Genomic DNA, 263,435 nt, shown 5'->3' on the forward strand with positions numbered 1-263,435 from the left:
GGTAAACTCTATGCCGTTAAGGGAAACCCTAGTTGACCGCACCATAGATCTGTCAAATGGGTGTTGGCACGTAAATTTTGGCTAACCATTTTGTGATTAATTGCACAGAAAATTAGAGATTAAATTTTAACCCCTAAACAAAAATATTAAAATTGCATAGCATATAATTTAGGTTCATATAGGTTAATTGCATTCCATGTCCGATAGGCGGTAGCGAGTAAGCTGAAGATCCATCGCGTAATACGAGCTCGAATACCGAACGAAACTCGGCTCACTCAGAGGATAGGGGCCGAAAATCGCAAGTCTATAAGGCTTTGGCTGTCTTAATTTGAGCTTGAATCATCGCGTAATCCTGTTGCTCGCACGATCGTCATCTTGCCTGCGATGCTATCGCCGCCCTACACCGCGAAGGCCCTTGCCCAGGCGAGTTGCTGCTGCCCCTGCTTTGCCCTGCAATGCGTTGTCCGCCGAGAAGCCCAGCCGCAAGACGACGCCGACCCAGAGTTGTTGCACCGCGAATGATGAGTACGTGAGCTGCACTGCGACGGTCCATGCCGTACTTCCTGACCCAACGACCCGTCGCTGCCCCTGCAACGAACCGCGCTTGATCCAGCGCCGCGGCACCACCCTAAGACGATCTGCTGTTTCGCTGGTTTCCTGGTCCGAGTCACTCGCCGCGTTGATCAGAAAATCAATGTAAACCGAGCCCACCGCGAGCTGTGCCGTGTCCTCAGTGAACCAGACCAGCAACTTCGACACACCAGGGAGCTATTAAAATTTCATACAAAACCCGTGTGTCTTTTTACAGGTTTTCGAGAGGTCCAGCAATTTCGCCACACAAAGCCAGTCCTCAACCGCGTTTCGATTGGTTCTTTGCCTTGTTGTAAATTTTCTTACAGGTTCCCGGAGCAGCCAGCAATTTGCCGTGGATTCCACGAGCACCGTATCCAGCAGCCCTTCGCGACCCTTGGCGTAGTGCTTAACTCGAAGAAAGCTATTCGCCACTTAAGCGGTGACAAGTCCAATAGGTTCGTTGAGTGAATCTCAAAGCCAAATTCAGTGAAGTTTCAAAGAGAGGTCCGATTGTTGACTTGGATTCACCGAGAGGGCATCATTATCAACACATTTCAAGGTACACCGCCAGCCTTGGCCACGCAAATCACACCGAGGAGCCCACGACCATACCGCCGAGCCCCAATCCACGAGTCCGATCCCGAGACGATTCAAACTCGGAAATTATTCGCGAAATTAGGTAAGATTCTCATCCAATATTCTTAGAATATTTAATTTCCTTATTTTTCGGCGTTTGAATATTTTGTGGATATCTTTGGTGCATTGTTAAATATCTTAGGGATAATGCACGTGATATCCGCAATATTCTAAAATACCCCAAATTGAAAGTTTTTCCTAATTTAGCAACGTACCTAGACGACTATCTGACCTTAACCCTGAGGTACAATACACGGCGGTACGAAAGATTGTTATCTTATCCATAACTACTTGGATACGATAATACATCTTATTTGCTTTCCAAATTCAAACGGTTGGTTTTCCATCGATATCTGTGACTATATAGATATGATCGTTAGCCCCTAATTTGAACATAATAAAATGGATCTTGCGGATTATGTGGATCGGTTGGTATGTGATTGCTATCCTGTGCATGATTTATTTCCCTTTTAAAAAGAAAATCTAAAAAATATTGGTTAGAATTTAAATTAGAAATTTTGCACGTTTAGGAAATCCTGAATATATCTAGAAGATAAGATAATTGCTTAATTTAAATTGGGATTTAGGGTAGTTTATTTCCTAGTTTAAATTAGGGGTTATTCTAGTCCTAATAGATTATTTAGGGTATTTTAGAATTTCGAATTTTCATAAAAATATCCAAAAAAGGAGTCACTTTAGGATAGATTAAATTGTCTTTTCTAGGATAGATTGCATGTTAATTTATGCATTTTTTTAATTCCGAATTTCATTGAAAAATTCCAAAAATGCATCATTTGCCCGTCATTAGAATTAGGTCATATCGTCGCATGACATATAGTTCGCATGTTAGGTTTCATTAATTCCATGTCATATTTTGCACGTAGATTAGTTTTCATTTTAATAAAGCGAAAACCCTAAGAACAAATTGTGTGAATTGCTTTGTTAATTAGAAATCATATTAGGATTGTTTGTGTGATTTTCTAGCTAACAATGCAAATGCTTACGTTGCTAAAAGGTACGTTATTCTCCTAAGTAAGTAATTTATTTACGACTTTCTTTATTGGCTGTTAAATTGGTGGTTTGCGCACCCACATGATCACCCCACATGTTAGGTAGTAATAAATGGATCCAGACTATCTGCTTAAATATTTTTATAAAAAGAAAAGGTACCGAAAGGGCATTAGTGTAATCAAGTCCCCGTACTCATAATCTCTGATTCGTAAGAATAAAGTACATTTCCCTATACTTTATTTGGTTTCTAATTGACCTACCGTAAATAGATTAGTGGCGACTCCGAAATGAAAATCATTTGCACGTTAAAAATTGAACCCTAAGTCGCGAATTGATATGGGCTTGGGAAAGCTCGAGTTACGTTTAAACTTAGTAATCCATTAGCCGAACCCCTAGGTGGTGCACCCGAGGGTAAGTCGCGATAATGGGTGAGTCGGATCAGATTTTGATCGGGTCATAAATGATCCGGCTAAAATTGACCCATTAACCCGTTTATAACCCAATTTTTTGTAATGTAAATATCTCGATCCATACTTGACCCGACCCGTACCCGATCTATATTGCTAAAACACTTTTCTATTTAACCCGATTAAGAAAATTTGTTTCTTATGATTTTTTAAAAAAATTATACTATTAAAACATTTCCATGCAATACAAAGCTAGTGGACAATTTTTATAATTTTTTTTTAAATTGAGGCTCCGTTTTTTTGGCCCAAAATACAACATTTTTAGAAAATGTTTTCCACGAAGTAACTTTCCAAGAAAATGAGAAAATTTTCCGGAGTTTGACTGAAACCTCAAAATGAACTAAAAAATATTTTTCGATTGATATATATAATCTGATTTGAATTTACTTTGTGCACTCATTTTTATAATTTTAATTTTAATATTTTTATTTTTTAAAATTGAATTTTTAATTTTTTTTTTGTTTTTCCTTTATTTTTGGTTGGTGGCCAGCCATGACGATGGCCGATGACTAGCCACAGGCGAGGGACGAATTTGCCGAAGGCCAGCGAAGCTCGAGCTCGTCAATCATGCGAGGCTCGCGCTTGTCTGATTTCGATGAGGCTCCAATTCGGGTCGAGCTTGCCCGAGGTCGGTGAGCTCGAGGCTCAACCGATTGGCGAAGCTCGAGGCCTAAAGGTGGTGAGCTCGAGGCTCGCGAGATCGGCGAGGCTTGAGCATCGCCTAAGGCGGCGAGGCTTGAGCTCGTCCAAGGCCGGCGAGGCTTCAGCTCGTCCAAGGCCGGCGAGCTTAAGCTTTGCTAGCCTCCTGCGAGGTCGTCCCTCCTCTGTGGCCAGTCGCTGGCCACCGGCCAAAAATAAAAAATTGCCGATCCAAATTTTTACCAACTTAAAATGATCATGCGATTAGAGTAATTAAATATTAAATCATGCCTTAATCTAATAGTTTAAGCTTTTAGAACAGTTGACAGTGATTTCACCAAAATCTCACATGGTATCAGAGCTAGAGGTCTTAAGTTCAAACATTTCCAGACCCCAATTGCCTCCCTAATTAAATATATCAATGCTTAGTGCTAGGCAAAAATACCAGTCTAAGCGTGAAGGGGACTGTTAGAGTAATTCAATATTAAATCATGTCTTCATCTAATAGTTTAAGTTTTTAGAACAGTTGGTAGTGATCCTACCAAAATCTCACGTATGCACGGGAGATTTGTTTACTTTTATATATAAAAGAAAAGAAGCAGGTACGGAGGAAAAGGAGGGACATCCATGAAGGCTTCTCTTCCTTCTTCGCATGCTACGTACTTTTGCGCGGAGTAGAATCCATCAACTCCACTTTACTTCCTCACCGCGTCCACACCCACGTATATTGGCATTCACCAATAAAGGTACAAACATTCATTCACGCCATAAATTCATTTGTGGAGGAAGTCTTCTAAGGCAAAATCGGAAGTTCACTGCGAGGGCGAGCTTCTTTTTCCGGCGAAGTAATGACTTCCCTCCCGTGAAGTCTCCGGCGTTCCTTTGCCGAACGTCAATCCACATTCTGAGCATTCGTCGTCGCCATTCTCTGTCTAACGCCGCTGCAGCCCACTTTCGTCGTACGACAACCCCTCAACCGACTACTTAAGTCTCAATTGGGAGATATATTAGGGGGTTTTTTTAACAGATTTTTAATAAATAAAACAATTTAAACAAATTTTAGAAAAAATTGGTCCGGTCTAGGTGGGTGGTTCCACACCTAGAATTGGACCGGTGCCCCCAGGAACCGCCCTGAACTGGCCAGTTTGGTTTGATTCGGACGACCGCCTGGTTGAGAAAATTGTACACAAATACTCAACCCTATTGCAATTTTGCCAATTCAGTCCTAAACTTTTTAATTGTGTTAATTGACTTCTAAACCTTTTCACATTTTGCCAATTGAGTCTATCTAATCAATTTTAGCCAGAAATCGTTAACGTTGACAAATTTTAAAATATTTTAATATTTTTCAAAAAAAATTATTTTTGCCTTTTTTTTCTTTTCTTATCTTTCCCTTCTTTACTTTTTTTTTCTTTTATCTTCTTTTCTTTTTTTCTTTTTTCCCTCCGCCGAGCCTCATCAATGGCTAACCTCAAGCGTGGGCCGCAGTCGCCGGCCTCGAGGGAGGGTCACCCTCCTAGGGGCCGGCGAGGGCAGCATTCGCCTGAGGCTAGCGAAGGAGGCTCGACAATGGCCGGCGAAGGGAAAAAAAAAGAGAAGAGAATAGGAAAAAAAAATTTAAAGGATGAAAAGAGAAGAAAATAAAAATTAAAAATTAAAAATATTTAAAATTTGTTCATGTCAACGCTGGCCGTGTCATGTAGGACGGCTGGCGTCCACGTCAGCAATTTTCGATCAAAATTGACCGGATGGACTCAATTAGCAAAATGTGAAAAGGTTTGGGATTCAATTAGCACAATCAAAAGGTTTAAAAATGAATTGGTAAAAGTGAAATAAGTTTAAAACTTTTTGAACAATTTTCCCCGTCCTGTTTCCTTGGGAAATCAAAATCCCACTCGGTGGGATAATCCCACCGAGTGGGATTCCCATTAAAAAAAATTGCAAGTAAAAAGGAAAAAAATAAACATAAAATTATCAATTATTAAAATTCAGATAATCACCACATTTGATTTAATCCTAGTTCCAATGCGATGACAAACATTTTTTTTTCGGAAAATTTATGATAAATTGTCAATTCTGTCAATTTCAAGTGGACCACATTGTATTATCTCGTATTCAATAAGGTTAGGTTTTCTCAATAATTAAGTTCATTTGTATTTGAGTTATTTTTTTTGTGGTATCAGAAATTGTAATCCCCAATATGGAAAAATTGTATTGATTTTACTTTCTACATCACATTGTAGTTTGATTAATCTTTTCCATTTAGTGTCAAAATCCAAATCAAGAGATAAGTAAATTTCTTTTTCAAATAGGAGGCTAACTTGGGTGTTAGCGTGCAAATAAAAGAGTTTGTGTCCTGTGTTCTTAACGAATAAAAACACTTTGAAGAAAATCAAAAGTCATATTTATCTTTATTATTTACATATTGGATATTTAATATCTTTATTTATGAATTGTTAAATAGCATTTATTTTATTGTGGATCAAAATATGTCATCCATAGTTTGTGTGAAATTAGTGAAAGATGTTTGCAAACGAAAGCCAATATTTGATAGAAAAGAAATTGCAGTAATTATTGTAGTAAGTACTGCAAAAGGAGATGGTGATCCAAAATGCACCGTTATTCTCACGGTGCCGTTTTATTAGCATGACCCTTAAATTAATAAGTTATTAAGCGACCTAACAAAATTTATGTATATATAATTATTAATTACTAAGTGGACTTTAATGCATGTGTATATATACTAGTGTTGGGGCATGCGCGTGGCTTCATGCATGAGTGAGTGGATTTAATGGAATATCATAAGAGATGTGCTTGTTATATCTATTTTTGTCCTTTAATTATTTAGTACCGTGATAATTTGATAATAGTTTCATTTTATTTTATTTTGTTGTTGGAGTAATATTCAAAAAATATGAAAAAGTGAAATGGATACTGATTTTCCACGTAACATATGAAAGTGGACATGCATGCGAATAACGCTAGACTAGCTATGGATATCGAGAGTATAAAATAGGCTAAATAATTTAATTAGACTTTGCAAATCTCTGTTCAATATTGATGAGGTTGGATAACTATGTACATAGACTCTGTTTGTTTTGCGGAATATAAAGGATTTGAAAAACATTTTCCTAAAAACGATCGTTCATATTGTTTACAAAAATGAATAAATGATAACTATGTTCATTGTCCATTAAAATGTTTAGACGAAAATTGTTGTCGATGATAAAAATATTTTTCAATGACTAATTCATTCAAGCAATTCGAGCGGTCGCTTTTAGGAAAATGTTCTAAAAATCATTCATTTTTTGCGAAACAAGCGGAGCCCTGGGTATTTGACATTCCCTCGTGATGGGTGGGCTGTTTAATCATGACTATACATGTTATGGTATTTCATAAGTATAATAATAAGTTCGATCATTTATTTATATATTTATCTGTATTTATTTTATTATTACTATTGTTTTATTTTGGTGAGAAGTCATGTGGAGTTCCAATCAGTTCAACTTTTTCTTAATACGGCTAAAGTTTATATTGAATAAACTTTTTCTTAATACGAGACTAAAGAAAAGGACCTTTGGCGTGTGGGCATTATATCTTGGGGACATAATTTCCAAATGAACCAACTGCATTAAGTTAGATATCGATTCGGAAAATCTCTAATTTTAAGACGGTATTATTGATACCGCTTGTCTACGAATTCTTCCAACGACGTATATAGCTAATATTCGTCAAATGTCTCTACTCGTTAATCTTTCTACCTACGGTTGATATTAATCAAGATTTATCTTTAAAATAGGAATTTTTAGCTGCATTAGGGTACATCATTCCATCCATCCAAATGAATCACTGTGTAAATTAATATAGGATTCTTTTTGTTTTTTGTTTTTTTAAAACTAGAATTGGTTATGGAGAAAATGATTGGATGGATAAAGATGATGTAAAAGTGCTTATCGAGAGATGATTTTTTAGTTGCTTATAGGAAAAGTCATTCCCCCATAAATCACGAAAAGTGTTAAAAAAGTCATAAACCTTTTGTATTGGTGCCAATTTAGCTATAGACCTTTTTTTTAGTGCCAATTTAGCTCTAGACCCTTTTTTTTTGTACCAATTCAGTTTTAAACATTTTGCATTGGTGCCAATTTAGTCATAAACCTTTGTTTGATGCCAATTTAGTTCTGAATCTTAAACCTTTGCACTCAATTGTCACCGAAAAAAAAGTTTAGGTTTAGAACTCAATGTATCAATACAAAATGTTTAGGACTGAATTGGCACCAATGCAAAAGGTTTAGGACTAAATTGGCACCAATGCAAAAGGTTTAGGACTGAATTGGCACAAAAAAAAGGTTTAGGACTCAATTGGCACAAATGCAAAAGGTTTAGGACTGAATTGGCACCAAAAAAAGGTTTATGACTAAATTGGCACCAATGCAAAAGGTTTAGGACTTTTTTTACATTTTTCCCCCAAAAAATCATTGAATGTCAAATGGGTCCAAACTTTTTTTTTTTCCTAAATGGCATTTTTGCATGGAGAAATGATTTGGATGGATGGAAATAGATCTTTTCGGGAGTATGCAGGTATTAAGCTATATTCAATTTCTTGAAAGAAAAAAATCCATTGATAAATGAATTCCGATATATTGACTATTGCCAATCAAATCTTGCTTGATAATATGGTTTGATGATTGTTAATACAATATATAAGGACCTCTTCTATAAATAGTACTACACCCAAGTTAAAAAATGCCGAGTCTCATCTCAATCATCGTTTGTCAGGACTAATGCAAGCGTAAGTTTTAAGAGATTCAATGCCATATGATGATGAGTGGAATTCATTTACTTGGTTATGTTGTTTATCATCCTAAGTGTCTTGAAAAAGCAAAGTTCCAATTTTGGTGATGCTGATTGCTGACTTAGTGCTGCACCTTGTTAATGAAGGTCTTTCTATATTGATAATCATTCGCCAGGAAACTTGCCAGGAAAGAAAAGGACAATTATTTCTACAAGGTGAGAGGAACCGATCAATCCACCAACCCCTCGAATTGCCTAAGCTGTTAGCCAAATCATCTCCTCAAATGCATCTACAGTTCCTATTCTCGCTTAACCGTGAATATTCTAAGGTACGAACGCCGGTTCTCTTCTTTCCTTGATAATGTAAATTGTGATGCTGCAATTTCCCATACACTGAGTCTTGCAGAAAGTAGCCGATGATCAATTTCACTGATTAGTCGACTGTGTGAATCACTGAACCGTGCTTGATTGACATGGAAGTTGTGTGCAGTTTTAGAATTTCTGTAGTGTTCTATTCTTTTTGGGGAAAATTCCAAACAATGGCATGAAGTGCTTACATTTTTTCAAATAAGTGTCCGAAGTAGACTTTGTGTCAAATAAGGATATGAAGTGCTCTCATTTTCTCAAATAAGGGCCTGAAGTGGATTTTGTTTCAAAAAAGAGCATGAAATGGCTATGTCTGTTTCAAAGAATGACCTATCTTTCAAGATGGTAAGGGCTTTTTCATCTTTTAATTTTTTTTCCTTTTTTCTTTCTTTTTTTTCTTTTTCTGGTTTCTCTTTGTTCTTCGCCAGTGGCCGGCGTCAGCCATCGGCGAAGCTCGGGAAGGGCTGGGCGAGGGCGGCCCTCGCCCGATTTGGTGAGGGCCACCCTCGCCGGCAACAGGCGAGGGACGGCCTTGCCTAGGGCGAGGGGAGATTGGCCTCACCTGAGCAAGGCCGTCCCTCGCCGATAGCCGGCAAGGGTTCCCCGCCCTTCCCGGGCTTCGCCGATGGCCGGTCGACCACCGACCCGGCCAAAGAGAAAAACAGAAAAAGGAAAAAAGAAAATATAAATTAAAATTAAAATTGTCTTTGGACGAAACTGCCCTTGACCGGCCGGAATAAATTCGCCGATCGACGACCAACAAGGTTAGGCCCTTATTTGAAACTCTCATGGTTACTTCAGGCCCTTATTTGAGATTGACACGCCACTCCAGACCCTTATTTGATACAAAGTTCACTTTAGGCCCTTATTTGAGAAAAAGGAGGACACTTCGTATCCTTATTTGGAATTTTCCCTTCTTTTTGGACCAAACTTCTGAAGTTGAACGTATTGATCTGGAAAGATTAATTCGTTCAATCTAACTTATTTCCTATATGCTCGGATTGCGCCTAGCTCTTAAGCTCAACCTAACTTATGCCCACCAATAACTTGCTTCCTATTTTCGGGGGTTAATACCACGAAAAACTCCAAACTAGTACATTTATGACAAATTTACCCTAAACTAATTTTTTTACCACGAAAAATCCCAAACCAGTACATTTATGACAAATTTACCCCAAACTAATTTTTTAACCATTAAAAATCCTAAACTGGTACATTTTTGACAAATTCACCCTCCGTTAAATTGGATTAATATCAAGAAAAATTACAAATAGGTACACCTATGATAAACGGGGGTAAAACCCCAAACTAATACACCCATCAATTGCCATATGTCATCCAATTCAGAAATTTAATGGTAAAATTTAACGAAAACTAATTAATGATAAAATTATCACAGATGTACTAGTTTAGGATTTTTTATGATCAAAAAATTAATTTATAATAAACTTATCATAAATGTATCCATTTAAAATTTTCCGGTTGTAATTAAGCCTTTCATTAATAAGAAGCTGTTAGAATCTCTTGCTCAGTTTGGAGAAAGACTCTGACTTTTTATTTTATTCTTTATTTATGGAACAAGAAAAGATAGCGATTGATTGATTAAGACATTAGGTCCCACGTAATTGGCAAATGTTTCTCAAATTCGATTGATTAGGGCGCGCATGGAATCCATTCTAGAGTAGAAATTCTGCTCCAGAATGCATTCGAAACAAAATGCGTTTGTTCAAAAATTTCGAATGCATTCGGAGCAATTTTTGCATTCTCGAAATAAAAATGCGTTCGTTAAAAATACTTGATTTAGAATGCATTCTTGATTTAGTAATGCATTTTTTATTCCAGAATGAGTTTTGGGCAAGAAAAGATAAGCTACTTTTTGTAGCTTATCTCTTCCAGAATGCATTCTCCTTATTTTCTCTCTTTTCGTGGCCTTTACAACACATTTTGAGATCTCACTAATTTTTTTCAGAAAATGCATAAAAATTGAAAATTTCCAGAAAAATTCATAAAAATTTCCAGAAAAAAAAAAAAGTCAGATTTCGGGAAAATAGGAAATTTGGTGATTTTTTCAAAAATAAAAAAATCAAAAAATATAAAAAAAATCAAAAATTAAAAAAACAAAAAGTTAAAATTTCAAAACTTCACAAAATGGCTTAGAATACCTTTGGGCACCCACTTTGAGTGAAATTTAATTTTTTGAAGTGCCCAAAAAAGTCAAAAATTTCAAAACTTCACAAAAGTGGCTTAAAATACCTTTGGGCACCCACTTTAAGTAAATTTATTTATTTTTAGGTGCCCAAAAAAAAATAATTTTAAAACTTCACAGAATAGCTTAGAATACCTGTGACCATCCACTTTGAGTAAAATTTAAATTTTTTTAAGTACAAAAAAAATCAACAAATCAAAATAGATTTGTTCCAAAATCTATTTAATTAGTTTTTTTTAAAGATTTGTCTTCCAAAAATGTTCCCTGAAAATTAATTGGACGGATTGAAATAATCATACTTAACATTGGACATAAGACCCAAACTTCATGATCTTTCACATGTGTGTTCCCTATTAATTGGACGGATGAAATAATCAACTAGATTATGATTCTATTCGATTGCTTTTGTCATTAGGATGTTAGATAAAATTTTATGTGATTTCATTTCCATATTATTACAGTTATCTGACTCTGGAAGATATGATTTTCCAAGTTATGATCTCTATTGCTTGTTCCTGATTTAAAGAAATACCAACGAATTTTCCACGTATATTACCGGCTCCTTTTATTTCACGGGAAATGAATAGTTTATAAAATATTTTCCTAAAAATGATTACATATATCGCTTGAAATAATTAGTCAATAAAAAATATTTTCATCATCGATAATAAGTTATATCTAAATGTTTTTATGTGGATTTTTTCATTCCATCACTCCCTACCTAAAGATATGGATTTTTTCCATTATCATAAATTTCAATAAGTTTTTTAAAGTGTCAAAAAAATTATTGGTGAAAAAAGTCGATGGCTGATTGTTTTTTTTTGGGGGGCATAACTTGTATGTAAACTATCAATACTTTTATGAAATTATTAACTTTTCTTCGTAAATTGCAAACTATCAGTTTTTGTATTAACTTATTGACTTTTATTTGCATGACTTATTATGGTTTCGAATTTACTACATCTATGTAGATAACGCGCCCAATTAAAAAAATTATATATGCACACACATATGTATATATCTTATGTTCATTGATTGTAATATTAGTTAACTATCTGTACTTGGTATCTATTTCATTCTCTTATAAAGTATAGAGATTAATGATTAACATTAAGCCAATTTATCCTCTGCGCCCAATCCCTCCTCTTTCTATGCTCCTCACATCTCAAATATATGGACCTCCTTATGCAAAAATTTGATCGAATGGAAAAACACTAATCAAATGAATCATTGTTCTACACTCGTCACACACACATGTATATATATATATATATATATATATATATATATATATATATATATATGTGTGTGTGTGTGTGTATATATAATACATACAAAGCTAAGAAATTGACCAAGCATGGAATTCAGTAGCATGTAGCTTTCACAACGATACTAACGCGTGGTCATCAATAGATCAAACCATATTGATCTCTCTCTATTGCATTGAAAAAAATAATTTCATTTGTTGCACTTGTAAGATCACCAAAAGGTTGATAGGCAAACGTGTGGGCTCTAACGATGCGCAGGCGTGAAAGCCTGACCCTATATGAGCTGTCGTCATATATGCTCACAAATGGTATCCTAACAAGCATTAATAATTGATAAATTTTCCAGGGAGAAATATGTGGCATGGTTGTCGGCTGTCCGATGGGGTCCAAAAATGAGAGTAGAATAATAATTTAATGTCGTATTCAATAAAATTAAATTGCGTGAGACCTCCAGGACGAGGGTAGGAGGTCAATGGTTGTGTTTTGACTCAGTCGCAGATGACTTATACAGATGACGTACAATTGGAAATGACAAACTATGGTTAAGTAAAGCTGACTTCGGATGCGTTTGGTTCAGCTTTTTCAAGGGCTTTTGGCCTCTAAAGGGACATATTGGGGTGTTTGGCAAGCCTTCCCAATGGGCTTTTGGCCAAATGCTAGCCTTGGGAAAGCTAAAAGCCCAATACTGGTCTAGCATTTGGCCGAATGCTGAAACTAATATTTTTCCTTCCCGAAATAACCTCACCAATTCTCTAATTTTCTAGTTTCATTCATCTTCTTTGTACGAGGGTGACCGACGAGGCTAGATCGGGTCGATGAGCCGGCAAGCTTACGCGGCCTAGCGACGAGATGTCGTCGAGGGTCGCACGACCTTAGGTCTCGTCGATGGGGTCACACGACCTCAGGCAATGGCAGCCGATGGCCTTAGCCCTTCGTCGGAGCCAGCGAAGGGTTTGATTTTTTTAATAAAAAAAATTAAACCCAAAAGCCCCTTGTCAAAAAAAATTTACCTAAACTACTTAGGCCAAAGAACCTTTACAAAAGATTTTTTACCAAACACAATTTGCATTTCCCAATGGGGTTTCAAGCCAAGGGCATTTGCATTTTCCCACGGCCCATTTGCAAAGCTGAACCAAATGCACCCCTAACTTTCCTCGAGAGCTGGATGATAAATGCAAAATTCTTAAAATTGTCGATTCATTTTTCCGTAAGTTTCTGTTGACGCCGTTCGTAAAAATTATTGACCCTTCTCTTTGTGGCTTGGAATGATGTAAGAGGTTAGGTAGAAAAACGTTTCTGATGTAAATCGAAAAACAAAAAAAAACAAAACTTCTTGGATAGCAGAAAAGTTGGTAAGTCGCCCAAAAAAGGATGGGTAATTTTATGTATTGATTGGTAAATTCGGACCGTTAATTTAGAAAGTCAAATAAAAGTTGGTAAAAAATAGGGATATATATGCGGGAAAAGACCACTAAAAACCCCAAACTATGCCACATGTGACACATTTACCCTGAACTTTTTTTTGTGATAAACCAATAAACCCCAAACTATGCTATTTGTGACACATTTACCCCAATATACTTTAGTCCATGGGCATTTTCATCGTTTTTGCTTTTTCTTTTTTTCCTTTTTTTTTTTTTTCGGCGTGAGGGCCACCTCGCTGAGTGGCGAGGGTCGCCTCGCTCGGAGTCGGGCGAGGGCCGCCTCGCTCACCCAGCGAGGCGACCCTCGCCCGACTGCGCAGAACGGCCCTCGCCGGATCGCGGGCGGCCCTCGCCGGACCGGCGAGGGCGGCCTGGCGTCGGCGCGAGGGTCGCCCTTGGCTCGAGCCGGCGAGGTCGCCTCGCTCGAGTCGGGCGAGCGAGGTGACCTCTCCTACTCAAGCGAGGGTAGCCCTCGCGGATCCGGCGAGGGCGGCCCTCACGGAAAGGAAAAAAAAAAGAAAAAGCAAAAAGACGAAAATGCCCATGGACTAAAGTACATTGGGGTAAATGTGTCACAAATAGTATAGTTTTGGATTTTTGGTGTCACAAAAAAAGTTTCAGACAAAATGTGTCAGGTGACATAATTTGGGATTTTTGGTGGTCTTTTCCCTATATATGCATTGAAAGTCCTAAAAATTATCACGAAAGCGCAACTGAGTCTTACAGCTTGCAAAATATGCAATCAAATTTTAAAATTTGCCAGATTCAATTGATTTCTTCCATTAACTTCGTCCAATTTGGGGTAACGGAAAATGTTAACATGGTTTTTTCTTATTATTTTCTCTACCGTCGTTTTTGTTAAAATTTGATTTTTAATATAAATTTCATTTTAATTCAATTTAAAAATAAACTAAATTATTAATTAAAAAAAGGTGAAGCGAGAAACCTGGTGGGCGGAGAGGGCTGCAACCCTCGCCACCGCCGCCCCACCCTCGCCGAGAAGGTGGGGATGGCCGACAGGGGTCGACGGGCCTCAATGCAAGCGAGGGCATGCAGCCCAGACCTAGCTGAGGGCCATCATTAGCAGGGGTTTTAGGACTTGATTGAAGCAACCCTCACCCAAATCAGGCTGTAGCCCTCACCACCTGCTTTTTTTTTTGGTCATACTCACCGCCTACTTGGTTTATCCCTTTTCTTAAGCTTATTTTTTAAAATTAATTTCAATAAAATTTGTATTAAAAATCATATTTGGCCAAAACGATGTTGTTTTAGCCACGTAGAGGATAGAAAAAAATAATTAAAAAAAGGCCACGTCAGCCTTTTCTGTTAGTCAAATTAGACGGAGTTAGTGAAAGGATTCTATTAAACCAATTTGACAAATTTTAGAATTTAATTGCATTTTTTGCAAGTTTTAGGATTCAATTACACTTCCGCAACAAAACTTTCATGACCAGTTCTAAGACTTTCAGTGCACATATTCCTAAAAAATAAGAAGAACATTTTTATGTTGGGGATAAGAGGAATGTGTAATTGAAAAAAAAAAACAACTCGGTAACTAAAGTTGATAATACAAAATCAAATGATAATTTAATTGGAGAAAATTTGACAAGAGCAACCCATATAAAAAAGTTGACAAGTAAGACAAATAAAGCTGGTAACACAATGAAATTGACGAACTAGATTAATGGGCATGGTCGAGATCACCACAGTTTCGGATAGAAAACAACGAATTGGAGAAAACTACAATCTCTTTGTTCTTATTATATAGGGGATACTAGCTATTCGGTTTTGGATCGAATGGGACGGTGGAAGGACCCCAAGAAAACTACGATCTTTTTCTGATTTGCCTAGAAAGAGGTTTTTTCTTTGCCATTCAAGTCTAAATTTGTCATCTTCCACAAACTTTTCCATCTTTTGAAACTCTCTTGTAGGCTTTCAACTTCAATTTCTTAAGCTGAGAGCCTATTTCGTCTTTGATTTTCTCTTTTTTTTGCGTTGATTGTCTTTTCTTTTCTCTCCTACTCTGTTTTGGGAGATTATGTGTGTGAATAAATTTTTGCAGCTGATCTTGGGTGACCATGTCGTCTAGTCGACAGCCATCGAGGAAGATGTCCGTGACATGGCTCCACAACCTCTCCAAAATTAGGCCGTCTTTCTCTCCCGATTTGGATTTAGATTTAGATATGGGGGTTTTACTTTTCCGATTTAGATTTAGGTTTAAATCTAGGAGTTCTTTACAGGTATTTGACCTATATTCTTTCAACTTATTGATGTTGGTGTTTCTGCACGGCAATGGTGATGAGGATGTTGAACTTAGACGCACACCGCAAGCCATTGCAAATGGAGTAGGGGATCTTGGCGTGTGCTCATCATTGAATATGGTGATCGGCTACCGAACATTTACGATAGCAGATCTGTTCTTGAGGGATGAGAGTGTGCTTTTAACTGCAGACTATATTATGTACTTTAATATCTGCATTTTAGTATTTGCTTTGTTCCGCAGTTGTTTGGGATTTACTAGGCTTGTATGCCTTCTATGTACCTCTTGAATATTATTCTGATGAATGGAATCTTTTTTTCGATAAAAAAAAGTTTAATTTTGTCAATTTATGATAAAAGTTTTCTCCATCATATTTAACAAAAACTACAGCTTTATTCTGGAATAGAAACCAAAAGAGACAGACAACCAGAACAACCTAAAAATTCACGAGGGTAATGTGGTTCGCGGGCTTATGCTTATTACTCCGATATTAGGGGGGGCGGGGAGAGGCGGGGCTTCGCGAACTTTCCCTCTAAATCATGCATAAATGGTTCACAAAATTAAGTGATGATAGATGTGTTTAAGGACTCGATTAGAAAACGGGGAAAAGTACCAAAAAAATAACTAAACCTATTGCATCTGTACCAATTCAGTCATAAACCTTTTAATTATGCAATTTAGTCTTAAACATTTTCACATCTTGCTAATTGAGTTCATCCGGTCAATTTATGCCTGAAATCGCTGACGTGAACGCTGGTACACCTACGTGGCACGGCTACGCTGATGTGGCAAGCCTAAATTGGCCGGCATCCACGGCATCCACATCCGGTCACCAGCGAGCCACCCTCCACTGGCCGCTAGCAAGGGTTGGTTGAGGCCATCCCTCACCAGATCCTGTGAGGGGACCCTCACCCATCCCTTGCCAAAGGCTAGCGACGGCCAGCCTCACTTGTGGTTGGTGAGAGCGTCTTGGCCCTCGTCCTCGTCAGCCATCATGGAGGCTGGTGACCGGCGAAGGGAAATAAGGAAAATTTAGTCATTCCGAATAATTTTGCTGACCTTTCAATTGCTGACGTTAGTGCCAGTCGGAAGGACTAATTGGCAATTCGTTAAAAAGTTTATGACTAAATTGGCAAAAAGTCAATAACTTTAAGACTAAATTGACACAATTGAAAGGTTTATGACTGAATTGGTAACTTTTTAAAAGGTTTAGGACTGAATTGGTAAAATTAAAAGGTTTATGACTGAATTGGTTGCCGTACAATAGATTTAGGACATTTTGGACAATTTTCCCCTTCTGTAAATGTTTCAAGGCATTCTTTCTGATGCATTTTGGAAGATTTATGACTTGGTTTAACCATTTTCCATTTGCTTCGAATTGTATCTTCTCCATTGCATGTATACACCATTCTCATCTTTTTCCTTTTTTCTCTCTGATGGGCTTGTTTCGGGTTATCTAAAGATAAGGTATAGCTGCGGTGGGATGCGAAATTGGAATTTTTGCGCTCCGTTTGTTTCGCTAACGATTCACAGTTTGATTAAAAAAATCTAATTTCAGCTGTTTATATTTTTTTTAGAGAAATGAGCTAATTAAAAAGATTTTCATTTTTAACCCAAAAAAAAAAATTCTGTACATAGGTAGATGAAGCATGATGCATCGGCTGGTGAGCGTGGATGGCTAAATACGACAAATTTGACAAATCATCGTCACTAGCATTAGATTTAGGTATGCATATATAAAAACAGTCCGACACAATATATGAAAAAGAATTACAAGTAAAAGATAATTTAGGACGAAGACAAGCTGCATCTTTCTGAGGATGTCATCCATTGACCATCGTTTTAAAAAAATGTGACTATGTAATTACGTCATCGAATTCTATTTTTTTTTTTTAATTATGTTATCTTCCTCGTTCTTTTCTATCTTATCTGTGCGGTTCAATGATGCACGCCCTCCGTTATTATATTTTCCATGCCTTTGTTTAATAGTTGAAAATAGAAAATTGATTAATGAACGGCTATAAGAGGGTGGAAACTTGTTTATTCGCTGTTGACATATGTATCGGGCAACTAATTTCATTTTTTTTTTCTTTTCTCGATGAAGACATTTGTAGGTCTTGAATAGAACTCAAAAAAGAAAGAAAAAATTCAGGACATGATAAATATTAATCAGGTTATTAGTCTAATCACTCTTAGGTTAGTGAGTAGAAGGCCGCGGCCCAATGATCAGGAGACAAAGTCTCAAGTGATCATGTGATGTCTAGTACATTATTGTTGATGCATACTGGGATTGAAGGTCCAACGCATACTATATTTTCTGTAATTTTTCAGTTTTTGCAACATTTATTTAATAATGTTGACTACGTCGGTATAAAAAAATGATTTCGGCAAAAATGAGATGAACGAAAAATAATTTTTAGCTATCTTGAAACCGGGTCTAGAACTTGGGAAGCCTTTCTTATATTTGCTAAAGCTAGACACTATACTTTCGATGGGTAAATATATAATAAAACTATATGACACAATGATATCGAGTACTTTGATCGTCTTGTTTTAAGATTAGACATGATAAGGTCGATAAGGGAGCAAAAATCTCCTTATAGCATGCTCAATTTAAGATACCGGATGAAGGCGAAATTAAGTTAATGAATGTTTGGTACAAATTGCATAATTATGAGGTAAATGTGACACGGTGTACTAGCTCGGGATTTCTTATGGCATGAAGAAATACAAGCCGTCAGTTTACTAGGTAAATAAACCTTAGGATAAAATCTGATTATATTAACATATATCCACTATCGACAAACTTATAACAGTAGATTATATAAAATATTATATCAAGCCCATCGCTTTCGAAGAAATGACACTATAACAGTAGATTCTTTTCCAAAATTATAACAAAAAAAAAAACGTTAGATAATAGAATTTTGGAGCACAATCTAATAACACGTAGCATTTGACATTGTTTTGATACTGACTGGGTGGAGTCACGTCAATTGATGCCGCAAAATAAACGTGTGGTCCAAATCTCAACCATATAATACCTTATTTTTTGTGTCGAATAAGATAAATTTTCAAAATCAAGATTTTTGAAATTAATTAATCGCAAGTGCAGTTATTTTCCTTATTTTTTGTGTCTAAACTAGTCATTTTTCTTGTTTTCCGTGACTTAGAAGCTAAAGTATCTTCTATGGTGTCGCCAAATATTTGTCGACAATGTATCGGTAATCACTTATATTGCTAGATAGCAACGATTATGTATAACAATATTAATCAAAGGTGTGATCATCGAAATAATCGTTTCTTACTCCTCTTTCATCAATCAAATATCCCCTAAACTTTTGGATGTGAAATTTGGTGGGTCATTTGGTTCCCCATCTTCTTATTTCAAATGAGATTCTACATTTGCTTTGATCTCAAGCATTTGATTTCCTCCCCGTAGTCGTATCAGTTGCTCGAAAGGTGCACGACAAGAGTAAAGATTCACAATGATGATTAAAGATCGATCACGTAGTCATGCTTAATGTGCAATTGGATTTGAAATGCTCTCTTAGCACTCGTTCCGAGGTGGTCGTGTGACGATCTTGAGCAAAATCCCTCATCTTTTTTCAACCTCTTTATAGAGATCTTACTCGCAAAAGTTAGATACAAAATTTGAGAAGTCAAAAGAGGAATTTAGCAATATACATATGCACATGCCTATCACAGCCTAAAATTCATCGGTAGTAAAAAGTCTATAGACCAAGCCAATTGTGGGGGAAAGCACTCAAAAAGTCATAAATCTATTGCATTGATATAAATTTAGTTCTAAATTCAATTTGACCAGTTTTGTCATAAACCTTTTCACAGGGAAGATGGCTAAGCTTGACTTGTGTTGTGTGAGTGATGATGAAGCTCTGCCTTGGCAAATTACCAATTGAGTCCATCCAATCAATTTAGGCTAAAAATTACTGATGAGACACCAGCCGTCTTACATGGTACAATTAACGTTGATGTGACATTTTTTTCAAATTTTTATTAATTCTTCTTTTATTTTTTTCTCCTCTTTTCCTTCTTTTCTTTTTTTTGCTTTCCTTTCTTTTTTTTTTTCCTTTTTTTCCTCCGCTAGTCGCTAGCCACCCTCTGCCGGTTGCCGACAAGGGCCGAGCAAGGCTGCCCCTCGCCATATTCGGCAAAGGGACCCTCACCTAGCCCTCGCCAAAGGCTGGCGAGGGGGACGCCCTCACCGGCGGCTGGCGACCTCCGCCGGCCTCATGGTAGAGTGAAATAAGAAAAAAAGAAATACGCATAGTTTCCATATGGCTAAAGACCGGTCTAATGATTCGAGGTACACATGTTTTGCCGGTTTACTTGTTCGAGACATACTTCTCAACCGAAGGCTGACCATAGATTTGCACATGTGGGCCTGTAGGGTTCGTTTTCTGCTGCACTGCACCAACCAAATTTTGATTTCCTTTTCTCTCAATTGGTCTGTCCAACAAATTTCACCCCCAAATGAAATTTCCGTGACTGAATTCATAGTCTCTTTCTAGCACCCGCCTGGATTGTGCTAGCGATATGGACGTTTCTGCTTACCAGGGCCCATTTATTGAAGGTTTTGAGTTCGATTCTAGCTGAGCGGTATCCCAATACACGGAGTCCTTCGGCCCTAAGTGAGTTATGACTTGAGATCTCGAGTTCACTACTTGAGTAGAAGCGAGGCATAGAGCGAATATGCATGAGACAGTTCTACACGATTTGATTTTATTAGTGAGTTTCCACGTATTTGTTAAGTAGTCAAATAAGAAAAACTTATCAGTGATCCAGAACTCGAGATACGATTGCACCGAATATTCGTATGCTTAACTTTATTATTATTTTTTTCCCTCACAGAAGCCAACCTCCACAGCTAGTAACACAAATAGTTATATTTTCAGAAGCTAAACGCCAACCAAACCCGAATCAATCATGGTGGATGGATGCGGCCTGTATTGAAAAAGAGCAAATGCACTCATTTTGCATGAATTATACAGAGAAGGTCCATGGAATTATTCTTTACGAAGCATGCTTCAAAAGAGGGCCATGTCAAGACCCTTTTAAAATTTATTGTGTTCTCTGGAGCTGGACTGAACAATTTTCCTTTTTTTTTTCACGGTGATGACGAAACTAAACAAAATTTTCTTGTCTTGTTTTGGATTGGCGCTTGCTTCGGTGGACAGGAAAAGAACCATGTGGCACGAGAAGGGAGCGGTTGGTGAACTGTGGAAAGGGACGAGCCCTCCTTTCTTTATCTTCTCAGTATATAAATGAATAAGCAGAGAGCCTGAAAGTCTCTGCAAGTGGCAAAAACCGGTCCTGCTGCTTCCATCTTTAAGCCCATCTGGGATTCGGCAAGAACCCTCGCAAAAGAGTCATCTGATAAGGCTTTTGGAAGAAGAGCTTCTCCTCCTTGCAAAACTGAGATCGGATTACGCTGGACTTGAGGTATGATCTCTGCCCAAACGCTTCGAGTTTGACCTGCCTCACGATGTCTGTGTCTTATCTCTAGTTTCTTTTCTTCGCCCGAAATGTTAGTTGTCTGTAATTTGAGCTCGCATGCATCGAAAACACTTGTTAAATCGAAGTTTCGGCCAATTTCTTCAGACATTGGCTTGCTATTAGTATTTACATGCTCTTCCATGTTCATGTCTACTCACCACAGAATCCATCCCATACTACATGGCCAAGTCGAACATGCAGCTTTGAGAAATCGTGCGCTTTTACGTCCACCATCATCTTCGTGTTTCTGGTATTTGATGAGACCACTAATTTCTCATCACTTCACAGACCAAAAAAACCAAAGGTGCCGTTTTTCTTAATTCTGGGGAAATAAAAAAGAACGTCGTTTTCGTACGAAATTTCCAGGTCTTTTGCGCATGGTGCCGTGGCACGAATCTTGGCCTCACGTCTACAAAGTTTTATTGCATGCTCCTTCCTTTCGAAGCCGTTGAAATATTGTCCAATATCATTTGATAAGCAGCTAAGTTTCTAACCTATTCAATTCCATTTATAGCTCTAAAAAAAAAAAGAAGGGTCTAATTTCCATAAAGGGTCTCGAAAAAAGGCATCATTTCATCACCCAAAAAGGCAAAAAGGGAAAGACAAAAAACGAACTTGGTGCATGTCTTGACCCACGTCCACCGCACATGGTTGTCGCCGGCGGTGTCTCCACCGCGGGGCCCGCCGACTGCCGCTTGGTCGCAGCTTTGGCTAATGCTTTGCTCGTAATCACCAATCGTGATTAGCACATCTCATGCCTCCACATGACCTGTCCCCCACCTGATCACACATTTTATTATTACCATACCATCCTATAGGTTCGTACATAAAGATTTTTCCTTTTCAATTTTTTTTTTACCAGATGGGGTTGACCTTGTCCAGCAGAAATAAAAAGTTAAATTTGGACCAAAAAAACGACACCCATAAATATTCTTTCATTCTTTCCTTGAGACTGTGTTAAGAAAATGGTTTTAGGTCATTAATCAAGGTCGTGCCGTGATCCGTCTGCCCCTCCCGGGTTCTACATCCACTAGACGATTCCTCCTACTTTACTAGCTCCGCGTACCCTTCCCTTTTATTTTCTTCCTCTTCTTTTTTTATTTCTCGGGGCGCCGGAGAAATTGCTTTTGAGCGATAATATTCTAATAAGAGGAGGAATTTAATTTGATCCAAGCAAAGTTCATGAGGAATTTGTTCCTCTCTCCTTGGCCCTGCATTTTTTAACTAGTTTTTGTTCCTCCCTCCTTTGTTTATTTCCTCCTTTTTGCTGACTGGGAGACAGAAATACTCCAAAAAGGGGAAAAGAAAATCTGTGAAAGGGTGCTCTCGCTTATCCATTTCCAAGCGAACCTCTTCATGCAAAATCCCCCCCAAAAAAAGAAAAAAGATAGAAAAAAGAAACTAGAATAATATGGGGGGGATTGTTGACCAAGTGTTGTTGGAAGATGATGCCTTCACACACGTCCGACAAACATTATAAATTTTCTCTTTGCTTCTATTTTTTCAACGATTAATATTGAGGATGGTGAAATATATGTGGACCCACATGCTTATAATGTATGTTATTGCTTTCTCTAGAATTTTTCGCTTTTTCTTCATTCATTTTGGGCCAGGACTCCTCCCGATGCTGTTGCTGAGAAAGCCTCCAAAGTCGATTGAACTTTAACATGTCACAGTCGAGAGCAACTGCAACCCTTGTTAGCCAAGCAAAAAAAAGTGTTCTTTAGGCAAAAAAGAGAGAAGAAAAAAAAGTTGAGCAACCTTTTGTCCGTGTGGGGAAAAAGGGTAGAAAAGCAAACGCTTGAATGATTCAACAAACGAATTCTGCGGGTTGAATTGAATCTTGTTGCCAATAAAGAGGCGTTTAATATGTGTAAAAATCCAATATTCATTTGCACAATGACTGATCATATTCTCGTTTGTTTCTTCGCGATTGGAAGAATGAAAATAGTTCAAAACGGTTTTCCATCGAATGTTAGATATGATGGTACGACGTTAAATGAGAGTTGATAGTATTAATGTGAAAAAATGAAGAAGCAAAAACTCAGTTTTGAGAAAAAACTACAAAGCAAAAGTTACAAACTTGTTGACCCCAGTTCCTTCTTTTTCTTTGATTTTGCCATTTGGTCTTAATGTTAGAAAAGGAGCGCATTTGCTTCTAGAGTGACGGTCCCGCCGGCTACTTTAAGGCAGTTTTACCGACTGGCCGGACTGGCCGCCCAGCGACGCCATCGACCACTTTTGCTCTTCCGATGTTCGGTATCAAACATACTTTTCTATTAATTTAAACCAATCGATACACATCGGGTCTCATAAGAGAAAGATTGCAAATTTAAAATTTTTTCTAACTTCTAATCTATACCATAATCCCAGAAAGTGGAACCATTTTCTAATCCGCGTTCTTCTGAAGTGTCCATCTAGTGGTTGTCTGTGCAATGGTGGTGGATCAGAAGACTAATTTATTACAGCGGTCAACTCATAGTTGGCGCAGAACTACGAAGTGAGACCAGCTCTCCAGTTTCCACCGGCAGTTATTTAATTTGCGTTCTTTCTGGTTGGTCGGTTTTGGTCTGTTGGGGGTTTGATTATTTCCTCGACCCTAGTCCTTGTTAAACCCTTTTGAAAGCCTCATCAATTTCTCCCTCAAAGCTCTCATTTTGATCCTCTGTCGGATTGAATTCTTTCTCGCTGCTTCGCGTTCTTACATCCTCTTACCATTGCCCTCTGCTTTGTGTTATAATCTTCGAGTCAGCGCCATTCTTTGCTCAGAGATATGAGGCAACGGTCAAAGCATCAACCGGAGGTACTCCCTTCCCTCTCTCTCTCTCTCCTGTAAATGAACATGTTATGTAGGTGTAATTTGCTTCAAAGTTTTGTTTTTTTACCTTGTTTATGGGGCTGTGATGTTTAAACGAGGGAGAATTTGCAGAGAAGTTGGGCTGAAATATGTTGTTTGGGTTGCTCCTGCCTGCAGCTGTTCTGGCCGAGAGTGGTCGTGCGCAAATGGCTCAACATCAGCGCCAAGGAATCGGATTACAGCGCCGATTCCGACGACGGAGACGACGATGTCGACTCCAACTCCGACACTGAAGGTGAGAGTGAGACCCAGATCACGAAATACTCGAATTTGGCAAAAAAAGTCCTTCAAAATGTGAGCTTTGTTCTGTTTTGTCTTTGCTTTGTCCCTAATTTCCTATGGTTTATGAGTTCTTGTTAAGATTTGATGTGCTTGTACTGGAAGTTCTTTTCCTTATTGGTTTTCTTAAATTTAGCTGGGGATTCAGGTTTAAGGATGCAATTATTGTCCTCGGTGTTTGAGTACCTATGGTTCTGTCTTGAGCAGTGTTTCGGTATTGAGGAGTTCTTTCTAATTTTGAAGTTGATGAACTGCAGAATTCGATCAAGGGGGAAGGGGGTCTCGGCTTAGGAATTGCTGCCGCAATGATACTCAAGTTGATCCTATTGGTAATGTTCCCACTGCAGAAACACGTGAAATTGTTCCGAAAACAAATGATGGTCTCGTATGAAACTCTATGGTTCTTGTTAACATAATTCATTAGTATCATTTTCTCGTACTATCACTAACCTTTAATTGGAACAAAATTGAAATCAGATACTATTCCAAGAATGAGAAGAAGGAAGTCAGAGACTTTCCGGGCTCAGTATATAAACACAAAAGAAATCAAGTACGTGCGTTTAGCCAGCTGTATCTCAATATCTGAGCGCATGCGATAGATGAACCGCTTAGCATCACTTCAGTAAATATAATTTTTTTTTTCTTAATGTTTCCTTCTTTCTCTTCTTCCCCTCCAAATCTAAGTATTCTTGCTTGTTCCTAGAATACGCGCTGGGACATGGAATGTGGGAGGAAAGCTTCCACCTGATGATCTGGATATTGATGAGTGGCTAAACATCAGTGAGCCTGCTGACATCTATGTGCTTGGGTATGTACTTCCTTTTAGTCTTTCAAAGTACTTCTGAGTTCTGATTGTAAGATTTAAGCTTGCCACCTCTGTGGAATTACTTTCTGCAGAGGTGCTTCATTGATTCTTCCTGGGAGAGCCTATTTTGAGTAACTAAAACAATGAAACTGCCATTCACTTTTTTTGTAGTATTAGCTTCCTAAGTAGTGACTAACGCTATCCATTGCAGTCTTCAAGAGATCGTGCCCTTAAATGCTGGAAATATATTTGGGGCCGAAGATAGCCGCCCGGTACCAAAATGGGAAAACATCATACGCCAAACACTGAACAGAGTCCGACACACAAAGGCCAAGGTTAAATGCTATAGTGATCCTCCATCTCCATCAAGGTTTAAACCATCCGAAGACATCCCTGACATAGAAGAGGAGTTACTACTTGAAACTGACAGTGATGGAGATGAGGAAGTTCATCCTATTGATGATGAACCCGATGGCTTTGGTGAGGAAAGACCAGTCACAGACAGAAGTTCATTCACGACTTTCGGGGGTGCACACTATGCTGACAGTGGCAAGTTTGGTGAGCCGGATGGCCAAGACTTGGAGAGGCAATTCTCTTCTCCAAAGAGGTTAGATCGGTTAAATTGCTTAAGGACAGAAGAGCAAGTAGAAGTTCCATTTGCTCAGCGCAACACGAAATTGACAAGAATGCTGAGTGGTTCTGAGAGGATTGGTTTAAGCTGGCCTGAGCCTCCATTAAATTTAATATCTCAGGGTGTTCTTGAGAGACCAAATTCTTTCAAGTCAATAAGATCGTTTCAAGCCTCAAAGTCTTTCAGAAAATTTAATTCCTTCAAATCATTTACAAATGAAGCTCCACCGGATCTGTCTTTGCTGGCGGAACTGGACATTGAATCCCTTTTAAAACGGAAAAGACGAACACATTATGTCAGGATAGTCAGCAAGCAGATGGTTGGGATATTCCTGACAATTTGGGTTCGCAGGAGCTTACGCAGCCACATTCAGAACTTGAAGGTGTCAACTGTTGGTGTAGGCGCTATGGGCTACATAGGCAACAAGGTTGGTCCTCCCATTGAAGTACTCCTTGCAATTCTTTACTCTTCTATTAGAGAATTCTAGTACTATTTTTGCTGACTAAGATTATTTTAGTACAATACCTTCATTCCGTGCCGCTTACCGGTAACATAGTGTGTCCACGATGCTCATGCCTTAAGATTCACTGTTTGCATTCAGAAACTTACTTGCCATGTTTTTGGGTTCGTTCACCATTTCATACGTTTGACCTTATTCTTTCTACTGCACAAATACCTTCTAATAATCAGAAACATTTGGAAACTTGATTCTTTCAGGGATCAGTATCAGTCAGTATGTCCATATATCAGACGCTTTTCTGCTTTATTTGCACTCACCTTACCTCGGGAGAAAAAGATGGAGATGAAGTAAAGAGGAATGCTGATGTGCATGAAATACATCGTAGAACTCACTTTCGTTCTGGAATTGGACTTCCCAAAAGTATTCTCGACCATGAGTGAGTTCTAAGACTTGGTACATATATATTTTCCATTAGTATTTTCATTCCATTTCACTTCAGCTCATAAATATGTTTTATTGTTTTTTGGTTTCCATCTCACTTCAACTTTGGAATAAAACTATCAGTTGTCTGATCCTTCCATGTACTCATTTAGACAGAACGAAATGTTGCCATCTGATAGACAAAACTACCTTGGGTCTATGTAATACTATTACTGACATTGCTAGCGCCTGGGTATACCTCTCTGTGGTTTTCCCTTTCTCTCGTGGGGTTCTGTTGCCATCCGTTCCATGAACAACTTGTATCTAATTTGTATGACTGAAGACACATTCAACTGTTTGGTTATATATCAGGTAGAATGTTGGCACAACCTTTTCAAAGGCACACACTACTAGCTGCTGCATCCTAAAGTATGCAGAATTTTGTTGTTTGAAAGAAAACGTGATTACCTTGACAGCATGAATGAGATTGTGATTTTTAGTTCATTATATCTGGAAAACACGAACATTAGAGTCATAGTTGTTTATTGTGTTACCCTTGTAATGCTTTAGGTAGCTGCAGATAATTTGGTATCAATTGATATAACTTGAATCGTTGTTTGGCCGCTGACACATCTAATGACATTGAGGAGTTGGATGGATCTAAAAAATTCAGGTTATGCAGTTTTAGTAAAGACTTTGAAACCATTATTTTGGCTTTACCCAATGAAACGTTCAGATCTTAGTCGCTTCGTCCACATATTAGATTTTGTCTGTTTGATATCATAATTGGATGTAGAGATAAAGGACCTTTTTCTATAGTTACCTTGTAATTGCCGGATGGAAAATAGGATCAAACACATCTGATGGAGTGATGCATAATGGTTGTGCTCTCATGGTTGGAGTTATGTGCCTGTCATGTTTAATCTAAGAATCTACCTTATTGACCTATTGAAAAGAGTTTACAGAATGTTTTAACATTCGTATTTTTCTACTTTCAGGAAGATTGACCTAAATTTATGTTCCCTGCAGAAAAATTATTTGGTTAGGTGACTTGAACTACCGGATCAACTTGTCATATGAGAAAACAAGAGAACTCATCTCAAGAAAGGAGTGGTCTAAATTGCTCGAGAGAGATCAGGTAGACATACTACAATCTTTTATTTTCCGCGTTAGCAATGGTTTTGAGGGTCAATCCATTCTATTTGTGAACTTAGCTGTTTACAGAACCCACCTTGTAGGATTAATAATGGCAATCTAGTTACAAGATCTTTTTAGTAGGACTTGTCTACTTCAGGACATTTTAGCTGCTAAAGCAAGTTTGTGTATGCAAGATGGTGTCATGCTGTATATGTTAGGATTTACGGTCTGGAAGATTGTTTTGTACAATTTGTTTGAATTATGCTCCACATGAGCCAATTTTCCTAGGATTAGCATCTTTTTCTATGGCTTTCTGTGAATGAATGCGACCAAAGGGCAACCCGTATCTGGGTGGGATGCTTTTGCTTTTCTCTCATCGCAGCTTTATCTTAGAACACCAAATTGAACTTGATTTTATATGACCCCGGCTGACTAGTGCCGTAACCTTTCAACAGCTTGTACAAGAGCTAAGAAAAGGCCACACTTTTGGTGGGTGGTCCGAGGCTACTTTGAATTTCCCACCCACATACAAGTATGAAAATAATTCAGAGAAGTATTTCGGAGAGGATCCCAAGTTTGGAAGACGTACTCCAGCGTGGTATGCTTATGCTTCCCAGTGGCCAAATGAGATTAATGTTTGTTTCATATTAGTTGAGTGATGCATCCCCGTCTATTACAACCATTCTTTTCCCTGCTTCCATGGCAAATTTTAGTATAGCTTACTATACTAGCATTGACTCTGGCGCCATGAAATCTCAAGTAGTTGGTGATGTGAAGAGCTTTACTCTTTGGTATCCTTAAGAGCCCTAGTTTTCTGCCAATTGCAAATATGCATTCAAAATGAAGATCCCTAGGAAACGTTGCTTTGAGAATACGTGGCGTCTCTTGTATCATGGCATTGTAGCAGTGAGGATACTTAGATGTATGGCATTGATGTTGAATAACAGAGTGGCATGATTTTACTGAAGTTCTACCGCATGGAAATTTGAATACATGAAAGCGTGTATTTTTCGCATGCACAACTCCAAACTTGTTTTATGATGTGTTAGTTGCATGCCACACTCAATAGATCTTATCTATTCACAATCTAGATTCTCTGATTTGCAACAGTAGCTATCAGATATATCTTGATCTATGGAGTACCTATCTGTTCATATGTTCACCTCTGCAATGTTGTGGCGTGCATTGAAATGCATAAAGCAGCTGTCGGACATATATTGATTTTACATTATTTTCTTTTTCCTGGCACTTCCACTTGAGCTCAACTGTTCAGCATGACATGATCTTGCTGAACTTGTTTTCTGGTGTTGATTATGCTCAATTACTTAAAGCCCGAATTGCCCTTTCAGGTGTGATCGCATTCTTTCGTACGGCAGAGGAATGAGGCAGCTTGGCTATAGGAGAGCTGAAATAAAACTCTCTGATCATCGACCCGTGGCTGCCATGTACATGGCAGAGGTTGAGGTGTTTTCTTCAAAGAAATTGCAGCGTGCCCTCACTTTCACTGATGCAGAAATTGAAAATGACGAATTTGCGGGAAACATGGGCTTTGTGCTTGAACAGGACCCTTAATGATCAAATAGGTGAATGGATCGCATGTTTTGTGACACTCCAGTTTCCATTTAGAGTCACTCCAGTGGAACGTGAAGCGACCGTCAATGGGCTGCTGTAATCGTTTTTCCCACATTCTGTGTTTTTAAGAGGGGTTGATGTAGGAGACGCCTAGTTGGGAGCTCTAGAGGATGAGATATCATGAAAGGAGAGGCAAGAATTTGACAGCTTCCACAACTTACATGGATTTTTGGTATTGCTACCACGGTTTTCATTCGTTCATTGGTCTGCGTTACTGTCGATGATTCTGTACATCGCAGTTTTACCGTGTAAATACTATAGGAAGAGAGGCTTGTGAAGTAGGTTCAGCAAAATTCGGTGTGAAGTATGTTGGGTCTGTACATGATTTACTGTAGCGTCTATACGTGATCGCACTCAGAAAGCAGCTTTTTTTGGAGAATGTTGATATAACACACGCATTGTTTCCCCTCTCATGCCATGCTGAATTGATGATCTTGTGCTGTTCAGCTACACTGATTCGTGATGTGGGATGAGCTTACAAGTTGCAACGGAGTGTGGAAAAGTTCAGTCACTTCATCACATTCTCAGCAGCTTTTACTGTCTCGCCGCTCTCGCACTGGTCACGCTCACGCATGCAGTAAAGCCATAACTCTTAGACGCACATGGCTAGACATGAACGAGAGACACGATGCATTTGGTTTCTTGATTCTCTTGAAAGCACATGAATGGTGAAACATTTCGATGATTCCTTAACATCGATCGTCGATTGAGCGAGCTCGTACGCTTTTAAGACAATCATGATAGGCCCTAAAGCTCTTCCTATCGATATGTACCCTTCCCATGCCGGAACTTTCTGCCCAGCAGGCCCGAGAAAAATTTTACAGCACGGCGCGCCGTGTTCGGTGAAATTGGGGCAACCAATGAACGTGGATATCGTGGGAATTATGAGAAAATGTCTCAACTATCTATTCTTCCATTCCGGTTTCCCGTGCTCCGGAGGCAGCCCTTCTTCGCGCGGTAGACAGGAAATAATTGCTCAGCAAACAGAGGGACGATATGCGAACAACGCGCGAAGCTTATGGCTGCTCTTCCATGTCGTTCTTCTGAAAATGTGTTAAAGTTAGATGGATGGTACGGCTCAATTTGTAGGGAGACGAGAAGTGGTTGCCACCTAACACGTAACACCTGCAATTCTCAACTGAGACTTGGCCTAAATTGCAGATACTAACTGCAGCCAAACCGAAATGCGACCTAAAACGGAAGTCGATTAATTCCATGGTCAAGCAGTAAAGCAACTTAGAAGCGGGCTAGCCCGCATTGGAAAATTTCTGCGATATGAAACGGTTAATATATTCTAGCTGGTACGAAATTTATTGGCCTAAGATTTTAAGTGAAGACGCTTACTTTGCAATCTCCATCCGAGCGGTCGGTATCCCGGCTTCTGCCGTTGGTTTTCCAAAGTGAAAACGTGGTTTGATGTGTTCAGAGAGGGAGAGAGCGCATCGCTGCTTCTGTTGAGTTTCGTCCCCTTGTTTCCTAAAATCAAAGTTAAGACAGCGATTGGAAGTTGGATTAAATTAAGAGGGGGGGTTCGCGTAGCTTTCCTCCCGACCGACCATAGCAATTCAAAGGCCTACAATTGGCCGATGCAGCTCAATCATGGTGCCTGGTGGTGGCCCATTTTTTCCGAATGGCCATCTCGTGCTGACACATGTGCTTTGTCTTTACAGTCACTTCACTGTATTTTATAGCTTTTCTACGTGTTCGTGCCGCTCAACACCCAATAAGCCCGCGACGCGTCCGTCCCAGTCGATTCTCGTCTCGTAAAATATTCCTGAATCGACGTCCCTGACTTAAGTTTTCCCTTTATTGACATTTTATCTGTAAATGAGATGCATGTGTCACGGGTCTACAGTTTCTTGATAGCAGAACTAGACCAGCCTTTCTTACATAATTATTCCGAAGAATAATATGGCGAATAGCATTTTAGTATCGGATCGTATCACACCCAACTTAGCTCGGGTATCTAGTTCCTCGAGCGAGACATACAAATCACTTTAGGCACAATAACTAGTTTCGGCCTGCTATGACCTCATCAGAAGCTTCCGACTAGTTTGTGCACGGAAGACCAACCCCGTCTTCAGAGCTCCTAAGGGCATATTCATTTTAACTTATAACTCTTAGAACAAATCACCTAACGTCATTCTTACGAATCAGTTGTATCATCCCCTCTGCATCACTCACTGTCATCCCGACGCCACCAAGATCCACTCAAAAGGTTACGAAAGTACGATTATAATCACGGCCTGTGACACATGCGTGTCAACACATATGGGTTTTCCACGTCCGAACTGTTGCTATCCACGTTGAATCCGTCTTACAATTCTTAGCCATCTGTGTTGACGCGCACTTGCTTTAGAATGCTAATGGAATTAAGATTTGGATAGAGGCATCGGTTTGTTGATTTTTCTCATATGAAAATTGGTTTGAAAATAAATGCATCATTTGAGTGCCGATATACGATTTTTATAATTTAGAAATTCAGTTTTCTCTTATTTCTTACAACGAGTAAGCCGGTCACATATAGGTAAATTCCGATCAATAAAACACTTCAATAATTTCATGATTAGACAAGACAGCGAATCAAAACTCGCACGGATATTTCAAGGCATGCTTGTTTCGAGGAAATCTTCATTATAGAGGAAAATGCTTCTCCTTTTCAGGTTAGGAAACTTGTTTTTGTAACTTCAAAACACGAATATTTTCTTTGACCTTAAATGATTTTCTGTAGATCGATTATTCGCAGCAAACCAAATTGATTTACAACCCAAAAAATTAATTCGCAAAATTTTTTTTCGCTCAACTAAACGCGTGGTTAGTATTACCGTTCGCTTTCGTATAAAATTTTTTTAGTGGAAATTAATTTGGCCCACCTGCTACTATCATCATCATCATCACCACCACCGACGGAGAATGAGTTCCAATTGACTTTTCCTCCAATTTTTTATATTCATGAGTGCTAAACCGACTACCACCTCACCGTTTGACTTTTCTCCCACCAAGTGTGTTTTGTTCTATTCATCAATGTCAGCTCCTCTTTCTTTGGTTCTAAATTGCTCAATTTTTGACATACTCTTTACCCGAGCCTCCAATACATTCCGCTGCTAGTGCAAACCACGTGTCCCTACAGTAATTTGATATGTACCGAAAGTTCTAAAATTTATTATAAAAGTACAATTGAGTCCTTTTATTAACTCCGTTCGACTTGACAAAAGGAAAATGCTGACAAGTTTTAGAATTCGATTGCGCTTTTTGAAATTTTTAAGACTCGATTACACTTTCGCGATAAATTTTTAGGACTCGATTGCAGCCACCTCAAAATAAATAAATAAACTTTAGCTTTTGTGTTGGTGATAGGACATGATGCCAATCGCTCCGAAATTTTCACGAGCACCTTTATGATTTTCTTTCGGAACAATCCAACTGACTGTGCACAAATTCAATTCTTCCGTAAGGATCACGAACCATCGAGGGCTCCCCTCATAGTATGAATTCGATCGATTTATTTTTTTATTTTATTTCGTCGCTTCCGTGCTGCCGTACAATTTGATTTCGCCGTATTTAGCAAGGACAAACTCGAAATTATAGAGAGCGCCGATAAAAATACCTAGAAATGGGTTCGTTTGTTCCGCGGGGAAACGAATGATTTCGGAAAAATATTTTTCCTCAACCGAAAATCGCTAGCACCTTAATTCATAGGGAAAATGACACAAATAGTCCCTGAACTTTGACTTTGATCCAATGTGCAATAGTTCAGGGACTAAATTGAACACATATTAAAAGTTCAGGGACCACATTGAACAAATCAAAAGTTCATGGATCAAATTGAACATTAGGTTAAAGTTCAGGAACTACATTGAACAAATTAAAAGTTCAGGGATCAAATTACATATTGAGTCAAAGTTCAAGGACTATTTGTGTCATTTTTCCTAATTCATATGATTGGGGGATATATCGTGGGATGGTGGCGTGGTCACTTGGGAGGGACTTCAGTGGATGTCACTTTGGTTTTCCTTTCCCCAAGTTGCACCCCGCGGTACTGAAAATTTGAAGATAAGATTTTTTTCAGAAATGGGCGGTGGTCATCCCGGACACGGCATTCCTCGGATTGCATGGCCATGGGCATGCGCGTCGTCGTCGTCGTCGTCGTCCATCATCATCCATCCGCCGCGGGCCCCACGACACGGGGGATGGGGGGCGCGGTTGTTGATTGGTTTTCGGGGGGCGGTGGGGGCCCACCCCGCATCACGGGACGGGAGGGCGAAGGGGCAAGTGGTGGAAGAAGAAGAAGAAGAAGGAGGAGGAGGAGAGGAGCGGGGCGGGGGGGGGGGGCAGGCAGGGATCGGACGGTCGAGAGCGCGCGGGATATAAATCTCGCGCGAGGGCGCGCCACGTGTGTGATGGGCGATATCTCGGGAATATATCAAGAGCTCGCCTCTCATTGGTCGGGGAAATATCTAATCGTGGTGGGGGGGTACGCGCGTTCGGGCAGCGAGATATTTGTGCCCCCACCTGCCCGCGAGTCCCCCCCCCCCCCCCCGCGCTGCCCGTTCGGTTCCAACCACCTAACGCGACCACGTGGCGGTCGCAGGGCGGGCCGCGTCCTTTTCGGGCAGCGAGATGAATCCGAATTTTGCTGTGGCTGGCTTGTATCTCGCGTCCAAGCACGAGTTGCTTTTTCGATTTTTTTTTCGTTTATTTATTTTTATCGAATTTTGAATTTATAATGAATGAATAGTTCGTAATTGTAATTGAGGGATAAATTATTTGGCCGTGTTTCATTTTATTGATATTATGGAAATGCGCCTTTTGCGCTTAGAAATAGATTGTCTTCTTTTTTTCTTTTTCTTTCTAAATCGCGTCCCTGCGTCTTGAGATGGAAGCGAAGTGGCGATGGTCGTTAAAAAATTCTCGGTAGTTGTGATCAGAGGACGGAGCATTAGGTTATTGTGTGCCGCCATCGATGGTGGCTTCGATGGCGGTATAGATCTAATTGTGCAACGGGGACTCGCCACCGCCGTCGAAAGGCAGCAGAGCAGTTTTGAGTCGCAAGGCTCAGGCTTGCTATTAGTGCCAACGGTGCTAATCTAAGTCAAACAACTTAAGAGTCGCAAAAATCTAGGTCGCATGCGCATATCTCCATCCCTTTCTTCAAGTTCGGGGTCTATTCGGGCGACAATGCGGCCACCCTTGCTTCTCGTCGAGAAGGGCCGCTCCATCCTTCTCGATGGCTATGCGACAACCATGCATAACAATTACTTACTAATGGATGTACAAACTTCTTCATAAACGAATTAGAGCATTTTCCACCATCTTGGTCTTATAAAAAGTAAACCATAGATTGTTTACACAAAATAATGACCAACTTTTAGTTACTATAAACAAGTGATGAACTTAATCGATAAGGGCAGAATTTGATGAAAAGAATAGTTAGCAATTTGATGAGTAATGATATTTTCGAAAATTTAAGTACCTTTAGATAAATGTCGACAACTTGAAGAGTATCGACGATCAAGAAAGTTATCGACAGCAAACGTTAATTATCTCAGATGAACTCATCGACATCAACAATGCCATGCAAATGCTCTTTGAGCTTCTTGTGAATAAGTGTTGTTGTAATTTTTTGTAACTGTAGGTAGGATGAAGGCTGTGAACACTATAAATACTAGTGTCGTCTTTGTATTGTAGAAACCCCTGCCCAAAAACAAACAAATCACGTTTTCAATTCCCGTACCATAGTCATACCATAGTCATAGCTATAGTTTCCAAGATATCTTGTCCTCAATTAAATTTCGATGTATATCTTAGCTGTAGCTTTGAAATATTTCGCCGTCGATTAAATTCCGGCCTATACCTTCGCCCTAGTTTCCATATGCTTCGTCGCCGATTATATTCCGATGTTGTATTTCCGTCTCGTGTATTTTAACGTCGATCAAATTCCAGCACATCTATCGATTTTCTTGTGTAACCGTGATATTCCATGTGTAGATTCGCGACGGAACTTGTCTCCTTTGAGAAGGACTCTTCGGCGAAAGGTCTTTCGCCGCCGTCGAGGTAAACACCGGCGAAACAAGGGTACGTGCCCCCCACCTCGTCCATCGCAATCCATACGAATAGTCACATTTTTTTTTGTGTTTTTTTATTTATTGAAAACCTTTGACCACCAAGTATCTATCTGCTCAGCAACAAATGGATTGCCGCGTGCCGTCGACTTTCAATCAATTTCCGAAAAGGAAAACGATGTGGCCAACCGCAACTTGGGCCTGCAACTAGTGGGGAGTTGCCCAAGTTGCCAAACCCTCAATTCGATTTTGGTCCAAAAAAATAAAAAAATAAAAAAACACAAAAAACACTGCACGAGGGTGGACATACCCAATCGAACCGCGAAACCTCAACCAAAATATCTAGCACAGTAGTCGACAAAACTATCATTATTATATCCGCGTCGCCTCGCCCTCCTTTTACTTTGGTTTTTGCGTTTCTTAGTTTTATAATTTCTCGGGTTGCCATCATGTTCCCAACCATGACAACCATTTGACCTCCCCTAATTGCGCGATTTAAATACGCGAATGATTCAACATTAGTGCTCGTCTAAGTCAGTCTTTTTAACTTTATTCTGCCCCCCCTCTAAGCGCTCGACACGTATCGCAAATTTGAGATATTCTGATCGTTTCGGAGCCTCGAAAGTCGGGAGCACAAATTAAGGATAACAGTTTGTTCTAAAAAGAGGAAGGCAAAAAAAAAATTCAACCCTTCGACGGCTCGGTCTCCCTTTGCATTGGATATAAGGTACCGTGGCCGTTCGATTTTTCCAAGTCATATAATTTACTCGATCATTTAAGGATCCTATCTCTTCCGTGAAAAAATAATTAACGAAAAATATTTTTGCTATCGATAATAATTTATGTCTAACTAATTTAATGGACGATAAATAATCTTTAGCTCATTTATTTTATTAAGTAATACATGGAATCATGAACAAGAGAAGATGAGCGAAAAAAAAAGAAAAAAGGAAGGCGACCGAATGGGGGTGGGGGATCATGGGGGTGTTAGGACATGCACATGCACATGCACATGCACATGTCATGGGGGCATGAGCTGACATGACGTGGCGCTCGGCCTCTCACGCGAGAGGAAAATATCCTTTGCCACGTTCGCAGCGATCTCGAGCTCCACAAGCTTGGAAAAAGATCTTCTCTCTCTAACCCTCTCTCCCCTCTCTCTTCTCTGCCTCTCTCTCGCTCTCGCTCTCTTCACCACCAGAAAAAACTTCACTTAGCCCTTCCTCCTCCCTCCTCTTCCTTCCTTCCTTCCTCCTGATGATGATGAAGATTTCGATCGCCGCTCTCACTGTACGGTGCAGGAATTCCGGGTGAAGTGTGCGCCTTCCTCCTTCCCCTGAAGAAGAATCTTTCCTGGAGCGAGCAACGCGCGAGATTGCAAAGGTCAGTTGATGCTGTGGCCTGTTCAACCTCTTCTTCTTCTTCTTCTTTTGTCTTTGGGGGGTCGTGCTGTTGTCGTCCTACGTGTTTCGAGTGTTGTCGGGGGATTTTGAGCCGGGAAATTTCCGATTTTGGGTGGAGATGTCCTTCTGGTTTGGGGGGTGCGAGGAATTCGTGAGCGAGCGAAAGAGAAGAAAATATATGAAAAAGGAAAGAAATTTCTGGCGATTTTGGATGGTCGGGCCGAAACGGGAATTTGTTGGCTCCGCCTGTGCCGATCTTGTTGACTCTGTATTGGCTTCTCTCGGCCGCGATGGCCGTGGATTTAGCTGTGCTCCTCGCGTTTTGTTTTGGATTACTTCCGGCCGAACTTGTGATGATTTTGACTGTGGCCTTTTTCTGCAGGAACTTTTTGTGTTTGGTTTGGTTTGGTTTCGGTGGTCGCTAGCTACCAAGAGCTGAAAGTTTGAATTTTGGAGACTCGGAGCGGAGACCCACATACACACCGTGGGGATATCAGTAAATCATCTGGAGTTGTTGGAGGTTCATCTTTGCCGAATAGCTCGTTCGCCGGTGTTCTTCGCGGCTGACCGTTCTACCCTCGATCGGGGATGTTGAATTAAGATATCTTGATTCCCGGCTGGTAGCCCGCGAATTGAAGTTGGATAGTTTTTGCACTGGTTCACTTTCGTGCCATCTCCTGCGGTTGAGGGGTAGTTGGTTTCCTTCGACGCTCGCGAGCTTCTAATGGCTGCGAGGGAGAGGTGGATTGATGGCCTCCAGTATTCTTCGCTATTCTGGCCTCCTCCACAGGACATACTGCAAAAGAAGGTGCGAGATATCTCGAGATTTCCTTGTTTTGTTCCGTCGGAGTAAGTTCTATAGGCAATAGATGAGAAGCTTAAAGCACTGGATACGTGGGCTACATCACCTAATAGTACATGTACAAGTCGAACAGACTCTTTCTATGCCCCTAGACATGGGCAGCTTATCTTTTCATAACTGACTCGACATAACCTTGGAGCAACTGCATGTGTGCTTAATTACTGGAGGATTGTATGGTCCCTTGCATGAACGGAAGTTACATGTCAAAAAATAAATGTGTTCCAAGGATCTGGCCTCAATCTCTTACATGTTAGTGAGTCCTAATCAGCTCTGTCCTGAAATGTCCACGACATGTTTTGAGGGTCTAATCCCAGTTGTCTGTCTTGCTGGATTCATGCCTCAGAGGAGTTAATCTCATCTAACCCTGTTACAATGAGGTCCGTCAATCATTTAGCTGGATCTGACTTGTTAATAATCGTTACAGTGATCAACCATGGTAAGGGCATTTTAGACATTTTAAAAGTGTAACACTAGACTATGACTTACTGTAGATAGCAGCAGAGGCAACTGCACTGTTTCTACATGTAAATCCATTGCTGGCAGTGCTGCATATTAATTTTAAAATGATACTTAACACTAGCCCGTAAAAACATTCAGCGTCAAACTTGGTTTTCTTCTAGCTTATCCGAAAGTAATGTACTAGTTTGTTAATTATTGTCTATTCTTCTTGGCTATCTTTCCCCAGTCAACTGTTGTGCATCCTTGTTTGCAGGCTCAGGTTAATGCTTATGTTGAGCTATTTGGTCAGTTCACGTCGGAACAATTTCCAGATGATATTGCTGAGGTATGCCCTTGTCTGCTTTACCTCTAACAGGCTCCTTAATTTTTGAGATAAGATATATCCCTTACCGTACTGATTATGTTGTATTCACATTTTACGCTTATTTAGAATTAATTGATCTTGCTAACTGACGTGTATTGTTGCAACAGCTTATCCGAAGCCGTTATCCATCGAAAGAAAAGTGCCTGTTCGACGATGTGTTGGGTATGGATGCTTTATAAGTTTGTTTGTGTAGTAACCACTACAACCATTAAGCATTAAATAGTTATCATTTACTCTTTTGATAGAAATTTTGATGTTGGTTTTTTCTTTGAAATGATTGCCAGCCACATTTGTTCTTCACCATCCAGAACATGGTCACGCTGTTGTTCTTCCGATAATCTCCTGCATTATTGATGGTACACTGGTGTATGATAGGGATGAGCCTCCATTTGCATCTTTCATTTCTTTGGTTTGTCCAAGCAGTGAGGTATGATACCATAGTAAATATTCTTGCACGCTTCATTTTCTTTCTTTTATGGGCCAGCATTAATCGTTCTCGATCTTTAGTTTTATGAAACTATAGGTTGTTTCATTGGTCTGCTTCGTAAAGTTCATAAGTCTCTGGATTGGATTTTACAAATTATAGTAGTTCTGAATGCTACATTTCTCCTTTTCACCACAGAAGGAGTACTCTGAGCAGTGGGCTCTGGCATGTGGGGAGATTTTGAGAATGTTGACCCTCTACAATCGTCCGATATATAAGACGGAACATCAGAATGGTGAACCAGACAGAAGCAATAGCTGCAGCAGTGCCTCAACGAGCAAATCTACAGAGGGAGACTCTGTTCCTATGGTTCAGCAGGAAAGGAGACCTATAAGGCCTCTATCTCCATGGATTACTGATATATTGCTTGCCGCTCCTCTTGGAATCAGAAGTGACTACTTCCGATGGTGTGTACACTGTCTCTCGTAGACAATCCTCTACCGTATCACAGAACTTGTGACAACACGTTGCTTTGTTTTTCATAAATAAGAGGACTTTAACTGGAAATCATATTCGGGACATGGGGAATGTACGCGAGAGAGAGAGAGAGAGAGAGAGAGAGAGTTCACCAAGGCTAGGCACAATACAAACGCAAGATCACCAAAGACGAATAAGAAAGGAATTCAATTAAAAATAATAGATTCACCAAGACTAGGTGCACTTTTCCATACATCATTCATGTGATGAACAGTTCCCAAGGCCATCTGTCACATCATATATCACTAGGCAGCAAGTCTTCACTGTTGGACAACTCATGCATGTTATTCACCTCCTTTCTTTGGCATTGTATCCAGTTGTTTTGACAAATTCCCTGGCCCAATTTGGTGTTATAATGGCCAATATCTTGTTTTGGTGTAGCCCTCAACCCCAACCCTTTTCTTCCTACCCACCCCGTGCATACACAGAAAAAAGTCTTGTAGCAGAAATGTAATGTACCAAGAACATCCTTTCTGCAGAACTAATAATTTGTTTCATATGATTACAGGTGTGGTGGTGTTATGGGAAAGTATGCAGCCGGAGAACTTAAGCCTCCTATAACTTGTGAGTAATTTTATTTTTGGTTTATATAATGTGCTGTTGCACTCAGTTTGTGGAGCGCAATGCACTCCAATGTACCAAATGATAGTACATAATCATGTAGGTAGTATGCTTTTCGGAGATTTTTTTTGTTTTCTATAACTTAGTGCGGGGGAACCTAATTAGCTGGTGTGATGGACTAAGTTTTCGAGAATTTGCAGAGAGAAAGGGCTTGTCCAAACTTAAACATGGTTTGGGCACATTTGTCATTAGGATGTTGGATGCCATATTGCTGTTTTTTACTTTTAGGTAACTTTCGCTTGTGGTTACTAACCTGGGTTTGCCTTCATGGAGGTTACTGAACCTCAGTTTTATTTACCCGACACATTGAACTTTGATTTACTTCCAGTTGATGCACTTTGACTGGTTTTCCATTTAATTTTCTGTTGAAGCGGTGTTGTGTTGTCTTATGTGGCAAAAATACTGCCAAAAAAAAGACACATGGAGTTAATGTGTCTGAGTGGCATCACAGCAACCTTAAACTTCAAAAGGGAAAAAAGGGAAGGAAAAAAGGGGCAAGAACTATAGAGGCGGGTGGAGAGGTAGGAGGGAGGAGCCGCTAGGCGTTTTTCTGTTTTCATTTCCTTTTTTTTTTAAATTGTGGAGGGGTTATTGCGGAGTGATGCCAATTGGATGCTACATCAGCATTTTTTAATAATTTTTGGGGGGTTAGTGCTGATGTGGCACCAATTTGATGCTATATCAGCGCGACGTATCCTTATATGTGGCTTTTGTTGCCACATAGGCAGACCATCAACAGTTCACCGGAATGTCAGTAGAAAAAGCCAAAGTGCTTCAATTGAAAGTAAATCAAAGTTCAGTGTATTTGGTGAATCAAATTGAAATTGAAGTCAAGTGACACCAATAAAACCCAAAAGTTCAGTGAATACCTGGGTAAGTTGCCCAAGCGGTGAAATCTGATCAACTATTATTGTACTCCTATGTTGGAATCAGATTGCTAGTGAATATTCCTTTGTCTCGTGCATGCTTACCACAGGATATTTATCAAGGATAGTAAGTGATCCAGCTGAAAACCTTGAAATTGTATCCCGCATGTTAACTCTCAATAAAGCTGATAATTAATGAAGTGGAAGTCAGATTTGAAACTGAATCAAGGTTAATAAGCGAATATTTGAAATCATCACCCCTTTATCCCTTGAGATCTGCAATTATCTCTTGGATATTTTGCTTCTTGCAGATAGACAACCGGGCATAACATCCATAAATTCCAAATATACCTTTATAGCTGTATTACAATTCTGTCCAACTTTTGATTTGTATTGTCCGATTTTGAGTTTTAATGCTGAAGACTAAAGTTAGTCCACCCTCACTGTAAGCGTCAAGAAAATCGAGCTCTTAAAGCTTTTTGTTACTACCCTGGAAGAGCTGGGACTAGGAATTACAGTGTTGGGCAAAATTTGCAAAAAGATTTCATAACTGCTCGTGGCGCAAGATCTTTGTCCATTCCAAAATTGATTTTTAATGCTGAATACTAAAATTAGTCTGCTCTCACCGTAAGCGTCAAGAAAATCAAGCTTTTACTACCCTGGAAGAGCTGGCACTAGGAATCAGAGTGTTGGGCAAAATTTGCAAAAAAAAAATTCATAATTGCTCATGGCGCAATGTCTTGTCCATTGCAAAATTGTAATATATGATAGCTTTTACTACATGGCAAATCCATGGTAGGGAGACCTGCTTTCTAGTACGACCGAATATGTAAAGAACTTGTCTTTGACATGCTGAAAAGAGTGAGATAGCTGTACTTGCAACCTATTTCTGAATCAGATACAAATGAAAGAACTGAAGACATTTTAAAGAAGTTAGAGGTGCAGTGCTAGCATTTATTTAGATTGGGTACTAATTTGCAAGAAAATTTGGAGATTAGAGGGGTAACTGAGGAAAAGTAAGAGAATCAAGGACAATTGTAGTTGATGCGACAACTAAAGGAAGCAATATTTCAACAAAGCAACAAATTAAGACTGATAATTTGAACGAAACCAAAAGAAAATTTGGATCTATCATTTTATCAGTTTGGCAAAGTAGGATTTATATAGAGGACCCCATTTTGTGAGATACAGCTTGCTTAGAAGGTCTATTCTTGATCTAGAGTGTGCTATTTAGTTGGCTCAATGAAGTAGACTTTCGCATGACCTCTCTCTCTCTCTCTGATGCTCGGGTGTGCACAACTGCACATAATGAGGGACACAGAGCTGATCACAAGCAAAGACGCTGAACGCATCAAACTTTGTGCAGCGCTGTCCCACTTTATGGCTGTTAACCCTCTTTCTGCTTGATGTAGAGGTTCCTACGTAATTGGATAAGAACGAGCAGAGGGCGATGGATATTTGTAACAGAAACAATAATTTCCAGTACCTACTGTAACACTATGTTCATATTAAGAACTTACGCGTCTTCTGCTTGTTTCTGATCAGTTCATTTTAGCTAGCTAATGGTGGATTTGCCCGAGTAAATCTTGCTTTTATTTAGTCAAGTGTAGCATACAACATTATAAAAATAATCTGACTTGGTTTCTATCATTAGCTACTTCTCGAGGATCTGGAAAGCACCCTCAACTCATGCCATCGACCCCAAGGTGGGCAGTTGCAAATGGTGCAGGTGTGATATTGAGCGTTTGTGATGAGGAAGTTGCTCGCTACGAAACTGCTACTTTAACAGCAGTTGCAGTACCTGCACTATTACTCCCTCCTCCCACTACAGCTCTAGATGAGCATCTAGTTGCTGGCTTACCGGCCCTTGAGCCATATGCACGTTTATTTCATAGGTAGCTTTCGCAACCAAAGTCTTTAATAAGGATTCTGTTTTTCCTGTTTTGTTGAATTATTTATATATCTGTTTTTCCTTAAATTTTCAAATGTTAGATATTATGCAATTGCTACGCCAAGTGCTACACAAAGACTTCTTCTGGGACTTCTGGAGGCACCTCCATCATGGGCACCTGATGCACTTGATGCTGCTGTCCAACTTGTGGAACTTCTTCGTGCAGCCGAGGAGTACGCATCTGGAATGAGGGTATGTTTGATATAGAGTTGGAATTGATGTGTTTGATGTGATGGGATATTTCCATAAAAGCTTATTGTTCTATGGCATTCCACTACAATGCTGCTTTAGTAGGAGCTTGTGAAGTTCAAGCTTGGTATATGAATCTGGATTAGGACTACAAGCAAAAACTTGTGGACATTTAAAAGTTGCAGGAAACTCTTATTCATCCTGATATCTATCTGTGGTACAGATGCTTTAACCCGGCCATGTCCATGAATAGATGATATTTTATTGAGGGGCATGAGGTTAGTAGAAGAGCATGGATCTTTATATTCGTCCAATTTGTTAACAGTGATAGCAGGCTGCATTGCAAATGCTTTGTTGTGGCTATCTAAGAACCATGGATTTCATCTTGAGATATCATTAGATTCCTAATTAACTGATGATAGTAAGTAGAAGCCCATAGTTCTCCAATTCGCTGTTTACTCTGGAGGACAAAGTTCTTTATCTTTTATTGATACTGCTACTTTTGTGTACGATACCTACCATCTTAGGCTTTGTTTGTCATGTGATATCCCATCATATTGTGATGTCTTTGTTTAATGGTAGTTTGTGATTTTCCTTTCTCAGTTCAATATTTATCTCGTTCACTTATTTGGAATGAGGCATGCCTCTGACACCTTCAGTTAATTAAAAAAGTTTTATGCCCCCTATATTCTACAAATGGCTATTCAGAAAGCTAATTCTTCATGTAGCAAGGCTTGAACGAAGTATACTTGGAATCTTCTCGCTATTTGGTCCTTTTTCAAGTGGGCATGGCTCTTTTTCCTTACATATTTGAGTACTTATTTTCCTCAAAGCTTATGTAGGACTATGAAGAAAGCTCACTCTTCATGAATATGATCTACTGGAAATTTATCACAGAAATCTGTGGTTTATCTCAAATTTATTCCAATCAATAATCTACACAGATTTTTTTATTTGAAATGTTCTATAGCTGAATTATCTAAATGAAATATATCGTCCTAAGGTGATTTCTGTTATAACTGATTTCATTCATTGACAGAACATTGTTGTACATGTGTTTTTTGGTTTTTCTGATTTGCTTGTTTTTATGTATTTGTGTTTTTTAATGTAGCTTCCTAGGAACTGGATGCATTTGCATTTCCTGCGTGCAATTGGAACTGCGATGTCCATGAGAGCAGGTGTAGCTGCTGATGCTGCTGCTGCTCTTCTGTTTCGCGTACTTTCCCAGCCTGCATTGCTTTTCCCTCCATTGAGGCAAGTTGAAGGGATTGAAGTCCAGCATGAACCTTTGGGTGGTTATGTCTCATCCTATAAGAAGCAGGTGATTGTTGCTCATGTCAATTTTTTGTTCCTTTTAGTCATGTTTGTTATTTGTTTCATTTACCTTTCATCATCTACATTTTTCTTAAGAGAATGATCTATTGAACTAACTGTTGGCTTGAGATATACTTCAAACAGATAGAAGTGCCTGCTGCTGAAGCAACCATAGAAGCTACTGCCCAAGGGATTGCGTCAATGCTCTGTGCGCATGGCCCTGAAGTTGAATGGAGAATCTGCACCATTTGGGAAGCAGCTTATGGCTTGATCCCTCTAAGCTCTTCAGCAGTCGATCTTCCAGAAATCGTAGTGGCAACGCCATTGCAACCTCCCATACTGTCATGGAACCTCTACATACCTCTCCTTAAGGTCCTGGAATATCTCCCTAGAGGAAGTCCTTCAGAAGCATGTCTCATGAAGATATTTGTTGCTACAGTGGAAGCTATTCTTCAGAGAACTTTTCCGCCTAACGCATACCAAGAGGAAACTGTACGGACACGACATCTTTCTTCCTTAGGGTCAGCGTCCAAAAATTTGGCTGTTGCTGAGCTTCGTACTATGGTTCACTCACTCTTTTTAGAATCCTGTGCCTCGGTAGAACTAGCTTCTCGCCTTCTTTTTGTAGTATTGACTGTATGTGTTAGTTATGAAGCTCAATCCAGTGGGAGCAAGAGACCGACCGGTGAGGCTTTCAGTGTACGGAATGAAAGCTCTGAGGATTCTCAAGTCTCATTAGAAAATAGAAGAGAAACGAAAGTTAGAAAGATGAAAAAACAAGGGCCTGTAGCAGCATTTGATTCTTATGTTTTGGCTGCTGTATGTGCTCTTGCCTGTGAGCTGCAGCTGTTTCCCTTAATCTCAAGGGGGGGTAATCACTCAAACAAAAAGAATATGGATGGTCTAGTCAAGCCTGCTAAGATAAATGGATCTACTATTGAACTTCAGAATAGTTTCGACTCAGCTATTCACCATACACACAGAATATTAGCAATTTTGGAGGCACTTTTTTCCCTTAAACCATCGTCAGTTGGAACATCATGGAGTTACAGTTCAAATGAAATTGTTGCTGCAGCTATGGTTGCTGCTCATGTCTCTGAACTGTTCAGGCGTTCAAAGGCTTGCATGCACGCTCTCTCTGTCTTAATGCGATGCAAGTGGGACAGTGAAATTCACAGCAGGGCTTCGTCTCTCTACAACCTCATTGATATCCATGGTAAAGCTGTCGCATCCATTGTTAACAAGGCTGAGCCTCTTGAGGCGCATTTACTGCACGCCCCTGTTTGGAAGGATTCTTTTCTGTATTTGGACAGAAAGACAAACAACTATGCAAATGCAAGTAATAGCTGCTTTGAACTGGGGCAATCATCCGTCCCTATGCATGGAGAATCAGTCAAAGTAAAGAGTTCAGTGAATTGTGGAAAAGCATTGGATTCTAGCGATATTTCTGCAGGTCCTCTGGGTAAAAGCATTGCCAGTTTCCCTTTGGATGCTTCTGATTTGGCCAATTTCCTCACAAAGGACAGGCATATAGGACTTAATTGCAGTGCCCAAGTTCTTTTAAGATCAATCATTGCAGAAAAACCGGAGTTATGTTTTGCTGTTGTTTCACTACTGTGGCATAAATTGATTGCTGCTCCTGAAACGCAACCAAGTGCAGAAAGCACATCTGCTCAGCAAGGATGGAGACAGGTAGTCCCTTGTTTCTGAAATTTCATGCTTTTAGTTTTAGCTCCAGATAAATTGTCTGATAGAACTTACTGATTTCCATTGTTTTCCTAATCCATAAGATAATACCAATGACGTTATATATCTGGACCAACTGCTTCATATATTATTGCGTATTTCTGTTGAGACTCCCAATAAAAAACTGGATCACTTATACCACACTTCTGGAGTACATGGTGGATAATAAAGAGGCCTTGCTATAACGAAAGGAGCTCTGGCGGTCGAACTTCGATAAGGAAGAAGTTGATATCTGAATTTCCAAAAGTTACTGATGCTTTAAGACATCATGAGTTGCTTCTGATACTCTACGAGATGATTGTTTGTTAAGGAATAATATTATGATGTTTCACTACTAATTTTTGGATCTGTGATTGGATGGTCAATTGCAGAGGCTACTATTTTATAGATATTATGGAGATCATAGAGACAACATAAGAAACCTTGAGATTCTAAAAGTCTAGCAGGGGATTGACAAAGTACATGTGGAAAGGGGTGCTCATCAATTTGAGGATTATGGTTATATGGAGCGAGTTCTAACAAATGAGATGGTGGAATTTGTAAAATGGATTAAAAAAAAATATTTCTCGATGAATAATTGCTCAAAAAATGCCTCTGTAAATGAAAAACTGCTCTCCCAATAGGATGTGGTATTTAGTTGTGTTGAAAGAGTGATGAAATGGGTTCTTGGGGACTAAAGTAGTTTTGCTCTACATAAAAATAAGTTGCATATTAGAAGGAACTCTAAAGATTTTTGTTTATATAAGTCAAAAAACGAAATATATGGAGTTGCATTGATAAATGAAGATGCTCAAATGAAACACTTTCTAAGATTGGGGACCATAAAGCACCAGGGGGCGGTCGAGCGGTTCTGATATATTGGCTCTAATTTTCAAGGTGGAGAGGTTGGAGGAGATTCTAATCTAAGCAGAATAAAGGAAGTGAAGAAGTTTATTGAAATAGATAAACAAGATGAGTGTGAGAGAAGCAAATAGGCCCTTAAGAGTGGATATTGACTAGAGATGAGTATATTTGAGAAAAGTTGGTGTGACTATGATTGAGATAAGATCTAAGACGGCACGTATGAAGGCATGATTCCTTGAATCTTACTGAATGTTTGTCCTTGATATATCATTTGCAGATTCTTTCAGATATAGCAGGTAGAATTAGAAAGTTTCTCTTACATGGCTTTGAAACTAGTCCTAGTGGGAATTACATTTGTAAGCAAAACTTAGACACATCAGGCTGAGATGATCCCATAAGATTGTAGAAAACTAGCTGGCCATAATACATAGTGCCAATACTTATTCTTCTAGCTATTTCATATGATTCCCTAAATCAAAGACATGATGTTCCTTATGTCAAAGGAAACTAGAAAAATATTTGCTGATTCTCCAGATGTAGATATACTTCTTATTCTTCGAGGATCCCTCTGCTTTAGTGAAAGGAGTTGTCATGGATTTTGAATTATTAGTATGGTTTGCTAGCAAGCATTTTCCTATTAGTTGTTTCTCCCGTTCGCTCCTTTCCATAAATAACTCACTGTTGTTGGTTGCCATTATGCCAGTGGCATAGTGGTCACCGTTGTATTTGGAAAACCGGGAGGTGCGGTGTTGGATCCTCACAACTGGGTTGGGGTGGGGGTTTAAGGGATATTTAGCCACAAAAATATAGCTGAGTTTAACCACTGGCTGTTAGTATTAAACTCAAAATACCTTTCTACTTGCCAAATATATTATTGCCAATGATATGGTAGAACACCATGGAACTCTCCAGCGACCAATTCTGGATCAGTTTATGTAGCTTTTTATTCTTGTCTATCCCAGAGACTGCCCTGATTTTTTCATATTTGAATTTGTTAGGTAGTTGATGCTATGTGCAACGTCGTATCAGCATCACCAACAAAAGCAGCTGCAGCCGTTGTTCTTCAGGTACAAATTTTGTTCAACTTGTGAAGATGTTGCTTGATCTGATGTTTCTGCTGTTGCTAGTTGTTCAATGTTAATTGATATGATTAACTTACACGTTTAATAGATTGTGATTTTCAGTTGTCTCACAATATGAAGTAGTTGTGTAATGAAATTAACTATTACACATCCTTATATTAGAAGAAATGAAACATGTGAATTGATCCAACAGATCCTTTTTTGTGACTCTTTACTATATTATAATTGGTGTGGAGGATACTAACTACTTTGATTTAAATAATTATGAAATCAAAACATCACTTTTTAGGTGAACTTTCTAATCAGAGACGCTAGTTCTATTGATAGTTGCAAATCTTGGGGTACATTATATCAAGATAATATTTATGCACTAAAGTACGCTGTAAAATTCTTTTCTGGGTACAATTTATATTTGAGTTAGTGAGATAAAATTAATAATAAAAAAAAAATACCTTCCTTTGTTCAATTTAATGCGAGAGATTTTCTGGTTATGCTACACATTCAACCACAAAGCTCCATCATACAAGTTTGCTAGATATGCTTAGGCTACATATATACTTGCCTACATATTTTTGTGTATGGTATGTGCATATCAGATTATACATACCATGTAATTCAGCAGTTTAGTCACTTTATGTCCGTGTTTGCTTGTCAGGCCGAGAGGGAATTGCAACCATGGATCGCTAAAGATGATGATCAAGGTCAGAAGATGTGGAGAATCAACCAGCGTGTCATTAAACTGATAGTTGAGCTAATGAGAAACCACGAGAGACCAGAATCATTGATGATCCTCGCAAGTGCTTCAGATTTGCTTCTTCGTGCCACAGATGGTATGCTTGTAGATGGAGAAGCTTGTACTTTACCACAACTTGAGGTAACTCCTAGGAAAGCATTTGCTTTTGTCATAGAATGGTATGTAGAGATTCCTATGATGGAGCGCAACGTATTTATGCGATGCTTGCACTTTTAGCCTGCTCTGTTTTTTTTCACTCCATATAGGTTCAAAGATTTTTTGGTCAAATATTCTAAGTCATTATAGTTTTATGCGAGTACGTAATGACTAATCTCCTCAAATTGAGCAGTTACTTGAGGTGACGGCTAGAGCAGTACGACTGGTTCTGGAATGGGGCGAATCTGGGTTGGTTGTTGCAGATGGCCTTTCCAATCTTCTAAAGGTAAACTAAAAAAAAATCGCAATGTGTTTTATGATACTCCAGAGTCTTCCTAGATATGTTTGTGTACTTGTAAGCGCACTCAGCATGAAATTGCCGCACATATTCTTGTCTTGTGTCTTGCATGTACAACCACATATCTGAGAAACAGTAATTAAACCAATTTTTCTCAAAATATTGGAGAAACATTCCATTCCAGTTTAGACTCGATACTTTTCTGACTCGATTGACTGGTCTAACACATGCAGTGCCGTCTACCAGCTACCGTCACATGCCTTTCTCATCCAAGTGCACATGTTCGTGCTTTGAGCACGTCCGTTCTTCGTGATATCATGCAGACTGGTTCAGTTGATTCTAGACAAAATTTAAGAGAGAGAAATGGGATTCGCGGTCCTTACCAGTACTTTAATTTGGGCGACATCGAGTGGCAAGCAGATATCGAGAAATGTCTAAAATGGGAAGCTCATAGCCGACTTGAAAGTGGAATGTCTATCCAGTTTCTTAACACCGCAGCTAAGGAATTAGGCTGTACAATATCCCTATGACACAACTAGCATTTTTTTTAATATTAGGAGAAAAGTGCTTATAAAGCCCATCTTACTTTCGGTTGTTATGTTTTTCACTAGCCCAGACTAGCTAATCATAGGAGTCATTATTTGGGTTGAAGATCTGGGACAGAGCAGCATCAGTCTGTTGTGAGTTGTAACCTCAAACGTCTCATGACGATCGTCCTTCGAGCAAGGATGTGTACAGTGAGAAAGTCAATGACCATAATGAGGTTGATTGTTTAACCGTCAGTTGGGTTTTTCATATTTAGTATTGCTTAAGCTCGTAATGGTTCGTGCCATGGGAAATTTTATTTGTTTTTCGCAGTTTCGTAATTCTAGGGGGTCCATGACCAAGCAACTCTAGCCAAATTCATGTCTCTTTCTCTTTTGAACTAATCGCGGATCCTCCCTATGGTGTTACAATGCTTCTGCTGCTTCTGTCTTCTAAATGCTGACTCTGAATCTCATCGGTTAGGATAAAGCTCAGCTTCTTGTTGGAGGATTGAGATGATGGTAGTTACTCATGGTAAAATCTTTTCGATGGTGTGGCAAACACATGAATGTTGAAGCCATCTCAAAAAATGTTGGAGGAATCGGGCAAGCATTCATCCCAACTCTAGAATAAGTAATTGACGCTAATAAATAGAAAGCCCTGGACCTGAACATGCAGGTTCTGATTGTAATTGTCAAAATTGCTTACAGGTACTCTCAAATTCACATATACAAGGCAGGTACCTGGAAGCACTCTTGAACATTGCTCTCGTCATATTAATACATGAAGTAAGGGTACGTATGTTTCGCGAAAAACAATTTTCAGGAAAACACTTTCCTCATTTTCCAGTGTTTGATTTGCTTAGGAAAATAAGTCAATCGAAAATGTTTTCCTAGTCAACGGAAAATGTTTTCTTACCAAAGCTTAAATTCAAGAAAATGATTTCCCATTTAAAAAAATCGGAAAACGTTTTCCAAAGTATGAATAACTATCGACGTTTGGACCCGAAACTCTACACTTGAACACGAAAACCCCCACATTGGTTCCCGAGTCCCGACATTCGGGATTAGGTCTCGACGGCCGAGCTCAAGACCTTAGTGTCCAGGGCCCGAACCCCTAGTGGTCGAACCCGATGCTCCGACACCCAAACTCGGGTCCATAAAGGCCGTGCTCGGGTAACTGATACTCGAGCTCTAGTCCTGACCCTCTGACCCGAATCCACAAAAGCCGTTAGCAGGTCCTCAGCGCTCAGGCTCAGGTCCTTAACGAAGTGATTGTTTTTATAAAACTATTTAATTAAAAAAATCGAATTTTTATTTATTCATTTATTTTTTCTTTTTTTCTTTTTCTACCTTTTACTTTTTCTTCTTCCTTAGGCCAATCGCCGGCCACAGCGACGGCCGGTGAGCTTAAGGTGGCCTTTGGCTGCGAGCATCGAGCTCGCCCGAGGCCGGCGAACTCAAGGCTCGGCCGATCCAAGAGAGCCCAAGCTTCGTTGAGGTCGGCGAGCTCAAGGCTCGGCCGATCCAAGGGAGCCAGAGTTTCATCGAGGTTAGTGAGCTCAGGCTTGGTCGAGGCCGGCTAGCTTGCGGCTTGCCTGTGGCCATCGCCGGGCAAGCCTCGAGCTTGCCGATGACTGTCGCTGGCCGGTCGCGGTGGAGGGAGGAGGAGGGGGGGAGGAAAACGAAAACGAAAGAAAAGAAATAAAAAAGAGAAAAAAGAAAATTTAAAAATAATAATAATATTTCAATTTTTTCAAAAAAAGAAAATAAAAAATAATAAAAATTCGATTTTTTAAAAAAAAATATTAATTTTTTTTCATAAAATAAAATCACGAGATTTAAATCATTTTCCAATGAAATTCAAATATCAGAAAATGATTTTCATCGTAGATCACCAAACAAAAGAAAACTAAGCGTATTCCTGAAAAATAATTTTTCGAAAAATATTGTCCTTTATCATTGAGTTTTCTACGGAACAAACGCAACCTAGGTCACGAGTTTATTATGAACATGCCACAGAATGATTGACAGACAAGTATCACCAACAGTCCTACCAATAAAACGGAAAAGACAATCATTACTTCAAGCTCTTGATGAACTCACGACGCCGCCAAAATCATGACCTCCGAGTCCTTCCATCCATCATTTCCAACAGGTTCCAGCAAGGAATCCACACCAAAGTAGCTCGCTTTCTTCAAACAGAAGAGTAGCTGCAGAAATTCATCCTTTATCTGCTTGTTTGGGCCGAATTGCACATGCCATTCTTTGCTTCTAGTATTGATGGTACAAAAGTCACCTCCATATGAACTCTGGCTGCAGGAATCCAGCAGACCCCATCCCTTTCAATAAATCAGTTGCCCACCATTTGTTTGATCAAACCACGCTTCGCCTATCATGCCTAACGTCCATACTTAGAAGCTCATCAGAGTCAGTCTGGGACCAATCTCCAGCAAAAAATCCTCAACAAGACATAAATCAGCAGGTACTTGCAGCGACATCTCTAGAATATTACTCGAGGGCGGGATCATCCCTACAAAGGTATCAGTAGAAAAGCAGAAATGAGAGGGGCCAACTATTTTGAACCACAACAGCTACTAATTAATAAGTAATTTTAAGAAATCTTCAACTTCTAACACGGATTGAATCAAAAGTGAACTATTCACGTGAATTTGGGAGAGACCAGAATAAAGTACGGAAGGAGATGGCAAATAATTGATGGTGGAAGAGGAGCATGACATATATCGCATTTTAGAGAATCCACTAATCAGGTTTTCCTGTCCAGCCAGCCATAGACACTAAAATAACTTCACTTTCCATGTCTGCCATAAAGAATCTTAACATTCCACTGGTAGCCGAGTCAATACCATGAACAACCAGGCCACGAAAAATATCTTGTTATTCTTGGAAACACAAGCATCAAGGAACCCCGAAAAATTACATAAGACCTCGTCATATATGGTGACCTGGTTGACCTGCATGCATGTGCAGTTGCAATTTGTCAAGCCACACTTTAATATCTCGTAAAAAAATAGAAAATTCAATAGAAAAACAAGTATAAATAAATGCTTAAATCACGAAATTTCTTAACACAATAATGAAGCACACCTGGCCAAGATAGACCAGCACATAAGACACTAAGAGCAAAAACACCAAATGCTGCACTACTCCAAAAATTTTTAAATACCAGAGTTAAAGGCTTAAGCACAGATTATCTGATCTTAAAAACGATGACACATGCAGGATGACACATGCAGGACAGCAAAAATATACTCAAATTTCAACTGCAAGACAAACAAGAGATAATCTAAAATCTCAAGTTATAAAAGGAATTACCTCAAAAGGGACAATCCTTTTTAGTCACAACTGACAAGATTTTAAAGAGAAACGGTTCTTCGGTAAAGTACTTCATCATCACTCTCAGCTTCCTCATCTGAGACTATCTGACCCCCTGGTAGCTCTAGTTTTCCTCCAATACAAAAAGATGGGCCATCAAAATCTCTTTCAATATATTGAGCCTCCATCCGCTCTTCAAATCTATGGTCACTGCAATTAAGAAACCAATTCAGTGAAGATCTGATTCCCTTGCTTTGTAACCTCTGGTACCTAGGTTTGATCCTAGATTCCAAGCCATAAGTGAAGTATTCAGGAAACTGTACGAGCTCTTTCAAAGGTCTCCCCATATCGCTCTTGAAGAAATAATAACTGTTCTTCATGAGCTCAACGCGCAAGGCAACTAACTGAGGACACTTCACAATCATCTTTGCCACATCCTCAGAGGGTATCCCTCTACCTAAAAGGAACTCTACAGGTTTCATGATCACATTTTGGTTAAGGCTAACTATTTGTGGCATCTTCTCTACTACTTCAGCAAATCCCTCTGGCTCAATCTTGAGCTTCAAAGTGAAAAAGTATTGCTGCGAAGACAATTTAGCTTTCAAAGGAAGCCCAAGAATTTGTGGGTATTGAGCAACAACCGATGCTAGAGATTCCCTTCTTATACCAAAGCTGATCAAACAGTCAATGTTGGGTTTAACAGTCTCTTCAAGATCATAGCCAAGTATATATGCTCGCTTCTCCAACATCCTCGCGACAATTTTCTTCGGCAAACCCAAAGAAACCAGGTAATCAACCAGTGGCTTAATCACCGTCCCAACTCTCATCCCCAGGAAATACGGATACTGGGTAACCATTGGACCGATATCTCTAGGGCAAACTCCGATGCTGACAAGATAAGCAACCGAAGTACTCATGGTTCCCTCTAGCTTAAACCCCAATAGTTCCGGATATTTCTGCAGAACATAACCAATATCTTGTCTCTCCACATCAAGTCCTCGGAGAAACTTCACAACCGGAGCTAGCTCAACAACCACACTGGCTTGTAACACCTGGGGGTAATTCTTCACGAATTCTCCAAGCCTCGACCTCTGAATCCCAATCTTCTCGAGATAGCCCAACACCGGTATCACATTCTTGCGCACGCTACAACCAAGCATCAGAGGGTATTCATTTATATCATCAACCGTCAACCCCAGCTTCTGCAAGAACTCGACGCGCTCCCTCATGACCTCAACCGTCGAGGGCAGCTCCAGGCTCTCCAATTCATCCGGAATTACCCCTATCCCCTTCAAGTAATCGCAAATTATCACGCGCGAGACGAGCTTTTCCTTGCGGCCCTGCACGACGCCCCAAGTCACGGAAGGCATTTCGTATTCCGGGTACTTCGACGACTGCGTCGAGAACGACGGCGAGAACCGGCGCAGCCCCGCGCATCCCCGCGGAGCGGGATCGTGGGCGCGCGGGGCTTGGGGGGTGGTCTCGATCGAGACGAGTCTCGGGACGACGGCGACGAGGGTGGAGAGGGTCTTGATGGGTTTCCTAGACGCCGAAAGGGGGCTCATTTCGGCAGATTCCGGAGGCGAACCGGAGCTCAACAAGCGCGGCGAGTTAGCAAGAAGGTGAAAAAGATCGTTTTTTTTTTTATATGGGTGCCGCCAGCGATGAGCTGCGGCTTAGTGGCTTACTTGGGGGCCTGAATTTCGAACCCTACACGCCGCAGTTCGACATCCATGGACGGGATCGGCACGTCCGGCAGCTTCCCCTGGTCGCGTCCGTCGCATAGTCTCGCTCTGCTCGGCCTGGCGGAACGCAGGCGCAGAGGAAGGGGTTTAGGGTTTTAGCGGGAGACAGTGTGGGGGAAGAGAGAGAGAGAGAGAGAGAGAGCTGCACCGATTCTTACAAGAATCTCGGAATCGACATGAATTAGGTCGAAGGCTCGTTTGTTTTTGATAGAAAATGAATAATTTAAAGATTATTTATTTTAAAAAAATCATTTGTATCGTTTAGTCTATTAAAGATATTTTCATTATCGATAATAATTTTTATCTAAATATTCTCGTGAATGATAAAAATAATTTATGTTTAGTCATTTTTATAAGCGACATAATCGATATTTTTTTGGAATGTGTTTTCTATATCATGTTCGTGTCGTGTAATTGATTAGGGCCATACCGAAAATTTAGTTTATCAATTTTATTTTGAAGAATTATCGATTAGAGAACTTAACTAAAATAAATAAATAATTCGAGAGAAGATCCCATTGTACCATAAGCAAAGTTAACCCATTAAAACTAAAAAGAATGAAATTAGAGCTTGAAAAGGAATTAATTGAGAAAAGAAAGAAACCATCAACGATAAAAAGGTATAGGATGTACTAAGAGAGGATGAATTTAACATAATTTGGATAAATTAAGTATAGAACGTGTATTTATTCAACGATTATATGATATAAAGCTAAACAATATATTGATTATTGAATCTAGACTTAATAATCTTGTGTTTTCTTGAAAAGTATTTGTGGTTTTTAGTAGTATTTTGTTTTTTTTTATGAGTTCTTGAGACATGTCATTTCAGTAAAAATATAGAAAAGTGTGGGACGCGCCGAAATGAAAATTTTATAATTATTAGGATTGTAGAGTATCAAAGACTACAGGTTTTAGGTGCCTTACCTAAAAACTAAAGTTTTTGGACATATCCTTTTTTGTCTTCTTTTGTTTTTTTGTGCGGTAACATATCCTTTTTGAAGTTCAATCTTATCTTGTGCATAGCTCAATACGTTGAACCTAATATTTATAGTAATGGATCCACTCATTTTCGAACCAGTCCGGCCCATTGATTAAGTCGACACCATCGATAAAGAAAAAATGGATACTTGTACACAATATCTCTCCAAGGAGCATCTAGCTCAAGTTGAAGTTAGAGACATTCCTAAAAGATGCTAAGGAGTAAATCCAATCAACTCACTTTAATCAACATGCCATTCTTGCTATCCAAAAAGATCAATCTATAGCTCTCCAATTTCCCCCTAAAATGCCGACGCAATGGATCCAGCAAGGCTACACACCTCCATTTTGGAGCCATTTGTCTTGCTCTATCACATCATGGTTGTAAATGTTTACTAGTAGTGGCTCGCACGGCACTACTCGATACTAGGTTTCTTGATTACCAAGGTGCTTGTATTGGCATAGTTGAAACCACTCTCAATGTAGGAAAAGTTTTTGAAACACTGTTTCCCAACTTCAATATGGGATTCTAAGGGGTTATTTGGTAACCTGCCAAACAGTACCCAATTCTATCCTTTTGTTTTCCGGAACAAAAGAAGAATATAAATCCGTTTGGTAAATTTTTTGTTCTTGAGCACAAATTTATTCCTAAAATCAGTTTTGGAACAGAATCAAGAATAAAAAAAAAATTGATTCTTGATTCTGGGAACAAGAATTAGAAATGGAAAAGAATTTTTTTTTCTTTCTTCTTCTTCTTCTTGATTGGTCTTCTTCATTTTTCTTGGCCTAGGGCCGGTCGCCAGCAAGGGTCCAGCCCTCGCCAGATCCGGCGAGGGCGGCCCTCGCCGGATCTGGCAAGGGCCGCGACGAGGGCCACGACGCCCTCGTCGGCCCTGGCCTATGGTTGGTCGCCGGCGGCGGCAACCTGGCCATGGGCCAAGGAAGGGGAAGAAGAAAAAAAAAGAAAAAAAAAGGAAAAAAAGGAAAAAAAAGAGAGAGAAAGAAATATTAAAAAATTCAAAAATTATTAATAAAAAGAAATTTTATGTAGTTACCAAACACATTTCTGTTCTTTTTCTATTTCAGAAATAGAAATTTTGGGCAGTTACCAAATGCTTTCAAATGCTTAGAAATTATTTTCAGGAATAGAATAAAAAAAATCATTTTTGAGCAGAAATTGTTTCCGGTAACAGAATAGTTACTAAATGCACCCTAAGATTCTCATCTCCTTATAGCCTTAAATGTTCAATTATAAATTACTGGAGCTCCTCAGACTCTAGACTCTATTGCAATAACCATCCGCTATCAAATGGTGTACAGGATTCATAACCATGCCATAGATCTCACTTTGCTAGTAGTTGAGAAAGCCCTTTTAATCTTCATAAACAACAATCAATTTTTTGTGTCTCCGTTTTGAGACATATTTCTCGTTTAGAGTTAATCAAGCTTCTCTACGAAACTTGGGTGACTAACTATGAAAAATTCCATCAAAATAGTCGGCTTATTTTATCTTCGGAGTCAAACTTCACTCAAATGAAAGACAACAACGTGATTATCAGCCAGACACGCCACAAGATGAAGGTGAAGGAGAAAGGCTTGAAATAGAGTCTTTCAACTATAAAGGATATCCGCTTGTGTAATTTAGAGATCCCACACAGGTCATTGCCCTAAGGACTTTGATTGTGTTGGAAAAAAAATGGAGAAGATGAAAATAAGATTAATTGCCTAAGGCGTACAAATATTATCCTAAAAGGATAACTTCGCCGCTCGAATTATAAAACTCGATGCAACAAACTCAAGCGGCTATCCTCCCAAGATAACAGAGGCTACCGCTATAGCCAAACTCGAGGGAAAGATCCTTTCTCTTTACTCTGGATTGAATAATATAGGGAACAAGAATAATGAAATTATATGTAAAACCCAGCGAAGAAATGAAAGGAGAGTAGATTATTTTCTTGTTGAGGTATGTATACTTTGGATTGTAGTTCGGAGGTTCTATTTGAAGGTAGATAAAAATTAAAACAGAAGAAGCCTCTTTTCCTTCAAATTGATGGCTGTCAAAACGATTACAAAACAATTTATAGTCATAACTTCAATCAAAATCATTACGACATTTCGGCTTTTAAACTTGCAAAACTATTGAGTTATTCAACAGATTCTCATGCAAACTTTGTCTAGCCCCTGCAGAAGAAGAAGAGGAGCATGTATTCTTTCAGAAATGGAAGGATTGTGATCCAACCGTTGGACTCCTTGGAGAAGATGGTGGTAAGTACAAGTATCCGGTATCACCAAAACACAAACCTACTTCTCCACCAGCCAAACCACCTCCTAAACCAGTTGTTCCCTTTTTAATCCAGTTCTTAAATGGGTAAGAAGCACTCCTCCCTGGAATTCCCTCCTTTTTCAAAATTGTGCTAATGAATCCCAGCCTCCTCCTCCTCCTCCAGTCTCACCAGGCGTCTATGCGTTCCGATCTTTGGATTTTCCTCCACCGGGAGAATCTCAGAATAATCCATCCTTTCCTCCTCCAGAGGAATTTACTGGCACACAATCTGGATACAAGCACATGCCAAAAGTGCCAAATCCAACTGGAATGGACGAGCATGGGAAAACCATGAGGGTGAGCCCTGCCGAAGCAGTTCTCAACTGGCAGACAGAAAATGCATTTGCCCAGAATGGAAGTGCTCGAGTCAATGGATACAAAGCTATCTACTGCACAGCTCCGACTTGAGCACGTCCACCAGAAAGTGGATCAAACAACAGTAGCTACCAATGCTACCAATGAGCTGCTTCTGAGTCCTACAGGATAGGCTCAAGGAGATAGAAACTGGGGTCATCTATATAGAACCGGGAAGTACTTTTATGAAGGGCGTGCAGTATGGAGCCTCTTGCTCTAAAACTCTATTAACCCCTAGCTCTCAAATTTGCGATATTCTGTTAAGATTCGGTTGGTGCTGAGACAGTGGAAATGAGCAAGTTTTTCATATGGTGATTTTCTTGACGACCAAAGGTCGAATCCGTGGCATGGGATGGTGCCATTGGCCACTCAAACAACGAGATGGGGATTCACTCGGTCAGTTCAATCGTGTATGTGCGGATCCTTTCTCACATGCTTTAAACAAAAGCCAAACACATATATAGCCAAGTGAAACAACACAAAAAATTGTCGGATCCGAGTTCTCTGTTGTAGCCTGGTTTGGACATGAGAACCAAATGCTTGTCTTGTGCTTCCAATATCAAACCAGAAATGGAAGAATTTCATATGATGATTGACTGTACTGTGCATGGCTTGAACATATATACACATGCATATGCAAGTTCCAATTTTTTTCTTTGAAGAAAAAAGATGCACAAACTAATATACTGCCCCAATACTCATATTTTCCATGCTTGGTAGTGTTATCTGATGGCGAGAGCAAAAGTAGTCCTCCGCATCACACTTCACAGAAAACCCTTAAGAAAAAGAAGGAAAAGAACACAGGTTCTATACATGGAAATATTGAAACAGCTCTAGATTGATCAGATTAGAAAGTTTTCGTTGCCGAAATTGGCCGACAATCACTCGCACACATCGTAGCGAACCTCGTTCAACTTGCCCTTGATCCACTTGAAGCTGTTCCTGAGGCTGGACTTGAGCTTGCCTTCCGCAGTGAACACGTTGTAGGCTGCAATCCGCTTCTTCCTCTTCAGCTCCGGATCGCTTGACGCCGCGAACACGTTGCCTTTCCCGCTCGGCCCGTTGAAGCTGTAGGAGTTGGATCTCTCTTCGGTCTCGAATTCGCCCAAGTATGCAGCCGAGTATGCCGGGTAGGACTTGTTCTTCTCCATATGTTCATAGGAGAGCTTTTCTTCTAACTTTATGGATGACATGTCTCCAATGCCGCATTTATATTGCACCAAAAGGTGTGTCATGATAAATGTGAAGCTTTTTATGCAACGTATGCGTGCCTTTGCTTAGCAAGCCTGTCATGATTAATTTAATAAAATTTATGATTTTAAGTGGAAAATCTGAAGTCTGATGTTTTGTCGCTTTGATCCCTCTGGGGTCACTCACAACAGTGAAAAGTAGTCCCAACTTGGGACCTTAGTGGAATACGTAAGAAACCAGATATTATTTCGTTAATATCTTCGTCCCAACATGGGAGGAAGATCCTCTATCTCCTGCTGCATCTCAGTTGGTGTCCTGACATTCTCAATTGTTGTTGTACTCCATCACAGATCTCAAAGCAAATCATATTCACGGCAATTCAACAATTGAGATGATTGAGATCACGGAACGAACAGAGATAATCCTTGTCCTGGATGAAATTTTCAACAGGATTGATTAATTGATACTGGGCATTCTAGTGACAATAATAAGGGTGTGTAGAAGAGTTGGGTGGGGTGGCATTTATGACTGAATCAAACTCAAAGTCCAGATGGTGAGGTTGGGGGAGGATATGCCTTGTGTGCGTCCTACTTTTTTTTTTTGCTTTTAATTTTGATTCTTTTGCTTGGTGTGGGAATCATGAGAGCCACCAGTGGTGGTGGGATGGTGTTGGTGGGTGGTGGGGGCCATCCTCCATGGCCGTGGAGGAGGTGGCTGAATCAATCAGTCAGTCCCACTAGGGCCCTCGATCAGTCCTCTTCAGGAAGATTCAGTTTGAGTCCAGTACCGAGTGCATGCATATTGGTGTATAAGGAGTTAGATTGAGCGGACTGAGTATTTAACCAGCATCAATAGCGATGAGGTATGTGCGCCGCATATTAGACAAGCAAAACGCGTGATCACCACTCGATCGGTGAGATCACAAGACTCGGGATAATCGGGGCTCGAAGGATGGGAATGGGGCTTTGGTGTGTCATTGAGTGATAAATTTTCAATAAATATGATAAAACTCATATGAGTGACATCCACAGATTGATGAAGATCAAGAGAGGCGCAAATTCGAGAGGTCAAAATTTTTTCTTTCGACCTATTAAACACCGGTCCCTAACAAGGCGCCTTTGTTTATTGCAGCATGTACTTCTTGATATCATGTATAATATGGACCAAAAGCGAGGTCAATTCTAGCAGATTGAAACACGTGAACTTTTATCAGGTTGGTAACTTTGCCTTTCATGAAAGTGGATGGAGATGAAGACTGAGACGGAGAGTAGTCATCTTTCCACTTTGATGCTTCTGTTGGTGGCTCAGTGGACTGTGGGCCTCTGGTGTCCAACTACTGTGCCTTATCTTGAGGATTTTTCATTTATGTACATGATCATTTCTATGTTCATGAACCACCCACCAAACAAAAGAAGAACAGCTGGTCCACTGACGCCGTGTGTTTACACAGGAGCCCTCACCAAAGAGATGAGGGGAGTAGATACAAATCGATTGAGTGACTGGGTTCTCAATGTCTGTCCTCCATCCGAAGGTTGTAGTTAACTATTTAGATTGATGCAAACGAGAGCTGATCTTAGCCTTGGACCGACCTGGCAAGAAGACCCACCAAACATGTTGTATGATATTCACAAGAAGCAGATACTTGTCCCCAAGCACAATAGAGCCAAGACAAGAACACTCTCCTGAGATTTCCCGTCTACTCAGTAGACCATACACTAGAGACAACATTTCTGGGGCCTTTTTCTTTTTCTTTCTTTTTTTTTTTTCACTTTTTGAGTTATGTCTAGTTACTGGAATTGTATCTCACAGTTGTGCTGCATCAAGCCTGTTGGGTTTCATAAAATCGATCATAACCCGTGTGGGAGAATCAAACGAAAATTCACTCGATCGGGAAGTGGCATGTCTAAGATCTCTTCTTCACCATCCGTCGACCCAATTTGTCATCCGATTCACTGGTTCAAAATCAAAATAGGATGAAAAGATTATCACGTTCCTGCGTCTTGTCATATATCACTTCACGTTCTGGCAATCAAAGGTCGTACCTTTTCAACACATGTAAAAGACAAGGATATCTCCATGCAGAAAGGGAAAGAAAAAGGGCATGAGTGGAACCTAGTCACTTCACTTCTCGTGCCAGAAAATTTCTAAGTCACTAGCGATAGTGGGTTGGGTCGGTCCCAGTCAATACAATGGAACACAATGATGTCATTTACGGCGATGCAATCTTTCGATCATTTCACTTTTGTTCAACCCACAATGATGATGGTTGCTTCACTTTTCCAATTCGTTCCTCGAGATTCATGACCCTGAATTGGTCAGGAGGAGCTTGATTACCAAGTCCCACTCGCAGGATCTGTTCAATATTAAGACATTCAGCATTTGGAATCATCTCGAAATATACCTGATAAGCATCTTATCGTCACACATCAATCAGATGCTTGTGAACAAGATTTCCATCCTAATCACATGCATTTCCATCAAGCACGCTTCAGAGATGGGAAGGAAAAGAATAACCAGTGTGAAGAGTGAACTCCTTAGAATACATCCACAAATTGACAGGGCACGAATTAGCCTCTGAGAATAAGTCTTTAGTTGATACTGATGTGTCTTTTTTCTCTAATCCAGGACAACTACTAAGCTCACGAAAAATGGTTTCTAGGATAAACATATGAGACTGAAAATAAACAATTGGTGTCACCAACAATGGCCTGTATGTAAGAGTCGTGACAGATAGATCTCTCTCCACTCAGTTTCTTTCATCAGCTTAATATGGTAAGGGTACACACAGTTTGCTAATGTAACTAAGAATAAGTTTCGCATACCATTAAACGTAAGCTCAACCAATTACTCCATTGCTGATAGCTCTTCATCAACATAAAAAAAAGGGTGTGATTAGCATCAGGAAAATCCACATGCCATTTCAGATCCACCTAACTTTTAACCGGCAATAAATACGAGCACCTTGAACTGGTCATTCCAGCTCAATCAGATTGGGATAACTGAAATTGTCGAACTAAACTATTGCCCCTAAACATTCAAGTTTTGACACCAAAGTTGAACACAACAAGCAAATGCATAGCCACTCATGGCTTGAATTTCATATAACAGCTGACAACAAATTAATGAAGAGTTAGAACTCACGACAACTTGTACAGCAGAGCCTGAACCTACCCTGTACTTCTAAAACAATTTCTATCTATACATCCTGCTTCCAAGGCTATAATCAATCAGACTAAGGAATGTCCAGAATGAGGTTTAGATACAGCGAACGACAGACTGAACATCAGTAATCAAATGCACGCAATTAACTTGCTAATCTTGGGAATTTGGGAATTTGTTGAGTCAACTTTTCAGTTATAACCTGCAATTCAAGGTGCAGTTGCAGTTGCCACAGGATCAGCTTTGTTTTGTTGGAAGTCGACTATTCACTTGTAAGCTCCAACTGAATTCTGATATTTCCCCTTGGTATTCTGACTGTCCTGGTCCATCACCTTGATGTTATATATTCACAAGCTCTGAATTAGCTGCTGAGATTCTGAGGCATATCATATTCCAGAGTCTTCTGTTCATGATTTTCATCAACCTCCAATGGTTCGGCTTTACGTGGTGTGAAGATTACATGTTTGATCAAAGATGAATAAAGGTCAAATTCAGCCTTCAGCTTCGTACAGGAGGCTTCTATCCATTTTTCAGCTACACTAGTAGCTACACTATCTTGGCTGTCCCTCTCATGTTCTTCAATTGCTGGCCGTATTTCATTGTACAAGTAGTCGAGCTGAGAATTGGCTTCATCCCTCATTTCCTACAACAGTGTTTCCCAGGGGAACTTAGACAATATTTTTAGTAGACAACTATGGTTTCACCATAAAAAAGCAAAATCAAAGCATCTGAGTAGCAATGATTTCAATTTTTTTTTTCCCAGGCAGAACGGTGTATGATAATACTTCCCTGATGCAGCTAGATGACCATAAGAAGACATGAGATACGAGAGAGCAACAAAACAAAGTCGGAACTTCATGGCAACAAAAATAACCGACTTTGCGCATTTCTCATATAATGTAGTGTGAGAAATATCTCTAGCACGTGATGATAATGTCACTATCCATCACTAATTTTGACAAAACTGTGATAGTATCTTTCACTATATCATCTCAGTAGTGCAGTGATAAAGAAAGATACTAGTTAATCATGTTAAGGTACATGCAGATGCTACATTTCAGCAACACCTCCATGAAACGTCCGGACAAAGACTGCATAATGGTTCCGCTACTACTTATAAGACAAAAAGAAAAGGATCCTCAGCCTAGAAACAGATATAATCATGTCATGTTGCACAGACCAGTCTAATACAAAAAAGGACAATTTATACCTCGCACTTGAGAAGTTCTTGTGCTTCTTTTGAAGGTAAGTGTTGAGCAACCAATTTGGCACCATTGCCATTTGGCAGAAGATGCTTTGGCCTTCCATTCAATATGATCTGTGACCTTTTCTTTGAAAGAGGCCCAGGTCCAAAGTGATAATTCCGGCATGCGCTATTACTCTTAATTCGAAATATCATTGCATTCTTCTGTGAGAATATCTTTTGCGAATCTTGAGGATAGAGTACAGCTTCTTCGCTTATTTCAGCTTTCACAACAGGTGATGCCGCATCTTGAATTGGCACTAAATCTTGAGGTGTCACAAAAGGAGTAGTAGAATTGACCTGCTCATAATCATTAAACTGAACCGGGGGTTCAACTTTTCCATTTGAGATGTACTCCGGATCCATTGGATCATGAGTCTTTTGGAGCTTAGAAGTAGGCTCATCCTCTGCAGAATCATACAGTGGAATGTTTTCAACGGAGTACCTGCAAAAAAGAGTGACTGAGCATTTCTATAAAAAAACATTTACTGATATCCATTAAAGATACAGACATAATTAAATGCCAGAGAAAAGAAAAGGTGAACAATGAAGTCCTCAAAGTAAAAACATGCAAATCTAACATATAAGACTATCAGCTTTACAAAGGACTATCAGAAGATGATAAAGAAGAAGCTGCCTTGTGTCCTAAATGCATGGTGTCCTAAACGCGTTCTTCCTTAAGTCCACACACATTTTTTATGGCAGGACCTATAACATTTTCTCTTGATAAACATGGAAAGGAACATCAACAAACTCAGCAAATGCATGGCGCTGGATAGATGGGGAAAAACCATATGAGATGGGTGGACCCCATGATGATTGTGCAACGATTATAAGAAGAAGAGTAGCAGTTGATAAGTGATTTAATATGTAGATAACCAATTGAGAATTCAGAGAACATCCAAAAAATGATTGACATGATTAGCATAGAACGATAACAAAAAGAATACCTGTCATCATCATCTTCCCATAGATAAGTATCTTCCTGTAGAAAAAGGCATTAGATGAGGGAGGAGAAACATCAAAGCTCATTCATGTGACATAGAGAAGGAAAAACAAGAAACAGAGAGAATTTTCAAAGTTCATTCATGTGGCATCCACCGGAACTATGAATAAAAACCTCAGATGGTTGGTGACAAATATACCTAACTAAACAAGTTCATAACTTTTGTAAAAATTTTCAACTATTAAGCCCAGAGGGACTCCTAACTTGTAGACCCCGATGCCGATTTCCATTGTTGACAGATTTTTTCCTTAGAGACTCATCAGCAACTGGTTTCAAGATGCTAAAGTCAGCGACCGGAGAGATTTGGTAATTGCTTCAGCAAATGCATTGGGTGATATTACCTACTGTTTGCTTTATAACTATATCGAGCGCCATTTTCATTATATTTCTTATGTTAGCGAGGATATATAGGACTTCAAGACAAATTTTCTTTTCTTCAATATATATATATATATATATTGTGCGGTAGGGGGTTTGCGGGGTAGGCATTCCCTATAATTATTGCTCCCTCAATGCTTCAATAACATTGAGAATCCACTTTTATCCAAGGGCCTTTTGGGCTGTCATCATGCTTGTGCCAAAAGACATCAACTAGTGAGTTAACGAACTTCTAGTCAAAAACATCCCAAAGGGGCACAAAACTATCAATGCATCAGCTTGATTGATAGTCGAACTCAAGATTATTCAGTCAACAGCTGAATTCAAGATTATTGACAGCATGAACAATCTCAGGCAGCCGAGCTAACAAAGCATTTGAATGTCTGAACTGTTGGATAACAATTCCATAAGGTGCTGCTTCCACCCAGTATACTCCTCCGGGCACACATCAGGGCCCAAATTTCCTCAGTCCAAATGCGAAGCAACAGAGTATCACAAACTTTTTTCAGCTCTTTTACATTAGTTGCAACAACATCGCCTCTCCTTTGAAAATAATTCAAACATTAAAATTTTAAACATGGACAGCATATGGAAGAAACCTCCAAATGGATTTCACCTTTGAAAAGGCAATCTTCATTTGTATGACCAAGACAGCCCCCTTTTATGGATAGATGAAAGAACTTTAAGAGCAGAATGACACTAAGGGATTCTCAGCCAATCCAAGACAGCTTTTTGGGTAATAATATTTCAAAAACCAGAAGAAATTTTTAAAGCTCCCTCCATGTGTGCAAATGAAGAAATATGAGATGCATTCAGTTAAAAAGTTAAACAACACTGGCTATACTGCTTCAAATTACCATTAGACAACCCCTAATAACCTCTTCTTTCCCTTCAAATCAATCAAACAGTTCAGAAATAGCCCAAATTTTGTCCTTCTTGCCTCAACCAAATTGACTCCAAATCTTCAAATTACCATTAGCCAACCCCCAATAACCTCTTCTTTCCCATCAAATCAATCAAACAGTACAGAAATAGCCCAAGAATTGTCCTCCTTGCCTCAACCAAAGTGACTCCAAATCAACCCACTCACACAGCATGCGAAATAAGGCCACATCTCTCGCTCCTCGCCACACATAGAAACCCCATAATACTTGTCAAGTAGAAAAATGGACTCCTTTAATAAAATCTAATCATAATTCACCAGAAGAATGGAGATCGACGACCCAACATACACCGATATTCCAAAAAGAAGTAGCTAGGATAACATGTGCATAACCATCAGGAAAAATAAAAACAGATTCGTTACCAAGCCATAAAAAATACCTGGAAACCACGGGATTTCGCACCCAGGAAACCAGAACAGCTAGGGGCACCACAGAGACAACGGACCTTGGCTCCACCATACCACTCAAAATTGTAATCATATGACAATTCAGTTCCAGCAGGAATGTCTTGCTTGGCAAATATGCCAACTCTTATCTCCCCCAATACATTCCATTTCCTTGTCTCGCAATTTGGCTGGCTGTTTGAAAAAAGAAGATTCAATCAATGATAAGGATTGACTTTGGCGCCACAATGATGTTAGGGACATAGTAGCTATCTGTTGTTATACGAACAGCATGTAGAAAAATTTGAAGTCCAATGGCTAACACTATTCAATGTATAGTTCTACCAATCCGTAAAACAGAAAAACTTATGTGGCTAACCATGAATGATTTATGAACCTAGCAAGGCTTCCCTTTTTAGTTGCATCAATGGACTCTGCGGCATTAAGATATATAATAAATGCATCCTTCAGACCTGCATCATGTAATAGGAAATTGGAAACAGCTTTTAAAGGGTGAAAAAATTGTGAATATTATATTAATTAGCTGTTATACATCACCTTGAGTTTCGTAAGCTTGAGACCTTCGTTTTGCCTCTTTCCATGATATTACCTCTCCACAATATTCAATTATGAACTGCCCGGCCTGAATGAGGCCATACAACAGCTATTACTTTCAAGACAAGCATTTTTAAAAAAGACAACAGCCAATACAAATCTCATTATCAGGTAACTGCAAACTATGCATACGTACAGATGGAGGCCCATAATTTAGTCACAGAAACCCTAGATTCCATTAAATCCATTCAAGCTGACTATGAAGTCAACAATTAAGCATATATCAAGTGACAGAGGCGCACTAGTTTGTCTATGGCTTCATTAAAGCTGTGTGAGCTATGCAAAGAGCAGGAATATCTCATGTTAAAGCTCCTGATTAAAGTTTTACCTTATTAATTATCAAAGAAAACCAAAAAAGGAGATTTATTCTAGGAGAAATATGCTGATTCATACCTTAATGTTCTCATCAGCAAGAAGACCCCATCCTCGGCCATCTGTCTTAAACAATTTCGTTCTAGCATATTGACATTTTTGAAATCTCTGTCAACAATGATCACACAAGACATCAATAACTGATTACTCTTATACACATGAGTTTAGAAATCACATTCTTCAGCAATGCCCATTCCCATTATTTTGCAGTATTGAACAAGCAGAATTTTAGCTTTGGGAATCGAGCACGCAGAAACTTGGCATTTTCAAAACAAGAAACAGCCTCAAAACATGCACATTCATATGAACAATGCATTGCACCCGCATATGCAAACTCACCAAACTCTAGAGTCTAGACCGTTGAAGAGATTGCAACTTCATGCCAACTATTGTTGGTTGATATATTTTGAAGCATGAATATCTAAGTTTAAAGGGAAAATAGATGTGCTACACCATCGAGCTGGGAAAAATTTAGTGGCAGAACAATCTCCCTGTTATGTCTATGAGTTGAAGTATCGATTTACAAAATTAAGCATCGTCACAGAACAATCTCATCATACGTACATACATGAATATAGGAATGATAAGGACATGAGTATGGAATTTACTACTATCGTGGACCAACTGTACAAATATGATGCCTAAATTTACACAAGCAGAAGTACTTCATCATAAATACATATATACATATAAGAATGCATCATGCCCTGGATGTACCTGATTCCTACAATACAAATTGCAGGGGCAGTATATTGGAGTACACTCTGTACTGGTTAGGACATTCAAGCATCTCTCTGCACAGGCACTGTCAGGATCAGTTGGATCGAGTTTGCAGTCACAAATAGCAATATCCTCTTCTTTCTGCCTCTTGTGCCTATTTAGTATTCAACCAAGGAAGGTTTAATTTATAGGCGCCAAAACAAGTATTTGAATGATTATGTGGTTTTCCAACTTTAGCATTCCTTCATGGGAATACAATTCGAGGTTCCAAATTCCAACAAACTTACTTAGTTCCAATAAATATAATCAGAAACAAGTTAAGGAGAAACAACTATGCCTCAATTATCAATCACCCAAATATAAATTAGAAATGATTTTAAAATCAAGACAAACATCCTTATTCTTGCTTAGAAGTTAAAAGATATGTTCACAGAGCTCCAAATTCAGAAGTTTTCTGGAGGTGAGCAACCACCACTCCAAATGGAATTTAGATGTCTAGAAAGTGCGGCATATTACAGACTAATTCCCAAGTTTGACAATTAAAAGCAGTCATTTCATTTTAAAAACTTAAAAGCCACACTGATGTGGTAGTTTGGTCACTAAGCTTTTGAAGAACCACCACAGCGAAGTAACTTTTGCAGCAGAAAACTGATGCAGAAGTAAGACAATTGATCTCAAATAGACAGCCAATGTCATCAATTAGCAGATGTTCTTAAAAATCAGAGGTCACTTTTTAGTAAGTTCCTGAAATGAAAATAGGGATAAAGGCACTAGAGGACCCTCAACTATTGCAAAATGTTCAATCAGGCCCCCCATCTTTTTTTCTGTGCAATGGGTTCCCTAAACTATATACTTCCTTGTTCGAGTTGGTCCTTCTGTTAAAAGATAACCTGAGATGTTGACGTGTCATTTAAGATGTAGTTAAATGCTGATGTGTCATCCTACATGCCAAAAGGCATACATATATATTTGTATTGGGTGGGTGGGGGGTTGCGGTTGTGGCGGCAGCAGCTGCATCCGACCTGGATGCCACCAAGGGTTGCTGGACCCTAACCGATGTCTAGGTGGTGCCACCCCACCACCCAGCCTCACTTTTAATCTCTACCCTATGGTTTTTTTTCTTCTTTTTTGTTTTTGTTTTGTTATTTCTTTATTCCAGGTCAACAATGAGTTGGCGAAACGTGCTGATGTTTCACTGATCTCGTCCGCCATGTCAGCAACAACCAACTCGAAAAAAAAGTGTAAACTTTAGGATCCAACTGCACAAAACAAATGAGGAACTTGATTGGACATTTTGCAATAGTTCAGGGACCTCCGGCACCTTTATCCCATGAAAATACATTATTCAACGGAATTTGACAGAGAGACAACAATCTAATGCTCGAAAAACCACAAGAACGGCATGCAGGTCTTCATAAAAAAATGACAAAACCATAGCAACTATCTCCAAGAGTACCCGCCCTACGCCAACACTATAGCTACTCCACCTAGCAACTAATTCCTCCTGCAATGCTCCTCATTCTCGTAATTTCCCCACCAAAACCCTAATTTTTTTTTTCGTAAACATTCCCAGTCTCAGAAGTGAGAACAAATGTTCCTCTTGTGATATTTCGAAGCCGAAAACTGGACGGAACTTAATTCTTTCGCAAGAAACGACAAAGCCACTCTACTTTTCCGCACAAAATTCACGAAGTCACAGACCGAATCGATGAACTGTCCTGGACCTTTACTCCTCGCTCTGTATGCGAAAAGATGTCATTTCGAGCCCTTCCACCACGACAGCTCTTCCACCCAATGTCACATGCTGCTCACTAAAAACGCGACCAAAATCCGAAATTGCACGAATCAAAGAGCCGCCTTCCGATCGGTTTCGCACGAATCCACATCATCACATCGCACGCACGCTCGACTTCGCTCCCCATCGAATCATCATCCTTTTCCGGACACGAAGCACCGGAACAGGGCAACGAGAAGGAAAAACAACTGAAATCTTTACCTTCGATGGACGAACTCGTTCTGATTGATGTGGACGTACTGAGCCAGTTCTTGGATGTGTTGATCCTTCAAGAAGATGGACATCTTCGCCGACCGAGCTACGCGCGAGTCGGCGTCAGAGAATCATTCGCGCTCGCGGTGGTGGGAATCGGGTGACTGTTTCGGATCAGGTCGTGACGATGAAGACGATCGAAAAAGGGGTCGAGGCCCAGGCCCAGGCCCACTTCCGGACAAATTAATTGGGCCGGGTCGGTTTTCGAGTGAACACGAACGAAATCGGCTTATTAGAGGATAGTTGCAAGAAGAATCATCCTCAAATTTGTTATTCATAATACATTACCCTCGTCATATTTACATTTGAAAACCTACATTTTGCATCTCCGCGGAGAAAAAGGACCCGTTCGCCCTCGTGCATACGCAAAGTCTGCCCAAACCCCTCCCCCCGCTTTTTCCCGATATCATTTCTCTGTCCTCGCGCACGGCGGCATAGCACATCGACGGTCAAGAGCCAACCCAATGGATCAAGCCACCGCTCGATGCCACGACCTGACCTCGACATGTATGACGATACCCTCGCCCCCCTTGCATATTATTTGTGCCCCTCTCACTTGGTCTATGTCTCTATTTATGGCGGGAGCGGCTCGCGATGGCAAGGCCACATGAACTGGGCCCGAGCCCGTGACTCGCAGCTGTTGAGATCGGCGTCTAGTTCGCGAGGGCAACGATTGGCCACACCCCGCAAGCTCCGTAGTAAAGCCGGGCCATGGCCGCCAAATCGAAGTCATTCTGACCTTGATCTGGCCATGAGTTGGCAAGGCAACCGTTGCCAGCCTTAAAATCCGAGGTCGATAGCGGCCTTCGATGGAGCAATGGCGGCGCATGCGGTGGAGAAAGGAGAAGCGGTGGTGGGTGCGTCGAACTGCACAAGCCTCTCGGGTGGGGAGAAAGAGTGTGGATAGGCGCCGTTTGGGGGGTAAATGGTAAATTTGACATATTATTCGTGGGTGAGAGATACTACTTGAAATCCATTGTAAAAAGTCAATGTGAGGTCGATATTTGATATGGAAAGTAAAGCCGGATATGGTTTTTGTAATTTTCTCATTCGTTAAATATTACTATAATAAAACTTGCACTTCGCGCACCACGTTCATTTTTGAAGAAAACCTAAACAGTTTGTACTTTTTGTTGGCGAGAACTTACTAGCAAAGTCCTACTTCTATCCATAACTTTCTCTTCGAAGTTCATGGATGTTGTCCTGCCAATTTTTCCTAGTTTCTATCCATCTTCAATAAGCATATAGTGGCAGAAAAAGAAAATTGTTCTCTCCATCTCGTACGTGAGAAAAACAACTTTACCCCACCCTACTCAAGGGAATATTATATTTCATGGTCTATTGGATTTTCGCGGGATGGATACCAAATTCAAAAGTTGGCATTATATACACTGTTGGTGCTTAATAACGAAGATTTTTAAATTAAAGCGGTTGAATATTTCAGATAATAAGAAATTTGAAAATTACCCTCCTAAACTTTGGCAGGGTTGCGCAATAGCCCCCCAATTTGGGAAACATTGAAGTTATAAAAAAAAAAAAAATAGAGGGCGATGCATGCTTAATGAAGTCAAGAAAATCTAGAAGAAGCTATTTTGGTTAAGAAAAAAAAGGGGTTGCTTAATGATTAGGCGAACGGAAAAACTAGCAACCGCAACAAAATTCGAAGTTTATGGGAGTAATTTGTAACTTTTCAAAGCTTGCAGGCTATTGCACAGCGGTGCAATGCTCGACGGGGGTAATATAGAATTTTTTTTCCAAATTTAGGTGCTAATTGAAAAAAGATTGAATGATGAGCATTTCGATGACTAATCGAGCATTCCAATCAAATGATGTAACAAAAGACTGATGATGAACATATTTAAAAGGTAAAGGGATTATATCGAGAAAGAAGGTATGATAGCGATATTGAATTTTGAGTAAGAACGTAGGGACCATTAATGACATTATCCATTTTTTTATCATATGACATTATGCGCAAGAGTGTCTGCGTAGAGAGATTAATGTGCCCAGTATTCACTCGCATTATAAATGGTAAAGCCTAAAATAATATTAGTGTTAAATGAAATCACAATTTATTTAAATCCAACCCATCTCCATGACTTTCTCTTCATTCTCTCAATCTCACGCTCGCTCGCTCCGGACTCTTACCTCAGTTTGGGTATGAATTGTTCTATATTGAATTTATATATGGAAGTGTTTTAGCAATATGAGTCGGGTCGGATATAGATCACAAGATTTATATTGCATGAAAATGTGTTGAAACGGGTTAAACGAGTCAATTTTGGCTGGACCAGTTTTTACCCGATCGGACATGATCCACCTGTGTGACTGATCTACTTACAACACGTGGTATGATTGCTCTTTTGCAACATCTAGAGGCACCGCTTCAGGTGCCAACCTTATTCCTCGTTGTTCTAGTTAAATTGTGGGCACTCAAGGAGGGTTTGATCCTGGCAAAGTGAACCTTGTTGGACCTACTGCACTAATAATGCAACAAGAGAACGGCATTTGATAACGTGCGAACTAAACATTCGAAAGATCCATGTTCAATTCATCAAATATTTTCTTAACGTGCTTACTTTAGCGCATGTCATGAATTCTATGCAGGCATGTCGTACAAGTTCGCCTTCCGGAACTATCCCTAAAGCGCATGGGATCGACTTTTGTATGTTAATAGATCCGCCAAATATAGACCTCACAAGCAAACTCTCCGGTATTTCGAACTTTCGACGGAGACCATTTGTCTGATACCATATGAAACGACTTCACTTCACAATCGAGTCTATAAGAAATTCGTACGTCCCAATTCGAATGGAGATGATTCATCCAATTTGGAAATTCGTACCCCTTTTCCAAGCTTTCGATAACAACGGACACCAAACTTTGAACTCGAGAGTTCTAATCACGATTCACAAAAGGAAGGCTCTGTCGTCACGCATGTTCTCGATTAGGCACCAACCCTACACGCTTTGACAGGGTCTAGACCCCAATTTCACATCCATTTATGGAAAAAGACCATATAGACTTTGACAGGGTTCGGATCTGGTCTTTTCCAATTGACCACATGCCTGATCGGGCGGAAAAGTTTTGGTTCACTGATTTCTTCTTGATGTCGGGACATGTTGTTTGTCCGTTTCGATTTCTTGAAGCAGCAACACACATTCTCCACCCAACTTCGCATGTGATTTGCTATTACCGTGTCTGATGAAACCCGGGACATGAACCCACCCTTGAGCGCAACAGCATAAAACCCATCGAACCGAACCGGTTCCCCGCTCGGCCTAAGATTTTAAGTGCTTTGACGGGGCTACGACGGACACGCGAGCTCCGATTGATCATATTTAGAGCCGAGAGGAGAAAAATGGGTATATATTGAATGTTTGATTGAGAAAAATGTGTATATATCTAAGTTTAGAGACCAAAATTATGAGGACAGACTAGTAGACTTGTCCAAGAAAATACTTAGGCTGTAAATTAGAGGCCCAGGGGAAACAGCATCATCGTTAAACCAACGAAAATCTAAGTGCAAAATAGCCCATATTTAAAGATCCATGATACTGGATTAAGGTTTATTTTTTTAAAATTAGTCAAAGGAAATGACAGTGTGAAGAAGTGATGTCCCATGCTAAAAAATACCATAAATTATTCACAAACAAGTTGTAGCGCAAAATCATCACCGTGGTGGTTGATCTAATAGTATATAATTTACTTCCAAATGGTTTGAGTTCCCCTGATCATTGGTCCTAATCTCCCTATCGCTCCTTGATCTCTAGAAGCCTTGACACGTTCGACACGTGGGTTGAACATGCCCACGACACCGGATAATCCCGACTCCGTTTCAACCAGTATCGTGATGCGGCGGAGGTGAACGTCAGTTAAACCGTTCCATGACACCGGATAATCCCGACTCCGTTTCGATTAGCATCGTGATATGGCGGCAGTGATAGGCGTATTCAAGATGAGCATTGGTTACGACTCAAATTGGACATTCCGAGACCTAAAAGGTTGATGACGCCAGTAATTTGTCATTTCCCAATTGTTTAAACCCATAAAGTAAAAGTTTAGCGCATCATCAATTATATTTTGACGGTAAGAAAGAGGGTGCCTCACGTTAACTTCACCGCGTCATTCTTGCCTCTTTTTTTTTTCACTTTTCCATTATTTCTTTAGTTATTTATTTGCGTAGTTCATTTCCCCACGGATCCTAACATTCCTTTATTCGCCAAATGTGCACTTGCATTACTTTTTCACCTTTCGTCCCTCCTAATGGCCGGTAAACAACCGGTAGCCCGCGCCCATCGCGCGATTGGCATCCGCTCAAATGAACGGTGCTCCTTTTTGTCTTCATTCAGGTACCGAAAGTTATCCTCGAGACCACGAGTTACATGCATAGGTGACCGCTCAGATTTATATCGTGGGTGATTGGTTTTATAGTGGGTCGGTTTTCACCCCCCGGGATAAGAAATCAGACCGAAAGGGGTCGGTTTTCAGTCCGTGGAATCAAGACCGGACCCGTCCACCTGAGAACCGATGGTGTTATTTATTTATTTATTTATATTTTATGCTAAAAAAAAAGAAGATACAGACTTACAATGAACCGGCAACATACTGTGGATCAATACTTTGTCCTCAATTCTTTTAAAGCACCCAGTACTTTCGAAACCTACTACTGCTTGGTTGATACTTTGTCTACTATTCTTTTAATGGTTTCTGCTATAAAAAAATGTATACATATATTCTGGGCATGTTCCGCCAGTTCGGTCCGGTTAGGTCGATACGATTCCTCCCCAAGAATCGGGAACTGGACCGGTGTACTCCCGGTTTCAAAAATTAAAAATCGAAAACTGGATTGATTCTCGCAGGTACCATCCAGAGCCGGCCAATGTGGTCCACTTCCTCGGGTTGAACCGGGACCGATACATACTTCTAATGTGTACGAGATGTATGTCATATATACTCTGGCGATATCAATGTTTTAGTAATCGTGGTACAATGTCCAACTCAAAAATTTAAACTATTGAGCAAAGAAAGACTACATGTACATTAAAAAAAAAAAAACCTCAAATTCGAAAGTACGTTCATAAATTTAGAGAAATCGTATGTATATGAATAGCGTATAAACCCCAAGTTAAGCAATGCCAGATATCTCAACATAGATATATGTTCAAAATTCGATAATAGCCTTGTGTTTCGAGATGAAATAAAACCATTTTTTGATGAGTTTTTAGGCATGAAATTTGCTGGACCGGTCCTCGACTCGGCTTCAAGTGCTCATAACGTAAGGTTACCGTTCTCTGTCTCTGTCTGCCACAGAAGTCTCCGTGATGTCATCGCTTTAACATAAATAAATACAAAAAAAAAAAAAAATAGGAGGGGGGAGAAGTGTACGAACGGTAATGAATTACTAACGAGATTACGTCATGCCCCATGCTTTACCGCGTGCCACACGTGGCTCCGGTGGGCCCACAACCCCCCCACCACACCGTCTCGAGAAAATCACCTTTGAGCTCCCCCCCCGGCCACGTGTGGCGGCCCCCGCACGTGGCCGCATCACCTCATCGGAGCAAATAAATTTTACCCGTGCGGGACAGGAGAGCCGCGCGAGCCCACCCCTATCTCAGCCGTCGGATGACGTGGGGCCCGGCTAGGGGCCCACCGTGATCCGACGGCGGGTACGGCTTCGGGCGCACGTAGGTCATCTTGTGAATGTCGTGTCCCGTGCGAAGGGCATTCCCGGAGAGGCGAAAGTTGACGGGGACAAGAGCTTGGTCGAGACGTGACCATTGATCTCAAGCAACTCTGGAGATTATTTGTGATTAGTTTAACGTGTGCAAATTATTGGAGTGCCTGTCCGAAGAACTAATTAATTATTGTGCCACCCATAATTGTTATATGAACTTCGAACTGATCCACTTCGTCTTTGTCTTGATTTTTTTTTATTATTATTTTTTATAATCGAAATGTACGAAGCCGAGGCCCGATCACCTACAAGCCCGTGAAACATCCTCCAAGTCTCGTGGACCAGTTAAGTCCGGACATCAAAAGCTATTTGCAATCGATAGTATCCGGACGAATGATCTTTAGTTTCCGAACAAAAAATCTCCTAGAGCACCGATTGACTGTGCCAACAAACTGTCTTGGGGGCGAGTTTTTCTTGCATTGTGCTTAACAGCTTCTCCTGATATAATAGTTTAGAAAAAGTCGCATGCGAGTGGATTAAGTGTATAATAGATTTTTTCTCTCTATTATATTATCGGGTATAAAGAGTAATCTTCTACGCGATTGGTAGTCATACCCCGAATTTCGTATTGTGTCTTTCTAAATTCTTTACCTTAGAGTACTCGCAATTTACCTATTGATAATTCATCAATACACTAAACAAAACTCTTTTATGGATTTGTGAATAGCAATCACGAACCATAATTTGCCCCAACGGCCACCTAAAAGAAAATCACTTCTCTTTAATTTCCTAATTTTGAATTGTCAATATGCGATTAATGCTTGCTTACAATTCAAAGTAAAATGACTTGACAATCTCATCGCAGATTCCACAACAGCGGGAAGAAAATTAAGAACGTACCAAGCAAGACTTGATCAAACTAATTGACCCCGTAATCAAGTCCTGTATTTCGATCCGTTTCCCCATTTTCCCAATATATAAACCAGAAAATACGACGAACCAAGCTATTAGAGCACGTCTCATGTTACGTGTCCTATGGCAAGAAGTTCGAGAGGGCGAAACTTCAAAAAATAATATTTCATCACAAAAGGAATCTTATTCGAGCGATCTTATTTTTCGATTTCACGCAACGTTTCGAGAGGAATCTCCTGGCGAAATTGACGTCACCTCTACTAATATTAGGACTATTATCTTCTTCTTCTGGTTTGGTTCAACATTCGGAAACTATAGTCACACCCTCCTAATTGTGGAAACCAGGATTGGACATACGATGACACTAGGATCATTTCATAGTTTATTCGAAACCTTATATAATTCCTACTTAGCCAAGCTCTAATACATTTAATTACGTGTTTTGATACCCACTCACATCACATCTTTCTTTTTAAGGACATTCACCTAAAAATTCCAATACGACCCCGTCACAAGGCTCTCTAGATCCCAATATTAACATTGCTTGGTCGGTGATTACATACGTATCCGTTTATTTTGCAAAAGACGAATAATTTGAAAATATACTTTCTAAAAAAATGATCGTTTTGCATCGCTTATAAAGATGAATAAACGAAGATATTTTCATCACTCACGAAAATATTTAGACATAAATTATTATTATAAAAAAAATTCATTTTCAATTCATTCATTTTTCGCACACAAACGGACTCTAAATATGGCGCGTGTAAAGATTTCCATGTTACGATATTAAAAATAAACAAAGTAATTGCGAGAGATTTTTCTACACCGCCGGTGCACACCTGCTGGCGAAAGATAAGATAACAATGAACGCCCACTCGCGACGATAAAAGGTGACAATCGTCAATCCCAAGCATCAAAGCAAATAACAAAGATTTGCTACAGAAAGGAAACACCCTTCTTTTTCTTTTCATAAAAAAATCAAGAACGAAGCTTTTGGCTGTAAAGCATCGAGGAGACAGCATCGATAGTGATGACATGCTTCTACATGCTTCGGTTGATGCTTCGTATGGGATAATGGAGTTCCAAGGACACGTCGTGATCAGATCAAAACCTTAATTTCGACACTGCCCTTTTTAATAGTTTTGCATTTTTCCTATAAAAATTGTACCTTTCTTCTTTTCTTTCTTCTGTCCTTTACAATACCAATCTGATGTGGGAACAAGGAGCGAAGTTACAAAGAAGATGAAAAGAAAAGATAAAAGTAAAGGGCCTAAAAACAATCGCCTAAAATTATTTCATGACAAGAAAGATTTTGCTTTTGTCAATCAAAGAATCCAGTATGTGATGATGATTAGGACCGTCATGAGCCAGTTGATGAAGGGTATTGGCCCGAACCGGGCCATGGCGGCGGCGGCGGCGGCGCTGGAGGCGGAGCATCTGTGCCGGCGCTCCCCTGATCTTGATTGTCCGGCGGCAGCGGCAGCTGCCTCGAGTAGCTGGCTCCCTGATGCCGCCCGGAGTAAAGCAGAGGAAAAGTAGGAGAAGGCGTTGGTCCAGAGGGCGCGAAAAAGGGCGGCGGCGGGGGCGGCGGCATCGGCGAAGAAGATGATAGTGAGGACGACGGTGATGGAGTGGAGAACGAGACCGAGAATGACGACGGGGATGCGAATTGGGACGGTTGAAGCTGAGAAGAAGTATACAGCATCTGCTCCAGCAAGCTTGAAGGTTGTCCCTGAAGAAGTCTTGAATATTCCCAATAGTCTCTGAACATGTCGGTGCCCTGAGCAGGTTGATAGGCCGCCTGCTGCGGCAGCAGTGGCGGCTGTGGCGGCCGTGGAGGAGGCAATGGGGCTGCTGCCACTCTCGGAATGGCGGCCGCCAAGCTCGCGACGTTTTGTGGCATTGGCTGCGCCAGCCGGGCGAGCTCGGGGAAGTTGAGCTTGGCCCGGTTGCCGCGGAAGCGGAGGGCGGCGTCGTCGTAGGCCCGGGCGGCGGCCTCGGCCGTGTCGAAGGTCCCCAGCCACACTCGGGCGGCTTTGTGCGGGTCCCGTATCTCCGCAGCCCACTTGCCCCACGGCCTCTGCCTCACTCCCCTGTACTTCCTCCTCCTCTCTCCGCCCTCGTCCTGCGCCGTCGCTGCCGGCTCGGCAGCCGTCGTAGGCGGCACCGCCGTGACGGCGGGCGGGGCGGGCGGCGGCACAACCGGCTTGGCTTCTTCGGCTGCAAAAGAACCGCACAAACAATTATTCCATCGTTATGGACGGAAAAATGCAAAAACATGTGTACACGTTATACATGGAAAGCGGAAAACCAAGAATGGCATTGCGAGTCAAAACTCAGAAGCTTAATTTCTCGTAGCAAAACTTTTTTGACGAGCAAAGATGATTAGCTCAGAATACTCTCATGGCATGTAACATAACATTGCCTGTCGAACGCATTTGGTCTTTATACTTTTCAAAATTAAAGAAAATAACAACACGTTAAATATAATTAGGAAGGAAAAAGAAATGAGAGGGGCAATGCCAGAAGGCCATTCTAAGGGGGACTGTTTCATTAAGAACAAGAGATGTTCCAATTTTCCGACAACAAAAATGATAGCACGAAAAAAAAGGAAAGAACAGAAAATAAAAGAAAATCTCTGTCATGCGAAGTATGCGCCCTCGTGAAAATCATTTGTTCGAAATTATAAAATAAAATATCTAGGAAATGACTGAAATAATTTTTCGATTTTTTTTTTGGGGGGGGGGTGAGGAAACACTAACAACCGAGAGCAGAAGATGGCTCGGCTTGTTCCGATGACGAACCGCCGCCGCCAAAATCGCCGTAAACCCTACAGCTCCTCGGGATGGACTCCAGCAACTGGTGGCCCGACGACGACGACGAGCTCTCCTCCTCCCGCCTCCGCTTCTGCCCGACCCAAGTGCCCGAACTCGAACCCGAGTCCCCCAAGCTAGACGGACCGGGGGATGAAGCCGCGAACGGGGAAAAAGTGGCGAAAGGTGACGAGGCCGAAGCCGAAGACGACGGGAGCGAAGCGGGAGCAAGAGCTTCCCCGAGCCCACCGACCCCGCGGTGCCCCGCCGACACGACTTGCCTCAGCGCCGACACCATCACCGTCATCTCCGTCTCGTAGCTCCGCGGGTCCAGCGCGAGCGGCCGCGGCGCGGGGGCGCCCCCTTGCTGCTGACGCGCGGCCCGGTCGAACGCTAGCTGCTGCTGCGGCGGTCGTTGGGGCGGTAGCATCAAGGGCGCCTCGGGGGCGCGATCGGCCAACTCCCCACGGTCGCCGCCGCCGCCGCCGCCATCTCCTCCTCCGCTCGAAACATGCCTGCGCGCGTGGTCCCCGGGATCCCCCTGCTTCGCCACCTTCAGTAGTATGCACATGAAAAAGAAAGGAAAAACTCCAAATCGGACAAAGAGGAAGGAAGGGAGAGTAAAAAGGCGGGTGGAAAACGAGGGGGCTTTGTATGTATGCGTGAATACCTCCGGATGGCGAGGGCGGGCTTGTTTTCGGCTAAATACGAGGGCCACTTTTGGGGATTCTTTGATGATGACAAAGGTGTGTTGTTTTTTTTTTCGTCGATAGAGAATTCAAACTTTGACAGCCGCCATTGATATAGTAGTAGTAGTACCACCACCACCTTCGAGCAAACCCCTTCCCTTCCCTTCCCTTCCCTTCCTTTTTTCGCTTGCTGTGTGGCAGACAGGAAATCAAGAACGGCTTGCTTCTTTTGTTTTTAGTTCGGGGCTAAGAAGGAGGAGAAGAGGGAGGAAAAGATTAGAATATTTTCGGTGGGGGAGGCGCGCGTGACGCGAATGAAACACATGCCGATGTGCCGGTTTTTCCCCTCCGCCGTTCACACGGACACGAAGAAGAGCCGACAGCAATCCGAAGAGCAAGCTCCAGCGAGAGAGAGAGAGAGAGAAAGAGACAAGAGGGTAATGTCGGTTTATCTTGTTTTTGTGTTCGAGCTAAAGAGCAGGGGAGACGCATGAAGCTTGCAGAGACAGAGAGTTCGTGTTGGATTTGATGTCTGTTCTTTCCTTTTCTTTCGTTGTTTTTTTTCTAGGATTTGATGTTTGTTGACTGACATGAAAATTGAGGGATTAGGATTTAGAGCATACTTAATTAGTGCGCACAGTGATTAATCATTAATTTTGGGCTGGAGTAATCTTCTTTTTTTTTTTTCCTTCTTTTGTTCTGGGGGTGATAAGCCCATACGTAATCTTTAGCGCTTACCCCAAAGTGGGCTAGCCTAGCAACTTGCTGAAGCCAAAGCCTGACCCTTACTGTTCACTTTTCAATGCCTTTTAGATCTCTGATTTCGTTGTTTAATTAGTGGTAATACGAATATAAGGAAATTCCAAGTGAGATTTTTCTTTTTTCTTTTGGTTTGACCTCATTGGGTTTGACTGTTGAGACTGCGAAAGGAAGGTTCACCAAGAGCCAAGAAGAGAGAGAGAGAGAGAGAGAGATGTGTTTAGGAGCCGCACGGATCTTTGGCATTGAATGTTTGAACTCTTTTTGGGGGAGATGGAAGGGCCAATGGGTTAGACCGAGACCACATCCAACATGACAAAATAATAGTAAGTTCGAGGGTGCGCAACAAGCAACTTTGCTCGATCTTGATTTTGACCATTTCCCCTTTTGGGGTTTTGGATAAACTTTGACTCTTCAATTTTCTAATGGAGGGAGTTAGCAACTCGATCACTCAAGAGCAAACACGAACGGATCAACGTTACGGCGGGACTCGCATTCTAAAAACCCCGATGACTACTGAAAGGCTAGTCTTGTGCACACGGCACGTACATGACCTTCGGAGTAAAAAGGCATAATTCGTCGTAAATTATCAATCAGTGCGCTTTACCTCAGTAAAGAACTGTGTCGAGAGTAATAGAAAAACATTACTGTCAATTCGGTCCCTCGCCAGCATCCGCCGAGCCTCGCTCAAAGCCGGCGAGGCCGGCCCTCGCTAGCCTTGGACGACCTTGCCCTTCACGGGCCCTCGCCTGTGGCCGGTCGTTGGCCATTGAGGAGGCCGATGACCGTGGAGGAAGAAGGGAAAAAAAAAGATATAAAGAAAAGAAAGCAAAATTTTTTTTTTAAAAAATGGCAAAAATTATCCATGTTATTATCAGTTGTGCCACGAAGAAGGGACAGCGTCCACGTCATCGATTTCGGGTTTAAAATTGACCGGAACGACTATATTGGCAAATTTTCAAAATTTTTATGACTAAATTGATCAAATTAAAAGATTTAAAATTGAGTTAGCATAAATACAATAGGTTCGGGATTTTATTGGTAATTTCTCCCCCTCGTCTCGTTCATAATTTTCGCTCTCTAAATCAGAGAAAAACCCTCTTAAATAAGCAGCTAAGATCTCTCGAGCGAACACACCGTAATTTCCGGCGGCTAAAACAAAACTTTTCGTCGGTGTATTTGGACTCGTCCTCGTCAAACGAAACGACGTATTCGTAACCGAGCAAAATGCCCGCGCAAGTGCGGGTGGTGGGGGGGTGGCGCGTGTTTCGTCCCCCACGCTCGGGGGACTAACGTACGAGCGAGCCAAGCTCGTTCTAGCTCCTTCGAGGCCCGGTCTTATCCTTAATTTCACCGAGGTGAATCGGACTTTGTATACTTTGCCAAGCAATTTCGGACTCTTGTGGAACACTTTCTTCGTCGCTTCGGTGCAAATCGTCCTTCTGTGGCGACCCGACCCGACCCGACCCGATCCATGCTTTGTTTCTTTTGGCGAAACAGTCCCAAATGGAAGACGACAAAAAAAGGAAAGAAAAAAGATTGGAGAGATGGAGATTGAGTTTTCAGGTCAGCGTGAACTCTGGTCAACTCCATTTCGGATCACCACGAACTTCTTTTTGGCTTTCTTATCTACGCGCTTGTCAGATCGAGATGAAAACGAGTGATTAAAGAGTGAAGCTCGAGTCCCAGACGGTAATTGATTACGTGCCGCGCGGGATTTTTCAAGGTTGGCAATGATCAGTGACAGGAAAGATGACGACGGTTGCGACCAACGAACGGGATTCGTATGCTCAAGTTACGTGACACGCCCCTTGAGTTTCGACCCCGCGATCTGCTCGTATATATTCGCGCGAATTCGGGCTCCCGACTAAGTCGAGGAAACTAATTGAGGGGTTCGAAATCGCCTAATCGGGGAGAGATTGTCGCGCGCGCGCACGCAAACACATCTGGAACATCGAACTTGGTAGGGTTGGTTACGATTTGATCTCGGGTATGGAGAAGTTCGGTGTGTCGGGCACGTGGCCCCCCGCGACCGTCTTAATGATCATTCCCTAATTGGACAGTAATAGTGTATTAAGACGCGATCGAGGAGCTAGGGATTAGTGTTAATTATAGGTGCAAAGAGGGTGATTTGGTTCCCTTCTTGTTGGAGATTAGGACAATTACAAAGGTGTTTGGATATGGATGAAACTAGAAATATCCTCCCTGCTACCACCAATAATTACTATTAGGGTAGGTTTACCGAATATTTCGTTCTAGAAGAATTGACCCGTGAATTCGTAGTCGCCACGATAATTTTTTTCTTAATTTAATTAATTTCTCTGGAAATTTGTTAATCGTCCTCCTGTCCTGTCAGATCGATCCATAGTTTGAGCTATACGATTGACAGAGGGTGATATGCATAGCCGAAAAAGGTCAAAAAAAAGAGCCATGAGTTTTATTCCGTTGGCAATGAATAATATGAAAAATATCTCCTTAAAAATGATCGCGTACATTACTTAAAATAAATAAATAAATGCTTTTATCGTCCACAAAAACATTTAGAATATTTATCGTTGATTAATTGCTTCAAGCAATAGTATTAGGATAGACGTGTGAGTTGCATTAAAAAACATCCCACGTTGAAGAATTGGTGTAGTATAGAGTAGTTGATATATCATTGTTGGGCCATAATTCATTGGTCTAAAGCTTTTGAGTAAAAGTGGGTCCAACTGGATCTGTTAACAGGCTCTTAGTGATTCCCCCGAGCGAAAGGTATCAAGTTTTAGCTGTGCACTCCTAACAAATTGGTATTAGAGCCGATAGTTTGTTCCGATGTTTGGTGGATGAAGTTGGGCATAATTTCCGGGCGATGAGGCCCAGCGGCAAGATTTTATATTTTGATGCAGAAGAATACCTAAATTAAGGGGGAGCTCCGGAAAGATTTGTTAGGATGCACGTGTGAGTTGTGTTAAGAAAAATCCCAAATCAAAGAATTTGTGTGATACAAAGTATAGTTAATATATCCTAATTGACCCATAATTCATTGGCTTAAGTTTTTGAGTAAAGATGTATATAACCGGATATGATAACAGGCTCTTGGTGATCTCTCCGAGTGAAATGTATCAAGTTTCTGCTGTACACTCTTAATAGGTAGGAGCGATCATTTTTGGGAATTTTTTTTTTCGAATTATTCATTTTATACGAAACAAATGAAGCCTTGGTATCAATAAGATATCTGTTGGGATGATATCTCAATTATCTTGATAATGCATTTAAATTTTGATACTTTCATTTCTTTCGGTTGGGGCTCGAAACTCGCACAGAAATTGCGGTTGCAAGATTTCATCAGCTCCGCTCGCCTGTCGGCAGTCGAGATTTCATAATCCGCACGTGTTTGTTGGATGTCCCGTCCCACGTGGCCGTTAAGATGGCGATGGATATTTAATATGGAGACGTGTGGCTCTGAGGTGGCACCAAGCGCATGCGCTCTCTCTCGGAAAGGATCAAAATGAAGGATTTGGAATGTATTTAATTCTCATTTTAACCACATCATGCACAGTATAATAGCACTCCAATAGCACAGCAACATTATATCATTTATCTATGATCCAAATTGATAGAAAATATAAAAGAAAACTGAGATTGGAGTGCAATTGTACTATTGCATGATACATGACCCTAAAATATTACAATTAGCACCCCCCATAAAATTCGAAAGAGTTGCAATTACACCCTCCTCCGAGCCCAAAGTGGAGACATGCTCGGTAGAGATTTGATGTTTCCCTGCTTGCCTTTTTTTCCACTTGCGGTTCTTCTTCTTTTGCTAATCTTTCTGCATTTTTTGGTGGACGGGATTCTCCAGGAAAGGACAAAAACTGCCGCACGGAGAATTAATTTAATTTAATTTACCGTAAAGACGCTCGATAATGATTCTCTTAAGCACGTTCGCGAAATTGCGTGACATGTGATCATGAATTACTGCGATTTTCTTTATTATTTCTTTTCCTCAAACTCTTTTATTTTATTCTTTTTTGCTGCTTTTGGTGGCTTCTCTTGAACCCCTTTTCGCCTGCCGACGAATTGGAACGAAAAAGGAGCATAAAACTAATCGAATCCGCAATGGAAATTGGAGACTAAAGGTCGGTTTTTGGTACTGATCAAGCCGAAATTGAGTAAAATTAGTGGGAACACATCCGATTCTCAACCCCTTTATTAAAGGGTTTATTTTTATAAAAAAAATTTATTCTCTTTCGCTCGATATTCTAAAACGTGTGAATAGTATTTAGGGGCTTGAGTTAGGTCGAAAACGGAGAGAGCAAAGGTCCACTTGGAGGAGTTCCCCCGAACATATAGCCTTTTTGTCGAGAATTTGTCAGTGCGAAAAACAAATGCCTCTTGTACACAATAATAATAATTATAATGAAAAGGCAATTGCTTCTGACTTATTAATTAAAGTACAATTCAAAAAGGACGACGTTCCCTTTTTGTGTTTTTTTTTTTAGTTGTGTAATGTAAACCAGCTGGAACTTATGCCTGAATAAGAATAAAGATGGGTTCAATTCATGTTATGTTTAGTGTTGTAAGTTCTAAAATGGGGTTAAGTACAGGAGAAAGAGTATAGTTTTGTGCGGATTTTGACAAATTTCGAGACAATACGAAGATAAAAGACGCGGGTTTCTTCTTATTTGCATGTTCCAACTAAAATGCCGCATCTCATTTCGATATTGAATGTAGCACGATGGAGTTTCGACGCCTGCATTTTGCACCTTTGATTTTTGTAAAATGCACCCTTCCCACACCTCTCCTAATTGTGATTTCTAGAATTGTTTTACCATGGCATTTACACATTAACAATTCATGGTTTACATCATCTTCGTTATTTTTAAAAATCTGACGATGTTACCGTAGTATAATTCCCTTTCAAAAAGAGGGAACGTATTGAGTGGTGAAGCACCGATCAGCAGCTTCCTCTTTCGACGTATTCTACTTAAAGTAACCTCTTTGGCTTCCTAATCCACAACCATACGAATATACAGTTATATGCGCATATTGCGAGGTTCTACGAGCCGAGGATTAGGATAATCCGAGTCACAAACTGATGCAATGCATTCTTGTTAGTGCTAATTATATATGTTGATCACCCCCATCTAGCTACATATCCACCATTTTGCGAAAACCAGTGTCCGTATTTACATGCTGGGTGTTGTTGCTCCGTGCGAAAGTAGGGAGCAAAATGCTGAAAACGAAGTCCAAATTTACATGCTGAGTGGACCTTCCGAAGCTATCAGAAAGCTAGTTCCTTCCAATCGATCGCAAAAGCAATTTGAAGCAAGTAGCTAAAGCTTTGGCTTCATCACTTGGAGGAAAATCTCTCCCCACTTGCGGTGATGAGTTGAAAATTTCCACTTGCGGTGAGGAGTTACCTTTTCAAAGAACAAATAGTTGGGGACAAGACAACTCTCTCCTCTCTCTCACTGCTTTCCTAAGATTAATGAGAATCCAGTCCTGTCAAAACTCAGAGCAACTAGGTGCATGAACTCGGCCAAGTTCTCTGCATTTGCTAGCAATCAGTAAATAATTACGAAAAGGAGTGGGCCAATCGCCATATATTAACATTATCATTACCCTTTTTCTAAAGAGGATTCACTCTCGCTAGGCCTTCGTAAAAAGAACATGCGACCCGTGCGGTGCCCCGGTTTTTCCATAGTACGATGAAGCTCACCAGCCGACGAATAGGGTCTTTCCCTTTTGTTTGGTTAAATCTGTTACTGGGATGATCACAACCTCCCTGGACTTCTTTATTATTGTTAGAGATATGCTTCGCACGTGTCGCATGCACCCTTCTTCTACGGACTTAAGTTTCACACACATACGATTGGCAGTCGCGGAGCAAGTTAAGACGTCAAATTTCAATGCGCTCTCTCTCTCGTCTTTTCATTCTAATCTTCCCTACCCTTTTCATCCCGCTTCCACTTTCCAGTCATCTCGTTGACGCGAGAACAGACGCACCCGTGTCACCAAACTTCGTATGATAAACGGTTATTACCGACTCCCGTGCGGCATACTTGAAATCTAATCAACGAGAGAGTACTCTAAAGTCTAAAAAAGCAACATTTCAAGAGAAAAAAAAAAAAAAACCAAGAAGAAGCTGCGAAAGGGACATGCTGATGCTCAGCACATGTTTAGATTTGAAACAAATGATGGTTATGGAAAATCGATGCCATCACGCTCCATCTCCTTTCCTTAAGCATGCTCAATGATGAGCTCCATACATCTTTTCTCTTGTCGTTTACCTGCTTCATCATGAATATTTCATATCTATGATTTGATTATCAATAGCAAATTGAAAAAGAAGGAGAAGAAGAAAATATATGTGTTAATGTCGTGCGGATATGGAATGAAGAAAAGACACTTCGTCGTCTCTGATTTACTTGGCGATAAGAAAAGGACGAAAAGACTTAGGTTTCTCCGGAGCAAACCTTATCTTTATCGTACGTTTTTCGTTTTCAAGATGGGATATTCTCGTACTCCCATATTCCATTTCGATCTGAGAGTATGATCGACGAAATTGGTTCGATTGCCATTTGGGTCACTCGACTTTTCACGTTTCCCCCTATCAAATTTGACTTTGTTTTTGTCAATTAAGGCCCCCTAACTTCCTTAAGTTTCCTTAATTTGTTTGCCATGATGCCTCGAGTTTCCGAGCGCTATTGCTATCGTGGCGCGCGGAAAGAAACTTCGGGAGTCTAATTCTAAGTCGAGGTGGACGATACAGACGCCTTCGAAATGATTTTGTCCCGGATAATTTCCGTTGGATACGACATATTATTACATGAGCGCATTATACATATGTACTAAACTGAATTCGGACCATCGAAAATGGTGGGTCCCATATGAATCATCCCTTCGATTTGATAGTCTAAATTCGGTTTACCTAAGAAATGAGGCAACAAACCATGAGAAACAAAGTAAAAGAATTGCTAATGTAACACTTTTTGCCCATGAAGACGGGTATAGTTATTTCGCGACAGGTCATTCGGATTTGAGCAATGCTTGGAGTATTGAGATTGATTCGGTGAAGTCGATATATTAAGAGTGATGTGGTAAATTGTAAATGAATATTTAAATAAGCGAGTCATATTCGATTACCAAAAACAGTTTGTCAAATTATTTAAATCTCAATTTCGTAATCAGGTCAAAACGGGATAGTATTTGTCTCGAAGATTTGTCAATAAAAACTTACGCACTCAGGGAACGATAGACAGTTGAGGTTGAACGTGTACACATGCCGTGTGATTGAGTGTTTGGTAATCAAGTGTCACATAAGTAGCATGGACAACATAGGAATGGACCATAATACTGGGACCAGTTGTAAGGAACACTTCAATAGATTGCTCAAATGATTTTGGGGGTGAAAATCAAATGATAGGCCAAGAAAAAAGTGCATGACTGGGGTTTTGATGCATATGCAACTTGACCCACTTTCATCAACTTGTTCCTTAACTGTATGTTCTGACAGCACCAAGACCTAAGTGGTCAAACAGCAATTCTTTTACCTAGTTCTCATCCACAATAGTGATGCAACTTGCGGGACTTCGACAACGATAAGGAAAGGAGAACCAGGAATGGTTCTTGCCTTTTATTTTAGTTGGATTAATACCATAAAAAATCTCAAATTGGTACATCAGTAACAATTTTATCTTAAACTAATTTTTTAACCACAAAAAACCCTTAAACTGGTACACCCGTGATAAATTTACCCCAAACTAATATTTTGACGACTAAAAACCCTAAACTGATATATTTGTGATAAATTTACCCTCCGTTAATTTTCGTTAAATTGAATTAATACAAAAAAAAAAATCACAAACTGTTACACTTGTGACAAACGGAGGGTTAAATATACAACTGACACATCAGTCAACTGTTGTATGTCATTTAACAAAGCAATTTGACAGTAAAATTTAACGGAAATAAACTGAGGATAAATTTGTCATAGATATACCAGTTTAGGGTTTTTGATGCTCAAAATATTAATTTGGGATAAAATTGTTACAGATGTATCAGTTTGGGATTTTTCGTGATATTGACCACTTATTTTATGTCTTTTTGGTTGCTGAGTATGAAAACAGAGAGTGAGGATGCTTATGGTATAAACAAGTCCGTGTCACAACATCCAAATGCCACCAACTGCAAGTTGAAACCTGATCGAAAGCTCTCAATTGAATACTTCACTTCGCCATCATTGACTTAACCCTGGATGCTGCCGTCGCCGCGCACAGCGGCTGTTGACCGAAGTGTCGCTGACTTTGTCGCGACCGAATTCAGTACCGTGAACCGCGGGTCTAAAGATCGCTCCTGAAAGAGAAAGGAGAAAGAAGAACAAAGAAGCTGCAAATAATCAAGCTGTAGATATACTCGATGGACTTCAATGAAATATGCACAGCTGCAATGATATTTCATGGAAAGATGGGAATTGCATTTCAACTTTTACCAGGAGATGTGTCCCAGAATCCCGAGGATTATGAATCGGATTCACAATCCTAACAATAGTCAGTGAAGAAGATGAAGGAGCTAACTTTCAAACTAAGAAGCAAATTCAGGTCAAAGCTACTTAATCACCTAATCTTCCGGCGCCAATGGTGTTAGGATGTGAATGAAGAATATTAGGATGTCTCCCATCTCTTCCAAACTATAGTGTTTGATCGAGTAGAACATTAGATGGTAGGTGAGTGAGAATAAAGATTGACTAAGTCGAAAAATTCTTGCTTATGTAAGTTTTGAGAAGGAAAGACGCTGCAATTTTCACGAGAACCGTTCAACATAACACCAGGGCCAGGAAAATCACAATGCTCCAGTACCCTATTGCCTTTGGATACCTTAGGTTTTACAAAAGGAAGAATTCGATGATGGAAATTTGAGCGCGGCATTCTGGAAGACACGCGTTAGACAGACTATTCTCTGGTTAACACAGAGAATTCCATGACCAGACCGAAAACAATTCCAGTTTCGAACATACATCTTGTACTGAGCATGTGTTTTTCATGCAGGCGTACACGGTACACCTATTTCTCCACGACGGCATCACGAGGTGCACGCCTGGGGAAGAAAGTCTTGCATCTGCCCGGACTTTTGTGATCAAGACAATGAAGCTAAAGATCAGTGAAACGAACGTTCCCGATTAGATGGGAATGGCCTTTAGCTGCCGACTTTAATAGGGTTTGTTACTTTGACAGTGAAATGGTCATCAATTTTGATCAAATCAAGCGCAGTTATTTAGTCAAAAACCTCCACAGATTAATGCTGGGATAATAAAACCGGACCTTTTTCCAAACTAGGGAAAATTCAAGTGAAATCAAGACGAGAGAGTATCCATGTAAGGGCAGGTGACAGCAGAAAGAAAGCAGAAAGTATAGACAAGCTAACTTCAACTGAACAAGAAATCGATAATCCTTGTTTCAATCCCCATTGGGTTTGATCTTCCTAAAGGCTGTTCATGTAGTCATTCAACTTCGCTCCACTCACACATCCCATGTTAAGCACGAGGTGCACCTTTCCGGTTTCTCTCGTCCCTTATTATTTCGACCAACGAGTGATCTCGGTACCAAGCGGTTGCTTTAAGAAATGGGCATTCATCAAACCCACGTATCAAAGGACGAAAGGACTCCATTCGTCAAATCTTCTTCAGCATCATGCCCTCGTCGCCTTCATCGAGGAGTTGAAAAGAGCATCTTAGTCTTTCAAATAGTACGAAAGGACTCCAGGCGGCTCTTACCATTTCCAAACTCATTTCTCTGCATAAATTCGATTCGATACGGAGAGAACGAGATATGTTACTTGAATGCCCGTAATGCCTTTCGCAGAACTTGCACCAGTATCCTTTATCAGAACACTTTTTCTTTACCAGTTCTCAATGGCTTCATCAATTGCTGACTTCCTTTTATATACTGCCTATCAATTAATCTTTCATCTGATCTCTATTCTTGGCAAGCAAGATAGATGATGCATGCTTTCTTTGCATGATTATTGCCTCGACCAGTGTAATGCTTCTGATCCTCGTAGTAAAACATCGCGGCTTCTGTACGTAATTTCTCTGGCAATTGGTATCTTCTTTCGTATTTCGTACAGAGTGCAGAGGAAGAATAGTTTTATCGATAACGAGGCGAACTAAAATTAGTTCATCAGTGAATTCATCCGGATCAAGAGTTGGTTATTTCTCGATCATCTTGCATGGACGTCTTTCAGGTTGTCATAATTAGAATCGCTCGAGCGGGATCACGGCGTTTCTCAATCAGCAGATACATTGATGATAAAATCGAAGATTATCTATCGAGACCTTGAAAAATCGTGGAGAAACTTAAAAAAGCATACATGGATATGGATCGACGATAAAGGGTAGTTAAGTAATTAACCCCGTTTTTATCCGGATTAGATATGCCTTGCCCCACTCCGAAGCCGGATCACTTCCGCCCGAGACGTGGAACACGATATCCTCACAACCAAACAGAGCGTCGTTCACCTCTCTCCCTCTTCACGGAAGGAGAACCCAAAAAAAAAAAAAAAAACAAGAAGAACTGCAGAGCAGAGAAGCACCGGGAATTCGAAGACGGAAAAGAATCGGAATTGACCTCTTCACTCGTCGCAGATCTCCCTCCCTCGGCGGCGGCGGCGGCGGCGGCGAAAGTGGAGCAGACATGGCGGACGACAAGCAATCGACGTCGATTCCGTTGACCGAGCACTCGAGCCACAGCAAGAGCGGCGGCGGCGGCGGCGGCGGGGGGAGCAATTCCTCTCTGCAAGACCCCGAGGACGTGGACAAGTCTCCCCCGAGCTCCCCGAATTCCTCCACTCGCAAGGTGATTCCCCTTGATTCTTCTCCTGAGGAATCCTTCCCTTTTTGATCGTTGGGCGATCGATTAGGTTCGCGTGAAGTCAGTACGTGTGTTGCTCGGAACAGCCCCTCTATCGGGCTGACCGTAGATTTGGGGTCGGAGGTGGTGATTTAGCAGTTTGGCGTGCGTAGGTAAGTTGATGTTCCGCTAGAAGTCGGTGCAGAACTCGTTTCGCAGTTTATTGTGATTGTGGTGTGGCTTGGAGCTTAGAATTGGAACTCTGTCTAAGCTTGAAGTGGTCAGTAAGTAAGTAGGTTTGTCCGCGTCGTGAACTGGCGGAGGGAAAGATGTTACTTAATTCTTCGTGTTTATGTCTTGACACTGGGAGATGGAACTTTCTGTTGACTTGAAGAAAACTAAGATACGCGCTACGTGCACCTTAAAGTAGATGAATGCTGTTGATAAGTTCTTCCTCGGGTAAGAGGTACAGGAGGGTCGTTGCTGTTCCTTGGCAATGCTGGTGTCCTGATTGCGATTAATGTGACAATTGGAGAAGTTTTCCTTTGAAAGGTAAAGGCTTTGAGAGGATAGATGGCCTCTTTCAAATGTGAAATGATTAGTGTCCAGAATGCCTGATGGTCAACTGGCATGCCAGATAGACTGCTGATAATCCTTAAACTACCAATAGGATGAAAAAACATCTTTCCGGGAAGCAGTTTTATTAAGTTGTTAGATGGAACGTGTTAAACAAGTTTTGCACAAACTGAGTTATTGTGGAAATGTCCTTCAACCTATGTAGCACGATGACTCTGTATGCCGTTGGCCACCTCCATAAAGATAACAGAAAGGAAAACAGTGTCATTTCTGCTTGATCAGTTTTGGTGAAGTTATATTTTCTCTAAAACACGGTCTTTTATTTGTGAAGATTAAATCATGGGTTATGTGTCTTTTGACTTGATTCATGCTACAGATAGTCCAGTTTGATTGAGTACATTGTATTAGATGCAGTCCCTGCGGATAAAACTTGAATGACTTTTTATGTTTGTCACGTGTATTGTGCTGCAGGCTTGCTATGCTGTCCTTCAGAGTTGGGTCTCAAAGAAGTTCATGACTGGATGGTAATATGGTGAAAAGGATGTTGTAGTATCAGACAATAATTTCTGCCTTGTAATTTCTTCCTTGAGATAACCTTTTGGTTTTTTGGAATTGCAGTGTTGTTCTCTTTCCAGTTGCTGTCACCTTTTTTATCACTTGGTGGTTTATTCAGTTTGTAGATGGGTTTTTCAGTCCAATTTATGAAAGACTTGGCATTGACATATTTGGTGAGATTCCATGCCTCCTGTATAAGCTCTTGCTGTTGAAAGTTGAGTGACTTGATTACTTGTTATACTCAAGCATGTCATATTATATGTTGACATGATGTTCGTATTATGATGTGCATGAGCAATTCATAGTTGTAATGGTTGGAATGCTGTAGTAAGTAGTTAGAATACTTAACATGTAATGATTCCTTTTACTGTATACCTTGCACAAATAACTAATCCTTGTAATTTTGAAGTATTCGAACGAGCGAGATTGGAAAATCTGGCAGTTAATTGATATGGTCCATAAATAAACTTCTTAAGTTTGTAGAGGCTGTTCCTTTGAGTATCTTACTTCACGGATTCAGTGAAGATGCTGTATTCTGACTCTCCACATTTTTACTCGGCCTATAGTTCCAATCCAGTACGAGTTACATGTCTGAATTGTGATCGGTATTTTACAGACCTTATTAAGTTTAAGAGTGCACAATCCAGAATAAGCTAGCACCATAAGATTTGCCTTGCTGCATTTAAGTTGCATGGGCATATGCTGGGGATATATATCACCAATTCTTAGTATATTGGTGCACCCAAATCAAGAATAGTGAGGGGTTATACGGTACCCAGTGTCATTGTCAAGTTATGGACTGACTGCATGGACTACAGACAACTCCTCAATGACATCATTTAGGAGGGTCTTTGTACTTTGTGCAATATTGCATGACTTTGGATATTGGTCAAGGGTATTAAAGTACTTCAAGTGGGCACTTGGGTACTTCCATAAGATGTGCTCTCAGTGAAGATATTCTGGAAGGCAAACACAACTTTTAAATTGTTGCTCCTTTTATTATAGCATCATACTTGTATATTACGCTGCATCATGCTATGAATTTTGGAATTCATGCCGCTGTTGTTCTACTATTTAGATTAAGATGTCTGAACATATGCACAGGCTTCTAAATGCTTGACATTTTACCTTAGCCCATACCATCTGAATTTTCTTCTACTTGCATTACCATTAGATCTACTGGATCTGTTTCCAACTCGATCACCATTTGAATTGATATGTAACCCGCATTTAAGCAGAGCCTTATCTTTTGCAGGCCTTGGGTTTGTGACATCGCTTATCTTTATATTCTTTGTCGGTATATTTGCCTCGTCATGGATGGGGGCCACTGTATTCTGGCTTGGAGAGTGGTTCATTAAGAGAATGCCTTTCATGAAGCACATATATTCAGCTTCTAAGCAAATTAGTGCTGCTATATCTCCAGGTAAAAATGAGTCTGGCTCTGTGTGTGTGTGTGTGTGTGTGTGTGGGTGCGTGCGAGCGAGCGAGAGCAGTATAATAAATTCAAGTAAACTGGTAGCTTCAGAATATCACATTTTGTAATAGCTACAGCCTGTTGCTATATCTATACGTACAATTGTTTTTTTTCTCCTAGTAGTGCCAACTTCCAACTGCAAACATGATTATTATACTACTGGATCTCTTATGATTCTGTGAAGTGATCAAAATACTGTAATGTATGGTGTTGTGACTAAAATAATTAGCTGGGTATGACCTTTTTTTGTTTGTTTGTGCCCTTTGAGTGTAATAAGTCAACCTTTTATTTTGTGACAGACCAAAATACAACAGCCTTTAAGGAGGTTGCGATTATTCGTCATCCTCGTCTTGGTGAATATGCATTTGGTTTCATAACATCAACTGTTGTCCTCCAGGTAAAATGCAGCATTGTAAGATGTCTAATTCTGGGGTTGCGATTTGTATGTTCTTCAAAGAAGCATGTCTGCTTTTATTTTTCTGTAATCTACACTTTTTGCAATGATATTCTCTCCATGGGGACTCGATGGATCTGGGGTGGTTCCTGGCTATGCATATCAAACGGAGATATGTTTGTCTTGGCTTGCAGGTTTAGATAATTCGAAAGAATACTGATCAAGGCATAAGAGAAAAGAGGAAAGGGCTTACTGAGAATGAGATTTTCCAAATTAGTTAAGTGCTACTCAGAGATAATTGCTGCTGAATCATCTACCATCGTTTGGCAAGCATCTGGGTGATTTCACTGTAACTTTTTATAGATTGAGAAAAACAGGAACTTTTAATCAATGTTTCTATTTGAAAAGAATTTTTCTTGGAATGTATCTTTTATATCAGTAAAAGCATTGGCTGATAATCGGAGTCTCAAAGGGGATGCATGAGTCAATACCGGATGGTACTTGCTCTTTACACATATGTTGGCTGCTGGAGAACCAGATGTATGTTAAGTGAGTCATTAGCAAGATGCTATATAGTGGAGTGAGATCTGTTAATGTTTTGTAATTTTCTGTGAAAGGGGGAAAAGAGGGATGTGGTCACTAAACCACCGTCGGCATAAATAGACAGGGGGTTTCCTCTTCCAGGGAATTTAGGCATGGAGCAGTCACTTTCTGAGTTAATGACATTGATGTGATATTTGTCGTTCACGGTGAATCTTTGGAAATTCCACTATACTTAACGCATGCAAGTAAGAGAGATCGCATTACTTTTTCAGTTTTATACTGCTAAAGAAAGAAAGAGGTCAACTGACCATCTTTAGCAGGCTTTCCTGGGCAGATTTTTTACTTCATTTATTCAAATGCCGAACTGGTGATAAAATTGTCTTCCAACTATATGAGCTTGTGGTACTTTACATAAAGGCTACAATTCTGAACAATTTCTGGGCACCCTTAATAGTTAATTGTTTCTAGTCGTTAATGTGATTGTCCGATGTTCAATTGCAGAGAGATGATGGGGATGAGGAGTTATGCAGTGTCTACGTTCCTACCAATCATCTTTACATTGGCGATATATTTTTGGTGAATTCTAAGGAGATAATAAGACCTAACTTGTCTATTCGTGAGGGCATAGGTAAGTTGTCCCTCTTGCATTTTACTAGCATGATGCACTTTGACGATGACTTTCTGCTCCACATTTGTGCAACAAGATTGTCCCCTTTCATGCTTTTTCTTCCACTTTGTCATCTGGTGCAAAAGTTAAGGCAAGGAGAAATGTTAGCGGAAAGAAAGAGTCACCCTTGAGTTTGGTCCAGGTCCCATTAGGTGTCTAGATTTTAGTAGCGTCCTTTGTCTTTTCTTTTTTAAGTTGTCCAGATTGTGTCTTGAATTTGGTGCTTATGAATTGGTTACTTGGGATAACTTCTGCCGCTGATTAATAAGATGGCATTTGCGGTTGTAAAGTCCATACAAGCTTCGTGCTAAAATATTATGGTTGAATAGTATGGAAATTGGAATGACATCAGGGTTATGCAAGAGTTAGCAGTTCAAGATCTCTCTTGTAGAACGTGGTATACAATAATTTCCTGTCAGGGACTAGCATTATATTACATGAACGGTTATTTTCTTCTCCTACTAATTGCAGAAATTATTGTCTCGGTCGGCATGTCAATGCCGCAAGTAATATCTCCGATAGAAAGAGTTCCCTATCAGTGCAACAGCATCCCTCTCAACAGAATGATGTGAAGGCAGAAATGTTGCTGATCCCGCATTTTTCGATCATCTGAAGACAGAAGTATACTTATTCTTCAGCTGTTAAGTCTTTGTATTTTCGAAATCTCCATGCTGTTAATGAGTTGAAAGTCTGGCTTCAGTCCAGTGTTTAGAGAAGTACCTCAAGTGGTTATGATATGATATCACATTTCTCTGGCGTTGGTGTCGAGGAAAGTGGATCTCGTTCGTGTGGAGTCTACAAACAGTTCTGGGGAATGGAGTGGAAGTGCCCTTTGGCCATCTGAAATCTAAAGATGCTGTGATCTTTTTGAGTGTTTTATTTTCTGCTACGCACTGTCTACACTACACATACCTCTTTTTGCTGTACCATAGTTTTCATTGTAAGAAAGTGGAAATTCTCTCTCTCTCTCTCTCTCTCTCTCTCTCTCTCTCTCTCTCAAGTATCCATTGGCATATCTAGGGATTTATTTCAAGGCAATATTCATCTTGCGATAGGAAGGGAAAGGAAGTAGACGAACTTTCCTTGAAACAAAAAAGATGGAAGGTGCTAATACATGTTTATTTATTTGCACCTCAAATCCAACAAGGACTTGGAGCATGTTAGTGAGGAAAGCTCTCGCTCTGAAATGTTTTGACAAATGCGTTCGTGGGCGTGTCGTGTGTGCACATTTATGCAGAGGTGACAGTCTTATTAACACAGTTAGGATATTTTTAGAAGCTTGGAGTTGAATAAGTTAAGATCACACTCAGGAGTCGGACACAAAATCACTTCTTTAGTTCCAGGAACAGATTTCATCTTTGCAGATATGCATTGGATCAAAATATCGATTTAGACTTCCGCTAGTTAGCTCCTTTTAGTCTTATGCTGGCTGACATCTTACTACATAGATGAAACACTTAAGTTTTATCATAGTGATGGTCTTCCATTCAAGCTTCTATTCTGTCACCATTGCAGTCCATTTGCTTTATCTTGATTCCATTGAAGGGTTTCTTTCATGGTTAAGCCTTCAAACTCTTAGCCCCACGTATCCAGAGATGTAATGTCCTCTACTCTCGACTCAAGGACGACAAAATATGGAAAGCTTTTGCATCAGATTAAATTTCTCAATGCAATTTGTAAAGAAAAGTCTCTTTCCATCAGATAATTAAATGTTAAAAGAAATCAATAATGATCGGAATGATAAACAAAGGAAATCAACCCTGCAAATTGGCTCGAAACAATGCAACTCCATTCTCTATCCATCGCCAAGCAGAAAAATCCTTATGCGTCACAACCTTTTTAGAGTTTGACCTCGCAAACCATTCCAAAATGCAGCAGCATTGACCACTTTCTTACCTGGAAGTTGAACTTCCAATACCTGGTCATGTAAGAAAAGTAACCAGATCATCTTTTTGCAAGAGTTTTCCAAAAACAACTAGAAGACAAAATACCAATGTCCCCAGAAAATAACACTCGTTACTTTTTCCTAAACTCCAAAAGTGATGAGAGCAGTGGGTTCTGAGGACAACCCATACAAATTGCAAATGACCAAATTCCATGATAAATTTTGATTGGAAGGAACAAGCATACCTCCAGTGCCGTGCCACCTCCACAAGGAACTATTAAAGCACCCTTGGCGAAACTTACGCCATCCACTTCACCAACTTCACTTCTGATCTCACTGCATACCCTCGTAGTGATGACTTTAAGCTCTAGGACATTCTGCTGAACATTCTCTTTGTCCATCACGGCAAACTTGGCTCGGGTCCCTGGCCAACCTGCAAATGCACGAACCTAAAATGTTGTATGTCATTCCACACGGTCCAACTCAGGGAAGAAAGGACCACTCACTTTATTATGAAGGGCCACAGCCTCCTCGTCGAAGCATAGCCATGACTCCTCAGGGGTTATCTGTGAGAAGCAGGAGAAGCTATCAAAGACGCTAACCTCAGTTTCAAATGGTTACTGAAATTAAGAAATGGCCAACTCAATCTATCACATCCTGTTCTGGCATTTATTATGTAAGAAGAGTGGTACCTTGGGAGCTAAGGTGGCTTTAGTCTCATCTTGTGGCTTGGCTTTTGCTTGAGCAGAGCCATCCAGTAAAGAGGGAAGTTCACGGATCAAAAGCTTAGATCCTGGAATAAATGATATTTTCGTCAATAGGCAATTGCGCATATAACAAGTGGACATCACTGTCCAAATGAAGAATTTAGATACAACAACTGAATGGAGAACACAACTTCAAATGTGAACAAGATAATACACTGGAATGATGCTAAGTTCAGATATTATCTTTCCTCCTAATTAATTGGATCCTCCAAATCCATAGAAAAGTATTGACAGTAACGAAATAAACATGAAACTACCATACTGATAACAATAAATGTTATGACAAAGATGAGTGATGACGTGTAAAACTAGAATCTAGAAACATGTAGCCATTCTATTGCTAGATTCCAGCTTCTCAAAATATAAGTGTCATAACATTGTCTGCGAGCGTTGTTTTCCCATTGGCAGTGAATAAAATAAAAATTCTACAAATTCAGCCTCTAATATGCTAAAACGGCATTTGAGAATTGGCACACCTTCAGAGAACAACAGGTCAAGTAAATCTGGCGCCTGCAACAAAACCAGCTTAAGAATGACAAATTTGATCCCTGGGAAGCTAATGAGCATGTAATTGACTGCAGAACTATTTTGTGTGTGTGTGTGTGTGTGTGTGTGTGTGTGTGTGGAGAGAGAGAGAGAGAGAAAGAGATTTATTAGTCAATGTAGGTACATAGAACAAAATTCAATTTATTTAATTAATCGAGCAATCGTGCGAGAAAATCATTTCATCAAACAGAATTATGAAAAACCCCATTCACCAAACAATTGCACCTGTCTTGCCCAGAGGTGAAATTAAGTCAAGCTACTCATGAGTTACTCAGGCTATCTCATAAACTACTCAGGCTTGAGTCAATCTATTAGAGAACAAGTAGCTACAGCAATGAATTGAGTTGAGCTCAAACTGAAAAGTACTTAACTAAAGTAGAAAATCTAGTAGTTAAGTTTTCATATATTTTGATCATAGAGAGTAATTTATCAAAACAAATATACTTTCTAAACAGAAGCTTGAGCTCCAGTTAGGTTAAGACTGAACTTTACTTTTCATAATTAAGGTAAATTGAGTCCAGTTTAGCTCAAATTCATGAAACATTTTAACAAGTATAAGTCAAGCTTAAAGAAGCAAGCTCCATCAAACTCAAGTTGAGTATGGAGTTTCAAATAATCACATTGAGTCACTAGAGTCAGCTCGATTACACCCCTAGTCCTGCCCAACATATTTTGTACCAGCTAGTTGATATGCTTACTATGGAAGAGCAGACGAAGGAAAAAACCTAACTATCCGCTCTGTAAACACCAACGGAACAAATTTTGGAAAATCAATTAAGAACAATCCATATCTGCATATTCTCTACCAAGAACTCTCACTACCTTAATTCGATCATCAACTTCCCATCGCTTACTGGCAATCACGGGTCCTGCATCCAAAGCACGGACAGTGAATGCTAATGACACTCCGGTTTCTTTGACACCATCCTGACACATAACTCCACAAATGAGAATATCCTCCTTATTTAATCACATCTTTTGTAAGCATATGTTAACTTAAGCCTACCTGAATTGCTCTTTGAACTGGAGCAGCGCCACGGTATAATGGCAATAGGCTTGGGTGTATATTAACAGTCCCTAATTGCAGATAAGTAAACCGATCGAATGTTATTCAAGCAGCCTCGTGACTTTAAAAATGATCATTGATTGATCACATTTAACAAAAACAAGAAGATCAATCATTGGTTAATCACGTGATCTGGAAGAGAAACAAGCAGATCATAATAAGAAGCTGGGATTGCATTTGACTAACCCAATGGAGGAATTTTAAGAAACTTGCTTGGTAGAATATTTCCATATGCTGCAGTGATGCAAATATCAGGATTCAATGCTCTTAAAGTATACAGAAAGGAGTCCTGAAAGATAAGCAGATAGAAAATCTTAGCCTTATCGAAAGTTTTGTGCATTCTTTACAATGGAAAACTTTCTAGAGTGGCACTATCCAAGCAACGAAGAACTATTGGAGGAATTTGATTATAAAAAAAAAAAAGTTAATTGGTAGTGCATTGTCAACGACTTATCAGTAACCAATATTTTCAGTGAACTAAGTACTGAGCAACCGAAAAGACGACAACAATATGTAGAGTTTGTCCCTATTAAGGTGCAAGGGAGAACCATCAGATAACCTATCCAACAGTTCCAATAGTTGCACATAAATAAGAAGAGTAACAAGCACGTCAAAACTGAGAGGACGAGAAGGAACCACTTAGATTAGTAAAGTAGTTACACAGCTAGTTGTAATCAAAGCAAGCAGTTCCACTTGTACGGAAAAAGATAAATGAGAAGTCCAAGCTCCGTGCTAGCTCAACTAACTAAATTCTTCTGCTAAACACAGCGAAAAATACAAAATCACTGAAACCGCAAAAAAGAAAAGCAATAGAGATAGAAAAAAAAGGCACTTGATCTTCATTACCTCCCCTGCTCGTTCTGGTGTGAGAATAAGTTCGGGGGAGAATCCCCTGTCGAGTGCATATTGTGCCACCGGAGACGGCAAGATCTTTTTTCCCCTGTCTCTTCTAGCCGGCGGTTGGGTAACTATTGCTGCAACCTAAATCGCACCGTATTAGCAACCCAAGTCACCATTGCCTGAGGTCGAAATCAGGCCATACTAATCAACAAATCCAACCATTTGCCCCCTACTGTCGTGGGCTGACCATAATCTCTCCAAACAACCCAACATTGTCAACACAACAATCACATTCCTATTCAGCTCAACATGAAATTTCAAAAGCACCCATCTACAGTATCATACGGATTAAATGTATATAGCAAAACCGGGTAAAGCAATGAACGGGAACAGCACGCAGAGCTCAGCGGATCAACGAAAGAGACCACAACACGACAGGGCTGGAGGCGTTACCTCAAACGCGGAGCCTGGGGAGCTCGAGGCCTTGAAGAGGGCGTCAAGAACGACGGCAGAGACCTGCCCAGTTTGCGTAAAGGAAGGACCTTTAAGGACTACATCATGCAAATTCTCGTAAGAACGAACCGACACGAGTAAAATACACGCGCAGCTAGAGAAAGAGACCTGAGGAGAGCCGAGGAAGACGAGGGGCTTCTTCTTGGCAGTAGGAGCGGATGAGGAAGAAGAAGATGTGGAAGGGGAGACGGCGGTGCTGAAGCAGCAGAAACGACGCAGCATCATTGCAGACGAACTCATTTGCACTCCTCAGCCTCTGAACCCCCTCCTGCCTATCGACCCACCATCTCCATCGTCACAGATGAGGAGAAAAATTCTTCCTTTTTGCCATTTTCGGATGTCTTGAGGGAGGAAGCCATTTTTACTCTGTAAAAAGAAGAGGGTAATTTTTGCCTTTCAATAATTTACTGGATTCGTGATGAAAATTGCTAATTACTCCTGGACAATTGATTTAGCTTTTTAATACAGAAAGTAACCTCTTGATACCCGCAAGTAAAATTTTCATTTATAGTAGAATAATGACTTTTCAAAGTGGTTAATTCGGAGAGGTCGAGTGTCGTGAACGATCTTTAACAATACACAAATATATATAATTCCTCAAGAATTTTAACTGCGCGTCTATTCTTTGGGTCGGAATTGGGTTGCCAAGCAAGAAAGTTAATTTTACCCTCTCATAATGTTTATAATTCGCAACAATCGTCGGTAACTTCTTCACGTCATAAGTAGTTCTTGATAAAGAAAATTAATTGACCTTTTTCCATGATCGATTATCTTTTATATTGACAAAATATACACCTTTTTTTAATAAAATAAAATGTAGATGCTATTATTAATTTTGCAATACCATTAGTAACTTTGAAGCATTTACTTGAAGGATTGTATGCGACTAGTTACTTACTCATTTGACTAATGATATTTATACGTGCTCAGGAACTTTAATATCAACTAAAATAGCTAATTTATATTAGGTGAAATGACACTAGCAATTCCTTTGCTTTTACCCAAGATTCTTTTTTTTTTGGTCGAATTTATCCGAGATTCAAAACCAACTCTCCTTTTGTTTTTATTACTGTTGGTTTAAAATAAAACTTGTACTTTTTTAAAAGTGTTGACGTTAGTCCATCGGTTAAATTTGACCGGCGAAGCATTGAGTTGGTAGCAAGTAAGATAAGGTGGCAATCAAAGAATGCATATAGACTACGTTTGATTGAACTTTTGAAGAGATTTAAGTTAAAAGGGATTTTTCGAAATGCAAATTGTGTTGAGTAAATTGTAATTTAAAAGTCAATTGTAAAGTAATTTTCAGTTAAATAGTGTTTGGACAAAAATTTCTTGCAAAGGACTTTTCTTATTTTTTTATTAAAAAAGGAAAAGAAAACTTCAACCCTTCGCCGATTCTGGCTAAGGGCTCAAACAATGGCCATCGACACTAGATTTGGCTTGTCGGCGGTCCGCGGTTGGACGACCTCAGCTGGCTCCTAATGACCCCTAGCAAGGGTCTCCTGGGGTTGTGCAATTCCCGGGCCACACGAGCCAGGCAAGGCCCCCATGAGGTCACATGCCCCCATCGAGGGCTACTTAGGGTCGTGTGACCTCATGTGGCCCTTGCCTGGGTCGCTCAAACTCACGCGACCACCTTGGTTTGAGCGACACAAGTGACTACCTGAGGTCTCTGACAAGGCTAGCTGGCCTTGTCGGCCGTCCTTGAGCAGAGAAGATGAACGGCCGTAATGAGGGTAAAAACGAAAATCGAAAAAATTGGTAAGGAAAATTTTGAAAGAAAAAAATTAATTAACCTAGGAAGCCTTCCGCAAATGCTAAAATCTTTGGCAAGGCCAACATTTGGCTGAAAGGATTGGAAAAGATTTTGTAGAACACCCCATATTTGTCACAAAAAAAGTGTACAGGGGCACTCGGTGGTTGCAGGACCACTGCCGCCACAATAGTCCCGCCCCCTCGACAGCGAACGCTGGGGTGGTGGTCGTCACGTCTATCGGAGGAGACCACCGAGCTATCGATCTCAATCTCGTCTGCGAGGCGGCCATTGCGACGGTGGTCTCAACTCCGGCATGACATGCAGAAAAGAGGGGAGGGGACAGATCCCGCGCCACCGCCGCGATGGTGGTCAGGCACATTTTCTAGTGACCTGGTGAAATGAGCCCTTCAAATCCGCTTAAGAGGCCGAGTCAATCAGCTTAAATGGCCAAGGCATGTGCTAAAGTTGCCCTATTAAGAAACTTATGCATCATCACTTCTGATAGCTGTAAGTAATCAAACACCAAAACATAGCTCAACAACAATCTGCCTCTCAGATCTTCAAATCACACCTAATTGCTTCCCATTTCATTCAAGGTTGCCCACAGAACTATTAATGCGACAACCATCTGCTAGCTCAAAGCAGTATTTACAAATCCTGTTCTTCTTCATCGTGGATCGGTCTTATTTATCTCGAGATTTTGAGCGGCTCCGTTGAGCCATCGGGGGTAATTTCTCTGATGGACCACAAGGAAGCTTTTGTTCAGTTTCCTGCTCAATTCTGCGCTTGAGCTCCCTCAGAATACGAATTTGACCCAGCTTCTCAGGAGACAGTTTATCCCAGTAGATCCCTATAAACAAAGCAGCCTCCCTTACTAAGTACAACAAGATCACAGAAGATCAAGTACACTGTTATGCCACAGAGAGAGAGAGAGCGATGACGGGTTTAAAGGATATATTACTGCTGCACTAACCTTGGGGCTTTGGAATGGAAGTGTTAGTGAAAATGACCTGTGTGGGAGTGCATATCACATCCACAGGCACATCATGTATTAACAACTTCTCCACTGGAATGTCATCCACCAATTGACAGTCGTGCACTGCAAGAGCACATTCACCAATTTTCTGGCGTGGTCAGCTAATAAATACTGCTATGGAAATTGATAATGAATGGTTAGAGGCTTATGTAGATGTATACTGCACCAGCATTAAAACACAAAGGCTTGAGACATCCTTCATTAAGCAGATGCCCCCTTAAAATGTCAAAACTCAAGAGACATTTTTAAATAAACGACATTTGTCTCCAATTTATCTTCCAATGATAAAGCAGAAAACCCATACCAAATGCATATATAAATAAAAAGTTCTTGCTTCCGAACAAGAATCCTGCAGTTCACTTATAATGACAGTACCAGACAATAGGAAACATACCGTTGAATCTTCCACACTAGTTGATACTTAGATCATGCAATGATGCAGTCGTCAGGATGAGATTTGAGAGGATAATTCCCTATTGGATAGTCAAAGGTTCACATGGACATGGAGTATGTTTTCACATCACCCATAGATTAATCATGTGCTTGCAATTGTGGGAATATTGGTAAGTCCAGGATACTATTTTCAGAGGAATAACTTCAGTTACTTAAACTAGGTGAAATATGGACAGAATTTATGAAACAACTCACCGGAGGTGACAACTGGTGTCGAGTCATCAATAGCTCCCATATATCGTAGCATGCCATACTCAAGTTCTGCAAACCCCTGCACCAAAATTTTAGCGAATGATTTAGAATCTCCAATAGCTTTTCAAGATTCAGTGAATAGCAGGAGATCATATCTAAGATCTTGATTGCAGTCGCCAGACATTTTGCTTCACCAGTATCAGGAATGCACAAGCAAAAGATACTTCTAAAAGTGGATCTATGAGTTGCAAATATGTAGTATTGGTAGCAATTAACAACTGATAGTACAATTCTGTAAATTAGACAAAACCACCTTAGATGCCACTAGATCTTTGCAACCCGCAATTAAGCCAATACACATAAAGCTGAAAATTGATTCAGAACCTTTTGAAGCAACCATACTTGTCCCTGCAATCCCCACAGGGAAAAAAAATTGTTGCTAGCAACAGCATGTCTATAATTACCTCACCCTTCCCAAGCCGAGCACCGGTCTTAGGGTCAACTGCAACGGAGCCAATCACAATCAGATCCACCTTTATCTTCTCATCCAATCCGATCGGCCTTCCATACTTGGCGACCCCCACAGAGGTACAAGCCTCATTGATGGTATGAGGGGCCAACATAGAGGACTGAAGAACAGAGAAAAAACCTGTCCTCAGACGGGGTTGAGGAGTTAACAACTTCTTCCCATCTGCACAAACAGCAGTACAGTCTCTTAACTTTTTGAGAAAGTCAGCTCGACATTGCTACACATTTTTCCTTCTAAAGTTGCAAGTGAATTAAATTAACTTAAGGGAACATATTAGCTGGAAAAAACCTGACCAGAGAGAGTGAGGAACCTGACTTGCTTCTGGGGTGAATCCGGATTAACCTTCACACACTCTGCAACTCGAAAAATTTCCAACTCGCTTAACTGCCATAAGGCCCAAGTCAAACATGGAGGGTAAAAAGACACTGTTCTATTCAATTTTTTTCATCACGGAATCAGAGAAGAAAATCATCAGTTCTGCCTGAAATTCCATTACTTCTATATAAGAGTGCATGATCACACTGGTTGGCTAATGGCGTTATAGGCTCTTATTCGGTGTCGAATATGTCTCACTTATTCAAATGCCTACATACATAACATTACAAACCAATCCAATTAACCATTCTTCGTCTCCCCAAGATCACCAGAAGAACAAAAACGAAAATTTTCCACACAATAGCAAATTGAAAAATGAAAGGGAATAAGTAATCGGATAAAGTTTGCATTTTTCACCTTGCTAGCAGCAGCCGAAGCACCGACGAAGTTGGGGATGCGGTGGTGAACGGGCCGGGGGTTCTGGGCCACGTCGCGCGCCTCCATGAAATCCCACACCCTCTTCCGGATCACCCATTTCCACGCCTTCGGGTCCTCCTCGGCTCCCTCGCGCTCCGCCGCCTCCGCCATCGACTCCCGAGCCTCGGCGTCGAGCCGGAGCCGCTCGGCCTCGTAGGCGGCCTCGTCGAGAGCCGCTCCCCTCTTGGCCCCGGCGCCGGCTTCCAGCTTCGGCGGCTTCTTCCGGGGATTGTCTCGAGAGGCGGAGGTTGACGACGACGACGAGAGCGAGAGCGAGAGCGGGTTGTGGGTTCGGTTCGTCGCGCGCAGAGAGGAATGCGCGATTCTGAATGGGGATGATGATAATCGGATTACACTTGAAGAATCCATGGACGTTGGAAAGTCTCTCCTCGTTGCTCTTTGGAGTGTGACACCAGACATCATCATCTTATCGTATGAACAGGAATGGAATGGACAAGATTGCAGTGATCATTAGTACAGTCATCACTGCATCATAAGATATCTGTTCGTCCCGAAAACGATATTTCAATTACCAATTAATATATTTTTCAAATCATTCATTTTCAATTAATTATTATCAATTTTGGCATTTATGTGGTGTCGTTTGCCTCAAGGACTGGAGGCACACTGCATAGATACGGTACCTTTGTTTACAGAGCCAACTATACTTGCACTAGTCTTAGATAATCAGAGGACATAATCTGACATATGGGCATATGCTTATGCATGACTATCCTAGAATGATCGATGATGACTCCGGGCTCTTTGATTTGTAAGTGTTGGACCTCCAATTAGGCATGAGAGTAGGAGTACGAAATGTGGAAGCCATCGGAAATTCACTCTCAGGCATAGAGATTCTTCTAGCAAAATATTAGGTTTCGGACCCTCGATCCATGGCGAGAGAGAGAGAGTGAGGATCTTTCCAGAGACGCCAATTCCCGTAGCAACTTAAATTTACTTACGTTTTTATCATTCCGAGCTTTGGGACATATAAATACTTGGAATTTTTAGTTGTGTCGCGACATTTTACACACAGGTCACAACAATAAAGAGCACGGATGGATCCCAAAGTGACCATCAGCACGCACGAAGAAAGAGAGAATCAGGTCTATTTGCTCAAACACAACGTCTATCAATGATATATCGACCTCGATTCAACATTTTCAATCGGTTTAGCATTCCCCGTGGAAGAAGAAGAAGAAGAAAGAGGAAAAAGGAGGAGGAGGAGGAGGAGGAGGAGGAAGAAGAAGCAGATAGCGAAGGAGGAAGTGAAGAAAGAGAAGTGACGGCGATATGACAAAGACGATAGCAGCGAGGAGGAGGAGCAGGAGGAGGAACATAAGCTCTCAAGAGCCTGAAACATTCTTCATAACTAGCTCTTTGTGCCAATTCAACAGGGAAGAAAATTGAATAGGATACAACAGAAGCGGCTAAACTTAGCCTGGATTTACTAGAATGATACAAGAAAAAGAAGGAAAACAAGTCCCCCTACATGCTCTCTGTCTCTCCTTTCCCATCCTTCAAAACTGAGCCTATCTGCTAAGCAGGACATCTACCCATGAAAATAAAAAAAGGACCTAACAGAATAATCCGTACAAGCATCCAAAAGAATGAAGATATAGAGAAAAGTAGAGGGCATCGTCGATTATGAAGCAATTAAAATCTACATCAAAAGTCGAGACTTAGAAGACGGCCACCCACATAAATAAAAAAACAAACGGGTCCTAACTCCCACCATTTGAGCAAAAGAAGTTTTTCCATGCCATGCCCCCGACCATACAGCGACCTACATCTCCTGCAACTGGGAGAACGAAATCCGGATTACCGACCCAGCCAGAGAGCTGGCGTGCCTACACACTAAGGCTTCGGTGGCCTGTTCCTCGTTCTCAAAGAGAACCAGGGCCTGCTTCTTGCCGTTCACCTCGAAAACCTTTGTGTTTACAATGGAGCCATGTTCCTCCAGATGTTTCGCTATCTCCTCCTCTGTCACTTCCTGAGGGAGACTAGAGAGATGGATCATCTTGGTTGGTGAGCAACAGTAGCGGTAGTTCTTTGCAGCATTACGGTTGAAGCGGTTAAGATTTGAGTTCATGTAGTCATGCGTGTCAGCGCCTTGAGTTATGCTTGGATGCTTGGAGAAGTTGACCTCCAGCCGCTTCCCAAAAACCGCAGCTCCCTATAATTCAAAATTCGAAAGTTTAGATACCACAAGCAGAGAACGTGCATGCTACAGTTGATGCCAAATGGTGCAAATAATTCGACAATTAATGCTCAGATCAACTGACAAGTGAATCTGCATCAACTCCTATCAATTGCTGCTTGCATAACGTGAATAGCAATCCTAGACGTCACATATAAGAGTGACACATTCTATCCAGATACTCTCAAATTCTCTCCAAGCCTAACAGGTGATACGTTATTGAAATTCAGTGAAAGAAAAGTCAATGGAATGTAACTTGGTGACTATTCCGATATGTTTCCACCTTCAATTGTTGAGAAGTTCTTCAAGTATAAACTAGATCTTCCTTCGAAAAGATCCAAGGACTGATATTGCATCATATACTATAATATGAACAGGATATAAACATGAATGCTTTGAATTATAACAAAGCATAGCACAAAGAGATAAACCATCTTCTTCCCACATACACACAGCGACATTGAAATTTTGCTAAGCTTGTCACTTGTACCTTCAAAAAGTGTACAGCCAACTCAGCCTGAAATCCATCACCCATCTCAACAAGTGCATGATCTGGTTTATTCCGCAGAAGCTTGATCCTCACGATGTTTCCATATAGAGAGAACAAGTTGAAAAGCTTATCCTCATCTATTTTCTGAATGGCCATATGTAGTCAAGTACAAATAATCAAAAAGTCCATCAAATTATGAACCGACAGTAATGTCTTTGCAGTACTTACATCAGGATTCAAATTAGAGACGAGAACGGTACACCTGTCATTAGTTCCACTTATTCCAGGAGGCAAACCTCCTCCGAAGGCAGCTGCTATTGCAGCAGCATTAGCCATCTACAAGAAAATTGAATAAAAAAAATTGATTAGCAAGGGAAACACAGGCATAGAAGGAATAAGCAAAAGAATTTAGCAAAGACTAAGAGAGAATTAAACAATATAAAAAATATCTCAGCAATAAGAAAGCAATAGTACCGATGACTCACCTGAGGAAATGCAACTGGAACACCAATAAAAAGACAAAGAAAGTAAAAGTCAGCAAAAATGGCTAAGGGAGCAAAGAAACTACAAGCGCAACTTATTGGCAGAAACAGAAGTATGTGATATGTGATAATTTAGTATAACAAACAAATGGTGCATATATAGTTCATAGCAAGAGAAATAGAGTTACCATCAAAGAAAATGTAGACAAAGAACAGGATGTTAAGGAAAAAAAAAACCAACACGTGAAGCATAAAGGCTAAGCATTATTGCTCGGCAAGAAAATACCTGCCCGTGCTCCACCAGCTTGGAGGGCATACACGCTTCCAGCATCCCCATACCCAGGCTATAAACATGAAAAACAAGAGCATTTGATATGGAAGAGTAAACGAGTATTCAAGACAAAACCTTGGGCCACAACTGGTAAAGCAGAAGAGTGCCAAGGCAGCATACCTGTGATGATCTACCTTTCTGTTCAGAAGGCAAACTTGGGTTTGTAAAATCCCTGCAGACAGTATAAGAATGTGCTCATCAACAATACAATGCCACCGAAAACGTGAAAATTCTATCCAAAAGCTATAGACTTACCTTGATCGCTCATTATTGTAGTTCACTTGTAGCTCATCAAGGCTGAATCATGAAAAGGACACGTGATGAATTACAGCAGCAGATTGGAGACAACATTAATAAAAGAAACAAATGGAAAGGCCAATGATGCAGAAGCATGAAAAGAACAAAGTTGGATAGGCATTCACACATACTTTGAAAACTGAATGTCCAGCTGGCAGCAACCATCATAGATATTACGTCCCTAAAATGACAAGCGTCTGTATCCTATTAGAAGGCATGCCTACTGATGATATTCAACATAACACTCTGCTAACTCAAGAAATTTAATCAGCACCTGAAGAGAAGTTCTTGCTGAAATTGCACTCTGGCGTGATTGGTACTGAATAAGAGCTTGAAAACCTAATTGGTCAAAACAGAGGAACAGACAAAAGTTAGGCTAATCTTGAACTAATCTTGAGTTCTTTAGAGCACAGAGCTTAAGAAATAGATGCAAAATAATTTTGCGTAGAGAATTAGGAAATACAGTGACACCAATACTCCACACCTCATGGGCAGCTCGGTGCATGAAGCTCCTGCGTTTACACAGGGTCCAGGGAAGGGCAGAACTCACATAAAAGCATCATATGGCCTTAAGTAGCTATAAACACAATTTCAAGAGGGAGGAGGAGCCCAGGTTTGTGCGTAGGCGCTTCTGCACGTGTGTACGTGCACGCATGCATGCATGTGAAAGAGAGAAAGAGAGAGGGTAAGTGGGACAGTTGGAGGAGGGGAGTGGGCTGACCGGCTGATTTTTGAAAAGTCACAATCTTCTCCACAAATCCATAAGGAGAAAACACTTGATGCAGCACCTCTACTGTTATAGGATACAGCATGTGGTGAATGGTAACCAGTAGAATCCGATTGGGCTGAATATACCAAAAATAGTCAGGAAAACGTCAGCACAAGGAGAAGAGAAGCAGTATGACAAATACAAACAGATGGGTACTTGTAGTTAAAAAATATGACTTACCATATATCTCGCAGGAGATATTCTACATGTTAAGAAATAAGCTAGACATACAAATGACGCATTTCCTAACCACCTATCAACATGTAATGATATCAAAGCACCTATCAAGAGTTCAATCCTGACACCCCTCCAATTGTTATCCTCACAGTTCTCCTGTTACTATTTTCTAGTCCCTAGCATCTCATCAATGTGGTCAAATCCACATCTTGTGTTTCACATGTAAGGACCAGCATACACCGAGGGAGTGTTAAAAGAATGATGATAGATATAGAATATTAGTGATCTCCTAATGGGTTAAATTCTTGGGGAAAACCTTTGGTGAATACATATAAATGCAAACGCAATGAAAATCAAAGCATTTATGAAAATAGCATCTTCCTCTTCTTTAATTCCCTCTTCTTTCTGGACAGAATTTACTTTCAAAGCTTGAGTGGAAAAGAACTGCAACTTTATTGGGTAAAACCATTCAGACATATGCAATAGGCGTAAACTCAAGTGAAAAGCCGAAGTCAAGTATCAAACGACACTACATCATCCAATCTCACTCACTCAGTTGAATTAACTTCCAACTCATATTATTCGATTTCAGGCAATTTAGAATGCCTTTGAGTTCCAACAAATTTGAGAAACCATTGATGAGAAAAGGTCAAAGCACAAAAAAGTACAAAGGTTGCAAGTACAACCATTGTCAAAGTATAAGAACAAATTTAGAAGGCATATCAGTTGCCCGTGAAAGCTGGAAAAGATATAGCTGCAACAACTTTTGAGAATCAATCACCACTAAAATTATTATCATTGTGAGGTGTGTATGTTTGTGTGTAATTCTTGCACTCAAGTATTGCTAAACAATGAATAAAGGACATATCTTTGTAACAATTGTATAATATCAATTCCACTCACCAAATTACTTGTTAAAAAAAAAATTGAAAAGACAGCCAGCCTACGAGCCAAAACCACAAGTTGACTAGCAATTATGTTAGTCCACTAGCTGACTTCCAAATGACCTTATATGGCTTCAATTGAAGTTATAACACAGTCATCAATTGCTGTATATTGTTCGTTTACAATGACAACTATACTTGAAACAATAAACCATGCTTCACTTTTCAGCTTCTCTACAAACTAATCTAGGAAAGCTCATGAGTTGTCCTGACCAACTGAGCCCAGCTCAACAGCCATTGACCATTACCCACAGAAACTTGAAAAGTTCACTTCATTTTGTTGGTAATTTTCCAGGAATAATCAACATTCTGACACATCGACAAATAAAAAATAGACTGCTAACCTCATCTCCTCTCCCTTGAGCATTCTGATCCACTGTGGTAAGCTCTTGATGTGATGAGAATTGGACGTATACATTCCTACCCCTATATTAAGAGGAATAAAGGTTGAAATAATTCAGAACACTCCTCAAAAAAAGCAGTCCGATCACCAAAGTCTTCTGCCTATTAATTCTTGTCACAGTCCTTGCAAATCATGAGGGCATTTGCTAAGCCATCAATTGTTTCTTGCCATGATAGTATTAAGAAAAAGCCAAGATAACTACTGCTCACAGTAACGATATCCACAAGCCTTTTACCTAATACTTGGCTGAACATTTGTATAGAACTGCAAGGCATTAATTGCAGAAGGTATATCCTGCATTTGGAGAAGAGCCTGCACAACAACAGGTTTTAACAACAATCACAAATCTCCCATCTGAATCTAATATAGGAAATAAGCTATACGAGATATCTAACAGCAGAAGACAGACCTGATTCTTTGCACGGAGCATTACAAGCTTCGTAATGACTCCAAATGGCTGAAATAGTTGAAGCAGATCATTCTGTACACAGATCAACCAATTATTAGGTAACTCTAGCGTTTATGCGCAGCAATTTAATAATCCTCGGTTTTTTGCCGCAGGGGAGCGGGGTCCCGAAACAGCTCATCGTCAAAACTGTACATCTTAGTCATTGGAATCCCAAAATGGGATCATGGATTGTCATTTCCTAAAAAAAAAATCCAACAGCCTGCCCGAGCTTACTAACTGTTTGATTCTAATGATATTCTGAAATTACCATAAAACAGGAGTGTAGATGAAGAAGTATGGCTCTGACAACTTGTGTTATGGAAAAGTGATCCTGCTATGGAAGCATTAGCTCCTGGGTACCTTACAAATAAAACACAGCCAAAAAAAGAACAGGAAAGGGAAATAAAATGTGTTTCCTTTGGAATTGCATGTCACCGTATGCCATTGTTGCATTCCTCTCTACTTGTGTTAATTAAACCTTAAAAAAAGAAGGTAAAACCTGTTGTTTGTACAATTTGACAGTATACATGATCGGATAAAACATCCAAAGTACAAGGATTGTCTGGAAAATGTACGCTAAACTATTTGTCTTTTCCGCACCAGCATGGTACAGAAGGTAAAAGCCATCTCAACCTTAAGATGTCAGCCAGAAAACAACTCCTTCCCTCCATTGAAAATCGTCACAGAAATGCCGTATTCAATCAAAAGAATATACTTAGGAGCAGAAGCTGCAAGAGAACATGTACCTCTGAAATTTCATGCCCAACGTTGCGGACGTGAATCACTTTGGATGGCTCGGTCATTTTCGGCAACAAACCTGGAAGCACACCATGATGAGCAGAACCACCCAATCCTCCAGCATCAAATTTAATAATCCTCAACAAAAAACACTCTTTCATTCGAAAATAACAGCTAACGCCTCACATTTTCCATATCACATGCCAAACTCGAACGACCATGAAAAACCCGCATTGACAAAAGCTCCCACATAACCAAAAACGTGCCCAATAAATCGAAAGCACAGTTCAGGTGAGAAAGATCCCAAAAAATTTCAACTTTACACTTTCCACCCGCAAATACTAGTCTCTAACCACAAACCCACCACGAAAACATTGCTATGACATGCAAAGTTCAATCGAGAGTCGTCGAGAACAAGAAGAGGACTTGCCTGAGAGAGAGAGAGAGAGAGAGAGAGAGAGAGAGAGAGAGAGGTGAACTGAGTCAAGAAGAGTGAATGGATCGACTGTTTGGGATGTTCATCATCGTTATGGATGGAGGAGCGCAAGAAGGAACGAAACGGAAACGAAGGCCGAAGTTCTGGAGATGGAGATGGGACGATGTAATGGACCTTGAAAAGCCCTGGAATTTGTCTTCTTCTTGCCCTAGATAGATTACGCCAAGCTCCACCTGTCGTCTTTTGTTTAGGATAATTATATACATTCCCCATATCATTATCATTGCACTATTATTTTTCCCATTCAAAGGCATATTATGCACTTTCACATTTCTTATCGCCAAAAAATAGCGCGTTGGGTTGATCGATTTCCGGGCAGCTCGATTGGGTAGAACCAAATCAGAGGGACCGGTTCCAGTTTTCAAAATGGGGAACCAGTAGCATATTTAGGGTGTGCATGGCAACCATTCTATACCCGGAAACAAATTCTGGTCAGAAATGATTTTTTTTTATTCTGTGCCCGGGAACTGATTCTGAGCATTTGAAGAAGTTTGGTAACGGCCCAAAATTTCTATTCCTGAAATAGTAAAAGAACATAAATGCGTTTGATAACGGCATAAAATTTCTTTTTATTAATAATATTTTAATAACATTTTAAATATTTTAATATTTCTTTCTTTTCTTTTTTTTCTTCTCCTCCTTCTTGGCCATGGCCGGTAAAAAAATTTCTTATAAATAATTTTTTTATTAATAATTTTTTTTAAAAATATTTTACTAAAAAATATTTTTTTTCTTTCTTTTTCGCCATGGCCTGGTCACTGGCCATGGCCGGTAAAATATTTTTTTTAGAAATATTTTTTTATTAATAATATTTTAATAAAAAAATTTATTGAAATTATTTTTTTATTTTTTTTGCCATGGCCTGGTCGCTGGCCATAGCCGGTAAAATATGTTTTTATAAATAATTTTTTTATTAATAAAATATTAATAAAAAATATTTTTATTGAAAATATTTTTTTTATTTTTTTCGCCATGGCTTAGTCGCTGGCTATAGCCGGTAAAATTTTTTTTATTAATAATATATTTTTTATTTTTTTTTGCCATGGCCTGGTCGCTGGCCATGGCCGGTAAATTTTTTTTATTAATAATAATTTTTTTATTTTTTTCGCCATAGCCGTCTGGTCGTTGGCCATGGCCGGTAAAATTTTTTTTTATTAATAATATTTTTTTTTATTTTTTTCGTCATGGCCTGGTCGCTGGCCAAGGCCGGTAAATTTTTTTTATTAATAATATTTTAATCTCGTCAGATACGGCGAGGGTGGCCCTCGCGCCGGACATTAGAAGCTATATTAAAAACCAAGAAAAAGAAGAAGAAAAAAAAAAATGATTCTCATTTTTGTTCCCAGAATCAAGAAGCTACTTTTTTTTATTCTTGATTCTGCTCCAAAACTGATTTTGGGCACAAATTCGAATTTGTGCCCAGAATCAAAAAATTAAACAAACGAATTTCTATTCCCAAACTGATTCTGGGAACAAAAGAACAAAATCAAACACTATTTAGCAAGTTGTCATGCGCATTAGTTTCCACAATTAGGGAAGAAAGGGTCCAGTCTAGTTCTTGGATGGGCTGATGGAACTGGTGGCAGTTTTTTCTTTTTTGATTTGTGATTAATATTCAAGATGAAATTGAAGATGTTCTTGACAATGAAGACGTTTCCACAATTAATGAGTTACGTATAACATTGTAGGTTTCATAGATATTTTTTCAGTTTGTGGCAAAATTTGATTGGAATGAACAACTACTAATGTGTTTTGATTTGTTCTTGTCATTTTACTTATATGCATAAGTAAATGTAATCGCTCCAGCATAAAAAGAAAACCTTCCTTTGTGAAATGGGAGATAAATTCGGGGTTTTTTTTTACAGCCTTTTAAGAAATAAATTTTTTTTAAAAAAAAATCGATCTAATCCGGATGTTTTAAGTGGGCGGTTCTACATCTAGAACTAGGCCGAAATTTACCGATTCAATTTTATGGAATTGGGAACCGGACCGGTGCCCTCAGAAACCACCAGAACCGATCGGTTCAGTCCGATCTGGATGGTTCCTTTTGTCCACCTTTAATAACTCGTACATAGAAACTAATAATTATGGGATGTAAATTTTTAATTTTCCTTTTTGATAAATGAAAAAAAGGATGTTTCAGATGATCAAAGTTCAATTCTATCTCCATGCTCTCGGCAGTTTGTTTTTGGTGAACTGAAAAGAGAGCTCAAGCAGGATTCGCGAGATTGGAAAGAACAATATCTCTCTCATAAGTTCCATATTTATCGTGAAATAATCCCATAAACAATGATAAACTTTCATCGTGAGACATCAATACCCAAAATTTTTTTCCGTTTCGCGAATACTCCATACTTGTACCAACGACGGAAAAACATCTTGTATTAGACTTCTGTTCATATGGCCGTTATCACATGGCAGAATTCGTCCATTACCACATTAAACTATGTGTTTGGTGTCGTCCATGAATATTGTCACGTCGAATTTTTAATGATTATTATGAATTTAAGTGTATAAGAAGGTCTTTATGAGTCTCACAAGTAGAAGTAAAATTTAAAGTATTGGTGTCGTACAATGCAAAGTTCAGGATTTTCTTATGAGATTATCTCAATTATCAACTAACAAGCTAAAGACGTTAATATATACGTTTTCATCTAAGCTTGATTTGTTTCGCGAAAAATAAATAATTTGGACAATATTTTCCTAAATAAAATTGATTATATCGCTTACAAAAATAAATGAACAAAAAACATTTTCGTCGCTCATAAAAATATCAAGACATAAATTATTATCGATAATAAAAATATTTTTTATTAACAAATTGTTTCAAGCTATGCAAGTAGTCATATAAATATAATTCTTGCGGGCTCCCCAAAGTTTTAAGAATCATCTCTAGGACCAAAATTTTCTTAATGTAATTCAAAGAAAAAGAAAGCAGAGGCCCAAATTATTAAGTACTCACTCACCACCATTCAGTTCACCATGCAGCAATAGCTAAGTCCGATGAAACAGGTCAGCTCACATCCGAAGTGCAATTGTCGAAAGTCAGAAAAAGCCCCTGCTCTTTTAAATGCATAGTGAAATTGGCCAAAAAAAATTTCCTCAAAATAAGCATCCTTTATCTCGCTATCCAAATCAGAAAACAACATGGTTCAGTACAAAAATATCTCAAATGAAACAAAATTTCATAAAGTGAAATCGATGTAGCTAGCAAAATTAGTTCCATATCATAAGAGACAACCAGAAGCCCTCCAAGCGATCCGTGACCAGGAACAGCGGGCCTAGTTATTTGCTCCATTACGCCTTCAAGCGTCCATAAAACTTCTGCTTCTCTTGCGTCGTCTGGAAGCGGCCATGTCCGAACTTAGAAGAGGTGTCGATGAACTTGAGCTTGATGTCCTCCAGAGCCACACGAGAAGTTTGCTTGAGCAAGGACTGTCGGAGTGTCACCACCCTTTTCTTGGGTCCAACACAGCATCCCTTGATCATCACATAATCATCTTTCACCAAGCCATAGTGTGGGAAGCCGCCCATTGGAGTGATGTCTTTCTCAGTTCTGAATTTTAAAGACAAAACAATGAGGGTTTAGAAGCACAAACAATAGTAAAACCTTCCTAGTTAAGCTTCACTCGAATGAAGGATAAGAACTGCTATCCGCTCAGGATAATTCATTAAAGCCTTCGATAATGAGGACTAGCACATTCACACTTCACACTTATGTTACACCCAATAAATGGATATTCGAGGAAAAAATCAAACAGATAAATAGCACTACTAGTTGAAAGCAAACACGACAAAAGTAAAGCCTAATCATCGCAGAAACCAAATCAAAAGTTTCCTGCATCTCATGTACAGATTCTGACCTGTCAAACTCAGTAAGAGCAGTGTGGGACTCCTGACCAGCCTTGCCAATTTTATAGACCTTCTTGTTCATCTCAGTGCGGTGGTGGTACCCATTCTGACCAGCCCTAGCAACTGTGAACGAGACCCTAGCAGGATGCCACGCACCAATACAAGCAACCTTCCTTAGACCCCTGTGAGTCTTACGAGGAAGACGTGTTACACCCCACCGGGTGACAACACCTTCGTAACCTTTACCCTTTGTCACTCCAATGATGTCAATCATCTCGTCCTTCTGGAACACAGCTTCAATGGGAATTTGCTTCTCAAAAAAGCCATATGCAAAGTCCACCTTTTGAGCAATAGTCCCACCATTGACCTGGATTTCCATCAAGTGTGCCTTCTTCTGTTTCAATCCCTTCATCTTTCTAATCTGTAGCAGATTAACCACAGAACACCATAAATGATATATTTAATCAGGTAACAAAATGCCCAGACTTTAAAACACTCTTAAACATAAAAAGTTCAGCACAGGAGCTATGACATTGTTCTGGAGGGAAAGCAGGCCGTACTTGAGTGTGAGCCAAAACACGAACTACAGTTGCATATTTCTTAATTTTCTCAAGCTGAGCTTGGATGTTCTTCTTTCCATCTTCAGTTTCATACTGCTTTGAGTACTTGGTGAATGCCTTCTTCTTGGACTTGCACCAGTTCTTGTAGAACCTGCGCCTCAATTCCTCACTCAAATGCTGAGCCCACACCGTGTTCAACGAGCGAAGGCCTCGAGGGGTCTTGACATAACCCACAACACCAACCACCACCATTGGAGGGGTTTCAATAACTGTCACTGCCTCACATGTTTCCTTCTTGTGAAGCTCTGCAAAGATGCAAAAGTAGAGACATAAATTCCCACGAAAGTGGCAGTGAAGAGAATCATAACTCAGAACCAGAGATGCCAGGACTTAAAGAAATATATAAATATGTAAAATTCCTTAAAGGCATATTGCAATAGTGTCTACTGACAATAAGCTTAATAACATCAGCAAGGGAAGATCCTAGAGCATAGTGCAGTACCATATGAGTATCTTTCGTTGACAAGCATCTAGTTAAAATTTAGAAATCATTTTATCATACAGTAGATGAAGAGACATCTGCCACACCACCCTCAAAACAAAATAAAACAGAGCACATTGAGATGCATCCTTTTCCAACTAGTTGTGTCTCTTATCTGCTAACAGTGAGAAGATAGTTCATCAACTCTCTACAGCCAAGCTGTAGTAAAACAAAACAAAGAAAAAAGAAAGACGACCAGTTCAAGAAGCTGATAAGACTATATTTTCTCGACGTAAAATGTAATACCAACCTGAGTGACATTGTACAAAAACTTCACTAGTGAAGACAACAGAAAGTTGTTGTGGTTGGTGAACCTACTATTATTTACATAAGAAATAGCGAAATGACTTATATATGTTATTGGCTAACTGGCCACCATAACCACAACAACATGTTGTATGTCAAATATAGGGAAGTTTATCGTGGCCAGTGACTATGTGACAGCAAATTTTTATGAGAAGATGGAGCAAGTCTTAAAACTCTTTCTGAATAACAGAAACGTCATCAAAGAAAGTAAATGAGTTAAATTCTCACTTGATCCGGGCTTTTCGACCTCCCTGACAATATGAGTCATCCCTGCCTTGTAGCCCAAGAAGGCAGTGAGCCTGCAAGGCTTGGTAGGATCATCCTTAGGAAAAGCTTTCACTGCAGAAGTCAAAGAAAAAAAATTGATTAAGGCAATGATCGAATAACTCCAGACCCATAACGCCAAATAAGTATAATGAAAAGGAAACAGCTAATGGCCTAAGGAACAAGAAACCATGGAAACTTGAAATGCTCAAAAAGCTCGACATTCTATTGAAAGCTGAAAAAAGAAGAAGACCAATAGTACCTTTCCCTCTGTGGCGAGCTGCTCTCTTTCTTGGAAGAAATCCAAGCGATCCATGCCTGGGATGCTCAAACTTCCGATGCGACATTCTTCACCTCCTAGTAAATTCTTTACCAAAGTTAAGAATATCGAAACCAACACTCTAATGCAGCAGAAACTTGCAAATACCCCGTCTTTCCAAGTAAAAGAAAGACCGACAAAGTAACTGAAGTGAGACAAATGTCCAAGGACATGGCCAAATGAACTTAGTTCCGCGTCACATATCAAAGCCAAAACTCGAAGAAAAGACATCCATTACGATGCGACTATGCTCCGAAGCACCGACAAAATAAATACGAGAATATGCAGCAATTCACAAGCAAACAACCGCAGCGATTCAAACAGAGAGCAGCCTATTCCGTAAAACAGGGAGCGAAAGAAATCACGATGCTTTGTCGCGCATCTATAGAGACCCATGTTCCTGTAAGTGAGTATTGCCTACCCTACAACGGTGATCGATCCAGTGCGGTGCCAAACATACCATCTCACCCAAAGAACGTTCACTTGCGAAATTCAAATTGCGCGGCGCAATGATCCTGCCCAGATTCATGAAATCCACAGGGGCAAAACCGATGGCCGAAACGAGCAGGGAGCGCGTCGATCCCAAAACATCGACACGCATGCCGATTGCTCATTCAGGAAGCTAGGAGAAGCTTGAAATCCGCAGCCAAAACGAAGCAGAAAGCAAAACGCTTTTGCGGAAGAGCTAGAAGAAGCTCGAAAATCGCACGCATTGAAGGTAGAATTTCTTCATTGTTGAAGCGAGAGAGAGAGAGAGAGAGAGAGATGGAGATGATACCTTCTGCTGCAGCGAGCTCGGAAGAACTGAGGCGGTTCTGCGGCCGCTGCGAGACTGGCTCAAAGTGCTTATAGTGAAAGAAGAACCCTAGGCAAGGCAGAGAGGGTCCTGTGTTTTCTCGAATTTGCGCAGATTGCCCAATATTTTCTTCTAATTCGTTGAGAACCCCCAGGCCCAGGGCCTAAATGAAAATTGATAAATAAATAAATAAAAAATATTCAACTCTTGCTGAGACTGAAATTAGGGGGAGTTGTCCCTCGCTCGCACGTGAAGTTTGATTTTGATAGGTAAGATTGCGAGTTTTATTAGTATGAATATAACGAATTAAGTCTAAACTCCTTTCGATATTAAAATCGAACGTTGTTCATCACATAATTATTTTTCTACTATAGTATAAAGTAGAAAGTAGAGCCATCAAAATGAGTCATCGATTCATTTCTTCACCCATATATGATGGATTAAGTTATTACACGATTTAGTTATATTCAATAAATGGATTTAGTATGGTAAAGCCCAACATAATATGGGTATTAAATACATGATTGACTTCAACCCAAAAAAATAAAAATACATGATTAACCATGTCAAAGCTTTTCTCATCATAAAACACACTCAATTAAAATACAAACAATTGATTACCAAAACATCTATTTGAAATATCTACTTTTAAGGAAACAATAATGTTGAGTTGAAAATGGGAAAACCACGAGATTATACGCTACTGTCATTCTTTCTTGAATTCTTGTGAGGATTAGAGGAGTCTTGGGACGACCGTGAATTTTAGCGGGAGTATACATATTGTTCTAATTAAATTCGTGACTGGCGAAGGGACTTGATTGAGAAAATGAAGTAAATTAAAGGACTTGATTACAATTATCATACTAGGACTAAATAGGAGCTCTTGAGAAAAAAAAAACTCAGAAAAAAACGCGCGACTCTATCTATCATTTATCATGTAAAAAATAATTTGGGGTAAATGTGTCACAGGTGTACCAGTTTAGGATTTTTCTTGGTATTAACCCTAAATAAAAATATATTCAACTCTTGCTGAGACTGAAATTAGGGGGAGTTGTCCCTAATTCGTGACTGGCGAAGGGACTTGATTGAGAAAATGAAGTAAATTAAAGGACTTGATTACAATTATCATACTAGGACTAAATAGGAGCTCTCGAGAAAAAAAAAAACTCAGAAAAAAACGCGCGACTCTATCAGTTCCAGGCCCGCTGTATGTTCCAACTTTGGCTTTCTTGCACTTTGGATGCTAAGTTTAAATGGGTTCGAGGCAGATTTTTTGTTGTTGCTCGACTAGGCATTCAAGAGATGCTGCTCTTCTGTAACAATAACAAAATCACTGAGCATCATGATGAGAAAGTTTTGGCCTTTTACTAATTTTCTTAGTTAATTATGAACTTTTGCTGTCGAGGATTCTTTGGGTCTCTTTTCCTTTAGATGGAAACCTGCATAAAGGAACAGGTCTGTACATGTTCATCAATCTCTCTGAAGATGATCTGGGTTTTTTCATATGTAGATCATAGACTTTCTTTTCTTGATAATGCCAATCTTCTTCCGAAAGAATATTATATCTTCGATAGTGTTTCAGCAGTAACTTTCCTTTTCCATTCCTTTTTAAAACAGAACAAGATTGGTGGCTTAATAGTTATGTTCCTGAGGATTTCATATTGATTCTCGAGTTACCTGTTTTGGTGTTCAGCTCTGCAATTTCGAGTACGATAGGGTATGGTCTCAATGCGTCCGTGTTTCTCTGAAATTATCTGCACCGAGCGATCGGTTTTGCCTATTGCTGTTCTGTCTTGGAGAGAATGATGGGAAGATCTTTGTGCAAATGCAGCATTGTCATGTTACTCTGATATTGTGTGCCTCGACTTCTTCTTCTTTTTCCTGATCTTCCTCAACTTTCCTAGGAGAGATCTCCCAGGGTCTTTGCAGCCGCAAGTTTCTTTTAGCTCACTCCCCAACATGCCTAAACACTCTTTCGTTACTCAGGGGTGCACCGTACTTATGTTACTCGTCGATTAAAAGTAGACAAATGAAATGGTTCAGGCAGCTGCCACTTGTGTGCTGCGCGAATAGCACGAGAAAACAAAAGAACCATCTGTCTTCAGGTTGATTTCATTGCAAGGAGTCTAGACTCTGGAGGAGAACTCCAGTCTGGGACTCTGCTGCATCAAACAAGGCTGCATATGGAATGCGGCTGAATTGGGCTCGGAAAAGGTTTTGATTCCAAGTAGATGAAGATGGTTTCACCTTTGAATGAAGAAGTGATTTTGACTAAACACTGGATGGTGCTCGTTGTAGGATGGTTAACTTTTGACGTTTCTTGACACATAATCAGTATCATTTGTAGATTGCACGTCTCTGGAGTCCGGATAGAGTGAAGAGATATGTGGTCCATTGTATTCTTTGGAGAAGCTTACGTGATTTTTCTCTTTGCTCTTGGTGATAATCTACAGAAGTTCATACTTTAAGCACAAAGCATCAGGTCATTAATTAAACAAGAAAAGCATGCACACCTCTCTCTGTCTCTCGCGTGAGCCAGATTTGATACCGGAGCGAACAAGGCGAATCTGTCCGAATTCTTGCCTTTTAGTCAATCTATCCCCGAGCTTGCCAGTTTTACTTCTAGTGCTCTATCCTGGCCTGAAAAGAGACGCCTTCATACGTGCAGGTAGTTCCTACAAAGGATCGAACCAACGACAGACAACATTCAAAGAATATCAACATGTGTGTTCATCAAATCTTCAACTTTGCCGCTCGACGGCACGACTGCCGAAACTCCGAGCCCCCTCCAGGACGCCGCGCCACTAGGCCAGTCACCTAGCATCTGCACAAGTGCCTTCGAATGGCGAAGAAATGAAGAAAATTTGCAAAAAAAAAAAAAGGAAAAAGAAAGAAACATTTGAAAAAGGATTCCGACCTGCCGGATTCGAACCAGCGACCTAAGGATTAATCTGCGAGTAACCACTACAGTCCTCCGCTCTACCAACTGAGCTAAGGTCGGATTTGTGAATTGGTGTCGAACTCATTTAATACACTTACATATCTCACGCCACTTTTAGTCGTACGCCAACAAAGGGAAAAGAAGAAATGCAACTAAACTCCGCTACGGTGCCCTCTCTGTGCAGCTTTTGATTTTAATCAATCAAAGTCGATTTGTTTACGGATGGCGATCTCGCCTTAATTTTCATACGAGCACATGGAAAATTATCAAAAAAGTCTTAAGCTTGTTATGTCGATGTCAATTCAGTCCTAAATATTTCGATTTGGCTAATTTAATCAGAAACCTTTTGACAGTTTGCCAACGTGGATACCGGGTGTCTTATGCGGCACGGTCGACGCTGACATAGACAATTTCTGCAATTTAAAAAATTCTTATTTTTTTTAAATATTTTTCTTTTCTTTTTGTTTCATTGTGGAGGTCGCGGCCCTCGCCCAAGCCCTCGTGGCCCGCAGGTGAGGACGCGAAGGCCCTTGCTAGATCTAGATGAGGGTGATCACCGGCCACGGCGCGAAGCAGCCATCGCTAGGCCTTGTCGGCCACAATGAAAGAAAAATAAAAATAATATAATATATTAAAATTTTAGAAATATTTTCCACGTTAGCGCAACCATGCCACATAAGATGGCTAGCATCCACATTAGCAATTTTCGGTCAAAATTGGCCAAAATGATCATATTGATAAATAATCAAAAAGGTTTAGGACCAAATTGGCCAAATCAAAAGGTTTAGGATTAAATTGACATATGTACGATAGTGAAGAGATACGTGATCCATTGTATTCTCTGGATAAGCTTACATGATTTTTGTCTTTTGCTCTTGGTGATGATCTATAGAAGTGTCTATACTTTGAACACAAAGCATCAAGTCATTGATTTAGTAAAGAAAGCAGGCACTCCTCTCTCATGGGAGCCAGAAAATGGTACCGGAGCAAAACAAGTCGAATTTGTCCGGATTCGTGCCTTTTTGTCAATCTATCCCCGAGCTTGCCAGTGTCACTTCTATTGCTCTATCTTAGCCTGAAAAGAGATGCCTTCGTACGTGCGGGTAGTTCCTACAAAGGATTGATCAGACCAGTGTCACTGCCCTCTCGCGAGAGCCAGAAATGGTACCGAAGCAAAACACGACGAATCGATCTGAATTCGTGCCTTTTAGTCAATCTATCCCCGAGCTTGCCGGTTTTTACTTCCATTGCTCGATCTTAGCCTGAAAAGAGACGCCTTCGTATGTGCAGGTAAGTTCCTACAAAAGGATTGATCAGACCAATGACAGACACAACATTCAAAGCACATCGACGTGTGTGCGTGCTCATCAGATCTTCAGCTTCGCCGCCGCACGATGGCACGAGCGACATTTATTTCAGCACCGAGGCCCCCTGGCCGAGGCCGTGCGGCCCGCACAGGTGCCTTCGAACAGTGAGCCATGGACACACATTGAGGGCAAGCCAGGAGGGAAGGAGAAAATAAGGAGAAGGTGGAAAACGAATGAGACTAGAAAGACAAAAGGAAGAAGTCCGACCTGCCGGATTCGAACCAGCGACCTAAGGATTTATCTGTGAGCAACCACTACAGTCCTCCGCTCTACCAACTGAGCTAAGGTCGGATTTGTGAACGGCAATCGATCTTAGGGATATAGTCAATATTTCCTGCCAAGAGGTTATCGCGATGATACCACGGAAAGTACCATTAACTACCAGTAATCTCGTGAAGTTTTTCTCTTCACGAGAGGAGGAGGACAAAAGAAGAAACGCAGCTAAAGTCGGCGTGGTTGACCGAGTCGGCGCCCTCTCTAACAAAAGATTATTTGAGTCCGGGCATTGTGTCCCGAGATAAAAAAATTTGTTGTTACCGATTGCATTGAATTGCGTATCCGTATGGGAAAATCACCATCTTTAACATAGTATTACGCCTCGTTCGGTTTTATTTTCTCTATACTAACTCCCCCAACAATAATTCGAGTTACATGCAAGAGACAGTTTTAAGAGAAACGTGCTACAATAAATACATTATCAGTTTCTCGACAGTTTAAACCTCTTTCGAAAAATCGATTTGCCTAATGCATTAGAAGGAAAACTATAACCTCTTTAAGCTCCGTTTATTTCGCGGAAAACAAAGGATTTGCTTAACATTTTCTTAAAAATAATCATTTGTATTGATTGAAATAATTAGTCAATGGAAAATATTTTTATAATCGATAATAATTTATCTCTAAATATTTTCGTGAACAATGAAAATATTATTGATTCATTCATTTTTTGTAAGCAATACGAGTAATCATCTTTAGGAAAGTGTTTTCCAAATAAAAGGTAAATTCGCATATAGTTCCGACATGGATGGCCAATCTTTTGTGTTTTCCCTTGCTTTTGGCCCCAAGGATGGCATCACTTGAGAAACAAAACTCCATGCATTTCATTAACATAGCTGCTGACTGAGATCATAAGAGCCAGAGACCACATAACAACGTATCGATATGTTCTGCCACAACTCGTACACTCATATAAGAAAGTGCATGCACACGAAGTATTATTTAACTAGGACGGCCTCACGCCGATACGATCGAATATAACATCGAAAGAGAGATTAATATGCAGGTGTAACGTAAATTAGAAGAGATGGTGATGCTTCTTTCCATGAGCCTCCTCATCTTCCCTCTTCGTCTCCTTCTTCTCGTGATGCTCATATAAAGCGTAGCCGCCCCCTCCGACCGCCACTGCCGCCGCTATTTCCTCCTCCACCCTGTGCTTGCGGGCGTGCTCGGGGTCTTTCTCCGACCGGTGCTTCTCATGCTGATATATATAATAGATTCAATTACCAAAGCCGGAGAAACAATAAGAAAAAAGAAGCATAATCATATGGGTGAATTTAGGTTACACGTGCAATATGATGATGGAGAAATAAAGTTCGGTCGGATCAATGTTTCTATTATACATAAAGTAAGTTATAATCTTTTTATTTAACCAACCAATACATCAATAGCATAAATTGTTGAGTTTATTTACTTTGTATATAAGAGACAATACCTTCGCACGTTGTTTGACGCGATACTCGTTCAAGTTAGTTGTTTTTGTTCATCACTAGAGAGATGAAAAGTCCAACCAGAATTATCGCATGAAAAGAGGGGGCAAAATGTTACCACGGCGTAAGCGCCGGCGGCAGCAGCGCCGAGTTCGCCGAGCTCCTCGAGGTGCCTGTGGTGCTTCTCCTCCTTCCGGTAATCGACACCCCCCGTGCCTGAACCCACCCCAGTCACCACTGTGGTCTCGGTGTAGCCACCCTGGGGGCCGCCACTGGCGTAGGTGGTGGCCGTCTCGGAGTAGGCGGCGTCCCCATCGTCCTTCTTGTGGTGGAAGAGGTGGTGGTGCTGCTTCCCCTCGGCCATGGTGGGTTGGCAAATATGACAATTCAAACCACCAAATGACTAATTTGTTCTATGCAATAGAGGGCCAAATAGGGATGAATTGATTTATATAGGGAAGTCGGGCCTCATTTTGGGGAGTCCAATCCAATCTCCTCCGACAACGTGGGAGGCAACGTGGTACAGATCGGACGGTGAAGATACTGTGGAGCCCGAGTCAAAGTACTTGTGCATGATGAAAAGATATCCGCCTCCTGAAAATTGCTTCACTTGTTGGCTAACTCCTATAAATCTTATCGTGACGGTAATTCAGTCACACGTTTCGCGTTCACGTTTGTTCATAGGCTTTGAACGTGAATCAGTAACGAATGATACGACTACGTATATAGTCTGGACACACTTAGATCGATGATGCGAGCGCAACGATGAAGATTAAGGATGCTGGATTTCTTCCATCCAAGCATTAACGATTAGGTGAGTCCATGGGATTGGCAGCTGGAGCTAGCCTTGCCTAAATTTAAAATGTGATGTCGGCAAGAGCATCGATCGGTTCATGCTTCATCAGCTGCTGTCTCCTTGACGAACTGCTCAAAGGTGATAAGGTATTGTCACTGTCGTCAAAGGAGATTTAACCAAAAGTAAAAACTTGCTAGTGAAAATCTGTGGAACAAAGGTTCAATTTGCAATTCAACCGGCCGCTTGTGTGACTGAGCCAAAAACACATGATCAAACAGGAACTTGAGTTAGTTCTATGATACGATGCTATCACTGCAAAGCTTCGTGAACGAGGCAACAGTTAAAACAAGTCAGTGCACAAATCAGAGCCGTCAAGCCAGCTCAAGTAGAACTTGCCTGTTAACTTAAAATGATTCAGGGATTCAAAAATTCTCTAATCGATCCAGTGAACAATCTACCATGTCATTCTCATTGGATAACATGTCAAGAATGCGCGGAGTCCGACCGTAGCATATACTCCAGAGCAGTCCTCCATACATTAAACAATGGACACCAAGCTGGAACAGAAGTAGTCTTCTTTCTTGGTCACACGATGCACGCAATTTATATGTAGAAGCATTTTGGTCTCTCTCACAATAAGAATCTAAACCAGTGCCATCTAAATGAGCTCCGAAATTGTATCCATTGAAGATTTCGACTGTCCTGAGCCACCCAAAATCAACAGGATCCTTCACTGCTTGCAAGTAACGACTACCGTGAGCTAGGAAACCCCAAAGCATCTTTGTCAGAACAGCAATACAGCTCATGAAATCCCCAGATATGTTTTCAAAGTCCATATACAAAGCTTGACTCCAAAAAGGCCGCAACTGAACTTTGCTCATCAAGGAGCACCTGCAGGACTGGGGCTTGGGAATTGATGAACGTGCAGTGTGCGGTTTTTCTGAAAATATACTCCACGCCGAGCTTCTAGAAAGAGACAACAAGGACTCTCCTGCACTTACCCAAAAGGTTGCTGCAGATGCCATTAGAGAAGATTCAGAGCGAAACAGATGGTGGACTGCTCCTGCAAGAAGCAGCGAGTATGCTCCACTGATTCTGCTCAACTTCAAAGTTTCCAATACAAGAGCACCTGCTTGTATCTGTGGAGCAACTAATTGACTCGAACAGATCCTATAAGCGGAAGCCAATGTTATGTAGGCATTCAAGGAGAGATGGTGCAAGGGTTGCAGAAGAAACTTTTGCTTGATTCCAGCCTTCGATGCAAAGTCTTCATCAAAGACCCTTTCCGTAAGCAAACTCTCGAGCTTCTCGCAGCAAGACTTTGGATCACTATCTGATAGATATTCAGATATAACGTCATCCATCGACTCACTCAACCTTCTGGCAGCCTCATCCTGATAGATGCTGCAGTTGGTTCTATCTTCACTGAAATAGCCATAGGCAGCACAGAAATCCTGAAAGGTTTGGGTGGTCTCAATATCTCGAATATATTCATCAGGGTCCTGTTTATCAATTTCTTTCCTAGTGGCCATCATGATTTTGATACTGACTTATCATTCAAGTCAGAAAAGTGATGAACTAAATAGCAGGTAAAATGTGGCTCAGGAACAACATGCACAATTTCATAGGTCAAAAAGCAGTTGTCAATGAGTATGATCGCGGAGATATTAGAAATACCTCCCGAAGGATCTTACCTGATGCTCACCAACAAAGATTCTTCATGAACAGATAATGCATTATGCGACTAGCAGGAATACATGAACATGACGAGATAAATTATTAAGAGATATGCACATAGCAATGCTAGATAATCCACCAACAAAACATTACAACTTTGCTAAGCCCATACAGTGGCATGGGCTAACAATATAGCTTATATAAGACAGATATACTACAAAGAACAAATTCAAAGTATAAACGAAAAAACACTAGGAAACCTAATCACTGAAACCCCATCAGCTGCAAAGTTGGAGTAATGAACTTCAGCTGAACTATGAACATGAGTTAGGAAATCTAGATGGGAAGAACACCAAAGCATTTATTATGTCAAGCAACCTCGAATATTATGTAGCAATAGAGACTGGAAGATAACAAAAGCTTGCTCCCTCCCTTTATCTCATTTCTGGAGAGCTTTTCATTAAAAACTTAAACTTGCTGTTCCTGTGTTCGGTTGATAGAAGCTAGATCCTTGGTACTGTGTAACTCACTACTTTACCTCCACCATAGTAATTCTTTTCTTTCTTTTTTAGCACCTCAAGGTTCCTCCATCATAACCAAGTCTTGGAAAATAAATAAAGGACTTTTAACTTTTGAGGTTCCTACCAAAAAACTTTTTTCTTCAACCAAAGTCAGTCTTCCCCAACTTCTAAAGAATGTATGACTTGTGAAACCCAAATGATATCAGTTAGTTGAAGTAGTTTCAGGCCATAGGGACAGGCTTGGATATGTCCCCATTTTGAGTATCATACCATTCAACAATTTGTTGTCACAAGTTGCAAAAGCTCACAGAAAAGCAGAGAGAAATCAAGAAAAGGAAAGAGCCTATAGATTACTGAGAACATGCAGCCAGAGGATATTATTTGAGGGAAGAGTGATAAAGTTCAGATCTTTTACCTGCAAAGCGTGATCCACATATCCTAAAGGTTCTGCATCACATCTTGTACAGGAACATTTAAATTGATACTTGGACTGTAGCTCAGACTGCCTAGCTGCCTGGAAGAATGAAGATTAACAGTACATTACAAATGAGGTCAGGCACTAACCAAAAAATACAAATGAAGACCCAAAAAGGAAGCTAGATTTGGAGAGAGAGAGAGAGAGAGAGAGAGAGAGAGAGAGCACTTGGGGCTGCAAATCTAGTATATTGTGGGGGTGAGAGCATACGTGATGACAACAATATGGTAATGCAGATCGACTCCTGAGATTAGAGCGTCCTAACAATTTCAATAAATAGCAATGAGTGGTTATTTCATTATGTTTATTTGCTCTCAGTACTAAATTTGAGATGAAAGGATTGAAATCACAATACCTCTGCATAATTTCTAAATTCTTCAATGAAAAAACTTATATGGGAGGACATTCTTTTCACTTGATGACGCGCAAAACTTAGAGCTTAAGCACCCAAGTCACTTACCTTAAGACAATAGTATTTGTACCACTGAGTAAAGCATGACTTTTTTTCTACACACAACATAAACCAAACATCACGAGAAAACAAATAGCATAGGCATGAAAAGACTACGCACCTTAGGCTGCAATAAGTCAGTGTATGCAACAGTCACCTCCTCCTCTTTCTTAATTGCCTTTATGCTACGAACTATTATTTTCGGCCCGTAATCTGCATAATCTTCATCGAAACTAATAATGTTTACAAATTCTAGGGAGAAACAAATTGGACAAAGCTGTAACTTGTCAAATTATGTTCTTGCTACCTTTCCCAACTTCACCAGGTCTGCAAGCAACACTGTCCATCTGCAACATCATATTCCCAATGAACACGAGTTAACAACAACCGGACCTTGATATGCAAACACACGAATACGCATTCGAGTTTCTGCATGTTTTTACTTGAGCTCGATCGCCATAAGGAACAATGCGGAGCCACCATTCGTCCGGAGCCCGAGCACTAATCTCCGGTCCACTAAACTGAAACCTATAACAAGCATTAGCCGAGCAACTGTGATTGATCCACGAGAACTCCGTACCATACACAGCAATCCCCAGGCCGCGACCGTCGACATCCTGGACCTCCACCGCGTTCGTAATCGTCGCGCACAGCGCCGCCTCCTCCAAAATGGCATCGCCCTCCACATATCCGCCGCCCAGGCCCAGCCTCCTCCTCGCCGCCGCCAGGGCCCTGGCGCCGCTCCGGATCCTCTCCGCAGCCTCCCCGTCGCCGGAGCTCATCAGCTTCTCGCGGTTCGTCAGGAGGCCGCCGATCCTCCGGCTCGAGGCGTCGGGGCCGCGGGCGAGGAGGCGGAGGGCCGCGCGGAGGTCGGAGGTGTCGCCGGAGGCCGAGCGGAGGAGGAGGAGGAGCTCCTCGGCGGAGGAGAGGCGGGGGGAGGAGGCGGAGGGAGGGCGGCAGCGGGCGGCGGAGCAGTAGAGGGAGGAGCGGGAGGAGCCGGCGAGCGGAGACGGAGGAGGCGGAGGAGGAGAGAGAGGGGAGAAGCAGGAGGAGCAGTGAGAGGGGAGGAAGGAGTCGTAGAGGGCGAGAGAGAGAGGAGCGATCGGCGGCGTGACGTCTTCGCCGACGGCGATGTCCGCCGTCGCTCTCATCGCCATCTCCATCTTCTCAAGACGGCTCTGCTCCGTCGTCGCTGCGCTACTGTTGTTAACTGTAAAGAGTGCAGTTAAGCTTCTACGTAAACCATCGTTTTTTTTTTTCTAGAAATTGCGGGCGAGATTTTTTATTTTAATAAAAAAAATTAATAAGTACTTTATTTTTTCATCTTATATCTTAAATTCTTAATTAATAGAAATCAAAAGGATCAGGAAAAATTTCAAATAAAAACTTGAAGTAGCTAAATCGTCTCAAATAAGGATATGAAATTGTCAAATCGTCTCAATTATTTAGAATGTGATTGCACTTTGTATAATATTTTCAACATTACATGTGATCTTCCTTATTAATAAATCTACTAATGACATAATAGACTTTCGGCCGAGCTTCCAAAAACCAATTTGACATTGAGAGGTTTGTTTATCAAGTTTGATTTGTGTCGGGAATACACGAAATTTGAGTTTTGTAACTACGTTACCCACTTGTTAAGGTTCGGGATCGAAGGCCAAAGAAAACGACTGGATTTAAGATTGACATTCGAACCGACTTTTAAAAATATTTAGGATTTAATTGCGCGCGAGTTAAAATGGTTGAGACCCTGCAAGGTAATTTTTCAATACCCTGGCAACAGAGGCCCAATGGACATGATCTTCCTATCACATGCTCTCATCAAATGTGTATTTGCTATTCAACCTTCATCCATTACAATACAACAGTTCAAATAAGGCCTAGTCATGTTACAAAAGCAGTGGCAAAATCAATCTTAGGCTAGGTTTGAATACAATGGTCAGCCAAACCCTGATAAGAATGAAATGAATGATATGGATAAAATTGGGAAAGAAATTTTTTTTTAGAGGGACAAAAAGGAATGACATCTATCTATACACCCACTCTCAATGTATTCAAAGGAGGCCCTATTTACTACATGGCAAGCAGCACCACTTCTCAATTTGGAGGAACACCCACCGGAAAGGGTTGGGAGGCTCGTCGTCGTCCGAGGACGCAGTCGGCAAGGGAAGCTCTCGGGGCAGATGCCGATGAAACGCGTCGACCGCGGCCGCCACCCCGTCCTCGTTTTCTATCAGCTTTGCTATTTCTATCGCCCGAGACTTCACCTGGAAGCATCGATGCATAGAGAAATGTTACAACACAGCACGGCGGCATTTTCAATCTCTTGAGAGAGTGAAACTGAGTCATCTTTTATTCTGTTTTACAATCTTGTTTTTTTTTTCTGCAGAAGATTCAGCATGCCAATTTGTGAAAGGCAGCCTCATTAAAAAGTAAAACTCGGTTTTATTTCATTGAATTTCTGCTATTCGACTTGCTTTGGTCAGGAAAAACTGCTGAAAATGTAATTCAATGATCAAGACGTGCTTTATTGCATCCATACATCAAGGAGTGGGCTCATCAAGACATCTGAATTACCTCAGGTTGTAGCATAAATCTTATGGCATCCGAAAGATTCTCGATGCTGAGCTGGGAGATTGGTATGGGTGCAGGGCCAAGGCCTCCTTGGTGGACTCTATCGCCCCAGAAGAACTGATCTCCAAAAAAAGGAACTATGGTCGTAGGACACTGCAAACCACATTCTCAACATTAGTTATAAATGAAGCAAAAAATAGGCTCTCGACATTAGTTATAGATGTAGCACAAGATAGATGCTTAAAATTCTTTCGTAACAAAGAATCTGGAAGTGGCGCTAAATCCTTGCCACCAGAAGATATAGCCTTATCTCTTCTTCGCGACGCACCACTTTAACAGCATATTTTTTCATTCATTCTAAATGAAAAGAATCCAATAGAAGCTTTATGGCCTATTTGCCATTAAGCAACCAAAAGCAAAATGCAAGGCTCGAATGTGTAAATTTTTACCCCAGCTTTTAGTCCAGTAGCTGTTGTTCCTGCACCACCATGATGAACCTGCAAGTTGAGCAATACGGTTTCACCTTAATTGGGTCTTATGAGCAGGAAGAAATGATGAAAAATTTGAACTAGCATTGATATTTTATGAAACCACGCTTCATCAGATCGAGCTATCAGAGTTCACTAACAAAATGACTAACAACTAGATCATCTACCCATCAGGTTCTTGCAGCGAAGGTGATGTAAAATCAATGAACATTCGTTCATGTAATAGACACGTGTCACAACTTATGATGATGCGACGGTATGAAGCCGAAGTACTCTCTTCTCTTAAGTAGGGCAAACTCACCACAGCTGAACACTGGGGAAACAGCCAATCATGAGGGCAATCCTCCAAAAGAAAAATGTTGTCTGGAACATCCAGAACTGCAAGAAACAGAGTCAATTAGAATAGAGCCAGTTACCACATACAATTATGGAAACCCACACATATTCCGTTTCTTGACATTAATAAGCAAGATAACGAATAATTGAATTTGACAAGAAACCTTGTTAGCAGATCAGGTTCCACTACATTTAATTAAGAATTGAGGTTTTACTCCAAACAGTAGTCTAGGTATTCCAAAACCAAGTGATATCTGAGCTCAAGAGATAGAAAACTGTGCGATTTTTTTTAACCTAACAACGTTAATAAACTAATAACACATACAAACTAATGCAAAAGTGTTCAAAAAATCACCAATAAGAATGCTTTAAATCAAGCTATATCTTTTGAAGCACAATAAGAGGAAAGGCGGGAAAATTAAACAGCAAGATACTTACGGGTCCCAAGATCACCCCATCCTCGACCAACTATCCCTCTTTGTCCGGTATCCGTTAATGCCTTAATTATGATATCTGTAGTTTTCTTGGAATCTTCAAGAGGCTTCACAAGTCACCAATAAAATATTTAACATCAAACTCCAATAAAATTCATCTCTGAACAGAAAACAGAAAAATTCCAGAAAACTGATTTTTCCTATAATCTAATAGCAAGAGTTATCAGCATAACACGGCAGAAATCAAGTAGTTAGCATATTAAGGATGGAGTTTTTACTGGATGCCAGAGTATATAGTCGACTAAACAGTTACTTCAAAAACTAGAAGGCATCCTTGAGATTACTAAGAAATAGCTGGGCCAAAATCTAGCACAAGTGAAGAGAGCAGAGATTCGCATCTAGCCAACTATAAAGGGTATGACTGCTTTGCAAAAGAAAATTTCCCATCTGGTATAATCAAATAAATCAAGTACGTTACTCATATCTATACTCTTATGTACAAGCAAAAGGGTTCAACAAGAAGAAAACTTTGAAGCACAAAGAAATAGCCATACCATGCTCCCAAACCCGATATACATAGGTTTTGGTCCCTTTTGAATCCATTCAACAAATTCTTCCTGAGGTTTATACTTCGACCCGAGGTTAAGGAAACAATAGCCAACAACATCAACTAACGGCCCCCAATCTGCAGTTATTTAGGAACGATACGATGACACAAGATTATGTGATCTCAAACTAAGGAATTTCAAAGTATGTTTGCAAAAAATAGACAACAAGGCACAAGACCCAAAATTTAATTGCTGGTGGAACAAAGAACCTAATAGAATAACTAATTTCACATGTAGCTACTCCATCAAAGGCAAGTAAGAATATGACTTAAAGCAAAGAAAATCAAAGCTTTTCTCTACTAAGATGTCATGAAAATTTCTTAAGAAGTGATGTGTAGCAAGATAGATGATGAATACCAGAAAAATTTCCAACAGAAACATTAGCTGCAAATTCATGCCATCATAAGAGCTAGTTTTACTAATCCCACAAGCCATTTTTAAATGCTATACCTGACATTATAGCTCTTATGGTTTATTATCATTATGCCATAAGAAGGAAGGTACTAACTGCCTTTACGATGATAAGAGAAGTCATGAAAAGTGAGGTACTCAACACAGTTAATTTGCCCTTATAATTGTAGTTCTCAAAGGTGAGGCTAGAGGGAATGCGACACAAGAATTGCAAATTGCTAGGAACTATTCAGGTTGTTTTGAAACACAGATATATCAAGGTGCAGATAAAGTACCTAGCATCAGATTAACAAAAATTAGGAGATATCTCAATACTTTGTTTAAGTGGAAATATTTCACATATGGAACAAACTCCAATGACAATGGGGATTTAGCAGCATTTAGATGCTCCCTGGTCAGAAGAACCAGTAAAATTTTTAAATTTCTCGCTGCAATTCTCTTGATTGATTCAGGTTTCTTCCTGTCTACTATTCCTCCCCTTACATTTTTAGAGGCGGACAACTAGTTTCTATATGGGGCCACCAGCATGCAGTCACACCCCAGCTAGACACATTACCACCAAAACTAACTGAACATGCAAAACACAGCAAACACGAATTCTATAGCACCACTCCAAACAGCAGAACTTGTTTCTCGCAGAGGAGAGACATTTTTAGTCATAAAGAAGAACAGATCAAAATATTCTGGCAACAATGTCAATGACGAGCACTCTTGGCTAACTAGGGCTTCCTTACCACTTGGCTTAGGCACAAGATGAGGACTCCACATATATCCTGTTGGCAAATGAGATATTGATCCACGGTATGTACTAAAATATGCAATAGGAGCTAGCTTCAACTTCCTTTTCCTGAAGTCATTAATGTAGCCTCTTATACCCCACCATATCAGGAGATCGACGATTACATAAGAAAGCTGGATCCAGCAAAAACGATTTATCAGTGCAATGAGTTGGAGGCAAACTTACTAGACGTTCTATAGTCGAAATGTGTGATATCGAAAAGCATACCCAGTTACCCGCTCTTTGAGGCACACGAGCCAATGGATGAGAAAATTCATATGTCGGCCTGCCTATCAAAAACGTATGTGAAAAGAAGCATCCTTTCAAAGAAAATGTAACTCGTAGCTAAACAAAACTTGCAGTTGAACAAAATTTAAATTTAGCACCAAAATTACTTAATAAGAGGATTTAAGGTCAAATGCTAAAACAGTCAAACACTTACGTCCATGGCATGGTAAAGAAGATGTGAAGAGGTATACCAAGAGCTTCCGCAATATGTGTATGTCCTGCAACCATAACCACATAAAAAAGTTTCACAAACCCTATCCAGGATGACAGGTCATTGTAGCTTTCCTTTTTCCTGGCTGCCCTTCCGATCTGTTTAGCAACTAAGTATCTGTTCTACATTCAACCTGAACAGCCATAATGCCCATACTTCCATAGTTGTTGCTTTAGTAATCATTTTTCATACTTTCACATCTTATTTTTCAAAGGTTGTTCAGTATCCAACAAATGAAAACGACAACGACACCCTTAACAACACTGTCATGTATCATCAAAGCGCAAGAGAAGAAAGAGGTGATTCAGAATCAGGTGTAGGCGATGGCAAATAATTAGGAACGGACTAAAGAAAACTATGTAGTGTATAAAGAAATCTCATGAGAAAGTGAGAGAGTTCGAAGATGGAAACTTTTTCCAGGTCCTTAATTTGTTTTTGTACGCAATTAGCTGCAGATGGGATTTCTTTAGACACTACATAGTTTTCTTTAGTCAATAAACTTAGGGTTTGGATCCTCTCTAGCAATGACAAAAGATTATGCCTCTAAAAATCAAAGTTTCTTCAAATTAAAGATTCATCCATTGAATCTTAAGTATGGTATATATGGATTGTTGGCCCGTTTCCCGACAATATTTTTAAGATTTTGGGAAAAATGATATGTTTAACATGATATTCAAGCACATTCACTGGTTTCAATCAAGCATCTCCCACTCTTTTTGTAAGTTCCCTGTCACTCATTATCTGTTTGACATGGTTACTTCCACGTCTCGTTTTTTGTATATGAGGTCAGACCTATGCAAGACAGTCAGTTTTAAGACCTAGCTATACATTAATTGTCACCTTTTCTGACAAATTAGCTTTTGGGAGAAACAAAATGTCTAACAACTATGTGGAGGAAAGTAACTCCTGGAAAATTCGAAAGACAACAGTGAATTTTTGCAGTGTGAGCTTACCATAAGCAGGAGGATTTGCGATAATTGCCTGAGCTCTAAAAGGCAATCCAGTTTCTGCATCCGGTTCTGTGCAGGCTGGAAGAAGAGATTCAATTATAGCCTTCAGCTGTTTTCTCTGAATAGATATTTCTCCTGGCCCGGATGGGATGAAACCTTTATTTCTGGCCATAACTACAAATAACACACGAGCACCAGGCAACCGGAAATTGTCAACAGAAAGATGCTAGAAACTAGACCAGAATACTGAAGCATAAGACAAAACCAACATATCATTCGATTCAAGAGGAGATTAGGACCTTACATCCTGCTAAAACTCGAGGATCACCACCCAAAGGATAGAAATCTACACCAGCTGACCTCACAAAACTCTTGAAGTTGGCATGAGTAGCCAGCCTGACATGATGACCAAATTCCTGGAAACAAGGCCCAAGAAAAAAGAAGAAGAAGCAAAACTCATCTCATTTTAATCATTTCTAGAATACTAAAGTTCATGTAAGCCAAGGAACACTTGTTTATCTCCATAGTAGTGATTTCAGAGCACACAGCTTCAGTAACATTTAGTGAAGTCATCCAAGGGCATCAAATTGGCAACCCCTGGAACCACAGACATCTAAATATTATCCTTCCCCAGGATTCTATCTTGAAGAGAAGATAAGGGCTCAAATGTGACTCACAGATAGAACAAAAAAATTTCTCTGAATTCTAAAGAAAACTTTCAGAAGAAATGCCCAATTGCTTAAAACCAGACAATAATTTATCTGATGTAGCAGACGCGATTGTGCTTGATACACTCTGGATGAGATTTACAGTTGGTTCAATTTCAATGCCTACTAATAAAACCCCTGAGCAGCCAAGAGAAGTCCTATTTTAACGGCTCTAACTTGAGAGTCTGCAATCAGCAGGCACTCATAAATAGAGAAGACGCATCTATTCTTTCCAACACCACTACTCAGTATAACATGATAGAGAAGGCATACTATACGTACTTTACAAAATGGAATAACAAACGAGAGTCTTCATGTGATAGTACAAAGCTATTAGATATTCGGTAGCCTTCGATATTTAGGGGAAATGACAAATACAAACTTAGCAGGCATCCCAATAACAGACTCTTAAACTTGCCTGAAGTCTCTTGGCCATAGCCAAAAAAGGCTGCACATCTCCTCTTGTTCCAACAATAAGAATGGTGATTTTCAACCTTGGAATCGATTTGTTTGAGTCCACGATAGAATCATCGACACTGATAGGTGCTGATTCAACAGAATGAAGCTCCAGCAATTCTGAAGCCATGCTGTCGCTCTTGGTTAAATCAACTTCCACCGTGCCATCATTTTGAATTTTGACCAGCTCTATAATGAGCTTCTTCTGAGACAAGTACAGGAGAGATAGTCATTAGTGAAGTGAAGAATCACATACAAAGTACTGTGAAATATTGCCTATTAGTCATTATAATAGTAAAGAATTTTTTTTATGCGTACATTAATGTATGAAAATGTCTAGGATTTCCCATGAAGCTGCTAAACAACCATATAGTTTGGAAAGATAGAGTAAAGAAGTCACATAATTCCCTTCAAGTTCAACTAGCCAATAAGTCTGTGTTGTTTCCCGCAGCATTTGGCAACATATTCTCAGACCAGGCATTAGACGCTTGGCTTAATGGTTTCCCCTAAAAATAAAGCAGGACATAGAAATCTCATGCTTTGCAATGAAGCTACAAAATACAAACCATTTTTTCTTTCGTTGTTTTTTAAGGAAGACAGGCAGGGACCTTTTTGATGCATAATTGCAAGATACTCAAAAGTCCAATACATGTGATTATCATATACACACCTTTTCACGTTCTGACAGCCTGTCAAACAAATTGTGCCTTGAAGTTTCCTTTCTCTCTGTCATGGACCTGTAAAATGTAATATCCTGACTATCATGTTGAATATTTCTTCGATGTCCGGTAGGAGCACTGATGCAATGATCGAAACCTGCAACCACAAACTACATGAAATAAGCAAGGGCTAAATTGAAACAGATATAGATTAAGCATATTGAATTTTCTGTTTGATCAGTTAAAAGGTTAATTTGATATCTACACTCGAATACCATGACCATATTGACAAGGAAGCAACTATTTCATGAGGACACTCACGGTAATTTCCAAAATTGATTAAAGTTAGAAAACATTGCTGAATAAGACATTCTGCTCTAAATTCACAAACTTTCAGATTGTTCTACATGAATCCTTGGGTAAAACAACTATTTTACCACAAGGGCTAAATCAACTTAGCATAAATAGATGTGTTAATATTATGGTGAACACTTTAGCGAGTGAGAAAACTTAGTCCCAAAAATAGAGGCCCTAGAATTTCCTATTCTGGATGTTCTGGATATGAAGGAGCTACTTTCTCTTGCCTTTCTTATTCTCGTTTTCCTCGACAGACTCAATTGGCAAAATTGACTATGCAGGTTTAACTTTTTTCGCCTTCACTTTTGGCATTTCGAGGCACTTTCGCCATAGGCTTGTTTAACTCGCAAAATGAAAAACACATTACAGGAATTAGAGCAGAAGGATATTGCTTGCATTTCTAGAGTTCTACAACCACTCCACAAATGCAAAGAGACTACAATTGAAATCGTAGTCGAAACAAAACTGTCATAAGAAATGAGAAGAACAACATGATGCCTAATCATACATTATGCTCTATTTAAAAGTCTACTTCAACTCGTGTACTTTCACGGATGATAATTTAACGACAGAACACATTTGATAAGACCCCCGAAACAAAGCCTAATGGCACTTGTGGCCAATATTCACGATGTAGTAGGATCAGCTCCTTTCCTAAGCTTGTTCCTGCAGTAGTCTTTACCATTTTTCCCCTCGGTTTCTTCTTTTTAACAAGTATGATTTTCAACATTTTTCCTGCTATTGCTTAGTCATGCAAAACACTGCATTATAGTAAGCTAAAGCTTGCGAAACGTGTCGCTTACTTTTTCGAGCTGAAGAATGGACGTTGGAATCATCTGATCGAGAAATCTCCAAAACTGATGATGACCTCTCAGAACCAATCTTCCCGTCTTCTTGCTCCATAGAAGAGCCAGCATCTTGAAATGCCCCAGATTCATCACTACCACCTAATTGCAGCAAATCCGCGATCACTTCCTTGCCGCTGCCAATAATTCCTTCCCCTGATTCTTCAAGCGAGTGCTCCACCCCATTACTCCCCATATCACGAATTCGAATCCACAAATAAAATTCTGAGTGCACCAGAACAACAGTTATTTCGGAGACAGTCCAACTTCGGAATCCCGCAATGCGAATGGATACGATAAAGCAGGAAAAAAACTACAAGAAACAAGACCCGCAATCGGGATTTACCCGGAAAAGAGTTCACGACATGAATCTTCAAATCAACCCAAATAAGCACAGAGACCCAGTCGACACCATGACCCAGAGCAAGTGTCGAAACTTGTCGCTTCAGCTTCTTCTCAGCAGTTCCCACAGTGCTAAAAGAAAAAAATTTCAAGAATCCGCGGAAACTTAAGAGGCTCAACTTCGTCGGACGTCAGATTCCACCAAACCAGAAACACCCTTGAAACTCTTTGTTCGTATGGAAGAGCAATTTGACTACGGTTGACCAAACGAACGAGCAGACCAACCGGTCAATCAATCATATGCGTGGAACGTCCGGTGAAGCAAACGATGCCGTTCCTACTTCCTAGGAATCTGAAACTGAACCTAAGTGTCAAATTTCGACGCCAGAATCAACACCAACTGGGTAAAAAAAAAGTGAGACTTCTTTCTTCTGCGCACGGATGAAACTGAGCTCCTTGGGGCATACCCAGAAAAGCTCATCCCCACACAGCTTCTTCCGAGAAAAGAATCCACAGCAACGGGAGCGAGCAAAACAGTCCAATCACTTCAGCAATCCCAACTAAGCTAAAGGGGGGAGATAAAAAAAAAAGAAAAGAAAAGAAGAAGGGGGGTAGCAACTAGCAAGTCGTGGATGAGCAGTGGGAACTTGGGAAGTTTCATGCGGCCATCTCGATCATGGGCATACGTCCAAGGCCCACTGTCAGCGTGTCCCCAGCAGCCAACAACAATCATTGGAACCTAAGAAACAACGGAATTGTCAAAAGGCTGTTAATCACACCCATGACTAATAAGTAGAAAAGGAAGGATTTTTTGCCTTAAAAAAACCGTTCTTTTTATTCGCTCTTTCGGGCCAGATTTCTGCCCAAAGCTGGAAAGCTTTTTTTTTGCATTAAAAAAAAAAAGAGACGAGCGGGACCCGACGCGACGCATGATGTTGGGAAGTCCCAAACTCGAATCAATCAATCAGAGAGCGCCAAGTTCACGAGAAATCCGATTACTGATTGGGGGGAGGGAGGGAGGGACTGCCCCCCCCCGCCTTGATTTCTTTTCCTGAATTTCTTGATTTGTCTCTCGAAATTGTTTTCTATTGTCGGTAAAGATTCTTTTTTTTTTTCAAGAAAGTAAAATTATCGCGAGAAATCTCAATTAAAAATATACGAATTAATTTATTTTTGGGCCATGGCTTATGATAAACAGTAGATTTTTCATTATGGCCGGTAAAATATGTTTATTAAAATATTTTTTTTATTAAACAAAAATATTTTTATTAAAAATATATATTTTTATTTTGTTTGGAATTGATTCCATGGCGTTTGGTTACCAAAATTAAGGCCATGGATGGTAAAATATATTTTTTATTAAAATATTTTTATTAAAAATATATTTTTTTTTTTTTGCCATGGATTAAAATATTTTTTTATTAATAATATTTTTATTAAAAGATCGTTCGGCCAGTGGCATGACCGTAAAATAAAATAATTTTTTTATTAAAAATATATATTTTTATTTTTTTTTGGCCATGACCGAGGTAAAATATTTTTTTATTAATAATATTTTTATTAAAATATTTTTATTAAAAATATATATTTTTTTTTTTAGCCATGTACATGGCCGTAAAATACTATTAAAATATTTTTGCGGGTAAAATAATTTTTTTATTAAAAATATATATTTTTATTTTTTATGGCCATGACACAGTTCGTTAGCCATGGATAGGTAAAATATATTTTTATTAAAATATTTTTATTAAAAATATATTTTTCTTTTTGCCATTCTCGTAATGGCCGTAAAATATTTTTATTAAAATATATATTTTTATTTTTGGTAGTGAGGTAAATCTTTTTATTAATAATATTTTTATTAAAAATTTTATTAAAATATATATTTTTTTTTTTTGCCATGGCCTAATCACCGTCATAGACCAGGTAAAATAATTTTTATTAATAATATTTTTTTTTTCTTTTTATGGCCCCCAGGAACTAAAACTATTTTTATTAACCCTCCGTTTATCCCAGGTGTATCGGTTTGTGATTTTTCGTGATATCAATCCAATTTAACGGAAACTAACATAGGGTAAATTAGTTACAAATGTACTAATTTTTTGGGTTTTTTGGGTAAATTTTTAACCAGCAAACCAGTTTGGCATTATTCGTGGTATTAGCTCAAAAAGTAATTCGATGAAATCGCGACTTCCTGCTTTGGGTCCGTGATTCTCCGACACACGGGAAAACTTCTCCGAGAAGAGATTAATTAGTTCCTCGATAAGTCGGGTGGATAATAGGGACCTAATTTATATTTGATCTTTTTGAAAAATAAAAAAGAAGACTATTAATCGACTTTCCCATTAAAAATGAATCCCGTGGCTTGACCACGTGAAATAATTTATCGCGAATAAAATATTAAGACTGGGGGAATATTAAAATAAGTTCGCGCGAATGGGATTGGAATATTGTAGGCCAGGACAGCAGGTGCTGAGCTGGCAAATCCTAAATCCAGGTTGGACATTCGTTCATGGGGACTCGAGGCGGTCGAAGACCATGACTTAACCATATGAAATCTCCGGCGAATATGCTAATTCCTAAATTGAGAAATGCACTGTCCAAGCTACTGGAACGCTGACTTTATATGTCTAGTCTGGTTCAGTCATGGGCCGCTATGGCGTGGTGGTCGGCCGCCACGGGTGACCCTCGGCCAGGTCTGCGCGAGGGCCAACCACCCTCTCCTATAGTTGGCAAGGGTGGGACGGCGACGGCGACGGCGAGGGCTGTAGCCCTCACCCCCTGTCTCCCTTCCCTTTCTTTTTTAACATAACTTATTTGTTTAAAATTGAATTCAAATAAATTTTATATCAGATTTGGGTAAAACGACGTCGTTTTTAGCATTATGTTTCATGATTTAGCCACGCTATCGCCACGTAGGATAGAAAAAATAATTTAAAAAAAAAAGCTGCGTCGACATTTTCTGTTAGCCAAGTTAGACGGAATTAACGAAATGACTCAATTAAATCAATTTGAAAAGTTTTACCACTCAATTGCACTTTTACAACAAGTTTTAAGACTTTTAATGCACATATTACTTTCCAAAATGTCAACAATTTCATAAGACATAATTTTTTTCTTAGAGGATGGGATTTTTAATGAGGTCGTGTTAATGTCGAGTTTACATAGGTGAGTAAGAAAGGTCAGTAGCGGCAATTTAAGAGACTAACTTGGATCGCAACGAAGGAAATTAGGGGACGCTGAAATTTAGATGGAATGGATGCCCTTTTGAAGTGAGGATGAAGCTCGCGACGACAGATTTTAAAGCAGCGAGAGAGGAGGAATCGACAGAGAATCGAGGATCGCGGAGATCGAAAGTTGTGGAGCTGACCTCAGTCCGACCATCGAGCCAAGACCGGCGGACCCGATAAAAAAGGGGAGACCCGGGAAAGAATCGACTGAGGATCGAGAATCGAGGGTGCTGGTTCTTCATAAAGAGCAGAGGAATCGAGAAAGAACTCGAAATTCAATTTGGGGTTGGTGGTTCTTAGGATTTTATACTCATTTTTTAACCCCCGTTGCAAATTTTGAACAAAATTGCCCCCCCTCCCCCTCAAATCCGCCATTAAAACAACGGTCGAATATTTGGGCGACCGGCGAATTCAACTCGATATGACTTCAAATCATTATTTGAGATAATATTCACTCCAAGAAATTTATTTTTAAATAAAACGGTCGAATTTCAAGTACTTGTTAATTACTGGAGTTTGCCCCAGTGGCCACCCTTTCTACTTGGAAAGGGAGAGGTGGAGAATTCGAATCACGTGTAGTTTCAGATGTGGGTTTTGACTCTCATAAAAATCTGAGGGCGTGTGAGAGTTCGTCCAAAAAAAAAAAAAAACCGTACTTGTTAATTTTGCATTTTTTTGAAGCCGTCGGTTCTGCTTTACGTAGGCCAATCGCCGGACGAGGAGGGTGGCAGTGGCACGACAGTACTGCCGCATTGGAGGGGAGCAGCGTGGCGGCCGGCAACTACCCCCACTTTTCCTCCCCTGCCTTTTGCAAGTTGTTGCACGCCCTCCCACCTTTCACCTTTCGTCTTTCTCCTTCTCCGATCCCAACACCATCAAAGAACAAAACACGCTACCATCCCCCAGAGAGATCCTCCCCCAACCACCACCACCACTGCAGAACCCTAAAACCCCCCTCGAGAACAGCGGAAGCTGCTCCGCCATCGAGGGAAAAAAAAATGCCGTCGTAGGCTGCTGCGGCGGCGGCGATGATGGCGTCTTCCAAGTCCAGAGAACCCGATCCGTCCCGTCCCCTCTCTCTCTCCTCCGCCGATTTGTTGACCGCCGTCGACGGCGGCGGCGGCGGCTCCGCCATGGCCGCCCGCAGCGCCTCCGCCCCCTCCTCCTCCGCTACTCCCTCCTCCGAGTCGACCCTCCTCGACGCCCCCGCGGCGGCGGCGGCGGCGGCGCCCCCCAGGACCGTTGACGACGTGTGGCGGGAGATCGTCGCCGGGCAGAGGAGGGAGTGCAAGGAGGAAGTCCCGGACGAGATGATGACTCTGGAGGATTTCCTGGTCAGGGCGGGCGCTTCCGTCGGGGTGGAGGAGGAGGAGGAGGAGGAGGAGGGGGAGGAGGTGGAGGAGGAGGAGGATGTGGAGGTGAAGGTGAAGGTGCCCCCCGCCGAGAGGATGGGCAGCATGGGCAGCGGGGCGTTCGCGTTCGACGCGATGGGGCCCAGCACGATAGAGACGGTGGAAGGGTCCATCGTGGGGTTTGGTAATGGGGTGGAGTTGATCGGGGTAGGGAGAGGGAAGAGAGGGGCGTGCGTGCTGGAGCCGTTGGATAAGGCGGCGCAGCAGAGGCAGAGGAGGATGATCAAGAACAGAGAGTCCGCGGCGAGGTCTAGGGAGAGGAAGCAGGTGATGGCTTTGGCTTTGGCTTTGAGCTTTGAGCTTTGAGCTTTTGCTTGTGCATTGAGGCTGGGGTTTCGTTTCTTACTTGTTCGTTCTTCTCTGGTATGCATTTCTCTTTTACAGGCGTACCAAGTGGAACTGGAGTCCTTGGCTGTGCGACTAGAAGAAGAGAATGCGCAGCTATTGAAAGAGAAGGTACGCTCATCTACGAGCCCTGCTATTTTCTTTTGAGAATGATGATGATGTGCATTGGTCCAGAATGATTGAATATCTCGTAACAAAGAGTTATCTTAAAGTTTTTTAGAATGTTATTTGATGTCTCTATATAATTTTCTCTAGGATGTAATAGTTCTTCCCCTATTTCAGTAAACTGAATATGGAACATAAGTCTTTTAAGGATTTTGTTTGCTGAGATTACTTCGTCGAGTCTTTTTTGATTCGTAAGTCTTGCTAATCTCGAAAACGTTCTTGGTCTTCCTTCTTGGATAAACGAGGCATCTATAAACGGGTTGTTATGGACTACAAAAGACAGAATTGTGGAAAGGGGAGGTGACTTGTCAAGACAAATGCATGTTTTTGTTTATATGTCCATGCATACAATAATATATGTAGTTACAGTAATACATATTGCATGCATTGTATCTCTCGGCCTTCTTATGTCGGCCCCACCAACCCCCTTTCTCCCCTTGAGAAAGAAATTTGCCTATCTCTCCATTTTTAACTCTGTGTAATTGCACTTATAACAGAAATTTTCTTTTACCTGCAGGCTGAGAGGACTAAAGAGAGGTTCAGGCAGGTGCGATTTTTATCTATTTTTCTTGCCATTGCTTGAAGTTTGCCTTCGGTATTTAATATTGGAATCCTTCTCTCTATTGCACTCTCGTGTTAACCCATGCTAGAGATTAACTTGATCCTGACTTATTTGGAGAAATGTAAGTGGTGAAGTAGATTTGGTTACCGACTTAAGACTTTGTCATCTTTACTCAGCCGAAGTTCTTGCAAGGGATAGCACATTCTTCTCTTCTCTTTAATGTTATTGAGATGATCCTTTTCCATTTTAAAAGTAGTTTTCCCCTTACACGACAGTGTTGTATAGGATTTGCGTGGAGAGCAATGTGGATCGGTTTTTGGTGAAAGATTTGTTTGCGAAAAAATGCATAACAAAATGAGCAATAGCTGCTATGCCTGACAGTTGTTCCGTTTCTCTCTGAAAATTGTTTTTCCCATTTATGAGCATTGGGGTTGTTCTGCTTTGGAGTTCCAATGCAAAACAGTTTTCATTTGAATAACCGATGCACTAGTTTGGTATGAACAAGAGTCATGCTAGGCTCTGTATACTCTTGGTAGCTTTCTGAGTCTTTCGAGCTGATTATAACAAAAGAGAGTTTCTTTCTTTGCCCTGATATTGAAACAGAAACATGATGTAGGCGCAGGACAGTTGCTTATGTTTGGCCTTTCTCTGTAGTTTACCTGACCTTAGGATCATATCTATTCTGAGTCAGACACATTTTCATCAAATATATTTGTACTGATTCCCTTTTTTTTTTTGCCATTAAACATATCGTACCGATTCACTATGCCAAGTTTTTTTTTTCTAAATTGGCTCCTTTATTTGCTATGAGTAGGTTTTCTATTTAACATCATCCATCCTTGCAGCTCATGGAGAAAGTGGTTCCCATTGTGGAGAAGCCAAAAACAGCTCGGGTTTTGAGGAGAGTTCAATCATTGCAGTGGTAAAAAACATCATGCTTAAAAGTGCGAGATGGGAGATTCAACCTTCTCTGCCGTGGGAAGGGTGGAAATGAAGCATCCATATGATTATCTTCAGATTGATTGTTGTGGCAGTGGCATTGGCAGTTGCTTTGCTCATCAAAGAGAAGGGATTTTCTCCATGACAAAAGTAGAATAACATGAGAGAGAGCGAGAGAGAGTGGCCACATGCAGTCTGCAAGAAAATATCAAAGTAGTGGGCATTAGAGTTTAGATAAGAAGTACTAGATTTTCATGAGTTGCTTCCCCAATTGGCAGTTCTATTTGTTCTGTAGAGACAGTTGTAAAAAATTTAATACGGTAGATTCGAATTTGATTATATGAAAGTTATGTAAAGATTTGAATGTAGTCTGTGAAGACAACCCCCGATTTTGCTCTCTATTTTGGAAGTCTAGCTTTTCTGACACGGCCCCATCTCGTGTCTGTCGCTGGACAGAAAGCTAATGCTTGTGTACAAAGAAATGGAGTGTGAATGCCACAAAAAATCAAATCAAAGGTTCTTTGCCTGGATCCCTGAAAGTCTTATCAAGAAGCAACGAATAGGTCCGGTCCTTGCAACAACAATGCTTGTGATGCTTCCTTCTTCAAGATGCCCCTGGCCCTGTTGTCTATATTCTTTGAGACCGATCTAAGCATTCTGAGAAACAAATTGATGGAGCTAGAATTAGGACTCAAGATCACACAAACTCAAGATGATATCAGCTCCACGGCCGATCTTCGCATTGCAAAGGATGGAGGCGGAATTGTTTTCTTGTCTAGAGAAACCGAAAACATGTTCATCCTCACTGCCCATCTCAGAGGTTCTTTCTTCAGGCGTGTCCTTTCAATCATCTTTTATTAGGCATTTGATCTTATTTTTTTGTCCGCTGATCTCGTTTCTCGTGATTTACTAGATGGAAGATTTAATCTAAATTTTTGCAGGATACAGAAGAGAGCACATTGACATAAACATAAATGAAGACGGAACTCGCATAACGATCATTGGAAATAAGGCTGTGCAGGAGAAGGTGATGCTCGGGTGGATTTTGTACAAAAAGGAGGTGGAACTGAGAGGGTTTAAGAAGGCTTTTAAAATTCCAGGAGGCGTGGTCTTGGACAAGATCAAGGCAAAATTCGATGAAGACGGAGCAATTCTCACGGTTTTCATGCCCAAAATGGTTCAGGGAGTTTCCGGGCATGCAATTGAGGAAGTGGAGGAACCAGAGGATGATCGAGGTCATATGACAAAGACGGACTGTAAAGAGGTACCTGGAGTTATTGAAGAGCCTCAGATTGAGTATCCACGTGATGAAGTTGAGCAACAAACAAAAGAAGAAGCAGAAGGAGCGGCTCGAGAATCCGAGTTACCGCATACATCATCGGCAAGTCAACGACTTCCCGCCGAAGGTCCAGTGCCAAGACCATTGCAAAAGGAGGAAACTGAAATGGGGGCTCAGTTAACAAAATCTGAAGATAATCAACAACCGGGGAAGGTGATTGCATCTCTTGATGCTGAACTCAAAGAAGGAGACAGTCTTAGGCAAGAGGAAACGAGTGACATAGGGAATGAGGTTCAGAGCGAATCTCCCAAGGATGACAAACATAGAGATGTCAGTGAAAACACGGCCTCAGTGAAGAGCAAGCCAAAGAAAAGCAAGAAGATATGTGCTCCTGTTGTTGCTGGGTCTGCATTACTAGTCTCTCTTATAGTTCTTGCTATTCACTTGATTAGGTCCAAGAGATGAATAATTATAAGCCTCTATAAATCTTTCATCTGATTATTTGATTATTGAAACTAATGCAGGAAGTAGTTCATGCCACTGACCAGAGTTGGCAAATGCATAAAACTGTTTCATGTAACTACCATACCAGATACCGCAATAAGGTAGCAAGATGAAATAGAAAATATGTCCATGTCTACAATACTTGGTCGAGTACTTCAAAGAATGGACTGATGGATAGTTCATGCTTCTCTCTTCTATATTCATGCTTCTCTCTTCGATCTGATTCTTCTATAAGAGACTGTGTAAGAGCATGCGCAACTGTCTAAAATCGTATGAAAGAAGTGGAATATTTGCATTTTTCCTCTGGAGTATCTCAGTTTCAGTTTGCAATTCATGAGCGAGTACCTCTTGGTTAAACTTGTAAAAGCATCTCTATTTTCTTACATATATTGTAAAAGGGGAACACCAGACCACCGCCTAAATCTGCATGCTCTGCCTGCTAAATCTGATTTCTCGCAAACAATATCAATGATTGCTCTAGGAAATAAAGAATTCGGGATGGTTGCCGAGGCTTGTTAAATTTGTATAGACTTTGATGAAAGCCGGTCGAAATTACTAGGAGAAAGTAAGATGGAACTGATTCGACAAAGGTTACATGGAGGTTCCTTGCAATCAAACCACTGGTTCTTTTGTTTGTCCAAATGAATAAATTGCTGAGTGATTAGAGAGATAAAGGACTTCAGAGCTGCGCTAGAAAACTGTTGAAGATTCCAATTCCTCATTTCTATGATATCGATTTCCCATTCATATCCACCAGCAATATTTGCAAAAAAGAGAGTTACCATAGCTCAGCATCTGACCAAGTAAAGTAAGTGTTCCATATGTTCTTGCCTTTTGAGACTGCAGTTTGAGGCCATTGGACAAGTTAGCAACCATCAACAGATCATGATGATTCGAGTGCGTACAGATCGTTGATGAACCTTCAAGAAGCCCTTGGAGATAATGCATCTGAAGCACTTTCATGAAATCCTTCTCAAGCTCGGTCATACTTAAAGGCTCTCAATAACCACTACTTGATCCATTCAGTGCTTACTGTTACTCTCAAAATTTCCAAGTAATCCTCAGATTCATCAACCAGAGCACAGGTTAGCTAATGTGCAGCGAGAGGAATTGAATTTCCCGCCTTCCGTTTCTCTTGGCCTTCACCTTTATAGACGATTGAAGTATGTCATTTTTCATCGAAAAAGTCAATCGATTCTGAGAAAACATATTAGCGTTAGAAAATTAATGTTACGACAGTGATTGTTAGTATGTGTGTCAATGAAACATGAGCTATCTAGACAGTCAGTGCCATTAATTAAGGTTGTTGAGTGTTTTCTAAGGTTATAAATAGACCCATCTTGTGCTCATTCATAGGATTAAGTTAATCTAATCTTATCTTGTAAATGTAAATCCCCCCAAAAAGAAAATTAAGCACTTTCAGTTTTTGGGACGACTATGTTCCAGATTTTTAACCGAAAATTTTATCTACTTCAACTACGAGCATCTGCTGTCCCTCAACACAAAAGGTAATACAGAAATAGATCTGGTATAGGAAAGAATCAAAGTCAATTTGTCTTCTCAGCTAACCCAGAAATACTATTAAATGCAAAGTCTCCTTTTCCTCAGTTGGTGTCTGCATAACCATAGCTTCATCAGTGCCACAGAAGCTTTCTAAATTTAAAGATTGCAGCCTATTATTATAGACACAAGGCATGTATGCACATAAGCAGGGAATAGGTAGTACTCGCGCAGCCACATGCACTTGCCTGTGCGTGCGATCATGCCCATGTAAACGCTTTTCTCACTTACAATACGTAGTCTCACACAATTAATGCCAACATGATGTTCCAACCGCCGCTCGCCCAGAGAAAAAAGGGCAAGTCCATGCCTGAAACCTTCGTAAACGTGGGAAAACCTTCAAACTTCAGAGCATTGACGAATCGAAGAGAGAATCGCTCTGGACCATTAAATACGCAGGTCAGGCACCGGAACATCTTTTTCGTATGTCCTGCTGTGCCAACACACAATGTCGACGAAGAATCTCCCAAGCGATACCAAAGCGAAGGGATTCATCCAGTCACACACAGCTAATAATGTACTGTAACAAAGGGGGCCACCTGAATATGTAGTAATAGCTTTGACAAAAATCATTTAACTTTTCAACGGGGAAGAAAGAAAGAGGACCCCCAGAACTTGCAAATGGGCATCTATCCAAGATGTTCACATCCCACCCAACACCCATGCCTTAACACCATGTAACACTGACAATGTCATTGGTTCTGATAGCGTTTGGTGAAGCACCTTATTGCAACGGCGACGACTTGGTTGGCCCCCCAAAAAGAGAATGATCGGCAAGTCGCATTGCCACGAGAATACATTGCATTGCATGGAAAATAGAGGAGACGCAAGAGACTGAGTAATTTGATACTGGGAAAGTCGGTTTTACATAAACCGACACTCGAAAATTTGCATATGTGATCCATAAGGTATGAAAATTCTGATAGAGGTTCGATGCAAATGCAGGTTGAGGGCCATAATTGCACAAGAAGTGAAAGTTCAGGTTGAGGGCCATAATTGCACAAGAAGTGAAAGTTCAACGAGTACAAACTTCGAAATTCAGATTGAGGAGGACCCGACTGCAACAAGATCAAACTTTAGGCACTACTAGTGATCCTCTCCCCGATAGACCACCGGTCATATCAAGAGCACTAGAAACATTAGCATCAGCATCAACAATATTACAACGTTGGATTTGAAAATGAGAATTTCCTATCGAGTGCTTCCCAATACTATGTTCCTCTAATCTTAGGTCACATAGCTTGTGACGGGAAAAGTGTCAAAAAAGTCTTAAATCTTTTACATTTGTGCCAATTTAATCCTAAACCTTTTTTTAGCGCCAATTCAGTCCTAAACCTTTCGCATTGGTGCCAATTTAGTCTTAAACCTTTTTTTGGTGCTAATTCAGTCCTAAACCTTTTGTATTTGTGCCAATTCAGTCCTAAATATTTTTGTCTTTGTGTCAATTCAGTCATTCCTATCAATTTTGGCTTCGATTTTTTGACGTGGACACACGGTAGGGTGGTGATCATGGTCTTGACATGGACAACTTTTAATAATATTTTCATATTTTTTGAATTCTTATTTCTTTTTTTTCCCTCCACCCTCCTTCCTCTAGCGGGTCGCCGGACCGACGAGGTCTTCACCGGCCACTGGCACAACCTCGTCGGCCACTGGCGAGGCTCGCCCTCACCAGCGACGGCAAAGGCGAGCCTCGCCATGGCTGGGCAACGCTGGACCTCACCAGATATGGCGAGCCTCGCCCTCGCCCAGCGACCGGCGAGGCTCGACCTCGCTAGATCCGGCGAGTTCGGGCCTCGCCCAGCCACCGATGAGGCTCCCTCGCCGGATTTGGCGAGGTGCAGCCTTGCCGGCCACTGGGCGAGGCACGACCTCGCCATATCCGATGAGGTCGTGCCTCGCCTAGCCATGGCAAGGCTCGCCTTCACCGTCGCTTGCTAGGGCGAGCCTCGCCAGTGGCCGGCGATGCTCGCCTTCGCCGGCCTCTGGCCGGTTGCCGGTTCGACTGGAGGAAGGAGGGAAGGAAAAAAAAATAAATAAAAATTCAAAAAAATATTATTAAAAATTATCCACGTCAGCGCCGATGGCCGGCGTCCATGTCAACAAAATCCTGCCAAAATTGTCCAGAATGATGGAATTGGCACAAAGAAAAAAAGGTTTAGGACTGAATTGGCATAAATGCAAAAGGTTTATAATTGAATTGACATCAAAAAAAGGTTTAGGACTAAATTGGCACAAATGCAAAAAGTTTATGACTAAATTGGTACCAAAAATAGGTTTAGGACTAAATTGACACCAATGCAAAAGATTTATGACTTTTTTGACACTTTTCCCTAGCTTGTGACTGAATCACAATGGGAAGGCCCCGACCTTGAGATCACTTTCGGAGATTACATCTCGAAACACTGAAGCTTTTAAAAAGAACACCTGAGGTAAATAATCTGCATCTGATGAAACTTGCATGCTGGCTCTTCATACATAAAAAGTGGAAAATGAAAGTGTCATACTTATTAGCCAGTAATCTCAAGTTGCAGAAAGGCATTTGAATATTGCCAGTAAAGCTTGACATAATTGGCCTTCTTCAAGTAATGTTCAAGAGTGACTCTGCAGATCACCACATAAATGATCAACCTCCGTCCGGGTAACAGGGAGACAGCCTGTGAAACATGAACATCGATCCAATCTTTCATATTGTAGTTGAGTTCTAAGATTTACGCATGATTCTCTGTAACTCACTAATCTAGAAACTATATTAATCCTGCGCTTCTTCTGTGGTGCCGTGTTGTTTTGCACGACAAATCTGCCATCCAAATGGGGCTGCTTCATCATCAAATAATCGAAATTACGTTTTTTTATCAGACAGTCACGGGTTGTCGTGCAGGCAAACCATCACGGCACCGAAGAAACACCCTTAATCAATTATCTCCTTTTACAAGTGCACTAAAAATGCCGATGGAGACATTTCCACCAAAGGGCGCCTCATTTTTCCACAAGCAATTGTCTTTGACAGGCTTGTGACCTAGGACTACACTTTAACCTCATTCTTGATTTTGCTTCATTGATTGCATTGATTCTCCTAAAGATGTATCTATTTGATTTCAACTGGGCTGACTGGAAAGAAGAAACCTATCTTCTAGAATCCCATTTTTCTGACCAATCAATTCCTTTCGCCGACGGAAATGACATACAAACAATTTTCTACTGCCCTCTACATTCGTGACCCTTGACTCCATTTAATCCAAACATTTAATAATCAAAGAGTCAGATTCCAAACAAAAGCAAGAAAAACGGCAGAGTTTATTGAACTCAGTAGCACAGAAAACTGAAAACTGCCTATCTTATTGCAAAAGTCACGAAATCGGCCAGACTGTTTTCAAACATAGAAGAATGACATTTACAATTTGCTATATGTGCATCAAGAAATTCGTAATGAGGAAAAATAAATAAAATGAAGAACGACCTTATCGAGTACCCTAAAAAAAAGAGAATATGCAAACTATACTGATGCTGGAGTTGCAGATGATGCCATGCCACTTTACAGCAGGAAGCTGTACCTATACTAACAGTCAGCACCTGGAAATGGCTCACAGGGTTAAGTGCTATCGAACGGATAAAGATTCAAGAAGCAACAGGGTCAGTTACCTCCAAATGATAAATGACCACTTACAGCCCGAATATTAACATATAAAACTCATCCGACATAGAGTATCCGCGGAATTAGAAGCTCGAAATCACACGGATGGAAACATCTTCACGTATGCTCTCATTTCGAAGTCATTCCGAAAAGATAAGACCAATCTGTTACACTCAACATTACTGGCCACTGCGCTGCAACCCAGAAATGGATTGAACATCCAACAGCCAAATAGCATGTAATATGTACTCCAGCACATCACGAAACTGGAACGGGAGAACCAGACACAGCTCATGGGAATGCAATATATTAAGGAAATTTGATTCAATAATCCAACAGAAGCTGAAGAGCGGCAAATGGAACCTAAGGGCACCATTTTCAAATCCTAAATCGTTCTACTGACACAAATATATCCATTGATTAATACAAATAGCCTCCTTATACCTTTTTTTCGTCCCATTTTGTACATGATCCTGGTTATACTCTGTTCTCTCCATTTCTTCCTCTTCCTTAAACTTGATGAATCTGTTAAGGCAAATCCTTCCCAGCAGCAAATTACAAGAACCCATTTGTGAAGAACTTCAAGTAGAGCTGCAGGAACCTCCGTCGGTTCGGCTCCTCACAATCCGGTGAAACACCTCTCTCACTTGGCGTTCCAAAGGATCCAACCCCTCATTCACCACCTCAAACACCTGCCCCAATTCCTGCACTCTTTGTCTCACCTCGCCTTCTTTCTCTTCCGTCAATGGGAAATTAACAGAATCCACCATCTCACTCATCACCCTCGAGTACTTCTCAATTTGATAAATCTCCCTCATCAAACCACAAGCATTCTTTCTCTCCCGCTTCTTCGATTCTTCCATAATCCTATCGTGGAGTGAAATTATCGGAGCAGCCCAAACGAACTGCCTCGGGACAGAGAAATGGACCTGCAAACCGCGATCCTGGCATGGAATGGCGGCCACGAGAGCCCACATTACAAACAACAGAACCATACCCATCGTGAAGATGGGAACGGCGAGCCCGTTCGTGGCCGCGATCTCGTTCCCTCTGGGAGCATTCAAATTGTTCCCAATCGCCAGAATCTGCTTCGCCGCAGACCAGGACCGGGAGACACTCCAGGAGAGGGATCGGAAATGGCCGATAGACCGGGGATCCCTCGAAGCATTGCTCCGGCCGAAGGACCGATTCCTATGCCCAATCGCCGTGCTGGAGTCCTTCTCGTCGAGCATCGCGATGGCCAGATCGATCAGGGCCTTCTTCGCGCGGCGGAACTGGCCCTCCCCCAAGCTCCTCCGATTCCCCAAAGCGCACATCACGATCTCCAGGAGCTTATGCCACTGCCTGATCTGCTCAATCCCGTCCCTCACGGCATTGCAGACGTCGAGCGCCTTCACGCTCCTCTCGTGGAACTCGGCCAGCAGGCGCTCCGCGGCCGGCGATCTCGCGACATTCGCCCTGTTGTTGTTGAGGAGGATGACCCCGAACTCCTCCTGGCAGCAGAGGAAGGCGTCGAGGAGCTTCCGGACCCAGGCGAGGGAGAGCAGGTCGTCCGCGGAGGCGGAGGAGAGGTCGAGCAAGCGATCGGCGACCTGCCTCTGGAAGGCCTCGAGCTCGAGCTCGAGCTCCTGGGCGGCGGAGGCGGCGTCGCGGTGGTGGGGATCCATGGCGGCGGCGTCGGCGGCGGCCTGGTCGCGGCGTAGGCTGAGGATGGAGCGGCCGACGTGGGAGCCCTGGTAGTCCGGCGTGTGCATTCTCTCTCTCACATGGAAGGCTTAGAAAACCGCATCAAATCGAACCGGACGCGATTCCCCCGGAGAAGGAAGCGTCGATGTCGCGGACGAATCGAGCCGCCGCCGGCGCCTCCGCCGCGATCAGGTGTGCTCGTCCCGGATTAGGGCGAACGGCAGGAGCTCAGACAGAGAGAGAGAGAGAGAAAGAGAGAGAGACCCAATTGCTTGAAAGAGGAAAGATTCAACCTTTACGCAGAGAGAGGAGAGAGGAGAGAGAATGATGGTGACGATGATGTTAATTTTAGGCTGATAAAAGATGGAAATTCGGACAGATATCCATCATTCGGCAGCGTACGGCAAGGCACTGTCCCCGAAAGGCTTTCCGTTATTTCTCTTTCTTCTGGTAATAATGATAATGATTAAAAACAAAAATGATCCCGTGATAATCCATTCCGCATTTTGTTTATTTCCGAAATATTCGATGCACGGTAACCGCAGCAGATCCCGGAGAATCTCGATCGACGCCGCATCTCAGCCGTTGGATCGCGATGTCGCTGACCGTCGATGTCTACCCCCCCTCTCTCTCTCTCTCTCTGTACAGCGAGCTCGGTCAGGACCAGGAGAGCCGCCCGGGTGGTGACGTGGAGGCACCGGCCGCCCGCCACGTCGGACGAGCCCGTGCGGGAATCCGGGAAGGTGAGGTCACCCCCGCAGGGTCACGGGCGGCGCGACCGAGTCGTGGCGGACCAATGGACGGCGGCGACGGCGGCGGCGGCGGCGGCGGCGGCGATGCTCATTTGCTTCGAATGCTTTCGGTTTTCTTTTTTCTAGAAGGCGGAGGAGGAGGAGGAGGGGCGATATGCTCGTTTCGTTCGTTGTTCTCTTCTTCTCCTGTCCTGAGCTGGTTTGACCCGTTCAGAGTCAACATCTTGGCCGGCCATTTTTTGTTGGGTTTTTACCGGTTCGTTTTGGACCGGCGTCCGAGAATCAAGATACAGAGAAACCCCACTTGATAAAGAAAGGCAGGCTCGGCCTTTACTTCCAGGGGAAGAGAAATGAGGAGAAGTTTTGTCAGTGTTTGACTTCAGAAGAGAACGAGAAGGGTAAAATCCAAAGTCCAGATTGACTTTCCGTGCTCGAATTGTGTTAGTTCTGGTGTGGAAAATGCGCACCATGGCAATTCAACCGACGGAACGCATCGATTCCGTCTCCGACATCAAAGGAAGTAGCGAGGGCGGGCATACAGCATACAGCACGTGCGAATCCTTCTTTTCCTCTGGATGTGATCGCGACGTGCGCGAAATGCGTAAGACGGCACTATCTCAATTGAAAAATTTGAAGCGGAACGGACTTTTTATAACGATTAAGATATCGATCTAATGCATTTTCAATGGCTTGATGGCTCAATGAGCGTCGTTTTCCTAACAATGTATTATCAAGGGAAAGGAGAAATCCAAAAAGTTGCACCACAAGTTCAGCCGTCGAACTCACTCTGCTTTCTTTGAAGATGCCAATTCATAATAAATCAGACAATGGCTTCTTCCTCCGGTCCTTGTCGAGATAGCTAAAGAAATATGGAGGCAATATTGACATTGCAACTCACGTGGTTTGAAGGGGTGATCTCTTACCGTCAAGCTATTTAAAGACTCCGGCGCCTCGAAAACACTGCCTTCGTCTAAACTGCTAATGACGGATCACTATCCAGATTCGGATTTCTCCTTCCTTCGCGTTCCCTTTTTCTTCTCTGCTGTCCAATGTGAAATAAGAAATCGCGTATGATGCTCTTGCTTGCTGAATCACCGGTGCACTATCACCCACACAGCTGCTTTGTGCACGAGCCCAAATGAAACATCGCTATGCATCGGACAGAAACCAGCATTCAACATCACATAGCCACGAAAGGTACGCACGCCCATATGTTGTTCTTTAGTCAAAGGCCACCAGTAGCCAGTTGTGGTGCTGGGCAGATTTCCCAAGCAACGTGGGAATACAACGCAGTTCGGTTCTTTTCACACGTCCCTCGCTGTACAACAAGGTTAGGGATTTGTTCTGTCTCCAGGAGCAAGCTAGAGATATTCCAGTTGTGAAAAAGTATCAAAGGGTTTGTTTTATCCCCGAAAGGTTAATGTCCTAAGCATTCAAGAGATATGGTTTTGTCACCTCAAAATATCCGTACATTGGATTCTTTCAATTCTATCTTGAATCTATCTAAAGCCTCTCTGTTTGGTACACAATCATACCAACATTGTCGGGACACACCGTGAGAGGAGTTTAGTCGATTGTCAGCTGATACCCAATGCTCCAAATGATATAAAAAACGAAAAGAAAAGCTGCAATAGATGAAACATTGACATATCCGTTTTTCCTCCGTAAAGTTGGGAATTCATTAATATGACACATTACAAGCTCTAACCAAAGTTTAACACGGTACAAGGAAGTATTAGCAGCAGCTACATCATGCAAATCACTACAAGTTCCATAGGAATCAACAACAGATACAAACCCTACCAAAGTAAGCTCTTAGCCTCTCATTTCTCATCTAACTTGATCAGTCCAGGAGACGCCAAAGTTCAGTCGGTTCCCTACTTTCTCATGAACCAACAAATCCAATTTCCCTCTTGATCTCATATCAGTCTGTCATTTCTGCAGTTCTTTTCAAGCTCCCAACTAGGAAACAAAAAAATGCATGATTCACGATATCAAATTTCAAGAAAATGAATGGACACCAGCATCAGGGAAGGACTGCTAACATGCAACAGCAAGAAACACAAGCAAGCTAGGTGTCCTCATGAAATGTCATGTTACATTACTCATGAAATTGTCAACATTTCATAGGACGTTCACGCATTCAAAGCATGCAGGCATCTACAATGAATCAAATTCTCTTGTTTGTTTCCACCTCCCTCGTGTTTCTTAAGAAGTACAATCACATTAAGCAAAGAAAGTGAAAATTCTTTTGCAAAGTCGTCTTGGACGAAAATGAAGTATTTTTTATTATTAAAACTTGTCGAATTTGGGAAAAAGCTCAAGTTCCACATCACTGTACTGTCAGTATGCAATCCGAGAAACTGTAATGTATCAGCAGAGTAAAAGTTTAGACATAAGACCAGAACTCCAATCAGCCCTCATATTTCCATAAGTACTACTGGCAGTTTGCATATAACTTTCACCGCAAGCCTGTCCACATCCTATGAAAATATAAAGATCAGCCACAACAGCAGCAGCAACACCACCACCACCACCACCACCACAATGATGTGGAGGCTCACAATGAACGTTAAAGAAACTGCCACAGAATATCCTCTAATCATGGGGCGGACAATTTTTTCGAAAGAGACTAGGAATAAAAACTAAATACCATCCATCATTTAATTCAATTTATTGTAGGCATTGTCTTCGATGATAATCAGGTCAAAACTGCAGATCCAAGCAACAATTTTAACCAGCAAAGCTGAGAAATGTTACGTTGAAAAACAGAGGATTTGAGATGACTTTAAATGCAGGATTGTCACGCCAGACGAACCAAATAGCAAGTTCATCATGCAAAAATCACCATTTCACCATCAGAGAGCAAGTTACGGCGGTTGACGCCTTAATAAGAGGCCAGGTCAAAATCAAATCAGGCCCCGAATCGTTAATGACGTTGTGAAGAAAAGCCCTCAGATCTCATAGCTTTTAAACAATCATCCATGGTGTAAAGCACATGGCACTCATCAAAAGCCCATCCAATTTGCCACTAACGAGATGCCCTCACTCACACAATAATCACTCAAACACACACAAGCACAAACAAGCACACGCATAGAGAGAGGTCATCCGTAGTGACAATGGATGGGCTAGTAATGAATGGTAACCATGCAACCACTCAATATTTCTGAGTTTCCATCATAGGGCAGAAGGGAGAGAGTGAGCATGAGAATGCACAAACAGAGGGAAGCCCCCCGTGCGCGAAAAAACCGACTAAATTGGTCACCTTCGAAAACTCCCTTCCCACGAAAATCGCCGAGAACTCTCTAACTTCCGATGACACACGACCCGGGAAAAGGAAGCCCAACAAAAAGCGGGAAATCAATTCATTAAAAGTGAATGCAACTGATGAAGCTCCAAAGTCCAAACACAATCCCAGAGAACCGATTCAAAAACGTACCTTGACACGAAAATCAAACAAGAAAAGCAAAATGCAAGCAGCTTCCAGCAACGACACGATGGAAAGATCAAAACCTAGATACCCTCCCCGACTTCATTACTGCATGAAAGATTTCAAAATCCACAGAAACATCAAAATCAATCACAAATAACTTGCGAGAACAAACGTAAACGGCAAAAACCCCGGAAAAAGGCCATCAGATCTCATAGCTTCGAGTATCATTCGCGGTTCAAACCACGATGGGCGATCATCCAAGAAGGCTCCCAAACATCACCGGGCGAGTGAGCGTGGGTGCGAGTGTACGGATGCGCGTGCGCGGGTGCATCCGATGCTTCCGGCGATGAATGGGGAAGCCCAGAGATGAAAGGAGCCACCGGAACCGCTCAACACTTTGTGAGTTTCTACATCATCGGGGCATTTTCCTCGCTAGAATCTCCCCCCAAGAACTGGAAAAGATACACGAACTCAAGGACGAGGGAGGTTGAAATCGACGATCGATGATAATCATCTCATCGGCTTTGGTTCTCGTCGCGCCGCTTGCGGCAAGCAGATGGAGAGCACAGGAGCGAGAAGGAATCGGGTTTTTATGTTGCGCAAATTAGGGCTCCACAGATCTCGATCGGGTCGGGTCGGGTCGGGTCAAGATCTAGGGGCCCAAAGCCTTTCACGGATCCCACCACCCACCATGGAGGGTCTTGATTTTTTTTCCATTGAATAATTGCTAAAACGTACTTAGATTTAAATTATGCTGAGCAAAGATGATGGCTCTTGCATGTAGCTTGCAAGTGAAGCAAATCTTTTGTATATAAAGAGTTCGGAAACAGGCGATCCGCATTGGTGGTCTCCTTAAGTGTGCTGTCATAAGAGATTTCTGCACGCGATGGAATGTTCGGTTCGTACCACGACTACTGCCCGGTTCGAGCGAGCTCGCCATCGCCGTCCGGCCCGTCCCCACCACAGCGCTAGTGGGAGTATAGTCGGGGGTTACTCTACGTCATGGCACGATTGAACGTGCACTAAGGCAAGGGAAACGACCAGAGGGTTTCGAATACAAACCGCAGCTTAGAAGTAAGCCCCATAACACTTGGCCAACCACACCGGCCGCGTTGATTTGCAAGTAAACCAAATGATTCGCCGTAAATATGCCGAAAAATTTCGCGTAACTTTATGTCCATAGAGACTCCCATCATCTTGTCCGTTGGCATGATTTCCACCCTTTCACATAGTCGTTTATAATTCATTTACGACTATTATACAACTTTAATAATTTATCTCTATTTCCTGATTTTTAGAGAAAAACCATAGATAGATATTGACATTTAAAAGCCAATTACGTTACGTCCTACCATAAACGGAAAAGACCAAGTTCAATCTTCACTTTCTTCCTTTGTTAAAAGGAACAGTTACAGGTACAACAATACCAGAGCAAGGAACAGATGAAACCCGACCCACTTAGAATGAAACTACACTGGGAAAGATTAGAATAAAAAAGAAGATGGGAATTGAGGATGAGGAAGAAATAGAAGACCCCTCCCTAGGATGCAAACTTATGCACTTAAGAACAGAGTTCACCATCATGGATTGTACAGTGATTGCACACAATCCCTGGCCGTAACTCTTTAATCTCGACGTTAATCGTTGTTTACACAAACCGTTTTTCGCAGGAGACTTCGTTCCCTCGCACCCTTCGCCGTCTATTCACATGCCAATTTGGTGTCGAAGCTGCTCAGACAAATGGCGAATGCCTGAAATGCAGATAGAGGGTACCGGTAGTCCATGGTGAACATGTCCTTTCCGACCTTACCGAACTGGAGAATGATCTTGTCATGATCGGACGGTGGGGGCTGCGATGGTGTTGGCGCGCCGGTAGATGGTTGATTCGAAGCTATCAGTTGGAAATTCTTGACTGAAGCTACAGTCACCCTTCCACGGAAGTTGAGGCACCAGCACTGCAGCTGCTCGTGCCATCTCGGAGCCTTGTTTTTGAGAACCAGAGGCCTGTCCTTTCCGTCGTCCTCTTCATCCCGGGGCCCGATGATATCAGAAAACCTTGAACTGCTAAACTCCGTGGACGTATCTATTGATTTGGAGAAGGAGATGCTCCGGAATGAGTCTTCAAGCGAGCAAGGAAGAAGCTCTGGCTGGCCAGGGACAGTGCCACCCGGCTCGAGGGCCAGGGCAGGGATCGAATGCATGACACAGTGCATCCTCCGTGGGCCCCTGGTGCCCAGCACGTTCAGCTCATATGCGACCTGAGCAATGTTGTAGCTACCTGTGGGAACTTTTGGAGAAACTTTCTTGGAGTAAAATCTACGGCTACGCCCTGGTGGAGATAACTGTGCGTTGTTGTACGGAGGTTGTGTGTCATAAATTATGAACTTAGTACCTAAGAAGTTTGACCTGAAACAAGAGAAGCATGTATGAATAACTTTTCTCACATTACGCAATCGATATAACTCGTACTAACCACGTATCTAAAATCTTGCCCCAAGCATTTCCTTTCTTTCATGCAATAGCACAAAGATCGAAGATTTCAAGCGGCAGTAGCTACAAATTTCCAGAATGAAACTATTTTTCGCGAGTGAATTATAGTCAGAAAGGAAAATCACTTTAGAGTATGGTGTGGTTTGGCGACCCAAGGTATCATCTTAGAGCTACTATTCACATGCTTCACCCTGATTACTTGGGGAAAGTGTGTAGAAGGCAATAACAAAGGCAATAGCCCCATTATCATGCAAGTGCCTAGAGAGCACTCGTTAACAAGACCCGAATGAAAAACAGAAATCTGTTTGCCAGAGCAACAAGAGGCATTCAATTTGGTTTCTATAAATGTAACGCTAGTTGGGTAGGCTCAGGCCCATACTATGTCTGGCTAAGAGAAGAGAACAATTTAGAGGCGAAAGGAGCAAAAGGAATAGGACACGTCTTCCATGAGCGTGACTAATGAACAGAGATTATTTCCCTTTCAAATCATCACCTTTTCAACTCAATAAGGCCAACGGCAGAAATTCACTGTAGTACAGTCGAGCAATAAAAATGTATGACTGAAGCCAAGAATAGAAATAAGAAAAAAGATTCTCACCTTAGTTTTCCAATATATGTACTACTTGATCTCGATATATTATCTGCATCCATAGAGATTACATATTCCGTGCAGGTTGTTCTCCTTGTCCGCTTAGCAGAAAGAAGGAATTTTCCATTCTCAACAAGCAAAGCTGGACATTGAAAGAAGGATAAACCGATCATTACTCCAAAGTTGGAGCATCAGGCAGGAAGACAAGTATAACAAGAAATTGCAACATCTAAAAAACCATTCATAAGAAACCTCAACATCTATATTAGGCAAGTCCAACAAATTTAATTGTCAGTATATTTGGTAAACAAAAAGCAAACCTCACATCAGCCAAGTAAGCAGAAATTTATGGCCATCAAAGTGTAATATAAAGTTATGTGTCATCTGGTACTACTACCACAATCTTCTAGCAATTAAAGCATTAATACCATCATTTTTGGATAACCATATTCTAAATAGTGATTAATTAGAAGTGAAATATTATAGCTGTACAAGCAACCATCTGAAAGCAGATGTTAACATCTTCAAGCTATCTTCTTATCAATCAGAAGTTTGGTGGGGCTCTACTAACACCAGCAAACAGATAAGGAACTCAACGATAAATGGAAAGTGCTGGTTGGCTGCTATAATAACATCTGAAAGTTCCCGCAAAATGCTTGAAGCCCTAACAATAGCACAATGCTTTCACCAGCACATATGGAGGAAGCAATAAATGCATAACAAATTAAACAAACAAAGGGATCCATAATGGTAACATGTCACAATTATAACAAGTAATCCTCTGAGATTCATAGGAGATTCAGCAGGCTTCATGTCACTTGCAACATTAATGAACGTTACGCAACGGAATGGGGTCACATTACTTCACAATATCCATGCATACGAAGTGTTGCACGGTCAAGCCTGAAGTTTACCTGGGCTAAGGCAGAGGAAGAGGTGATAGGTTAAATTTGATTTGTCCCTTTTAATGAAGCACTGAATTGTCCCATCACGAGGCCCTGGCTGCAAGAAGCAAACATTTGAACACTTTTAGTTGCAACTGCACCTTCTCAATTGATAGTTAATTAATACTCTAGCACGATGGGAAGCAAGTGCAGAGCATTGCATGCTCCTTAACTGAAATTCTGATTATTCAAGAGTGACGGACCTGTTTCAGCGAGACTGGGAAGGTGATCTTCCCAGAGACCTCAGGACTCTTAACAATTTCTTTGCACATTTCTCTCCAAGACCTGCAAACAGCCGCACATGAAACAACATGCTTGCGAGCAGGCCAGGTGCTCTCGCTCGCTTCTAATCTCCTAATCACGTCATGTAGAAGCTCAGGTGGGAGACTGGCCCACCGGCTGTTCTGTACAACCAGTGGTTGATCATGCAACTCATGCACTGAACCCTGTGATTTTCCTCTGTGATGACCAAGCAACCTCACATCGAAGCTCCTTCTTGATAAGCTTCCAAACCCATCCCTTACATCCCGAACAATACTGCGGAACGACATTTACTCCGATTCACAGCTAGATGTAATAGTTCATAGCCTTCTTCAGTGTGGGCAGGCAAAAAGGATGCTTGCTTTAGCTGAATAACCAAAACAAACTTTTAGTTGCACGACAGAATGTTCATCAAACTGACAAAACCAATTAACTCCCAATGCGTACTAGCAAAGGAAAGAGAAAAAGGAAAGATAGAGATGGGGAAGAGGGACGGAAAAGAACAAACAAAGAAAAAGTAGATTCCCCGAAAAGAACCCTCGCATGGAACTAAAGCAACCTCAAAGTACCAGGCTTTTAGCAGAAACATCTTTTGGCAGGTCTTTTATCTCATCTGTGAACCAATCTCGAATTAAAATCCACGTCATTAAGTCGAGTCTTTTATTGGGCCAAATATGTGAAGTTAATTCAAATGTAGAATCTTTGAAAGAAAAGCAAAAGGAAGCATCTCACCATGCAACCAATACCAAAAAAAAAAAAAAAAAGAGCCACCATAATAAGCAAGTCAAAACATCGCTTAAGCAAACAAAGAGCCACCATAATACGTGATAAAACAGCTAAAAGCCCTTAGCTGGAGCACAACTGTCCAAACATAACAAAATAGAGCAGCAAATGGGCTTTAAAGGCTATTATAGAAACTTCAAGAGAGCTACGCTTCTTCCACTCTCGTATCTGATCTAACACAGAAAAACCCTTGCGATGTAACGCTACCGGCATAAGCCATAAATACACAAAAATTGGTCCTTTTTCGCGCAACCGGAAGGCTCAAAATGGTAATTTCCCCGATTTCTAGGTAAACGTTACGGATAAAGGAAACTGAGCCGCAAATCATACGATACTGGAAATATCTATGTAGGCGGTCCGTCGGTTCACCTATAAGCCTTCGGATACAAATGAACCGCAAAGGTCAAGGCTTCGGCGAGAACACACCGAAAGCTACAAAGTATTTCCTGAAAAATGAGCAAACTTCCGCATATTAATCACCTCCCCGAAGACAAAAACGACATTCAATCGATCCCTAAGGTCACGGCCAGAAAAACAAGATAACCCCGAAAACGAGCAGAAAGAACCACGAGAAATGAAACACGACCCACTCCACTACAATCCCCGACCAACAGCAAGAAAGATAGTTTCCAACATCCAGGAGCTAAAGACAGGAGCGAAAACGGAGCTGACTCTCCGAACACCAAGGCGAGGAGGGGAACCAAGGCGACCAGCTCGGAAACACAAGAAATCAGTACAAAAGACCTGAAAATGATCTAGCCCGTGAATCTTTCAAGGGAAACGATCACGTACAAGCACATTCGACCGACGATCTCTTCGCCCAGATTTAGGCACCGATCAAGCCACGATACGGAAAGCCGAACCCCAAAAAAAAGAAAGCAAGAAGAAAATACAGGCAAAAAAAAACACGCAGAAAAACCACCACCTCCCACGAACAAAGACGATCGATCAGAACGCGATCGGGAGCAGTAGCAGCTCACCTTCTTCTCCAGATCTCTCCCCCCCCTCTTCAGATCACTTCAATGCTGCACAGCTCCTCTCTCTCTCTCTCCAAAAAGTCTCCTCTCTATCTGAAAAGTCTCTCTCTTTCTCTCTCTCTCTTCTCTCTCTCTCTCTCTCCGTGTGTGGAGGAATGGACTCCAAAACCTTATTAAATCCGCTTCACCAACTGAAAACACGGCTACGACCAAAAAGAAAAAAAAAAAGAAGAACTAAAAACACGACCGTCAAAAAAAGAAAAAATTCCGAAAAACCAAACCGAAAGCAAGCCTACGTCGGAAAAAACCATCTTTCCTTTTTCTTTTTCCATTTTCCCGCGCCGAAATGACGGCCCTGCCCTCGGCAGTTGACCTTGCCCCCCCCGCGGGGGACGTCGTCGCCCTTTAACCGCCGTTAGCGACACGTGGCGGGCCTCGGGGCGGCGGATCGGGGCCTTTCTTTGGTGAGCTACCGGCTGGTGGCGAGGGGATCGGACGGCTGAGGGCGGTGGCGTGTGGCCAGACGCCGGTCGCCCGAAAACATTTCTAATAAAAGAAAAAAAAACGAAAATTTCACGAGCAACTTCGTTAACTATAACTGATTTAAAAGGTTTTTTTTTTCCCATTTTGGTCGGTAATTGCTTCATACATAATGCTTGATTAGTGTCATTAGGGCATTCGTTCACCCCCGGCACTCCGTCTTCAAGTTAGATCTGAGAAATTATCATGTGCTCTTCGAACTATATAATCGGCTACTTGCTCTTTGGGTCGAGGTTGTGTGTTAGGACGATGAAACGTTTGATCCGAGAATAATGTGCTGATTTCTGCGCGTTTTCGGTAATCATTAGCGTTACACTATTGAGTTTTTTTGGTTCCTCGGTGATGGGAGATTGGATCTTTTCGAGCGATCCAAACATTGTTTATTTGACGCGGTAACATTCTGTCTCGACACTTGTCGTGCGACTACGAAACACCGTGTGTCATGTTCCCCTTAAGGATCACCTCAAAACGGTTATTTGATCATCGAATATTAATTAAAGATTTTAGAGCTGAATCTAGGAGGAAGGATTGGAAGCGAATTTTATCCGAAACTGTTTAATGTGGTTCCTAGACTTCTAATTCGTTTAATATGATTCATAAACTTTTTGTACTGTGTTCAAATTAATCTTTAGAATATTTATAAATATTTAATACTGTCATTCCATTAATTTAAATTCAGGGTCAATATCGTACATTTTCATATAGTCCAGGGACTAGTTTGAACACGACCACGCTGAACAAATTGAAAGTCCCATGGACCAAATTACACGCTAAGCTAAATTTCAAGGATCATATTAAAACAAATTAAAAGTTCGGGGACTATATTGTATATTGGATCAAATACCAAAGTTCAGGGGCTATTCGTGTCATTATCCCATAAAACTATTTTTTGAAATACTATCTATGCACGGTGCGGGATAAAAGGAATTTCATATCTATGCATGTTACTTCGTTAATTGCACCAAAACACCCGGGATTATGACTAAAGCGTCCTTAATTAAGGGGCCAGGGATAGAGCGCGTGAAGGACCACGGCGCGTGATGCGGACGCGCGGGCCTCGGCCCGTTTCCGGCCGTGCGATCGGAGGGAGGGGGAGGGCGGTGATCGGGACGCGTGGCGGAGGCGGCGGGGGGTGGTGGGGGGTGGGGACAACCGCGGTGGGTTTCATGTGGGGGAAATTATTACAACGGGGGGGCACGCTCGCATCATGAAAACTCGTCAAAACCGAGCGCCCCGGGAATTTCCCATGCTGCCCTCGGCAAAATCCCCGTAATTACGGAGGCATGCCATCGTCGAGCCTTTTTTTTTTTTCGGTACGCCAAATTTTTTTTTTCTTCGGGGTCGAATAGTACGCGAGTTAGTAGGCGCTATGATTGGTGCCTGACTTTTTTTTTGCGTTCTTTTTTTTCGAACTTTCGCGACACTGATTAATGCAAAAAAATTGAAAATAAATCCTCCAAAAGAGATTCTTCAGTAGCTACGTGCGATTGTAATTAGGGGACCTGAACCCAAAAACTCGATCGGTAAAAATTTATAGGTTCCAGATTTTAAGGTATGTAGAGCATGTTTCAGGTTCAAAAAATTAGAAAACCTATTTCGACGGGTAAATTCCGAATTCTTTGTAGGTAAACCCTGAAACCCGAAACCTTAAACAAATCTTTTTATTTTTTTTCTTTATCTATGTCTTCGCGTGATCCTGCAATGTTCCATAGCGCTAGATGATGAGTGTGTAATCTGGAATCACTAGTTTAAGTTTTCATTTTATGACTTGCTAATATTTCATATTTTTCGTGTCTCTAAATATAAATCGTTATTAGGAAATCATAATAGCAATTGATGATCATTAAATGTGATTCCGTACAGGTTTCACTTGAAACTGTTCACCTCTAATTGTAATTGCACGGTGTAAGGATGTAATTGAAAAGGGTCCAACTTCTTTCTTTCTAATTTCTTTTTAATAATCAATAATTTAGTGATGATGAGATTGCGAAGGAGGAGCATATATAGTCCCATTGGAGCTACTTATTTACACGAAGAATCTCAAGGCAAATCACGAAAGGACATAAATGTGTACATATTGCTTTTAGGAAAAATTGTTAAAAAAATAGGAGTCATAAACCTACTGTACAGCAGATAATTTAATTTTCAAACTTTTCGATTTTGGCCAAGTCAAGATTCGCCGTCCCATAATAGGACTAAGACCTTTCTAAGCAAATGTCCCCTAAGGCAAGTCAAGATTCTCAACTTTTCTTGTCGAGTCCCATCAATCGACACGTGCAGAAGAACCAATTCGGAAGCCGATTCGCAAGCTCTGCGCATGCGATCAGGGCGAGCGATCGTCGAAATCATCGTCGGACCGGGATTTTTCGCATTCTCGAAAAGTATTTTTACAGGACCAGCATGGTCACCCTAGCAATCAAGGGTTTGATTGTTTTGTAGATGGTGGCCGCGTCAGAGAGGATAATCTTCGATTTACTCTTGAAACGGGACCGTTCCAATCTATCTTTTTATAAATTTCCACCGACCTTTGACCGCGCACGAAAAAGGGGCTGCGACCCACGCCGATCCGGTGGCTCATCTACTTTTGCCATTCGTACAGAGGGAGGCGTGGCATTGAAGAAGCAGGATGCTCTTTTACGAGGAAGGATCCCATGGTGAGAGTCCACGGTATGCACACTACCCGGTCCCACCTTATAATATATATATATATATATAAATTGATTAATTTCAACTATTTTTTCTCTACATTCACGTGATGATGTAGACCGTGACGCTAATTTCTGTTTTTGTAAACCTAAAGTTTCGTAAAACTTTCGTTCTGAGATTTCTTTTTAGAGAAATCTCATCCCCATGTACGTGTTGACTTTGATAGTTCAACGACGCGACCCAGAAACAGCTCCTAACAAAACGTTTAGAGAAAAAGAAAAGATGGGTTCTTGACCAAGAGAAACTTGGACCGAGCACGATACTTCGCCAAGTCGGTGGTGGCTCTTGATATGAGCCGCCCAACATGCACAATTTACAACTCTTTATTTTTTTGGATTTAGCGGTGAAGTGATATTCGGACCGGTGCGCACTCCAACAAGTCCAGCTTCGCGGATTAATATGTGTGTATAATTGAGGTGAATCGTAAGACTTTACCGAATCGGTCTGTTTCTTTGGCCAAATTGATCTCGTTTCTGAAACGGAAATTCATACTCACGGTCACGAGGGCGGGCATCTTTGCAAATTATGGATGGAGTTTGTACCTTCTCTAAGATACGTACATAGCATTTGGATAGATGAAGCTTAACTGAAATCAGGCAGATGTGAGTTCCAAAAATATATGAAACTGAGAGTGCGCCAATACAATAGGATGCAAATTAGAATTTTCTCATGTCCGGGTGCATAGAGTGTATTGAGACAAATTCGAATGAAACTTGGGAGGAACTCAAAGATCATGAACGATTCCTTGAGGTCCGACCCCAAAATTTATCTGTCAAAGATCCTAGTCGAGTCACACGGTACTGCCGCATCGTCTAGAATTAAGCACTCCCATGTGGTTTTTGAATTAGGTATTGTTTTGTGGCCCGCATGACCGAGCCACCTGTCTTCCTCAGCTTCTAAATATTGTTTGACCGATGGAGCCAAGAATGCACCACGCATCTTTTGAAAGCTAGCCCTGCTCCTGCTTGAGACCATCCCTTATGGAGCAAGCTTGAGGATGCTACTGTCAAGCAGCAGTTGGTGTTTACTTGTTCAGGCAAAAAGGCTATTGATGCATGAGTAAATTTCAGGTGAGTCCAGAGAGAGAGAGAGAGAGAGAGAGAGAGAGAGAGAGAGAGAGAGAGAGAGGAAAGGCCAGTAACAAGAAAATTGGTAAATTTACATTACCCACGATGTCGATAAATTCCCTATTTTCCGCAGTATACGTATCCTTCTTCGAACGTGATGCCAGTTTTCTATGGAAACTAGATGCTTCTGCACTCTAGTTTTCGTAGTGCTGATTATTATGAAGCACGGAAACAAACGAGTAGCAGAAAAACACTCATTTGCTAGATGCGTGTAATCTAACGAACATTCACATACCAGGAAAAAAAGAAAAAGCTAAAGAGGAGATCTGGGGGACTTCCCTAAGGGTCGCCTTCGCCCTGATCTGGAGCGGAGTTTTTTTCATCCGCACCATCCTTTTCCGGGGCCATCTCTTGAATCTCTGAATCAACGCAGTGATCCTCCGAATGTTGTCCCTCATTGTCTGTGGTGGCACCTTGGAGTTGCACGTGATCTGCTGGACTTGCTTGCTGCTCGGACACCAAACTCATGAGACCATTCTGCTTCAAATAAGTCTCTAACGGCTGGCTAGCCACCCGAAGAAGATTCATCATACTTGTTTGGCTCGAGCCCAATTTAAGATCTTCGTTACGGTCTGGTTGGCAATTGAGATCAAGTTGGCAATTCAAGTTTATCTGTCCTTTGCCAGTTTCAGCGAATGTGTTGGCCGAGTTGGTTGTTTGGCTCTGGGACTCCAACTCATTTCCAATCCTGGATTCATTTTCTGAAGGATTGTGATGTGAAGATCGATGAGTAGAGGTACTATCAACTTCAATCTCATCCTTAGAGCCCCACACCTGTTTTCTCTGGGCAATCTCTGCTTCACGCTCTGATTGGCGCTTCTTCTTGCGCATCATTAGGGTTTTGAACCGGCGCTTAACGGTCATGCACACATTGCAATTGCACGTCGGCTTGTGCTTGCCCTTCCCACTGGGGGGTTGGATACAAACGATGCAAGAGCAACCAGGACGGTGCCTTGGGTGCTTTGTAGTCGTTGCAACTGATGTTGTACCTGGGTCACCATCATCTCCAACAATCGCGGCGTTGGCCAAGGCATCTAGACCAGATGACTCGTGCTCCAGGGTCGGCCTGAAGGTTGACGCTAGTTTTCTTTTCTTGAATTCTGCAAGCGTGGATGGGATGAGATATAAAAGATGCAATGTCCACATTAGCACACAAGCCCCTCAATGTTAGATATAGCAACCCACAAAATTATCGCGGAATTGTGGACAAGGATTTCCTCACACTCTTGACAAATATAATTTTGGCAAGGGAGAAACTTTACATTCCCTGGATGATACAGACTCTATCACAAGGGTATATTTGACATGCCGCCATTTTCCTACTTGTAGTAGAAGAAACTCAAGGAAGGGTAATGAGAATTCAATGAGCTATGCTGGTTTTCATGTGGCAATAAGTAGCGGGAGGATAAACATAATAGACATCCAAGTCTGTTATATAACTACCAATATAACCTTGCAGATACTCTTGCTCACATTCTTAATCGTAAGTGGGTTTAACTAGGGTGTTCTGCGCAATAATCCTGCCAGAAGGACAAAAGTGCTTTTCATTTAGACTTATTTTTTGTCTCTCATCAAAAGAAAGGAGGAATGGAGTGTAAGCAGACACTGCATGCATCATTTTCATACCCTTGGTCAGTCTCAGAAGATTTTCCAGATCTCTGGGGGTCAATCCATCTGGTACAGAACATGAACGCCTATAGCAGATAATACAAAAGTATTAGGTCCATAAGTTGATTCATCACTTGCATCAAGCACCATATGTTAGCAAAGTGATTGCTGACCTGCTTTGGTCCCAGGCATTGTCTGCACAGGTCCACCTAGGAGGAAGAAGAACATCAACTGGCAACCTTCTCCATTTACCACAGCTATCGCATTGAACCCATTGCTCTTGTCCCCTGCATATGAACGAAATTGAAATTAGAAGCATCAAGTCAATTATATATCAACTCCAGGAAAAAGATAGAAGAATGATAAAGTGGCCAAAATGAAGAATTATTATAGCTTGGCATCTGACAAAAATGGGAGAATGATGAAGCAAATCACAGTTTCTTCTTCTAGCACAGTAGCCTTTCTGGTAATCTTGACAGCTCATTTCAGCATGTCAAAGCGAAATTCATTGAAAATAATGGTGTGTCCAAATCCAATCCTTAAACCTATTATGCAGAGCTCTGAAGAGGTTCAGTGAACATCAATGGGATATAAATCGTATCACTTTGATACACTTCTACGGAACATATAGATCTATTCCAGAATCAATGTCCACTTTCATCCTCAAAGGGATGCTACACTTTCTTTCTTCTTCTTCTATTTCGCTACTCCTGGAAGTTTACAAGCATAGATACGATATGAATAATAGAAGTAAGGTTACCCTAAAGTAAAATGTTGAGTATGTCGTAAATGCTGTTTCAGGCATTTGACCTAAATTGAGTTTTGATACTTGCATTGAAATTTGTGTCGACCTGACTTGAGAAAAAAATGGAGGTTTAGTGTTGATAGAGGAGGGCTTGGGCTTAACCCAACACTAATCCTCGGCAGGGCTGCCACCCAGCACCCCCCACGGTATGGAGCAGTATAAAAATTGTTTTTCCCAAGTAATTAGGTTTTAAGTAGAGATAGAAAGAGTCTTAAGTTTCTCCTAGCCACCTTTTGTAATCCTTGAATTTCCATAGTGGGTTTTGCTTCTCCTCTCATCATGGTTTTTCCCGCAAGCTTTTTTCACGTAAATCTGTGTGTTGTTTTATTTTTCTCAGTTTTAATTCCGTTGTAGTTTTCGCATTGGTCATAACAGTAAATAAGGTATGTGTAAAATTAAACAGCTTTACAGATTCAATGTACAAGTGATAAGTTTGTCTCGCAAACAATGAGACGAAAAAACCTTATAATAGCTAGCAAAACACATTGTCTTGGAAGACCTTCTAAACGATGTCAATTGTTCTGGAAACAGGTGCTTTCATTAGTCTTTTTACATGCCAAAATTCCAACACTCACAATTCTCATCACATTGGTATTGCTCCCCAATTTCGATAATATGCATGTAGGAACTCAAAATGTCGACATGCAGATTGGAAAATAGAACTAACTTACCCAGTGGAGCGAAGTATAAAAATACTGCTTTTCCCAAAAACTGGAGGTTCCTGTAAATGTACCATATGTGATACTTTAGATAATGTAGACTATATCTTTCTAGAACGGGGTGAAATCTGGGACCAGAAATTGTCAGCAGTTCCGTATCATTTCCCAAGCCATTCGTAAAAGCATATTTGACCACATAGTACAGACTTGAAAAAAAAAACTTACAAACATAATGATTGTAAAGACACATATACTGTATGTATACACTATATTCTTTGCATGAGAGTATGTTGTAGTTTCAAAGAAGCCACAATAAAATCACTTTCCCCCTTCTAAATTTGTTGATATGTCCGACGGCCTGATCCCAAGTAATTTCCATAAGCAACTTCTTATGCAAACTATTTATCCTATCAGCAGTACTACCTTCTCCAGATAAGATGGATTTACAGTTATTTGGGTACTAATTGGCTCACAAAAATACTTTGAGCAGATACAAACTTAAATCACTGATTAGCGAGCAGTACCATTTCTAGCCAGTCCACATGCTCATGGATATTGCCCATCAGACAAATTCCTGAACGTTTAAGTATGGAGCTGATAGTATAACACCACGCAAGCATTTCATCACCAGATGGAGTTGTCTACATGGACCCAACAATCACCTGAAAAATTCTCACTCGCTCTACCGAACCCAATCAAAAGACTAAACACTGATTAATAAGCAGTGCTGTTTTGTCCACCAGCGGCTATCAAGCAATTCAGTTATCTATCATAGAGTTAGACTGTCATATTCCCAAAGAAGCTAACAGTATAACATCACAATCATTTCACATTGACCGAATATTTTAAACAAAAAAATCTTAACTGCTCTACCAGAACCAACAAAGAGGTCTATAAAAGAATAGAAAGTTTCGAAACAAAAAACTCACGTCATACTCTTCAAACTCATGATCTTCAACTGTGACGATGCTTGGGTTAACACTTGGGGGTGGCCGAAGCAAATCCTGGAGTTCTTCCCATGTCATTTTCAGCTCAAGAGCATCTTGACTGTCAATCAACAGCCTTTTACTTTTGGACCCAATGTTGCGTGCTTTTTTCCTCTCTTGGGCTGACATTCCCGGAAGCAAGAAGGCATCCCTAGGGAGTCCATGTTTCTCAGAGCCTTGCCAACTTATATCACCACTAGCTGAACTCCAATGCTTGGATAGTGCATTTAGTTGGGGATCTGTGCTTCCTTTAAATGAATGAAGGAGACTCGAATACCCACTTATCATAGGTAGGTTTTCAAAACCACCAGAAATCAGAGCTTCACTTGAATGGTTACCGTTAGAAATGGCAGCTAGTTGGCTGTCCTGCTTACAAGTACAAATAGCTATTTATGCAGCGATCTGCTAGCAAGCAACTTGATAGTGGTTAATGAGAAATGTACCTGCATCATAGAGGTCGATGCTTTCCGGAACCCCATTACAAGTTTCCCTTCAGGGTCCATGCGGCTAAAAGTTACTGCATCATAACATAGCAAGCATTAACAACCTTCCGACGGTAACCAAAGAAGAGACCATTCCAAGCAGCATATATAGGAACTTTGTAGAAAAATTTGTGCAAAAACAAGTCCCTTGTAAGTGCAGAACTCTTCGAAGTACTAATAGAATCGAAATGAACACAATTATAAGTAAATTAGATGACTCGGAAGCTCCAAAAACCATAAGATCAAGCATTGGACCCAAAAGTACCCAAACTTTCTTAGAATGGAAGTTCTTCCTTTAGAATGAACTATGGCCCTCAATTTGTGCTCTAAACTATCTGAAGTACTAATAGAATCAAAATGAACACTATTATTAGTAAATTAGATGATTTGGAAGCTCTACAAACAACAAGATTATGCATTTGACTCATGAGCAGCCAAACTTTCTTAGAATGAGAAGTTCTTCCTTTAGAATGAACTATGGCCCTTGACTTGTGGTCTAAACTCTCCAATCCGTTCCATCACAAAAACAAGACATTTTATATTCGTCATATCCAAGGCATTATTTCCAAAGTTGCAGGTGGTGTTCTCTGACTGCTACATTCCAGGAACATTCTGATGATGCTCTGTATTAGCAGAAAAAACTCCCTTCACAGTACAGTGAAGAGGAAAACCATATTTCTGGGAGCGCATGCAAACACGAAGAGACAAGAAACGGCATGCAAAGTACATTAAAAATGGGTACCATCCAGATTTGACCAAAGCCACACTATTATTAGCTGTTATGCAATCCCTGGTGAATTAGTGCAAATTGGGATTAACATTATATTAAGTACTCAACGTAGGAGAATAATGTCAGACATGTCATTGCACAAATGATAGCAAATACTAGAAGATACCGGTGTCTCCAGCTTGTAACTGCATAGATTGTATACAAGGAGTTACACCCTCCAACACGTACATCCTGCTGTTATTATTGGGCCAAAATCTGAACTGAAACACCCACTCCTTTCCCTTTACATCTTGAATCCGTAGAGGAAGGCCCTCTGGTTGAGAAATAGGTGGAAAATAAGCCTGAAAGGTTATCAGATGATTTATTGCTGGTGCAGAACATAATATGACAATCAATTAACCTTCGGATCCAGCAATGGAATCCAAAGAATCTAAATATAAGAAAGAACAAATGAAGGAGCTTACTTCAGCACAAGCTTTTGGCAATACTAAACGGCCAATTCGACCTGCGTCACTAGCACTCAGAACCTTTTCAAACAGCGGCACAATTGTGGAATTTGAACTTAGACAATAGCAAAGTCAAGGAAACAAAATTGAGAAAGCATGAAACGTAGTGCTGTGTTCAAAGGAAAAACAGAAAACTAGTCAACATGACTCTCCAATCCAATGTGTCTGTCCAATCATGTTTGTGTGTAGCCAGGTAAATGGAAAATGTGCAGTAGAAGAGGAGGAAACTTCACTCAAGGATACTCTCCAGATATTTGTTGTAACTCCTGGTCGGTAATCCGAGGCCAATAACGAGGAAGCAATTGATTCCTCCCACGACCTTCAGCAGGCGGCCTTGCAACTCGTATCTGAGAAACAACACCAGCATTTGCCTCATATCCACTTGCAAGGGCCGGCTTAGGTGGCTTATGCAAAACATGGCGAGATTTTGGTCCGTGCGGTGATAGTGACGGTGTTGTACTGTGGTCCCTAAAAGATGGATATGATTTTCCTAAAGGGACACCGATAGTCATCCTGAGGTCTGTCCGCGCATGGGGATCATCAAACTCTTTTGCTACTATATTTGCTTTTAAAATGTCCGGTTGGGAAACATGAGTTGCACCATTGGATGCTTTACTTGCTAGCAGATAACATGAGCCGCCCATTTCTCCTGCAGAAGGCGTAATGATAACTCCTTCCCTGTTCGTTGGTTCAAGTGATCTGTTTGTGTCATTGTACTGAGTCAGAAGCGACTGCCCCAGGCCAGAATCATCTGTACTGCTCCCCAATCGAATCAGCTTCAGTTTATCAACATCATCACTATCAAAATGGTTGTCTGTGGTACTAGATTGCAGTTCACCAGTACGAACACTAATCGTGCCAAACTCATTAGGCCTCTCATCACTTGTGATCTGCGAGCACAAATTCCAGAAGTAACATTAGAGTTGCGAATGAAGTAAAAGTGTCTAACCCATCCTACATGTTTTGTTTTGAAATACCATGCGACATGTTAAAGAGTTCTCTGGCTTCACAAGGCATCATTGCTTCGCTAATCACAGTTTCGTCAACCCTACCAATTCCTAGTCATCCTTGGGGTCCCAAAATCAATATAAGCATCAAAAAGCATCATATGAGCTATCACTGGAGTACAAACTTTCTAACAAGGAGTGCACCGTTTAGAGATTTAATAAAGAAGCCCATGGTGCGTGATGCAAAATAAGCATCAAGAGTACAAAAAGGGAAGAAACTTTTGGGAACTCAGGAAAAATATATACAGATATAGAGTGAGAATTATATCTTACTGGGAGAAGTCCTGAACTTTTCGCGCAGGTCGCGCAGTTCACCCCGCCACAATCGAGCAGCTCCAGCAGCACCCTCGAAGCAATGCATCCGCAATGCAAGCGCTGCCAGTTCATATCCAAACCAAATCATCACAAACAGATTACGCAGGCTCTCAGCCGCGCCCTCAAAGACTGACTGCTCACCTTGCCGCAAGAAGCGCACTCCCTCCATCCAGAGTCCTTCGAGTGGAAAACATCACAAAATGTGGATTGTTCATATGCCGACCTGGAAGCAGTCCAATTCGACATTAGCAACTACTATTAAGCATCCAAAGCACCTCTCTGCTCATTACTTGGATTAGATAAACATTCGAAATCAACATCATATGAAAACCAGGGTAACCGCTATGAAGGACCCATAGAACTGAGAAAATCGAAAGTCAAACCGACGGGCGAAACAGGGGGGTAAGGGCAAGAGTTACCCGCACTTATCGCAGAGAGTGGCGAGTTGACCAGATCGGAGAGGCCAACCTCTCTTCCACTCGGTCGAACCCGTCTCCACGCACAGCGCATTCATGCACTTCCGCGACGACCCCATCCTCCGACATCAAAGAGCCCCGACCGCGCGCGATTCTCGCTAGAATTTCAACCCCAGCCGAAACCCTAAGCGACCTCCTCCTGGAGCTCAAACCCCCTGTCAACGGGGTCAAACCACCGCGGCGGCGGCGGCGAAAGGAAGGGACGGGCGAGAACCGACCTCGGTCCGACTCAATGCCTCCGCGAACAAAGCCGGCACGAGCGAGAATCCGAGAAAACTATTCGGCAGCCGCGAAAGGTTGCCCGCCGGTTCGGTTCGGTTCGGTTCGGTTCGGTTCAGTTCAGTTCAGTCGCCGTCGGGCGCTCTCGAGCTTCGCCGAGCTGATCCAGCACGGCGCCCGCGATTCACCGGAGGAAGCGGGGGCGGGGGAGGGGGCCGGAGCGGAGGCGGCCGGAGAGATGGAATCGCCGGCGGCGGCGGCGGCGAGGGAGAGGGGGGAGGAAGGAGGCGAGGGCGAGGGCGAGTGCGCGCGCCATGCAGACGCGAGAAGGGGAAGGGGTAAAATAGAGCCTGGGAAACGCTTCGGGTTGATGATGCTTCAAGTCTCCGCCACCTCAGTCTCTCTCTGTTCCTGTCATCCCTCTGTGCGTGCGTCTCTCTCTCTCTCTCTCTCTCTCACTACCCACTTTTTTCCCTCTCTCTTTTTCTTAATTTCGACAGAACACGTAAAATTCTTTTTCTTTTTTTTTTAAAAAGATTTCTTGAAACGCTTAGATAAAATTCATTAAATGTTATTAATGATGTGTTCGTTTCGTGAAAAATAAGTGATTTAGAAAACATTTTCTAAAAAATAGTAGCTTGTATCACTTACAAAAAGAAACGAGTAGAAATTTTTTTCATTATTCACGAAAATATTTAGGCATAGGTTGATATCGATGATAAAAATTATTTTTCTTTAACTAATTTTTCTAAGCGATATAAGCAATCATTTTTTTCGAAAAATATTTTATAAATCACTCATTTTCTGCGAAATGGACGCACCTAATGTTAAAAAAGATTTTCTCATGGACATATGTAATCGCACTTATTCATTATATGTTTCTTGTTATTCTGGAGGCGCTTAAAAAGAAATTTCTCTAGTCAAAGTTTTCGGTGGGAAAGTGCTCAGAAAAGACATAATGTTATTTTAAATGAAACTTGATTAAGCAAGGATGAGCTATTCATTAGTTAAATATATATATTTTATCAGTTCAAACGACTCATGATTCCAACACAACGTTAAGGGTTTTTTTTTTTTCTTTTAGTTAGTGATGAAAATGATGCTTAGTTGAGAGGAACCGGCACAATTCCAATAATTTGTTTAGGAAAAAGGGAGTGGCTTATAAGAAAAGGTTTTAATTGCACTTTTTGAATGCACGAATTACGTAAAATTAATGCTACGATAATCACATAGTTTTTTCATGAAAGATGTTTTACAGGTATCTCGAAATCACTCGATAACAAAACTCCGAAAGACATCATCATAATAACCAACAAAATGCCGCAGAAGCGAGCCATTTTAAGCCTTCTTCGGCTCTGCTCATTGGAATGGTCTCCTTTTGTAAAACGAGAGAGTTGATTTTGATCCCCCGACATGCGAAATAAACATTAGAATTACTTGCTGGCGACCCCCCCTGAAAAAATAATATATACGTTTCCTGAATATCTCCGAAAAATGAAGAATCTTTTCTAAAAAAAAGAGAGAAGAGAAAAAAAAAGGGAAGCGTGGGTGGAAATGGGGGAATAGGAAATACGGCGGCATTGACAACACCGAAAAGTGCGCCACTTCCAACGCTTTTCTATCCTCCCCCCTCCCCGAATGTCACGTTCGCATGCACTCAGATTACCGGAGCCGAGTTCCCGGAAATGCCCTCGCTCGCCGACCTCAATTGCGAGCCCCGCCACCGTAACCGCCACGCGACGTCGTCTCGGTGCCCCCCGACATTCCGTCCCGTTCCGTCCTGTCGCCGTCCAACGGGAATTCTTTTCGGCGACTCAAGGGAAAACGCGTCGATTAAAACTCGGCAATCATTACGTGGTTGACGAGGCTCGTTGGCTGGTTGTACGATAATGGAATTTCGCGATCCCCATGATGTTCACATTTTTTTTATTTTATTATTATTATTAATAACTGGGTTTATTATATTGATTTTTTTGGGGGGGGGGGGGGGGGGATGAATGAGGCAAACTGTTGCCAATTATGACGTCAGGGTGATGTATGTTTGGTGGCCTCCGAGTGCGGGGATACCAACCACGACGAATGAGATATGCCAACCTCCTCGAAGATTTTAGAGGATAAAAAAAAACACACACACATCGCGATCGTGAGCCCACGATTTTACTCTGCGAATCGGATGAGATGTTGATTTCCAACTTGAACGCCAAGCCCCGTAGACAAGGAGCCGGGATAAGCAAGACGGACTGATTGAATAGGGAATCGTCCGGATCATATCGAATCGATCGATTTTGGGCGATTCTGAGGGGTGCCAATTCCGATTCCCAATTTTAAGGTGGAAGCCGGACCGGATATATATTTGTTAATTTCTTTACTAACCGGAAAAATATAAAACTAAACCTTAAGATATTCTCTCGGCTCATGCAACACGACACGCCTCGCTGAGCTCGCTCGACCTTCTTCACTCTTCGATCATTGCCTCTTGGCTCTAATAGATTGTGAGCTCGAGGTCGTGCCTCGCCGCCTCCGCCTCTTTCCCTCTCGTCCCTTTCGCTCTACTCTCAGACCGGTGGCGTGGTGTGGGAGCATTGAGGAGAGATTTGAAGGCCCAAGCTCAAGCGATACTTGATTCTTGATCAGCGAGATGAAATGGGGGGAGAGGCCAGGGTTTGCTTCTTTGGTTTGCTGATCATGGAGGACTTGGACTTGGTCTTGTTGTACGTATACGTGTGTTTGTAAGTGCAAAATAAAGTAAAATTGTTCGACAAACCTGAAATGAGTGATCTGAATTCGACGATTGATCCGAACCCAACGAATTGACGTTGTGTCCTTAAGACAATTTATCCCCTCTACCGGTACCCAAAGGTTGTTGAACAATTGCCTCTCAGGATAGAACGGATCGCATTTCCTATGAAGCGGTACTTCTTCAAAGGAAACCTTCGAATGCAACTTCGCAGAATAATCGCACAAAAAATGACAATGATGAAGAATAAGAATGTAGCAGAATGCCGCGCAAAAAATGAAAATGCCGAGAGACAACACCGAAAATGTTCAGTTCGGTTCAGTCATAATAATAATGAAGAGTCACAAGACTTCGTTTGGTTATAAACAACGAAGAGTCACAATGAACCGAAATGTTTCGTTAGACTAATGAGCAATTACGAACAATTATGTCTGTCCGAAAAAAAGAAGTCTGATGAGCAATTACGAACAATTATGTCTGTCTGAAAAAGAAGTTGCGGAATACAACGTGTCTGTTCGGTGAAAAATCGACACACATCTTCTATCACCTCTTCTATCCTATGTGGAACACTTTCATCTACACACTTCTCATTCAATTTTATAGGATTTAGATGCCAAAATCCCAACAGGTCTTCCAGGAGCAGGGCAGTTCTTGGGACACATCTCTTCGTGATCATCACTCTCTCTCTCTCTCTCTCTCTCTCTCTCTCTCTCTCTCTCTAGGTTTGCTGGAAATGAATGAGCCAGACAATTGGATTATGAACTCCGATTATTCCTCCATTTCCGTATCATGACCGGTTCTATTGGATCGCCAGGGTGCCGAACCGAATCGGTGTTCGGTCCCTAGTTCCAAAAACTGGGAATCGGTCCCACTAGTTCGATGAAGGGTTCTTAAGTGAGATATGATCGGATTGAGAACCGGTCACCTCTAAGTAAGGAGGTTCGAATTTGATCAAACGAGATGCCGTGTGCTTCATCTTTGGACAGATCTTGGCCTCTCTTCGTTGGCAAATCGATTGCATGGAGCAAGGATGGGGCTCTAGCGTTTGGTCTCCAAATTTGTGCTTTTCGGGATAAGCCGGGCCTTGCACGACGGACATGGTTCATTCACGGAACGTGTTCTACAAAATGCCATGAACTTGAAATGTGACATGGCATAGTAGCATGCGTAGCTCGTACGGTGGCAGGAACGGCACGTTTCCATTATAAGCCAATCATTTGGCACCTTCAAAGAAGTTTTGCAAGCTCCTAATAAAAGTTACTAGAGCAGTGAAATGCTCGATGGCAATGCGACAACTCGCGTTCGAATCACGACATTAACCCTCCTCACGGGCTATGACTATTGTCCCTCAAACTTTCAATTAAGATTAATGATATTTTATCTTCTGTTGATTATTAGCACATGGGATTCTTACCTTTAATAAAGCTAATTCACTTGTAAAATCAACCTCATTTTTACAAAACAAAACAAACCATAAGTACCATCCCCTACATTTAGCAGTAACCATAGCTGTGCATGACTGTAACCAGACAAGTCATAATTTAGGACCATCGACATTATTGATGAGTATTCTATAGCACTCTCGCTTCTTCGAATCTTGAATTCACACTCCTATGCTTCGTGAAAAATTAATAATTTGGATAAAAAATTTCCCAATTAAATTATTTATTTCCTTGGAAAAATAAAGTAGCGGGAAATGTTATGATTCTCAACTCAAATGCTCGAGGCTGTATTTAATAACGAAAATAATTTTCAGCAACTTATTATTTTTTCTCAAGAAAGAGAGGATTAAAGTTAGGGAGATATTTTCCGAATTATCGATATTTCACGAAACAAACAGAGCCCGGTTTTTAATTATTCTTTCTGCCGGTCACAACGCTCGTGCTCTACTTCTTGTGTTTAATAAAATTTTTCTTTTTGGTCGAAGAATGAAATGTAATTAGAAGGCTTGGTATTACAAGGAGGGAAAAAAGCTTCGAAAAGAAAAAGAAAAAAGTCCAAATTGTTGCGCAGAAAATCTCGGGGCCTCGATACATTTGTAGTTTCTGAAGTGGGCTTGGGCTAATTATTAGGTACTGGGCTTGATCCCATAACATGTTCTTAACATTTGCAAAGGCCCAGAAAAGTGATTCCCAAACCCCAAAAAAAGAGAAAAAAGAAAAAAATCTTCCGGGAGTATATTATTTTCCGGGGGCCGACAATGCTTGACACGACCGGTTTGCGTACGAACACGACATGAGATTAAACACGAATCACGTAGAGCAAACCAGAATATGACCGCGCGGCGTGCCTAATTTTATATGTTCAACATGAATTTATATATTTTCCTTGTAATTTAATTATTTGGCATGTAGATGGAGATAAAGGTGTGCGATGATATGCTGGATGGGAATTGAAATTTTTGGATATTTTCGGAGAATTTTATAAGAAGATGTAATCTTTGAATTTGGGCAGTCAAACCTCCTATAGCCTTCGACGGGGAAGATAGTGTTTTGTGGTAGGATATTGAAAGCGGGTCTTTCTCAGTTAAATCAGAGTGTGAGGTAATCAATGGGGTAGGTAATTAAGAACTTGATATCATATGGTCCATTATTTGGAAGTGGAGGGGGCCTTAACACATTTGAACTTTCCTTTGCTGGCCGCTCATAAGCGACTATTGACTAATGAGCTGAAGATGTCTCGCATCTTCGGAGGAAACCTATATTGCTTTAGATGTGAGTCTTTTTGTGGAAACAACATAACATGGTGTAAAGGATGGTCCAATTGTTCGAATGAAATGGCTTGAGTTTGTCCCATGACAATAATTTGGAAGAATTCTTCTCAATGAGTTTGTCTCGATGGTTGAATTCAAATCTTACTGGTAAAGGACGATCGAATTTTCATCACGATTGGAGCATAATTTTTTCTGTGACTGTATGGTTTTTTTGCCATGGAGAAACAAGTCACTTTTCAAGGACAATTTTGTGTTTCCTTTGAATCCAATTCGAGTAATTTGGTCACATGCCAGGGAAATCATCAATGCTTCGTATGTTAATAACTTGACGTTAAATGGATTATGCACTTCTCTAATTTTGGTTACTTGGGATCCTCCACCTTCAGGGTGGATTAAACTGAATATTGATGGGGTTTCGAAAGGCAACCTAAGAGTTGTAGGTGTAGGGGGATTATTCAGAAACAAAGGGGGCAATTGGCTTGGTGATTTTTATCACTTCTATTGGAAGAGGGGCTCAATTTAGTAAAACAACTTGGTTTTCATAATATCATAATTGAAATTGACTCTAAAACCATCACCGATCTTATTAGTCTAGAGTTTATGGTTGAATATTAATCCTGCTTTGGCTAAAGATAGCAGAAGAATGTCGAGCTATCACTTTAAGTTTAAAGTGCAATATAACTTTCGAGAAGGAAATCGTTTTGTTAATTGGCTTATAAATGTCGGAATCGACAAGTGTTTGGATACTAATTTCTTTTCACTGCCTCCTCGAGAGTTATTTTAGGGAGACAAATTAGGGATAATGAAGTCTCGATCTTAACTTCTCGTATACGATTTTATCCCTTTTTCAAACTAATTAATTATTTGACATGTGAAAACAAAATGAAAATATTTTAAATCAACTCAGATTGGCACGAACAATATGATTACGACATGCCAGCACGAGTCGTCTATTCCAACGCCAATCACCCCGTGTCAATCTGAAATAAAAATTCGAAAGCTCATAATACTCGATCCGATAATTGGCTTCCTCGACCAAAAAATAGTGAAGTTCAAAACCTGAGAATGGATGTAAATGACATTTATAATCATTGACATCATTTGTCATCTTGACATGATATATACAACGAACCAAGGCAACATTCTCTAGTGGAACCATCCGCATTCCCATGCACGTATCTACATATTGTTAGCAAACCTGAAAAGAAATAAACAAAAAAATATATCGAAAACACACGCATACTAATTTGGGCATCGGCGACCTTGTTGCATGTATCGGGTGCATATAGACGGTACTCGTCCCGCGTTATTGATTTTGGTCGATCGATCCTTTGTATTCAACAGCACCTTTCGAATTCGATGATTCAGATGGATTCGGATCATGATGGTCGAGTTCGTGCCCTAATTTGTGGATCGACGGGGCAATTTATAGTCCTACGATGTCAGACGGCCATACAGTCCGACGTGGCCTCCTCTTTTGTTTCTGGTCGTGGGTCATCCTTCGCTTCCTTGCTGTTTCCATCTTCTTTGATCTTTCCCCACAACACAAAGTAGAGCCCACCCACCATCAACATTGCCCCAACCAAACTGCACCCACCAAATTGACAAAATAAAATAGAAAAACTAGAAAATTGTGGGTTCGTTAGGAAAGATAATAAAAATAGTAAGAAATGTCATTTTCTCTAAACAAATAAGCAGTGGTGCAAACCTTCCACAGAAGAGAGTTTCTTTCCACAAGAATGCCGAGAAGAAGGCGGCGATGACGAGCGCGATCGGAGTGAACATCGCCGTGAAAACCGGGCCTTTCTTCTCTATGGCCCAAACTTGAAGCCAGTACGAGATCGCCGTCACGATCACTCCCTGCCATTCCCAATTTGACACGTCACTTTTGGGTATAAATTTGGTAAAAACGAGGTTTCGTATCCCTAAACATATTTCTATCTTGGGCGAATCTCAATGATCATCAGTGAGGGAACTGTACACAGTAGACAACAGAGAGAAGCTGCATGTCCCATCCGAGCTTCCATGCCGTTGGATCTCTCTCCGTGGCAATGGCCCAAAAGGCTGACTGCATGCAGCTGAAGAAGCACTGAAGAGTGGTTAGCCGCAATTTGGCTGGATATTGCTTGATGATCGGACCCTGTAAAGGCAATTGTAATGTTAAAGCATATGTGAATGCAATCAAGTTTCGAAGACGAAAACTAATCACCTTGCAAGAATTATGTAAATTTGTGAAATTGTAATGAGATTTATCTACTTAGAGCTGAGTGTGATCTCTAATGGTGGTTAGTGTAGTCAACTTAATTCTAAACTGCTCCCTGTTTGAAAAATGCTGACTTAGTGCTAACTTGCAAAGGTATTGAGTCATATGGAGAGAGAGAGAGAGAGAGAGAGGGGACCTGCAAAATCAACCACAAGGACCAGAGGGTGTTGGCGGAGAGCATGATGAGAGACCCCTTGATCCACTCTCTGGAGCTCGAGTGGTTGCCGATGCCCGTGGAGCCGGACGGCGGCGACTGCCTCGCATGTCCTGAAGAAGACCAGTTGATCAAGTTCACGGGCGGGCCCTTCACGAACGCGTACACCAAAGCCCCTGAAACCCCCATCACCGATCCCACCACTTTTGCCCTCCCATGCCACTTTCCCACACTAATGCCCTCCATCCTAACAAATACAAAAGAACAGACAGATATTTCAAATCGTTTTCATCTTTGGATCCGTTGATATCTGCTTTCCTAGCCGTGTCGAATCATGTTAATTCGTGTAAGAAGTCACTTCTCCGCCCCAGCGCCGCAATGCCGTCGCGACAAATAGAGCATATATACGTGCTAATTTTCCCTTTTCTTTTACGTAAGAGAAAGAAATTACCTTAAGAAAACGGCCATGATAAGAGTAATGGCCGGAATGGTGTTGGTTGTGGCGGCCGCGAAAGTTGCGGATGTGTAGTTGATTGCCACGCAGTAGAGATTTAAACTTAGTGTGAGCCTGGAATTCCGAAGTCAAAAATAACTAACGCATGACATTGATGCTAATAAATCAGACATAATCATGAAAGCTCCAGCATCCAACTAGTCGTTGAAAGTGAGAGCCAAAAAAGCCTCGGAACTTATGAGCATGCATGAATACCCGAAGAAGGCGACCAAGAAGATCTTGAAGAGTAAGCCGTACGTGAGAGTCGCCGACTCCTTCCTATAAGTTTGATTAAATTAGATGATAAGAAAACCCTTTTTTTAATGAGCGCAACGTGGTCGTAACGAAATAGAGAGAGAAACAATTCAAGATGAAATTAAGCAGAAACTGCTCGGTTAAATAGAGAGACCTCTCGAGGAAGAAGGCGAAGGGAGAGATAGCGATGAAGGCGAGAGCTTGCCGGAACACGACGAAGACGAAAGGGTTCATGCCCTTGGCAATGGCCGCCTTGGAGAACAAGGCCATGCCTGCATAGACACACTGCACAGACACCATTGCGATGTAAGGCTTGTGGCTCCCCATTTTCTCAAGTTTTGAAGAAGCTAAGGTATATCTATAAATGTGTGGTGACTGTAAGCCGAGTGACATGAACGTGCATTTATATATAAAGAGGGAGGGGGGGGGGTGTTGGGGGGTGGGGGGTGGTGGGTTTGGGGATCGATACATGAAATCCTGGTACAAGGTGAAAGGTGTGTCTCAACTAACAGGAGCATTTGGTGATGTAAGGTGTCCCTATCTTGCGTCTTGTATTGGCAAAGCGGCAGCACTTGGGTCAGTGCTCGTTGCGGGGAAGGCTACTAGTGTTGCCCATTCATTGGACAGGTTGGGTCGGGCTCCAAAGATTCTCAATATGTTATCGGTTTGGACTATCCAGTAGTCTGAGCACGTACACAATGCTGACTCGTGCACGAGTAATTGTGGGAGAAAATCGATTTGTACAGACAGGAAAAAGCCGGTTACGATTCTCTCGTGTTTTACATCATATACGTGGATCATAGGAAAAGTGTCAAAAAAGTCTTAAACCTTTGGCATTGTTGCCAATTTAGTCCTAAACTTTTTTTGGGTACTAATTCAGCCCTAAACCTTTTGCATTATTGTCAATTTAGTCCTAAACCTTTTTTTGGTGCCAATTCAGCTCTAAACCTTTTGTATTGATGCTAATTCAGTCCTAAACATTTTGTCTTTGTGCCAATTCAGTCCTTCCGATCAATTTTAGCCGGATTTTGCGGCGCTTACGTGGATAAATTTTAATAATATTTTAATAATTTTAAATAATTTTTCTTTTTTTTTTCCCCTCCTCTCCCTCCTTCCTCCAACCGGTCGCCAAACCGGCAACCGGCGAGGCTGGACCTCGCCAGATCTGGAGAGGTCGTGCCTCGCCCATTCGCCGGTAAGGCTAGACCTCGCCAGATCCTGCCAGCCGTTGGCGAGGCTCGAGCCTTCGCCAAATCCGACAAGGCTCGAGCCTTGCCCTCCCAGCGCGAGGCCACCCTCGTGGCCATCCGGCAAGGGCCAACCTCGCCAGTGGCCGACGACTGGCTGGAGGAAGAAGGGAGGGGAGGAAAAGAAAAGAACAGAAAAGAAAAGAATAAATAAAAATTTAAAATATTATTAAGAGTTGTCCACGTCAGTGCCGGTGGCCGGTCGGCGTCCACGTCAGCAAAATCTGGCTAAAATTGACCGAAAAAACTGAATTGAAACAAAGACAAAAAGTTTAGGACTGAATTGGCACCAAAAAAAGGTTTATGACTAAATTGGCACCAATACAAAAGGTTTAAGACTGAATTGGCACCAAAAAAAGGTTCAGAACTAAATCGGTACTAAAGCAAAAGGTTTAGGATTTTTTTGACACTTTTCCCTGTGGATCCTTCTCCTCCCAAATGAAACATACACATGCACGAATTAAACATTCATCGATCATTCAAGTCTTGTGAACTAAATAATCAAGAGCCATCATATACCCTCTTATCAGGTAAAGTTGATTTTTCCTTGTCGAATTGCCTCTTGAATCGTTTTCTTAAAAACAACATAATTAATTGTGTTATTACTATATAAATGGTGCCACTTGCAATATTTTTTTGGCAAAATACCACAAAAAACCCCAAACTATGCCTTTTGTGAAAAATTTACCATGAACTTTTTTTTGTAACACGAAAAACCCCAAACTATGCCACTTGTGACAAATTTACCCTTAACTTTTTTTGTGACACGAAAAACCCCAAACTATGCCACCTGTGACACATTTACCCCACAATACTTTGGCCCATGGGCATTTTCGTCTTTTTCCTTTTTCTATTTTTTTTCTATTTTTTTTTATCTCTTCCCCGGCGAGGGCGACCCTCGCCGGCGTCGGGCGAGGGCAAATGTGTCACGGTGGCATAGTTTGGGATTTTTCATGTTACAAAAAAATGTTCGGGGTAAATTTGTCACAAGTGGCATAGTTTGGGATTTTTCGTGTCACAAAAAAAAGTTCAGGGTAAATTTGTCACATGTGGCATAGTTTGGGATTTTTTGTGGTATTTTCCCTATTTTTTTTGTTTACTAAATCTCCTTCACTCGGGATAACTTGGCCTTCCGCTTGCAATATTGCTATCGAATGAGTAAAGTTGAGTGTTTTTAACCCTTACCATTCTTTTTTCTTTTATTTCAACAGGCTTTAAGGATCGACAAACGTAATGCTTGTTAGGGGTGAACATGGTTCCAGGGTAGAACTTGGAAACTGAGAACTTGACCGGTGGGAACCTGTAAATTCCAGGTTCCAAGGTATGCATGGTAGGTTCCAGGTTCCAAAAATTAGAGAACCTGTTTCAACGGATAGGTTCCAGGTTCTGGGTAGGTGGAACCTGAAACCTGGAAATTGAAACCTAAAAGAGTTTTTTGTGTTTTTTCTTGATCTATGTCTTTGCGTGATCCTGCGGTATTTCATAGTGTTAGATCATCAGTGTATAATTTGGAACCACTAATCTGAGTTTTCATTTTATGACTTGTTAATATTTTATATTCTTCATGTGTCTAAATATAAGTTGTAGTCAGTGGATCATAGTAGCAAGTGGTAGTCATTAAAGGTGATGATTCACTGCAATTGTTCAATTAATGATGCAGGTGGAACTTGGGTAGACCTTGGAACTGACCCTCAAACCTCTGATATGGTAGGTTCCAAGTTCTAAAAAATGAGGATCCTACTATCATGGGTAGGTTCTAGGTAGAACTTATACGGAACATGGAACCGCTCATCCCTAATATCGATTCACGCAATGAATTCTCATTTTAATTGTATTTATTGGAATGGAATGCTAAGAAAACTAGTCTTTGGTATTCTGTTTGGTGAATGGCAAGCTTGTTCAGTATTGTTGCGTTCATTTTCATAAGGAAATAAATAAAAAAACCTGTTAGACCCTGGAACCTACCCTAGAATTAGGTTTCAAGTTCCAACGGGTAGGTTTCAGGTTCCAAAAAATGAGGGACTTGTACCCGAGGGTAGGTTCTAGATTCCAAGTGGAACCTGTAAGGAACCTGTAACCGCTTACCCCTAATGCTTGTCAAGCATCATTTTTGCCACATTTATTTGAACGTTTTCATTAAAGTCAGATTCATACTCATAATCATAATTTTCAATTAAAATCACGTTTTGTGTAAAGCCTTAAGGTGGTCCTTTTATCTCCATCTTTTAACAATTGCTCATACTTAGACACTCTCATTGTCAATTGAAATAAATCGGCAAAGTCTACGCCTTCAAATCTTTCTCGCAAGTTAAAAATTTAACCCATTGAAAGCCAAATTCGCGAATTCTTAAAACCGAGCAATAAACTGATCGATCGACTCACTATCATATTGAAAGTTTAGCCAAATCAGCGACCTATACTTCAGGTAGTGGTCTATACTATTGAGAATGAAATGGTCTTTCTATCTCTGCCCAACTACACACCGAATTAGGTGATAAATTAGTGTATTAGGTAAAACCCGATTGACAAAGACAAAGGAAATAACCTAAGTATAAAAAACTCATTTGTCCCTACTTCCACACACTGGGCTATAAATCGAACAATGTGTTCCATGGTCAATTGTTCATCTTTGCAAATTAAAATGGCAAAGTTAGGGATTTTGAAACCTCTTGGAAAAGGTCGATTATCAACCCATTCGGGATATGATTTCATATAAATAGGTATGATGACACCTATGTCTAATCCCAATTGTTGTCAAACTTCTTCGACAAATTGTGATGGGTTCAATTGTGGATTTAGTTGTCATCTTGCCCCCTAGGCGGTGATGTTGATCTCACTAGATTATTTACATTAATTAGCATGTTAGGTCCAACAGGAATATTGACATTGGGTGGTATCAATGGAGCCACTGGCCTTACATTTTCAACACTTGGCAGTTGACTGGCTTGTAGACCAGTTTGATTTGCCAAATTATTGTTATAAATTTGGTTATTTTGACTAACATTAGCCTAATCGTTACCTTGATTAAAGCATTCGGGCCTATGCATAATTCTTATAGGGTTTGATTACTATGACCAACATTATTAGTATCAATAATTAGAGAGAGATTAGGAACATACCTAATTACCACTGGATTGACTTGGAATGGTGGTGGTGGTGGATTGGACGATCCTATCCTCAATAGAGGATCATTCACAACATTAATGGTAATTGGCTTCATCACATCCAATATTTGACTCATAATTTACTTAGCTATATTATTTTGTCTTTCTTCGAGCAATCTTCTTATGGTAGACACTATGTTGGAATTTGGCGCATCATCCATTAACTGCTCTTTAGTAAGATGCCTTGGAAGATTACCCCTTTAGCATTGATTTCTTCTATCACCTTCCAGTGGCTGAGGATTGTGAATGTGCAACAACATCATTTCCAGTTTGTGATATTGGATTGTTGATGCCAGCAACATTATCGGACTCTTGTTGATTTCTAGTTCTTACCATCGTAGTCTCCTTAAATCAACAAAATGTGTTCCATTAGGAGTGCCAAAAAGATGCTTCACCAAAATAGTATTGATGACATATCTTTCGAAGTATAGATAGACCGACGAATGAATTGACAAAGGTTGCGATGATTCCCTTGTTGATTTTGCATAGGAATGTAAATACAAGAAATGGAAACGTATGACACTAAGAACAATCATCACTAGTGTTATAAAATACAGGAATGTAAAAATCAAGATTACTTCGAACATTGAGTTCTTTAATTGATTTGGAATCTATTACAAAGAGTACAACATGGATATTTATAGCCTACTATCGACGGTTACAAATAATAGTTTTTAAATTCAAATAAACAAATAGCTTCCTAATCTATCTGTGGTTACGAGAAGTTACTCCGCACAACACTTATCTACAAAAAAGTTATTCAACAACATTTAACCACTAGAAATTACAAAAATCCGAAATTAGAGGCAATAAGCATAACCAACCAGCAGTTACGGTTTTGTGTCGATTGTCCATTGTCAATGATTTTTTCAATCAACTTCCTAGCTCTTGTAGATTATTTTCAGGATGTTGTCGATGACTACTTGGCAAGTTGCGATTCCCTTCAAGTTGTCGATTGTTCTATTCATTATTGACTAAACTCTACTCTCATCGACTAAGACTTGTACTTGTTGATAGTAACCAAAAGTTGATTATTTTTTGATGTCTACAATTACATAAAACATTCACATGAATGCACTCCTGCAAAGAGGGGGGAGTAGACTGAAGGAGGATACAGGGAACACAATCTTAATCTGCACTCTCAAGACATGAGTGACCAACTCATTCTTTGACAAGCATGATGTATGAGTCGACCTAATAGTCTTTTCCAAACTCATTTCCCACGTATCCCGCAAGATATTTCGATTTGATATTTTGTATGCACAATTTGATTGTCTTTGTCATATAAAAACGACTAGTAGATGCTCATGCTTTGAATTGGTTTCGTAATTATTACAAAATATCATTACTCTCGAACTAAACAGATTTAGAAAAAAATACTTTGTGTTCTAGCTTATAAGCTCGTGCACCTTTTGAAATTTATCAAGATAAAACAAGTGATTAGTGAAGATTAAAGTGATAATAGACACCTTTTGAGGATTCATGTGTTAGTGTCTTAAAGTTCATTGCAGACGAAAGAGATCGTGGAGGGTCATCGCCGAAACACTACTTTTGCGCACGTCTCCATTCTCACCAACGTCATGTCCAAGACAGAAGACACTGAGGCTGAAGCCTGTGCAAAAAGGAGGCACTAAATGATTAATCAATTAGTGAGTATAAAATGAATATGGCATGCCTAAATTAAAAGCGGCAAAAAAAGCAAATGGAAAACCAGACCCACCTTCCCCAAAAAGGAAAATGTATACCGCTTTTTTAAGCAATGTTCTCTAAAAGCAAGACGATGGATAACCTTATATGCTTCGTGCTTAGTTACTAATCTTAAGTTTAAAATTTTAGACAACGTAGCGAAAACATATTATATAAGGTAGAACTTAAGGCTTTTAAGAAACGAAAACCATATAAAAGGGTTTAAAGTTTGTGACAAATCAACTATACACCTTTCGACTTATTTTGATTTCGTGCGAAGTTAAGTGCGCACCTATCTATTCTTAAAACTCAGAACTCTTTAGTTTTAATCTTGTAACATGGTGGAGAGTATGGTCTCGCTCCAATTTCTCAATAAATCTATTAATCAATCATTTCGCAATCAGATCTTTATCTACCCTATGCCCCACTATTCTTCTATTCCACGTGCCTTAATGATTTCCATTCGCCATATGCCATTTGACTTGGTGATTAGAAGAGACGTCAATTAGGTGTCCAGTTTTTTTTTTGCTAAATGTCAATTAGGTGTCCAGTATCATCTGAATATGGAGTTTTAATGGGCTCCCAATATGTGTCCTTCCCTCTACTAAAACTGTTTGAGGTCAAATCCTATAACAAGGTGAAGATAAGGTTTGTGATAAGCAGGATAGAGACTCGGTAAAAGAGAGAGATTAAAATGAGTCGAATGACACTTAACCAGATAAGAAATATGCGGAACAGAGAATTATTTGCAATTTCTGCATATTTCGATTTGTACCTAATGGAGAGTATAGGAAAAAGTTACCAAAAAAGTTACCAAAAAAGTCCTCAATTAATTGTACTTGTGTCAATTCAATGCTAAATCTTTTAATTTGACTAATTTAATCCTAACCATTTTGATGATTTGTCAATATAGTCCATCCGGCCAATTTTAGCCGGAAATTGCTATAATAGACACCAACCATCCTATGTGGCACTGGCAACGTAGATAATGTTTTTATATTCTTTTAAAATTTTTTAAAATTAAAATTTTTATTTATTTTTCTTTGCTTTTCTTTTCTTTTTTTCCTTTATTGCGGCCGGCAAGGGCCTGCAAGCCCTCGCCATATTGAGTGAGGCCTCTCCCTCCATTGGCGAAAAGGAATGAAAAAATAGAAGAAAGAAAAAAAAAGGACAAAAAAGAAAAAAAGAAAATTTTTTAAAAAAATTGTCCCCGTTAATGGCAGTCACGCCACATAGGCTGGCTGGCGGTAGACATGTCATCGTTTTTTCGTGAAAATTGGCCGGGAGGACTATATTGGCAAATCGTCAAAATATTTAGAACTGAATTGACACAATTGAAAAGTTTAAGATTAAATTGGCATAAGTGTAATAGGTTTAGAACTTTTTTGGTAATTTTTCCATAGAGTACATGAGCCTATTTATAGGTTAACATATCAATCAAGGATGCATATTCAAAAAAGATAAGCAGCCTTTCCTTTACATATGCACCATTACAATATATATGAAAAATCAAGAGAAATATCTTAAATATCTTTAAGAAATATCTCAAATATCCTCTCAAACTCGTTGAGGTTAGAAGAAGTCCTTGGATAAAATATCAAAAAAAAAAATGTATGGTGGATTACCAAAGTCGTTCAGTGTGCTGAAGAAAGAACCGACGTTACGTGGCTGCTCAAGTGGCTGTTATTTGTTGCCATGGCTGCTTTGCAGACTACACTGTTGGAGACTGTTGTCGTGCAAGTGGCTGCTGTGGCTGCTGTGTAAACTACACGACAAAAGAACAACTGACAAGACGGACAATGTTAAGTATCCGACATTAAAAGAGGGATATCAATAGCTATTGGAAAAGAGAAGACACGAGATGAGAGGTGTGCTCTAAGTGTGCCTGTGTGCACTTGGGCGTGCGTCCGGTGCACTTAGGATTGTTTAATATGATGGAGAATACGTGAACCCATTTATATAGGTTAACATATAAATTAAGGATACACAATTAAAGGAAAATATGTAAAATCGCTTAAATAGATGGACCATCACGAGAGATATGAAAAATTAAGAAAAGTATCCTAAATATCTTTGAGGAGACATCCTAATTATCCTTAACATAACCCCTTTGCTTTATCACACACTTTTCTATCTGCTTTACGCTAATCCCGTCCAAATGAACAAGGTGTCAGCTTCGCCCATGGAAAGCTAAAACCTAGGATGATTGGCCGATTGTCATGAGCACTAAGTCATGCGTGCCACTATCGGAATTGCCATTGATTTGAAGCGCCTAATGTGCACATAAGCTCACAGAGTGAGAATTATCCATCCATAGTTGCGGATGAGACCTTAACAAAATATCCATTTTCTGGTGGTTCACTCTCGAAGCTCTTGATACACGAAATAAAGTAAAAGAATATAGGAGTGGAGATTCTTCGGCACCATAGCTATGTGACTGTTTAACCATCCCGTCACTTTTCGGTGTGCCTAAAGAAACCACAAAATGGACGAGTGGATATCCACGTAGCAAATGTATTTGCACTCATCCTTGGAAACACTCCGTACCAGTTTCACATCATTCCGAACTAAAGTTTTAAAATGATCGGACATGAAATTGCTGGGGACGTGTCGTGTCGTGGCAGTGTTGAATCCTTTTGAGAAGGTCTAGATTTTACTAAAACCGGTTTACAGAATTAATTTATTAAGTGATGATCTGTCTTTCATTGGCTGTTGGATACGAGCCGTTTGTTGTAGTGCTTGCTTACAGACTAGAACATCGCTTAACAGGTCGGTTTCGTAAACCGATTTCGATAAACTTATCATCGCTCCATCCCTTGGCGTCTTGGCAAATTAAAAAGTTGGGTAGTTTGAGTGGTACATGGTAACTTTATGGGGCACTTTAGGGGGCCCCTCTTGCTCTGAGATCCTGCAAAATACCGTGTTCCTTTGGCTTTTTGGCTCCTAGATTCAGGGTCGAATAATGGAGCCTTTTGGCTGCGCGTGGGGAATGTCCAAAATGAATTGTCAGGAAGTGATTTATCACTAAATCACAATATCATATCTTAGTCTCTCTCGGATATCACGTGGTCCTAGCGATTCTTAGAATAGATCGAAAGAGTTGTTACTGTTGTTTTCACTGCACAAGTTAGCATATCACATGTATGACCCGGATGATATAGCACGTTCTCTATTGATGAATTGCGTTAGTAATGCGAGGATGAAATTACTTTTACTAAACATCATCTTGTTTGTCCTTTACGTAGCCAGCTGTAGACAGTGATAGTGGCACTGGCATCTTCTACGGCTACAAGACCAAACTTTGTGAAAAAGTAAAAAAGAAAGATAGCAGAAGATCTGAGAAGGGAAAGAGAAATCGGGCTAGAACAGTGAACACCAGATTTAGAAAGGTCCCGCACTATGTAGGGGAAAAGAGAGTCCCAGCAAAAATGACAAGAGTAGTCATTTCGCAGGACATAAGCTTTTTAGATTCCCATGAAAAAAAAATATAGGGAAAGCTTCTTAGGTCTGATTAAATCAACAATCTTCGAGCTGCGTGTCACATAAGTTTTAAAACGAAAAATTCATTTTTACTAGCTATGGCTCGATAGGTTTGTTTTGAAAGTTTTGAGTTTTGTTTGTTAACAACACATGAGAAACTACCAAGCAAATGCTAAATTTTTTTGTTTTGATTTGAAATATCAACCACATACATATGGTTATCGGGCACAAGTGCGAGGGGTCTATGCGTTCACAATCATTATCTAACTTTTTAAATTTGAATATAGCCAGTGCACATATATATTGCTTATTGATTAAATTGGTTGATGCATGATCGGGTCTTGAAGATTTTGTTGAAGCTTCCACCACGATTTGGACCTACACCAACGAATAAGGGTTTGGGCGTTTGTGTGTTTGACCCGGATTGGCTCTTCAATGCTTAAGTTAGCAAGAGGAATGTGTATGTGTGAGAATATGGAAAGATTGGGGAAGAAACTTACCCGAACTGTTAGAATCTTAATTTATAGATGGAAGTGATCCATGCCTTTGGATGTTGATCGATGGGTCGTGATCATATCATGACCGATGGCAATGACCTTGAAATATGGTCAAATCTCCTTACTGGCCAATGGTGTTGAACGCCTACCCAAGGTACATATCTCTCTATAAATGCCATAGGGCATTAAAGTTACCCGTCGAGTATAGGGTAACACATGGCTTGCATTCATTAGTTGGCCAAATCCATCGCTATCGGTAAACCGTAGGAAAATCATATCGTTGGTTCTACAAACAATTTTATGTGGTGTCTGTGTGTTTAATTCTTCAATTTATCCTGTTGTGAACAAATCGAAGAAGAGCTTGAGACAACGGGCACTTACACTGACGCCTTCCATCTCATTCCGATGAAATTACTTGCATGGAATGCCTATATATATGAGCCTAATTCGGCATTCCATGCCATGCAAAGATATAAACGACATTGAAATTGAAAACATTTCGTTGAAGAGTTTTAGTCAGTTTAACATCTGAAGTTCAAGAGTTTTAAACATCACTAATGCATGAAGCAAACCGAAGTATACTGTTGCGATAGAGCAACATGATCAGAAGGAACTATACACGCGTGATACACTTTATTAGGTTATTCATCACGGGCTATGATTTTTTACGGGCTTTATAAATTTCATCATGACATCGGTGAAGGTTCGCGCGAGGATCAATGATTGACTTCATTGTTTAGCCTTTGAAAGACACGTGAGCTAATGCAGAAAAAGTGCTGTGCAGTGCAAAGCGCCCAAAAGAGAAAAGACATGTCTGGAAATTGTGTTGGCGTTCAAAACATAACTCTTTCTGAAGTTGCTTTAGACTCGTGGAATGACGGTCTCTCTGTATGCTCGTGTGAGAAGTGAATGTTAACTGAATACTATATTGAAGCTCTAAATGACTTTAACATATACATACTTGACATTAGAGAGAGAGAGATGGTTGACGTGACGGTGGTGTCATGATTAAGTGCCAGTGAAGGTGGTGCATGGTGGCCGTGGAAGCCTAGACAGGGGCCTCCATGACTTGTCCGTTTGTGTTGCAGTGATGCGGGTTACATGAATGCGTTCCTTATTTTAACGTGCCAATGCCTGCACGCTTTAACCTCAAATTCCTCTCAAATCTTTTTCTTCCCTGGAAGGAGGGAATACACTCTTGTTATTTTACATCCCGTAGATCTCAAGGTTCGGACGAGACCGAGGATGAAGTAGTTTAAGCATATGCTTAGGTCTTAAGAGTCATGTAGCTTGGAGGATGATCAAAGAGGAGGAAGGGAGAGAGAGATGGGAGGAGGGTGGGGCTCGATACTTAGGTAAGATTAGGATTTTTTTCTTGTGTGCGCGCTTTTACATGTTTGAATTTACATATAAGTTATGTCCATATATAAATGAACTGTGTTAATGAAAAAACGAATTTTATTGATATGCGGACGGCGCAGGAAATCCATAGATTCTCAATCCAATAGCATACAGAAAGTCGAAAAATTTCATCTGGACACAACTTTGCTTCATCGTTGTGTATACCCTATAGACAGCATAGTCTAGTGACGATATTGTTCAACTTGGAATCCGAAAGAAACAAAAGAAATAGGAACAAGTGCACTACAAGTCCTAAAACTTGTCACAAAAGTGCATTTGAGTCCTAAAACTTGTAAAATGTGCAATTGAGTCCTAAAACTTGTCAAATTGATTCAATCGAGTCCTAAACTTAACACCGTCTAATTTACTAACGGAAAATGCTGACCTGTCTTATTTTATTAATTTTCTCAAGACACATCGCCTCCAACAAGCGCCACGTCAGAAAAATTGAAAAAGCTATAAAAAAAACCAAGGACCAGCAGCTGCGGCGGTGGCCAAGCCCTCGCCGGTGGCTGCCGCCACAGCCGCCGGGAAGGACTAGCGGAGGTCGCCTGGGCCTTCCTGAAGCCCGGCGACCCTCGCTGGCCCCGAGCAAGTCCCCGACGAGGGCCTGCAGCCCCCGATAGGGGTGAGCGGTTCCAGGTTTCGGGTAGGTTCCGCCTAGAACCTGGAACCTACCATCGGGTACATGTTCCTCAAAATGAGGAACTTGGAACCTACCCGTCGGAACCTGGAATCTGGAATCTGGAACCTACCCTGTCACAGGTTCCAGGGTCGGTTCCATGTTCCAACAGGTTCTTTTTTTTAATTTCATTTTGAATTAAACAAAACGAAAATAAACGCAATATTAGATCATCTGAATGATACATACACAATGCCCTGATGTGATATTCAAGGGATATAATGCCAAGACTACAAAATCCACATTGGACAGTCTCTGTCTCTCTTACATGCAAGAACACAGAAGTGCCCGCACATGCACAAGCACAAGCACAAGCACATGTAAGGACGTCATTGCACAATCTTACAGCACTTCCTGTGTAGGTCCTGTTACTTATTTTCATAAATCCAGGCCGAAACTACCCAAAAATGAACAAAAGGATTATATCTTTCAATCCAGCAGCTCACTGTTTTAGCTCAGCACTGCACATATATTCTTCTTCAAGTGTTCAAACAGAAAAACGATTTGACAATAGGCACATGTTTGCACACATATTCTTCACAGTACTATGTACAGCCAAGAACTAGATGTATGAAAGGAGTTTCTCGATGTGGCATAAGTTTCTTTTATCGCTGCATGAGTACCAAAACATATAAGATCTTTTCAGTCTTGGCTGATCAATTAGTAAAATGTGAAACACGGACATGGTATAAACTGTAAGAGCAGGACACTCTAATTTTAAAATGGCAAAAAGATTATGTTTGATATTTAAAACTTCAAAAAGATCAAACTGGAAAGACAATAGAAGTATGGACATGAGCCTTTGATCAAATAAGATTTAAAGAATTACAGGGTAGGAATTAAGCGAACATTGTCATAAATCATTCAGTCCAGAGAATTTTATCTAAAATAAGTTTCTACACCGTTTCCTCAACAACAACACAAAAATTAATTATTAAGACAATTGTATCACTCCAGTTGCATGTTCTTAAACACAAATATGAATAAATGATAGGGATATATGATCTTTGGAATCACAACGCCATAACACCGCTCAGTGATAAAGAAAACGAAGACAGGTCTATCTTGCATCTACCTTACCTGGTGAGGTATTTTGGATCATATGTCCCACAAACAACATCATAGTGTCCATCATAAGATTCTACCAACTCCAGATCACTAGTGAATGGGTCCCACCTGCGGATATAATAGATGAGCTGAGCCATATATAAGGCAATGGCACTATACAGAAAAATTATGAAGCTTACTCATATCTCCGCTGGCGCTCAAGGTTTAAAAGCACTTCAAATACAGTGTCTGCACAGGCATCAACAACACCAACAGACTTCAAAAGCCAAATAAGGAACAAGACAAGGCAAAAGTTCTAAAGACTCAAACAAAAGAAGCCAATGCCGCATAGGCTCTTAATTATACAGTTGTTCCACTGGAAGAAATCAATGGCTAATTTCCACTGATCTCAATAGTCTTGACACCTCCAGTACCACCAGGAGTAGCTCAATCCAGTACCCACACCAAGATTTGATTGCTTACCTAATCCGAACTACAACCGAACAACATTGAAAAGGAAAAATCACGTTTCGAAAAGGACACAATCCCGAGCCAATTGTGCTCATACAATTTGTGAACTGCCAATTGAAACCAACATATAATTGCCTCCGCATTCTTGAGTTTCCATTCACTCACATCTCAAGCAAAAATTCTTGCAAACCCACTTCACTTCGGAGTTGCAACTCTCAATTAAGGACTAGGAAGTTTTGAGCTTTAACTGACCTCTTAAACTAGCTAGAATCACCAAGAACAGCAAGCCCAAAACTCCCAGAAGCAAATCTCAAATCAAAACAAACGAGACCCACAAAACCATAGACAAGCACCAAAATCGGTTCGGCAACGAAAAGATCTACATTCCGTACCTCGACTTAAATCAGTGACACCCAACACTTAAAAACACTTGGGTCACCTCAAGAATCAGCAAGAAGATGGGTAAAATCCGAAACAGAACAGCCCTTGGAGCAAGAGAAAAGGCAAGTCTCCTGCTCCCGGAGCTTCGGATATTTCTTCTACGGTCTTGCGGAAGCTTGTTCCAATGGCTCGAAACCAAGACGGAGAGGCCACTGAGAGCGAAAGTGCTTCCTCTTGAATCTATAGGCGAGAAAGCATGGTTCTTGAAAGCGGGGTCGAAGCTGGAGAGTATGGAAGCGGGAGCGAGGGCGAGGCGGAAGCGGAAGCGAAAGCGGGAGCGAGGAGCGAGGCAGAAGCGAAAGCGGGAGCGAGGAGCGAGGCAGAAGCGGAAGTGGGAGGGAGCTTTGGAGGGACGATGATGGAGGATCGGGTGTGATTCAGGAGAAGAATGGAGCATTTGGGAATTAGGGTTTCTAAATACTAAGTTTATGTTTTTTGTTTCGGTTTTGGTTCCAGGTTTCGATTCCTAAAAATGTGGAACCGGGAACCGGACCCTCTGTCCATGGAACCTGGAACCGAACCGGATCCACCGGGTCCGGTTCTCCGGTTCTACCCTGGAACCGCGCTCACCCCTAGTCCCCGATCTGGGGGAGGGCGTGACCCTTGCCGCAGATCTGAGCAAGGGTTGCCAGCCCTCGCTTGGGGCCGGCGAGGACCGGCGAGGCCTCGCCTAGGATGGGTGACCCCAGGCGAGGGCCGGCGACCCTCGCTCAGATTTGGGGTGAGGGTCGCGCCCTCCCCTTGATCGGGGGCTTCATGCCGTCGCCGGGGACCGGTGGGGCCTCGCCCAGGGCCAGCGAAGGTCGCCGAGCTTCGGGAAGGCCCAGGCGACCTCCGCCGGCCCTTCCCGGCAGCTGTGGTGGTGGTTGGCAGCCACTGGCGAGGACTTGGCCACTGCCATAGCCGCTGGTTGGTTTTTTTTTTTATAGCTTTTTTCTAATTTAATTTTTATTTTTATTTTTATTTTTATTTTTATTTTTATTTTTATTTTTGCTGACGTAGCACTTGTTAAATGCCACATCATTGCCACGTGTCTTAAGAAAGTAATAAAATATTACACGTCAGCTTTTTCCGTTAGTAAATTTATCGGTGTTAAGTTCAGCACTCGATTGAATCAATTCGACAGGTTTTAGGATTCGATTGCATTTTTTGCAAGTTTTAGGATTCAAATGCACTTTTGTGACAAGTTTTAAGACTTATAGTGCACTTGTCCCAAATAAATATATGGTACAATATGAACATGACATGATAGCTATAGCCACCATCCAAGTTGACGGTCGATTTCCGACGGTGGTAGGGTTTCCAAAATGATTTCGAGCAGCAACTCGCTATTCAGGTGAACAGATGCTTGCACTCCCGAAATAGAACACGTGCTTTGATAGAACACGAGAGAAGGTGTTCGAACACAACGGAAACAATAAAGGAGAGGTTCAAATGGTAGCAAATGTCCTCCAAACATGCGCGAGCATGAAGTCAATCACCAAAGAAACTGGCGCAATGGATAGATCCAGACATTAGGTCAGCCCCCTAAGCTAGCACGTTTTTTTCTTTCCTACTTCGCTTTTTCCCTCTTCTCAAGCCTTCTTTAAGAGAGAAAAAGACCGTGTAGGAAATGGGAATCGATCTATACATCAAAGCCCACTAACTTTTATTAAAAGTTATAGGATTTAATTACTTCATTAACAAGTTCTGCGCATACCCTCTTTACACTAGTGTCGGGACTTCTAGTGTACTCATGTATGAACATCGATCGACTTGCCAATTTATCTTTTCTATCCGAGTCTAGTTATTCCTACTCAATTCCTCGATGGAAAACATGCGTAACAAAGTACTTCTCATTCTAAAAGTTATCATCTTTATTGAATGAGCTTTACAGATTCAAGCGAAGATCTCTTGTTTTGGTCGACACGTATGGCATATAAAAGAATCGACCCCTGTTATTATCCAAGGAAAAGGATAAGGTGGAGCTATTTTTTTGTGGGAACAGTTGATATTGTCCCGTGGAGCACTCGCGTTTGCATTCAAAGCACGTGTTGATTTTAAGAAGTTAGTCAAGTTAACAACCTTATAATGTCCTGTCATATTCGAAACCTCTCCATTCTTGTATCCATAATTTCTATCTCTGAGTTCATGCGGTACTAGTGGGACAAAGACGCCGATAGGATAAGAACCTTAGAAATCCGGATATGGCTTTACACCCCTTTAATTCAATCGACTCATAATGTCTATCTCTGAGTTCATGCGGTACTAGTGGAGTTCCAAAGCTAAGATTGTCATTACGTCAAAAGGCATCTCGATGAGTTAATTCCAGTTTTTCACGTATATATCTTACAATCACTCTCTCCTTCTGTTTAGTGTACAGTTCGGTTCATTCATGCTCCCTTAGCTATTCCAGAAGCCTGCCAGAAGCCGGTACTTGTCCAGGCCCTCTAGCTGCAACGATCACTCCCCCTCCCCCCTCGTCGGACCGGGTCGTTGCAAGTGTTATCGAGAGTTAACCAAAGCAAAATGTTATGGAAGAACTCCATATCTCTGAAAGTCCCATGTACAGAAATTGGAGTGGTAGGTTGGGTTGGGCTTGGATAAAACCTGGCCAAGATTTGGAAATTGAGAAGTCCAGGTATGACGGAAAAGCTAGCTGAATTGAAAGAGGTTGGGCTAAGCCCTTGGAATCAAAAAGTTTATCATAATGAGCTGGGCCTTAATGGTGGAAATAGAGAGGGGAAATGTTTGAGGATTGTTATTAGGGTTCATTTCATTGTCACTTGGCAGTGAACCAAATAAGAATCCAAGATTTAAAACATCTTGTACACTTAGCTCGTCCAAAACTAGTACGGGATGCACCCCACGTCGCGCGGATGCAAAACATGGACATTCGATATCTTCTGCGAAAGGGCCTTAATACGAAATATTTGAAATTATTAATTGATTGGAAATAAAAAATTTCGATACGATTTGATGAAAATATACACAAATGAATTATTCAAAGATTTGGATTTCTTTTAATGAGACTTTACAAGACCCGAGAGATATAATTATCAAAATTGTAGTACGTGAAAGATAAATTAATTTATTAACTTACACATTTGTCCATTGATATAATATTTATGGTATAACTAATTGAAGGTACTTTGGGAAAGAAGAAAAAGGATTTAAATCCCTTTCAGTTAGGAGGTTCTGTTGCTTTATATACTAAGTATAAATTAAAAAAACAACATAAAAAAGAAAATGTTGCCCCATGACAGGTACAGAAGGTGAAAGCTCTTCTTTTTCTTTTTGCCCTTATGAATACAATTCCCCAGTAAGACTGGAGGGTAGGAGGATTGCTAATTTATCACAACTGATTCTGAATTTTTGTGGGGTGTATGGATTGATATAAATGTGTCTACTTTGTATGCATCTATGCGGAGAACCCTTCCTAGATTGCTTCTTGCATACAATTTCTATTTATCCCAAAAGTCAAGGGATACTTGTCCAAAAAGTTGTAGACCTTTTGTATGGCAATCAATTCATTTTTGAATTTTCAATTGTGTCAATTTATTTCGAAACCTCTTGACAATTTGTCAATTTAGCCCTTCCAGCTGATTTTGAATGGAAATAGCTGACATGGCAGTCTATGGACAATTTTTACAATTTTTTTTAAAATTTTCTGAATTTTTTCCTTTTTTCGTTTTTTTTTCTTCCCTTTTTTTTTTCTCTTGGCCTGTGGCCGATCTTGGCAATGGTTGATGACCAGCTAGAGGCAACCGCCGACGAGGTCTCCCAGCTAAGACCTCACCCAGATCTGGCTAGAGTGTTGCTACCCTTATTGGCCATTGCCAGCCTTCCTCTGCGTCCAATCTCGTTGGGTCGTTGGCCATCACAAAGATCGGCCACAAGCCGGGAGAAAAAGAAAAAAAAACGAAGAAAGAAGAAAAAATTCAGAAAATAAAAATAAAATTACAAAATTGTCCGTGCCAGTGTCAGCCGTGCCACTAAGAATGGCCGGTGCCAGAAAAATTAAATTGACAAATCATCAAAAGGTTGATATGAGTAATTAATTACTTGTTAAAAGTATAACTACTCCTATCAACACAATGGTTGTGAGATGTTAGAAAAAAGTTAACGCACATTGCGTATCTAATATCAACCAAATCAGTAATAGACACTTTATGTCATGACACCCATTGAAGGCAAATTATCCATGTTACTCGAGAAGATTTGCAAAAGCAATGTTCTCGTGACTTGCCTATTAGAAGTTACGTCACAAAAATCGAACCCCAAAATTAGTATAACATACAATCGTGCACAACAAGAATGTGCATTTGAAATAATTGCTCACAACCATCGCTCTCTCGCATTTAACCCGTCAAGCTCACATCTAAAACCCCTTTTTCCCATCTCTCACAATCCTTGTAACGTTCTCCTACTCACTCGAATACGTGCTGTATATACTAAACGGCATCTACATCATCAAACTTGATGACTCCATGCGGATTTCACGTAAATCTATTAGATTTGACGCTCCAGGTGAAGTTTTACTGCACCGCAAAGAGCTCGCCTCGATGATTTCTCCCAGTTTACCGACCGCATTCGTGAATCACACTATCGGTCGTCAAGTCAAATCCCAAACTCCGCACGGTTCTCTCCTCCCACTTCCTTTCTTTCGAGCTACTCATAACTAAATCGACTGCGGCCATAATGATGACAGTACCTTTTGCTCCCTATGATGATCAACGCATTTAGTATCACTTAATTGAATGGTCCACATTGGAAGCATCGCAAGGTGTGCCCACCCAAAAAAAGCGATCTTCCCTTCGTTTCCCGACTCAATAATTATAGTATTGACTCCGCAAAATCAACGTACACGTTTTTACCTGCGCTGCAATCATCTTTTTCCCTTCGTTTTCCAGAGCTTTTGTCTCTCCTCGGGCACGGGTGGTCCATTTGCGGTCCCGGACATTTACTTCCCCCTCGGAACATTGCCTTAAAAGTCCTAGACAGACGCAACTACGTTTGAATACCACATATGGCATGTAAAAGCCCACGTTTGTTGGCATCTTCAGGGCCAAGGCGTTTGACTTCGGGTTAATATTCGCATTTCATCAATTATTGAATCCAATGAATAATGGACCTCAACGTGTTCTGCAGCAAGGAGCATTACGTGGGAGTGCTGATCATCACGAATCGTTTAGTAAAAAAAAAAAATCCCATCTCCAATTTCGTTTCCGGCGGATCGCAAACCTACCCACCCTGTTGATGTTGCCCACATAGATGAATTCACTTATTTTAATGACTAATAGTATCTGGACTGACGCTATTATATCTTTGGAACAATAGCATAAATGATTCTTGAACTTTGATCAAATGTGCAATACCTTCCTTGAACTTTTAATTTGTGCAATGTGATCCCTAAAATTTGGCTCAACGTGCAATATTATCCCTAGACTCTTAATTTGTGCAATGTAGTTCAGGTGGTCCATGAACTATTGATAAATGTTCAATACAGTTCTCAGATCATATATAAATATTTAAAAAATTCAGGAACCACCTGAACCACATTGCATAAACTAAGAGTTCATGGACGACATTACATATTTGGCCAAAGTTCAGGGACTGCATTGCATAAATTAAGAGTTCGGGGATGACATTGCACGTTGAATAAAAAATTCAGGGACTACTTGTGTCGTTTTCCCTGTATCTCTCCTGATCGTATTATTATTTAAGTGATATATTTATTATTTTTGGTGGCCAAGGTAAGTACACGAGTACCACGATGCCAAGAAGCAAATTCAAATGAAAGCGGCAGATAAAAAAAACATTATATTGCATGGTCTACTTGAAAAAGTCATACGCATGCGCACCAAACTACCAGCGAAAACACTGACCTTTTGACCACAACATCTAATGGAGGGTTTTCTTTTCTCGTATGAACTTAACCCGACGATGTGATCAACCATTTCGTGCGAATTGAATTGGGGTCGGAATGCTTCTTTTTGCGAGTTCCAATTGCGTTGACCCAACAAAAAGGAGTTCCTAAGCCGTTTTAGGGCTAGTCCGAGACTTCTAAACACACCACGCTCGACTCTACGGCAGACGTCGTGATACTCGATTATTTTCGATCGTTTGTGATCCCGATTCTACTACGAATGAAGATGTGTACATTTTGGAAAAGACAGAGAGACCCGTGTTGCCCAGTAAAAGAGGTGATGAAAGGAGATATTTGGAGGGGCTGCTGTTGTGTATCTGGCTGTAGCCAGGTAAACGAGGGCAAGTTCCTTGACCACAGAAAGTGACCCTTCCTTCCTGCGCTCTGCGTGTTCTTCCTTTGGGGGGCCACTTCCTCTTTAGTGGACAACAGCATTGTTTGTGAATTCTCATCAAAGCGAACCAGAATGGTAGGGCATGCCCCTAACCCCTCTTGTGATTAAAGCCCTTCCCAATCTCGAAGTCTACTTACAAGTTACAATGATACACACCGTTGACTAAGTGGATTCATTAGCCAAGATGTAGGTAGAATCAATACCCATATGTCCTCTCTATATCTTCTCTCTTTTCAGTCTTGTATGCATAGACCTAGATTCGAAGCATACTGCTATTTAACGAGGGATAGATCTGAACGTCTCAGGGCTGGGGCGTCGGTTTGGCAACCGGAGCACACATTGAAATCTCGACCGCTACAAACAAACCGCTTTGGGTTAAGGCTACTTACGTAGGCCGAAGGGAGGGACCTAATCGGTTACGGAGCCTGTAGGGTGTTTCCTGATGGCCTCCGAGTGCTGGAATTCCTGGATTAGAAAAGGGACCGGCGGCTAGATCTAGCTCTCGTGTATCTCGTGTACCTATTCGATAGTGATTTGAAAGTTTGGAGCAAAATTATTTCAGATCCTGAAAAGAAAGGAAAGGGAAATTAGATAAGATAGCAAGGTCGAAGGAAGGTCTTTAAGACAAAATAATAATGGGTACATGCTTTTTTGTGAAATCTAAACCTAACTTGTAGGTTGGGGTCAAATCACACATCATCGGAATGCCAAGCCCCAATGCAAAAATCCTCAGCATAATGGACAAAACTGAAGGCTTAGAGATGTTGAAGTAAAAGACGGAACAGTTTGAAGAATGGTCCAAATTAGCAGGTAAAATATCAGCACACTATATAAGGGTTTGTTTGTTTCGTGAAAAATAAGTGAATTGTAAAAAAAATTTCCAAAAAATAATCGCTTGTACCACTTAAAATAATTAGTCAATGGAAAATGTTTTCGTTATTGACAACAATTTATGTCTAAACATTTTTGTAAACGATAAAAAAGATTTTCGTACATCGTTTTTATAAAAGATCAAAGCGATCATTTTTTAGAAAATATTTTTCAAAACGTTTATTTTTAACAAAACAAACGGACACTAAATTTACTCTGAAATGAACTCTCAAGAACTAGTACGTGTCACAAGGAACAACTTTCCAGGCCACCCAAAAATGAATGATGGGGGAAGTCATCTAGCGTCCCATTTGCATATCTTAGAGCACCACAAAAAGCGATACTGCAAAATAAAGTCATGGAAGAATGTATCCACGATTGCAATGATATCTTTTATTAATACAAGATGTAGGTACGGAAAGTCGGTTATATACAGGCCCATTGAACATTCTGCAAGTTTTATGAACCGTTCAACTTCGAGGCTTAACAGGTCTCCTAGATCGCAACAACGATCGATTCCTTAGATTCTTTCATGATTTGACGCAGCAAACAAAATTTACAATCCCTAACAACATGTTCATGTGGGAAACTCGCGCCTAAAGCGCACGTTTGGATCTGTCGAAGAAACTCAAGCTGAAGGAAACGAGGAGTTCCCTGGAATCAGTGCTGCTTTGGCGAAAACTCAAGCGTTGCACTGACATCAATGCGAACACATCAAGGAATTGAAATGACGGTGCGTACATAGATCGATCCGATTATCTTCCTTTCAAAAGGAAAAGATAAAGAGAGAGAAGCAGGATTGAAGCACCTGGGGAGGAAAAGTGAGATTCCTCCTCGGGGGCTTCCCCTAATGTCCGTCCACATGCGACGATGCTCGGTCTCGCCTGCAACTGCAAAAGTCAGTTATGCTTTGATTTTGCTGTCCTGTCAGCCGTAGCATCCGACCATCTCTGCAACAGAGACCCAAGTCCTGGAACTTTAAGCATTTAACCCTAATGAAATGAATGGACAATGTCAGACATCGGCGGGAGGAAGGCGGGTGAAGGGTCTTTTGTTAGTTCTTGAAGAGGAAAGTAGGTGGCTTGCCAGCAATGTGAATTGCACTGGAAATGTAGATTTTGCCGGGGGGATAAAGATGAACAGCAGTAGCACTTTGATTGATTGGGCCGACCTTTAGGAGGAATATACTCGAGATCTTTACGGTCCATGACCGACGGTCACCCGTAAAATAGTTACATATACCATACGTGGCTCCTACTGTTTAACAACACTTATCTGCAAGCAGTTACAAATCGCGATATCATTAACTCCACTAATCGGCAATTACATTCAGCATCGGCTTATGTGTGTTTTGGTCGACCGAAATGTGGCAGGACATGCTCTTGTCGACCAAATCCATTTCGCCAATCGGATGCTCTGATGCTTGGAATAATTTCCTGGCGTTAACACATCGATATGGTTTGGCTAAATAGAGATTCCAAATTCACCTTAACGTAGGTAAATTCGCAATGAACGAAATTGAAATGGCTCCCTGCATTAGCTTCACTTAACTAAACGATTAACTCACTTTTTTTCAATCTAACATACTCTCGGCATGCACGGTGAAAGCGCAGCCATCGGAGAACAGTCGTCGATCTTATACATCGATCTTCAAAGAGGTGATACTTTTCTGAATGAGAAACAAACAATTACCTTTAGACAACTCTAAATAATTCCCAAGCTGCATTGGAAAACAAATGACTTAATAAAATAGAAAATTCTATCCTCTTAAATCTGAAATATCCACTCAAATGACGTCTAAAAAGTTTTCTGAAAAAATCTTTTGCCAATCTAAAATCTGAGATAATTAAATCAAATGCTCATCTTAAATTAGAACCATGTGTATTCATGCTCGATAAAAAAAGAAGAAGAAGGGTTTTCTAACATATGATTAGATCTACGTATGACCTTCACCTCCATTTAGCCAAAGAAAAAAAAAAAGGCACCAAAGAAATTTCACCCGGGAGGTCAAAATTAGAGCGAGAAATTTGTTCATCAAATTACTCGTTTGATCCGACTTCGACGACAAGGTATCACCAAACTAATAATTTGCAGTACAATCCAACCTCAATAGACAGTCCAATTCAATCCGACATCGATAGTAATCAAACAAAACGTCCAAATATAATCTAATCGCGGGGTGAAGAAGCGAAGGCTTGTTTCTCGCACCATTATTCCATAATGTCCACCAATTAATGGCGATAAAACGAGCATTTTGTGAATTGCGAAATATCATTCTTCTTCCATAAATTCTCACACGAGGCTTTTAGCAAGTTCAACGTTCATATGGCTTGGAGAGAAAACAGAACTGCGTATAATGGAATTTATAATTCGCAATTTGACCAAAACAACGAAATAGATGTTATCGTTTGGTACCGAGCCCATACCGATTCATATAAGATAATTAAATCTCCTAATGATCTAATTAGACTGAATAAAAGAAAACCAATTTCAATTTCCTCTTTTATTAATCTAGATTGTTATTCAAAAGAATTTCCAGATTCCAATAACAGAGGAGAGAAACCACAGAAACCAGAGCAAGAACCTTTTGTATTCGTTTAAATATACACTCAACATGAATATTTGAAACATCAACCGAACAACATCTTTCTCTGTCTCTCTCTCTCTCTCTCTAAAATGTTTATTTATTAATCCCTTGTGAACACCTTACCTTTTCCTCCCACAAATTTTTTTATTACTTGGGTACAAAATAAATTAATCATTTTTAATCCAAACAAATAAAAGTTGTAAACCCCACTTGACCATATGCTACAAACCCCCCCCCCCCCCCCAACCCCCCATATGATTTGGCGTGTAAAATTCATCCCTTCACCTCGATTGGCCGCCGCCGGTCCCGCCCCGCCCCGCCCGAATTCTCCGGCCGAACCGACCCGACCCACGAAAATGACCCGATCGGCACATTTGTGCTAACAATCATGTGTGTCCTCGCTATTGGCACCCGCTGAAGATGGCTTGTTTGCCACAACCTCGTAGTCGCCTTCCCCCTCGTCGTCGTCCTCCTCGTCGCCCTCTTCCTCGTCGTGGTTGCGGTCGCTCTCCATGTCCTCCGCCGTCGAGTCCACCATCCGCCGCTCCGCCGGGGGAGGCGGCCATTGCTGCTCCGGCGTCACCATTAGCGGCGCCATCGAGCTCTCGGGCTTCGGCAATTGGCTCGCCAACGCCTCATACTTGTAGGTCTTCTCCTTGTAGAGGGCGTCCAGCTGGTGGAAGTAGGGGCAGGTCTTGGAGTCCTCCGGTCTTTGCTTGTTGGACTCCTTCACCTTCTTGAAGTACTTGTTGATGTTCTCCCACTTCTCCTTGCACCGCTTAGCGCTCCGGTTGTACCCGAGCTTCCTCATGGCCGACGAGATCTCCTCCCACAAGGGCCCCTTCGGCCCGTTCTCCTGGTACTTGGAATCGAGGTTGGTCCGCAGCCTGATCAGCGCCTCGACTTCCACTTTCGGCCACCTCGAGGAGCTCGGCGGGGCTTGGTTGTCGCCGTTATTCACACTTCGGTGGATTTCCATGTTCACCACCGGCGACTGTGCCTGGGAGTACCTGACGATTTCTCCTGGTGTCGTAGCCGGGGCCGATACGGGCTGCGGCGGCGACAGGTTCGGCACCTGCCGCACTGGCGGTTGCGGTTGCAGTGGAGTCGGCAACGGATTAGCTTGCGCTTGGCCAGGGATTTGTTGCTCGGCAATCTTCTGCAAGAACGACATCACGGCCGCATCCTTAGCTGCCGCTGCAGACCGCTCCTGCGTGAGGATCTCGCGCTCTCGGCTGATCCTGGCTATCTCTTGCACCCTCCAGGCCTCCTCCCGGGCCATCCTCTCGTGCTCGCGCTTCTCGATCACCTCCAGGAACTTCTTGTGCATCGCCTCCTGCTTGTCCATCACCTCCCTCGCCAGCCGCTCGAAGAAGCCCCTCCACTTCCGCTTCCTCCCTCGCCGCGGCGGGGCGCCCAATTCGTCATCCGACGAAGTGGAGGAAGACGAGGGCACAGAAGCATCCGAGATGGCCAAATCCCCAGGCATGCTAGGTAGCGCGGACGACGCCACCCCGCCGCCCCGGGCCGGGTTTACAGCAACATTTGCGGCCAAAGAAGGAACCGCCGCGGGAGGAACTATCGCAGCGGGCGGCGCCACATTGAATTGCGGCGTGGTGATGTGATGGTGGGTCGTAATCGATGTAACAGTGAAGGGCGGACCGGCGGTGCTCGTGGCGGCGGCGGCGGCCGTCATCTGAGGCGGCGGATGAGGGACGGAAGGAGAAGGGGACTGGTTCTCGAGGGCCTCCAGCTGGTCGAAGAAGCGGTAGGTCTTCTTCTCGTGCTTGCCGGTCCGACCGTCCTTCGTGCGCTTGTGGTACTTGTACACGTTCTCGAATTTCTCCTTGCACTTCTTGGCGCTTCGATGATACCCAAGGTCTCCTAGCTTCCTGATCCAATCACACACGAAACAAAATTCCCCTTTTTTAACGACGACAACAAAGGTTTCAAGACAATCGAGCTCTAGTTCTTTTGCTCCTGTCTCTATCCCTCGCCCTCTTAACTGCGGACAAATGCTAAGTCCCCGAGAAAAACCCGTTCGAAACAAAGGCATAAAAACACGATGAGGTTTTGTGAATTGCAGCCCACGGACCAGAAAGACATAAGCGCATCCGCACGGAGGAGATTTGGAGGAAGGACAAGATTGTTCGGAAAGTTCACCAATGCATCAGGGCTTGTCCCTATCACGCATGGAGTTCTCGACAAGTTGGAAGAACAATGTCCAGCTCAGTTCTCCCATTTCCCTTCCAAGAAAAGGAAAAAAATCGCCAGAAAAATAAAGCGGAAACTCAATGCCCGCCCCCCGTCCCCCGTCCCCCCCACCAAGATTTTTGCAGATGCCACCAAAAAAATTCCCCCTCATCTCGCAACTTAGTCCCCCACCCCCCCTCGAAAAAGAATCAGTATACAAATCACCCACGCAGCTTTTTTCCTCCCAAGGAAACAAGAATCGAAAGTGGGGTGTGGAGTTCTTGAATCGGAAGTTCATGAACTACGAGCTGGAGGAGGGAAGAAGAAGAAGAAGAAGACGGCGATGGAGGGTGAACCAAATCTCCGCAACCCAATACCCAAATGAGAAAGACGAAAAAAAAACACTCTGGTTCGCGTCTCCTCGCTCGGGGAAAAAGCGCGCAATTCACTCGGGCGTTCGCTCGCACCGCAGGAAGAAGCAAGAAAAAGATGGGGGAAAAAAATCGATTTCGAATGAAGCGAGCGAAGGAGGGAGGAGAAGAATCCAGTCCAGAGTTCGATCGATTCACCTGGAGACGTCCTCCCACAAGGGACCCTTGACGCTCGCGTCCCGGAACATGCCGTCCATGTCCGACCGAATCTTCAGTAGCGCCAGCGTCTCCTGCCTCGGCCACCGGTTCCCGCCGCCGCCGCTCCCGCCCACGCCCCCGCCCCCGCAGCTGCCGCCCAGCTCGGCCGACGAGTTGGTTTCCCCGCCGCCCTCCGCGCCCTCACGCGCCGCGGCGGCGTCGCCGGAGCTCGCCATGTGCACACAGAGCTCCCTCTCGCGGGTCTCTCTCCCTCTCCCTCTCTCTCTCTCTCTCTCCTCTTTCTCTCTCTAGCGCAGCAATTACAGCCGAGAAAAAAGAAGGGGAAAAAAAATTATTTTTATATCTCGGCACGAGCAGAGAGAGAGGGGGAGAGAGATGGAGAGAGAGGGTGAATGTGAAATCCGTCGAGGGTTTTTATGGGAGGAGCGCATATTAATTCCCCCCTACTTCTTAATTTTTTCTTGTTCCGCCATAATTATTTAATCCAAAATAATTAGGTTAATTACGATCCGGTTAATCAGAGATTAACTGGAGCCAAGCAAGCAGAAGGGGCCGTCGCCCAGTTTAGTTTACCCCGAGTTTTACCCAGCTTCTTGCCCGTTTGGATCGTCTTCGATAAAATAGGGTTAGCCTCGCTAATCTTGCTTAAGGCGGAGGGAGGGAGGGACGGAGGCTGTACTCGTTTATTAGGGTGCGCATGACAATGTTTCTATGCCGGGAAACTATTTCTATTCAGAAATGGTTCTTTTTTATTCTGTGCCCGGAAACAATTTCTAAGTATTTGAAGGCGTTTGGTAACTGTCCAAAATTTCTATTCCTGGGATAGAAAAGAACAGAAATACGTTTGGTAACTACATAAAATTTCTTTTTATTAATAATATTTTAAATTGTTTAATATTTTTTTTCTTTTTTTTTCTTTTTATGCTTCATTCTTTGGCCATGGCTGGTCGCCGACGCCGGCGACCAGCCACAGGCCAGGGCGTCGCGGCCCTCGCCACCGCCTTGGCCGCCTGCCTCGCCGCCGGCCTCGCAGTGGGTCGCGACGGTGAGGCCGAGGCCGACCTCGCCGTGGTGCGCGGCGAGCTCGGCCTCGCCGGATCCGGGCGGCGCCTGCGACCCACGGCGAGGCTCGGCCTCGCTCCGGCCGCCTCCTGCATGCCGACGGGACGCCTCGCCCGGGCGGCGAGGGCGGACCCTCGCCTTGCAGGCAGGGGACCCTCGCTCTCGCCGGCGCGGCGAGGCCGTGCGCCTCAGGCACGTGGCCGGCGGCGGCGGCCACCACGCCAAGAAGAGCTACACAAAAGAAGAAAACAAAAAAAAGAAAAAGAAGAAAAAAGCGATTCTCAAAATTGTCTTAGAAAGCAAGAAACAACTTTTTTCTTCTTGTTTCTCTTCCAAAGCGTTTACAGGCACAAATTTTTGCAAAAATGTGCCCGGAAACAAAAGGTTTACCAAACGCATTTCTGTTCACAAACTATTTCTAAGAACAAAAAAACAGAAATTTTTACTGTTTGGCACGTTACCAAACGGCCCTTAATATATTAAAAAAGAAGAAGAGAGAGAATTTACCTTTTTTCTCCCCCTCCTTTTTCTCTAATCTGAATTTTCTTTTTCGTTTTTTGCCTTTTTTTAATTGGGGGGGGGGGGGGGGCGGGAGGGAAGGGAATCTTTGGGTCTTTAATCTAATGATTTCTCCACATCTTGTCAATCAAAAAAAGCACAGATCCAAAGGGAAAGAGAGTTAAAAAAATAATAAAAATAATGATAAATAGAAAAAATGAAAAAAAAATGAAATGGAAAGGATGCGGCTAGTGCCCCCCCCTCATTAATTAAAGAAAGCGGCACGGAAAGATATGAGGTAACAGCTCATTAAGCCCCCCCCCGGCCTTTCTTTAATTACTCAACCCCCCCTCCCCCCAAAGAAACACTATTCACAGATGTGGCACGGTTTCTTGAAATAGTAGTGCTAGGGTTGAATACAATTTGGTATACCAAATTACCTGCAAAGATTAATCTACCAAGTCATGTGACGGTCGCAAAACCACAAAAGAAGAAGAAGAAGAAGAAGTAATTTGACGAGCTTTAGAGACTCTCGTATGGCTTCGCAATATCGAGTTGCGGCTCGGTTCCGCCACCACCCGGTCTGAACATCCGTCGAGGGGGGGTGGCTGTCTCGTGGTCCCTTTTCTCGCGAGCTTTCGGCGAATCGGAATGTGATGGTATGGAAAACTCGAATTTGATAATGGGAAAAGTATTGTCCTCCTGCCGGCCTTTCTTTTGCAGCACAGGGATGGATGGGAATGAACTGGGGGAAAAGGCGAAGGTACACGGATGGGCCATTCGAGTGATGTTTTAGAATCGGCGGAGAATTGACGTGGGGTGCACGCTTTAGTTAATCTGCCTTTTGCTTCCCTGCGTCCGCGCTTGGATACGGTGAATTCTAAGCCGTGGAAGGACATATTCCGATTTTCGAGTGCCGTCGTCGAGACCGTTAATTCTTAAAACCGTCTTATAATGAATACCGTAAACCCATCATTCGCTACTAATCTCAATCTCTGACGATGAAACGGCTCGATCCAAAATTATAAAAGCAAAAGAATGTCGACGAATGGATAAAAAAAAATTGAGAAATTGGGGAAAAATGACGTCATATTACATGCCCCCCTAAACCCATTGACCCATTAATCATTGAGGCTAAAATTGACAGAATTGCTTTCATTGGATAGGCAGCCGATATGTTTATCTTGGATTATTCCATGAATATCACCCCCCAAATAAATAAAATAAAGAAAGAAAATCGGTACGGCTTTCAATAAGCGGTAGTTACAAAAAAAAAAATTTCTCCTTTTCAATGAGAAATAATTAAAAAGAAATACGGAGATAATAATTGCCCCACCCGATATTTCTTTTCTCGACTTCTTGTTTGGGTCGGGGGTGAGGGGGACTTGCGGTAGTCTACAGGTGGGGCGCAGGGGGCCTACCGTGAACGTGACCACCGTAATTTCGCGATCAATGTATTGTAGAGACGTCTCTGATGCGGGCCCCGCCCCCCCGTTGAACAACGCATTGTAGGTCTCTGTTATTATAGGGGTCCCAAAAAGGCCATCTTATATTTTTATATAATATATATTTTTTTATCACACATATTCATTGATTAGATGTGAATAGAGGAGGGGGAGGCGGGGCCGATTTCTGTTAAGCTGCGACCTACCATAATAAATTGGGCTAATTTTAAAAAATACCGACGTTCCATCGCGACGGATAATCGGATTCGCGGTGTAATTGGTAAATTTCGGGGACCGTATGGCTACCTCTGCAGAGACATTCGAGCGCTCTCGGAGGGTCGCTTCCGGCCTTTCGGTCCCCCCCACCGCCGCGGGAATTCCGATGACTTAGGGCGCGGCAAATTTCGAGGGAGGGTAAATTTTATTTGCGCGACCCCTATGATCCGTTCGATTTATGAGATTTCGGAAATAGGGTTTTCTTTTTTTTTTGGTGGCCGAGCAAGCGAAAGTTACTGTGCGGTGGTGGTGGTGGCGGTAAGTGGACAAGGTCGCGGCGTCGTGGATTTTGGCCCCCCCTTTTGACTTTTGGGGGGCGCGCGGGTGGGGAAGGAAGGAGTCGCTTCGGGCATTAACGTTTGACCGCGGCGGGGGGGGGGGGCCCCACCCCGCGCGTCAAGTTGCCGGAGAAAAAAAAAAAATTACGATGGAAGCGAGGAACACGCCGCCTTCTTTCGTTGCCGATAATCCCCGTTTCTCGTTTCCTTTGACTTTAAGCTTTTTCGCGTTTCCTTTCGATTGTTTTTCTTCTTCTTCTCTCTTGTTTTTTTTTCGTGGTGGAGAATGAGAGGGACGAGAGAGAGAGAGAGAGAGAGAGAGAGAGATATTTTGCGATTAGGGAGGAGCCGGGTTTTGATCGTTTTGCTATGATCTCTCCCTTAACTTAATAAACTTGTGTCGTCGGGGAATCCTGTTGAGCGCTGCCACGAGGGTAACCCGTTAGGAGACGACGGGAACGTTCGGTTCGGGCCACGACCGCTGCTCGTCTCGAGCGAGTGCCCCGTTGCCGCCGCCGCCGCCTCTGCGGGGTGTTGGTAGGAGTCGAGCCGGGGTTATTCGACATCATGGTGCGGCCAGACTTATGTTGCAGATGAACCATTAGAATCAACACGCGTGAGCTGTGTCACAGAAATCTCACATTGGATAATTGATATGATGTACAGCAGTTAATGTATCTTAGTTAGTCCATAACTCATTTACTTAAAACTTTTGAGTGTGAAGGTATATCTGACTAGATATATTAACAGGTTCGGGCTTGAACTCTCTCTTGGTGATCTCTCGGGTCGAAAGGTATTAAGTTTCTGCTATTGCGGTCCTAACATGAACAAAGGCTTGGTGAGATCCGAGAGCAACTTGGGCGTTTGGACATATATTTAGGGGACGCCAAATCACTTGGGAGTATGCCCAACAACACTAAGCAAACCGCGGCAGGTGAGATCGGAAATACTAAATTCTTCTACATGCTCAAGTGATTTTTAGGGCGTGTTTGTTTCGTTTTCAGCGAATGATTTGGAAAATATTTCCCTGAAAAAAAATGATCGCCCGTATCGCTCACAAAAAATCAATTTCCATCGTAAAATATTCAGACATAAATTATTATCGATAATGAAAACGATGTCCACCAACTGATTATTCCAAGCCATACAAAACGATCGCCTCTAGAAAAAAATAATTCCGAATCATTCGCTTTCCGCGAAACAAACGGCCGGAGCCCCGATTCCATCCAAGGGACCGACACAAAATTTTGGCGTCGGCTCGCCAGTCGCCCCTGTGAAGATCAAGATAAGCATCGAAATGTTCACGCGAGGAGATGTACGAGGACATTATCATATTCTTACCCCCCATCACGTCAAGCACTTCAATTCTCACAAGGCATCGGATCCGCGAATTTCCTCCCCAAAAACCCTAGTAAAGGAATCGCTCTTACGTTCGTCTATCTCCCATACGACACGAACTCTCCCTCTCCCCGCCCCCCGTCAAACACATACGATCCGCTGTCGTGGACCTAAATGCGGTTCGATCGAAGCGTTCAAACCCCAAAAGGAAAAACCACGCAAGTGGCTTCCCTTAAAGCAGTCAAATTAGAATTAGGGGGGCGGGGTGGTGGGTGGTGGTGACCTTTGCGGCTAGCCAAAGGTGACAAAGATAGGTTCGTCGAATTTTTACAGTGGGCAGTCAATTCGGTAAACTCAATTATTGGCAAATACTAAAGACGACGAAGTGGCCTGTCCACCATATAATGCGGAGGAGGGAGGGGGGGGGCCCCCCAACATAGATCAAAAACGGGACGTGATTCAATGCTTAAATCATATTGAACTGGGGCAAGAATGAAATCGGAGTAATTCAACGACACTTAGAGCCGTGTGTCCATCTAATTGCTGATCAATGACGACCTAAGCAGCCTCGCGAATGAGTCTCGTGTGTTTTCGTTTTCTCCATCTAATCGCCTAAACTTCTCGACGTTCTTCGATGTCGGCTCGGGAACCGATGTTGTGAAAAATGTGTTCGTAGGAAATGGAATCGAAATGTAGTCGGACTTTGAGGCGTACAATCACTCTCTTTTAGGATCAATTTGCCCCGCTAAGTTATTATAGGTTATTGGCAAATTCCCTTCAGGATACAATAAAGTTACGGTGAGAATACTGGATAGCAATTACAGTAATTCTCCTAAAACTCTTTGCGAAACAATTGAAAAAATAACTGTCTTTTTGTTCTCTTAAGGAAGAAAAAAATGGAGGGAGAATGTCCGAAAAATTGCAATTCGGACGTAGCCCTTCGTGTTTGAAAACCGCCATTCTGAAGTGCTAAGTGCGCGTTTTGCGGGTATTGTGGGGTTTAGCACATTCACCCATAATAAAGGATAATACCTTAACTTATAAATAGACCAAAACTTTCATTTCTTTCCTACGTGGGACAAGGAAATAGCATTTTTTGTTTGTTTTACAAACAAACACCAACAACCGAGATAGACCGATCTGCTTGACATGGTCATGTCTATATCCAGTGCTGTGCACGTCCAGGTCAAGCGGCGTGCGAATGGTTTCCCTAGTGTCGCCTCGAAATGGCGAAGCGGGTTGTGAAGAATTGAACTCGATCCGCTGGGATTAGGATTCCAGCTTAAGAGGTTTGAGCTCCAAAGCGGTCGAGGGTCATCATAATTCAGAGACCTCTCTTTCTCTCGTTAATCATTACCTCGTGTATGGCAGCAAGCGTATGCTCGCATCCTACCGTTATATAAAATTCAGGATCAGAATATCGTACTGCATTATCGATCTTTTCTTATAACCCCAAGCTCTCCCCGAAAGAAAGCAATTGATTCTCGACGCAGCTTCGTGGAAAACCCAAGGGATCGTGATCGATGCTTTTTCGAAGGAATATGGATTGTCAATACCAAGTTTTTTATGCCGTGAAGGACGCGATGGAAAGGGGTAGGTATCATAAATAAAAACTAGCTTAGGTTTGGATCATAGTGCAGAAGCTGAGCTAAGCCAGCCTAACTTAGGTGGAATCTGTGTGCCTTTTGTATGTTGGATTTACAGCTCAAAGCAGTCTGAAATGGACTCTTGGATGGAGCACTCTTTCAAGCCCTCTTGGCATTATAAATGTTCATGTGATTGGTGGTGTCCTTTGTCTTGCCTTTTACAGAGCTTTCATTAAGCTACTTTACCTATGCCTTGAATTTTACCAACTATTATTATGTAAAGTTATTAACCTTTTTGTTTAAATAACCTGCCATTTCTTTTTCTTGTTATGTAACCCGATGGAAAATTGGTAAACTGAAAATGACAAATGGAAGTTGCTGGCTTACTTAAATCGGAGTTGGTGACCTAGAAATACTTGATAACTTGATCGGAGAAAAGTTGGTAAATTTTAAGGTGTTATTAAGGAAAGTGAATAGAGTTGGTGAAAAATAAGAAAAGCGGGTAATTAAAAGAATAATAAATTTGGTGAGTAATTCAAGTGAGAGTTGGTAAAAAGTATTAGTTGATCACTTATTCGGAGAAAAGTTAATAAGTCATTCTAATTAAGGTTGGTAAATTTAAGACGTTGTAACAAAAAAAACACGCATAAAAGTTTGTGCATGATAAGAGAAGTCGACAAATTTAAAAAGAAAATAGATAAACACCGGTGAGTAACTCAAATAAGAGTTGGTTACCCAATATTATGTGGTAATTTAATGAGAGAAAAGTTGGCAAGTCGCGTTAATTTAGGTTTGGATTCATTAGAAAGAGTTGGTAAATGTAAAAGATTGCTAATCAAGGCAAATAAAAAGTTGTTAACTTTATAAAAAAGTTGATAAATTCAAAAAAAATGCCGGTAAATAATTCAAAGTAATTTTCGTAATTAAAAAGTGGTTGGTAATTTAATCAAACAGAAATTAGTAAGTTAGTTTATTAAGGTTGGCAATGTTACGTGAGAGTTAATAAATTCGAAGTATTAGTAAGTTATACAAATAAATTTTAATTAGTACAAAAATTGATAATTTCCAAATCATAAAAAATAGATAATTTCATAAAGTATTAGTAAGTGACCAGCAAGTTACTAAAAAAAAATAAAAAGTCACTGGCTATGTTTTTTCCAACAGTTTTTTTAACACTGACCGACACTTATTGAAATTTACCAATAAAAAAAATCTATATTTCTTCATGGAGCAATAAAATTTGTCACCTCGCTCGAGTTCCTTTTTGTCGGCACCACACGTCAATTTTCTACTGCGCAAGTGATGCCACATAACAGTTGATAGCGTTAGTAATGGGAGGTTATTTTTTGCAATAGTACACCACGCGACAGTAACACAGGAAGTAATCGACCAATCAAAAGCGAGATGTGCATATGCATGGTGCCGAGTAGGAACGCTTCATAGCATGCAGAGATAACGGGAGTCGATTGGTCAGCTACACCCACGGAATTCTCTTTTGGTAGGCGGCAGCAATCCGTTCGGTCGGTCAAAATTGCGAAACATAAATAAGGTAGGGAATTGCGTGAATTACCCATTTTGCGGTACCTATTCTAAAGAAGAGATCAAATCTGGAGAGACTCGTTGTGTTCTTCTATTTTTTCCAAGAGAAAAACAGCTCGAGCGAAGAACCCTAATCTTGGGGGGAGCCGACTGTAATTTCACATCGCCCTGGGCACCAAGATTTGTCGGCGCAATGAATGATGGCGACGGGTGTGATCTCAAAGCAAAGCAAAAGAGCAAAAAGAAGCCAACTCCCACAAAGTGCACACACACATATATAGAAAAACAGAGGAAAAAAAAAAGCTTCTAAAAAAGTTGGTGAAGGAAGAGAGAGACGCAGAAAAGCATAATATATATATATATATATATATATATATATATATAATGAGATGGTGACATAAATAAATAAATGAATAATATATATAAGCATTATATTTATATATATATATAGCCGACTGACTTTGGGGAGGAAGGGAATGGACAAGAGGCTAATTTTTATTTATTTTATTTTTAACACATGGTGGGCAAGGGCACGTGATATTGTGAAATGTGTTGGCTTTTAGGGTGCGAATGGTAGCAATTCTTCAAGAAATCAATCTGAAATTGATTTACGGAGGAAATCTGTTTGGTAAAACATGACTAATTCTCTCGAAATTGATTTCAGGCAAATCTGCATTTTGATTTGTTGATTTTTTTGCACCTAAAAAATTTAAATTTTACTCAAAGTGGGTGGCCACATGTATTATAAGCCATTATGTAAAGTTTTGAAATTTTTGATTTTTTAAATTTTTTGGGCACCAAAAAATTTAAATTTCACTCAAAGTGGGTGGCCCAGGTATTCTAAGCCATTTTGTGAAGTTTTGAATTTTTTATTTTTTATTTTTTGGGCACCTCAAAAATTTAAATTTTACTCAAAGTGGGTGGCTACGAGATATTAAGCCATTCTGTGAAATTTTGAAATTTTTATTATTTTATTATTTTTTGGGCACCTCAAAATATTTAAATTTTTCCTCAAAGTGGGTGGCGCGGTATTTTAAGCCGTTTTGTGAAGTTTTGAAAATTTTTATTTTTTTATTATTTTTTTTTTTTTTGGCACCTCAAAAATTTAAATTTCACTCAAAGTAGGTGACCACAGTATTTTAAGCCATTTTGTAAAGTTTTGAAATTTTGATTTTTTTGGGCACCTCAAAAATTTAAATTTCATTTCAAAGTGGGTGGCATGTATTTTAAAGCTATTCTGTGAAGTTTTGAAATTTTTGATTTTTTTATTTTTAAAAAAAAAATTCACCAAATTTCATATTTTCCCGAAATCTAACTTTTTTTTATTTTCTGGAAATTTTTATGAATTTTTCTAGAATTTTTCAATTTTTATGCATTTTTACGAAAAAAAATTATGAGAAAATAGGGAGAATGCATTCGAATTAAGAAACTACAAAAAGTAGCTTCTCTTTTTCTGCCAAAACTCATTCGGAATCAAAAATCGTTACGGAATCAAGAATGCGTTACGGAATCAGTATTTTTAACAAACGCATTTTTATTCGGAATGCAAAATCGCTCCAGAATGCATTTGAAATTTTTAACAAACGCATTCTATTCGGAATGCATTCGGAACAAATTTTATTCGGAATGCATTCCATGCGCACCCTAACATTCTGATCAGTCCATTATTAATACCCACCATCTCTGTTTTTTTCTCGTTTTTTTTTATGCATCTGTCCACAGCTAAGCACCCACCCACCAAACGTTTCCCCCTCGCTTGCCTCCATTTCTTTTTCGCATCTTTCCCCCCTTCTTATTTTGTACTTTCCCCCATGTGTGCTCTACCCCAAAAAAAAAAAAGAAAAAAAATTGACCCGAGAAACGGAAAATTTTAAAGGAAAGGTCCGACCCAAAAGTTGAAGGATTCGATTGTTTGTTTGGGCTCAAAGAAAACAAAATCTAGAAATCGACATCCGTGTGTTGTCAAAGTTTATGACGTTTCGAGTTTAAAACGATAAAAGCGTGTGTGCAACAAGATTAGAACTGAACAGAAAGGCAAGATAAACGTCAATTCAGACGCGTCCCGAACCGAGCAGTCGAGCGATGCGATATAATGCTTTGACGCGAATTAAGATATAGATCATAATATCGTGTTGGGTGGGACGATGATGGGTTGCTTCTTCGGTGTACTACGACTCCCTCCGAGGGAATTAGGCCGGCGTGAGGGTATATAAATTGATGCCTTATGCTTCACGTCTTGGTAATGGCATCTCGACAGATCAAACTCGAGCTCGGGAAAGGTTTCACTTTCGGGGGGGAGGAGGTAATGTTCAAGAAGTTAATGAAATATATTGAAATATATATATATATATATATATATATATATATATATATGTGTGTGTGTGTGTGTGTGTGCAGTGGGCTGTTTAATTTATTTGTTTTTTCGGCCATCAAGTTTTGGTGCATATGGTAATGATATAGTACGATGTCATTATTGAAGATTGATTAAAACCAGGGAGCCTGCTGAAATCTTGTACTTTGTCCCCCCAAAAGAAATCACCGTGCGCCACGTGAAATCGAGAAGGATTACGTGAAGGTTCGTCAAACCGAGTTAACATCGTCCCAAAGAAAACGGCGCGACGTGAAGTAGAAGCAACCCCCATGATGCCACCTCCCCCCATCGCCCTCTTTGCTGCTTCATCCGTCTCAGCTTTGAAGTTCAATGATTGATGCTTTTTATTCTCCTGGCCCTTTTTTTTCTCTTTTTCTCTCTCCTCTTTTTTTTTTTTTTCCGGCTGCGATGCGAGGTCGGGTCGGCGCTCTCGGCCCCGTGGCTTTTACCGGGGTACGGTACACGTCGGTCGCCCTTCGCCCCAACCCCTGTCGCGAGGCGCTCGGCCTCGTGGATTTCGCCCCGAGGGGAATCAGAAATTCGGATGCGGTCCGGATGTCGACCGTGTAATGTTACGAAACGAATAGCGAGAGTTTTCTCTTTGTAAGGGGATTCGAAGATCCTTGTCGCGTGTGCAAAGTGCAATCGACGTTACTCATTTTCCCGTAATGTTAAATTCCCGAAAGGGTCGGTAAGTGTAAAAAACTAGTAGTAAAAAAATTATCGACCGCATAATATCTTGGTTTTTTTGTTGGTAACTTCTAGACACCGTTGGTAACTTCTAGACACTTTCGTGAAATTATCGATTTTTCATTTATAGTTTGCAAATTACTAACTTTTATTTGTATCTCTTATCAAACGTTTAAAATTTACTGGCTCTTATATGATTTTAACAATTTGTATTTTAGTGACTTACCTACTTTCTTCCATTAAATTACCAACTATTTTTGGGTTATTAATTCTCATTTAAGTAACTTAACTACGTTTATTTATTATTATTTTTAACTCATCAACTTTTGTTATCACTTGTCAACTTTTACTGACATTTTTGCAAATACCTTAACTATACCAACATTTATTTGTTTGACTTATCGTCAGCTTATCTGCTATTAGATAACTAACTAGTTTAAGTTACTTACCAAAGTTTTTTTTTTAAATTAGCAATTTTTTCTTTTGAGTTATTAACTTTTATTTCTCTTGCTTACTAAACCATAAAATTTACCAACTCTTTTTAGCAATTACCAAACTTAATTAGAGTGATTACAAACTTTTCTATGATTAAGTTACAAACTAATTTGTGTTACAACCTCTATTGAAGTTAGCTACCTACGTTTGTTTTATTTTTTAAAAACCAACTCCGAACAATTCTACTATTTCGTGCTCAAAAAACGAAAATTTTCCATGCTGGAAAGATTTACGAAATGTTGGTAACAAGAATGACAGTTGACTTTTTCTGATAAGCTAATACTATGTTACTCGCACTTTTAGGATTTACCACCTTTTTTAATTGTTAAAAAATTTCCAATTTTTATTTATATAACTTACCGATGCTTCAAATTTACCAACTCTTTACGGGTGTCTATCTGAGTGTCTTGCGAACCTTTCTCTGATTAATTTGCCATTACTTTTAAGTTACCAACTTTCATTTGGGTTGCTTGCAAACATTTATGTGATTTTTAAAATTTTTTAACTTCTGTTGTAACTTACCAACTTTCATTCAGTTTGCTTATCAATGTCTTGATATGTTACAAACTCTCAAAGCAAAATATCAACTTTTATTTGAGTGACTCATCAACATTTCCATGACTGACTTATTGACTACTTTTAAGTTACCGATTCACCTTTCACTTACTTACCAATTTTCATTTGATTATTTTAAATTACCAAAATTTCGTTTAAATTACCAACTTTTATTTGCCTTACTTACCAACCTTTTCTGATAAATTGCCAACTCTTATAGAAAATTGCGCACTTTTTAAAGTGACTTACTGACTTTTCTATGATTAACTTACCAACTACTTTTAGGTTACAAACTTTTATCAACTGTAAGCCCCTTTTTTTTTAAATTACCAACCTTTCTCGTAGTTACCAAATTTTATTTGTTTCACTTACCAACATTTTTAATAAGTTACCAACTCTCCTAGAAAATTTGACAACTTTTTTTTTTAGCTACTTTCCAATTTTTCTATGATTGACTTAGGGTGCATATGGCAATGATTCTATACCCGGAAACTGATTCTGCTCAGAAATGATTCTTTTTTATTCTGTGCCCGGGAACAGTTTCTAAGCATTTGAAGGCGTTTGGTAGCTGCCCAAAATTTCTATTCTTAGAATAGAAAAAGAACATAAATGCGTTTGGTAACTACACAAATTTCTTTTTATTAATAATATTTTAATAATACTTTGAAATTTTTTATATTTCTTTCTTTCTTTTTTCTTTCTTTTTTTCTTGTTTTTCCTTCCCTTCCTTGGCTATGGTCAGTCGCCGGCACCGACGACCCACCACAGGCCAGGGCCGGCGACGGCAAGGTCGACCTCGCCAGATCTGGGCGAGGTCGAGCCTCGCCCGACCATGGCGAGGCCGACCTTGCCATCACCGGGGGTGGCAACGGCAAGGTTGACCTCGCCATGGCTGGGCGAGGCCTCGCCGTCGCGGCCGTGAGTCGCCCTCGTCGACCCTGGCCGGTCGCCCGTGGCCGGCTGGCGGCAAACCGAAAAGAAGAAGAACAAACCAAAAAGGAAGAAGAAAACCAAGAAGAATCAGAAATGGAAAAATTGTTCCAGAATCAAGAAGCTACTTTTTTTTGCTTCTTAATTCTGTTTCCAAACTGATTCTGGGAACAATTTTTTGCAAATTTGTGTCCGGGCACAAAAATTTTAACAATTTCTGTTCCCAAACTGATTTTGGAAATAAAAGAATAGAAATTTTCACTATTTGGCAACTTGCCAAACGCCCTCTTACTGGCTCATTGTCAGTTTTTCTTGGAGTTACTTATCGATTTTCATTTGATTATTTTAAAGTACCAACTTTTCTCTGAAGTTATCAACTTTTATTTGTCTTACTTACAATGTTTCTAATAAGTTAACAACTCTCATAGAAAATTACCAACTATTTTCTAGTGACTTACTAACTTTTTACGATTGACTTACCAACTACTCGTAGGTTAAAAACTCTCATTTGAGTTATTAGTTTTATTTTATTTTTTTCAACTTCCGAATATTTTTTAAGTTACCAACTTTTATCGCCCTCACTCACCAAATTTTTAAATGTGCCCACTCTTTTTACGTATTATCACCAAAGTTGGAAATTTCTAAAAAGAGCTTTACTAAACAATTTCTAACAGCCGTTGGTAAATTTAAGTGTTGCTCAGAAAATCAAATAAAAGTTTGTAGGTTATAAGAAAAGTTGGCAAATTAAAACAAATGAATAAATACCTATAAGTAACTAAAACGAGAGTTAACCTTGGTCTCATATTACATGGTAATTTAATGGGAGAAAGGTTGGCGAGTCACGCTAGTTAATGTTGCTAATATTTTAAAAAATAAAGTTAAGGGGTTGGTATTCAAGACAAATAAAGTTGGTCACTCGATGGAAAAGCTGGTAAGTTTCAAAAGAAAAATAATAATTAAACAGTGATAGTAACTCAAATGGCAGTTGGTAACCCAAATTAGTTGGTAATTTAATCCGATAAAAGTTGATAGGCCACTTTCATTTAGTGTTGGTATTTTCATATAAGAGGTAGCAATTCAAAATGTTGGCAAGTTATGAAAATGAAAATTGGAAAGTTACTGCAAAAATTAGTAATTTGTAAACTATGGGAAAAAGTTGATAATCGCCTAAAACTATTGATAAATTACCAACATGTTGCATGGGATAAAGTCACCGAACAACTTCTTTACCATTTTTTATACTTAGCAATACTTATTGAAATTTACTGACACGAAAAAGCAAAATCAGTCTTTTTGGACATGAAACGACGGAATTCTGCCTCATGCTCACATAGCACCCTGGTTTAGGGTAATGCTCAATCGGCGAGAAAGTATCTCATGTAACTTTTACCAGTATAGGCACTCGTCCGGCCCGTCGAGTCGATGTCGTAAGCAATAACTTTCACGAGTGCATCGGAATGAGTCAGCAACATTTGATGGTGCAATGTGCATTGTCTGTCAAGTACTGAGCAGGAAAAAGGCAATATAGCGACCCGGTCAACATCATCAAACACTATGACCAGCTAAAATCTTGTGGAAGACCAGGTAAACTTTGATGACTCCTTTCATGATACAATGATGAGCCACTGCGCATCAGTAGATTTAAAAGGGCCATGGGGCACAAGCTGCACTGTATGGATGCAGTGAGCAACAATATAAGAAAGCATGAGCACACCGGTCGAGTTCCCGATATTGGATCCTGATAGGGCAGTGCAACATGGACATGGATGGTTAAAACGCAATTACCCCTTGAGCAAATCTTTCCAGCGTGTGATTAATCTGTTTGGGCGAGATTAAGCATCTCTTTCTGGGGATGGATGGACCCAACCGTGGCCCGAGAAAGCAGTAACCCCCTCACAAAGCAAAGAAAAACAAAAAGGCCAAAGATACATATATGAAGGGGAGAGAGACACAGAGGTCCCTACTGAAAAGGTGTAAGCTGAGAGAATGCCATCCTCTAACGTCAATGTCTCAACTTTCGTCGCTCCCGTTACTTGTTATGTGTCCGCGTCTGGTGATGGGGAGAGACCCGGAATTAGATAACAGGATAAGCCTTTTGGCTTTTTAAAGTTGTCGTTGTTCCTCTGCACTTTGTCCGCAGCGGGCGTTGCAAGTGGCAGAAACTATTCCTTTGTGCTGGAGCATATGTGGAGCCACTTGGTTAAAAGAACAAGAGATAGATTGTTCATGCAGACTCCTGAAATGAAAAATCTTGTCAAAAATACCATAGCCTTCAACACCGGAAACAGCAAAATGTTCTTTGCATCTTGAGCAAGTGAATGTTGGACGTTGTACCCATAATTTACCTCAGTAAATTGCAATCCCTTGAAGGAGTACATAGAAGAGTGGCCTTACAGCATGAAGGGGATTTTGTTAAAAGTTGCCCAACAATTCCTTTCAGATAGCGTTCTATAGAGAGTGTTGGCGCTTGGGGTGATGAGTCCATCTACAATATTCGGTTAAAATCTTTTCACGAGGATGATCTCCCAGGTTTAGGCATTCACACCTTTACCTCAATTGGGAATTGGGATATTGATGGGTATTTGTTTTGCTCGTTTCGTGTTTCGCTCCCATGTGTTGATAGGAAGTGACTTGACTTGCCTCCACTTGATGAGCGATGAAAAGAGATAAATTAATCTCTCTCTCTCTCTCTCTCTCTCTCTCCTGCCGTATTTTCCTCTTATGGCAATAAGATTCAATAGCTTTCCCTAGGCCTTTTTCACTCGCGGAACCAACAAAGAAAAAGCTGAGTCCAATGGTACATTGATATCATTCCTCTATCCAATAAAGTACATCACAGCTTCGTTTTCCTCAAAGAGATAAAGAAGCATCATTCCGTTGTACTTTCCACAAAGTTAGACAGTAATATAACAAGAAGTGAACATTTAGTAAGCTCCTCTCTAGCGACAGAATCACGATTCTGATGATTCATATATCTACGGTCTTACTGAATTGTACTCCTAGTGAGAGCTAAATAGCACCCAAGCTAAATCACCACAGTAAGTAGTCCATTCGGTTCCTGAATTAGCCAGCTCATAGTCTGACGAGATGACAGAACCGAAGCAGCAGAGCATCCGCAACCGTTTTGGACAACTATATAATTTGTTTCCATTAGGTCCAACAAGAAAAGTATGAGCTTCCAGGATGTGGTGCCTCACTCATATTCTTGGCTCATAAATGGTGAACCAGAATTGCGGAGAACACAGCCAGCATTCGGAGACGCCAAACAGATCCGTAGGCGAAAAATGCTCGCGACATACAGGTAAGCAATGAGTCAAATGCACGTCTACGATTGACCCCTTATAAACCCTTTTCTTTGCTCGTCCGTGATGACATATTGCAACGACTGCCCATGATAATGCTCAGTGAATTACTAACCCATCGCATGTTCCAAATGCTGTTTTTCTGCTCGCTCTATGACAAAGTGGTCAACAATTCTTACTGTATTTACAGGATCCTGAAAGGGAGCAGCTGAACTCCATTTACTAGGAAACTTCTTGAGGTGGCTTAATTGCTGGGGTTGTTTTGGCTCACCATCCCAATCGGGATCCAGCTTCCATTCCTTTGGAACCTGCATTAAAAGGCAAAATGAAGTACTACGCTTAACTTCTGACACATGCTGTTTTCATTGGTGGTTCATAGTTCCACAATGAGCTCAAAAGCATTGTAAGACTTCGAACCAGAGGATAGACTCAACAGGCAAAAGTGATAGTTGGATAGAATTCGGAACTATCGTAAATGGCAAGTGGTTGTCAACATTCAGAGAGAGAGAGAGAGAGAGAAAGAGAGACAGACAGACAGACAAACAGACAGAGAGAACAGTCTACGACAAATTTGCATCCAAGCATACAAAAACCAACAGCAATGCCAATCAAAGTAAAAGAGAATGAAACACAAGACTCTCTTTTAACTTTTGTTATCAATCAGAAATCTTAACTTGACTCAACATAGAATTTCTAAAGTCTCCTTAATGCTAGTAATATGGTCTCACAACAATCAGTGCTATGTCTTAATTGCAATAAGTAAAAGGATATACCAACCACCATCGAACACTGAGTCACTGAGAGATAATCATCCAAAGGTATTATATTACCAACACATGCAACAAATTTCTGGTCTTACCATGAAATTCCAAAGTATAATTAAAATTGCCAGTTGTTGAAATGAACAGAAAACTCCACATTTCTTTAGAGTTCCACCTTTAATTCAATAAATAGGTATCCAGCGCATCTCATCTCATCTTAAGTTCCGACAATTCCATAATTTAGATTGTAATAATTGATAGATCATAACACTGAATCCACATCAAAGTGCAGACATTACCATCCCGTAAAAGATTTGACCATTTCACAAGACAATGCACTTACCTAAAAATCTTGAAACCTGTGTTCAGCAAAGAAAACAGCTTCCAGTTCTCCTTAATCAGGTACTTCAAACGTGTTCAATATAAGAGTGCCATGTAGGAGAGTCATCAAGTAGAATAAAATCGAGAATAGTTTTCAGTTCAATTATGATGCAACGCATGCCCTGTAAACTGTTCTGTTTCACTTTTTAACATTTGTTCTGACGAAGCATAGTGACATGATCCCCCCTTTTAGATGGAAACAATTCATTATGAAAAAGACAAATAATTGACATTTTTCATAATCAACCGAAGAGCTTACCATCTACATAAATAAAGCAGCAGAGAGTTCTAACCAGTTACCTTATCAACTGCAAGGGTATAGACTTCAAGATCACCATCAGAGTTTATGTGGAATCGTGTAAATGCCTTGTAATTAGCAATTCGAAGGGAGGAAAAGGCCTCATCAAAGTGTATATGAAGCCAGTTGATGCATATATATAAATAGCTTCCGAAAATTAGAGAGACAACAGGAGTGGAAAAGACCCAGAAATAAAGGAACACAGAAGCATAATATATTGCAGCACCACCCCGAGATAAGGATGCCAATCCCATCTTGCAGATGTTTGTCCGGGTAACAGCCATGACCTAGCAAGTCAATCCAAAGAAAGTGCATGTAGTAGAAGAACAATGAGAGATGAAATATTAATATTAGAAAAACACCACCTTGAAGAATAGATCAAGAGTTGAACCTCCAAGACATCAAAGGCAGACATTAGATACTTGATGCAAGCAGGATAAAGACCCAATGTCCATCGTTCTAAACGAGCTCGGAGGCCCGTTGGATCTGGAAAGTGCTCACTCTCTACTTCCCGGTACCACTGGTACAATGTGTGATAACCTAAGACGCAAATCTAGATCAGCATCTTAAACACTAGAGTGCATATCTTGCTCTCCCAGTGACAAGACAGCCAAGCTCCAAAAGAATTAAAGGCGATGTATGATATGTGCTAAAAGAGGCTCAATCAAAGTAGATTTCTCAACAAAATTTTTTTATCATAATCAACAAATGCTAACTTCTCCATAATATGAAAGAATAGGACAAAATTGAGCACAAACTGATCTGAGACAGACCACTTTGGAGGTGTGTATAGTAGCAAGATAGCCAAAGAAGCTCACATACAGCAGAAAATAAGAGGACTGACCTGAAGTTGCCAGTAGCTTATGCCTGATGCATGTCTCTACACCCAATTCCATCAGCAGCATAAGAATAAGTGCAGCAGTCAAGTGCACAGAAACATGAAGTACCCCAATCATTACTCGTTTCTTTCGGGACACTTTCGATGGTACAAACGTGATTGCTGCAATTAGCAATAGCAAAGCACCTGCTAGGGACACACAAGAGTGTTCCAGCATGTACTTGAAAGCAGCCCATACAGTGAAAAAGAAGCTCCTCAAATGACCAGAAAACGAGTCATCTTTAAAAAGGTGATTGAGCTTACACTGCAGAGAAAATGAATGAATAAGCGAATAGCTCAAAGTCATTTAAAAATTGCAGCTAGCTGAGTAAGCACTGCAGCTCATCGCTATTTGATTGAGCAACAGCCTAGCACAGGCAGAGGAACTGGCAAGTTTCTTTTCAGGGAGCTTCGTTTAGATAAAAGTGGTTCGAAATAAAGAGAAGCAACCTAAGTTCTAAAATTTCTACTCCTGCGGTGCTGGATGAACATATAAAGCATACCAGAAATTATAGCATACTAGCAGTCTACCAAAAATCTGAGTGGAGAATATTTCATTGAACTAAAGGAATACTCACTTGTGGGAACATTGAAAAAGTCAGTACGAAGTAGATAATACCACCAATGATATCGAACTGCCAGTTTTTCTTTCTGAATTTCAAAATGTTCCCTAAAGCAATCTGCAAGGTAACCAAGTAAAAACAAGATATTGCCTTGTAACTTGAGACAAATTGGTTAGTGGAGCTAGATACTTCACCACATTACCCTGCTTGAATCTTCAAAAGAAGGATAAGCCGCCTTGGTCTCATATTTAGCTCCACAAAATCGCATAAAGTTGCCAAATACATGTGTTGGGTGTAAAAATGCCCCACCACATCCATTGACAAGTAGATGTTGCACATAAACTGGACTACCTGAAGGTACATATGAATGACGCATATAATAGTGCAAATCCCCAGCAATTCGAAGTTTACACCTTCCCTTCAAATAGTCACATATCAAGTGAGAGACATTATTTCCAGAAACATCATTGCAGTACCAATCAAGAAGCCAGTTAGGTTCATGTGTCATTATGATCACAGAGTCATCATCTGCAACCTGCATTCAAGGTGGAATAAGATATTTACTGTATCAAGAGAGAATGGCACTGATAGAGCTGGTAAGATTCATGCGTAATGTAGGAGTCATAGACTAGTTCTAGTCCCCAATAAAAAGTTGCAGTTATAATCCCGTCACCGAAGGCTGTGAATAGACGTACCAAAAATGATTAAGGAAACACCATAAATAAGCAATTGTGGAAAAGATAAGTTTCCTGTAATACAAAATGCTGGAAACAAATCTGCAGTAGATAAGCTCAAGATAAGTTGATTCGATGAGATGATGGACAAGAAAATCATTTTCATGTTTCAATGCACATTGTTGTCCACGTTTGCGCAGATTAGCTACAAGATGCAGAGAAACTATCAGAGCACGTAAATCATAACCACATTACAGAATACATGTGTGCATTATTCAGATGAACTGCTTAAATTAAGTAAATGCATAACTAAAATGTTGTCAAGGGCTTCTCGGTCCTAAATCAGGTGCTGCAGCAAAACGGGTGCTCAACACTTGCACCAAGACCAAAAATACAACAGATCTTCACACAGAGTCTGCTGAACAAGTATAGAAGAGCAAAAGGTATCACACAGAGGTTAGAAAATTTTGACCAAAACTGAAGGTTACCACAATTTACTAATTGATATAAAAGTGACAGAGTCTGTCACTTTTAAAAGTACAGAAATATAGAATCGGCATCCACTTACAGAAGAATGCATGTTCAACACTAAATAATTTCAATAGCAAGTCAGGCTGCAGGCAAATAGTGAATAACAAACAGCGAAACATCTTATAAAATGGTAACCAGAATGCCCAGAGGTAGCAGAGATATACCTAATGAGAGCTATCTAATACATATTTATGCCAGATAAGTCAATTCAAGAAGCTTTCACCATATCTGCTTACACTTAGAATTTTAGAGTAAAATGTCCAAACACTGAAAAAAAAAATTAGGAAAGTACCTTGTTCTTTACCAGCTCTGAGAAGAAATTGAATTGGTATACATCAATATCACAATGCAGCGCCAGATCAAGGCCAAATACCCACCATCCTTTAGGAAGTTGCAAGGCAAAATAACTCTTTCTTTGAGGCATAAACCACCCACCTAACCAGCTCTTATGACATATGTACCTCATGAAAGTATGAAGTCCATCAAACCAATCTGTAAACCACATAAGCATGATATTATGAAACAATAGTTTTATTCTCATAGCACAGGATATACGGAACTTCTGATGAGCAAAAACAACTAAGGACGTGAACACAACTAGTGATGTTAGTTTCAACACTAGAAGAAGGATGCAAGGAGCTATTCTGCATCCAAACTAATAACTTAGGTGAGGTAAGGATTCTAAAACTGACCATGATTTCCAGGAATTATAAAAGCCTGGGGCCCATCATATCGCTTTAGTTCCAATAACCCAAATGGAAGCTCAGGCTTGTTCACAGCTATCTGCTCAGGTTTGTACCAAGGCGGAGGCTGAAGAGCATACTCAAAAGGACAAAAGAATCGCCTTTCGTAATTGAATGTAGACGGATTTGGATATCTAAAAAAGAACCATAATGTTTTGCTTAAGTAGAAAAATTAAAATCTTTAGAAAGCATGTGCATAGACATACAGTTGGTGCCCATGTTTACCTACTTCTACATCATGAATGATATTGAAAATCTAGCTTTTCATTTCATTTTCAGCAACTAATTTGCAAATAAAGATGCAGAGTTTCTCTCAGAACAATTGAAACCCGAAGACTAGAAGTAAAACAGATCGAAGATTAGCTGAACTTTAATTTGACAGCAGCTAATAGAGGCATGATTAGCACTAAAGCCCAAAAAGCCTGGAGTCAATGATCCTCAAGATCCACTATCACTAAAATTGTGCCATTCAACTCTTTAAAAAACAGTATGTATTGGCTGCTTAGGGGGCTGCAAGAATAAGATAAACAAACTTATTAACGAGTTTCCTTGCACATCACACAATATCGTCTCACAATGGCAAGAAGCAATAAATACGTCTATCGAAACAATAAGAAAACAGAATACAATTCAAGAATATAGCTGAACTTTTAGTGTTTCCGCGTCCAGGTGTGGTTTTACAATTATTTCAGGTGTCAACTTTGGTCCCCAGTAAGTCAATCAGAAACTAAATTAGCATGTGATCTGATCTCTACTTGAAAGTAGCATAATTCTATAGTCAAAATCTCACTAGAAAAGCAAATGCAGAGAGGTCAGTCTAAATGGAATGACATATAAAACCGATCCAGAAAAGTTCATATGCCACATTTGGAGTGAAAAAGTTTGAAAAGGTTTCTGATTTATTATGACTGAAGAAACAATTTTCTTGTCCAACTAGATTTATTATTGAGAGTAGTAGACAAAAGCACAGGCAAGGCCTAGTTTTAAACTCACAAAACAAACAAATCAAATTCAAGGTAGAACTTTAAAGTTGTGATCAACAGAGCACAAAATTCTAAATTTTGTGAGAAACTATATTTTAAGGATTTGCTCAGTCAGAGTACCTGTATAATTTATAACTGTCAACTACATCTGCATCAACTCTGAGAGTATATGCTACTTACTCTGAGCAGAAGACACGAAATTGAATCCATCAGAGTGGTTTAAAAAGCTAAAAACTTTCTTTTCAACGCCTTATACTATTTAAGAACCATCAAGTCTATCGATTATGATATACTTTTGAACGAAGATGCAATGATCGATGCGGGAGATAGGGTGTAATGCAGGCAACAAAGTAACTTAATCTGATATAATGTGCCATGTTGTGGAACAGAAAAACATATGATTCACTTACGCAAGATCACCTCCAATAAGAAGCAAATTCCCTCGAGGTAAAGAAAGCACAGAATTGCTGGTGGGCACACAAAGAGAAGGCTGAGCCAGTAAGCGAGCAACACTGTAAGAAGAGTTCCCACCATCACCAGTATCAGCCATGAAATCAAACCAAAAATCATCTCTTTGGCTGAAGTGATCATACAGAAGATCCTGCTCGACTCCATCTTCAACCTTGTTCACTGCTGCCTGATAAATTTAGAAAGATGAAGATGAAATGGTGCAGCCACTGCATTAGCTATATACATACAGATGCTTTTGTACTCAAACAGGATGAAAAAGATCGACTGAGTTAGATTTTCAGCATCGCAAGACAGAGGGATAGAGAAAACACAAAATGCTATATCTTGACTAGAATTAAAATACCATATAGATGCTCAATTTATAAATAAAGCAAAGAGATACTCTCTAAGTCCTCAACGACCTTATTCAAAAACCTAACATATCGACTGACCGTAAATATCTGATGCTACTAAATCTCCTCCAATAGTCTCCCTAAGCAGGATAAGAATGAAATATGATTTGACAACTCAAGCACATTTTGATGTTCTTAAGACTGGGGAATGCATGAGTTTAATAATTTTCCTTTTATAACTGTCTAGAAATACAAGAGACCGAAGGAGAATCTTTCAATACTATTTAAAAGGCCATCTATCTTGTGAGAGAGTGATGAAAGAGATTGAAGAGGCAATCAACTAGGGATTTTCAAGAAGAAGTGCGCACTATGAATTAGACCCCATAAGTTGAAAAATGGACCTTTACCTGCATCATGCGCATGTCAAAGCGGCCAACAAAGACAGTTACTGAAACTAGGAGGTCAAATGCTGTCTTAAATAAATCGGCTGAAGTTCTGCAGTATACAACTATTAACAGCGTGAGGAAAAAATCAATAGAAGATCCCCTTGAAACCCCTCTATTCACCGAGAAAGAACAAGACACATTGAAGAAAAAAACAAAAAGAGAAGTGCAACTGTATACCCTGAATACCAAGGAACCATCTCCAGAAAGTTAGGTTTCATTTGCTTCTTCTTCAACCTTTCATATTCTTCAACTGACAAAGGGTGAGTAAGAGCCCACCTGCTCATTTTTACAATAAAAAAGTTTGTAAAATAAAAACTAGTACAGGGTACAGCAACATCAACAACACTAAAGATGACTATCAGGATAGGCAATTTTTTTAATAAACAGGTAGAAAGGCTAGTATGAGTATGATACCACAGTAATTTTCAACTTCCCAATGGTTCACTTGGATTATCACAGAGAAAAAATTTAACAGATAGTCAGCATAGTCCATCATAACCAGGCTACATTACTTCATAGTAAGGCCTTGAATGGCTATTAAAAAACATAAACAAGAACCACGAAATATATTAAGTTAGAAAAGCATCCATCACAACTCTCCACGCGGGGGATAAGGTTCTACTTTTGTTCATTACCAATGTCGCCACCAGCCGTTCCTCCAGGTGGTAAAGGGGGCGGGGGCCGGGGGCACTTAGGTTTAGATTATGGGATTGAATCCAGTGGTGCAAGAAAAGGATAAACGAACACAATGCCACTCACCCTGTTGACCTTTCCACAACGTAATTGGCAATATAAAGGCCTATAAAAGTTGCCCATAGTGAATATATGGGAGAAATTTCATCAGACGAGCCTGCACCCTTCAACACAACAAAGAGAAACAGTAAGGATGAAGTGATGGTTGATACAGCTGACAAGCGAATAATCTTGAACAGCTCTCTCACATACCTCCCCATAGATAACCCACTTCGACAAGAGCGGATAATCGCTAGCAGATCCAACAGGAGCCAACCAAGATGAACAAAACTGGTCCTTTAGCTCATTCATGGGCAGGAATTTTAAGATCAATGTGTTCCTTTCATCTTTCTTCCAAAGAGAGAGCCAACCAGAACATTTTCGCTCTAGTGGCCTCTGCTTGAAAATGGCACGATTGCCACAGTGACTATAAAATACACAGCAGGCAATGCTTAGCACCTATAGAGAGCACAAAATGCATTACATTACAAATGACAGAGAAAAGGAAAACATTACGGAATCTCGAAGCCAAAAGTAATGGATCCTCATAACTCACTGTACAGTTCTGGAGAATGGTCGAAATCACTGGCTTTCTTCCAGCCACACGAGATACGAGCCCGATATACCAAAGGCCAAGAAACAAAATATGGAAGACAAAAAGGAACAAAATGGAGGAGACATAAATCGTGAAAAATAAAGACAAATTCATCCTCAAATCCACTCCCATTGACTGAAAACTGGGAAGATGATACAGAGCTGCCACTAAAATCCACGCGATGTACCTGCGCAAGCAAGCGACGTCCTCAAAACCACTCACAACCATCGTCGATCTCATATGCACTCAACATCATGAAAGCAAAGCCCTCCTCTCCCCAATTGCACAAAACACTAAATTTAACCACACGACAGAAACCGGGGCGCTCACCATCTGCTAAAATTCGAGTAACTGGGCTTGATGGTCTTGCCTATGAACGGGGACGAGAAGAAATAGAAAAACCCCAGCAAGCAAGCGTACATAGACCACCACTTGATGTTGTCCTCCAGCTTCTCGACAAGGGAGTGCATGTTATCGGAGGATATGAAAAACAGGCACCCGACAGCGACAGCAATCACGGCGTGGCGCGAATGCTGGTGGGGATACGGGTACCGGTGCGTCAGGATGGTCCGCATCCGCTCCATCTTCAGGGTGTCCAGCAGCCCGAGGGGCTGCTTGTCGGAGCCCATGCTCAGCGACCCTCGGCGCGTCGCTTCGCCCGACTCGACAGGGGCGATAACACGACACAATCCGAACTTTCCAATCGCACGCTGATCGGACAGAAGCAGCGATCGATAGTCGCAGGACGGAGGATGGTGCACCTCGATTTTCGCACTTCCCTGAGCTCGCGAACTGAGCGATTATGGGGGAATGGACGCAGAGACGGAGCCACCGCAACCCCACCACGCGACCGCCCACCAGAACTCACAGCTTCGCCCACGCGAAACTCGAAAAATGCGTAGAGGAAAGGAAGGCGCGAAGGCTGCTCCGCCCGGCCGCCGGTCGCCGGTCGCCAAGCAATCTTGAGAATCGACGGAGAGAGAGAGGGGGAAAAACTCTGCAATAACGATACGACTAACGAGCGTACGTGGGTTACTATATTTACGGGAAATTTCAAAAGTAGTTCCGTGAATCAAAATTTTGTTCAATTTAGTCCTCGTTCTCTTTTTGCTCAAACCGATTTCGTCCTTCGAGCTAGTTTAATACTTGGCATCTGGCATGATAATCCACATGTGACCCCATAACCATAAGTGCTCGCTAATATGTACCCTCAGTAACCTTTTCCTAACCAAGGGCCACCTTGGAACTTTGGCGGTGGTTACCGAGGGCACCTCATCAAAGAAGGGAAAGCTAAGCTTTCCATGGGATCGCCATGTCTATCCAAGTGCTTACATATGGTGAGTTGACGATCTACGTTCCTCGTTTCGACATATTGATGCCCGCACGCCCAGCCTCCCATTGGAGAAAAAGTTATTCTTCCCTCTTCCCTAAGATATAACCCATATTTTACGTCCCAGAGTTCAAACGAAGTCTTTTAAGGACTTATTTAGGTCCGATGTACATCCATATGGAAATATTTTTTTAAAAATAATCAAAAAACAGAAGAGAGAGAAAGAAGGGAGGGGACGCCACTGCCACCCCTTCATTGACGAGGGCCGATGACCATTGCAGTGTCTTGGTGGGGATGGCCAGCCTCTCTCGAGGCCACTAATGATGGCCGATCGCCTATAGTAAGAACCCCGCGAAATGGTGGCAACACCGCCCCTCTCTCTCTCTCTCTCTGCGAATTTTGCTGACATTACCAGCAAATGTAGGTTCATGATTGAGTTAAATTGTCAACTTAAATGTCAACATGGGCTATGACCAAAAGGACAAGCTCAATCCGATTCAAAAAATACAAAAGTCAAATTGAACAAAATCATAGTTCAAGAATCAAATTAAATATCGATACGAACTATCTTTAATATTACTTCAATCACGAGTATGTATTGCATCGGACTTTTTGTACAATCCTATTGGTGCGTAATGGAGCAGATGTATTTTTAACAAATCTCTTGCACATTGCTTAAGCGTGGTTATTCCAAACTTCGTCGAATATTACATCTAATTGTGATAAAAAGTTCACATTGCTGGAGATTAGCAAAATACTTAAAGCAATATAGATGGTCACAGCTCAAACACAAAGGGACATCATTAATTTTTAAGACTAGTAATTTTATCTGGAGTGCGACGGTGTTCGTTGTTTCTATGGGGGCCGCCTCGCATTTTTCAAGTGGTCTAAGGGTCTGTTTAATAACGTTTACGTTTCTTTTGTTTTCTGTTTTGTTAGAACGAGAAAAAGAACAATCGTTTAGTAAAAAAATCTATTTTTTTGTTTTGGAACAAAAAGTGTTCGAAATAGATTTGGAACAACAAGAAGAAAAAAATGCTTCTTGTTCTGGAACAAGAAAAATAAATGATTTTTTTTCTAGAATTCTCAAAAATAAGAAACAATCCATCGGCCGCAACCCGCCCACCGCCGCCTCTCGCCATCCTTCGCCGCCTACCTACCTCCGCCTTCGCCGCCCGCCTACGGCCAACGCTCGCCAGGCCGCCTCCGCCTGGTTGGCCGTCTCTTGTCGTCGACCACTATTCTCGCCACTCGACGCTTGTTGCCACCCGCCATCGGCCGCCGTCCTCCGGCGGCCGCGTGCTCCATCGCCCGACGCCGGCCGCCACCACCGCGCAGCCGCCTCCCAGCCAACCACCCGAAGCGCGGCCGGGCCGGCCACCTCCCACCTACGGCCACCCGACGCCGGCGGTCACCCACCATCGGCCGCCATCCTCGCCACTGCCGCCATGCTCCATCGACCAATGATGGCCACCCTCCGCCTTGACCACCTCCCGTCGTCGCCCCCCAGCTGCCAGTCCGCGCCGCAGCGCCACCCCGGCCGCCGTGCTCCCGCTGCCTCCCACCGTCGGCCGCCATCCTCTGCCACCGCCGACCACCGTCCTCCCCCCCACCGCCGTAGCCTGGAAAGGAGAAACTCGTCCATGGAATAGAAATGGATCATTCGCGCCCTAAACGCGTTTCTATTCTTTTTCTATTCCAGGGAATAGAAATTTTTTGCGATTCTTAAACGCTATTTTTGCTCGAACTGCTTCAAGAAATAGAAATAAAAAAACTATTTCGATCAAAAATTATTTCGGGAACGAAACGTTGCTTTGCGAGACCACTAAAAGACTAATGCCATCGAACGGATGAGCAAGAGACTGATTTTTATGCATATTTTATGGTATCAAAAAAAGGAAGATATGCAAATGTGGATACCCGATTTAATCTATCTAGTAAAAAATGAGTGGATTTAGTCTCTCACACACACACATATATATATATCGTGAAAATAGCCTCGCCATACGTAAAATTTGGATCATTTGAAAATGTGCAAATACCGAAAAACATATTGATAAATGCGATTCTCATTTTTCTCTTTATTTAGTTAAAAAAAAAAGAAAATCGCACGACTATCCAAATAATCAAATTTCTGATTTTATTAAAGCATAACAAGAGAGGGAAAAAATTATGCGGTGCTACAAATCGTGAAATTCAAAAAGTTATTTATTTTTTTTAGGTTTGTTTGTTTAAACCGACCCTATAAAAAGGAAACTCTTTTATTTTCCGAAGCTGAAAATTTTTGTACGGCCCCGGTCGCTCGCAGTTGCAGAGGAAAGAGAGGCGCGAAGAAGAAGAAGGAAGAGCGGAAGGAGGAGATGGCGAGCGAGGAAGAGAGCGCGGTGAAGGAGCCTTTGGATCTGATCAGGCTCAGCCTCGACGAGCGCATCTACGTCAAGCTCCGCTCCGACCGCGAGCTCCGCGGCAAGCTCCATGTACGCACATCCAACCTCGCTCCGCTCCACTCCTGTCCTCTGATTGCTTCCCCCCTTTTACCCGTGCTTGGTTCTTGAATTCCTTTTCTGGGTTTGCTTCAAAATGGGTTCTTCTCTAGGCATGTTGTGCTTTGGTTCTCGGGTCAATCGAGTTGTTAAGGACTAGGGTTTGTCAGGGTTCTAGTTGCTTTGGCTTTTCCCTTTTTTCGCCCTCTTTTGTTTTTTGATGAATTTGCTGGAATTCGAGCGTAAGATTTTGGGAGGATGATCGTTGATGGACCGATTTTAAGGGGGGGCTTTCGCGACATGGGTGTTTGGTGATCATATTAAGTTGAGCGGGAAGCGCATCTTTTCGAGGGCGACAATGAGTAGTCTATTTGTATGGATTTGAGTTCTTGGCATGCTGAAGTGAAATGGGTATTCCGTCGATCTTTTGTGACCAATGTAGGCGCCGATCTTTTGTTGCTAAGCTAGTGTGTTTCGAATTAGATGTTTGCCCTATTTTGAGAGACTACTTGGTCGCATCTGGTTGTTGTTAGGCGTGTTCGGGCGCTTAAAGCTGTAGTTGGTAGAAGAGCTACTAATAAGATGCTATCTTGAAGTAGATTTTCTCCACTTAATACTACAAATCAGGTCAACATAGCCATTTTTTGAAGCGGCAGTCGGCATGGCCATGATAAAATGTCAGATTTTCGAATTACACCATATGTGGGTTGGATAGATGTGCATGAAAATCCTGGATGGCTGAATTGTGTCTTTTTCCTTTGTAACTTGATGATGCGGAGTCCTGGAATTTAGCATCTCGAGTATTCTCCAACACTAATCTTTGTGGGTGAAAATTTCATCTGTTGCAGGCATATGATCAGCATTTGAACATGATACTTGGGGATGTTGAGGAAGTCGTTACTACTGTAGAAATTGATGATGAAACTTATGAAGAGATTGTACGGGTATGTTGTTGTCCTCTGACTTTCCCATATCCTTTCCAGATGATTGTTAGGCCAGTGCGAATCTTGGAAAAAAAATGGTGCATGATCTTTGTTTTCTCCACACGGTTGGAAAGTTTAGGGCCGATATAATTGCGGTACAAACTGGAGTCTGCCGGCAATTTATAAAATTTGACAAGTCTCCAATAGCTCTAAACATTTTAAAATTTTGGTTTGCGGTAATTGGAAAGTCAGAGACCATTACTTAATTCTCCATGATAAACGGCAGTATATCAATTTTGAAGTTGGCCAATCAGTTGAATCTTTGGGTACACTTCAAGGAATATTTATTACAAAATAGAAGTCAATGAGAGCATCTTTCTCTGTTTCCAAATATTGTTTAACCGTCTTTTTACTCCTCGTTTCCCTGTTGCAAGACACTGTTTAATCTGTTCTTTGTCTATGCTTGACTCTCAGACTACAAAACGCACGGTTCCATTTCTCTTTGTTAGAGGAGATGGTGTCATTTTGGTATCTCCTCCTCTAAGGACGGCATGATTCTGAAGGGAAAAGCTTGGGCACCTTTTTAAGCGGCAACCCAACTGTGATGGTTCATCTTTATGTTTCTGTATTGTAGTCCTTGGCTGGCTTTCCTGGTCATTGTTTTGGTTTTAAACTGATCATGCTATGGCGGAATGGTGGTCAATATAACGACATGATTTGATACTTAATTTGATTTGCCATCTAATGATTGATGATTGTTTTTGGCATTGTTGCAACTTTTAGTTTACAGCTTCGGAGGGTTGTTTTCATGCATAGTTCGGTAACATTAGGCATTTGAAGTATGCGATGTGAACATATGACAGTTGAATAAATATTGAACAAAATGTCTACTGTAACGTTTGAAATTTAAAGCATCGATGTGATACCCACCTGCATCTTTGCGGTTAGGGGACACGGAGTAAGAGTTAGTTACTGAGTCGACCCCATTTGCAAATGAAAAGATTTCGACACTGTTGGTCTATTCAAAATTGTCATGTTTTGTCTATGTTTGCTCTTTCAAGGTGTGAAGGAAATAAACCTCCTCCATTGAGATCATGCCATGATGTTTATATATGCAATTCAACCATTCATATCACAATTTGCGTAGGTCCAATAACTGATGTCATCTGTCATCAATGGATGCCGTTCGTGTCAACGCTAAACAGTTCTTTGTTTGGCCAGTAAAAGAGCTTAACTTTTTACAAAAAATTTCAAAGATACATCTGACTCACATCGCCCTCCGATAAGTTTTCTCATGATCATGCAAGTGAAGTTTCATCATCGTGTATGGGGACGGGCCCAAACAGTTGAAGCAATATACTCGCCGTCCTCGCTCTTTTTTTATTGGTTTTGCTATTTCTCAATCATTTAGTAATTTACAGAGAGATTACTCCCGCAACATAGATGAACAGATTGAAGTAAATAGCGATGATGGAATAATGAAAGAGGAAAAAACAAAGTTTGGGGTTTTAAGGCACATGTTTTATTCCTTTTTTATTGCACAGCTACATACCTTGAGCTTCTTGATACATAACAAAAGAGATGAGTTTATTTTCGCACCATCTAGGCTTAGTGATCATGATCAGCATGTGCGTAGGAAATTTTCCAACAGCAAGCAGAACTACATGTTGTGGAAACAAAGTCGACGTCACAAGCCATCTCCCAAGACAAACTACAAATTTCATTAGCATCAACAGGAAGAAGGCAGACGCAGAAAACTCATTCTTCATGCAAATTGCGCATGTCACTTCGTCAATTCTGGTAGTTTGAACTATGAAGTTACCACTGAGCCGTTAGCCTCTTACCAAAAAGGTATCCTGGTAAACTGGTAAGCACATATCAGAGTACATGCTTATGCTAGCAAATCACTGTAATTTTGACTTTTCATCAATCAAAGATCAACATTGGTTGCTGACAAAGTATTGATTCTAGTATCTGGTTAGATTGAAAACAGTATAGAAGGTTCTAATCTTGTGAACCCATGATCCGTCAAGCCTGGTAGCTGGACAAACGGTCTTGTCTGATGCGAAGACAAGAAAGGAGCAAACTACAACTTCATTCTTTTTTCTCTTCAGCAGCATAGAGTGCCTTGATTTCCTCTACGTCATCGTAGCTGCCGAGGAATATGGGAGACCGCTCATGTACATTGGTTGGGATCAAGTCAAGTGCCTGCAGGACCATTAAACTCAGTTTAAATGGGGCTGGACTACCTTAATCTAGTGCTGTTAGCCAAGTATGACTCCAAAAAAAGGGGAAAGAGGAGATGAAGCATGAAATAGATCGGCATGACGCGAATTGGTGTCACCTGGTTCATTTATCCAAAAAGAGTTCAAAACCTCAAAGGTCGCAAAAAAGAAATGTGATTGAGGAAGACTACGGTTGAGGCAAACAAAAGGGGAAAAAAAAGGGCTTAATACTAATGTAAGTTCGCTCAATAACGGAAAAATAACCAGAAAAACCTTGAGAGTTCATACCCGTTGCTTTCCAGTAAAGGCCTGACCTCCTGCTTGTTCCATCAAGAATGACATCGGGAAGACTTCATAAAGAACGCTATTTTGAGCAAAAGAAGGAATAAGTTGTCGGAGGATTCCTATCTTTATCACTTCAATTGCAAGAGAAAGTGACAATAAGCTCTAGCCAAGTTGATTGAGGCGAAAAGATCACATTTATCATCATACCGCAGTTTTCCATTTGGACTCTTCTTATCAGCAGGGTACAAAAAGATGCCTCCATACAGTAAGGTACGATGAACATCAGCTACCATGCTGTCAAACAGGATGATATCAATACATGTAGACGTAAACCGGTTGTCTGAGTATAAGAAAAACTTTAAAAAAAAGCCAAAAAGATCAACATTTGAAACGTAAAAAATATACTGAAGATGCAAGCTTAAGTTTGACGAATCTATATATCTAGAAATTGGATGAAGTTTCAGTCATTATAACTCGACATATCAGATAAGTTTTATCAAAAGATGAACTATAAATGGACTCCCAACTTGCAGGCACAATTGCTCAGCCCATGGCATTTAGCTGAAATTATGATTTCAAATTTAATTTAGAAAAGAACGAAAATTCCTGCTTGAGTAAGCTTCCCTGAATGGATTGCGGACTATGGACTGCTGCATCTAGTAATTTCTGATTATACCGAAATGGCTGTATTTCCTTGGACCAGTTTAAAAGAAACTTTGAGATGATGTCCACTATTTGTTCAATCCAACCTACGACTTTTACAAGTTTAGACCCCAGTCAGGTAATATGATAGTACTTGACACAAATCAAACTTCATGGGAGAGATTGTTTCCGACAGACAACCAGTTGCCAAATCCAACAATCAGAAGATGCAAAATATAAGTGAACGGCAAAGCAAGATATTAGATCAAAACGCACGAAATAGGTATTCTGCACAATCTTGATACCTTCCAATATATCTCAAAGATTTTGAGGACGATCCATCTTTCGGGAACTTGCATTTCTCAACATACCTAAAGTCAAGGAGGAAAACCTGATTCGTGAACTTTAAATATGACATTTTCACTGAAAAACAAACACACATATGACATCACCATCAAGCAACATGCATTTAACCTAGAACAGATATTCTAACTCCAATTCCAATTTAACTCACTCAGCAGTTGGACCATCCCAGTGTTTAGCATTTCCCTCATTCACTGAGTAGATCTTCCCTTTCTTTGGAATCTATATAAACAAAAGGAAAATAATGCACAACAACAATTGCTGGAAAGAGACATGCAGTGCAGTTATATGCTATTTGAATTAAATCACAAGGTTTCTGGTAAAACAGATCTATAAAAAAGTTGATCTTTTTAGTCAGCCGGCTCAGTTCAGCCACAACCAGAAGGGTCGCAACTGATCGTGCTGAAGTGGCCCCAACAAAAAAAAAAACACAAAGCAATAACGATTTATGCACATGTGGAGGTTCCCGAATTAATTAAATGCAGTAGAACCGTACCTTGATGTCTGGATGAGTGAGGATGAATTCGCCCAATGATGGGTCCAGGGTAAAACCATTAACACCACATCCAGTGCTTAGCACAAGCTGCCAAGTTGTACCAAGCCCAGCTCCGTAAGATAACTCAATGCAGATTCATATTTCAAACTCCAAACAATTCATTCATGAAGTATATACTTCATAAAAGAACTAGTCCTCATATAAGAGTTTTGTTCCACTCATCATAATCAGCGTAACAGTGCTACCAGCACTTAGTAAGTCTTGACATAACCAGTTATTCTAAGAGAATAACATCTATCCAACCAACGGATAAACTTTATAGAGCTAGTACACAATAAATACGTAATTACCGTGCAAGAGCTGCCATACATGCAATAGCCAGCTGCCAGCATGTTTTTCCCAGGTTGCAACACATCCTCTAAAGTTGGATCATTAGCATGTTTGATCATATAGATCCCAAAGATCTCCATGAAAGAGAAGAGGTTCAAGTGATTACTACATATTAAGCTATCAACCAGAAAAGGTCACCAGACAATACATGTTGCAGCTGAACAACTTCAACAACTGAAATTATTGAAGATAGCGCAATTAAGGGAAGAAAAATTACAGTTCCAATTGAAACACCGCAGTCGATGTTTGAGGATCCATCCAGCGGATCAAAAACAACACAATACCTGCACTATGAGAATGGATTCATCATTTACTTTAACAGGAAGCATAGCTTTAGAAGACAACACGTTTCTTGGAGAAACAAATGGCATATCAAGAGAGTCAGCACTTACTTTCCACGCTTAGATGGCTCCACAAACGTTGCCTCTTCATCCTCCTCTGACACGAGAATGCTCTGCAGAAACCAACAGTTTTGAAGAAGAAATATTCTGCATAGCACTGTGCTTAAACATATTAGGACTAACTCACCGTGCGGCCACTGCTGACCAATGCCTTTATAAATACTTCATTCGAAAGCACATCCAGCTTCTTCTGCTCTTCACCCTTTTCAAGCAAGAAAAGAATACTCATAGTAAAGAACTGGAAGCACCTTACATAACTACCCAACTTGCCAGAAAGACAACCCAGATTTATAATGAATCAATTAAGCGAATATATAGGGGAGTCACCTGGACATTTGTCTCTCCAGCAAGCCCGATCAATTTGGCAAGGCCTGCCTGCACAAGTATACATCACCACGTTCACTCACATGTAAGTGGGTGTGACAAAATTGAAGACCCACTTCCGACAAGTACACACATAGGGAAAATCCGATTCACCTATCACAAAAGCGGGACATGTCACAACACTACCACAAAAAGAAAAGAAAATCTAAGTGCCCCAAATATTGAGCTTTTATAGTAAAACCTTTTGCTGGACGCAAAGCTTTGCAAAAAGTTTCAATCACAGAAGATGCTTTCGAAACAAGCATCATCGGTAATAAGGGGCTTCTCTGTTTCTGACAACACAGCAAGCACAGATTTTTTTTTAACGAGGAACGAGGAAGAAGCGACAAGAACCATGAATTACTCCAACCACGGTGGGCTCACAAATCATTCGATACCCTCGAATTACCTAAGCTTCCACTTTTTTCCCCGGGAATATATTCTTCCAAGATAATTAATTCCCTTCATTGCACTCGATTCAATTCAACTCAATCAGTGAACGCGAACCTGGCTCGGAATCGATCAAGATTCAACTCGAACCAATACCAACGATAATCCAAAACGAACGGAAAGATCATCGGGGAGGGAGGGAGAGGGGGACCTTGTTAACGGCAGAGCAGACGAACTTGCAGCCGAGAACAATGTGACTGAGGAGGATGGTGAAATCGCCGCGGGACTCCGGGTGCCTCGACTGCTCGTTCAGCACGAACCGAGTTATGGTCATCAAATCCGTCCGGTGAGCATCGCTCTCGTGGTCCATCTCTCTCTCTCTCTCCCTCCCTCCCTCTCCCTCACTCTGTCTGAAATCCACCGGGATGCGTGTTCTGTATGACAAAACCCCTCGCGAAAGGTAAGGTTCAGCTCGGAAGAATTCTTCGCTTTATTCGAGGGGAGGTGATAATGATGACGAATAAAGAATATGGCAGGAGGGTCGCAGGTGGGTGGATAATCACGAATTGTGTGCGTGTGCGTTTGTGTGAAAGAGGAAGAGGATGGGTCTATCTGGTGGCATAGGAAGCTTCCGACGACACGTGGCGACAGCGCAGCGCGGGGAAGGGGCTGGTGGTCCGTGGCCGTCGTCCCCCGGGATAACGCTCTTTGTCCTGACCGAGCTCTAGAGAGAGAGAGGAGATGGTTCGGACGGTGCCTGCGAGTTTTTACGACGAATGAGAATCGAGGAAGAGGGAGGAAGAAGACGACCGAGGTGCCGGGGGGGAAGTAAATGCTTGAGCGTTGTCGTCGTCTTACCCGGCAACAGCGACGGACGAGATTTTGGGGGCTGTCCCCTCCGCTGTCCAATTCTGATTTCGGAGGTCGGAGGTCCCACCGGAGGATCTGCCCCTGCGCCGGGTCGAAGGATGTCTTTTCCATTCCGCGACTGGCTGACGTGGGATTTCGGATTTCTTTATTTCGTTTTTCTTTAAATAATTACTTGGGAGTTAATTCCAAAAAAAAGAACTTTACGTTGAGTGACAATTCTGACCCGAATATTTTTTTTATCTCAATAAAACGTACAAATTTTTACTTAAGTCTCAGATCTGGCCTCAGTGATGTAAATTTTTTAAATTGTTCGGGTCAGATTTGGAACTTAAATGAAAGTTGGCAATTTTTTATGAGAAAAAAAAAAATTCGGGTCAGAATTGTCACTTGAGGTAAAATTGGTGCCTTTTTGTTCTGGAATTAAGCCTCATTACTTGTGTTGCTTATCAAATTAAAATACTGAAATTGTTATCGATAACGAAAATATTTTTCATCGACTAATTATTTCAAGTGATGCAATCGATCATTTTTTGGAGAATATTTTTCAAATCATTCATTTTCTACAAAACAAACGGAGCTAGTCTCTCTTTCCAAATCGCAACATTTGTCCTTTCAAGTGGAGCACCTATATGCTTGATTCGAATCCCACAGATCTATGAAACCCGACCCCTCTCCATCTCTTTCTCTCTCAAATGTACCTATCATTGCATCTTGCCATTAAAGGTGCACGCAAATACTCTTGTACCATCTCGTTCTTCGCCTCTCAATCTATGTTTTATGAGTTGTTGGTCTGCCTCGTCTGTAATACAGGCGAAAAAATTCGGTGGTTTGCATCCACTACGTCGCCATACGTGAGCCAAGTCATCTCCACTCAAAAGGTAACACTTGTCATTTGATATGGACATGGATGAAAAATAAAAGATTAAAATCGGAAGCTTCCTTTTTCCTAGTTGGCAAACTAATGAGTTGAGAGGACATAATAATAAATGCTAACATTTAATCTGTTACTTAAAACTCCCTCTCATTTTTCAATTTTTAAGGGCTTCTTTACCTTTTCTCTCATTCTCTCCTTTTTTATATTTCTAAAATTCTCTCCTCTTTTTTTTTAAGGACTTCTTCACCTTCTCTCTCTCTCCCTCCTCTTTTGCATTTCTATTTCACCTTTGGAAGATGTAGAGGTGCTCTTTCGCGCTTTTTGGCTCTTTCGACCAAACTCATTAGTCTCTACTTTTCTCAATTGAAGCTTCTCAATTAAGCTTTCCAATAACAGGCTCTCAAGCATCATTCCCATCGTACGTAGGAACCTGACCCGATTGAACAAGCTAGAGATGGGGGAATTCGTTCTCCAAGGCTATACAAGCTGAGCTTAGAGCATTCTCAAGCTTATAGGTTGGCCAAAACCCTAAAGGAAAAGAAAGAAGAAACAAAAAGATCGGCTCGTTTTTTTGTTTGTGTGACTCGTGTAAAAATCCATTGGATTTACTTATCGCCGAAAAATGATTCCTAAATGATTTAGAAAATTATTTTGCTCCTTGTCCAACCTCTGCTCTTTTATTTTTCAAAGTTGATAATTAAGGGTAAACTCCCATGATCAAAGTGATACTCTAAACACAAGTCACCAAGTTAAGTGCCTCCTCATTTCAATCCTTTTTAGTATGTCAAGTGCTGGTTGATAATCAAGTAGTGTGCAAAAAGAAAACAACGAAAGAAAGATAAGGAGATCAATGAAAGAAAAGGGTTTAAGTAAGAAACAAAGAACTATAAAATCGTGTTCAGGAATGTACAAGCAGTAATTTCTATCTATAATAAGATAATATAGGGATGAATCAAACACCGAAAGAACATTCTACCCATAACCTGAACTTAGCGACAGCTTCACGCACAACAGTAAAACACCAAAAGATCATCCTACCATAACCTGACCAAGCTGGCTTGTCCGGCGCACTCGAAATACTGAGTGATCCGAAACTCATTTGCATTTTCTCGGTTCCCAAACGTCGAAATATATCCACTCTTTTATGATAATTCTCCTTAGTTATTGCACTGAACACAACAAAAAAGAAACTTTACACAAAAAAACAAAAACAAAACTTGGTGAAAAAGAGATAAATAACATGAGTCAAATGAAGGAAACTTACTTTCATGCCACACACCCCAGCCCAAGAAGCCAAGAAGAGAGAGAGTGGACGATAGAGTGAGAACAGAGAACAGAGAGAAAAAAAATGAGCTGATCTTTACGTTTTTTCTTTAGGTTTTTGGGCAATCTGTAAGCATGAGAGCACTCCAAGCTCAACCGGCATAACCCCGGAGAATCAATTCCCCCCATCTTTAGCTTGGTCAATTGGGTTAGGTTCCCAAGCATGACGAGAATGATGCCCGAGAGCCTCTTATCGTAAAGCTTGAGAAGCTCCAATTAGGAAAAGTAGAGACTAACGAATTCAGTTGAAGGAGTCAAAAAGTGCGAAAGAGGACCTCTGCATCTTCCGAAGGTGAAAAATGCAAGAGAGAGAGAGCAGGTGAAGAAGCCCTTGAAAAAAGAGAGGAGAGAGGGGTTTAGAAACATTAAAGAAGAGGAAGAGAGAGAGCGCGCGTAGGTAAATAAGCTCTAGAAAATTGAAACGACCAGAAAGAGTTTTAAGCGTTAGGATTCGGCGCACAAGAACAAGTAAATGGAGAGTAAAAGCAAGAAAAAAAATCAAGACACAAGGTTTTTATTCTAGTTCATCCTTAAACTAGGGTTACGTTCAGTAGATGATTCTATTATAATTAGGACATCATACCTCTATGTTACATTCCTCAATTACAAGAGAAAAAAATTATATATAGACAATATAGTAACTACTCATGAGCTTAAATCAAACTATTTATAAAATATAAACTCAAACTATAAAAGCCCTTTTACCTTTCTATTTCTATTGATAGGGAATATGAATCATACCTTAATATTAAGCGGATGTTTTAATGTTAGCATTTATTGCTTTGTGCTATTTCAAATCACCAGCTTGCCAGCCAGAGAAGAGAAAGCTTCCTATTGTAATTTTTTCTTTTCCATCAATGTCTATGTCAAAGAACACGTGTCACCTTAGGGTTGCGCACGCCACATTGACCGGTGACGTGGTGGTTACAAACCATCAAATATTTTCTCGTAATATAACTTTATCATCTTTTGATTTGGTCAAAAGTGAGGTTGTTTAAAAAAAAGTGGATATCAGCCTACGCATAAACAAGAAAGAGAAAACAGAGAAGAAAGGAGAAAGTAAGAAAGAGAATAAGAAGTAGGGAAATGAAAAGGAAAAAAGAGACTTGCGTGTGCACGGCATCGATGCCTTGCCAAGTCGGATTTGTTTCGATTTACAATTCCCAGTAATAATTTTAGCTCTTCATTGTTCTAATTATAGTAATATTTAGGATTAGGGTTCAAATTCAGAATTAAATGAAACTTGAACTACAAAATCCGATTTTGGAGTTGTTGAGCTGAGAAATTATGTGGGATTGATAGCTTAGGGTGTTTTGGAGTTGTAGGATTTTACAAAATTCAATTTGGACTTACGGTTTGCCCGAAACAGATTTTCAAAGTTCCGTGAACGTGATGAACAATACTTAACCAGTAACTTTCGTGCCAATCTTCGTCATTTTTTATCCCGAATTTGAGTCGGTTAAGCTATTAGTCTTTTAGAACTTCAAAAGGGTTTTATTTTGACCGTAAGTTCGCTTGAAATTGAGGTCGGTGGAATAAGTTGTGGCGCGACCGAGTTCAACATGCAAGTTCTGTCCTGTAAACTGCTTTGAATAATCGCTTTGGACAAGCAACTTGAGGAGCGTGAGAGTCGTTTTGTTAGCGTTTAAGTTTAGTTTTACTGATTTCCAACATGGCATGGCCAAACGTGGACAAACTTTAATGATATTTTGATACATTTTTTTCAAATTATTTATTTATTCGTTTCTTTTTCCTTTTTTTTCTTTTCTTTCTCTTTGTTTTTTGTTCTTCCATTCTTCCTCTAGCTGATCGCTGGGCCTTGGCAACCAGCCAAGTTGCTCACCCAAGAACTGACCAAAGGCGAAGCTCGCTCCCCTGGCCATTAGCAAGGGTGAGCCTCACCCGAGGACCGACCAAAGGCGAAGACTAGCAAGGTTGAGCCTCGCCAAAGGCCTGACGACTAGCTAGAGGAAGAAGGAAAGAACAAAAAAAGAAAAGAAAAAGAAAAAAGGAAAAATAAAAAATTCAATTTTGTTCTAAATTATCTACATTAGAGCCCGTAGGACGGTTGGCGTTCACGTTGGCGATTTCTAGCCAAAATTGTCCTGATGGACTTAATTGACAAAATGTGAAAATGTTTAGAATCCAATTAACACAATTAAAAAGTTTAGGACTGAATTGTAATATGTTTAAGCCTTTTTGGATAATTTTTCCTAATTTTAGGATATTCTTGTGGGCCCACCACCGGCAATATAGGTGGAGACCTAATCAAGGGAGAATCTTGATCGCCTTGTCATAATTCGTTATGCGTGACCATGGTTAGATATTTGAACGCGAGTTTGGTCAATGGAAGGGATTATTGACATGTGATTTAAGATTAATAGGTTGAATGGACCACTGACGCGTGATTTGATAAAGATTAATCAATGAACAAGACCAATGATATTTCTTATGATATTATGAATTTAAGGAATGTTTGATGTGTACATAATCATGTTGAGCAAAACTCATTTTGATCTTGTATGTATACTATATTCTGGGTTTAGGCTAAATGAGTCGTGTTTTGATTTTGTAATTGTGCATAGTAGATGCTCAATATTCTTAAAAGAGATACGCACTACTCAGTGAACTATGGTTGCTTATCCCTTCCATTCCAATCTTTTTCAGGTCCTTCAACTAGCGGTTAGTAGGTTGAGGGTAATATCGACGGGAAACTTTGGTAATCAAATTTGGGGCATGAGTCGAGATAGTCTGATACATGCCTGAAATAACATTTGTTGGGTTTAGTTGAGTTGGAAGTGTATATAAACTTTTTATAAATTGTAGAAACTATGATCCTTTACCAACTTGTTGGTATATCATATATATATTTATATAATTGAAGACATATATTTCGATAACAGGTTGTTAATTGCGTTTGAGGCTGCATCATTCGGGAGGAAGGTCATGTCGTTTTTGCATTCTTGATGTATTCAAGGTGTGACAACGTCGATCTCATTTGAGAAAAGTTCAGATCTGGACGTTACAAAATTGTGGGTTGCCATTATCATCCTTCATCCACCCGAGTGATGGAGGAGCATGTAGCCCACTATTCTAGTAATTGCAACCCAGCTCACTCTGCTCAATAGAAACTGAGAATTAGTATGGTCAAACATATTCTAAATAAAAGAAGGAACATTTCTAAATGGTGACCCATTTAGAAACATCCTAGGGTTTCCTCTCTAAGCAATAGTCGCCCAACTGTTTTTCTCTAAATGACTCGAGGGAGCCCTCCCTCTCCCTCTCCCTCTCTATCTTTCTATCTTTTACTCTTCTTTGTTGATTTCGTGGACGACACAACAGACATCCTCCATGGAAGTGAGCTTTGAAGATTGAAGCATGAGTGCCTCGGCAGAATCGACTCTCTCCAGATCTGCTCACTTGTTTCAGCTCCGGATGCTTGCTTCAGATAGTCGAGCGCTCCACAAGTCTCCAAGACTCCTTTGATACCGCCTTCAACTTATCTGAAAGTGATTTTGTGATCAAGCGATATCTCTTTTGTAGCTCTTCTCTCCCGATCTATAGCTAGATCTAGATTTGGGTGCTCTTCTATCCCGATTTAGATATAGATCTGGAATTTACAAAGCATTTTTTATGCTCTTTCAACATTTTGGTGTTGTTTTGGTTTCTATACGATGATTGAACCAACACATGCACCGCCTTTTGGTAAAGCCATAGCTACAAGAGAGGGATTTCTCAGCGTGCGCTCGTATGATGCGAGATTCGGTAATCGACCGTCGTTTGTACTTTGATTTTATGACAAATCCGTCTTTGTGAAATGAGCGAGTCTCTGCAGGCTGTACCAAATTGATTCACTTTTCAAATTTACTTATTTTTTGGGATTTGCATATTTGTTTTAAAAAAAAATACACATGATAAAAGTTGATACTTTGCTATCATTTGTAAGCGTCCTATGCAATCTGTCCCATTACATAAGCACGTGAGAGTGCTATTTGTATAATCTCCGGAAGACGAGAAGATTACCACATTCCATGAGATTGGTCGATTGCTTAGAGAGCCCATTAAAAGTCTGTTAGGAGACCAACTGACATCTATTAATAATTTTTACTAATCCGTATTTGTTTTTCCAAAAATTGGAAACAAACGGATTTATATTATAAATTTTAGATTGTTACAAAATTTGTAGATGAACCTACATACCAACACTAGCATATTTTGAAAGATTGTCAAATAAAAGCAAAAATGCGAGCGTAACAACAATTATAAAAAGGCAAATGCCTGTCCGAATTAACTTTGTGTTTTTTTTTATACTTCATCAAAATTTCCAGCTTACATGTTCGTATAACCTCTTCACATCCGAAAGATTTGCTTTTTTGTTTTCCAAAAAGTCATTGTATGCAAGTTGAGCAATGCCTTATGTTTCGACGATAAAAAAAAAAGTACTTGTATTTATTTACTCATGCTCTATTTGTTTCGAGAAAAATGAATGATTGTATGACTTATAATTAATCAATAGAAATTTTTTTCATTAACAACAACAATTTATGTCGGAACATTTTGGTGCACGACGAAAATATTTTTCATGCACTTATTTTTATAAAAAATATAAGCGATCATTATTAAAAATGTATATTTTTTGAATCATTTATTTTTTCTCGAGAGCACTCGGATCCAAGTAAACAGGGTAAACAGCCCATGAAAATCGGCCAGGCCCAAGATCTCTCTCGCTCTCTCTCTCTCTCTCTCGCGTATGAAGAGCATTCCCACAACTCAGAGAACGAGAAAACCGTAAAGTTCAGCTCGCTGCAGAGGAGTCGCTTCCACTCGGGTGCGAGGAAGACGAAACGGGTACGAACACAGCCGGGTCTCATCGTTTCAGCATTCGCCCGATACCCTTCGATTCGTCTTACAGTATCGTCCGCTTTCTCACGCTCTAGTCGATCTGGAACCGCATCCCCCTTAACCCCTTTTCGTTGATGCCGCTGTTGTTTTCGCAGGAAGGTTTCTGAAGTTGTCGGGATCGGTCTTACCATGTGAGTATCACTTGGTTTTGTCCTGTATGTTGGGTTTTTCTTCTTCTTCTTTTTTGTTCTTTTGGTTTCTGATGCTGTCCGATGTATGCCTTTTTTCTTTTTTTCCATTTTCCATCGAGAAGGCTCGTTGATTGATGATATTATCTTCTGGCTGAACTTTTTTCTTGAATTGGTCTCTGGGTCGTCATGAATTGGAACTTGTTGGTTACGGCATTGCCATGCTAAAGCCGGATTTTGCGGTTCTTATTACGGATTCTTCTGCTGGTCGCCGTCTCGGGTGTTGAAATGGATGACTGGGCGATAGAATTCGTTTGGAAGGGGTCGATGGTGCAAATTTAATATGGTTTTTTAGACTAATTTGATGAGGTAGAGCGGGGTTGCTTTTGGTTACAATAAAGGGTTTAGAAGGCAGGAAACTTGGCAATGGATAGCGTTGGGTCATGTTTATGCATTGTGATTTGTTCTTGCAATTGGGGATGTGATCAGGATTCGGGAAGTAGAAAGTAAAGGGTGGTTGAGAGTAAGGTGAATGAGGCAACTCGCGAGACCGAGTTAAAAAGAAAGCTGCAGAGGATTGAAAAGATGGTATTGGTCAGTGAATTGCAATAATACTCCCAACTCCTGCTTTGAAGGAGTCGGAGTTCGAGAGATTGGTTGTTGTGACATTTTTTATGGTGAGATGATGACATGGATCGCTCAGTTTTGGCTGATGTTTTGAGGTCATAGGTCTTGGGATCTATTAGTCTTGTTTGAAGCTGTTTTATGTTTTTTAGCCAGTGACTAGATCCGGATTCTGGAGAAATCATTTTTTGTTTAATCTTTGTATTTTCTCTAAATTCAATTCCTACGCCACGTACAACATTACTTGTTCTTATGAATAGGTTTGGGCTCTGGGTTTGGAATCGCTGAATGTGGGTAGATGGGTTGGTACAAGTTTGATGTCTCACTAATGAACTTCTACTTATAAATGTTGCAAAATTGAAGATCGATTGAGGAACTTCCCCCACTAGTCTTGTTTCTGCAATACTAGGCTGCCAATTATAGTTGCTATACATCTTAAACCACAAGATCCAATATTTCGCTTTCTTATTTGGAGCCTACTCTATTGACCAAGGGGTTAGTCCACCAGCCCAAATAAAGAATCCTGGTGTTGATTTCTTTGAACACACTGAATGTTTGACCTTGTGCTCAGAATGTAGATTGATATACAGATAATTTCCCTATATGGAACTAGGAAAACTTGTCCGATACTTTAAGTAGCTATATTGAAAACTTTAAGCTAGTTTGCAAGACTTAATTTGTCTAGTGGATATTAGTTTGGCGAATACCTGTCTGATGCATTTCGGCAATAGAAGCCGATGAGAGAAGGTTGGTTCTTGATCTTGAGAATGTGCATCTAGAGCAATTTTTGGAGAATGCTTCCAAAATGGCCAATAAGTTTCTCCAGTTTGACTGCTTCATGAATGTGCAAAAAGCGTATCTCTTTAGTTACCTCAGTCTCAATTGATAGGGAAGGAGCTCTGATATTTCATGGGTGCTGTATCATCCATCTTTTCTCATCCTTCCGTTGAGTTGTTTACTATTTAGGATTGGGATTGCTATTGCATTCGTCATTAAACAGTTTATCAGAAACACATGATAGACAGGAACTAGCATTTACTCTCTCTCTCTCTCTCTCTCTCTCTCGCCATATTTATGATGCTGTAGAATCACTTATATGAAGTCATACTATGCTGATAATTTGGCTGGATTTAACTTCATTAACAATCTGATGTTAGATATATATTAATGCCTTTTCTATCTGTGTCACATCTAGGGCGGATGAGGAGCCTGTTGATCAAAAGAAGTACTTTGAGGATTCTTGCAAGCCGAAATGTGTGAAACCTTTGCTCGAATATGAGGTGAATTCTTACACCCTGGAATGTTCTTAAAATACAGTTGTGTGAAACCTTTGCTCGAATATGTGGTGAATTCTTACTCCCTGGAATGTTCTTAAAATACAGTTAGGACATAATGTTCACTTATTGAAAATAGTTTGAGTATAATATTCGTTGTTAAAAGCTGGTCTGAATCATTTCAGATTATGTGCTTTGCTTTTTGCAATTGGTGTGAGAGTTTGATGTGTTTCTGCTATCTAGCTGTCAAGTGTCAGTACAATGAAAGTTGAATTGTCTTTGCTTCAGTGGCTATTTTGTGGTCATCTAGTACTGTGACTGCCTCTTTTTTCCAATCGAATAGTTAATTCTTTGGATGTGTAGTTCCTGGTATCATCGGTCTTCTCATTTATTTCTTTCTCATAGCCCTTTGGGTCTTGTGTCATCGGTCTGCACGAAGAAGGAAGGATAATCAATAAGAAAGTCAAGGATTGCCCCCTTAGTCATTCTAGTCAGCCAATTATCATTGCCTTAGTCTGCCCCTTGATCTTGTGGTCACTTCTGAACTTGGAGAATGGGCCCTTTATGAATGAATATTGGGTAGGATGCCAGTTGGTTTAATTTGACAATTGGCCTTCAAGATTGAAAATGCTTGTCAAAGATTCATCAAAGATGTTTAGTTAGATGTCACAGATCTGTGCAATGTAATGGCTCTACTTTTTTCAATTGCAAGATGCTTTGGAGGTGTTATTGAAGCCCGAAAGGTTATATTAATGCTTTTGTGAGATATGATCTATCTGAATCACATCATTTTTGCAGATATGCCCCTGAGACTCTAAGATTTAGATGATTGAAATTTTTTTCCCCTGTTCACTTAGCCATGGGAAGTGGTACTACTAAATGCCCTCTATGATGTCTGTCCCAGTCCTTAGCTTGCCTTGATGAGGCTTAGTTTCATTTTCGTTTTCTTGTTATTGAGATTCTACCGTTGATTCTCCATGAAATGATATAGTCAACTCTACTCGGGGGGATAAAGCTTAATCTGTAGTTTTTCACTGTTATCGCTTCTTAATATTGGGAGGACTCTTGTAAGCCTTGTGGTGCTAATTCTCAATCAATTAGGATTAGAAGTTTTTAAGCTTTTTCTTCTCCTCCTTTCTTGTTTTTTGTTGGCACATGAATATTGTGCTACCTGATGTAGGCATGCGTGAAGAGGATCCAAGGAGATGAATCAGGGCACAAGCACTGCACCGGGCAGTACTTTGATTATTGGTTTTGTGTGGATAAATGTGTAAGTTCCCTTTTGTAGAATTCATGGTTAACTTGCATGGTTCGTGGTCAACAAACGATGTCTGATTCAACCGTGAACAATTTGCAGGTTGCTCCAAAATTATTCCCAAAACTGAAGTGACTGAGGAGGCCCCCTTGTTTTTATCATCTGTATTCCGGGATGTCTTTATAACTCTGGACCGGGGCTCAAGTTTGCAAGAATGCTCTTAGTCGTCTTCTACCTTGCACATTTTGAGTTTCTAGTTGGAATAAAGTGAGAAATGAAGTTTCTCATTTGCAAAACCGTGATCGCTCCATCGTTGTTGACAAGATCGTACTTACTAAGGATGCATTGATGGTTTATCTCTTTTGTGTTAATTGTGTTTCTCGCTTTAACATCGTTACGATTCTTATTTGCAGTCCTTGTATGCCGTGTCCCTCCGCCACGGCAGAATCAGCTGATGTATTGGGTTTCGGTAAGTGTCTTTGGTAGTCACCAAAGTACGGGGATTTCTTGACTTTGTTGTCGCAGCAACAAAGTCCTGAAACTTTTGACGTTGTTTCCATGTCATTATGGACCTACGTTGTGAAAACCGGGGGACAGGATTTCGAAAAGTGGACATCCATGTCTAGTTTTCCTATGATGGGGATATCTAAGATGGACATCCACGTGCATTTACTTTTCATACATTTGATGATGCGACTTCTCTGTGTGATTATGCGATGTGCATCAATGTGCATTTACTTTTCATCCACGTTAAGGCTCTATTTATTTTACGAAAAATGAGTAATTTGAAAAATATTTTTCTAAAAGTGATCGTTAGTGTTGCTTGAAATAATTAGTCAATAAAAAATATTTTCATTATTGACAAAATAATTTTAGTTCATTAATTTTATAAGTGACACGTGAGATAATTTTTTGAGAATTATTCATTTTTTGCGAAACAAACGGAGTTAAAGAGAGGCGTATGACTCATTTGAGCATGTGTTGTCGGTGCAGTCGCGCTCTAGTTTTTAACGAGAAATGCTTTCATCACGAATCAACTCTTTTAATTCACTTCTTAGTACTACAAACACGAATCTATCACCTCATGTATCTTTTCTCTAACAAAACTCTAAACTCTGAACTGAATTGGCGAGGCATTATAATTAGAACATTAGTTATTTACTCTTTCAGAGTATTCTTATATTTGAATTTGAGTTAAACACTAAGGGCCTGTTTGGTAACCGGTCAAAAAGTGCTTGATTTTATTTTTTTGTTCCAGGGAACAAAAAAAGAACATAAATCTGTTTGGTAAATTTTTTGTTTCTGGGCACAAATTTGTTCCCAGAATCAGTTTTGAAATAGAATCAAGAATTAAAAAAAATTTGATTCTTGATTATGGGAACAAAAATCAGAAATGGAAAAGAAATTTTTTTTTTTCTTCTTTCCTAGTGAGTTCTGGTGACCGGCGAGGGCTGGACCCTCACGGCCTGGGCGAGGGCCGCCCTTGTCGGATCTAGCTAGGGTGGCGGCAAGGGTTCGGCCCTTGCTAGATCCAGCGAGGGCGGCCCTCTCCCAGGTCGCGAGGGTCCAGCCCTCACCCTCGCCTGTGGCCAGTTGCCAACGCCGGCGACCTAGCCATGGGCCAAGGAAGGAGAAGAAGAAAAAAAGAAAAGGAAAACAAAAGAAAGAAATATGAAATTTTTTTAAAATATTATTAGTAAAAAGAAATTTTGTACAGTTACCAAATGCATTTCTGTTTTTTCTATTTCAGGAATAGAAATTTTGGGCAGTTACTAAATGCTTTCAAATTGTTTCCGGGAATGGAATAAAAAAAATCATTTTTGAGCAGAAATTGTTTTCGAGAATAGAATAATTACCAAAGGCACCATAAGTTTTAATAACCCGTTTATCTTTCTCACATGACAAAATAATTAGGAAATTGGAGAAGGATACGTCGATTACATAAATAAAAAACAATTACCAAATAAGAGAAGGCAACTAAATATCCAGTTATATCGGGAATTTCTTTCCATAAGAGATGAACTATTAAATTAGGCAGAAAAATTTTAGAGTATGAAGTGAGATTCAAATTCTTGTCAGGCGTTGCTGTTCAAATTACCGACGGAATAAAATTTTTTGCGACCATAAACGTATATATTATCAAGATTATCTTTCTCTAAGTTAACATAAAAATTTTACGACCAAAAAACGAAATGTTAACATAAAAATTTGGTAATTCTTTTTCGGGAAAATTCCAATTAAGGACCCCAAGTGGGGTTCTTTTCTCAAAAGAGGATCCAAAGTGAATATGGTGTCAAATAAGAACCCCAAGTGGGGTTCTTTTCTCAAAAGAGGATCCAAAGTGAATATGGTGTCAAATAAGGACCTGAAGTGCTTAATCAATCTCAAATAGGGGTCCGAAGTACTCAATTTGTCTCAGGTAAGGGCTTGAATTCGCCGGCCGGTCAAATCTCGCCACGCGACCGAGCACGATCTGTTCTAG

At 40.8% G+C, this 263,435-nt stretch overlaps 25 protein-coding genes, 4 long non-coding RNA genes and 2 other non-coding genes across 51 annotated transcripts; 8 read left to right on the forward strand and 23 right to left on the reverse strand.

Moving 5' to 3' along the window:
* Positions 1-20,949: 20,949 nt before the first annotated feature.
* On the forward strand, positions 20,950-29,792 carry LOC115684678 (type IV inositol polyphosphate 5-phosphatase 3). Of its 4 annotated transcripts, none has more exons than XM_056308756.1 (11): positions 20,950-21,104; positions 23,928-23,961; positions 24,088-24,250; positions 24,552-24,623; positions 24,772-24,844; positions 24,998-25,102; positions 25,311-26,157; positions 26,448-26,626; positions 27,640-27,748; positions 28,203-28,345; positions 29,097-29,792. In XM_056308756.1, the coding sequence occupies exons 2-11, from the start codon at positions 23,932-23,934 to the stop codon at positions 29,317-29,319; spliced, it is 1,944 nt and encodes a 647-aa protein (XP_056164731.1). In that variant the 5' UTR covers positions 20,950-21,104; positions 23,928-23,931; the 3' UTR covers positions 29,320-29,792. The 4 variants fall into 4 exon arrangements, with proteins under 4 accessions (XP_056164731.1, XP_056164733.1, XP_030465380.1 ...); XM_056308758.1 differs by having other exon boundaries at positions 24,133-24,250; XM_030609520.2 differs by lacking the exon at positions 20,950-21,104 and having other exon boundaries at positions 23,435-23,961.
* A 6,890-nt stretch (positions 29,793-36,682) lies between these two features.
* Positions 36,683-50,101, forward strand: LOC115684700 (protein GIGANTEA). The gene is made up of 15 exons (XM_030609548.2): positions 36,683-36,824; positions 37,227-37,652; positions 38,419-38,490; positions 38,637-38,691; positions 38,814-38,956; positions 39,152-39,420; positions 39,999-40,054; positions 42,632-42,872; positions 42,970-43,120; positions 44,229-44,438; positions 44,576-46,123; positions 48,019-48,087; positions 48,758-48,976; positions 49,185-49,277; positions 49,523-50,101. Exons 2-15 carry the CDS (start codon positions 37,569-37,571, stop codon positions 49,817-49,819), a joined length of 3,507 nt encoding a protein of 1,168 aa, XP_030465408.2. The 5' UTR covers positions 36,683-36,824; positions 37,227-37,568; the 3' UTR covers positions 49,820-50,101.
* A 1,647-nt stretch (positions 50,102-51,748) lies between these two features.
* On the reverse strand, positions 51,749-55,067 carry LOC115684691 (transcription termination factor MTERF4, chloroplastic). Of its 6 annotated transcripts, none has more exons than XR_008815854.1 (4): positions 53,150-55,067; positions 52,922-52,972; positions 52,497-52,788; positions 51,749-52,346 (listed from the first exon to the last, which is right to left on the reverse strand). XR_008815854.1 is itself a non-coding variant. In XM_056308600.1 (2 exons), exon 1 carries the CDS (start codon positions 54,712-54,714, stop codon positions 53,191-53,193), a length of 1,524 nt encoding a protein of 507 aa, XP_056164575.1. In that variant the 5' UTR covers positions 54,715-55,067; the 3' UTR covers positions 51,749-52,346; positions 53,150-53,190. The 6 variants fall into 6 exon arrangements, 1 of the variants encoding a protein (XP_056164575.1); XR_008815853.1 differs by having other exon boundaries at positions 52,922-52,977; XR_008815855.1 differs by lacking the exon at positions 52,922-52,972 and having other exon boundaries at positions 52,681-52,788; positions 53,150-55,066.
* Positions 55,068-59,187: 4,120 nt separating this feature from the next.
* On the reverse strand, positions 59,188-59,782 carry LOC115684728 (uncharacterized). Its single transcript, XM_030609588.2, has one exon. It carries the CDS (start codon positions 59,743-59,745, stop codon positions 59,434-59,436), a length of 312 nt encoding a protein of 103 aa, XP_030465448.2. The 5' UTR covers positions 59,746-59,782; the 3' UTR covers positions 59,188-59,433.
* A 2,917-nt stretch (positions 59,783-62,699) lies between these two features.
* On the reverse strand, positions 62,700-70,720 carry LOC115684683 (histone-lysine N-methyltransferase ASHH1). Its single transcript, XM_030609527.2, has 9 exons — positions 70,560-70,720; positions 68,561-68,717; positions 67,865-67,951; positions 67,415-67,499; positions 67,236-67,329; positions 66,853-67,051; positions 65,096-65,130; positions 64,113-64,590; positions 62,700-63,545 (listed from the first exon to the last, which is right to left on the reverse strand). The coding sequence occupies exons 1-9, from the start codon at positions 70,640-70,642 to the stop codon at positions 63,264-63,266; spliced, it is 1,500 nt and encodes a 499-aa protein (XP_030465387.1). The 5' UTR covers positions 70,643-70,720; the 3' UTR covers positions 62,700-63,263.
* On the reverse strand, positions 65,610-66,733 carry LOC115684684 (uncharacterized). The gene is made up of 2 exons (XR_004006163.2): positions 66,524-66,733; positions 65,610-66,407 (listed from the first exon to the last, which is right to left on the reverse strand). It is a non-coding gene; the product is annotated as an uncharacterized LOC115684684 (long non-coding RNA).
* A 7,584-nt stretch (positions 70,721-78,304) lies between the features above and the next one.
* On the reverse strand, positions 78,305-81,133 carry LOC115684624 (ethylene-responsive transcription factor ABR1-like). 3 transcript variants are annotated; one of them, XM_030609438.2, is made up of 3 exons: positions 80,689-81,133; positions 79,968-80,571; positions 78,305-79,425 (listed from the first exon to the last, which is right to left on the reverse strand). In XM_030609438.2, exons 2-3 carry the CDS (start codon positions 80,446-80,448, stop codon positions 78,566-78,568), a joined length of 1,341 nt encoding a protein of 446 aa, XP_030465298.2. In that variant the 5' UTR covers positions 80,449-80,571; positions 80,689-81,133; the 3' UTR covers positions 78,305-78,565. The 3 variants fall into 3 exon arrangements, with proteins under 3 accessions (XP_030465298.2, XP_056164959.1, XP_030465297.2); XM_056308984.1 differs by lacking the exon at positions 80,689-81,133 and having other exon boundaries at positions 79,971-80,640; XM_030609437.2 differs by lacking the exon at positions 80,689-81,133 and having other exon boundaries at positions 79,968-80,639.
* Positions 81,134-91,988: 10,855 nt separating this feature from the next.
* Positions 91,989-97,471, forward strand: LOC115684663 (protein LIKE COV 2). Its single transcript, XM_030609492.2, has 7 exons — positions 91,989-92,304; positions 93,346-93,398; positions 93,493-93,602; positions 94,685-94,852; positions 95,203-95,300; positions 96,342-96,468; positions 96,979-97,471. The coding sequence occupies exons 1-7, from the start codon at positions 92,143-92,145 to the stop codon at positions 97,077-97,079; spliced, it is 819 nt and encodes a 272-aa protein (XP_030465352.1). The 5' UTR covers positions 91,989-92,142; the 3' UTR covers positions 97,080-97,471.
* A 686-nt stretch (positions 97,472-98,157) lies between these two features.
* LOC115684662 (uncharacterized) lies at positions 98,158-102,455 on the reverse strand. 2 transcript variants are annotated; one of them, XM_030609491.2, is made up of 11 exons: positions 102,233-102,453; positions 102,065-102,127; positions 101,618-101,752; positions 100,958-101,060; positions 100,712-100,782; positions 100,528-100,632; positions 99,636-99,669; positions 99,085-99,185; positions 98,899-98,958; positions 98,638-98,841; positions 98,158-98,425 (listed from the first exon to the last, which is right to left on the reverse strand). In XM_030609491.2, exons 1-11 carry the CDS (start codon positions 102,362-102,364, stop codon positions 98,336-98,338), a joined length of 1,098 nt encoding a protein of 365 aa, XP_030465351.2. In that variant the 5' UTR covers positions 102,365-102,453; the 3' UTR covers positions 98,158-98,335. The 2 variants fall into 2 exon arrangements, with proteins under 2 accessions (XP_030465351.2, XP_056164306.1); XM_056308331.1 differs by lacking the exon at positions 98,158-98,425 and having other exon boundaries at positions 98,650-98,825; positions 102,233-102,455.
* Positions 102,456-104,339: 1,884 nt separating this feature from the next.
* On the reverse strand, positions 104,340-107,330 carry LOC115684727 (5-formyltetrahydrofolate cyclo-ligase-like protein COG0212). Its single transcript, XM_030609586.2, has 6 exons — positions 106,823-107,330; positions 106,384-106,474; positions 106,026-106,252; positions 105,565-105,640; positions 104,854-104,979; positions 104,340-104,730 (listed from the first exon to the last, which is right to left on the reverse strand). Exons 1-6 carry the CDS (start codon positions 107,306-107,308, stop codon positions 104,564-104,566), a joined length of 1,173 nt encoding a protein of 390 aa, XP_030465446.2. The 5' UTR covers positions 107,309-107,330; the 3' UTR covers positions 104,340-104,563.
* A 1,171-nt stretch (positions 107,331-108,501) lies between these two features.
* On the reverse strand, positions 108,502-114,818 carry LOC115684687 (polypyrimidine tract-binding protein homolog 3). Of its 4 annotated transcripts, XM_056308537.1 has the most exons (16): positions 114,588-114,818; positions 114,170-114,240; positions 113,692-113,754; positions 113,385-113,456; positions 113,211-113,287; positions 112,917-112,998; positions 111,404-111,527; positions 110,957-111,021; positions 110,814-110,863; positions 110,641-110,682; positions 110,506-110,557; positions 110,341-110,398; positions 110,058-110,071; positions 109,801-109,908; positions 109,573-109,716; positions 108,502-109,058 (listed from the first exon to the last, which is right to left on the reverse strand). In XM_056308537.1, exons 2-16 carry the CDS (start codon positions 114,224-114,226, stop codon positions 108,669-108,671), a joined length of 1,398 nt encoding a protein of 465 aa, XP_056164512.1. In that variant the 5' UTR covers positions 114,227-114,240; positions 114,588-114,818; the 3' UTR covers positions 108,502-108,668. The 4 variants fall into 4 exon arrangements, with proteins under 4 accessions (XP_056164512.1, XP_056164515.1, XP_056164514.1 ...); XM_056308540.1 differs by lacking the exon at positions 113,692-113,754 and having other exon boundaries at positions 114,170-114,242; positions 114,606-114,817; XM_056308539.1 differs by lacking the exon at positions 113,692-113,754 and having other exon boundaries at positions 114,588-114,817.
* A 2,936-nt stretch (positions 114,819-117,754) lies between these two features.
* LOC115684674 (60S ribosomal protein L3-1) lies at positions 117,755-121,417 on the reverse strand. Of its 2 annotated transcripts, none has more exons than XM_056308668.1 (6): positions 121,278-121,417; positions 120,443-120,537; positions 120,145-120,255; positions 119,070-119,374; positions 118,521-118,930; positions 117,755-118,213 (listed from the first exon to the last, which is right to left on the reverse strand). In XM_056308668.1, exons 2-6 carry the CDS (start codon positions 120,525-120,527, stop codon positions 117,955-117,957), a joined length of 1,170 nt encoding a protein of 389 aa, XP_056164643.1. In that variant the 5' UTR covers positions 120,528-120,537; positions 121,278-121,417; the 3' UTR covers positions 117,755-117,954. The 2 variants fall into 2 exon arrangements, with proteins under 2 accessions (XP_056164643.1, XP_056164644.1); XM_056308669.1 differs by lacking the exon at positions 121,278-121,417 and adding an exon at positions 120,960-121,088.
* Positions 121,418-124,206: 2,789 nt separating this feature from the next.
* On the reverse strand, positions 124,207-124,296 carry TRNAY-GUA (transfer RNA tyrosine (anticodon GUA)). The gene is given in 2 exon segments: positions 124,207-124,242; positions 124,260-124,296. It is a non-coding gene; the product is annotated as a tRNA-Tyr (tRNA).
* Positions 124,297-125,804: 1,508 nt separating this feature from the next.
* TRNAY-GUA (transfer RNA tyrosine (anticodon GUA)) lies at positions 125,805-125,894 on the reverse strand. Its single transcript is given in 2 exon segments — positions 125,805-125,840; positions 125,858-125,894. It is a non-coding gene; the product is annotated as a tRNA-Tyr (tRNA).
* Positions 125,895-126,789: 895 nt separating this feature from the next.
* LOC115684698 (abscisic stress-ripening protein 2-like) lies at positions 126,790-127,737 on the reverse strand. The gene is made up of 2 exons (XM_030609546.2): positions 127,425-127,737; positions 126,790-127,077 (listed from the first exon to the last, which is right to left on the reverse strand). The coding sequence occupies exons 1-2, from the start codon at positions 127,668-127,670 to the stop codon at positions 126,895-126,897; spliced, it is 429 nt and encodes a 142-aa protein (XP_030465406.1). The 5' UTR covers positions 127,671-127,737; the 3' UTR covers positions 126,790-126,894.
* Positions 127,738-128,521: 784 nt separating this feature from the next.
* Positions 128,522-132,425, reverse strand: LOC115684706 (protein SET DOMAIN GROUP 41). Its single transcript, XM_030609556.2, is given in 7 exon segments — positions 128,522-129,556; positions 130,716-130,814; positions 131,348-131,448; positions 131,534-131,573; positions 131,670-132,207; positions 132,209-132,318; positions 132,321-132,425. Coding segments are annotated over 7 exon segments (1,989 nt in total). The 5' UTR covers positions 132,390-132,425; the 3' UTR covers positions 128,522-128,524.
* A 589-nt stretch (positions 132,426-133,014) lies between these two features.
* On the reverse strand, positions 133,015-142,018 carry LOC115684707 (sterol 3-beta-glucosyltransferase UGT80B1). Of its 2 annotated transcripts, none has more exons than XM_056308542.1 (14): positions 141,290-142,018; positions 140,141-140,299; positions 139,433-139,675; positions 138,612-138,723; positions 138,311-138,481; positions 137,301-137,364; positions 137,087-137,144; positions 136,815-136,992; positions 135,616-135,746; positions 135,066-135,168; positions 134,593-134,669; positions 134,253-134,300; positions 133,807-133,956; positions 133,015-133,496 (listed from the first exon to the last, which is right to left on the reverse strand). In XM_056308542.1, the coding sequence occupies exons 1-14, from the start codon at positions 141,422-141,424 to the stop codon at positions 133,296-133,298; spliced, it is 1,830 nt and encodes a 609-aa protein (XP_056164517.1). In that variant the 5' UTR covers positions 141,425-142,018; the 3' UTR covers positions 133,015-133,295. The 2 variants fall into 2 exon arrangements, with proteins under 2 accessions (XP_056164517.1, XP_030465418.1); XM_030609558.2 differs by having other exon boundaries at positions 140,141-140,286; positions 141,290-142,016.
* Positions 142,019-145,856: 3,838 nt separating this feature from the next.
* On the forward strand, positions 145,857-148,727 carry LOC115684715 (G-box-binding factor 4). Of its 2 annotated transcripts, none has more exons than XM_056308602.1 (4): positions 145,857-146,582; positions 146,700-146,771; positions 147,343-147,372; positions 148,202-148,727. In XM_056308602.1, exons 1-4 carry the CDS (start codon positions 145,932-145,934, stop codon positions 148,379-148,381), a joined length of 933 nt encoding a protein of 310 aa, XP_056164577.1. In that variant the 5' UTR covers positions 145,857-145,931; the 3' UTR covers positions 148,382-148,727. The 2 variants fall into 2 exon arrangements, with proteins under 2 accessions (XP_056164577.1, XP_030465432.1); XM_030609572.2 differs by having other exon boundaries at positions 145,863-146,582; positions 148,233-148,727.
* A 62-nt stretch (positions 148,728-148,789) lies between these two features.
* On the forward strand, positions 148,790-150,297 carry LOC115684711 (uncharacterized). Its single transcript, XM_030609567.2, is given in 3 exon segments — positions 148,790-148,957; positions 148,960-149,146; positions 149,268-150,297. Coding segments are annotated over 3 exon segments (1,158 nt in total). The 3' UTR covers positions 150,071-150,297.
* A 5,297-nt stretch (positions 150,298-155,594) lies between these two features.
* LOC115684710 (protein ROH1-like) lies at positions 155,595-157,287 on the reverse strand. The gene has a single exon (XM_030609566.2). It carries the CDS (start codon positions 157,055-157,057, stop codon positions 155,885-155,887), a length of 1,173 nt encoding a protein of 390 aa, XP_030465426.1. The 5' UTR covers positions 157,058-157,287; the 3' UTR covers positions 155,595-155,884.
* Positions 157,288-162,526: 5,239 nt separating this feature from the next.
* Positions 162,527-166,161, reverse strand: LOC115684709 (tubby-like F-box protein 8). Its single transcript, XM_030609562.2, has 4 exons — positions 165,404-166,161; positions 165,171-165,258; positions 164,266-164,398; positions 162,527-163,583 (listed from the first exon to the last, which is right to left on the reverse strand). Exons 1-4 carry the CDS (start codon positions 165,749-165,751, stop codon positions 162,878-162,880), a joined length of 1,275 nt encoding a protein of 424 aa, XP_030465422.1. The 5' UTR covers positions 165,752-166,161; the 3' UTR covers positions 162,527-162,877.
* Positions 166,162-166,333: 172 nt separating this feature from the next.
* Positions 166,334-167,580, reverse strand: LOC130137362 (uncharacterized). 2 transcript variants are annotated; one of them, XR_008815812.1, is made up of 2 exons: positions 167,225-167,580; positions 166,334-166,690 (listed from the first exon to the last, which is right to left on the reverse strand). It is a non-coding gene; the product is annotated as an uncharacterized LOC130137362 (long non-coding RNA). The 2 variants fall into 2 exon arrangements; XR_008815813.1 differs by having other exon boundaries at positions 167,170-167,580.
* A 3,899-nt stretch (positions 167,581-171,479) lies between these two features.
* On the forward strand, positions 171,480-171,846 carry LOC130136860 (uncharacterized). Its single transcript, XR_008815573.1, has 2 exons — positions 171,480-171,541; positions 171,572-171,846. It is a non-coding gene; the product is annotated as an uncharacterized LOC130136860 (long non-coding RNA).
* On the reverse strand, positions 171,606-179,711 carry LOC115684705 (B3 domain-containing transcription repressor VAL2). Its single transcript, XM_030609555.2, has 12 exons — positions 179,112-179,711; positions 178,834-178,915; positions 178,651-178,752; positions 177,614-178,260; positions 177,329-177,425; positions 177,031-177,205; positions 176,096-176,169; positions 175,596-176,018; positions 174,679-174,728; positions 173,376-173,489; positions 173,221-173,288; positions 171,606-172,694 (listed from the first exon to the last, which is right to left on the reverse strand). Exons 1-12 carry the CDS (start codon positions 179,225-179,227, stop codon positions 171,874-171,876), a joined length of 2,769 nt encoding a protein of 922 aa, XP_030465415.1. The 5' UTR covers positions 179,228-179,711; the 3' UTR covers positions 171,606-171,873.
* A 6,174-nt stretch (positions 179,712-185,885) lies between these two features.
* Positions 185,886-188,395, reverse strand: LOC115684712 (WAT1-related protein At1g43650). Its single transcript, XM_030609568.2, has 7 exons — positions 188,157-188,395; positions 187,964-188,026; positions 187,706-187,822; positions 187,237-187,501; positions 186,819-186,977; positions 186,546-186,697; positions 185,886-186,424 (listed from the first exon to the last, which is right to left on the reverse strand). The coding sequence occupies exons 1-7, from the start codon at positions 188,393-188,395 to the stop codon at positions 186,280-186,282; spliced, it is 1,140 nt and encodes a 379-aa protein (XP_030465428.2). The 3' UTR covers positions 185,886-186,279.
* A 12,855-nt stretch (positions 188,396-201,250) lies between these two features.
* LOC130136146 (uncharacterized) lies at positions 201,251-201,492 on the reverse strand. Its single transcript, XR_008815176.1, has 2 exons — positions 201,407-201,492; positions 201,251-201,335 (listed from the first exon to the last, which is right to left on the reverse strand). It is a non-coding gene; the product is annotated as an uncharacterized LOC130136146 (long non-coding RNA).
* Positions 201,493-211,770: 10,278 nt separating this feature from the next.
* On the reverse strand, positions 211,771-214,890 carry LOC115684708 (trihelix transcription factor DF1-like). Its single transcript, XM_056308578.1, has 2 exons — positions 214,640-214,890; positions 211,771-213,769 (listed from the first exon to the last, which is right to left on the reverse strand). Exons 1-2 carry the CDS (start codon positions 214,873-214,875, stop codon positions 212,257-212,259), a joined length of 1,749 nt encoding a protein of 582 aa, XP_056164553.1. The 5' UTR covers positions 214,876-214,890; the 3' UTR covers positions 211,771-212,256.
* A 15,619-nt stretch (positions 214,891-230,509) lies between these two features.
* On the reverse strand, positions 230,510-240,406 carry LOC115684704 (uncharacterized). The gene is made up of 15 exons (XM_030609553.2): positions 239,743-240,406; positions 239,374-239,599; positions 239,031-239,276; positions 238,845-238,942; positions 238,263-238,361; positions 238,047-238,134; positions 237,247-237,473; positions 235,803-235,987; positions 235,403-235,602; positions 234,108-234,440; positions 233,921-234,022; positions 233,310-233,607; positions 232,857-233,005; positions 232,468-232,752; positions 230,510-231,333 (listed from the first exon to the last, which is right to left on the reverse strand). Exons 1-15 carry the CDS (start codon positions 240,039-240,041, stop codon positions 231,136-231,138), a joined length of 3,033 nt encoding a protein of 1,010 aa, XP_030465413.2. The 5' UTR covers positions 240,042-240,406; the 3' UTR covers positions 230,510-231,135.
* A 2,603-nt stretch (positions 240,407-243,009) lies between these two features.
* LOC115684716 (sm-like protein LSM3B) lies at positions 243,010-244,876 on the forward strand. Its single transcript, XM_030609575.2, has 3 exons — positions 243,010-243,219; positions 244,074-244,169; positions 244,623-244,876. Exons 1-3 carry the CDS (start codon positions 243,103-243,105, stop codon positions 244,701-244,703), a joined length of 294 nt encoding a protein of 97 aa, XP_030465435.1. The 5' UTR covers positions 243,010-243,102; the 3' UTR covers positions 244,704-244,876.
* A 1,112-nt stretch (positions 244,877-245,988) lies between these two features.
* On the reverse strand, positions 245,989-250,513 carry LOC115684714 (fructose-1,6-bisphosphatase, cytosolic). Of its 2 annotated transcripts, XM_030609570.2 has the most exons (12): positions 249,915-250,509; positions 249,278-249,325; positions 249,078-249,152; positions 248,942-249,003; positions 248,767-248,833; positions 248,510-248,623; positions 248,160-248,246; positions 247,815-247,885; positions 247,606-247,671; positions 246,866-246,952; positions 246,662-246,737; positions 245,989-246,356 (listed from the first exon to the last, which is right to left on the reverse strand). In XM_030609570.2, the coding sequence occupies exons 1-12, from the start codon at positions 250,071-250,073 to the stop codon at positions 246,243-246,245; spliced, it is 1,026 nt and encodes a 341-aa protein (XP_030465430.1). In that variant the 5' UTR covers positions 250,074-250,509; the 3' UTR covers positions 245,989-246,242. The 2 variants fall into 2 exon arrangements, with proteins under 2 accessions (XP_030465430.1, XP_056164521.1); XM_056308546.1 differs by lacking the exon at positions 245,989-246,356 and having other exon boundaries at positions 246,676-246,789; positions 249,915-250,513.
* A 6,975-nt stretch (positions 250,514-257,488) lies between these two features.
* On the forward strand, positions 257,489-261,324 carry LOC115684717 (cytochrome b-c1 complex subunit 6-1, mitochondrial). Of its 2 annotated transcripts, none has more exons than XM_030609576.2 (5): positions 257,489-257,618; positions 257,768-257,803; positions 259,620-259,704; positions 260,879-260,968; positions 261,056-261,324. In XM_030609576.2, coding segments are annotated over exons 2-5 (210 nt in total). In that variant the 5' UTR covers positions 257,489-257,618; positions 257,768-257,801; the 3' UTR covers positions 261,089-261,324. The 2 variants fall into 2 exon arrangements, with proteins under 2 accessions (XP_030465436.1, XP_030465437.1); XM_030609577.2 differs by having other exon boundaries at positions 257,543-257,681.
* Positions 261,325-263,435: the final 2,111 nt, after the last annotated feature.

The sequence above is a fragment of the Syzygium oleosum genome, unplaced genomic scaffold (genome assembly GCF_021117445.2).
Source record: "Syzygium oleosum isolate NSW1041296 unplaced genomic scaffold, Sole_v2.1 Sole_v2.02, whole genome shotgun sequence".
Classification (NCBI taxonomy): domain Eukaryota; kingdom Viridiplantae; phylum Streptophyta; class Magnoliopsida; order Myrtales; family Myrtaceae; genus Syzygium; species Syzygium oleosum.

Coding starts and splice junctions, on each gene's coding strand:
- LOC115684678 (XM_056308756.1), top strand. CDS start 23,932: ATGAGGCAACGGTCAAAGCATCAACCGGAG. Junction 26,158..26,447: donor TGGGCTACATAGGCAACAAG/GTTGGTCCTCCC, acceptor TGATTCTTTCAG/GGATCAGTATCAGTCAGTAT. Junction 26,627..27,639: donor AAAAGTATTCTCGACCATGA/GTGAGTTCTAAG, acceptor TGTTCCCTGCAG/AAAAATTATTTGGTTAGGTG.
- LOC115684700 (XM_030609548.2), top strand. CDS start 37,569: ATGGCTGCGAGGGAGAGGTGGATTGATGGCCTCCAGTATTCTTCGCTA. Junction 39,421..39,998: donor AGAAGTGACTACTTCCGATG/GTGTGTACACTG, acceptor ATATGATTACAG/GTGTGGTGGTGTTATGGGAA. Junction 49,278..49,522: donor GCCTTTCCAATCTTCTAAAG/GTAAACTAAAAA, acceptor TAACACATGCAG/TGCCGTCTACCAGCTACCGT.
- LOC115684691 (XM_056308600.1), bottom strand. CDS start 54,714: ATGAGCCCCCTTTCGGCGTCTAGGAAACCCATCAAGACCCTCTCCACC.
- LOC115684728 (XM_030609588.2), bottom strand. CDS start 59,745: ATGTCATCCATAAAGTTAGAAGAAAAGCTCTCCTATGAACATATGGAG.
- LOC115684683 (XM_030609527.2), bottom strand. CDS start 70,642: ATGTCCATCTTCTTGAAGGATCAACACATCCAAGAACTGGCTCAGTAC. Junction 67,500..67,864: donor TTGCTGATGAGAACATTAAG/GTATGAATCAGC, acceptor GGCCTCATTCAG/GCCGGGCAGTTCATAATTGA. Junction 63,546..64,112: donor AAGAACTTCTCAAGTGCGAG/GTATAAATTGTC, acceptor ACACTGTTGTAG/GAAATGAGGGATGAAGCCAA.
- LOC115684624 (XM_030609437.2), bottom strand. CDS start 80,589: ATGTGCATACTACTGAAGGTGGCGAAGCAGGGGGATCCCGGGGACCAC. Junction 79,426..79,967: donor GCCATCTTCTGCTCTCGGTT/GTTAGTGTTTCC, acceptor GTTCTTTTGCAG/CCGAAGAAGCCAAGCCGGTT.
- LOC115684663 (XM_030609492.2), top strand. CDS start 92,143: ATGGCGGACGACAAGCAATCGACGTCGATTCCGTTGACCGAGCACTCG. Junction 93,603..94,684: donor ACTTGGCATTGACATATTTG/GTGAGATTCCAT, acceptor TATCTTTTGCAG/GCCTTGGGTTTGTGACATCG. Junction 95,301..96,341: donor CATCAACTGTTGTCCTCCAG/GTAAAATGCAGC, acceptor GTTCAATTGCAG/AGAGATGATGGGGATGAGGA.
- LOC115684662 (XM_030609491.2), bottom strand. CDS start 102,364: ATGAGTTCGTCTGCAATGATGCTGCGTCGTTTCTGCTGCTTCAGCACC. Junction 101,061..101,617: donor CACCAGAACGAGCAGGGGAG/GTAATGAAGATC, acceptor CTTATCTTTCAG/GACTCCTTTCTGTATACTTT. Junction 98,959..99,084: donor AAGCCACCTTAGCTCCCAAG/GTACCACTCTTC, acceptor TGCTTCTCACAG/ATAACCCCTGAGGAGTCATG.
- LOC115684727 (XM_030609586.2), bottom strand. CDS start 107,308: ATGATGATGTCTGGTGTCACACTCCAAAGAGCAACGAGGAGAGACTTT. Junction 106,475..106,822: donor CTTCGGCTGCTGCTAGCAAG/GTGAAAAATGCA, acceptor GCCTTATGGCAG/TTAAGCGAGTTGGAAATTTT. Junction 105,641..106,025: donor CTCGGCTTGGGAAGGGTGAG/GTAATTATAGAC, acceptor ATTTTGGTGCAG/GGGTTTGCAGAACTTGAGTA.
- LOC115684687 (XM_056308537.1), bottom strand. CDS start 114,226: ATGACCGAGCCATCCAAAGTGATTCACGTCCGCAACGTTGGGCATGAA. Junction 113,457..113,691: donor ATCTACACTCCTGTTTTATG/GTAATTTCAGAA, acceptor ATCTGTGTACAG/AATGATCTGCTTCAACTATT. Junction 111,528..112,916: donor CTCAAGGGAGAGGAGATGAG/GTTAGCAGTCTA, acceptor TGGTATATTCAG/CCCAATCGGATTCTACTGGT.
- LOC115684674 (XM_056308668.1), bottom strand. CDS start 120,527: ATGTCGCATCGGAAGTTTGAGCATCCCAGGCATGGATCGCTTGGATTT. Junction 119,375..120,144: donor GGTCGAAAAGCCCGGATCAA/GTGAGAATTTAA, acceptor GCATCTTTGCAG/AGCTTCACAAGAAGGAAACA. Junction 118,931..119,069: donor GTGTTTTGGCTCACACTCAA/GTACGGCCTGCT, acceptor AATCTGCTACAG/ATTAGAAAGATGAAGGGATT.
- LOC115684698 (XM_030609546.2), bottom strand. CDS start 127,670: ATGGCCGAGGGGAAGCAGCACCACCACCTCTTCCACCACAAGAAGGAC. Junction 127,078..127,424: donor CCGCCGGCGCTTACGCCGTG/GTAACATTTTGC, acceptor TATATATATCAG/CATGAGAAGCACCGGTCGGA.
- LOC115684707 (XM_030609558.2), bottom strand. CDS start 141,527: ATGGGGAGTAATGGGGTGGAGCACTCGCTTGAAGAATCAGGGGAAGGA. Junction 140,287..141,289: donor CCATTCTTCAGCTCGAAAAA/GTAAGCGACACG, acceptor TTGTGGTTGCAG/GTTTCGATCATTGCATCAGT. Junction 137,365..138,310: donor CGCAAATCCTCCTGCTTATG/GTAAGCTCACAC, acceptor TTATGGTTGCAG/GACATACACATATTGCGGAA.
- LOC115684715 (XM_056308602.1), top strand. CDS start 145,932: ATGATGGCGTCTTCCAAGTCCAGAGAACCCGATCCGTCCCGTCCCCTC. Junction 146,583..146,699: donor GGTCTAGGGAGAGGAAGCAG/GTGATGGCTTTG, acceptor TCTCTTTTACAG/GCGTACCAAGTGGAACTGGA. Junction 146,772..147,342: donor CGCAGCTATTGAAAGAGAAG/GTACGCTCATCT, acceptor TTTTACCTGCAG/GCTGAGAGGACTAAAGAGAG.
- LOC115684710 (XM_030609566.2), bottom strand. CDS start 157,057: ATGCACACGCCGGACTACCAGGGCTCCCACGTCGGCCGCTCCATCCTC.
- LOC115684709 (XM_030609562.2), bottom strand. CDS start 165,751: ATGTCGTTCCGCAGTATTGTTCGGGATGTAAGGGATGGGTTTGGAAGC. Junction 164,399..165,170: donor CTTCCTCTGCCTTAGCCCAG/GTAAACTTCAGG, acceptor TTCAATGTCCAG/CTTTGCTTGTTGAGAATGGA. Junction 163,584..164,265: donor ACATATATTGGAAAACTAAG/GTGAGAATCTTT, acceptor CTCTTGTTTCAG/GTCAAACTTCTTAGGTACTA.
- LOC115684705 (XM_030609555.2), bottom strand. CDS start 179,227: ATGGGGTCGTCGCGGAAGTGCATGAATGCGCTGTGCGTGGAGACGGGT. Junction 178,916..179,111: donor ACTCTCTGCGATAAGTGCGG/GTAACTCTTGCC, acceptor GACTGCTTCCAG/GTCGGCATATGAACAATCCA. Junction 174,729..175,595: donor ATGAGTTTGAAGAGTATGAC/GTGAGTTTTTTG, acceptor GTACATTTACAG/GAACCTCCAGTTTTTGGGAA.
- LOC115684712 (XM_030609568.2), bottom strand. CDS start 188,395: ATGTCACTCGGCTTACAGTCACCACACATTTATAGATATACCTTAGCT. Junction 188,027..188,156: donor TTCGCCTTCTTCCTCGAGAG/GTCTCTCTATTT, acceptor TCAAACTTATAG/GAAGGAGTCGGCGACTCTCA. Junction 186,978..187,236: donor CCTTGTGGTTGATTTTGCAG/GTCCCCTCTCTC, acceptor TTGCCTTTACAG/GGTCCGATCATCAAGCAATA.
- LOC115684708 (XM_056308578.1), bottom strand. CDS start 214,875: ATGGCGAGCTCCGGCGACGCCGCCGCGGCGCGTGAGGGCGCGGAGGGC. Junction 213,770..214,639: donor TTGTGGGAGGACGTCTCCAG/GTGAATCGATCG, acceptor TGATTGGATCAG/GAAGCTAGGAGACCTTGGGT.
- LOC115684704 (XM_030609553.2), bottom strand. CDS start 240,041: ATGGGCTCCGACAAGCAGCCCCTCGGGCTGCTGGACACCCTGAAGATG. Junction 238,135..238,262: donor ATGGTTCCTTGGTATTCAGG/GTATACAGTTGC, acceptor TGTATACTGCAG/AACTTCAGCCGATTTATTTA. Junction 233,006..233,309: donor TAAGCTACTGGCAACTTCAG/GTCAGTCCTCTT, acceptor TTTGCGTCTTAG/GTTATCACACATTGTACCAG.
- LOC115684716 (XM_030609575.2), top strand. CDS start 243,103: ATGGCGAGCGAGGAAGAGAGCGCGGTGAAGGAGCCTTTGGATCTGATC. Junction 243,220..244,073: donor AGCTCCGCGGCAAGCTCCAT/GTACGCACATCC, acceptor CATCTGTTGCAG/GCATATGATCAGCATTTGAA. Junction 244,170..244,622: donor CTTATGAAGAGATTGTACGG/GTATGTTGTTGT, acceptor CTTGACTCTCAG/ACTACAAAACGCACGGTTCC.
- LOC115684714 (XM_030609570.2), bottom strand. CDS start 250,073: ATGGACCACGAGAGCGATGCTCACCGGACGGATTTGATGACCATAACT. Junction 247,672..247,814: donor TGGGATGGTCCAACTGCTGA/GTGAGTTAAATT, acceptor CCTTGACTTTAG/GTATGTTGAGAAATGCAAGT. Junction 246,357..246,661: donor CCTTTACTGGAAAGCAACGG/GTATGAACTCTC, acceptor ATGGTCCTGCAG/GCACTTGACTTGATCCCAAC.
- LOC115684717 (XM_030609576.2), top strand. Junction 259,705..260,878: donor AACCTTTGCTCGAATATGAG/GTGAATTCTTAC, acceptor TACCTGATGTAG/GCATGCGTGAAGAGGATCCA. Junction 260,969..261,055: donor GGTTTTGTGTGGATAAATGT/GTAAGTTCCCTT, acceptor AACAATTTGCAG/GTTGCTCCAAAATTATTCCC.